General features: G+C 43.4%; 1 protein-coding gene across 1 annotated transcript; it reads right to left on the minus strand.

The window, feature by feature from the left end:
• Positions 1 to 12,988: 12,988 nt before the first annotated feature.
• On the minus strand, positions 12,989 to 207,872 carry TRPC5 (transient receptor potential cation channel subfamily C member 5). Its single transcript, XM_060756189.2, has 11 exons — positions 207,498 to 207,872; positions 151,444 to 151,842; positions 112,678 to 113,199; positions 79,815 to 80,151; positions 74,435 to 74,574; positions 52,129 to 52,451; positions 36,377 to 36,572; positions 24,966 to 25,172; positions 24,743 to 24,784; positions 15,658 to 15,747; positions 12,989 to 14,335 (listed from the first exon to the last, which is right to left on the minus strand). Exons 2-11 carry the CDS (start codon positions 151,819 to 151,821, stop codon positions 13,604 to 13,606), a joined length of 2,967 nt encoding a protein of 988 aa, XP_060612172.2. The 5' UTR covers positions 151,822 to 151,842; positions 207,498 to 207,872; the 3' UTR covers positions 12,989 to 13,603.
• Between the last annotated feature and the right edge of the window lie 80,486 nt (positions 207,873 to 288,358).

Raw genomic sequence — 288,358 nt, forward strand, 5'->3', positions numbered from 1 at the left:
TAAGTGTTAATTGGATTTGGTTTTCGTGGAAACAAGAGGTGCATCGACACACTTTCATTCTACAGCAGTGGTTCTCAACATGTGGGTGCCCAGATGTTTTGGCCTTCAACTCCCAGAAATCCTAATAGCTGGTAAACTGGTTGGGATTTCTGGGAGTTATAGGCCAAAACCCCTGGGGACCCACAGGTTGAGAACCACTGGTCCACAGTGTATTAATGCTGCAATGTAAATGCATCCCAGCATTCAAATGCCCCTCATTCCTGTTGACATACTATCTCAATCTGCAAAAAGAATCTTCAGAGGAAGTCTTTCATATCACCTGGATTGCTGGGTTCTTCACTACTTCACTACTTGGGTTCAGTTCGGTACTCCATTGGATTATTTTTAAAAGCCTTTTACATAATGTTGCAAGCATGGCCCATATCTCCACAGATGCGATTTCTTACCTTGAGGCAGCAGCCACCTGTCGCTGCGATGGAGACAGCTTGGGTCTCACCTGCCAGAAGGCATTCATTAGAGATCAACCAAAGGAAGCAAAAGTAAAACAACAGCAGAGTCTGACGGGGACATGATTTTGCAATCCAGACAAAGAATTATCTGTCTCGTTTGGGTCCAGTTGCCTCTGGGATTGTCAAAAATAACACTTGAGCCATTAGGTTGGATTAACCCAGGAAATCCCAACTGGATGGCCCCCCACGAGGGTCTTCCTTCAGGGGCAAACCAAGAATGGGCAACTTGGAAGTCCCTGAACAGACTCAGAAATGGAGTGGGCAGATCAAAAGACAACCTGGCAAAATGGCACGACGTAAAAGAATCCCACACCTTGTGTGACTGGAGCAGAACAGACAACTCTGCATCTGCATGCTTGTCCACTGTGCCCTGCCTCATGTACAGAGGAAGAATTGTTGGAGGCTTCAGACAGTGCCATTGCTGTTGCCCATTTTTGGTCAAAAGATATTTAGCCACCTGCGCTCCTATTTTTATCAGTTTTATACTAATTTATTTATGTGATGCTTTTGATACACCTTCTGGCACCAACGGCTGCTCTGGCCAGAGCAAAGACAGAAGGGAGCAGAAGACACTTCCATCTTGTCTTTACTACTAATATAATATAGTATATTGTATATACATATAAAATTTATAATATTATAATGTAATACAATATAATACTAGTAATAATAATTCAATATATTTATAATTATATATTTACATTACATGTAATATTACTAATAATATTACAATATAATGGTATAGTGCAATATAGTAATATATACTGATAATGTACTATGCTAATAATATAATATATTGTATGAAAATATATATTGTAAGCAGCTCTGAGTCCCCTTCGGGGTGAGAAGGGCGGCATATAAATGCCATAAATAAATAAATACGAAATAAATAAATTAGGTTGGATCTCAGTTCGGTGATGGAGTATATGAGTTGAAATTAATGAGACTTAAGTTGGCCATTCAGTTCAGTGAATCTCCTCTAGCTGTGATTCTGGGTGGTTAAGTGTCTTCACATCGATGTCAATTTATGGAGACTCCATCTTTACCAGGTTTAATTCATAGTTGTGTTTGCCCCACTGCCCTGGTGGCACATTGGTTTAAACCCTTGTGCTGGCAGGATTGCTGACCAACTGCAGTTTGAATCCGGAGAGACCGGATGAGCTCCCTCTGTCAGCTCCAGCTCTCCATGTGGGGACATGAGAGAAGCCTCCCACAAGGGTGGTAAAATATCAAAACATCCAGGCATCCCCTGGTTTATGTCTTTGCAGACGGCCAATTCTCTCAAGTTTGATCCATTGATATGGATCAAACTTGGTACGGATACTCAGTGTGCCCAAATATGAAAACTGGTGAAGACCTTGACATTTGGGAGTTGTAGTTGCTGGGATTTATAGTTCACTTACAATCAAAGAGCATTCTGAACCCCACCGATAGAATTGGGCCAAACTTCCCACATGGAACTCTCATGTTGTTGTTCATTCGTTCAGTCGTTTCCAACTCTTTGTGACTTCATGGACCAGCCCATGCCAGAGTTCCCTGTCAGCTGTCACCACCCCCACCTCAAGGTCAATCCAGTCACTTCAAGGATACCATCCATCCATCTTGCCCTTGGTCGGCCCCTCTTCCTTTTTTCCTTCCATTTTCCCCAGCATCATTGTCTTCTCTAAGCTTTCCTGTCTTCTCATGATGTGGCCAAAGTACTTCATCTTGGCCTCTACTATTCTTCCCGCCAATGAGCAGTCAGGCTTTATTTCTTGAAGTATGGACTGGTTGGATCTTCTTGCTGTCCAAGGCACTCTCAGAACTTTCCTCCAGCACCACAGTTGGAACCCTCATACCCAACAGAAAAAAAACACCGTGGTCTTTGGTGACCCCTCTGAAATCTCCTCATGACCCCCTAGGTTGAGAAAGGCTGTCCTAGACCAAGTTTGACCCTGCTTGGCTTCCAAAATCAGACAGGATTGGGTGCCTTCAGGATCTTTGGTCCTCTTGCCATCCATCCATGTCCCAATTTGCTCAGTGTGGCGTCCAGTTCATCCCCACTTAATAGTGTTTTTACTTTATTATTGCAAACTCACAGCACTGTGATGATATGATAACAAGCCAGCAAATGTGTGTGTGTGTGTGTGTGTGCACGTGTGTGTGTGTATATATATTCTCATCCCAGCAGACTGCACGGTCTATTTAAAGTTGAGCATGATGCTTGTTGTTACACATATTTTAATTCCCGAGAACATCGAAGAAAAATGAATCCAAAGTTTCTCGTTGCACGCTACAGCAAGCCCGCTAATGGCTTTGTTTAAATATAGCGTGGCAGTGGGCTGTCACACAAAAATAATTATGTTTTTGAAGAGGTAGAGAATGTAGCGGAGAAAGAGGTTTGGACTTCGGGTGCATCTACACTCTAAAATCAATGCAGTTTGACACCACTTTAATTGCCGTGGCTCAATAGTACGGAATCCTGGAAGCTGCAGTTTTGCTTGATCTTTTGCCTTCTGTGCCAAGCTACGAATTCTATGATTTTATAACATTGAACCATGAGAGTTAAACTGCAGTAATTTTACAGTGTAGATTAGTGGTTCTCAACCTTCCTAATGCTGCGACCCCTTAATGCATGTCGTGGTGACCCCCAGCCATTACATTATTTTCATTACTACTTCATAACTGTAATTTTCCTACAGTTATGAATCGTAATGCAAATATCAGATATGCAGGTTGTATTTTGATTCATTGGACCAAATTTTGCACAAATACCCAATATGCCCAAATTTGAATACTGGAGGGGTTGGAGAGGGGGGGGGGATTGATTTTGTCATTTGGGAGTAATAGTTGCTGGGATTTGTAGTTCACCTACAATCAAAGAGCACTCCAAACTCCACCAATAATGGAACTGAACCAAACTTGACACAGAACTCCCATGACCAACGGAAAATACTGGAAGGGTTTGGTGGGCATTGATCTTGAGTTCTGGAGTTGTTGTTTACCTATTGCAAACTCACTGAACTGTGGACTCAATCAAAGAGATCTGGACCAAGCTTGGCAAGAATACTCAATATGCCCAAATGTCATCAGTTGGGGACCCCTCCCCGCAGCACCAACTGCCTCTCTGAACCAGAGTGAAGAGAGAGGGGGCTAGGGGACAGTTCCACCTTGTCTCCTGTGCTATGCTAACAATATAATATAATATAATATAATATAATATAATATAATATAATATAATATAATATAATATAATGTATATACATATAATATTTGGGTTGTTGTAGGTTTTTCGGGCTATACGGCCATGGTCTAGAGGCATTATCTCCTGACGTTTCGCCTGCATCTATGGCAAGCATCCTCAGAGGTAGTGAGGTCTGTTCCTCACTACCTCTGAGGATGCTTGCCATAGATGCTGGTGAAACGTCAGGAGAGAATGCCTCTAGACCATGCCCATATAGCCCGAAAAAACCTACAAGAACCCAGTGATTCCAGCCATGAAAGCCTTCGACAATACACGTAATATTTATAATATTATAATGTAATATAATACTAATAATAATATGATATTACAATTATATATTTTATATTACATGTAATATTACTACTAATATTACAATATAATGGTATCGTACAATATTTAATATGTAATACTGATATTGTACTATGCTAATAATATATTGTATGTATGGTGTTACAGTGGGTTAAACCACTGAGCTGCTAAACTTGTTAACCAAAAGGTCGCAGGTTCGAATCCAGGGAGCAGCGTAAGATTCCACTGTTAGCCCCAGCTTCTGCTAACCTAGCAGTTCAAAAAATGCAAATGTGAGTAGATCAATAAGTACCGCTCTGGCGGGAAGGTAACGGTGCTCCATGCAGTCATGCTGGCCACATTACCTTAGAGGTGTCTATGGACAACACTGGCTCTTCAGCTTAGAAATGGGGATGAGCACCACACCCCAGAGTTGGACACAACTGGACTTAAAATCAGGGGAAAACTTTTACCTTTACTATATCTTGTAAGCCACTCTGTGTCTTTAGGGTGAGAAGGGCAGCATATAAATGCCGTAAATAAATAAATAATAAATAGATAAATGTGAAGACTGGTGGAGTTTGGGGAAAATAGACCTTGATATTTGGGAGTTGTAGTGGCTGGGATTTGTAGTTCACCTACAAGCAAAGAGCATTCTGAACCCCACCAACGATAGAATTGGGCCAAACTTCCCACACAGAGGTCCCCATGACCAACAGAAAATACTTTAGGGATTTGGGATGAATTGACAGTAATTTATGGGAGATGTAGTCAGGGGTGGCTCAACCAATTACGCAAAGTAAGCATTTGCAGTATAGTTGATGTTGCCCAGGGGCGCTCTTGAGACGCTCTTGGGGGAAAACAGGCCTTGACATATGCGAGTTGTAGTTACTGGGATGTATAGTTCACCTACAATCAAAGAGCATTCTGAACTCCACCAATGATGGAATTGAACCAAATATGGTACACAGAACTTACCATTGAAAATTACCTAGGGCTGCCTCTGGACGTAGTTCACCTACATCCGGAGAGCACTGTGAACCCAAACAACTATGCCAAAGGGATTCCTAAGACCACCAGAAACATGTGTTTTCTGATGGTTTTTGGTGATCCCTCTGAAACACCCTCATGACCCCCCTCCAGGGGTCCTGACCCCCAGATTGAGAAACACTGCTCCAGAATTAATGCATTTTGGCACCACTTTTAATTGTCGTGGCTCAATAGTACGGAATCCTGAAGTTGCAGTTTTACTTGCTCTTTTGCCTTCTCTGCCAAGCTACAAATCCTATAATTCCATAGCATTGAGCCAAGGAAGTTAAACTGCATTAATTCTACAGTGTAGATGCAGGGAGTGAAAAGTCAAAATAGTGAATTGACAGCTGACTAGTAGCAGCCTTGTGTCAAACTGGCTTTGCATGATGTTTCCACCTTGAGAGGCATTGAGATGAATAATTCAAATGTTCTGGAAAGATTCCTAGGCGCTTACTCCCTTGCCATGAGCCATAACGGCTATGAGGTTCACCTGCCCATATAATGCATGGCTCACCTGTCAATTTGGGGCCAGTCCAGCATGAAGTGACCCTAAAGATCAAACACTATGCATTTACTTTGCAATCTCACTCAGAATAGCTTTGGGAACTGGTTTTACTCTTTTTTCCCCTGAGTACGGACACAATGTTCTGGCTTGAAGATGGAGGAGGAATGAGATAGCTGGAGATAAACAGCATTGTGATCTAAAGCACATCACAGATTTAGTGCTTCCATCCTATTTGGGTTTCTTTTCTCCTCTTTTGCAATTGCTTTTCTGAACCCATTTTTGTCCATTTCTAGCTTTCTTCAAGAACTAGGGAAGGGATGATTTACTCAATGTTATGAGGATATGAGTTACTTCATATCTAATTCAGGCATGGGCAAACTTCAGCCCTCCAGGTGTTTTGGACTCTGACACTCCTAAGCTTAAGCAGCTGAGGGGGGAAATAAAGGGGCCTGAGGCTGTTAGGAATTGTGGGAGTTGGAGTCTAAAACACCTTGAGGGCCAAAGTTTGCTCTTCCCTGTTCTAATGGCAAAAAATAAGTGATGGAGTTCCATATATAGACTATAATCTCTCTCCATTTACTTACTGAAGGCTATCCTGAGCCTAGAGCCAGAGGTTGGAAGCCAACATTTATAAATAACGATTGGTGTGTCCACACTGCAGGTTTCATGCAGTGTGACACCACTTGACCTGCCATGACTCAATGCTATAGATCAGCATTTCCCAACCTGAGGGTCGGGACCCTGGGAGGTCATGGGAGGGTGTCGGGGGGCGTGTGTGTGTGCGAAAGACAATCAGAAAACACAGTATTTTCTTTTGGTCAAGGGGATTCTGTGTTTTCGATGGAGGTCAGCTGTGACCATCAGTGCTGTAGAATTTAAAGAGGCATGAATGGAGGGTGAAAGAGGAAGGTGCATCAAGCAAACCCCGACCGAGACCACCTTGCACCTGGAAACCAATGCCCTCACTGCGGGAGAACATGCAGATCAAGAATAGGGCTCCACAGTTACCTATAGACCAGGGATCCTCAAACTTTTTAAACAGAGGGCCAGACCACAGTCCCTCAAACTGTTGGAGGGCCAGATTTTAATTGGGGAAAAAAGGATGAATGAATTCCTATGCACACTGCACATATCTTATTTGTAGTGCAAAAGACATTTAAAAACAATACAATAATTAAAATGAAGAAAGTTTTTTACAAATATAAACTTATTAGTATTTCATTGGGAATTGTGGTCCTACTTTTGGCTGATGAGATAGGATTGTTGTTGTTATTGTGTACTTCCAAGTCGTTTCAGACTTAGGTTGACCCTGAGTGAGGGCCAGATAAATTACCTTGGAGGGCCGCATTCGGCCCCTGGGCCTTAGTTTGAGGACCCCTGCTATAGACCCACTAGTACACTGATCTTGGAAGACTATCCTACTCGGACAATGAGGGATTGCCTAAGTAGGTAAGTGTGGGAAGTCTGGCCTAATTCTATCGTTGGTGGGGTTCAGAATGCTCTTTGATTGTAGATGAACTATAAATCCCAGCAACCACAACTCCCAAATGTCAAGGTCTATTTCCCCCAAACTCCACCAGTATTTGCATTTGGGCATATTGAGTATTTGTGCCAAGTTTGGTCCAGATCCATCATTCTTTGAGTCTACAGTGCTCTCTGGATGTTGGTGAACTGCAACTCCAAAACCCAAGGTCAATGCCCACCAAACCATTCCAGTATTTTCTGTTGGTCATGGGAGTTCAGTGTGCCAAGTTTGGTTCAATTCCATTGTTGGTGGAATTTAGAATGTTCTTTGATTGTAGATTAACTATAAGTCCCAGCAACTACAACTCCCAAATGACAAAAGCAATCTCCCCCAACCCCACCAGTATTCAAATATGGGCATATCGGGTATTTGTGCCAAATTTGGTCCAATGAATGAAAATACACCCTGCATATCAGATATTTACATTACGATTCATAACAGTAGCAAAATTACAGTTATGAAGTAGCAACGAAAATAATGTTATGGTTGGGGGTCACTACAACATGAGGAACTTCATTAAGGGGTCGTGGCATTAGGAAGGTTGAGAAACACTGCTCCAGAGACTTTTGAGCAGAGGCCAGGTGGCCATCTGTTGGGAGGGCTTTGGTTGTGATATTCCCTGCATGGCCCCAAGCTGTTCATAAGGAACTGTATTAAGGGGTCACGGCATTGGGAAGGTTGAGAAACACTGTTCCAGAGACTTTTGAGCAGAGGCCAGGTGGCCATCTGTTGGGAGGGCTTTGGTTGTGATTTTCCCTGCATGGCACTGCTGTTCATAAGGAACTGTATTAAGGGGTCACGGCATTAGGAAGGTTGAGAAACACTGTTCCAGAGACTTTTGAGCAGTGGCCGGGTGGCCATCTGTCGGGAGGGCTTTGGTTGTGATTTTCCCTGCATGGCCCCAAGCTGTTCATAAGGAACTGTATTAAGGGGTCACGGCATTAGGAAGGTTGAGAAACACTGTTCCAGAGACTTTTGAGCAGAGGCCGGGTGGCCATCTGTTGGGAGGGCTTTGGTTGTGATTTTCCCTGCATGGCACTGCTGTTCATAAGGAACTGTATTAAGGTGTCATGGCATTAGGAAGGTTGAGAAATACTGCTCCAGAGACTTCTGAGCAAAGGCCAGGTGGCCATCTGTTGGGAGGGCTTTGGTTGTGATTTTCCCTGCATTCCACTGCTGTTCATAAGGAACTGTATTAAGGTGTCATGGCATTAGGAAGGTTGAGAAATACTGCTCCAGAGACTTTTGAGCAGAGGCCGGGTGGCCATCTGTTGGGAGGGCTTTGGTTGTGATTTTCCCTGCATGGCCCCAAGCTGCATGTTCATAAGGAACTGTATTAAGGGGTCACGGCATTGGGAAGGTTGAGAAACACTGCTCCAGAGACTTTTGAGTAGAGGCCGGGTGGCCATCTGTTGGGAGGGCTTTGGTTGTGATTTTCCCTGCATGGCACTGCTGTTCATAAGGAACTGTATTAAGGGGTCACGGCATTAGGAAGGTTGAGAAACACTGCTCCAGAGACTTTTGAGCAGAGGCCGGGTGGCCATCTGTTGGGAGGGCTTTGGTTGTGATTTTCCCTGCATGGCACTGCTGTTCATAAGGAACTGTATTAAGGTGTCATGGCATTAGGAAGGTTGAGAAATACTGCTCCAGAGACTTCTGAGCAAAGGCCAGGTGGCCATCTGTTGGGAGGGCTTTGGTTGTGATTTTCCCTGCATTCCACTGCTGTTCATAAGGAACTGTATTAAGGTGTCATGGCATTAGGAAGGTTGAGAAATACTGCTCCAGAGACTTTTGAGCAGAGGCCAGGTGGCCATCTGTTGGGAGGGCTTTGGTTGTGATTTTCCCTGCATGGCACTGCTGTTCATAAGGAACTGTATTAAGGTGTCATGGCATTGGGAAGGTTGAGAAACACTGCTCCAGAGACTTTTGAGCAGAGGCCGAGTGGCCATCTGTTGGGAGGGCTTTGGTTGTGATTTTCCCTGCATGACCCCAAGCTGTTCATAAGGAACTGTATTAAGGGGTCACGGCATTAGGAAGGTTGAGAAACGCTGATCTAGATAATGGGGAGCAAAAGCTCTGATTAAATCTGTAGCAAAACACCATTTCGGAGGTGTTAATCTTATTACTCCCCGGATTAAGTACTGCAGCATCTAGCGCTGCTGGGAGAGGATTTGGATTTGATGGACTTCTCCAATTAATGCGAAATTCTGGGACAGCGTCTCATGGTGGATATATAAAAACCTTGGCTGTCAATCTTTCTGTTGCTATAGAAATGTTTTTTTGGATCGCCGCAATATGGCTAGCGCACAGCTTTCCACCAAACGCAACACCTACCCACCCACCGATGCTGCCTCCTCCACTCCCTCAGTAATGTTTACTAATGCGAAATGCAATGGCACATTATGTTGTGGGCCTTGCCATGCCTGCAAACTGCGGCCGTTGATCAAGAGCGGCGGCCAGAGGCTGATGGCATGCATTTTGATAAAATGGGCATTCTCCCTGCAGGTCCAGAGAGATGCGGAAAGATGACAAGAGTCAACACCTAGGAGTTGGACAGCACCCAAGCTGAGCTTTGCGTTTGCAGCCAGCGTCGAGAGCAGCTTTGTAGGGCTGAGTGATTTGCTCTCCAGGGACGCGATGGCAGATTAGCAGCTGAGCTCTCTGCTTACAGGAGACCGTTTTGCTTGTGTGCTTGCAAATAAAGCAAAGATTAACAAAGGCTCCCATGTGCTCTCGTCCAAAGGAAGGTATCCCCAGGAGCTTTGGTCTGCTTTGGGAAAGGGGAAAGTGTGCATCGTAAGTACCAGACCCATGTGGCAGAAGGCTGCTTACATTACACATGGGTTATGCGAAGTCTTCAGAGCCCTGCAGCTTGCTTGGAAAGAGGTCATTGCTTCCTCACTGCTGTTAACAGCAGAGAAACAATGATCTTGAGCATTGTTGAAGGGCTGAGATGTATGTAATCCTTGTCCTGAATATTTTTCTGTGTTTGTGTCCTAGCTCTGCACCAAGGCCCACAGGTCAAATCCAACCCACCATGTCCTTTTATGTGGCTCTCCTCCATGTGTTGGTCTACAACACCTGTATCCTTATGACTAGAGCTGATGGGAGTTGGGATACAGGAACATCTGGAAGGATGCAGTTTGTTTGGTCAACAGAGTGGGGTATGGAGCCCCCAGTTGTAAATGCTGAAATCAGCTCGGAGACCCTTAGGGGAGAAGGACGGAATATAAATAAAGTGTATTATTATTATTATTATTATTATTATTATTATTATTATTATTGTAGGCTCCAGTGGCGCAGTGGGTTAAACCCCTGTGCTGGCAGGACTGAAGACCGACAAGTTGCAGGTTCAAATTTGGGGAGAGAACAGTTGAGCTCCCTCTATCAGCTCCAGCTCCTCATGCTGGGACATGAGAGAAGCCTCCCACAAGGATGGTAAAAACATCAAAACATCCAGGGTAACGTCCTTGTAGATGGCCAATTCTCTCACACCAGAAGCAACTTGCAGTTTCTCAAGTCACTCCTGACACGACAAAAAAACCCCAACAACAACAGAGCAGGGTTTGAATTTAGATGCAAGGTCTGTTAGATGACATCTGGCTTTAACCTTCCCCCAACCTCAGAGCCACATGTGCTACTGGGTTGCAATTGTCCCTAGTCAGCATGGAGGATAATCAAGATCATCACTAGCACTGAGGATGCTTGCCATAGATGCAGGCAAAATGTCAGGAGAGAATGCCTCTAGAACATGGCCATATAGCCTGAAAAAACCTACAACAACCCAATAATCAAGACTGATGGGAATGATGGAGTGATAGTTCAATAAAATCTGGGAACCTGAACTGGGTAAAAACTAACGAGAACTGACCGCTACATTAAAAAAAAGATACCAGTTGGCCCTCTGTATCCATGGATTCTCTATCCATTGATTCAAAGGTCCTTTGAAGGCAACCATATGGCTGATGTGGTTCTTGACAAAAATGCCGATCTACACACTGTCACCCGTTCCACCAACTTCTACCCATCTTGGAGCCCCCGGTGACACATTGGTTTAAACCCTTGTACCGGCAGGATTGCTGACCAACTGCAGTTTGAATCCAGGGAGACCGGATGAGCTCCCTCTGTTAGCTCCAGCTTGTCATGCAGGGACATGACAGAAGCCTCCCACAAGGATGGTAAAACATCAAACATCCAGGTGTCCCCTGGGAAATGTCCTTGCAGACGGCCAATTCTCTCACACCAGAAGCAACTTGCAATTTCTCAAGTTGCTCCTGACACAAAAAAAAAAAAAACACCATTTGTTTAAACTTGAAAGTTTCTACAGGTATGGACGCTTCAAAACTTCACCTCAAAATGGTTAATTCACCTCTAATTTAGGTGGTTTTGTTGACATGGAGAGAGCCAAAGCAATATAACGGTTGGACTAGAGCACCAAGAAACCATAGCTTGAATCCCCACATGACCACGGACACTCCCTTATCCAAATGATGCTCTCTCAACCTCAGAGGATTACCTGGGAAGGAATCTCACTAGAGCATTACAGCACACCAAAAATGCCAGGGAGTCACTCTGGACTATGTTCTGACTTATAAGAAGCACTGCTTGAATATCAAGCAAAAAATCGGTGATAGAAATAATAGAATTGGACCAAACTTCCTACAGAGATTATTGTCGAAGGCTTTCATGGCCGGAATCACTGAGTTGTAGGTTTTTTCGGGCTATATGGCCATGTTCTAGAGGCATTCTCTCCTGACATTTCACCTGCATCTATGGCAAGCATCCTCAGAGGTAGTGAGGTGACCTCACTACCTCTGAGGATGCTTGCCATAGATGCAGGTGAAACGTCAGGAGAGAATGCCTCTAGAACATGGCCATATAGCCCGAAAAAAACCTACAACATTCCCACACAGAACCTCCATGCTTTGAAGGGAATCGCTGGCATGACCCACCCTCCAGCCTTGCACACTCTCCCTTGCCCGCACATTTGCACCATGCTGCCATGTGCCAAGCACACCTGCTCTCCCCTTCCCTCTTGGAGTCTCAGAAGCAGCCCTCCCCTTGGCTGAGAGGTTGGCTGAGAGGCCGGCCAATCACAGCTGAGGAGGGCTGTTGGTAGGAGGATTCACCGTCTGTTTCCAAAAAGGAAGAGACAGACAGGTGGAGAGATCTTAGGTCTTCTCTGCCAAAGGGGTTCCTAAAACCATCAGAAATATGTTTTCCAATGGTCGTTGGTGACCCCTCTGAAACCTCCTCACAATCCCCTCCAAGGGGTCTTGACCCCCAGGTTGAATGAGAAACACTGCTTTAGAGAGAAAGATATTGTTCATAGAAAACCAAAGAAAGAATGTGAATTGCACAATTACATTCAAATTCCCAACACTCATTTAGGGGTTTTTGAGATCTAGATGTGTAAAATTCAGGTATGTGCCTAGATTTTGAACATATTCAAGATAATTTAGACGGAGGTTTGCTATTTAATTGTACACCAAACCCTGCAATAACTGCAGATGTATTTTGGAGAGAGCTGTTAGCCAGGATTTCGATTCGGGGGGGGGGGGAGTTTTTTTCAGGGGTTTTTTTTTGGGGGGGGGGGCTGACTTTCGGGGGGGGGGGGGCTGAGTCTGAGTGAAAGAGGGTCTACCCTAGCAAACCTTTTGTATCATTACCCCAATACCCCCATGCATATGGGATATATTGAGTATGGTGATCAGATCATGATATGAATAAACATAACAGTTTAAATAATGTGCACCAGTAAGGCCTTTTCACGAACCACCATGAGAATTTCGGGGGGGGGGGGGGGGGGGTGAAGCCCCTCAAGCTCCCCCCCCCCCCAGCTACATGCCTGAATGGGACGCAAGGTTTTGTTTTAAGAAATGGATCAAACGCCTGGCAACAGCAAGTTCCAGAACTCAATTTTAACTCATTGTGACCATAATTTACATGAGGAAAACAATATGCAACCTTAGTTTAAGGACATAACAGTTGGAATCATGGGGGAATTGTATTGCTTGAAAGCGAAAAGCCCATTTCGGTCTGAACTCTTCTCCCTTCCAGGGACACCTTCAGCTCGGCTCTTAGCTTCCAGATAAGTCCCCGAGCATTTGCTGAAGATCCCGGAGAGCAGGTCAATGGTCTGGAAATGGAACATAAAATGGTGGAAAGCAAAGCTGGAGAAGAAGCAACAAGGCTGGAGAGGAATATCCTTCGGTGTTCTGTAACAAAAAGAAAATTATAGAAATCCTAATGGGATTACAGAAGAAAGAATGAACAAAAGAAGAGATGAAAACCTCAGAACATATTCAAGATGTCCACATATTCTCCAAAGGATCGGACCATCCCCATGAAAAGTCCAGCATCTGTGAGCTTTAAGAAAGCAAAATTTAAAAGTGGAGTCGGGAGGCAAGAAAGATGTGGCTATAAAATGGTGGGGAGAGTAGGAGAGCGAGATTCCTAACTATGGAGAATCCGTGATAGTAAATAGTTTCTGCTATTAGTCATGTCCTGCAACAGGCTGCTTATAGGCGAGTCGTGACCTGCTCCTCTTGTCCGTCTTTCCATTGGTTCCTAAACATGTCACAGGCATCTCCCCATGAGTCAAAAACGTCCTCAGAGGAGTCTATGAGTTTGGAGTTGGAGGAGCAGATGCTGGAAGCACAGTGGAGGGAACTGGTGCAAGCCCCAGGGCACGGGTTCTGCCCCGGGTGCCTGACGTTCCTACTATAGTCCACCTCATTGAGGTTAATTTCACTTTTGGAACAGTTCTCGTCCCGCTCTTTGGCCATCTGGGAGTATTTAAGGTCTTGCCACATGTAATGCGGCTGGATGACCCCGTCCGAAATAGTGTACATGGGCTCCGTGTTTGGCTCCGCCAGGTGACCGTTCATCTTGGAGAATAGGAGTCCCAAACGCTTGAAGGATTCCTTCTTGGAGCTGGAAAGCCTTTGGACTCTGTTCCCGTTCCGGACAAAGGAGCGCTTATTAATCCCGTTGCTTTTGGGTTTCTCGTTCACCATGTCAACCCCGGACATTGTCTTAATCAGAGCCGAGACATTGAAGTCTTTCTTCTTGTTGGTGAGGCCGAAAGAAACGCTCTTGGATTTGGAGGTCTCCGCAACACACTCCTCATTGGCCTCGTCCTTCTGGGAGACCTCGGTGCTGCTGGTGGAATAACTTCGCCGAGGTGGTTTCCGGTTTCCCAAGAGGTCGAGGACTTCGTAGCGGAAACTGGAGATATCCTGCTTCAATTCCTAAGGATGGAGAGGGAGTTAAACATGAGTCAAAAGCCACTGTTTTATCTACAGCAAGGAAAGAACCGAGGAAGATTGTTCTCTCTCGAGGCCGAGTGTTCAAAGCTATGCAAATGAATTATTCTGGATGACTGTGCATAAGAATTCCAATAAATATTTCATTATTTAGCATTACTAAAAGGAGGTTTGGTGATATATATATATTTTGCAAAGGAAATGAAGAACATTGTTAGATGGAATAGTAGCAATACCAGTGTCTAGATCCATGATGGTGAACTGACACGCATGGCTGACACGCATGGCTCTTTTTGATGGCACGCGGCCACATGCGGCTGCGTACAGAGAAGTACACCTTATAAGAGCCAATATAATTCCAGCCTTAAATTTGTAAAAGGCTCTACAAATTTAACATCTGTACGTTTGAGCATTGCTCACTCCATAACTCAGCATGGAATATACATTTTTCTTATTTAAACTATAAATATTGCAAAATTATGGGTTTTTTTTCTTGAAGTTGACACCCAACCCAAGTTATGCTCAGGTTTTTGGCAAATTTTGACACACCAAGCTCAAAAGGTTGCCCATCACTGGTCTATATCTAGGGAAGTAATGCTACCCCTCTTTTCTGCTTTGGTTAGACCACACCTGGAATATTGTGTCCAATTCTGGGCACCACAATTCAAGTGAGATATTGACAATCTGGAATGTGTCCAGAGGAGGGTGACTAAAATGATCAAGGGTCTGGAGAACAAGCCCTATGAGGAGCGGCTTTAGGAGCTGGGCATGTTTAGCCTGAAGAAGAGAAGGCTGAGAGGAGATATGATAGCCATGTGTAAATATGTGAGAGGAAGCCACAGGGAGGAGGGAGCAAGCTTGTTTTCTGCTTCCCTGGAGACTAGGATGTGGAACAATGGCTTCAAACTACAAGAAAGGAGATTCCATCTGAACATGACTGTGAGAGCCATTCAGCAGTGGAACTCTCTGCCCTGGAGTGTGGTGGGGCTCCTTCTTTGAAAGCTTTTAAATAGAAACTGGTTGGCCATCTGTCAGGGGTGATTTGAATGCAATATTCCTGCTTCTTGGCAGGGGGTTGGACTGGATGGCCCATGAGGTCTCTTCCAACTCTTTGATTCTATGATTCTATGAATCCCATTTTCAAGTGATGAAATGGAGAGCAGTGCAAGGGGATGGAGGCTCTTTAAGCCATCGGATATTTTGGATTACAGCTCCCCACAGTCACTTACATTGCTTCTAGTGGTTGGGGCTGATGGAAGATGGAATCCTAAACTGTCAATGCTTCAAGTTACATATGGTTATGTTACCTTAAAGTTTTCTTCTGTCAATCCCTCGTTGCTTTTAGAATTTCTTATCATGGCAGCAACGTATCGTTTCACCAGGTTTCTGATCACTTCCTGGAATGAGAAACACAAGAAAGTGAGTTGACTTGGGAGGCTCTTTCCGCAAAGACGTCTGTGGTATTCCCACATTTCTATTGTTTAAAAAAGGAAATATGCACTAACTCTTGCAAGGCACTCTGTGTCCCAAGTGGGAGAAAGCGGTAGCATTGGCAGCAACAACTCCTCCTCACAGAATCCCATATCAAATGTGGATCCACCAATGGGAGAATTTAGGGACTTGTAATATCTTCTCCAAACTCTACTGGATCTCTAGACCCGAGGTGACAGGGTATACTGGGAAATGCAGTATCCCAAAATACTCTTTCCAAGAGGTTATTTTATGGAGACATTGGACAGAAATATACTGAAGTCCATTCTCAAAAGCTATCCACATTTTGGGTTCTTGTGAGTTTTTCGAGCTGTATGGCCATGTTCCAGAAGCATTCTCTCCTGACATTTCAGCTGCATCAATGGCAGGCATCCTCAGAGGTTGTGAGGTCTGTTGGAAACTAGGAAAATGGGGTTTATATATCTGTGGAATGTCCAGGGTGGGAGAAAGAACTCTTGTCTGTTTGAAGTAGGTGTGAATGTTTAATTGGCCACCTTGATTAGCATTTAATGGCCTAGCAGTTTTCAAGGTCTGGCTTCTTACTGCCTGGGGGAATCCTTTGTTTGGGATGTACCATCCTGGACATTTCACAGATATAAAAGGTAAAGGTTGTCCCCTGACATTAAGTTCAGTTGTGTCCGACTCTGGGGTGTGGTGCTCATCTCCATTTTTAAGCCGAAGAGCCAGCATTGTCCATAGAAATCTCCAAGGTCATGTGGCCGGCATGACTGCATGGAAAACCTTTACCTTCCCACCGGAGCGGTACCTATTTATCTACTCACATTTGCATGTTTTCAAACTGCTAGGTTGGCAGAAGCTGGGGTGAACAGCGGGAGCTCAAGGCACTTCCCAGAATCGAACATGCGACTTTTCAGTCAACAAGCTCAGCAGCTCAGCGCTTTAACCCACTTCGGCACTGGGGGCTCCCGGTGATATATAAACCCCATTTTCCTAGTTTCCAACAGACCTCCCAACCTCTGAGGATGCCTGTCATAGATGCAGGTGAAACGTCAGGAGAGAATGCTTCTGGAACATGGCCATACAGCCTGAAAAACTCACAACAACCCAATGATTCTGGCCATGAAAGCCTTTGACAATACATCCCCATTTTGCTTTGCAAAAGTCAACAATGGCATAAGAATGGTCAGGTTAAGAAAAGCACTTTTGAGGAAGTTGTCCCAAAAGTCAGTGTAAGGCAATAACATATCTTAAATTGAAGTATCTTATATTTTGTTATTTATTTCCAAGGCACTAACATGGAAGTCTGAGTGAATGGTGTCCTTGATCCTTTAATCTTAGTAAATCTTTTAATTGGAAGAGTTAACGAAGCTCGACAAGCTGAGAACAAAATTGTGTGTTGCGTCAAAACATCGGGAAGAAAAGATGCCGATTACTTGATGAGGCCAACAGTTTCCTCGCTGGGGATTAAAACAGTGTGGATTCTTGAAAGGTACAACTCACTGAAATGTTCTTTGGAACAAGCAACAAGTTTGCTTCTTGGTGTTATTAGCTGTCTTCAAGCCCAATTCAATATATGACAACCCCATGAATGAGATACTTCATTAGCTCTGCCCATGTCCTCAAAATTCAGGGCATTTGGCTTTTTTGTTTCAATCCACCCATCTGGAATGGGATGTTATATTTTTCCTCCTGCCTTCTACCTTTCTAAGCAATGATTTCTGTTTGTTTGGTTGGAATGGTCTGCCTCAGGGGAGTGTGCTTAGGACAGACAGTTTCATCTATGCTGACGATCGTGCCATCACCACTCAAACAGGAAGATTTGAAATGATTTAACAGAAGCTCTCTGAAGCTTTAGGTGCTCTTACTGCCTATTACAGGGCAAACCAGCTGGTTCCTAATCTATCTAAATGCAAATGTGTGCTTTTCATCTTAAGAACAGACAAGGTAATCAGAGGATTACCTGGGAAGGAATCCGACTCGAGCATTGCAGCACACCAAAATACTTGGGAGTCACTCTGGACCATTACAAGAAGCACTACTTGAATATCAAGCAAAAAGTGGGTGCTAGAAACAATATCACAAGAAAGCTGACTGGCATAGCCTGGGGATCACAACCAGACACAGTGAAGACATCTACCCTTACACTTTGCTACTCTCCTGTTGAGTATGCATGCCCAGTGTGGAATACATCTCTCCATGTTAAAACAGTGGATGTGGTCTTAATGCCAGATTATCTCAGGATGTCTATGCCCTACACCTCTGGAGAAATTATACTGTTTAGCCAGTATTGCACCACCTGATATCCATTGGGGAGTAGCAGCCAATAATGACAGAACCAAGGCAGTGATACCAGCAGTCGATCCTCTGTTCGGATATCAGCCAGCAGGCCAATGTTTTAAATCAAGAAATAGCTTCCTAAGGTCTACAGAGATACTCACAGGAACACATCAGCAAGTGAGAGTCCAAAAGTGGCAGGCTAAAACCCAGAACCTCAATCAGTGGTTGAGACCAGATCAAAAACTCCTTCCTGGGCACACAGAAGACTGGGCATTGGACAGACTGCGCTCTGGGACCACAAGATGCAGAGCTAACCTTAAGAAATGGGGCCACAAAGTGGAGTCCACAACCTGTGAGTGCGGAGAAGAGCAAACCACAGACCATCTACTACAACGCACTCTGTGGCCTGCCACACACAAAATGGAAGACTTCCTTACACTGGCACCAGAAGCTCTCCAAGTGACCAGCTTCTGGTCAAAGGACATTTTAACTTGGTCTGTGTTTTTAAATAAATTATAACTGTACCCTCAATTTGCTTCTGACACAACAAATAAATAAAGTGTGTTTTCTAGGGAGTCATGTATTTTCATGATATGTTTAAAGTAGGACAGCCTCCATTTAGTCATCTTGCTCTCACAAACTTTGATTTAAGGCAACTCTATGAAAGTGAAACCTCTAAGTCACCTTGTTCTTGACAGCACTGCTCAGGTTTTGAGGACCCAAGACCATGGCTTCATTTACTAAATCCATTCATCCCTAATGTGCTCTTTTCCTACTGCCTTACCAAGCATCATTGTATTTTCATACTAGCCGTCCCCTGCCATGCGTTGCTGTGGTGCACATGGGGGTTCTGTGTGGGAGGTTTGGCCCAATTCTATCGTTGGTGGGATTCAGAATGCTCTGTGATTGTAGGTGAACGATAAATCCCAGCAACTACAACTCCCGAAAGTCAAGATTCTATTTTCCCTAAACTCCACCAGTGTTCACATTTCGGCATATTGAGTATTTGTGTAGAGTTTGGTCCAGATCCATCATTGTTTGTGTCCACAGTGATCTCTGGATGTAGGTGAACTGCAACTCCAAAACTAAAGGACATTGCCCAACAAGCCCTTCCAGTATGTTCTGTTGGTTTTGGAAGAACTGCGTGCCAAGCTTGGTTCAATTCCATCATTGGTGGGGTTCAGAATGTTCTTTGATTGTAGGTGAACTATAAATCCCAGCAACTACAACTCCAAAATGACAAAATCATTTTTTTAGTGAAGGACATACATTGGGTTATTAGGTGTCTTGTGTCCAAATTTGGTGTCAATTCGTACAGTGGTTTTTGAGTTATGTCAATCCCACAAACGAGCATTACATTTTTACTTATATAGATGACTCATGTTGTCTCCTGATATCCAAAACACCAACAGTCTCAGTTCAGTCATTTTGGATTTTAGGAAGAGTTCAGGTGTGCTTGGGTCCAAAATCCATTTATTGGTCTTTTTAATGCAAATGAGTTGATTCTCTTCCTAACTCTTCCTATCCCAATGTTTCTGTTTTCCCCTCCAACGATGAACAGTCGTGTTTTTAAATCTGCACGTTTTCTTTCTCTGAAGCACTGCACAAGCCTTGCCAATGTGTGAATGCTTGAGACAATGTGCTTGTTTTCTTGTGACAAGTCCCAGGAGGTGCCAAAATCCTAGCTTCAGTCCAAGGGAAATTTCTTTTCATCCAGAGGGTTAGACAAGCAGGAAAATTACTAAGAGCTGAAGCTAAGCAGGTGTGGTTCTGGTCAGAATCTGGGTGGGAATCCACCCATGTGCATTTGTGCAGGTACAGCTGTACCAGGAGCTCCAATTTTGTTTGCTTTGCATTGAATGTTTGTTGTAGTCCTGAGTTTCAGGGGTTCTGCAGACAGGTGGCTTCTTTTGACTGCAATCATTGGGCAAGCCACCTGTCAATTATCGTTAGGTTCCCCGGTCCTGCCCCCTTTTTGGGTTTTGGTAGGGAAGTGAGCCATTTTGTGTTTAGTTTCAGCCAGGTTAACCAACGTATAGGATGTGTGTTGCTTCCCCTGTACAAAGGCTTCAACCTTTAAGAATTCTAGGGTCACAGAAACTCTAACAGAATCTCCAGGGGAGAACAGCTTTAAGAGTCTCCTAAGAACTCCAGGGAAGCCTTCCACAGCCTTGAGAGTTTCCAGGAAGACAAACTTAAGGTCTAAAGAACTCCAGCTAGAGAACATCCATTGCCTTGCTGGTAGGTCCTCTCAGCGCTCGAGAAGCAGTTCGGCCTGGCAGCTGAACCCACACCAGTGAGGGTTAGATTTTAGTCAGCCTTAGGAGAAGTTAAAAAGGGGGAATTTTCCTTTAGAGAAAGTTATTGAAGATAGTGCCTGTCCCCTGTGGGCAAGATTGAGAGAACTAATTCTTTATCAAGAAAGCTTTGAAGTACCTGTTTGATTCATTAATAAAATACTTTGTTGTATTTTTCAAGCCATATGAAGATTCTTTTGTAGTGGAAACCTATGAGAACTTCTTCTTAGGCCCCTGGCTTCCCACTGGGCAAAGGTAACACATCCTATATTTAAAGCCAACCAAATACAGGCCCAGCGGCGACAGAATAGCATTGAAGACAGGTGAATGTCAAAGACGGAGTATGAATGTCCTAGGCACTAGGAAGATTTGAGTTATGGACTAAAAGTCCAAAAGGCCAGGGCTCGAATTGTTGGAAATAGCAACCTTCTCAAGCCTCCACTAGTTATTTGTTATGTATATAATTGCTTACTGTATTGTATATGTGTGTATTGGTTTGCAGTTTTCTTTAACCTCTTTGTCTTGGGAGGGGATGCAGACCATGTGATCAGATCTGGGAATATTCAAACCTGAGACTTCATTTTAGGTAGCAGTGTGTGTGTTTGCATCAGAAGCAGTATAGTACAGTTTGAAGTCTGTAGAAACAGAATGCCTTAGAGAAGAGACTCTATTAGACCCTCAGAACAAAGAGATGCTTTAGACAAGCGGTTCTCAACCTGTGGGTCGCGTCCCCCAGGGGGGTCATTGGGCAATTTTTTGGGGGTCGTGAAGCCACCTTGGTTGGCCCCACCCACTCCAAAATGGCTGTCAACTCCCTGTGCCAGCCAAACATCTAGGCCAGGGGTCCTCAAAGTTTTTAAACTGAGGGCCAGGTCATAGTCCCTCAAACTGTTGGAGGGCCGGATTATAATTTGTAAAAACCACGAATGAATTCCTCTGCACACTGCACAGATCTTATTTGTAGTACAAAGCACACTGAAAAACAATACAATGATTAAAATGAAGAACAATTTTAACAAATATAAACTTATTAGTATTTCAATGGGAAGTGTGGGCCTGCTTTTAGCTGATGAGATAGGATTGCTGTTGTTGTGTGCTTTCAAGTCATTTCAGATTTAGGTTGACCCTGAGCGAGGGCTGGGTAAATGATCTTGGAGGGCCGTATCCAGCCCGCGGGCCTTAGTTTGAGGACCCCTGATCTAGGCATTCCTGGTTGGCTCCTCCTCCTGCTCTTCCCACAGGGCTGTGGGGAGTCAGGAGGAAGAGCTTACAGGTAAAGGCATGAGTGGGAAGAACACTGGTCTGCAGAGTTGCAAAGACTCCAAGCTCAGGAGGGGTAGAGCTGGGAGGAGGGCTGGTTTCAGGGAACCATTGCCTCCAGCCCTCGCCCCTTGCCAAGCTCCTCATCATCGCTGGAGGTCAGTTTGTACGTTTCATGGGAGGGGAACTATACATGCCAGCAGCTCCCAAATGCCAAGGTTTATTTTTCCCAAACCTCTCCACAGGCATGTAGCCAGGGGGAAGCTTGAGGGGCTTCATCTCTTCCCCCCCCCCCCCAATTCTCAGGGTGGTCCACAAGAATGCCTTACTGGTACATTGTTTAAACTGTTATGTTTATTCATATCAGGATCCGATCACCATGCTCAACATATCCCATTGGCATGGGGGTACTGGGATAACGATACAAAAGGTTTGATAGGGTAAATCCTCAGCCCCCCCCCAATCAAACCCAGCGCCCCCCCCCCCAAATCAAAATCCTGGCTACGGCCCTCCCAGTATTTTCTGTTGGTCATGGGAGTTCTGTATGCCAAGTCTGGTTCAATTCCATTGTTGGTGGAGTTCAGAATGCTCTTTGATTGTAGGTTAATTATAAACCCCAGCATCTGCAACTCCCAAATATCAAGATCTATTTTCCCCAACTCCACCAGTGTTTTGGGGCAGATTGAATATTTGTGCCAAGTTTGGTCCAAATGCACAGTCGTTTGGGTTCACAGTGCACTCCATATGTAGGTGTAGGCCTGGGCGGTTTCGTTTAGTTAATTCGTAATTCGTTAATAATTCGTTAATTTTTCCAATTACAAAACGATAACGAACCATTCTGGAGCAATTATTAAAAAAACGAATTTTTAAATACGTTTTGTAAATGCTTCGTATTTCGTTATTGTATTCGTTTCATTATTGTTCTGAGGTCGTTTCGTTATTATTTCCGCATGTCTGGGCCAGTTTTATGGTTTAATTAGTGAAAAAAAATTATAATATCACACCAACAGTCAAGAACAGAGGGAGAGGGAAGCTTCAGAAGTTTTTGGAGGTTTTTTAGCGTATTTCGCGGTGGCGTCCACCATTAACGAATCGATTCGTTATTGTTTCGGAAATCGATTCATTAATTTTTTACCATTTACGAAATTTCGTAAATATCGAACTTTTTAAAAGGAAAATTTTGTAATTATTTTAAATAACGAAACGCAAAAACCCCCAAAAAACGAATCGATTTTAGAAACAAATTTTTCCGTTGTTACCCAGGCCTATGTAGGTGAACTACATCACCCATAAATCACTGTCAATTACTCCCAGCACTCTCCAGTATTTTCTATTGGTCACTGGGATGTGTCCCAAGTTTGTTTCAGATCTATAATTCGTGGGGGTGTCAGTGGTCTTTGGAAGTCAGATATGAATTGGTCGAAGGTACTACAAATCCCATCATCCATTGTCCATACTCCCCCAAACATATTGTTTTTGTGATCAACCACTATGCTGTAATTATGTTCAATTTGTAACAATGAAAATACATCCTGCAGATCAGATATTTACATTACGATTCATAACAGTAGCGAAATTACAGTTATGTAATACCAACGAAAATATGGTTGGGGTTACCACAACATGAGGAAATTTATTTAAGTGTCATGGCATTAGAAAGGTTGAGAACCACTGCTTTAGACTATGGACTGTTGATTCTAAGAAAAATACCCTGTGTTCTCAACACAGAGAAACTACGTCAAATCCTATCTATAACTGGATTGATAAGAAAAGTACCTGTATGCTGAAAACATGAAGTTTGTGAGTAAACCAATTATGTTACTTTTAAAGAAGACAACTTAATTTTTGTCTCTTGAGAGCATGATTTAAACCAAGATGTTTTAAGGAAGAATAGATTTTTTTAGGCAACTGAAGAGAATATTTCTGAAACTCTGCTATATATGTGTGTGTGTTTGTGCATTGGCATATCTTTGTCCCTGACAGTTCAAAGTTTAATAGGTATATCAGTTTAGCAGATGAGTTGCCTAGTGGAAATTTTACCACTAAAGAGAAGGTTGACTCAAGTGAATTTTTAACTCTTCTCAGAAGACTCCTGGTTTTTCCTACCTGGTAATGAATGCCTTTCCGGGACTGTAGCGCAGCTGGCTGGGAGTCAGCTGCATTAAGATCACTAGTGACCAAAAGGTCATGAGTTCAAAGCCAGCCTGGGTCGGAGTGAGCTTCCGACCAATTTGTGCAGCTTGCTGTCGACCTTTGCAGCCCAAAAGACAGTTGCATCTGTCAAGTAGGAAATTTAGGTACTGCTTATATGGGAAGGCTAATTTATGATGCCTTAAAAATATCCAGCAAGCATACAAAGAATGAGGAAGTACTTCATCAGTGTCACAAATGGACGGTGAAGTGACAGCTCCCCTAGTGGCCAGAATACCCTCATGAAAAAGCTTGAATGTTAAATAGCCTCTGTGTGTCTGTCTATATATGTTGTGTGTCTATGGCATTGAATGTTTCCCATATATATGTACACTATAATCCGCCCTGAGTCCCCTGCAGGGTGAGAAGGGTGGAATATAAATACTGTAAATAAATAAATAATAATAAAATTTCCAAAAGGTTATGATCTCTAACAAGGTCATGCCTTTCCTGTGCCCAGTGGTTTTCCAAAAGGTTATGAATACCATTTCCCAAATGGTTATGGAGATTCACATTTTCCAAAACTAATTCCCATTCAGCCTTGGAAACCCACGGGGTGACCTTGGGCAAGTCACACACTCTCAGCCTCTGAGAAAGGCAAAAGCAAGCCTGCTCTGAAGAAATCTTGCTCAGAAAACCTTAAGATAGTTCAAAGTTGACTTGAAAGCACCTAAGAACTAACAACGAATGAATGTTGTAAACTAGCCTTCCACAAATTGATGCCTTCTCAAAGTGTTGGATGACTCCTATCATCCCCATGCTATCTGTATTTGAATGGAGATATTATCAGAACACACTTGGAGCTTGCAAGCATGGAGAAAACGTATACAAGAGTGGGGAAAGGGAGCAAATTGATGTTCAAGACAGATCAAGAGAATATATTCAGGCTACTTCTTTGAACAGATTGTTTTTTTACCTGGTAATGCTGATTCTGAATCAAGTTGTCTGCATGACGTTCCTGGGGAGGAAAGAGACACATATTAAAGGATCATACAGAAATATTTAAGAAGGGTTCTCCTTGATGGACCACTTGTTGGCCTTGGCCACCTCCTCTCACTTTCTGTATAAGCTATTCTGTGGTTGTTTGAGTTCAGGATTTCCAGATAGTGATTCAGAAATGGATTGAAAAGTCTGCATACCGTGAAGGTCTTCAGATTCTCGTGTTTCTTCTCATCATCTTCTGGGTCTTGGGATGGACAGAGCTGCTTGTGGATCCATTTGCAGAGATACCAGAAGGACTTGGGGCTGGGGATGATGTTAAAAGGTGGTGGCAAGGTTCCTCCTTCATCAAAGTAGCTCATCCAGAGCTTGGTGCGGGCAAATTTCCATTCGATGTCAGCATGGTCCTAGGAAGAGGACACCAGAAAAGGGTTATTGGTTTGCATTGATCACAAGTCCTTCATGCATTGAGTAACAGCCGGGTAACTTTTGTGGCTTGAAGAATAAAATGGGACAGAGGCAAGAGATCAAAGAATTTTGATGCAATCATCATCATCATCATCATCATCATCATCATCTGCCTGCAACAAAACAAAAATGATTTGATCCAAGTCTCCCCATCCTCAACAGATCTGCTCAGGTCTTCCAAAGTCAAGATGGCAACCTCTCCACCTGCAATGCAATCTCTCCCTTTTCCCACTGTCTTTCAACTTATTATCATCTTTTCTAGTCTTCTCATGATATGGCCGAAGTATGATAGCCTCAGTTCAGTCATCTTAGCTTCAAAGGAGAGTTCAATTTTCTCTCAACAACAACAATAACAACTGGTATTCCCACCAGTTCTTTGTCACAGGCATTGGAACTCGTGCCACAAATACTATGTGCCTGCGACAAAGAACTGGTGGGATCACAAGCCGGAAAAAGTTACAGAAAATAAACACGTCAAGCTACGCTGGGACATCTGAATTCAGACAGAGTTTTGGAGCACAAGACTCCTTACTTCATGATCATGTTAAAAACAAAGTATGGATCGCTGATGTTGCAATCCCAGGCGATAGCAAGATTAAAGAGAAACAACTGGAAAAGCAGACACGATATGAGGTTTTAAAGATTGAACTGCAAAGATTCTGGCACAAGCCAGTCAAGGTGTTCCCAGTGGTGATCGGCACACTGGGTGCAGTGCCTCAAGACCTCGGCCTGCACTTAAAAACAATCAGCAGTGACAAAATTGCCATCTGTCAGCTGCAAAGGCCACCCTACTCAGATGTCCATGCATTTTTCACTGATACATCACACCGTCCAAGACATTTGGGAAATGACAGACATGTGATCAAATACAAAAGTTAGCATAGTGACCTTGATTGCTAACTAATCTTGTTTTGTATCAAATAATAATAATAATAATAATAGTAGTAGTAGTAGTAGTAGTAGTAGACTGTGCAGATCATATCCTCAGCTGTTGCAAGAAATTCACACAGACGGACTACAAACAGAGGCACAACTCTGTGGGCCCAAATGATTCACTGGAACTTATGTTGCAAGTACCACCTGCCAGCAGTAAAGAATTTGTGGGATCATAAACCTGCAAAGGTAGTGGAAAATGAACACGCAAAAATACTGTGGGACTTTTGAATCCAGACTGACAAAGTTTTGGAACACAATACACCAGACATCACGATTGTGGAAAAGAAAAACATCTAGAAAAACAACAGGAAAAGCTCAGCCGTTATCAGGACCTCAAAATCGAACTGCAAAGGCTCTGGCATAAACCGGTACAGGTGGTCCCAGTGGTATTCAGCACACTGGGTGCCATACCAAAAGACGGCATTTGGAAACAATAAACATTGACAAAATCATAATCTGTCAACTGCAAAAGGCCACCTGACTTGGATCGGTGCACAGCATTCGAAAATACATCACACAATCCTAGACTCTTGGAAAGTGTTAGACTTGTGATTTTGTGATATGAAATCCAGCATATAGATCTCATTTGCTGTGACATACTGTGTTTTGTGTCAGTAAAATAATAAACTTTATTTATATTTTGCCCTATCTCCCCAAAGGGACTCAGGGTGGATTCTAGTCATGAAAAGGCAAACATTCAATGTCTTAATGGAACACCTCAGCAAGCGAGAGTCCAAAAGTGGCAGGCTCAAACCCAGAACCTCAACCAATGGCTGATACCAAATGAGAGACTCTTCCCTGGGCACACATAAAACTGGGCGACTTGGGTGGCACTGAACAGACTGCGCTCTGGCATCACGAGATGCAGAGCCAACCTGAAGAAATGGGGCTACAAAGTGGAATCCACAACATGCAAGTGTGGAGAAGAGCAAACAACAGACTACCTGCTGCAATGCAACCTGAGCCCTGCTACATGCACAATGGAGGACCTTCTTATAGTAACACCAGAGGCACTCCAAGTGGACAGCTACTGGTCAAAGGACATTTAATCAACTACAAAGCTTGCAAACTTTGTGTTTTGTGCTTAAGCGGCTGAGGGGGGAAAGGAAAGGGCCTGAGGCTGTTAGGAATGGTGGGAATTGCAGTCCAAAACCCCTGGAGGAACAAAGGTTGCCCATGCCTGTTCTACAGTATTGATGCATCCAATGTGTCCATCTTACTAGGAAAAGGCCATGAAAGGCACCAGATCCCGCCTGATCTTTCCTCACTCAGGTGTTTTTACAACACGCCACCCAACCTTCCCATGTTCTGCACCATGGCCTTTGTTTCTATGGCGACACTGTCATTGTCCCCAGACGGGCATCCGCTGCCCTTTCTCAAGTTCCTCAGGTCACATCCCTCCTGAGCTCCGTGCCACAAACAACGCTGCCTTTCCTCCCAGCTGCCACTCAGTTTTGCATTTGCATTTACCTTGCCAGCTTGGCTGTTCTTCCAGGCTGCTGTTTTCTGCTAATTCTCAGAGCATCACAATGCTCCTTTAAAAAAATCCCTTTGTACTGTGCAGCTTGTTGTGGATGCCAATGGAGAAGGTTCCAATTAGAAGTTGGAAGAGACCTCATGGGCCATCCAGTCCAACCCCCTGCCAAGAAGCAGGAAAATTGCATTCAAAGCACCTCCGACAGATGGTCATCAAGCCTCCGTTTAAAAGTTTCAAAGAAGGAGCCTACACCACACTCCAGGGCAGAGAGTTCCACTGCTGAACAGTTCTCACAGTCAGGAAGTTCTTCCTAATGTTCAGGTGGAATCTCCTTTCTTGTAGTTTGAAGCCATTGCTCTGCATCCTAGTCTCCAGGGCAGCAGAAAACAAGCTTGCTCCCTCCTCCCTATGACTTCCCCTCAAGTATTTATACATGGCTATCATGTCTCCCTCTCAGCCTTCTCTTCTGCAGTCTAAACGTGCCCAGCTCTTTAAGCCGCTCCTCATAGGGCTTGTTCTCCAGACCCTTGATCATTTGAGTCACCCTCCTTTGGACACATTCCAGCTTGTCAATATCTCTCTTCAATTATGGTGCTCAGAATTAACTTCGGGATTTTATATTGCCCTTATTTGTTCCTTCTTCCTAACATGGGGAAATAAAGGAACATTGGGTGCATCTGCATTATGCAATTAATGTGGTTTGACAACACTTTAATCGCCATGGCTCAATGCTATGGAATTCTGGGAGTTATAGCTTGATGATGCACCAGCACTCTTTGGCAGAAAACTATAGCTTCCAGGATACCATTGATTTGAACCATGGCAGTTAGTGGTGTCAAACTAATTCTACAGTGAAGATGCACCCAATGTTGGTGGTCTCCAAAGACTACCTTCAGTTTCAAATAACAAAATTCCTTTAAATTTGGGTGTGTAATATCATGCATTATTGCATGTTTAAGAATAGGATTGGTGTGATCTTGACCTAAAATCTATCCCAACATAAAGGTAAAGGTTTCCCCTTGATATTAAGTCTAGTCATGTCCAACTCTAGGGGGTGGAGCTCATCTCCATTTCTAAGCCGAAGAGCCAGCGTTGTCCATAGACACCTCCAGGGTCATGTGGCCAGCATGACTGCAAGGAGTGCCATTACCTTCCCGCCAAAGTAATACCTATTGATTTACTCCTTGGATTCGAACTGCTGGAATCAAAACTTCGGCACCTGGAAGCAGGGGCACCTTGATGTCTTAGTTCCTGGGGTTATTTGGAGTGCTGATTCAGAAAATGGCATTGGATAGACCACATCAGATTATGAAATATGTTTTTCTCTGGGTGAGCAGATGGTGACTACTGGGGGTATATCTTCTGTACCAGAAACTAGAGCCGATGTGGCCTATCTAATGCAATTTTCTGAATCAGCACCCCAAATAACCAAACCAAATCTAAAGTTGATCAAAAACTGATTTGTAACCTTTTTGGTACAGATGTTGGAGAGTGGTCCCTGGTCAAAAGGCTCCTGGTCAAAGTGGTCCTTGGTCAAAAAAAGGTTGGGAACCACTTGTCGATGAAATAGTCTGGAGGGAATTAAACCCCAACTCCAAAGAATGTGTCCATTGTCCTGGCAGTTTTAGGACCAAAGTGCAACCTAAAAGTATCCCAGCACCTGGAAAATGTACTTTGAATTGGGAATGGAAAATATATCAAAGCAATATTCGATATAATAATGTTTTTGAGCTTACGTCCATGCCTTTTAATATATATGTGTTTTAATGATCTTATGTTCTACCTATGTATGTCAAAGATGTTCTACCCCACATTGAGGAGAGGCGTGTAATAAACAAATACATTATTATTATTATTATTATTATTATTATTATTGTGTTGTTGTTGTTATTGTTATTGTTCAGGGGAAAGATACCACGTGGATTTCCTAACTGTGCTCAACTGTAGTTTTGATTTACTGCAATGCTAGACATTTGGGAACTGGATGAGAGTTTCATGTAGGAGCAGAATTCTTCTTTGGGAAAACAATAACCTTGTGTTGTCGAAGGTTTTCATGGGCAGAATCATTCAGTTGCTGTGAGTTTTCTGGGCTATATGGTCATCTTCCAGAAGCATTCTCTCCTGATGTTTCACCCACATCTATGGCAGGCATCCTCAGAGGTTATGAGGTGTGTTGGAAAGTCAGGGAGCACAGTGGATGTGCTTTCCTGATCTGTAGTTTTTCCAGTCTCCATGTGTCTTGGAATAGTTTCTCCCCATAGAGATGTTCAATGTGTTGTCGAAAGCTTTCATGCTGGAATGCTTCTGGAACATGAACCTACAGCCTGGAAAACTCACAGCAACCCAATGATTCCAGCTATGAAAGCCTTCGACAACACATTGAACATCTCTATGGGGAGAAATGGTCCCAAGACAAACGGAGATTGGAAAGACTATGGACCAGGAAAGTACATCTACTGTGCTCCTTGCCTTTCCAACAGACCTCACAACCTCTGAGGATGCCTGCCATAGATATGAGCGAATCATCAGGAGATAATGCTTCTGGAACATGGCAATACAGCCCAGAAAACTCACAGCAACTCAAACTCCTTGTATTCCTTCCTCAATAGCTACACCTTGCTAACAAAGGAATGCTGGACCTCTCTCTTTCTTTGTCTCTGTATTCCCATAAAGCTGGTTATTTTACAGATCTCCTCCATAAGATTGCCTGATGCAAGATGTCTAGCAGTCTGGCAGTATTCTTTGACCTGCCTCAAATTCAATCCAAATGCCTTGCTGTTTTGCGTTTAATATCCAGATCAATCAGATGACCGTAAAATTCATGGGTCAAGAACGGTTCTCCGAAAGCGCCGGAGAGGAATTTACGATGGGTAAAGAGATGAGCAAAGTCTTCATTTATCTCTCTATTGTGGTTCTCTCTTTCTCTTTCACCACCAGACTCAAAAGAAACCGGCTCCCTCTCTTTTCCTTATTATAGTTTGGAAACCTCTGCCATTTCAGAGGTTTCTGGTCTCCATCTCCAGTCATCCTTGGCTGGTATTAATTAATTTATTTTCATGTCAGGAGCGACTTGAGAAACTGCAAGTCGCTTCTGGTGTGAGAGAATTGGCCGTCTGCAAGGACGTTGCCCAGGGGACGCCCGGATGTTTGAGGTTTTACCATACCTCGGGAAGGCGGATCTGGCCAAGGTGGTCCACGCCTTAGTCACCTCTAGACTGGATTACTGCAATGCACTCTATGTGGGGCTGCCCTTGAAAACGGCCCGAAAATTTCAGATGATCCAACGGGCGGCGGCCAGGTTGTTACTGGGACGCCTTACAGGGAGCGGTCAACCCTCCTGTTCAAGGAGCTCCACTGGCTGCCATTCATTTACCGGACCCAATTCAAGGTGCAGGTTCTTACCTACAAAGCCCTGAACGGTTTGGGACCCGCCTACCTGCGTGACCGCATCTCTGTATACGAACCCACATGATCCCTTCGATCATCCGGGGAGGCCCTACTCTCGATCCCACCAGCATCGCAGGCGTGGTTGGCGGGGACGGGAGAGAGGGCCTTTTCAGTGGTGGCCCCTCAACTCTGGAACTCACTCCCTAAAGACATCAGACAGGCCCCAACCTTGGCAGTCTTCAGGAGGAGCTTGAAGACGTGGTTATTCCAGTGTGCCTTCCCGGAACAATGATCCTATAGCACTTTGTCCTCCAAAGCACTTTACATTTTTTAGATCTGCTTGTATGCCCTTCCACAAATGCCACTATCACCTTCCTTCCTTCTATGTCCCAGCATTATTTCCATTTTAACTTTACATTTCGCCTTGCCACTGTTTTTAATTGCGTATTGTCTTATTGATAATGTTGTATATTTTATTATCTATGTTTTATTTTAATTGCTTGTATTGTTGTTGTTTTGCTTGTATTGTTGTATTCGGGCTCGGCCTCATGTAAGCCACACTGAGTCCCTTGGGGAGATGGTAGCGGGGTACAAATAAAGTATTATTATTATTATTATTATTATTATTATTATTATTATTGTGGGAGGCTTCTCTCATGTCCCCGCTTGGGGGGGCTGGAGCTGACAGAGGGAGCTCATTCGTGCTCAGATTCGAACCGTTGACCTATCAGTCACCAGTCCTGCCAGTACAAGGGTTTAACCCACTGCAGCACCGGGGGCCCCATCCTTGGCTGGTAATGCTGAGGCTTATGAGCAATGGAGTATGGCAAAAAAGTGTGGCACCCTTCAAACTTCTCACCTTCATCACCAATTTTAGAGGCGCCATTGGGCTCCGGAGCGCATCGATTTTGCCCGACCCTGATGAAGAAGAGCTGGTGTCGATTATGTCTCTTCTATATTATTTTTAGCTTTCTCCTTTCACGTTTGGCCCATTTCCCAGGCAGATCTCTTTAATTATACCCATCCTTTCTTTCTTTTTCCCCTCTCTTTTGGGAGCAAGGAAGAAAAGTTTGCAAAGGGAACTCAGAGGGGGAGCAGGGCTGGTTTTCCTTCTGTATTTGATTTGGCTTTAATTAATTTTGCAGCGAGAGCGAACATTAATTTTGCTTGTCAGGTCTGACTCAGTGCACTGGGGTGGCTTCTTTTATGGCTTCTTCTGGGTATTTTGGTCCCTCTCCAGGCACCCAAAGGGATGCCATTCCGGTGGTGAGTCTTACCCAAAGGTTGGGTACATCTTGAAAGAGTGGCATCACCAAGATGAACTGGAGCACACGCAATCACATAAGGATTACTTTATGCAGCAGGGATCATCCCCAGATTTCAATTAGCAAAGCTCCAATTCCCTTGGTTGGATTATTTTAGCTCTTCCAGGGGCTCACAACACAACTGACTTGTGGGTTGGATCTGAACTGCTTCCCAAAGGAAGAAGGCAAAATATGCGGAGGTTAATGTGCCTTCTTCTTACATGGCATGCTTACAATGAGTGCAGTTTGGCACCACTTTAAGTGCCATTGCTAAATACTATGGGATCCTCAGAGTTGTAGTTTGGTGAGGCACCAACACTCTTTGGCAAATAAGACCTTGTAAAACTACAACTCCCATTGTTCCACAGGAACTGCTTTCATTCTGCACCTTAGTAAAGGTAAAGGTTTCCCCTTACATTAAGTCTAGTCGTGTCCGACTCCAGGGGATGGTGCTCATCTTCATTTCTAAGAGCAGGCATTGTCAGTAGACACCTCCAAGGTCATGTGGCCAGCATAACTTCATGGAGTGCCATTACCTTCCCACAGAAGTGGTACCTATTGATTGACTCACATTTGCATGTTTCCAAACTGCTAGGTTGGCAGAAGCTGGGCCTAACAACGGGAGCTCACCCTGCTCCCCAGTTATTAACCGCTGACCTTTTCATTCAGCAAGTTCAGCAGCTCAGCGGTTTAACCCGCTGGACCACTGAGCCCCCGGTGGCACAGTGGATTAAACCCTTGTGCTGGCAGGACTGAAGACTGACAGGTCACAGGTTCGAATCTGGGGAGAGCACGGATGAGCTCCCTCTATCAGCTCCAGCTCCTAATATGGGGACATGAGAGAAGCTTCCCACAAGGATGGTAAAACATCAATACATCCGGGCATCCCCTAGGCAACATCCTTGCAGATGGCCAATTCTCTCACGCCAGAAGCAACTTGCAGTTTCTCAAGTCGCTCCTGACATGACAATAAAAACCAGAGGGCCCAACCCACCTTTAGTTTAGTTCAATCTACCTTTTTAATTTGTAATAAGTGCATTGCCATTGTTTTCTGTCGCTTAGCCTTGTTGCCACCTATATTACCATATCATGCTGCTTGAAACTACATTGCATGGCCAGTGTAGACTCATATAATGCAGTTTAACTGCATTGAACTGTATTATATAGCACTATAGATAGGTTCCTTGTTTATTTATTTATTTACTTACTTACTTTATTTGTATACCGCCCCTCTCAGCCTTCCGGCGACTCGAGGTGGTTTACAAGGCAAAATTCAATGTCACAAAAACACAGTACAATTTAAAAACGTTAACAGCAATAAAATAAAAAAAAAAACAGCAGTAAAAACATAAGTCAGTAAATCCTCAATAAAAAAAAAACATTGTCCAATTCCGTCGTACAGTTGTTCCATTTTTCCTATGTCCATTACTCAATATTTGCAAATGCTAGCTCAAACAGCCATGTCTTAAGTTTTTTCCGAAATGTTAGGAGTGAAGAAGCTGATCTAATCTCCTTAAGGAGGGCGTTCCATAGCCGAGGGGCCACTACTGAGAAGGCCCTGTCTCTCGTCCCAGATGTACTTGTGACAAAGGCGGGACCAAGAGAAGGGCCTCCCCAGACGGTCTTAACGTCCTCGATAGTTCGTAAGGGGAGATGCGTTTGAACAGGTAAGTTGGGCCAGAATGTTGTGTTACATATCAAAAATTGTGTGAGTTAAAAAGAATGATTTCAAAAGGTTTCTTTTTTATTTTTGTGAAAATAAATTAACATTTGGAAGGAGTTCCAAATAAGGAACGAAACGATTCCTGAGCAGTTGTTTGATTTCCAAATGTATCCTCTTCAGGCTTGAGTTTTCGCAGTCTGAATCCGTACACAGACACTAGCTCTCCCAAGGCCCTGGTACAGAATGACAGGGAGAGAAATAATGCATCCTATCAGCCGTTCTCATTATCCACCCTGTTGCTTCCTGTGAGTAATGGAGTCAGCCAGTCATCCAGCCCTCCTTTTTGGAGATAAATCTCACTGCCCTTTTAGTGCCATTGTGACACACACCGTCTGCAGTCACCCAGCCAAGTGTCACCTTTTGGAAGATATTTAGAGAGGAAAAACACCTTTGCAGACAACACACTGGTCACTCTTCTGGGAAAACAGTTGAAGCATCCCTTATCCGGAATTCGGAAATACTCCAAAATTGTCCACAATTCTCTAATGAGCTGATGTTACATAACTGTGACATAACTCCAATTATACTTTGTTCATCAGGGTATGGTCATATACATCTCTCTTGGAAAGAAATTGGGTGATTTGGAAATTGGGAAGTTATGAAGAAGCAAAGTAACCTTTGTAGGAAGAGCGCTCAGGAAAAGGAGGTTGTGGGTCTAGGTTACAATTTGCTCTATTGCATTGGGTTTTTTAAAGGATGGATTTCAATATCACAGTTACAAATACATAACTTAGAATTAAGAGTTCACAATTCCTATGTATTCAATAGGTAAAGGTAAAGGTTTTCCCCTGACATGAAGTCCAGTTGTGTCCAACTCTGAGGTGTGGTGCCCATCTCCATTTCCAAGCTGAAGAGCCAGCATTGTCCATAGACACCTCCAAGTCATGTGGCCGGCATGACTGCACGGAACGCCGTTACCTTCCCGATGGAGCGGTACCTATTGATCTACTCACATTTGCATGTTTTCGAACTGCTAGGTTGGCAAAAGCTGGGGCTGACAGCGGAAGCTCATGTTGCTCCCCGGATTCAAACCTGCGACCTTTTGGTCAACAAGCTCAGCAGCTCAGCACTTCAACCCACTGGGAGCTCCATGTATTCAATAGTGTAAGGAATATATCGAGATTGTGGATGGAATTCAATATCACAGTTACAAATACATAACTTGGCGTTACAAGTTCACAATTTTTATGCGTTCAATTGTGTAAGGAATATATAGAGATTGTAGACATACCCATATTTCGATTTATTAGGCAGCAGCTGCTGCAAGTGACAGGGATCTATTCTCCTGTTGATAAGACTACAGCAGACTAATGTTTTCATCCAATCCTGATGCAATGAGTTACAAAAAGGATCCCGATTCTGATGTTCATACTGGATATTGCTTTTGGAAGACGGATGGAAACATCAGTCTCTTGGCGATCTCTGTCGCTCACAGTGGCTGCTGCCCGATAAGCCAAAATGGGAAGGAGGGTGGGAATCAAGTTACTTAGCTATGTAACTGAGAGCTAATAACTATGTAGTGGATGTAGAATTCCAGCTATATTTTCCTCAATTGAACTTGGGAGAAAAAAAGTTACAGTTCTTCAAGTAAGCAGCAGAGACTGGTCCACCCTCTGTGATGTCACCAGTAACCTTGGATACATCTACACCAGGGATCCACAAACATTTTAAACAGAGGGCCAGGTCACAGTCCCTCAAACTGTTGGAGGGCCAGATTATAATTTGAATAAAGCATGAATGAATTCCTATGCACACTGCATATATCTTATTTGTAGTGGAAAAGACACTTAAAAACAATACAATACAATACAATACAATAATTAAAATGAATTACAATTTTAACAAGTGTAAACTTATTAGTATCTCAGTGGGAAGTGTGGGCCTGCTTTTGGCTGATGAGATAGGATTGTTGTTGTTGTTATTGTGTATTTTCAAGTCGTTTCAGACTTAGGTTGACCCTGAGTGAGGGCCGAGTGAATGACCTTGGAGAGCCGTATCCGGCTCCCGGGCCATAGTTTGAGGACCCCTGATCTACACTGTCAAATTAATGTAGCTTGAAATCAATTTAATGGCCATGGCTCAATGCTATGGAATCCTGGGATTTGTAGCTTGGTGAGACGCCAGCACTCTGTTTGGCACAGAAGGTTAAAAACCTTGTAATACTACAACTCCAAGGATTATATAGCATCAAGCCATGACAGGTAAAGTGGTATCATACTGCAGTCATTCTACAGTGTAGATGGAGTCGCAGACGTACAGCTCACAAAATGCACACTTCCATCCAAAATAATAATGGAAACCACTGTGTTGACTTACGGCAATGAGCTGGTAGGAGTTGTTCATCATTGCGATGAGCATGTTCAGCAGGACCACCAGAGAGATGACGTTGTAAGTGCCGAACATGGTTGCCCCGACAAACTCTGTGAATTCATGCCTGGCTTTCACGTTGGTGACGTAGAGGTTCAAGAGGCCAAACACAGACCAGAAGAGCGACTGGAGCGTCTCAAAGAGCCTGCCAAGAAGCAAACAAATGATTCTTTACTGGTTGTGTCTGGTCTGGTGCTATAAATAGATAAGTAGAGAGAGTGATCATGTATTATCTTTTGTTACATCCACCTCCCATCTGTCACCCAAGGAATTCACATAATGCTCTTCTTCCTCAGACAACCTTTTGAGGTAGGGTAGACTGAGACGAGAAAGACAGAGAGAAATTGACTACTCTAAGGTTACTTGGCACACTTTATGGCTCAGTAGGGCCACATTAACTAGCAACCAAACAATATTGAGGAGATCCTGGAAGGGCATGAAATGGTCCTAGGCTATAACTGGTATTTTTCCCAATGGACGACTGGAGACTAATGCCCAAACTGTTGGAAATAGCAACCTTCTACAAGCCTCCTATATTAGTTATTTGTTATGTATAGAATTGAGATTGTTTACTAGATTGTATGTTATAGTCAGGCTCCAGGGGAATAATACTTCACTAATATATCCCCTAGCACACACACACACGTTTCTTCAGCTGCTCTATAGCACACAGCTGGTTACCACTTTGAAGAATCAGTGTAAAGGATTTTTGATTACTACGGCTCCAACTGGACACCAACACAATCCTGTCCCAAAGCATTTTGATATGTGTTGAGGAAACGTGAATGTGTATTGGTATAGTTGCTGCCACCACTCAAATGGATTTGAGAAATTATCTTGATGTTATGCCTGAGGTAAATCCTGTTGTTCACCAGCCCTCCCTTTAACTCCCTTTAAAATGTCTGAGGTAAAAAGATGTTAAAAATTACTGGAATGATTCAATACGGAGGCTGCTTTGAAGGTTGAACTAAAACAAAGTTTATTTGTATACTTGAACACACAACTAACTTCTTTTATGAGGTACACAAGCGTATTTGGTTAACAAAGCACAATCTTCTTAAATGGTTCCTTGGTCTGAACAAGCTTGATGGTTTCCTTATCTGGGTTTCTTTTTTTAACGTGAGCAAGTTCCCTCACTCTATACCTAGTAGCAGTGAGTCCCTCTGACACACCAATCCTGGCTGTCCCCAGAGTATCTAGCTTCCCTCTTCACAGAGATCCCTAATAGCTAAGATACCCTGTCCCCTAGACAGTAAAACCAACTTGTGTCCTAACACACAAGTCCACAGGTGTCTATCTTGACCCTCCAGGTCAATCCCTATAGACACACCTGCCTCCAAACACTCTCTCACAGGAAAACTTGAGCTCACGAGAAATCCACCCGCTTCCCTTCAGATCAGAATCCAATCTCTCTCCTTGTCAGAAGCTGCCTGCCTTTTTACACTCACTGCTCCGGCTCCTCCCATTTGTCCTAGCCAATCCTGGGATAGCTGAGCTCCTTCCCTCTGCTGATCTGCCTCTCCTAAGATGTCTGCCTCACTGTACTACCTTCCTAACATGGAGGCCAGCTTACTGACTTCTAGGCTTCGGCTTCGGCCTACCAAGGTACGAGTCATGACATATGTGTATACTGGTATGCAGTTTTCTCCTTAACTCTATGTTGTTAGAGGTTGTGGGCGGGACTACCAACCATGTGACCCTGATCTTAGAATACTCAGAGTGAGACTCCATTTTGGAATGTGCTAGGTTCATAAGTCAGTTGGAGTCAGTTAGAAGCCAGTTAGAAGTCAGTTGAGGTTTGGGTCAGTTGTAAGTCAGAAGTCAATTGAGGTTTGTTGATGTTAGTGAGAGCAGGAGTATAGTCAGTATGCTGCAGTGAGATGTTAGTTAATATATGAGTCTGTTTGCAGCGGATGTATAGTACAGTCAATTGAAGTAGAGCACATAATAATAATAATAATAATAATAATAATAATAATAATAATAATAATAATCTTTATTTATACCCCACCACCATCTCCCCAAAGGGGACTCATGGAGCTTACATGAGGCCAAGCCCAGCGATACATTACTGCAACATAAAATATAAACAACAAAATAACATCACAATAAAATAAATAAACCAATCAAGTAAAATAAACAGTACAAAATAACATATAGTACAGTTTTAAGTATAATTCAGCTAACATGAAACCAATAAGCAACATACCTGTATGCTAAACACATGAAGTTCATAAGTAATTCAACTATATTAACTTTTAATGAAGACTACTTATTTTTGGTCTCTTAAGAGCATGATTTAAAAGAAGTATATTTAATGGGAGAGTAGATGTATTTTTGGGTAATCTAAATAACACTTCTGAATATCTGCTGTATATTTTATGCATTGGCATATCTTTGTTCCTAACAGTTCAGAGAGATAACCAGGTACATCAGTCTAACAACCGACAAACAAACAAACACAGTTATAATCAAGTCTTTCTCATCACTGTTGTGGAATGTAGTCTGAATTTTGAAGACGCTGTTAAAGATGTTGAGTCATCCAGCTTCTTGGTACGTGCCTTTACAGACTACAGTTAAGAGTAGAACAAACTCTACTTGATCAAACCAAAGTAGACCCATTGACCCAATGAAAGCTACATCACTGTTGGCTTAGCATTCAAAGACGAATTCAGCAGGACCAGTCTCTTCTATTTGGGACAAGTACTTGAATTTAGGGCAAAATTAAAAATAAAAGTCAGATGTTGTATCCCACTTCTGGAGTTGGGCATGGAGTCAAAGTCTATTTCATCCAGTAGAGGAACTAACTGTCCTAACAGACTGAACTTCCAGTCGGAACTCACTATATATATCTCTCAAAACGGCCGCTGCCTTCTAAAGATTCCAAAGGAAAAAGAGTGTCAGATCTCATTTCAACAGCACTGCTCTCTCCTACTTTTGAGTGGCTACGGAAGAAAATCCATTCCACTTATCAGTCGCACTCCAGACATGCAGGAATCCAGCACTGGAGAAAGGCAGTTCTTTCCTTTCAATTTCTAACCATGGCGTACATCAAGTGTGTGTGTGTGTGTAAGATATGATAGAGCGCATTTGAAAGGTATACTCTGATGGACTCCAATAGAAGGAATGATTTTTGGAAGGTTGGATTATGCCTCATGTTCACTATCTATGTTTTCTTACTTACTTTACTTTACTTCGGCGATCCCTCATAGTCCGAGGATGATGGTCCTCCAAGTGTAGTATCCTGGCGGTGGGTCAGTAGGTGATTGTGGAGCCCTATTCTTGATCTGCATCTTCTCCCACGGTGAGGGCATCGGTTTCCAGGTGGAAGGTGGTCCCGGTCGCAGTTGGCTTGATACGCCTTCCTCTTGATACGTTTCTCTCTTTCACCCTCCATTCGTGCCTTTTCAAATTCCGCAGCACTGCTGGTCACAGCTGACCTCCAACTGGAGCGCTCAAGGGCCAGGGCTTCCAAGTTCTCAGTGTCTGTGCCAGAGTTTTTAAGGTTGGCTTTGAGCCTGTCTTTCAATCTCTTTTCCTGCCCACCAACATTCCATTTTCCGTTCTTGAGTTCAGACTAGAGCAACAGCTTTGGGAGATGGTGGTCAGGCATCCAGACAACATGGCCAGTCCAGCGGAGTTGATGGCGGAGGACCATCGCTTCAATGCTGGTGGTCTTTGCTTCTTCCAGGACGCTGACATTTGTCCACTTTGTCTTCCCAAGAGATTTGCAGGATTTTTCGGAGGCAGCACTGATGGAATCGTTCCAGGAGTTGCATGTGATGTCTGTAGATAGTCCACATCTCGCAGGCATATAGCAGGGTTGGGAGGACAATAGCTTTATAATTTTTTATAAAGCTATTTTTTATAAAGCTATTGCACCTTGCTATCCCTATGGATGTCCTGGTCCTCAAACACTCTCTGCTTCATTCAGAAAAATGCTGCACTCGCAGAGCTCAGGCGGTGTTGAATTTCAGTGTTAATATTACTTTTGTGGAGAGGTGGCTGCCAAGGTACCGGAAATGGTGAACATTTTCTGGCTATGTTTTCTATCCATGTCCAGAATGATAAATTCCATTATTAGAGGCTGGTCACATTTGATCCATATTGTACATTGAGATGGGGACTGTGTGGCCCTAGCTCATACTTCAGTGGCTCCTGAGAACCCAAAACCATGCTTTTAACCCACAGTGCTGAAGAAAACTCATTAGGGGTATTTTTATCCTGGACCCAAAGACTCTAAATACATTAAAATGGTTACATCACCAGAACTTACCATATATACTCGAGTATAAGTTGACCCAAATATAAGCCAAGGCACCTAATTTTACCACAAAAATCTGAGAAAACATATTGACTCGAGTATGAGCCCAGGGCGAGAAATGCAGCAGCTACTGGTCAATTTCAAAATAAAAACAGATACCAATAACATTATATTATTCTTTTTGAATACTTTTTATTAAAATTTTTTTGTGAATGCAATAAAAGAAAAAAAATTATATTAACTGAGGCATCATTGGGTTAAATGCTTTGAAATATTTCCATAAAATTGTAATTTAAGATAAGACTGTCCAAGTCTGATGAAAACCATTATTCTCACCTTCTTCAATGTAAATGTGCTTACATATCCTTCCAATAATAATAATAGAGTAAAATGATAAATGTAATAATAATAAGAGTACAATAATAAATTTAATAAAGCAATAGTAATAATAATAATAAATAGAGTAACATAAGTGTAATAAAATAATACTAATAATAGAATAAAATAATAAATAATTTTGACTCAAGTATAAGCCGAGGGGAGCTTTTATAGCCTAAAAAAGGGGTTGAAAAACTAGGCTTATACTTACAGTGGAAGGGAATGGAGAAAGGAAGAAAGAGGAAGGAAGAGATGAAAGAGAGAAGGAAGGAAGCATACAAAGGAGGAAGAGAAGGATGAATGGAAGGAAAGAAGGCTAGAAGAGAATGGAGGAGGGAAGAAGGGAGGGAAGGGATGAAGGACAAAAGGGAAGAAAGGAAGGAAGGAAGGAAGGAGAAAGAGGGAGAGAGGAAAGAGGGGTGGAAGGAAGGACAAAAGGATGGAAGGGAATGGAGAGAGGAAGAAAGAAGGGAGAGAGGAAAGAGAGAAGGAAGGAAGTATGAAAAGGAGGAAGAGGAGGATAGATGGAAGGAAGGAAGGCTAGAAGAGAATGGAGGGGGAGGAAGGGAAGGGAGGGAAGGCAAAAGGGAAGGAAGGAAGGAAGGAAGGAGAAAGAGGGAGAGAGGAAAGGGGGGAGGAAGGAAGGACAAAAGGATGGAAGGGAATGGAGAGAGGAAGAAAGAAGAAGGAAGAGAGGAAAGAGTGAAGGAAGGAAGTATGAAAAGGAGGAAGAAAAGGATGGATGGAAGGAAGGCTGGAAGAGAATGGATTGGGGAGGAAGGGAGGGAGAAAGGGAAGGGAAGAAAGACAAAAAGGAAGGAAGGAAAGAGAAAGAGGGAAGGAGGAAGGTGGGAAGGAAGGAAAGAAGGAAGGAAGGAAGGAAGGAAGGATGAAAGGGTGGAAAGGAAGGAAGGATAGGATGGTGAGAGAGAGGAGGGTCTGAGAACAGAGCCCATGAGGCCGCATCCGCCCCTCGGGCATGGGTTTGCCCATACATAGTGTAGATGCACCCTAGTATTTCCTCAACCTTGAACGACAGTCTCTGAAACCAGAGATGACGAATCCCATTCCCTCCCTCCTCCGTAGCCATCTTTCCGCTCTGTTTCCACAATCTCGTGCCAACTGCTACTCCGTGGCAAAGTGTGCCGAGAAATTTCACAAGACTGCCTTGGGTTAAGCCGTCCTTTGCTTTGCGGGTGGCCGACGGGTGGGTGGATTTTGTGATCTAACGGTTGTTGTTTTCAGCACTCCCTCCCCATGTGTTTCATGTTCTGACCCGAGACTCCTTTGGAAACATATTTTCCAGATGGCCCATCAAAGCAAGAGACAACGTGCCAAGAACAGAGAGGCCAAAACATAAAACTTGAATTACTAACGGCTTGACCTCCTCCTTGTCACCACGGAACAGTACATGTTTGAAGAGCTGGAGCTTTTGGGGAGGAAGAGATGAAGACCAGCCTTGGAAGTAATGAGGAATAGCATGACAGTGACAGATTTCCAACCGATTGCACACCCTTCCATGGTCTCTTCTGGAAGTGGAATGAGATTAAAAGCAATTGCTTTCGGCATTCTTCTTAAGAAGCAAAACCGGCAGCTCAGCATTGCTCTTCCATTCATGGTGCACAATGGTGCCAGCCCACCTTGAAAGGCATCGAAATACAGTGCCTTTGGCTTAATTTCTTGGTTCGCAGGTTGCCCATTCTTCATAAGGCATTCATGCTGCCTGTCTATTCATTCTGTGTGTTGTAATGACGGCTTCGGCATTTAAGAGGCGGCAGAACCAACTCCTTCGGTGAGGTGTCAATGAAAATGCGCATGCCTTGATTCCTATTCCTCCCCGAACATTGCTTTAGTGCACTGATTCTCAACCTTCCTAGTGCCGTGACGCCTTAAAACAGTTCCTCATGTTGTGGTGACCCCCAACCATAACATTATTTTTGTTGCTACTTCATAAAGGTGATTTTGCAACTGTTATGAATCGTAATGTAAATATCTGATTTGCACGGTGTATTTTCATTCACTGGACCAAATTTGGCACAAATACACAAATTTGAATACTGGTGGGGCTGGGGAAAGGGTTGATTTTACCATTTGGGAGTTGTAGTTGCTGGGATTTATAGTTAAACTACAATCAAAGAGCATTATGAACTCCACCAATGATGGAATTGTACCAAAACTGGCACACAGAACTTCCATGACCAACAGAAAACACTAGAAAGGTTTGGTGGGCATTGAACTTGAGTTTTGGAGTTGTAGTTCACCTACATCCAGAGAGCACTGTGGACTCAAACAAATATGGATTTGGACCAAATTTGGCACAAATACACAATACGCCCAAATGTGAATACTGGTGGAGTTGGGGGGGGGGGGGGGGTTGATTTTTACCATTTAGGAGTTGTAGTTGCTGGGATTTATAGTTAAACTACAATCAAAGAGCATTATGAACTCCACCAATGATGGAATTGTACCAAAATTGACACACAGAATTTCCATGACAAACAGAAAATAGGTTTGGTGGGCACTGAACTTGAGTTTTGGAGTTGTAGTTCACCTACATCCAGAGAGCACTGTGGACTCAAAGATGGATCTGGACCAAACTTGGCACGAATCTTCAATATGCCCAAATGTGAACACTGGTGGAGTTTTGGGGAAATAGATCTTGACATTTGGGAGTTGTAGTTGTTGGGATTTATAGTTCACTTATAATCAAAGAGCATTCTGAACCCCATCAATAATAGAACTGGACCAAACTTCCCATGCAGAACCCCTATGACTTGAAGGGACTCACTAGCATGAGCCTTCCTCCTGCCTGACATGCTCTCCCTCGCCTGCACATGTGCACTATGCTGCCATGTGCCAAGCACGCCTGCTCTCCCCTCCCCACTTGGAGTCTCAGAAACAGTCCTCCTTTTGGGAAAATAGTCCTTGACATTTGGGACTTGTAGTTATTGGGATTTATAGTTCCCCTACAACCAAAAGAGCATTCTGAACTCCACCGATGATAGAATTGGGTCAAATTTTCCACATGGAACTCCACCAGCGATGGAATTCAGCCAAACTTCCCACACAAATACCCCCATGCCTTGAAGGGACTCGCTGACACAAGCCTCCCCCCAGCTTCCCACTCTCTCCCTTGAATGAACCAAGCATGCCTGCTCTCCCCTCCCCACTTAGAGTCTCAGAAACAGCCCTCCCCTTGGCTTAGAGGCCAGCTGAGAGGCAGCCATTCAGGGCTTTTGGTGGGAGGATTTGCCCATCTGTTTCCAAAAAGGGAGAGAAGGACAGGCGGAGAGATCTTCAGCTTTCTCTGCCAAAAGGTTTCCTAAGACCATCAGAAATATATGTATCTGATGGTCTTTGGTGACCCCTCTGAAACCCCCTTGTGACCCTCTCCAGGGGTCCCAACCCCGCTGCTTTAGTGGCATCTCCCTATTGCTCCTTTATTTCCTATGAGACTTATCCCTCCTTCCCCAAATCTCAGCCTCCTTGCATTGTGTTATTGGCTGCCGGTCTTTTTTCCCTCCTTCCGTGTTTTGCCTCTGTTTGTGGGTGTATTTCAAAGGCTACTGCCAAGTCTCAGAGTAGCCTTGCCGTTAAATGGTTTGCTGTTCCATTTTTAAGCACTCTATTGTGTGCCGATGTCCTTTTCCTGAGATCTTAAACACAGTCTATCATCACATTGAAACATTGGCTTTGAAGCCGTGCCATTTCCTGGCATCTTGGCATAAGAGCCAGCAAAATGTAGCTGACTTCTACAGCTGGGCCCAACCCATTGACACAATGGGACATAAATACATTATGGGTCACATATTTGATTCAGTTGTAGCAAACCAGCAGGATACATTACTTCTTCTCAGAAATCACAGCCTGCCTTTCAAGAAAGTAAGCCAAAAAGTATTTGTGTAGACTGCTGGATTGGATTGAATAATATTACAGGCCAACAATCCAACCCAAAACCTTGAAACAACTGCTGGAAATAGCAACCTTCTTCAAGCCTCCGCTAGTAATTTGTTTGTATATATTTCAGACTGCTTACTGTAATATCTATGTGCGTATTGGTATGCAGTTTTCCTTAACTCTATGTTGTGGGAGGGGCTGGTGACCATGTGATTAGATCTGGAACTGCCTTAAGATCTCAGACTCCATTTTCAGAAGTGACTAGTAACAGAATGCTTTCAAGTACAGAGTCTCAGAACAGAGAGGTGCTGCAGACTTTGAACTTTTGATTAAGAAAGATACGGCCAAATTTGAATACTGGTGGGGTTGAGGGGGTTGATTTTGTCATTTGGGAGTTGTAGTTGCTGGGATTTATAGTTCACCTACAATCAAAGAGTGTTCTGAACTCCGCCAATGACTGAACTGAACCAAACTTGGCACACAGAATTCCCATGGCTGACAGAAAATATTGGAAGGGTTTGGTGGGCATTGACCTTGAATTTTGGAGTTGTAGTTCATCTACATCCAGAGAGCACTGTGGACTCAAACAATGATGGATCTGGACCAAAGTTGGCACAAATACTCAATATGCCCCAAATGCGACCAATGCTGGAGTTTGGGAAAAACAGACCTTGACATTTGGGAGTTGTAGTTGCTGGGATTTATAGTTCACCTACAATCAAAGAGCATTCTGAACTCCACCAATGATTGAATTGAACCAAACTTGGCAGACAGAATTCCCATGGCTGACAGGAAATATTGGAAGGGTTTGGTGGGCATTGACCTTGAATTTTGGAGTTGTAGTTCATCTACATCCAGAGAGCACTGTGGACTCAAACGATGATGGATCTGGACCAAAGTTGGCACAAATATTCAATATGCCCAAATGTGAACAGTGGTTGAGTTTTGGAAAAACAGACCTTGACATTTGCGAATTGTAGTTGCTGGGATTTATAGTTCACCTACAATCAAAGAGCTTTCTGAACTCCGCCAATGACTGAACTGAACCAAACTTGGCACACAGAACTCCCCTGACCAACAGAAAATACTGGAAGGGTTTGGTGGGCATTGACCTTGAGGTTTGGAGTTGTAGTTCATCTACATCAGAGAGCACTGTGGACTTGAACAATGATGGATCTGGACCAAATTTGGCATGAATACTCAATATGACCAAGTGTGAACACTGGTGGAGTTTGGGGAAAATAGACCTTGACATTTGGGAGTTGTAGTTGTTGGGATTTATAGTTCACTTACAATGATAGAGCATTCTGAAACCCATTCATGATAGAATTGGGTCAAACTTCCCACACAGAACGCCCATGACTTGAAGGGACTCGCTGGCACGAGCCTTCATCCTGCCTCGCATGCTCTCCTTCGCCCACATATGTGCACCATACTGACATGTGCCAAGCATGCCTGCTCTCTCCTCCCCATTTGGTGTCTCAGAAACACCCCCTCCCCTTGGCTGAGAGGCCAGCCAATCACAGCAGAGGAGGGCTTTTAGTGGGAGGATTCACTGTCTGTTTCCAAAAAGGAAGAGAAGGACAGGTGGAGAGATCTTCAGCCTTTTCTGCCAAAGGGGTTCCTAAGACCATCGGAAATATATGTTTTCTGATGGTCTTTGGTGACCCCTCTAAAACCCCCTTGTCGTGACCCCCAGGTTGAAAAACACAGCTATACAGGGCACAAACCAGCAACTGGTTAAAATCAGAGCTCCATCCCTGACTCAGCTTTCAGCCAGGCATTCTCTATCCATCCCAGGGACTGTCTGTAATGGAAAGATAATGAAGCCAGCCTGACGTCATGGGTTCGGCTGCCCCAATCCTCCCCAATGGGCTGTTGCTCCCGTTTCACCTGACAACCATGACGGCAAAGGAGGCACTGAACGAAAAAGGACTGGATGTTCCCAACATTGCTCTAGCCTTTGAAAGTTCATAACATGCCAGCGTTTGGGAGGGAACGGGAACACTTGAACTGACTTACTTAAGTTAGTGCAAAGCATGGTATCACCCCATTCTCTACTCCAGTTGACTTCACACTGTTTTGTTATTCAGAACGTTTGAAAAAAAATAGTATGCGTTTCAATGGTTTTAAAAATAACATCGAACCATTTTATTAAAAAAAAACTGCAATCAGTTTTTATTATATTTCTCAAATGTCAGCTATTAAGTGTTCCTTTAAAATAATCTGGTTTGATGCAATAGATGAATGCAACACAAGCACAGAGAAAAAGATTCAGCCGTAATTGCTTTAAACAGTTTTGCAAGATCTTTCGCCTTTTCTGCCGAAGAGAGCTGGGGCCTCACCAAATTACAAATCCCATAGCACTGAAAAAAGAGTAGGTAAAGGGGTGTTAAACTGCATTAATTCTGTAGTGTAGATCCATCCTGAGGGATATATATATATAATATGTTGCCAATCTCCAAAAGAGTACCCAATCTATGTATATTTGTGTACATATGTGTTTATTTCTATATCTATACCCTGTAGGTTCTCAGTTAACCAGAACTCAAGCTGCTGTAACTCTCAAGCAACTGGCAAACAAGTCAATTAAATAATAGTAGGTTGTTGTAGGTTTTTTCGGGCTATATGGCCATGGTCTAGAGGCATTCTCTCCTGACGTTTCACCTGCATCTATGGCAAGCATCCTCAGAGGTAGTGAGGTTTGTTGGAATTAGGAAAATGGGTTTATATATCTGTGGAATGACTAGGGTGGGACAAAGGACTCTTGTCTGCTGGAGCTAGGTGCGAATGTTTCAACTGACCACCTTAATTAGTATTTGATGGCTTGGCAATGCCTGGGGGAATCTTTTGTTGAGAGGTGATTAGGTCTGTTGGAACTAGGAAAATTGGATTTATATATCTGTGGAATGACCAGGGTGGGACAAAGACTGATTCAACCAGAGAAGTCAGCCATAGCAGAGCACCTGGTGAACCAACCTGGACACAGCACATTATTTGAGAACACAGAAATGCTGGAACACTCTCAAAACCACCATGTCAGACTACACAGAGAAACCATTGAAATCTACAAGCATGTGGACAATTTCAATCCAACAGACAAGAGTCCTTTGTCCCACCCTAGTCATTCCACAGATATATAAACCCATTTTCCTCGTTCCAACAGACCTCACTACCTCTGAGGATGCTTGCCATAGATGCAGGCGAAACGTCAGGAGAAATGCCTCTAGACAATTAAATAATACTTTAAAAATCCATTAAAATGAAATCAATTTTAACTGCCATTTAACTAAAATTGCATATCGCATTCAAAAGTCTATTTCTATAATGCATAGTTGTTAGTCATTACCTCTCTTGATTTGCTTTTTAATGACAGTATTTCAATATTTACTGCTTTTGTGATGTTTTATACTGTTTAATGTTTTTTAATCTATATTATGTTTTATGTATACTGATTTGTTGGAAACTGCCTTGAGTCGCCGATTGGCTGAGAAAGGCAGTATACAAATACAGGAAAATAAATAAATAAATAAATAAATAACTATCTTCTGACTTAAAAGAAGCAATGCTTGACTATCAAACAAAAAGTGGGTGCTAGAAATAATATCATACAAAAGCAGAATGGCACAACCTGGGGATCACAACCAGACACAGTGAAGACATCTGCCCTTGCTCTTTGCTACCTTGCTGCTAAATACGCATGCCTAGTGTGGAATACATTTCACAATGTTAAAACAGTTGATGTGGCACTTAATGAGACATGCTGCGTTATCATAGGAAGTCTATGGCCACACCACTGGAGAAATTATACTGTTTAGCCAGTATTACACCACATGACATCCGTTGAGAAGTAGCAACCAATAATGAAAGGACCAAGGCAGTGACATCTCCGGCCCATCCTCTGTTTGGATGTCAGCCAGCATGCTAACACCTTAAATCAAGAAACAGCTTTCTAAGATCTACAGAGATACTTGCAGTAACACCTCGGCAAGCAAGAGTCCAAAAGTGGCAGGCCAAACCCCAGAACCTCAATGTATGACTGATACCACATGAGAAACTTACCTGTGGTCACACAAAAGACTGGGCAACTTGGAAGGCACTGAACAGACTGCACTCTGGCACCACGGGATGCAGAGCCAACCTTAAGAAATGGGGCTACGAAGTGGATTCCACGACATGTGTGGAGAAGAGCAAATCACAGACCACTTGCTACAATGCAGCCTGAACCCACATGCACAATGGAGGACCTTCATATAGTGACACCAGAAGCACTCCAAGTTGCCAGGTCAAAGAAAATCTAGTATCATGCCAAGTTTTTAACTTTGTTTGTGTTGTTAAATACATTATAACTGTACCCTCAACTCGCTTCTGACACGATAAATATATAATACTCTGCGCTCCACCTTGCAGTCTAAGATCTGCTGGGGAGGCTCTGCTCTCGGTCCCACTGGCCTCGCAAACGTGGTGGGGAGGGACAGGGCCTTCCTAGTGGTGACCCCCGCTTATGGAATTCGCTCCCCAGCGAGATTACATTGACATCCTCCCTCCTTTCCTTTGGGAAAAAAACTAAAATCGTGATTTTGGAACCAGGCCTTTGGCTAGTGGGCGCACCAGCATTTGAACATAGAACGGGACCTGACAACTGTTATGATAATTGAAAACGGATATGTGACTCTGTGTTTGTGTGATTATATATAATTAATTATTACTGTTTTAAACCTTTTATGTATTTATTGTTTTATATTGATGTTTATTGAGATTGTGGCATTGAACTGCTGTTTATGTTAGCCTCCCGGGGTTGAGAAGGGGAGAGTAAAAATGCTGTAAAAAAATTAATAAATACTGTATTATTATCAAGTCTAAACAGAGTTTATGGTATGGTGTAGAATGCAGTGTGGTATAGGTTAGACCTATTTTTAATAGCACCTCTCAAGTGACCAGAAGAAACTACATTTTTCTGGTACGTATTCATTCCCATGGGTGTTGTATGAGTCTGCTCTATTTATATGCATGTGTATATATCTCTCTGCATCAATCTATTCAAAGAAATATGACTGTTTGATTCTAAGGACCCTTCCACACAATATTATTCTATATAATTATTAATTATCAATAATTATGCTGGGGAAAATGGAAGGAAAAATGAAGAGGGGCCGACCAAGGGCAAGATGGATGGATGGCATCCTTGAAGTGATTGGTTTGACTTTGAAGGAGCTGGGGGTGGTCACGGCTGACAGGGAGCTCTGGCGTGGGCTGGTTCATGAGGTCACTAAGAGTCAGAAGCGACTGAACAAAAATAACAATATATAATTATTATTAATAATTATTAATAATTATAATATATAATTATTACAATTATATATTATAATAATATAGAATTATTAATAGTTATCTATATATATATAAATGCTCTGTGCATAATGAGTACCTTAAAAACAAAAGAACCAATGAACGAAATCACACCAAATTTGGCAACAAAACATCTCACTACACAAGGAGTGACAAAAATTATGGTTTTGTCATTTGGAAGTTGTAGTTGTTGGGATTTATAGTTCACCTATACTCAAAGAGCATTTGGAACTCCACCAACGATGGAATTGAACCAAACTTGGCACACTGAACTCCCATAACCAACAGAAAAGATTAGAAAGGTTTGGTGGGCATTGACCATGGGTTTTGTAGTTGTAGTTCACCTACATCTAGAGAGCACCGTGGACTCAAACAATGATGGATCTGGACCAAACTTGGCACGAATACTCCATATGCCCAAATATAAACACAGATGGAGTTTGGGGGAAATAGACCTTGACATTTTGGAGTTGTAGTTACTGGGATTTATAGTTCACCTACAATCAAGTAGCATTCTGAATCCCACCAACAATGGAATTGGGCCAAACATCCCACACAGAACCCCCATGATCAACAGAAAATTCTGTGTTTTCTGGTGGTCTTTGGTGACCTTTCTGACACCCCCTTGGTGACCCTCCCCCGGGGTCTTGACTTCCCAGGTTGAGAAATGCTGCCTTAAGGCCATCCAGTACAACTCTCTTCACCAGGGCAAGAAAACATAATCAAAGCCCTCTTGACAAAGGGCCATCCAGCCATTCACACACACACACACATATATATGTATATAACAGATGCAGTATCAAAGATTTGAAAGGGACCCCTAAAGAAGGGCAATGATATGTTGCATGTCCCAGAGTAGGGAAAACCGGACAATCAACACTGGCAAAGAAACAGCAAGAAATACTGTTTATCCACAAGCATAAAGACATTACATATTTTAGAAACCGACACTTTCTCATTACGTTATTTTCCAGATCACCAGACTGGGCCACAGCAACGCGTGGCAGGGGACTGCTAGTTAATAATATATAATTGGAATATATGGCGGTGTGGACTCAGATAACCCAATTCAAGCAGATATTGTGGGATTTTCTGCCTTGATATTCTGGGATATAAGGTTGTGTGGAAGGGCTCTAAAACACAAATTAATGTCAGTGCCCTCAGTAACAAAAATACCTCAGATGCACCCATTATTATAAGATGAACCCCATTTTAGAGATGTTTATGCAAGGGAAAGTGTGTCTTGGTATCTAAGAAATACAGTATAACACGTGTGTGAGCGTGTGTGATAGAGCATGCTAGGCTCAACGGTAAGAAAACAGCTTATAATGTCAAAGACTGCGCCTCCCATTTTCAAAGGGCAACTGCCTTCCAGCGATAAACCCTTCTTTCCTCTCAACTCACTAATGGGAACGCTATGGTGATTTTAAACAGACCCTTTTAAGGATTTGGTCTCAAAATGTCTGGGAGGATGACTCTGCGGATAAGCCCTTCGAGAACCCGAACCCTGGCTGCTTTGTTCTCTCTGGATTTGCAAATGTAGATGACAGGAATCTGCGGTACGTGGAGCCCTTCTGCCTTTACAGCACCTTGGTGCAACCAGTTGGATTGCTTGCTTCGTCCCTCTGCAGAATGTCAGTCTGAGATAACTCAAGCCAGCCTTACATAACCCTGGCAAAGAGTGCTGACGCGCTCGCCTATGAATAAATAAAGCCATTTCCACTATATACCTGCCGCTGCCAAGCATGCAAAGAGAGAGAGAAAGAGAGAAAGAAATGACATCCAGGGGTCAAGAAAAGCAAAGATGCCTTACGTGGAGAACGCATTGTTCTGCTTCTCGCACCGAATCCCCTTGCAATTGTTGGGCTCCTCGGAGGCAGTGGTCTCGTAATAAAAATAGAGCTGGTTGAGTCCATTGGCGAAGGCCAGTAGCACCAAGCAGTAAATAAAGAGGAACTTGAGGATGTCTAGCAGCATGCGTCCCAAAGAGATCTGGAGGGGTCCCAGGTGAGAGTTGGCTGTAAACAGGGAGATGAGACGCAAGGAGCTTAAAATGTTTGATATGGCAAAGAGGGCTTCTGCAATGAGGGTGGGGTGCCACATTTCCCATTCCTCCCGTGGACGGGAGCCATTGTACTGCAAGAAATAACAGGGGAGGGGGGAGGAAAGGAACACAGAGTGAATGGCTGCAGTCAAGACCGCGGACCACATGCATTGCAATATTTCGCACACACAACCCCAACACACGATGCACCCTCTCCAACATTTGAAGGATGGAAACTGAGACCCTTGGAGCCAAGCAACATAGACTGGATTTCGTATTGTTGTCTGTGTTGTTAACCACTTTGAATCACAATCATCATTATCATTATAGGGTTGTTGTAGATTTTTCCGGGCTATATGGCCATGTTCTAAAGGCATTTTCTCCTGACGCTTTGCCTGCATCTATGGCAAGCATCCCCAGAGGTAGTGAGGTCTGTTGGAACTAGGAAAAAGGGTTTATATATCTGTGGAATGACCAGGGTGGGACAAAGGACTCTTGTCTTCTTGAGCTAGATGTAAATGTTTCAATTGGCTGCCACATCCACTGGGAAGTGGCAGCCAATAGTGAAAGGACCAAGGCAGAGACATCTCCAGATCATCCCCTGTTTGGGTATCAGCCAGCACGTCAATGACTTAAATCCAGACATAGTTTTCTAAGATCTACAGAGACACTCGCTGGAACGCCTCAGCAAGCAAGAGTCCAAAAATGGCAGGCTCAAACCCAGAACCTCAACCAATGGCTGATACCAAATGAGAGACTCCCCCCTGGGCACACAGAGGACTGGGTGACTTGGAAGGCGCTGAACAGACTGCACTCTGGCACCACAAGATGCAGAGCCAACCTTCAGTAATGGGGCTACAAAGTGGAATCCTCGACATGCGAGTGCGGAGAGGAGCAAACCATAGACCACCTGCTGCAATCCCAACCTGAGCCCAGCCACATGCACAATGGAGGACCTTCTTGCAGCAACACCAGAAGCACTACAAGTGGCCAGATACTGGTCAAAGGACATTTAATCAACTACCAAACTCACACATTTTGTATTTTCTCTGTTTATTTGTTTGCTTTGTTCTGTTAGAAATGTAATATAATTGACTGGCTGCCCTGACACGAGAAATAAAACCTTGATTAGCATTTGATTGCCTGGCAGTGCTGGAGCAATCTTTTGTTGAGAGGTGATTAAATGTCCTTGTTTGTTTCCTCTCTGTTGTTGTGCTGTTCAAATTTTTTAATACTGGTAGCCAGACTTGAAAACCATGAAAGCCTTCGACAATACATTATCATCATCATCATCATCATCTGCCAAGTATTACACTATGTAACACAATTTTTGTTCCTGGTTCTATTAAACTGCACAAACTTTGACATTTTTGCTATAATTTTTCAGTGAATATCTTGTTGGCAAAACTAACAATCTTGCATGCACATTGAAATGGTTCAGCAGTCTATGTTTTTATATAACCTAACTCTCTTGCCTTGTCAGGTTTTATGGCACCCTCATTTAACTATTTGCATGGGTTTCAGGGAGCTTTCTTCATTGTAGACATGGCCCAAGTCATATAGGCAGCTCTTTGAAGTCTGAAGACTATAAAAATAGGTGCTTCTTTGTCTGGGTGTTGGTTTGGTCTTTCGCTTCTACTTGTAACAGAGTGACCATCATCCATTTCCCAGCTATGTAGTTTTGCATGCCACATAGTCTTCTTACCCATGCTCTCAAGCTAGAGAATACTACCTTTTTACTCTCTCTTTTTGGATTGCACTTTTGATATACCGCAACAAAGTTATCAATGTACCTGTGTGATCTTTCACTCAAGAGTTAATTACTTTTTATTACATCAACCAGTTGATGTAGCGTCTTTTGCTTTCTGGCAGCTCTGAATGCATATTCCTTTGCATGCTAAATGGGGGGTGTTAAATGGGGGCCGGGCTTTAGCACAGCTGGTAAATCACCAGCACTGATAAGATCTACCAACCGAAAGGTTGCCAGTTTGAAGCCCCAGGTTGGCATGAGCACCCGACTGTCAGCCCAAGCTCACTGTTTACCTAAGCAGTTCGAAAACAGCTTGAGCTGTAAGTAGAGAAATTAGGTACTGATAAACAAGTGGGGGAGGTATTTATTTATTTATTTTTATTTACGACATTTGTATCTCACCCATATCAGCCCGAAGGTGACTCAGGGTGGCGTACAAGTCGGCATATATAAGAATGCATACATCAGTAAAAAGCAAAAAAAAAACAAAAACAAAAACCCGTGTTTATGGTGTTTTACAACTCAAAGAGAAAAAGATCAGAAAATTCCCGGTGACTAAAAGGAAGGAGGATGTCCTGATGGCTCTTCATCATAGAGGATGGAGCGACAGCACCGCCCTGTGACTGGATTCGAGCACCAAAAAGCTGGACGTTGACACAACATACCTCCTTTCTGTTCTGTTTGTCTGTGTCCAAAATGGCATTGAATGTGTGCAGTGTATGTGTACCCCGAGTCCCTTTGGGGACATAGGGCAGAATAAAAATAAAGTGTTGTTGTTGTTGTTTTACTGACAAAAAACAAAGTATGTCACAGCAAATGAGATTTATATGCACAAAATCACAAGTCAAACACTTCCCAAGCATCCATTATTATTATTATTATTATTATTATTATTATTATTATTATGGAAGCTTAACTCTGCCTGTATTTTTTTTTTGAAAGGAAAGCTGTTCTTTTCTCATACCTCTGGCTCTCCTGTTGTGTTTAACTCTGCTAATGTGGTGCTTTAGACGAAGCTATAACTATTTCAAATGGTTTAGTTTGCCTCTGGTTAAATGCTCTAAGCATTTACATAATCCCAATATATCTCATTGAGTGTCAGCCAATTTGACATAGTTTGTGGCAGGCACAAAAACAAAGTTTATGGAGTGTAACAACTACTTTCAAAGTAAGAACTGCACAATTAAACAGAAAATAACCCTTTCAAACCAGGAACAGATTCTTTTTCCAAATTTTGTTACATAGTGTTATTAATGAGGAAGAGCAAACGCACTAATAGAGGCAGCTTGCTTTTGCCGGAGCCAACTGGGAAGGGAATGTGTCCCTTCCTTCCTTCTCTTTTTCCCTTTGAGTTGAACACCACTTCCTTTTGGATTCTGAAGCCATTCCTGGGAGCTGTAGTTTGAGGGACACCAACACTTCTTTAAATGAGAAGGATAAACACCTTGTAAATCCTAGAATTTCATAACACTGAGCCGTGGCAGTTCAAGTGGTGTCAAACTACATTCATTCTACAGCAGGTATGGGCAAACTTTGGCCCTCTAGGTATTTTGGACTTCAATTCCCACAATTCCTAACAGCCTCGGGCCCTTTCCTTTTCCCCCTCAGCCGCTTAAGCAGCTGAGGGGGAAAAGGAAGGGGCCCGAGGCTGTTAGGAATTGTGGGAATTGAAGTCCAAAACATCTGGAGGGCCAAAGTTTGCCCATGCCTATTCTACAGTGTAGATTGCAGCCTTAGCCACAACCCTGGGTTTGCAAGATCTTAGGGAAGGACCCTTGAAGTGCTTGCATTTAACTCTTTGCTGTTGTGGTTGTGCTTGGGAAGGGATCTGCTGGGCTGCCAAAGAGGATCTCTCCTTTTACACAGTGTCCCTTGGCCAGAGGTTCTGCTGACCCCCGGTTGGAAAAGAACTTGACGAAGTTATTAGATTGCCCAGAAGTGTACTTTTTGGTGGCCTCAAGGACAAGCTGAAATCAGTCTTCAAAAGAAAGAAAATCAATGATGCACCCTTCTCATGTCCTATGTAGTCATTTTTGCCATCTTGTGCCAAAGAACTGAAGGTACTTTTCCAAATACTAGTGAATGTCAAACTCGCCGGGACAATGCGGCGATCGCAGAGTCGATCCACAATACAGAGTTATAGAAGGCTGATACTGCTTTAACTGCCATGGCAACATTGTGCAAAACTCTGAGATCTACAGTTTGGTGAGGACTTGGATTTCTTTACTTCAGCAAAGAATGCTAGCCATCAGCAAAGACCTTATAGGGCTAGATTTTCCAAAGAACCCATCCTACCCCTAAAATAATGGGCCAAGTTGTCCATCAAGGGCTTTCTGACCATGTGTGGGAGTTGTGGTGGCACAATGGGTTAAATCCTTGTGATAGCTGAACTGCTGACCTGAATTCTGCAAGATAGGGTGAGCTCCCATCTGTCAGCCCCAGCTTCCCATGCAGGGACATGTGAGAGGCTTCCCACAGGATGGTAACACAGGCAGGCATCCCCTTGCCAATTCTCTCACACCAGAAGCGACTTGCATTATATTAATGCGCTTCACACACACACACACACACACAAATTTGGGATTTGTCTTCACAACAGAAAGCGAGAAAGGCATTTCTGGTTCCAAAAAAGACCTCTCTTTTGCATAAATTGTCCAGGGAGAAGGGCAAAATATGCGATAACTACACCAATATTATCTAGAGCAGTGTTTCTCAATCTTCCAAATGTCACAACCCCTTAATACAGTTCCACATGTTGTGGTGACCCCCAACCATAAAATTATTTTTGGTGCTACTGCATAACTAATTTTCCTACTGTTATGAATCATAATGTAAATATATGATATGCAGGATGTAGTTTCATCCAACTGGACCAAACTCTACACTAATACTCAATATGTCCAAATGTGAACACTGGTGCAGTTTGGGGAAGATAGACCTTGACATTTGGGAGTTGTAGTTGCTGGGATTTATAGTTCACCTACAATCATAGAGCATTCTGAACCCACTAACGATAGAATTGGGCCAAACTTTCCATGCTGAACCCCAATGACCTACAGAAAATAATGGAGGAATTTGGATGAATTGACAGTGATTTAGGGGAGATGTTCACCTACATCCAGACAGCACTGTAAACCCAAACAACTATGCCAAAAGGATTCCTAAGACCATCAGAAATATGTGTTTTCTGATGGTCTTTGGTGACCCCTCTGAAACCTCCTCGTGGCCCCCTCAGGTTGAGAAACACTGATCTAGAGAGCATTGGAAGGCAAAAAATGTTCTTTTTTGCAAAATTAGAAATCATGGTTGAAATGTCCATGCATGGCTCCAAACATGGCAGAGATGTCCTTCACACACCTTCAAAGCTCAGTCCATCTTGAATCCCAGTTTGGGAGAGAGGTGGGATATAAATCCAAGGAATGATTACTTTGGAGCAATACCCACATTTTGTCCAACTTTGCCTTACTCAGATGCCCATGGTACTCCATTCAGGTTGATAGTTTCAAGGCTAGGAGCTTTGAGAAAACTTGGTTTGGACTACCCAGTCGGTTTGTTGTCTGTGTCTCCCTTCTGCTCATTAATGAGATCCTTCCTTTTTTGCAGCATTCACTGTGATCTTTTTTCAGTTCTGCACAAAATGTATTTTTCTCACATGCAATTCCAAATACTTTTTTTGATGTGGTTCGCTTGAAGTCGGAACCACATTGGAGCATCAAGAGCTGCCAAAGCCGCTGGATCCTTAGGATCTGAGTCACATGCTGAAGAGCCAGACAATATATTGGCCTTCATTAGGAATGTGTGTTTCTCCCTCTTAAGTGTTGTATCAATGCTAAGGATGGGATCCTGTAGGCGACACACTTTGATGCAATTTAGGACCTGTCCACATTACACCATTATATGGTTCCACTGTAAAGTGACATGGTTCTGTCCTCTTGCATCCTGGGAGTTTTAGCTTAAAGGGGGGGGGGGATTTGCTCACATGTTGACTCACTATTCATAATGGAGGCAATGCGGCGCCTTCAATATACCAATGGGCTGCAGAAAAAGTAGATATATCTCCCCACATTATCATCATCATCAACAACAACACAATTGTTGGGTTGCTGGGAATTTTCCAGGCTGTCTGGCCATGTCCCAGGAGCACTCTCTCCTGACGTTTCACCCACATCTATGGCAGGCATCCTCAGAGGTTATGAGATCCATTGTTAACTAGGCTAGTGGGGTTTATGTCTCTGTGGAATGAAATGCAAAGATACAGAATGGGGTGTGTATGTGGCTCGAGAGCAGTATGTGTGAAAAACATCTTGAAGTCCTCGTAGACAACAAGTTAAACATGATCCAACATTGTGATGAGGCCAGGGGCGGCTCAACCATTATGCAAAGTAAGCATTTGCAGTATAGTTGATTTTGCCCAGGGGCACTCTTGGGGTGCTCTTGGGGGAAAATAGACCTTGACATATGCAAGTTGTAGTTCCTGGGATGTATAGTTCACCTACAATCAAAGAGCATTCTGAACTCCACCAATGATGGAATTGAACCAAATATGGCACACAGAACTCCCACGACAAAAAGAAAATATATATCAGTGATTGGTTTGGGGGGGGGGGGCAAAATACTGTTTGTTTACTGTTGAAAATTACCTAGGGCCGCCTCTGGATGCGGCAGCAAAAAAAGCCAATGGGATTTTGGCCTGCATCAATAGGAGCATACTGTCTAGATCCAGGGAACCCATGCCACTCCTCTATTCTGCCTTGGTGAGACCAGACCTGGAATATTGTGTCCAATTCTGGGCACCACAATTGAAGAGAGATATTGACAAGCTGGAATGTGTCCAGAGGAGGGCGACTAAAAGGATCAAGGGTCTGGAGAACAAGCCCTATGAGGAGTGGCTTAAAGAGAAGGCTGAGAGGAGACATGAGAACCATATGGGAGAGGAAGTCATAGGGGAGGAAGGAGCAAGCTTGGTTTCTGCTGCCCTGGAGACTAGGACGCGGAACAATGGCTTCAAACTACAAGAAAGGAGATTCCATCTGAACATTAGGAAGAACTTCCTGACTGTGAGAGCTGTTCAGCAATGGAACTCTCTGCCCTGGATTGTGGTAGAAGCTCCTTCTTTGGAGGCTTTTAAACAGAGGCTGGATGGCCATCTGTCAGGGGTGCTTTGAATGCAATTTTCCTGCTTCTTGGTAGGGGGTTGGACTGGATGGCCCATGAGGTCTCTTCCAACTCTATGATTCTATGTCCAGGGTGGGAGAAAGAACTTTTGTCTGCTGAAGGTAAGTGTGAATGTTGCCATTGGCCACCTTGATTAGCATTGAATAGCCTTGCAGCTTCAAAGCTTAAGTGTTGAGGGAGGGAAAGAAAGGACTTGAGGCTGTTAGGAATTGTGGGAGTTAAAGTCCAAAACACCTGGAGGGCCAAAGTTTGCCCATTCCTGACCTATCCATCATAGTTAATGTAGACTCTCATTGCACATTTACTGTTACTGCTTGACGTAATAACTCCTGCTCTTCTCAGTCCCAGCGGGTTATTTTTCTTTCCTTTTGTGATGGAGTACAGAGAGGGGGAAGCAGAACGTATGAGGAAAAATAATGAGAAGTGGGCGAAAGATTAATTATTTTGTGGGTGATTTTTCCCCCAAAAGGAGGAGGCCAATTTTATTCACCCGAAGTACATGACTGTAAAGCCAATTACGCTGGGGAAAGTGGAAGGTAAAAGGAAGAGGGGCCGACCAAGGGCAAGATGGATGGATGGCATCCTTGAAGTGACTGGACTGACCTTGAAGGAGCTGGGGGTGGTGACGGCTGACAGGGAGCTCTGGCGTGGGCTGGTCCATGAGGTCACGAAGAGTCCGAGACGACTGAACGAATGAACAACAACAACAAACATGACTTTAAGCAACTGAATTTGGGAAAGATCCTCTTTTTGTATTGTCGAAGGCTTTCATGGCTGGAATCACTAGGTTCTTGTGGGTTTTTTCGGGCTATATGGCCATGTTCTAGAGGCATTTTTCCTGACGTTTCGCCTGCATCTATGGCAAGCATCCTCAGAGGTAGTGACCTCACTACCTCTGAGGATGCTTGCCATAGATGCAGGCGAAACGTCAGGAAAAATGCCTCTAGAGCATGGCCATATAGCCCGAAAAAACTCACAAGAACCTAGATCCTCTTTTTGACCATTTCTCATAGGCTATGATGGGAAGAGGATGCTGGAATCTACAGTCTTAAAAAGCCCAGTTTCCAAACTCTGATACAGAAAGGACAGGAGCAGATGGGGGACACCAATGTCAAAATGCTGCTGAAATGATCAACAAGTTGAATCATGGAACACCACTGCTTTGAAGTAGACAAAAGAACTGGAAATCAGATGCATTGCATTCGAGGCGGAAAGGGGTTTGCTCCTAAAAGTGATGTTCTGAACATTTGCAAAATCAAGCTACAAAAGAAACCAGGCAGCAGTTCTGAAACAAGGAATTGGGGCAGCCAAAAGAGATGCGGTAAGACAATTGAGGGGAAAGGGATTCATCCGTCTATGAGTCAATGGAACAGCGGCCAAGGTTTTCGCTCGAGCAGATTTTCTCTGAAGAGTTGGGCAATGCATAGGAAGGCAGCAAACCAAATTGCTTGGGCAAGAACCAAGCAGTGTGGTTGTATGGTTAAAGAAAACATAACAGAACAAAACAACAAAAAACAAAACTCTTCTGGGAACACATAAGCAGAGTGTCCTAATTCCACATGCACAGCTAACCAACATTCGCTTGAGTTATTATTGAGCCTCTTTATGTCCTTCATGACCATTTCATGGCTGGTGAAGAATCATAGAATCAAAGAGTTGGAAGAGACCTCATGGGCCATCCAGTCCAACCCCCTGCCAAGAAGCAGGAATATTGCATTCAAATCACCCCTGACAGATGGCCATCCAGCCTCTGTTTCAAAGCTTCCAAAGAAGGAGCCTCTACCACACTCCGGGGCAGAGAGTTCCACTGCTGAATGGCTCTCACAGTCAGGAAGTTCTTCCTCATGTTCAGATGGAATCTCCTCTCTTGTAGTTTGAAGCCATTGTTCCATTGCATCCTAGTCTCCAGGGAAGCAGAAAACAAGCTTGCTCCGTCCTCCCTGTGGCTTCCTCTCACATATTTATACACGGCTATCATGTCTTCTCTCAGCCTTCTCTTCTTCAGGCTAAACATGCCCAGCTCCTTAAGCCGCTCCTCATAGGGCTTGTTCTCCAGACCCTTGATCATTTTAGTCGCCCTCCTCTGGACACATTCCAGCTTGTCAATATCTCTCTTGAATTGTGGTGCCCCGAATTGGACACAATTGGGCACAATATTCCAGGTGTGAGATGGAGACCAGAAAAGCACCTTGCTCTCCCTGTGAGGTTCTAAATGATGACATCATCAGATGGAGATCACAGCAGGGGGTTAAACCCTTGTCTGCTGACCAGCTGACGTGAAGGTTGGCAGTTCGAATCTGCGAGACGGGGTGAGCTTCCATCTGTCAGCCCTAGCTCCTGCCAACCTAGCAGTTTGAAAACATACAAATGTAAATAAATAAATAGGGAGGTCTTGGGCGGGAAAGGCAAAGAGACACTCCAAGCATTCTTGCCAGCCACACAACCAGGAGATGACAATGGAGGCTCTTTGGTTTGGAAATGGAGAAAGCACCTCCCCAGACCCAGAGATGAGCACCACCTCCAGAAGCCAGAAATGAAAAGAGAAGCCTTTGCCTTTGTGTTTGTGTGTCTCATTCTATGTGACTGTAAAAGCATTGAATGTTTGCCTATGTCTGTTGTAAATGCTGAAATCAGCTCTGAGTCCCTTAGAGGAGAAGGGCAGAATATAAATAAAGTGTATTATTATTATTATTATTATTATTATTATTATTATTATTAGAGCCTCCAGTGACGCAGTGCGTTAAACCCTGTGCTGGCAGGACTGAAGACGGACAGGTCATAGGTTCGAATCCGGGGAGAGCATGGATGAGCTCCCTCTATCAGCTCCAGTTCCTCATGTGGGGACATGAGAGAAGCCTCCTACAAGGATGATAAAACATCAAAACATCCAGGCGTCCCCTGGGAAACGTCCTTGAAGACGGCCAATTCTCTCACAACAGAAGCGACTTGCAGTTTCTCAAGTCGCTCCTGACATGACAAAAAATTATTATTATTATTATTATTATTATTATTATTATGTTTCTGATATGTCTGCCATCACGTCATTTCTAACTCATGGCAATTTATCAAGCTCTCTTATCACACAAAGGTTGGCATCCTTAGTGGCATGCACAGTTATAAGTCCAACATATGCCTTCATACAACCATATAAGAAAATTTCAGCCCTTATATAAAAGAGTGAAGCCAAGATAAGCTTTTTGGTCTTTCTGCAAATATTTTCAAGCAATGCTTAGATAGAAAGGGCTGGTTATAGCTAATATAATCAGGACTTATTGCCGCATCGGATATAAAACCCACCAGATGCCACTGTCTTTAATTATTATTTATATCTGTTGATCACAGTGATAGATTTAATGTACAAAAATATAATATCTACAGTCAAATCTTTAAAGCTCAGGTGGAAATGACATCTGGAGAAGGACATCCCTCAACCCCAAACAAGGGAGGTTTGTATTGTCGAAGGCTTTCATGGCCACAATCACTGGGTTATTGTAGGGTTTTTCGGGCTATATGGCCATGGTCTAGAGGCATTTTCTCCTGACATTTCACCTCCATCTATGGCAAGCATCCTCAGAGGTCTACCTCTGAGGATGCTTGCCATAGATCAGTGGTTCTCAACCTTGCTAATGCCGTGACCCCTTAATGCAGTTCCTTATGTTGTGGTGACCCCCAACCATAATATTGTTTTTGTTGCTACTTGATACCTGTCATTTTACTACTATTATAAATCGTAATGTAAACATCCAATATGCAGGACTGATTTTCATTCACTGGACTAAATTGAGCACAAATACCCAATATGCCTAAATGTGAATGTTAGTGGGGTGGGGGTGGGGGGGGGGAGGAATGATTTTGCAATTTGGGAGTTGTAGTTGCTGGGATTTATAGTTCACTTATAATCAAAGAGCATTCTGAACTCCACCAGCGATGGGTTTAAATCAAACTTGACACACGGAACTCCCATGATGATTAGAAAACACTGGAAGGGTTTGTGGGCATTGACCTTGAGTTTGGGAGTTGTAGTTCACCTATATCCAGAGGAGTGCTGTGGATTCATGCAATGATGGATCTGGACCATACTTGGCACGAATAGTCAATATGCCCAAATGTGAACACTGGTAGAGTCTGGGAAAAACAGACCTTGACATTTGGGAGTTGTAGTTATTGGTATTTATAGTTCACCTACAATCAAAGAACATTTTGTACTTGACCAACAATAGAATTGGGTCGAACTTCCCACACAGAATCCCAATGACCTACAGAAAATACTATGTTTTCTGATGGTCTTTGGCGACCCCTTTGACACCCCCTCACGACCCCCTCAGGGGTCCCAACCCCCAGGTTGAGAAACACTGCCATAGATGCAGGCAAAATGTCAGGAGAGAATGCCTCTAGACCATGGCCATATAGCCTGAAAAAACCTACAACAACCCAAGGGAGGTTTGTGCAAGAGAGCCACAAGCATGGAACCAAATGCAACAGTGGGCCATTTTAGGTCACCAAATTTTATAAGGAGGAAAAAGGATGCGATTGAAGAGAGAATCATGTAGTATTTGAAGTTCTGGGATTGTCTTCCAGAGAGAGTTGCTCTTGAAAGAGCCGGCTTTGCCTTGTGAGGCACAAGGATTGAGGCGCCTCGAGCAAGGCTTGGTTTTTAATCACCGCCATCGCTCTGAGCAGAGAGGCCTGCTTGAAGTCGGACGATATCTCTCTAATAAATACCGACTTGCAGGGTTTGAGATCCTTCTTTCCTGCCGCTGCCCTTGATCTCCTGGAAGAGCCTGTCTGTGTTATCGGAGGGTTTGTTTTCAAAGCGGTCGCTCCATTGTCATCCTGTAGCACTCCACGAACCATAAAGAAAAAAAGGAACTCTTCTCCTTGTGTCATTAGTTTTGCTGTGTGCCTTCGAGCCATTTCCGATTTGGGGTTTTCTTGGCAAGGTTTGCTCAGAGGAGAGTTGCTTCTCTCTGAGGCTGAGAGAGTGTGGCCTCAAGCCAGCACCTTCATGGTATAATGAGGAACCCTCCGAATAGATACATCCTCTGTTCATGTCCAGCATTTATTTTTAAAGTTTTAACTATTACATCTGGCACAGCCATAGGTTTTTAAATTCTTGTGTGTTATTGTCTACTTGTGAGCTTATTAATTGTATTGTTTATTTTGTTTATTGCTTGTTGTTTTTGATGTGTTGTTGGGCTTGGCCTCATGTAAGCCGCTCCGAGTCCCTTGGGGAGATGGTGGCAGGGTATAAATGAAGTTTTTTATTATTTTATTATTATTTGGCCCTACCAGATATCAATGGGAGCCCCCGGTGGCGCAGTGGGTTAAAGCACTGAGCTGCTGAGCTTGTTGATCGAAAGGTCGCAGGTTCGATTCCGGGGAGCAGCGTGAGCTTCCGCTGTCAGCCCTAGCTTCTGCCAACCTAGCAGTTCGAAAACATGCAAATGTGAGTAGATCAATAGGTACCGCTCCGGCGGGAAGGTAACGGCGCTCCATGCAGTCATGCCGGCCACATGACCTTGGAGGTGTCTACGGATAACGCTGGCTCTTCGGCTTAGAAATGGAGATGAGCACTACACCCCAGAGTCAGACATGACTGGACTTAATGTCAGGGGACTACCTTTACCTTTACCTTACCAGATATCAAACGATAACTCCCATCACACCTAATATGTGTCCCTACCCAATGTTTGTTTGTCGTGTCAGGAGCGACTTGAGAAACTGTAAGTTGCTTCTGGTGTGAGAGAATTGGCCGTCTGCAAGGACGTTGCCCAGGGGACACCCAGATGAATTGATGTTTTTATCATCCTTGTGGGAGGCTTCTGTCATGTCCCTGCATAAGGAGCTGGAGCTGACAGAGGGAGCTCATCCGCCTCTCCCTGGATTCGAACCCTTCAGTCCTGCCGGCACAGAGGTTTAACCCACTGCGTCACCGGGGGCTCCTTACCCAATGATGGACATGACATCCAACAAGCCATGGCCCATTCGCAATTTCACTAGCCAATCTGTACATTATATATATATATTTAAACTCATTTTCCAGCCTTTCTCCTTATCTGGGATCCAAGCCAACTGAGAGTCCATGGCTCAAAGCTAATGAATCCTCGGGATTTGTAGTTTTGAAAGGTTGTTTTCCTTTTCTGCCAAATTGTGCCAAACCACATGTTCCAGGATTTCACAACACTGAGCCATGGCAGTTAAAGCAGCATGAAACCACATTAATTTTGCAGTATAGATGCACCATTAGAAGCATTTAGAATACAGGGTGCCATCAAAATAATTATGTATACACAATTTTTTAAAAAACAATGAAATAGGCACTTCAGAAGATAGTTCAATATACATATATAAAATCCAAGGAAAACTAGGGGGGCATCTACACTGTAGAACTAATGCAGTTTGATACTACTTTAATCATGAAAAGGCAATGCTCTGGAATCCTGGGATGTGTAGTTTTTTGACAAGGTCCCAGCCAAGACCTTGTAAAACTCCATCTCCCATGATTCTATAGCACTGAGCCAAGGCAGTTAAAATGCTATCAAACTGCATTAACTCTACAGCATAGATGCCCAGAATTGGAAAAAAAGGATAACCCTTGTCAGGGTGAGCTCCCATCTGTCAGCTCCAGCTTCTCATGCGGGGACATGAGAGAAGCCTCCCACACGTTGGGAAAACATCCGGGCATCCCCTGGGCAACATCCATGCAGACGGCCAATTATCTCACGCCAGAAGCGACTTGCAGTTTCTCAAGTCGCTCCTGACACCAAAAATAAAAACCAAGCACATACACAATCCTTTTAAAAATGCACACTTCTGCTGGATAAGACGTAAGTCAAAATCCTGCCTGATTAAAAAAAATGTCTTTGCTGGATAGCAGAGGGAAGGATCTGTTGTAGTTCAGCTTGTGATTGTGTTTTATATTCATGATAGGAATGGGAATGAAGGATTTTCTGGGCCTGGGTCTGTTGGCAATGGCAACAGGGTTTGCCCGGGCCGGAGTTAAGCCTAGATGAGAGGCCTGAGGTGTCTCGTGAAGATTCACAAGGTCACATTCCTGAGAGAGAGACCCTCAACAGTCTTTCTCTGAGAAACTGACTTCTGAAGATGAAATGTCAAGTGCAGAATTTAATGAGAGTGAAGCCTTTTGTAAACAGAGGCACAGTTCTCAAGCACAACAAAGGTCAATTCGTCTGCAGGAAAAGAGAGATAAGAAACCCTTATCTGCTTGTAAGGGCAAGAGAAATGCTTTCCTTTCGGTTCTGGGGTCAGGAAAAGTTTTATATTGATACAAGGGAAAGAATTGCCTCAGTCTCGTCAACATTGGAATTTCATGACGGTCTTGTTTCCAAGTGTTCCTAGTTTCATGTAGCATTGTATAATGGCAATTCCTGTTGCACAAATCCCATTGGCTTTTGGTGCGCAACAGTGCAATGGATCCCACAGGACAATATTGCCTCCCATATTGCCTGTGTGCAGCTGGCTGGGAGTCAGCTGCATTAAGATCATGACCAAAAGGTCATGAGTTCGAAGCCAGCCTAGGTCAGAGTGAGCTTCCGACCAAAATTGTGTAGCTTGTCGACCTTTGCAGCCCGCAGGACAGTTGCATCTGTCAAGTAGGAAATTTAGGTACCACTTATGTGGGGAGGCTAATTTAACTGATTTACGAAGCCATAAAAATCTCCAGGAAGTATGCAAAGAATGAGGAAGTACTTCATCAGTGTCACAAATGGACGGTGAAGAGACAGCTCCCCTGGTGGCCAGAAGCTGGAATGTTAAATAGCCTCTGAGTGTCTGTCTATATATGTTGTGTGTCTACGGCATTGAATGTTTGTCATGTATATGTACATTGTAATCCGTCCTGAGTCCCCTGCGGCGTGAGAAGGGCAGAATATAAATACTACAAATTAATAAATAATAAATAAGTTTTGCCAGGCTCCTGATCTGTGTATTGGATTTTCACGTTGCCTTGTTCTATGGATTTTGTACGTTTGAATCTTGAGTTTTACATTGTGCCTTGAACAGACTATTCTTTGTTGTTCATTCGTTCAGTCATCTCCGACTCTTTGTGACCTCATGGACCAGCCCACGCCAAAGCTCCCTGTCGGCCGTCACCACCCCCAGCTCCTTCAAGGTCAGTCCAGTCACTTCAAGGATGCCATCCATCCATCTTGCCCTTGGTCGGCCCCTCTTCCTTTTACCTTCCACTTTCCCCAGCATAATTGTCTTCTCTAGGCTTTGCTGTCTCCTCGTGATGTAGCCAAATACTTCAACTTTGTCTCTAGTATCCTTCCCTCCAATGAGCAGTTGGGCTTTATTTCCTGGAGGATGGACTGGTTGGATCTTCACGCAGTCCAATGCACTCTCAGTACTTTCCTCCAACACCACAGCTCAAAAGCATCGATCTTCCTTTGCTCAGCCTTTCCTAAGGTCCAGCTCTCACATCCGTAGGTGACTACAGGGAATACCATGGCTTTGACTAGGTGGATCTTTGTTGCCAGTCTGATGTCTCTACTCTTTACTATTTTATCGAGACTGGACATTGCTCTCCTCCCAAGAAGGAAGCTTCTTCTGATTTCCTGGCCACAGTCTGCATCTGCAGTAATCTTTGCACCTAGAAATACAAAGTCTGTCATGGCCTCCACATTTTCTCCCTCTATTTTCCAGTTGTCAGTCATTCTTGTTGCCATAATCTTGGTTTTTTTGATGTTTAGCTGCAACCCGGCTTTTGCGCTTTCTTCTTTTGCCTTGATTAGAAGCCTCCTCAGCTCCTCCTTGCTTTCGGCCATCAGAGTGGTGTCATCTGCATATCGGAGGTTGTTAATGTTTCTCCAGCAATTTTCACCCCAGCTTTGCATTCATCCAGCCCCGCACATCCTCGCATGATGTGTTCTGCATACAAGTTAAAGAGGTTGGGTGAGAGGATGCAGCCTTGCCGTACGCCTTTCCCAATCGGATATTAAGAAGACTTCCAGCAAGCAACCAACAATCGAAAATTGGAAACAGTGGAGCCGGTGGGACGAAGCGTGTAGGGGCCTCTACAAAAATAGAGAACCCACACTCCCTCACCTCCCCCCCCCCCATACTACGAAGAGGTACTACCAGCCGAGAGACTCTCACCACTACCAGAAAATAACTGCAACACAGTAAGGGATAATTAATACTACACACCCCACAGGATCCTCAACTTGAAGATGACGACCCCAAAGGCCAAACAGGGAAAAATGGATAAAGACAGCAGAGATGGAAGAGACCCAAAAGAAGCCAAAGAAAATAAAGAAGCCAAAGGCCAAACGAAAAAGGGCTCAACAACGGAGGATTCGATAAATAAAGAGATACTAAGGGAAATCCTGAAGATTGCAGAAAAACAGGATGAACTGAAAGAAGACCTCAAAAGAATAGAAACAAAACAAGAAACACAACAAAAAAATCTCCAAGAAGAAATACAATCATTAAGAAAAGACCTTACGACAGAAGTAGGGACTCTAAAAGAAGAAATGAATAGCATGGCAATAGATATAAAAAAGATCAAAGAAGACAAGAAAAAAACTGAAAAAGCCCATTCGGAATTAGATCAAAAAATTAAAAAATTAGAACTGGAAATCACAAAAACTAAGGAATTACAGGAAAGACTGGAAATGAAAGATCTAGAGTCCCAACTAAGATTTAGGAACATTATAGAAGAGCCAAACGAAGATATAAGACAAATAGTCATTACACTGACAGCGGCTATGCTTAACAAAGAACAAAAAGACCTTGACCTGGAGATTGACAAAACCTACAGAATTACGACAAACTTCTCGAAAAAAAATAAAACACCCAGAGACACAATAGTGCACTTTTCCAAAAGAAGAACTCGTGACGAAATTTTGAGAGTCAACAGTAATACCCCTCCGATATATAAGGACAACAAAGTGATTATTATGAAAGAATTCCCGCAGTCCATAATAGCCAAAAGAAGAAAATATTTTTTCCTATCAGATGAGCTCAAAAAAGCCAGCATTAAGTTCAGATGGGAAAAGCCGGAAGGACTAATGGTGTCATACAAAGAACAAAAACACTGGTTAACAAGTGAGGAGAAAGCACGGGATTTCTATGCCCACTTTATGAGAGACCAAGGAAAACAACTAAATGACCGGAGACTTCTGGGGGGGAGACAGATGAAACGCCCCCTGGGCTCACCCGACAAGGACCGACTGCACGAACCCAAAGCAAAAGAACTTAAATTTAAGTTCATGGATAATGGAAACGAACCAGGCAACACGGGACCAGCTCAGGAAGAGCAAGACCAACACAAGAAAAATGAATGACTGTATGAGAGAAATAAAAATCTTTTGCAATAATGTTAACGGCCTTAATTCACCTTCTAAAAGAAGGAATATATTTAGCATAATCAAGAAAGGTAATTACGATTTGGTCGCCTTACAGGAGACTCACACGATACATAGACATACTGCGCATTTAGTAAATAAAGATCTGGGAAAGGAATTTTACTCATTTACAGCAGAAAAAAAAAGAGGGGTTATAATATATGCGAGGGAAAAACTATCTCCAGAATTTGCTTTCAGAGATTCGGATGGTAGGGTGGTAGGGGTAAAAATAAAACAAGGGAATAAAACCATTCTGTTTTGTAATTTGTACGCCCCAAATGGTCCCAAAACAAAATTTGTAACTGATCTGAACGAAAAAATCCATAAGACACAACATGATCACCTAATACTGCTCGGTGACTTTAACGGAGTAATAAATAATGATTGGGACAAAAGTAAAGCTGTAAAAAAGCCCAGGGGGGACAAACTTAACACTCTGCCGCTGAAATTCCTGAGATTCAAAGAAGAATGGGATCTAGAGGACTCCTGGAGAAACTTAAACACCACGGGAAGAGACTATACATATTACTCTGGCCGCCACGACAGATGGTCCAGAATAGATATGGTCTGGTCCTCAAAATCTATTAACTCACAGATCTCCAAAATCAGAATACTCCCTAGGGTCTTGTCGGACCACTGCGCTCTAGAAATTACACTAAACCAGAGAAGAGAACAACCCAGATGGCGCCTAGATGATAACCTGCTCAAAGACGAAAAGGATATTGAATTGAATAAAAGACTATTAAGGGACTATTTTGAGCTGAATGACTCCCAAAACATCAAAACTGAAACCTTGTGGGATGCCTGTAAGGCCGTAATGAGAGGCCACCTGATAAAACAGAAGGCAAGGAAAAACAGAGAAAGAAATCGGAAACTAGAGGAAACGAATAAAGCATTAGAAATAGAAGAACAAAAATTCAAAAGAAACGTAGAAGACAAAAAAGTAAAAAAATAATTAGACCGCCTCAAAAGACAGAAGATCTCATTAACAATAGAAGAGCTAGGGAACCAACTACGATTTATCAGGCAGAAAGAATTCCAACAAGGAAACAAACCCGGGAGATGGTTGGCCAGAAAGATCAGGAAGAAAAAACAAGAGAACTACATTGTGAGAATAAAATCTACAATGAGAGACGCCACCACAGATTCAGATATCATCGAAGAATTCTCCAATTACTATGAACGTCTATATGCAGAGGACCAAACCAACAAAGATGAAATCATGTCCTACTTGGGAGCACAGAAACTGGGAAAGATAACGGACCAAGAGAGAGAACTCCTAAACAAAGAAATCTCAGAAGAAGAAATTAAGAAGGCGATAAAAAGACTGAAACCAGCGAAATCACCGGGCCCAGACAGCTTCACAGCCTCATTTTACAAAACAATGTGTGAAGAAATCACTCCATATCTCAAAAAGGTAATGAACAAAGCCATGACGGAGAAAAAGATCCCTGACTCCTGGAACTCTGCATCTATCATCGTGATACCGAAGGAGAACACAGACCCAACAGAAGTGGGAAACTATAGGCCCATATCCCTCCTCAACCTAGACTATAAAATTTTCACCTCGATACTAGGTGAGAGGCTGAAGACCTTCCTAGTCAATTGGATAGGGGAAGAACAGTCAGGTTTCCTCCCAGGGAGACAAATGAAAGAAAACACAAGAAACATCATCGACCTGTTGGAATATTACGATCTCCACCACCAGACTGAAGTGGCCTTCATTGCGGTCGACGCAGAGAAGGCTTTCGACAATGTTTGTTGGGAGTTCTTCCACTCGATCCTAGAGGAAATGGACTTCGGCCACAGCTTTATAAATGCGATAAGAGCATTATACAACGCACAAGACGCCACCCTATGGATCAACAATTGTCCATCTAAGAAGATAGCCATAAAGAAGGGGACTAGACAGGGCTGCCCACTTTCCCCGCTTATATTTATCCTGACCCTAGAAGTCTTACTCAGAAACTTAAGAACAGATAAATCCCTCCCCCATTTGAGTGTCGGAAAGCAGGCTTTGAGATTTAGAGCCTTTGCTGATGACTTGATCTGCGTCATAGAGGATCCGAGAAAATACGCCCAGACCTGGCTAACAAAAATCGAGACCTACGGAAAATTGGCCGGCTTTAAAATAAATAAAATAAAGACAAAAAATTTAACAAAAAACATAAACAAAACAAATCAGGAAAAACTCAAACAAATCACAGGAATGCAAATCGTTTCAAAATTAAAATACCTAGGAATCTACATCTCGGCAAATAACGCGAATCTCTTCAAAAACAACTATATCCCGGTGTGGGATAAAATTAAAAAAGATCTCAAGAACTGGACCAATCTCAAGATCTCCCTGCTGGGAAGAATCAGTATCATCAAGATGAATATACTACCGAGGCTCCTCTTCCTCTTCTCAAACCTACCCATAATCCAGAGCAAGACAATATTCAACGACTGGAACAAGACGATTCGTTCATTCGTCTGGAATGGGAAAAAACCCAGGATAAAACATCTAAGCATGATCGATTCAACGAAAAGGGGTGGTCTGGGTTTGCCAGATTTGAGCCTCTACCATGACGCCTGTGGCATATCCTGGATTAAAGACTGGATATTACTGGAAAAGGAGAGAATGTTAGCACTAGAAGGATTTAACTTGAGAATTGGCTGGCACGCCTATTTATGGCTAAACCAAGCCAAAAAAGAAAAAAAAAATCAACAATCACGCAATTAGAAGACCCCTCCTAAAAATCTGGGAAAAATATAAAAACACCTTATATTTAGGGAAAATCCCCATGTGGTTCTCACCTATTGAGGCGGAACAAAGGCGATTATTGGGCTGGAGGAAATGGCCTACCTATAGAACTTCAACGATAAGCAAAGATAGAACACTACAACTGAAGACGAAAGAAGAATTGACCAAGGACTTCAACTCACTCTCATGGCTACAATATTTCCAGTTAAGGGAACATTTTAACAAAGATCAGAAAATAGGCCTTCTAGAAAAAGATCCGTTCTGGGATAGAATTTTAAGAAAGGACAAGAAGAACGTCACCGCCATCTACAATCTTTTAATACAATGGGCTACAGAACAGGAAAAAATCAAAGACTGCATGGTAAAATGGGCTAAAAACCTCGGCAGGACGATAAACCTCCACGAATGGGAACAAATCTGGACGAGAAAGATTAGATATACATATGCCACAGTACTAAAGGAAAATTGGTACAAAATGTTCCATCGCTGGTATACAACTCCCCAGAAGATTGCCCAGATGTACAGAACAGCTAACAACAAATGCTGGAAATGTGAAGATCAAGTAGGCACCTTTTTCCATCAATGGTGGTCCTGCCCCGTTGCCCAGAAATATTGGAGAAACATTAATAAAACCTGTGAGAAAATATTTAACATCAAGATAAAGGATAGAGCCGAATGTTTCCTATTAGGCATATTCAAAGAGGACTGGGAACTAGACACAAACAAAGATATCTTGTTAACATATCTTACATCAGCTGCGCGAATTGTTTACGCCAGAAAATGGAAGACAAAAGAAATACCGACGGAATCGGAATGGATGGAAAAAGTTTTGGAGATAAAAGAAATGGACAGGCTAACCTACGCCTTGAAAGACACAACTGGTCGTCCTCTAAAGAGGACAGATTGGAGCCCACTTAATAGATTTATAGAAGAAGTAAAGAAATAAACAGAGAAATGAGAGAGTGAATTTACAGAAGAATTACATTAGAAATAAAAGGGGAAGCCCTAAGACTGTAAGATAAGTAATAGACAAATTAAATCTAAAAACTCGGTGTGAACGGAGTCGGAAGTTTACCCCCCCTCCATCTCCTCCCCCTCGGCCCCTCTCCCCCCTTCGCTTTCCTCTCCCTCTTCCCTGACTTGATTTTAAGATTTTCTACAATTTCCACAATTTCGTATATTAAAGTATTGTATAAGAACCATAATTCCCCCTACCCCCCTTCACCCATCCTTGACCCCACCTTCCCGATGTACCCTGATATACCTCTGAAAATGTACTTTAATAAAGATTTATATATTTAAAAAAAAAATGTTTCTCCAGCAATTTTCACCCCAGCTTTGCATTCATCCAGCCCCGCACATCCTCGCATGATGTGTTCTGCATACAAGTTAAAGAGGTTGGGTGAGAGGATGCAGCCTTGCCGTACGCCTTTCCCAATCTTGAACCAGTCTGTTGTTCTGTGGTCAGTTCTGACTGTTGCTACTTGGTCCTTGTACAGATTCCTCAGGAGAGAGACAAGGTGGCTTGGGATGCCCATCCCACCAAGAACTTGCCACAATTTATTATGATCCACACAGTCAAAGGATTTAGAATAGTCAATGAATAGTCTTTATCTTGGTACTATATTGTTTTTAACATTTTTACTGTTTTGCCTACACATTTATTCTTCAATAAACTGCTTGCTGATTTTATCAAGCTGGTGTGGTGTTTAAGGTCAGAGGTGTTCCTGCTCTGAAGTACTAGATCCTGAGATCTGGTAAGCCACTAAGAACAAAAGTCCCTGTAAAACTACAACTTCCAGGATTCCATAACATTGAGCCATGGCAGTTAAAAGTGGTGTCAAACTGCATTCATTTTTCAGCGTAGATGCTTCCCTTGTGTCCTCACTGTTTGTGGTATTGAAGAAATCAATAGAAACTCTTCCCTTGAATATTTTAAAGCTTGGATCTTGGAAAGGAAAAGGAAAAAGAGAAACTGCATATAGAAAAAAATGGTCACAGACAAATCCACACACAGACATTTCACGCCTCGGGTACCTTGACATACGCCACAATTTTCAAGGAGATGGTGGCCAAGTAGAGGGAGTTCATTGCGAAATCCATCAGGTTCCACCAATCGTGGACGTACTCCGTGAAGCCGCCGTCCCACATCTCTTTGATTTCTCCCCAAATAAAGCCTGGAGAGGAAAGAGAAGAGGAAGAAAAGGAATCAATTTCCATCAGACATCATTACCGGCCGGGCACCGAAGCAGCGCGGATTGGGATGTAAGGAAAAGGCCATTGGAAAAGTAACGGCCCGGAAACAACTTGCAGTTCTCCTTTTGCCTCCGTTGCTGCCAAATGTAATAATGCGGCTTTCCGAGCAATTTGCTAGGAGAGAACATGAAATAGAAGGGAGGGCATCGGCATAAATAGTTGGACCTTGACTTCAAAAGAAAGAAAAGGACGGGAAAAAAATAAAGGTAATGAAATGTCCATTTGGGCTGACTGAAAAATCCTTTTAGATCAAGATGAAAACACACAGTACAATTGGGCTTTGCCTAAGAAGCTCCAATTAACCTTTTTGGGGAAAGTTTGCTTTCTTCTTAGTTAACGTTTGCCATTTCGATTTCCCTGATCTCCAGCTTATTTTGAACTTAGCTGCATTTTCTCCATTAGAATGTATAATATGTGGGTTGTGTGGCATTAACATGTGCATGTGGAGTTACACATGTGATGTGCTGCATGACCCATGTGTTGAACCTGTGTCAAAGAAACTGGGCTTTAACACAGCAGGTTAACTACCTGCTGCAGTAAATCTTGCCAATTGCATGGTTGACAGTTCAAAGCCCGGGTCAGGGTGAGCTCCTGGCCTTTAGCCCAGCTTCTGCCTACCAAATGTACGTAATAATGCAGCTTTCCAAGCAATTTGCTAGGAGAGAACATGAAATAGAAGGGAGGGCCAAATGAGATACTTAAGGGATACTGAAGGATGGGCTATACATCTGGGTTGTGTGGCATTAACATGTGCATGTGGAGTTACACATGTGATGTGCTGCATGACCCATGTGTTGAACCTGTGTCAAAGGAACTGGGCTTTAACACAGCAGGTTAACCACCTGCTGCAGTAAATCTTGCCAATTGAATGGTTGACAGTTCAAAGCCCGGGTCAGGGTGAGCTCCTGGCCTTTAGCCCAGCTTCTGCCTACCAAATGTACGTAATAATGCGGCTTTCCAAGCAATTTGCTAGGAGAGAACATGAAATAGAAGGGAGGGCCAAATGAGAACTTAAGGGATACTGAAGGATGGGCTATACATCTGGGTTGTGTGGCATTAACATGTGCATGTGGATTTACACATGTGATGTGCTGCATGACCCATGTGTTGAACCTGTGTCAAAGGAACTGGGCTTTAACACAGCAGGTTAACCACCTGCTGCAGTAAATCTTGCCAATTGAAAGGTTGACAGTTCAAAGACAGGGTCAGGGTGAGCTCCTGGCCTTTAGCCCAGCTTCTGCCTACCCAGGCATTTCAAAAACAGCAATGTGAGTAAGTGGTGAGGTATTTAAGGCACTTATAAGGAAATGGAAATGAATCATAGAATCATAGAGTTGGAAGAGACCTCATGGGCCATCCAGGCCAACCCACTGCCAAGAAGCAGGAATATTGCAGTCAAAGGACCCCCGACAGATGGCCATCCAGCCTCTGTTTAAAAACTTCCAAAGAAGGAGCCTTTACCACACTCTGGGGCAGAGAGTTCCACTGTTGAATAGCTCTCACAGTCAGGAAGTTTTTCCCAATGTTCAGATGGAATCTCCTTTCCTGTAGTATGAAGATATTTCTCCATTGCGTCTTAGTCTCCAGAGCAGCAGAAAACAAGCTTGCTCCCTCCTTGCTATGACTTCTCCTCATATATTGATCCATAGCTCTCATAATGTCTCCTCTCAGCCTTCTCTTCTGCAAGATAAACAAGCCCAGCTCTTTCAGCCACTCCTTATAGGGCTTGTTCTCCAGACCCTTGATCATTTGAGTCACCCTCCTCTGGACACATTCCAGCGTAGAGGCAACATCTCTCTTCACTTGCAGTGCCCAGAATTGGACACAGTGTGATTCCAGGTGTGGACTGACCAAGACAGAATAGAGGGGGAGCATGACTTCCCTGGATCTAGACACCAAACCCCTCTTGATGCAGGCCAAAACCCCATTGGTTTTGGGTTGTTGTAGGTTTTTTCGGGCTATATGGCCATGTTCTAGAGGCATTCTCTCCTGATGTTTCGCTTGCATCTATGGCAAGCATCCTCAGTGGATGCTTGCCATAGATGCAGGCGAAACGTCAGGAGAGAATGCCTCTAGAACAGTGGTTCTCAATCTTTCTAATGCCACGACCTCTTAATATGCTTCCTCATGTTATGGTGACCCCCAACCATAAAATTAGTTTTATTGCTACTTCATAACTGTCATTTTGCTGCTGTTATGAATAGTAATGTAAATATTTGATATGCAGAATGTATTTTCATACACTGGACCAAATTTCGCACAAATACCCGATACGCCCAAATTTGAATACTGGTGGGATTGGGGGAGGGTATTGATTTTGTCCTGTGGGAGTTGTAGTTGCTGGGATTTATAGTTCACCTACAATGAAAGAGCATTCTGAATTCCACCAACAATTGAATTGAATCAAACTTGGCACACAGAACTCCCATGACCAACAAAAAATACTGGAAGGGTTTGGTGGGCATTGACCTTTGGGAGTTGTAGTTCACCTACATCCAGAGATCACTGTGGACTCAAACAATGATGGATCTGGACCAAACTTGGTACGAATTCTCAATATGCCCAAATATGAACACTGGTGGAGTTTGGGGGAAATAGACCTTTGGGAGTTGTAGTTGCTGGGATTTATAGTTCGCCTACAATCAAAGACAATTTTGAACCCCACCAACAATAGAATTGGGCCAGACTTCCCATACAGAATCCCCATGACCAACAGAAAATACTGTTTTCTGATTGACTTTGGCGACCCCTTTGATACCCCCTCGCGACCCCCTCAGGGGTCCCGACCCCCAGGTTGAGAAACACTGCTCTAGAACATGGCCATATAGCCCGAAGAAACCTACAACAACCCAGTGATTCTGACCACGAAAGCCTTCAACAACCCATTGGTATTTTTAGCTGCCAAAACTTGCCAAGGAAGCTCTGGGGTTGCCAAAAGTCGGAGGTGACTTGAAGTCACAACAATAAATATTTCAGTATCTTCCCCTTCACCTTAATTTCTTTACCTTTCTGCCCCACTTTCGTTACTAATGCAGACAAATGAGTAGATTAACGGCCGCCGAAGAACCCCATATGTTACATTTATTGTGAGTAAGCCTTGTTAGGTCGGTTTCTATAGTGACTGCCTGCCATGAACGTGGCTGTTCTTTCCGTTCAATCAATAACCCCATCCTACTTTTGCTCAACTGCAAGGAGTGCAACCTTTTTCAAGAGGAGAGATGGGAGCTGCAAGACGAAACATGAACGCAAAAGGTGCCACCCGCTTATTCACAACAATCTCGTCCTCGGCTCATTATTTTCCCCAAAATCCACACCGTTTCCCTCAAAGGCCTTCGTGCAATTTCAACTTGGAGGCAGGTGTTAAGAAACAGGGCTCAGGTCAGCAACAGTTTGCTTGCAGGGATATGCCTGCCTTTTCCATCCATAGAGGTGCAGACTCCTCCCTTGGAAGCTTCCCTTCCAATCCTTCATTTTTAGAAAGGGAGAGCAAAGCGCACGGATAGCGGAAGTGAGGGTGCACAAGATGCGGCAGACTAATTGGTTTGATTTTTTTCCTATGCCAATAATACCTCAGAGGAAGATTTCCAGACAAGGGATGCTCAACCTATATATGGCTTTGGAAATTCTGAGTGAAACATTAATAATTTTCCACAAAAATAAGTACAAGTGCATCTACACTAATGAATTGAGGCAGTTTGACCCCACTTTGAACTCCCATGGCTCATTGCTATGGAAACCTGGGAGTTGTAGTTTGGGGAGGCACCAGCACTGTTTGGTAGAGATGACAAAGACATTGTAAATCTACAACTCCCAGGATTCAATTGCATTGAAGCTACCAGCATAAAAAACCCTCTAAAACCAATAAAGAGCAACACTATGAAAACAGGGGGATTCCAGACAGGAAACAATCCGGGCCAGCTAACACCTCCCAACAAAGGATCCCCCCAGACAGGAAGCAGCCAAGCTTTGAAGCTGCAAGGCTATTAAATTCTAATCAATGTGGCCAATTGCAACATTCACACTTTTGAGTTGTAGTTTGGGGAGACATCAGCACTGTTTGGCAGAGATGGCAAAGACATTGCAAAACTACAACTCTCAGGAGTCCATTGCATTGAAGCTACTAGCATTAAAAAAATTCTAAAATCAGGACAGTAAATAAAGAGCAACACTAAGAAAACAAGGGGAATTCCAGACAGGAAACAATCCGGGCCAGCTAACACCTCCCAACAAAGGATTCCCCCAAACAGGAAGCAGCCAAGTTTTGAAGCTGCAAGGCTATTAAATTCCAATCAAGAATCAAGGTGGCCCCTTGCAACAATCACACTTTTGAGTTGTAGTTTGGGGAGCCACCAGCACTGTTTGGCAGAGATGGCAAAGACATTGTAAAACTACAACTCTCAGGAGTCCATTGCATTGAAGCTACCAGCATTAAAAAAAATTATAAAATCAGGACAGTAAATAAAGAGCAACTCTAAGAAAACAGGGGAATTCCAGACAGGAAACAATCCGGGTCAGCTAATACCTCCCAACAAAGGATCCCCCAGACAGGAAGCAGCCAAGCTTTGAAGCTGCAAGGCTATTAAATTCCAATCAAGAATCAAGGTGGCCACTTGCAACAATCACACTTTTGAGTTGTAGTTTGGGGAGGCACCAGCACTGTTTGGCAGAGATGGCAAAGACATTGTAAAACTACAACTCGCAGGATTCCATTGCATTAAGCAATAGCAGTTGAAGTGGTGTCAAATCACTGTTATTTCCTAACAGATCAGAGACAACTAGGTTATCAGTCTAACAACTGAAAAACCAAATTGCCTTGCATGAGTACATGTGGTTATTTTACTCTTCTCTGGAAGAGTTATGGTTTCCAAATGGTTGTGAATGCCATTTTTCTCCAAAAAAGGCTACGGAGATTCTCGTTTCCCAAAAGGTTATGATCTGTACATTTTATTTATTTATTTATTTACTACATTTATATACTGCCCCTCTCAGCTCAGAGGCAACTCGGAGCAGTCAGGCCTTTCCAAAACATCAAAGAAATTAAACCACATTCTGCAATATGGGCGTCAACATGATTTGCACAGAAATAGCAGCCTCCACAACAACACAGATCTGCATGCAGTTCTCATTAAGCCCCAACTCACATTTGCATCCCTGGACTTACCTAAAACCCAGGGGAGGATCATCCATTCGACGACGGTGGGAGGAGGTCCCTGCATGTGGAGGTCAGTTCTGACGATGTGCTGCGAGGCGAGGAGGAGCATGAAGAGGAAGGTCAGGTAGGAGCCCGTGTGGCAGATAAACTTTATAAATGGCTTTTTGATGAACAGTCCCAGCCTGCTCTTTGGCGCAATCAAGTAGGACACAGAAAGCACAGGGAAGAGGAGTCCAATGGTGATGCAGGTCAAGAGCTTGACTGCCCAGTGCTTCCGCCGCCATCCGGGAAAGCCGTCGTACCAAAGCGTTGCAAGCAGCTGCTGGCAGTTGGGCTGGGCAACAAACTGGGGCGAGAGAGGAAGGGTGAACAAAATGAGTGACAACATTGCAGAGCACAGAGTGACACTCCTAACAAGAACAATCCCGGGCTGTGTTGCACCCCAGGCCTGAGAACATCTTTGATCACAGTACCACATAAGAGTCCAGAACATAAGCAGTTTGTTGTAGAAACACATTAAAACTATAGGAAAAAATTGGGAATAAAGAACGAAGATCCAAAAAGGTTAGAAATAGGTGATAATCCAACAGGAATCCAAATATATTTTACAGATTTAAAGGCAACACAATCCAGGAATATCCCAAAGTCACCAGAACAGTTTAAGCCCACCAGCAAAAGGTATACTTAATAAAACTTGAACAGGAACCCCAAAAACAGGAACATGGAAACTTCCAAAATACTTCAATCCAAAACCAAGGTTTGAATCAAGAACCAGTGATCTCAGGCCTAGCTCCTCACTTGGGAACTACATTGTCTGAACTAACTTTTAGGTAAACAACTTGCTAATTAAAAGGCACTCGTGAAGTCATATCTTTTCCCATGAATTTTATGATTAGATCTGCTCCCTCCCTCTTAACGTTTCAGAAGCAAGTTAAAACATGGCTGTTCGAGCAAGTGTTTACAAATGCAGAGTAGCTAATATAGGAAATCGAAAGATTTGACAATGGAACTGGACAATGCTTGATAATAATGAGACGCTAATGATGTTTTTATTGCTTTTGTTGTGTTTATTGTTTAATGTTTTAATCTGTATTATGTTTTTCTATGTACTGATTTGTTGGAAACCGCCTTGAATTGCCGATTGGCTGAGAAAGGTGGTATACAAATACAGCAAATAAATAAATAAATAAATAAATTTTCTCTCCCACTTTCCCATGTAATCGCTCTGACTGGCGCTGCCTATTTTCTGCTCTGATCTATAAATGGAGACTTTTGTTGATCTCCGTAGCTCTGTTTTTCCATGAGAGCTTTCCATATGCAACATTTACATTGCCTTCCAACTGAGTACCGTGGCCTGTATAAGATGTTAGTTCTGACCTTTAAAATTCTTTACAGCCAAGGTCTATTGTACCTTAGGGACCGCCTCTCCTTCTCCCATCATCAGAGGTCGCAACGACTAGCCCAACGCAACTTACTCTATATACCGAGTCCTAGAGAAGTGCACTTGGAAAGTACCAGACGCAGGGCTTTCTCTATTTCTGCCCCTGCCTTATGGAATTCCTTGCCGCCCTACATGAGAGCCATGCGTGACTTAGGGCCTTTTACTCTAGCACTTAAGACCTGGCTTTTTACTAGAGCATTCAATCTCTGTTAATTTTAAAATTCTGTATATATGTATTTTATCTTTTACAATTTAGCTGTAAATCGCCTAGAGCATTCTCGGATGGAGGGCGATTAATAAGTGATTAAATATGATGATGACGACGATATCACTTAGGTCTTCGCCCGACTCCTTATCTAATGTTGCAGTTTCTGGCTCCTCTGACTGACCTTGAAGCCCTGCACTTTCCAAGCCAGGTTTTGCACAGAAAGAGGCATAATTCCCCTGGCTAATATTTTCATCACTTCAAGCCCCAGGAAATCCCACAGGCAATTCCACAATCCTCTCTAAATTATCAATGCACACAACAGCCTCAGGAGCCTCAGGCTGATCTACAACAGGTTGGATCAAATTTCCATCTATGCCAGAGACAGCTGGAAGGTTCTGTGTTGGTGGACAGCAAATTCCTTGCCATTTTTAACGTGGAACTATCCAAGGTGCTGAACTCTGAGCCCAAACTTCAGCATCTTGGATGAGCCTTTTGTAGCTATCCAAGTTTGAGAGCCTATCCTTAGCTCATACTAATATAGAAACTGCTAGCTGTTGTTGATTCAAGATAAGATGGTTTGGGCACCAAAGTTGAACTTCCACCTCACTACTATAGAAGCCACTATTCGCCAGTGATCTAGGATGAGATGGTAAGGTCCAAAATTGAACTTTGCTCCCACTAATATAGAAGCTATTAACCAGCTAGTAACCATTTATGATGTGATGGTCTGAGGTGCAAAATTGTGCTTCCACCTTACTAATATAGGGCTATTAACCACCATCACTGAGGATTCCTTGCATTTTAAAAGCCTGTGAAATTGATAGGGTCATCATCATCACCACCATCAATTTTATCTTTTACCCACCTCTCCTTAAGGTTCAAGGTGGGGCACAAAAATGTTTTTATTTTATTATTTTATTTTATTTTTATTATTAAAACAATATCATTAAAGCACATAGATTAAATGACAAAGACCTAAAATTAAATCACATTAAAATCATGCATAATAATGTAGGTTTAGATTCATAGATTAAAATAGACTTGATGGGCCTTTAGGTTCTGTTTTAAATTCTGGCATAAGCCAACTTGAAGACACACATCTATATAAATAAAACTATAATGTTCGTTTGTGGGATCAACATAACTCAAAAACCACTGGGGGAATTGACACCAAATTTGGACACAAGACACCTAACAACCCAATGTAAGTCCTTCACTCAAAAAAAAAGATTTTGTCATTTGGGAGTTGTAGTTGCTGGGATTTACAGTTCACCTACAATCAAAGAGCATTCTGAACCCCACCAACAATGGAATTGAACCAAACTTGGCACACAGAACTCCCATGACCAACAGAAAATACTGGAAGGTTTTGGTGGGCAGTGTCCTTTGGTTTGGATGTTGTACTTCACCTACATCCAGAGATCACTGTGGACTCAAACAATGATGGAACTGGTACAAACTCTACATGAATACTCAATATGCCCAAATGTGAACACTGGTGGAGTTTGGGGGAAATGGAATCTTGACATTTGAGAGTTGTAGTTGCTGGGATTTATAGTTGACCTACAATCACAGAGCATTCTGAACCCCACCAAGGATGGAATTGAACCAAACTTGGCACACAGTTCTCCCACGACCAACAGAAAATACTGAAAGGATTTGGTTTTGGAGTTGTAGTTCACCTATATCCAAAAATCACTGTGGACTCAAACAATGATAGATCTGGACCAAACTCTACACGATTACTCAATATGTCCAAATGTGAACATTGGTGGAGTTTGGGGAAAATAGAATCTTGGCATTTGGGAGTTGTAGTTGCTGGGATTTATAGTTCACTTACAATCACAGAGCATTCTGAACCCCACCAACGATAGAATTGGGTCAAACCTCGCACACAGAACCCCCATGTCGGCCACAGCAACTCGTGGCAGGGGGCGGCTAGTCATTAAATATATATATATTGTGTTTTCAAATATTGCAATGCAGTATTTTTAATAGAAACGTTATTATGTGAGAGAGTGCATGCGCATACATGCAAAAAAAAGTCTGCAAACACCATAAACCAGTACCGTCTGAGTCTATCCTCAGTGAAATGATTTCCTTTTGCAAATCTGACTCTGCCTGATTAAAAATTAAGAGGGTTCATATTTCATTCAGGAGTTTCTTACAAAATTATCGCCGGAAAAGGAAAAAGAAGAGATAGTGAAATATATGTGTGTGTGCTGCCATCGAAAACAACAATATCGTCTCTTAAGTGTTTGGTCTTTGGGAGGAAATGAACCCAAAGAGGATGAGAAACCTTCCAAGACTCACTCTTAAAAAAAAAAAAAACAGCCATCATCAAAAGTGCAATTCACAGTTGGATGGCAATTGAATTACTCTCCGGTCATTGAAACGCAACCTCCTTTGACTTAAAAGTTCTATGATTCGGAAGGATATAGAACAGTGGTTCTCAGCATTCCTAATGCCGCGACCCCTTAATACAGTTCTTCATGTTGTAGTAAGCCCCAACCATAAAATTATTTTCATTGCTACTTCATATCTGCAATTTTGCTACTGTTATGAATCGTAATGTAAATATCTGATATGCTGGATGTATTTTCATTCACTGGACCAAATTTAGCACAATACTAAATACGCTCAAATTTGAATACTGGTGGGGTTGAGGGCAAATTGATTTTGTCATCTGGGAGTTGTAGTTCCTGGGATTTACAGTTCACCTACAATCAAAGAGCATTCTGAACTCCACCAACAACGGAATTGAACCACACTTGGTCCACAGAACTCCCATGAACAACAGATAATACTGGAAGGTTTTGGTGGGCATTGACCTTGGGTTTTGGAGTTGTAGTTCACCCACATCCACTCAAGCAATGATGAATACTGGTGGAGTTTGGGAAAAATAGGCCTTGACATTTGGGAGTTGTTGTTGCTGGGATTTATAGTTCACCTACAATCAAAGAGCCCCTTGAATCCAACCAAAGATAGAGTTGGGCCAAACTTCCCACACAGAGCCCCCATGACCAATAGAAAACACTGGAGGGATTTGGGAGGAATTCACAGTGATTTAGGGGAGATGTAGTTTACCTACCTCCAGAGAGCACTGTGTTCCAAAGACAATCAGAAATACGTGTTTTCTGATGGTCTTTAGAGGCCCCTCTGACACCCCTTTGTGACCCCCTCAGGGGTCCTGACCCCTAGGTTGAGAAACGCTGATATAGAACCATGTCAATAGGCGTTTCCCTTCAAGATCAAGACCACAGAAAGTGTTGAAAGTAGAAGGTTGGAAGGGGAAGTGGGGAAGGCATTGAAGCACCATTGAGTGCATCTACATGGACAAACTTGGGCCCTCCAGGTGTTTTGGACTTCAACTCCCACAATTCCTAACAGAATCAGGCCCCTTCATTTTCCACCTTAGTTGTTTAAGCCGTGGAGACACGCTTTGGCTCAGAGCTAAGATTTCATGGCAGGGAAAGAGGGGAGAGGCCAGTTTGTAACTCTGAATTGTTTATAAGTTGGATGTTCCTAACTCTGGGGCTGCATATCAATGCAGTTCAGCCATGGTAATGACAAATTGCTGGTCATTACCTTTAAAGCCCTGAATGGCTCGGGTCCAGGCTATTTGACTGATCACATCTCCTCTTACAAACCAACCCGGGCACTGTTTTGTGAACCCTTGCTGGCTGTTATACACAAATGTGGGTGTTTTGTTTAGCTTTGTGGTGTTCTATTTATTGTATTTATTTATGTTATAGAATTTTATCTGACAATGTGTAGTTTAATTTTTTGATGTTAGGTTTAATTTACTGGTGTTAGGTTTTAATTTGATGTTAGATTTTAACGTTACTTTCATATGTGGGTTTTTTCTGGGATTTTATGTTAATTTAATGTTTGCCATTGTTATGTTGGAATCCGTCCAGAGTCTGCTCTGGGAGATAGGGCGGAATACAAATAAAGTTATTATTATTGTTGTTGTTGTTGTTGTTATTATTATTGAGCTCTTTTGGAATTTGTTATCTCTGCTCTCCAAGATATCTATTGGTATTCATATCAGGTTTTTTTGTTTTTGTTTTTTTCATGTCAGAAGCAACTTGAGAAATTGTAAGTCGCCTCTGGTGTGAGAGAATTGGCTGTCTGCAAGGACGCTGCCCAGGAGACACACAGATGTTCTGATGTTTCACCATCCTTGTGGGAGGCTTCTCTCATGTCTCCATATGGAAAGCTGGAGCTGACAGAGGGAGCTCATCCATGCTCTCCCCAGATTCGAACCTCTGACCTGTCGGTCTTCAGTCCTGCTGGCACAAGGGTTTAACCCATTGCACCAATGGGGGTTCCATTTATATCAGTGAGGCTAGGTTGTAGTTCATAGGCTATTGTTTGGTCTACTTCCACACTTCAACCTGTTACAGATTAAAAGCAGGATAATTGTGTGCTACCAAGACCATAAAAGTGAGGAATGAGGAAGCATGCATGAGGTAGAAAAGACTGTGGTAATTTGTCCTTAAAAATGGCAAAAATCTGCCTTCCTTTTTCCTCTCCTCTCACTTCTCTTTTTGCACTTCAAACTCAGTTTGCAGCAATTAGAGGAAGCTGAAGACAAAAGAGGGAGGAGCAAAGTGAGCAGACAGAAAACAGGACATTTTAAAAGTAGCTGAAAAACTGGGATGGCAGAAGATTAATCTGGACTATTCCTTCCCAATTGGGATGGTTTTCAAGCATGCATCTCCATTCTGGGGAATATGAGCCAAGGGGCCTTGATGGTTGACAAAACTATTCTTCAACCCATTTCCATCCTAAATGCAATTTCCATCCTTCTCTCTAATCTTTCTCTTCCTGCCCCCGGGAAGGAAGGAAGGAAGAGCGTGAACATTACATATATTGCTTTCTCACATGACTCTGCCGTATAGATCCGGCTTAATGATTGGTGGCACGTTTTGCACCGAGCAAAATAAAGAAGCCTCAAAAATTGCTGAATAGGTTTGCTTTTCTCTTTCCTCGGTTTATCAGGCTTGAGGCAAAAGCACAAGCGGTTAAAGCTACAGTGATGTCTCCATTCCTGGTTTGGCTCCCCTCCCTTCCTCCCCATTTTATTTTAGCAACAGCAAAATTACAATGCATTAATTATACATGCTCAATAATCAGCAGTGAGGAGACAATGTACTTTCGCCTTGTACCAAAGCAGCTGGCACCGCCATCTCATTTTGTTATATATGTTATGATGATCAGGTAGAGTTGGAAGACTAAACCAATCTGTTAAACCAGGAGAGAGAGAAAAAATGGAAACCTGGGGAAGACTCTGTTTTGCAGAGAATTCGTCTTCTGTACCAAATGCAAAGAAGCGAGTCGGCTGAGCTGTGCCATCAAGAAAACCGCAAGGAAATGCTCAGTTTGGGAGGAGAAAATCTCATTAAGAAGGAGAATAATCTCTTTAATGGAAAGAATCCAGAAGGATATAGGCAAATCCTACCATCTTAGCCATTTTGGTGACCTAGAAATCCTACAACCGTGAGGCATCTTCATGCATTTTGCAACATTTGCCTGTAGAGGGAATGCGGAGAGGATTCAATACAAAACGACTTCTCAATTGGCCTCCTCAAAATACACTTTGGAGCACAGCATCACTGAACCGAATCATTGTATAAACTGGGAGGTCTACATCTTCTTTCTATATCCAACTTTTAACCTTACCTTGGGGTGCATCTACTCTGCAGAATTAATGCTGTTTGACCCCACTTGAACTGCCATGGCTCTATAATATGGAATGGTAGGTGCTGTATTGCTGAAATTAGACTATGGAATTACTATCACTGCATCAAACATCTGAAACCTCTTTCCTCTTCTAAAGGTGGTGATGCATCTACCTTTAGAACAATATGTCTCAATGTGGGGGTCAGGACCACTGGGGGGGGGGCGCAAAGGGGTTTCAGAGGGGTCGCCAAAGACCATCAGAAAACACAGTATATTTGTTGGTCATGGGAGTTCTGTGTGGGAAGTTTGGCCCAATTCTATCATTGGTGGGGTTCAGAATGCTCTTTGATTGAAGGTGAACTATAAATCCCATCAACTACAGTTCCCAAATGTCACAGTCTATTTTCCCCAAATTCCACCAGCGTTCACATTTGGGCATATTGAGTATCCGTGCCAAGTTTGGACCAGATCCATCATTGTTTGAGTTCACAGTGCTATCTGGATGTAGGTTAACTACAACTCCAAAACTCAAGGTCAATGTCCATCAAACCCTCCCAGTATTTTCTGTTGGTCATGGGAGTTCTGTGTGCCAAGTTTGGTTCAATTTCATCAGTGATGGAGTTCAGAATGCTCTTTAAGTCTAGGTTAAGTCTATAAATCCCAGACACTACACCTCCCAAATGATAAAATCAATCTCCCACCCACCACCCCAACCCACCAGTATTCAAATTTGGGCATGTAGTGGGGGGGGGGGGCTTGAGAGCCTCCACCCCCCCCCCCCAAATTCTCAGCATAGTCCACGAGAAGGCCTTACTGGAACATTATTTAAACTGTTATGTTTATTCATATCATAGGAGTCCCAGGTGGTGCAGTGGGTTAAACCCCTGTGCCGGCAGGACTAAAGACTGACAGGTCACAGGTTCGAATCCGGGGAGAGGCGGATGAGCTCCCTCTACCAGCTCCAGCTACTCATGAGAGAAACCTCCCACAAGGATGATAAAAACATCAAATCATCAAGGCATTCCCTGGGCAACGTCCTTGCAGACGGCCAATTCTCTCACACCAGAAGCGACTTCCAGTTTCTCAAGTAGCTCCTGACACGACAAAAAAAAAATCATATCATGATCTGATCACCCATATATCCCATATGCATGGGGGTATTGGGATAATGATACAAAAGGTTTGCTAGGGTAGATCCTCAGCCCCCCCCCCGCCCCGAATCAAACTCACCCCCCCCCCCCCCCGAATCAAACTCCTGGCTATGGGCCTGTTTCGGCATATCGGATATTTGTGCCCAATTTCATCCAGTGAATGAAAATGCATCCTGCATATCAGATATTTAGGTTATGATTCATAACAGTAGCAAAATTACAGTTCTGAAGTAGCAACAAAAATAATTTTATTGTTGGGGGTCACCACAATATGAGTAACTGTATTAAGGGGTCGCAGCATTAGGAAGGTTGAGAAACACTGCCATAGAATTATTTATTTATTTAGAACATTTATATTCCGTCCCATTCTCAACCTGCGAGGAGGGACTCGCCTACCAGCAGGCAACAATTCAATGCCAATACAATATAAAAACAGCAATAATATACATCTATATAAATAAAAATGTAATGTTTGTTTGTGGGTTTAACAGAACTCAAAAACCACTGGACGAATTTACACCAAATTTGGACACAACACACGTAACAACCCAATGTATGTCCTTCACTCAAAAAAATTTTTTTGTCATTTGGGAGTAGTACTTGCTGGCATTTATAGCTCACCTACAAGCAAAGAGCCTTCTGAAACCCACCAACGATGGAATTGAACCAAACTTGGCACACAGTTCTCCCATGACCTACAAAAAATACTGGAAGGGTTTGGTGGGCAGTGTCCTTTGGTTTTGGAGTTGTAGTTCACCTACATCCAGAGATCACTGGGGACTCAAACAACGATGGATCTGGACCAAATTCTACACGCATACTCAATATGCCCAAATTTGAACACTGGTGGAGTTTGGGAAAAATAGAATCTTGACATTTGGGAGTTGTAGTTGCTGGGATTTATAGTTCACCTACAATCACAGAGCATTTTGAACCCCACCAACGATAGAATTGGGCCAAACCTCCCACACAGAACCCTCATGTGGGCCACAGCAATGTGTGGCAGGGGACGGCTAGTAATTACATTAAATGATTATAAATGTACATTGAAAACAGTTCGCCAGGTTTAAAACATCCTCCAAATGAGTTCAAATTACGGTCCATAAAATCTCAACTTCACCAATAAAATCCATCTATTCATAGAGTAATGGGAGTTGCAGTTTTACAAGGCCTTTAGCCTTCTCTATCTAATAAAATTTCAACTCCCAGGATTTACCCTATGCAGCCAAGATGATGTTGTAGTTATTATTTTTGTTGTTTTTGTTGTTTGTTACCTGCCTCTCCTCACAACTCAAGGTGAGGTACAACCCAGGCAAAACCCAGATAAAACAGAATACCATTGAAATGCATATACAGAAATACATTAAAATATGAAGACTACAAAGACATAGGACTTCTTCTGGTATTTCTTGTCGAGGGCAGGGATATTTGCCAATTTTCTTTTTACATCACTTTGTTCTGCTTTCCTCACCACCACAAACCTTAATTATTCAAAACCTTTTCAATTATCCGAAGGTACATTCTTCCCTTCTGTCGCTGCTAATGTAGATAGATGGCGCTTCCCCTTATCCAAACTGTTTGACATTACAGAACAGTTCTGGTTTGCGGGCGTCCCTGGGGCCGGTCAGATAAATTATGCACAAAACTCCATCACCGCAGAAAAGTATTAATCAAACTTGGGCTTGGATCCCATATCGGCACATAAGCACTGCAATTGCGGTTTCACATCCTCCCACAACCCACTCGCCATCAAACCCTGATGCTCACTGGTGGAGAAAGGAGGGAATTGGGAGACAATGGAGAATATGTTGGTCTCAACTTGGAGAAGGAAAGAAATGAGGATGCCTTCTCCAACTGAGCATCCACACCTTTTCCTTCTCCCAAGAGTTGAGAGCAGTTAGAACTTCATTGCTTCTGTTATGGTAGGTTGTTTTTTTGGTGTTTTTTTTTTGTCATGTCAGGAGCAACTTGAGAAACTGCAAGTCGCTTCTGGTGTGAGAGAATTGGCCGTCTGCAAGGACGTTACCCAGGGGACACCCGGATGATTTTTTGATGTTTTTATCATCCTTGTGGGAGGCTTCTCTCATGTCCCCATATGAGGAGCTGGAGCTGATAGAGCGAGTTCATCCGCCTCTTCCCAGATTCGAATCTGCGACCTGTTGGTCTTCAGTCCTGCCGGCACAGGGGTTTAACCCACTGCGCCACCAGGGCTCTTCGGTTATGTTATGGTAGGTAAAGGTAAAGGTTTTCCCCTGACATTAAGTCCAGTTGTGTCCAACTCTATGGGGTGGAGCTCATCTCCATTTCTAAGCGGAAGAGCCGGCGTTGTCCATAGACACCTCCAAGGTCATGTGGCTGGCATGACTGCATGGAGTGCCATTACCTTCCTGCCGGTGCAGTACCTTTTGCTCACATTTGCATGTTTTTGAACTGCTAGGATGGCAGAAGCTGGGGCTAACAGCAGGAGCTCATGCCACTCCCCGGATTTGAACCTGCAATCTTTGTGATGAAGAAAATAAAAAAAATTGACCATAGATTATTTATATTATGTTAAAGTAGACAATGAAGACATTGTAGATTTCAAGATTTTTCCAGTAATTAATCAGAATGGAGACTGCAGTCAAGAAATTAAGTTCAAGACTTGGAAGGGTAGTCATGAAGGAACTAGACAAGATCCTCAAGCATGAAGATATATCACCAACAAAATTAGACCTGTCTATGCCATCACATTTCACATTTCCATGTATGGTTGTGAAAGCTGGGTAGGAAGAGAACCAACTCATTTGAGATGTGGTGCTGGAGGAGAGATTGTTGGAGATCAAAACCACTAAAAAGACAAATAAATTGATAATAATGTGTGTAGATAAATAGGTACTGCTTTAAGCGGGGACAAAATAAAAGGCGCTCGTAAGGACATGCCAGCGATTCAATCAGAAGGACGTCTATAGACAACAAAGCTCCTCGGCACAGAAGATGGAGCAACAGCACCCCCCATCCCCATGGCCAAAGTCGAGCACAGCCTCCAGATGCCGGAGATTGAAAAGAAGGAAAAACCTATAGCTCTGTTTATGTATTGTCTGTCCTTGTTCATTGTAGAACAGCATTGAATGTTTGCTGTATCTGTGTTCTGCAATCCGCCCTGAGTCCCCTTGGGGAGATGGAGCAGAATATAAATAAAGTATATTATTATTATTATTATTATTATTATTATTATTATTATTATTATTATTATTAGAAACACAACAAGATGAGTCCACAGCAGACACTCTGCTGCTGTTGTATTGGATCACATGCTGGACACTTCCCAAGTGTCTAGGACTGTGAGATGTATCAGCGAAGAATGCATGCAGATCTAAGTAAGATGGCCTTTTGCAGCTGACAGATGGTAATTTTGTCAGTGCCAATTGTGTTTAAGTGCAGGCCAAGGTTTTAGGCACTGCACCCAGTGTGCCAACTATTATTACTACTACTACTACTACTACTACTACTACTTGAAACACAACAAGATGAGTCCACAGCAGACAAGGTCACTCTGCTGGCTGTTGTACTGGATCACATGTCGGACACTTCCCACGTGTCTAGGACAGTGTAATGTATCAGTGAATAATGTGTGCAGATCCAAGTAGGGTGGCCTTTTGCAGCTGAGAGGTGGTAATTTTGTCAGCGTCGATTGTGTTTAAGTGCAGGCCAACGTCTTTAGGCATTGCACCCAGTGTGCCAGTCATCACTGGGACCCCCTTGACTGGCTTGTTCCAGAGTCTTTGCAGTTCAATCTTTAAATCCTCATATTGTGTCAGCTTTTCCAGTTGTTTCTCTTCAATCCTGCTGTCATCTGGGATTGCAACATTGACAATCCATACTTTGTTTTTTAACACCATTGTGAGGTCAGGAATCTTGCACTCCAAAACTCTGTCAGTCTGAATTCGGAAGTCCCAGAGTAGCTTGTGGTGTTCATTTTCTGTAACTTTTTCAGGCTTGTGATCCCACCAGTTCTTTGTCACAGGCAGATGGTATTTGTGGTACGAGTTCCAATGCCTGTGGCAAATAACTGGTTGGATCACCAGTTGTTGTTGTTGTTGTTGAGAGAAAATTAAACTCTGCTTAGAAGCTGACTGAACTGAGGCTATCATACTTTGGCCATATCATGAGAAGACTAGAAAAGATGATGATAATTTGAAAGGTAGAAGACAGTAGGAAAAGAGGAAGATTGCATTGTAGGTGGTGAGACTCAACCAAGGAAGCCATCCTGACTTTGGAAGACCTGAGCAGATCTGTAGAGGATGGAGAGACTTGGAGGTCTCTCATTCATAAGTTGAAGTCAACTAGACAATGGCAAAAGCAGGTCTTAACAATTGCTGGGCTGTCAAGAGTTTTTTCAAAAAGGGGAAATGAGTAGTATTCAAAATGAGATCTATATAAAGTCAGAGGCCCTTATGTTCCCGTAAGTTCCTACCAGAATGCTGGTCTTTGAACCCTTCATATTTCATGTTTTATTAAGTGTCAAAAGAACTCTCTGGATGAAAAACGAAGAAAGAGTGTAAGGTCAGCACTTGGACACAACACGCTAGATGTAATTATGTTACCTATGGCATGTTGCTTCAGGAGACGACAAGAGTAGGACAAGTATTGATTCCCGTTGTCATTTGGTGAGTGATGAGTAATGTTTGCTGGTTATTTTCCTTGTAACTTTTGGAGGATTAAAATGTCAGATGCCATTTTGAGTGGATTTTTTAAAAGATGGTCCTTTGAAACCTTTTCAACAAAAATCCAAAGTAACACACACAAAAATGACACCCAGGGTGCATCCACATTGTTGAATCAATGTAGTTTGACACCCCTTTAAAACTGTGGCATAGATACCAAGAAGTGGGAAGCCCTGGCCCTTGAGTGCTCCAACTGGAGGTCAGTTGTGACCAGCAGTGCTGCAGAATTCAAAGAAGTGCGAATGGAGGATGAAAGGAAGAAACGTGCCAAGAGGAAGGTGTGTCAAGCCAACCCTGACCGGGACTTCCTTCCATCTGGAAACCAATGTCCTCACTGTGGGAGAACATGCGGATCACGAATAGGGCTCCACAGCCACCTACAGACCCATCACCAAGACACTACACTTGGAAGAACATCATCCTTGGGTTGCAAAGGATCACCTAAGTAAGTCTGGCTTAATGCTATGGAATTCTGGGAGATGTAGTTTGGCAGGGCACCAGACCTCTTTAGCAGAGAAAGCAAAAGACCTTGTAAAACTATGATCAGAAAATGGGCTTGTTGAAACAGAGGCTGGATGGTTCTCCGCAATCAACTCCACTGGACTGGCCATGTTATCCGGATGCCCGACCACCAACTCCCAAAGCAGTTGCTCTACTCCGAACTCAAGAATGGAAAATGGAATGTTGGTGGGCAGGAAAAGCCAACCTTAAAAATGTTGGCATAGACACAGAGAACTGGGAAGCCCTGGCCCTTGAGCGCTCTAACTGGAGGTCAGCTGTGACCAGCAGTGCTGTAGAATTTGAAGAGGCACAAATGGAGGGTGAAAGAGAGAAACATGGCAAGAGGAAGGCGCATCAAGCCAACCCTGACCAGGACCACCTTCCACCTGGAAATGAATGTCCTCACTGCAGGAGATCGTGAGGATCAAGAATAGGGCTCCCATCGCCAAGACACTACACTTGAAGGACCATCATCCTAGGGCTATGAAAGATCACCTAAGTAAGTCTGGTTCAATGCTATGGAATTCTGGGAGCTGTAGTTTGGTGATGTTTCAGACACCTCTTTAGCAGAGAAAGCAAAAGTCCTTGTAAAACTATGATCAGCAAATGGGCTTGTTGGCCACAAATTGGACTTGTGGTGACTTGTGGCCCATAGGTTACATGGCTACCATTCTGGTATAAGGTATATGTGTGAAGTTAATGATCTATAGGTTACTCTGAGTTTTCCGGACTGTATGGCCCTGTTCCAGAAGCATTCTCTCCTGATGCTTTTCTCCTGAGGTCCACAATATCTGAGGATACCTGGGGGTAAAAAGTCAGGAGAAAATGCTTCTGGAACATGGCCAGACAGCCCGAAAAACTCACAGCAACCCAGTAATTCTGACTGTGAAAGCCTTCGACAACACATTAGGGATCTATAGTTTGCAAAATAGTACAATTCACTATGGAAGACGACAACAAGTTTAAGACATTATCGAATGAAGATAAATGTTACGGAAACACCTAGTTAGTGTAGCTGCTGTGTAAGCCATTCAGACCAATGGCAGATGACCACTCTCTGGCACATTTGCTCTGACATCGCATTGTTTCCCTTTCTTGTTCTGCCAAACATTTTCCTTTGTGAGTGACTCACCGACAACAGCAGGCAGCCTCTTACCCATCAGGTAGATTCCATTAGCCTTCCCACAGAAACAAACAGGAGGCTGGCCTGATCTCAGTTCAAACAGCATGTTCTCCTAAGGCATATATTCTTCTTACCCCATTTACACCTATTTCCCAGAACTAATGCCTGCTAAAGTGTGCCTTTAAGAACATGCATCAGGCAGACTGACTGGAGACAGGTAAATAATCATAGACCCACAAGACCTCAAGGACCATCCTGTCCAACCCCATTCTGCCAGGTCGGACGGCACAGCTAAAGCATTCCTGAAATAGGACCATCTAAGTTTTGTTTGAAGACCTCCTGTCGGAACCCAGATGCCTTAAAGAGCCAGACACAGGAGTATGTCCAAAACAATAGTTTATTAAAGCAAAGTAAACAGGACTCAGAAACACTTGCTTCAGTGCTTCTGGTCAAAACTCAAAGTTTGCAGCAATTTGCAGCTTGAAAAACAAACTTAGAAAATAAACCAGATTAAACAGGCCAAAAATCCAGATTAAATAAGAGTTCTTCCAAAACACACCAAAATCACACAGTTTCAAGATTATTATTATTATTATTATTAAACTTTATTTGTACCCCGCTAGCATGTCCCGAAGGACTCGATGTGGCTTACAAAAGCCAAGGCCTCAACACAACAACAACAGACAATAACAATACAATACAAAGCAAATTAAAAACATAAGCAATAACAAAACATTACACTATTACGCAATAAAACCAGGGCTGGACCAAGTGATGGATACAGATTTAAAAAGTGCTGGGTGTGAGAGGTGGTATGTTGGAATTCTGGGCAAGTGCAATGTGCAGAGAGTCTTAACTCTAATAAAGAGCTTCTGGGACATAATGCTGGGGGTTATCCTATTCTGGGAAGGCACATCTGAATAGCCAGGTCTTCAAGTTCTTCCTAAAGACTGCCAACGTGGGTGCTAGTCTAATGTCTTTGGGGAGGGTGTTCCAAAGTTGGGGGCAACCACAGAGAAGGCCCTGTCCCTCGTCCCCACCAAACGCGCCTGCGACGCAGGTGGGATCACGAGCAGGGCCTCTCCGGATGAATGAAGGGAGCGCGTGGGTTCATAAACGGAGATGTGGTCATGCAGGTAGGCAGGTCCCGACCCGTTTAGGGCTTTGTAGGTAAGCATCTGCACCTTGAATTGGGCTCGGTAGGTAAACAGCAGCCAGTGGAGCTCCTTAAACAGGAGGGTTGACCTCTCTCTGTAAGGCGCGCCAGTTAACATCCTGGCCGCCGCCCGTTGAACCAGTTGGAATTTCCGAGCCGTTTTCAAGGGCAGCCCCACGTAGAGCGCATTACAGTAAGCCAATCTAGAGGTGACCAAGGCATGGACTACCCCGGCCAAATCAATAATCAGCAAACAAAGAGACGTGAAGAGAAACCATCACCCAGAAGCAGTCCAAAGTCGAAGAAATCCCAGTTGAAAGTTCCAAAGTCCAAAAGGCAGCATCATCATCAAAGACAGTTCGAAGTCAAGGAGAGGGGAAATCCACACTTACGAGAATCCAAGCTGGTCAGTACATGAAGTAAGCAGCAACCTGCAGATCCAGGACCCAAGCCCAACAAGAAAGCCGCAGCGACAAGACCCAAGGCACAAAACCAACACTTTGCCTACTGCAAAGTTCTATCATTCCAGTGCCTACATTTATCTTATAGCTCATCATCCGATGATGAGCTGCCCTCCACCCCATCCTCATCACTATCAGCTGGCTTAGCCTCTATAGCTGAATGCCAATGTCCATCCCTCCAACTCTTCCACCTCTTGTCAAGACTTAGGTCTCCCCACGATTCCATAGTATCACCAGATTGCCAATCCCCGCCACCAGAAAACCCCACAAAAGTGTCACTGGACGTTGGTTGAGTACACACATTCTGAATCTTCTGTACCTTGGTTCAATCCAGTGGTTCCTCTTCATCCCCACTACTCCCAGACCCATCATTCCCCGAAAAACCCATGAAATCCTCTTCCTCTGTGGGAGCAGTAAGTATGTCCCGGATCTTCTTTCTGGGACATTCCTCGTCTGACTCCTGCTTTCGAGTAATCCTCTTAATGCCTCTATTCCAATCTGAATCTCCTTCCTCCTCCTCACTCATTTTACTCTCGGAGAAACCTTCAAAGGACAGGTGGAGAGATCTTCAGCCTTTTCTATTTTCTGATGGTCTTTGGCAACCGCTCTGAAACCCCCCAACCCCCAGGTTGAAACACTGCCCTAGACACACCAGATCCCATCTAATGTTGGGATCTGAGCAGAGTTGGCCCTAGTTAGTACTTGGATAACAGACCACCAACAGATACCAGACTATAATTCAGATGAAGGAACAGGCCAAAAATGGTGGCCCATATGTGGCCCATGGGCCATACTTTGCCTAGATGTAGAGCAAGAGGAAAGAGTTTCTCCATCCTACATCCAGGATTGCAAACTGGCTTGGAAAGGAAAAATCTGAAGGTGGAAGAACCCTTGTTTTGCCATCCAGCTTCAGCATCCGTACCAAACTTAGCCTGTTTTCAAAATCAGCAAATCCCATGCAGGTTTCATGGTTCGAAAATGCTAAATCAGTCTTGCAGCAGTTGGTATCCAGGCTAGCTCATTTGGGGTCCAGATGAATCATAGCTTCACCGTGACGGATTGATAAACCTCAGAGAAGGACAGCAGAGAAGTGGATGAAATGAGGGAAAGCAGCAAGGGATTCTAGCAAAACAATGAGGACTCCGCCGCCGCACTCAGAAATCAAAATGGCTCTTCTCACCGGAATCCCTATTGGTTTCTGATGAATCACTCTCCTTGGCTCACCCTTTTCCTGAAGAGAATTGCTACAGGATCATTTGTCTCCTTGCCATGTTCAATGTCCTCTCCTAGTCATTGTTCTCATTTGTACCTCCTCCGTCAGCATCATCCGGAGCTGACTTGCATTCATATTTCCCAGCTGCAAAGTGGAAAATGATGGAGAAATTCCTATTTTTGGACCACAAGACCAAGAGTCTCCCCAAAGCCAGCTTGCCCCCCCCCCCCAAATGCAACTATTCTAAAGATTGACCCAAAAGTTTTAATGGTATCAGCATGAAGAACCCTTGGGCCACTGCCAAAAGTCCTGGTGCCAAAGCGAGCCTTAGAATCATAGAATCCTAGAGTTGGAAGAGACCTCGTGGGCCATCCAGTCCAACCCCCTGCCAAGAAGCAGGAAAATTGCATACAAAGCACCCCCTACAGATGGCCATCCAGCCTCTGTTTAAAAGCTTCCAAAGAAGGAGCATCCACCACACTCCGGGGCATTTTGACTTCCAACAATGGTGTTCCACAACAATTGCAATGGAAGAAGCAATATGGCAGCTTCTATCAATGATGCCGAGTACCATTTCTGGGTACAACCTCCAGCAGGAAAGCCAAGTAAGGGCAAGAAGGGTCAAGTTGGAGGGTCAATCATTCACATTTGACTGCTTGACAACATTATGCCTCACTAGAACTTAATAATAATAATAATAATAATAATAATAATAATAATACTTTATTTATACCCCGCTACCATCTCCCCATGGGACTCAGTGCGGCTTACATGAGGCCGAGCCCACATACAACAATACAAGCAATACAAGCAATAACAATACAATACAAGCAATTAAAATAAATCTCATAACACAAAAAAAAACTTGAACCTTGGAGACCTTCCAGTGAAGAAGTACAATGTGAAACTTGGACGGCCAACTCCAGAATCCCCAATGGCCATGCTAGCTGGGGATTCTGGGAGCCATCATTCAAAAATAGGAGCCCCCGGTGGCACAATGGGTTAAACCCTTGTGCCAGCAAGACTGAAGACTGATAGGTCGGAGGTTCGAATCCAGGGAGAGCATGAATGAGCTCCCTTTGTCAGCTCCAGCTTCCCATGCAGGGACATGAGAGAAGCTTCCCACAAGGATGGTAAAACATCAAAACATCCAGGCGTCCCTTGGGCAACATCTTGCAGACGACCAATTCTCTCACACCAGAAGTGACTTGCAGTTTCTCAAGTTGCTCCTGACATGAAAAAATAATAATCCAGAAATAACTTTCCAAAGCTTTGTGCCTTATTGATCAGATCCTGAACTACCAAATTTGGGAAAGCGACTGCATCTGACATCCATGCTCATGATGGAATGCCGTCCTCTACAGCAATTGTTCCCAACCTTTTGCTTCTTATGTCCCACCAATCACTCCGTCAGGATAAAAATAACAACAACACCTTGGGTCATGACATGACTGAAACCAAAAGCTCACCTTATTTTCTTTTATTCCTGAGAAGGACATTTCTGTTCAGAAGCACTGCTTTCCTCTATTGACCACAGATGACAAGTTTTAAGGACATAACACGTTAAGAGTGGTATTGTGGGGATTAATGCAACAAGCAGAAATGTTAAAATGATATTCAGAGTTGTACTCTGTAATAAATCCCGGTGGTGTAACTTCCATTGTGATGCAAAGAGCATGAATTAAACACTGCAGTAGCATTCTTGGCAACAGATCTTGGCTGGCATCCTGTTAGGTATTTACAGCATTGCGCTCTGGCATGATCACATAAAGGTGAATTATGGTTTTGTCCAATTCTTTGTGGTCACAGGAGGGATGCAAAGGTATAACTACACAAATTTATTTATTAATTACTTATTTACAGTATTTATATTCCACCCTTCCCACCCCGCAGGGGACTCAGGACAGATTACAATGTACATATAAATGGCAAACATTCAATGCCATAGACACACAACATATATGGACAGACATAGAGGCAATTTAACATTCCAGCTTTTCTTGAGGGTATTCTGGCCACCGGGGGACCTGTTCCTTCACTGACCATTTGTGACACTGATGGAGTACTTCCTCATTCTTTGCATGCTTGCTGAAGATTTTTATGGCCTCGTAAATTAGTTAAATTTGCCTCCCCCCATAAGTGGTACCTAAATTTCCTACTTGACAGATGCAACTACAACTCCCAAATACCAAAATGTTTTTTAGGCTGCAAAGGTTGACAGCAAGCTACACAAAATTGGTCAGAAGCTCACTCTGACCCAGGCTGGCTTTGAACTCATGCCCTTTTAGTCAGTAGTGATCTTAATGCAGCTGACTCCCAGCCAGCTGCGCCACAGTCCTGGTGCAAATGGAAGCAATATTGTCCTGTGGGATCCATTGCACTGTTGTGCACCAGAAGCCAATGGGATTTGTGCAACAGGAATTGCCATTATACAATAGGACACTGCGGGGGACTCGCCAATGCATGTCATGCCCACTTATGAGATGGGCTGCATGTCCTCTCAAGGATGTAGCTATGACAACATCAAGGGATGAATGGTATACTTTAGTATTGGTCATTACATTAAGACTAAGACAAGTTAAAATAAATATTCCATCATTTTCTGCAAAAGTCAAAAGTTTGGTGTTACAATGCCTTTGTCAAAGAACATTGGTGATTCACCAAACTACAACTCCTGGGATTCCATAACATTGAGTCATGGTAGCTTAATGTGGTATCAAGCTGCATTCATCTTACACTGTAGATTAAAGTTTCTTAACCTTCCTAATGCCACAACCCCTTAATATAGTTCCTCATGTTGTGGTGACCCCCAACCATAACATTATTTTTGTTGTGACTTCATAACTGTAATTTTGCTACTGTTATAAATCATAACATAAATATCTGATATGCAGGATGGATTTTCATTCACTGGACCAAATTTGGCACAAATACCCGATACGCCCACATTTGAATCCTGGTGGGGTTGGGGGGGGGGATTGATTTTGTCATTTGGGAGTTGTAGTTGCTGAGACTTATAGTTAACTTGCAATTAAAGAGCAATCTGAACTTCACCAATGATGGAATTGAACAAACTCAGGACACAGAACTCCCATGACCAACGAAAATACTGGAAGGGTTTGGTAGGCATTGACCTTGAGTTTTGGAGTTGTAGTTCACCTACATGCAGAGAGCACTCAAACAATTATGGATCTGGATCAAATTTGGCACGAATACTCAATATGCCCAAATGTGAACACCAGTGGAGCTTGGGGAAAATAGACCTTGATATTTGGGAGTTGTAGTTGCTGGGATTTATAGTTCACCTACAATCAAAGAGCATTCTGAACTTCACCAATGGTAGAATTGGACAAAACTTCCCACACAGAACCCCCAAGACCAACAGAAAATACTGTGTGTTTCTGAAGGTCTTTGGTGACCCCATCTGACACCTCCCTCGTGACCCCCTCAGGGGTCCCAACCTGTGTAGAGAAACACCTGGCCTTTGAAAGTTGCATTTTGCATAGAAATCATGGAAAGATGTTGCATACTTTCACAGAGAATGCTGTTGTCTCATCAACCTATAACTCCCATGATTCCGTAGCACTGAACCATGGCAGTTATGGTGGAGTCAAACTGCATTAATCCTACAATATAGATGCACACATTGTCAGCCTTATTGTTTTATTGTTGTTATTATTATTATTATTATTTGTTGAAGGCTTTCATGGCCGGAATCACTGGGTTGTTGTAGGTTTTTCCGTGTTATATGGCCATGTTCTAGAGGCATTTTCTCCTGATGTTTCGCCTGCATCTATGGCAAACATCCTCAGAGGTAGTGAGGTGTGTTGGAAGTAGGAAAATGGGTTTATATATCTGTGGAATGACCAGGGTGGGACAAAGGACTCTTGTCTGCTGGAGCTAGGTGTGAATGGTTCAACTGACTACCTTAATTAGCATTTGATGGCTTGGCAGTGCCTGGGGGAATCGTTTGTTGAGAGGTGATTAGATGTGCCTGATTGTTAAGGTGGTCAGTTGAAACATTCACACCTAGCTCCAGCAGACTAGAGTCCTTTGTCCCACCCCGGTCATTCCACAGATATATAAACCCATTTTCCTACTTCCAACACACCTCACTATCTCTGAGGATGCTTGCCATAGATGCTGGTGAAACGTCAGGAGAAAATGCCTCTAGAACATGGCCATATAACCCGGAAAAACCTACAACAACCCACCCATTATTATTATTATTATTATTATTATTATTATTATTATTATTATTTAAGAAGAAGAAGAATTTCTGATATTCCTGCAGCTGGATTGCAAATGCGTTGTGTCTATAGCACTGGATATATGGAGGTGATGGATTTTGAAGACCTGCTGGATGTTAGCTCTCATCTGTCACCAGTTTGGTTGCAAGATTTGCCCATTATGCTTTGAAAACCCAGGACTTCGGAGACCAAATTGCAGATTAAAAACTGACAAGAAGGCTGACAAGAAGACAATGTTCTGGGACTGAAAATTCCTGAAGGGTCCGCCTTGCACCGGCCCCACAGAAGCACCCACTCCTTCCTCTCTGAGTCAAATGGGAGAAAACACAGCCATGACTCCACTTCCTGTTTTCTGTCTAAAAGAATGAGAGAACTGGTCCTTCATAATGCAACCGGCTGGGATATTTACTTGGAGAACTCAGGCAAAGGGCTTTATGTATTGTAGGTTTTACATTGTATTGTTTTTAATGTGAGCTATTTCAAGTCTTGTTTAAGAGCAGAAAGTAGGATGATGATAATGATGATGACGATGACAACAACAACAACGACGACAACAACAACAACAGGCCATGACATTATTCAAGTGAAGCCAGATTGCTGTCTGCACTTGCTGGAATCTATCTAGCAAAACTAAGAAATTCTTATTTCCCAAGCTGCCCTTTTAGACAACAATCCCCACAATCTTGTATGCAGGGATTATAGGCATCGTAAAACGAACTTTCTTCCCAAGCTATTTTTGGGACTATAAGGAAAAGGTAAAGGTTTTCCCCAGACATGAAGTCCAGTCGTATCCGACTCTGGGGTGCCGTTCTCATCTCCATTTCTTAGCCAAAGAGCCGGCGTTGTGCGTAGACACCTCCAAGGTCATGTGGCCGGCATGACTGCATGGGGCGCCGTTACCTTCCTACCGGAGTGGTACCTATTGATCTTCTCACACTTGCATGTTTTCGAACTGCTAGGTTGGCAGAAGCTGGGGCTGACAGCGGAAGCTCACGCCGCTCCCTGGATTTGAACCTGCGACCTTTTGGTCAACAAGCTCAGTGCTTTAACCCACCGCACCATCATTATGTAAGAAGACCAATCAAATGTCCTTTCATTGTTTCCATTCTGAGTTTGGAGATGTTATTTGTGAAAAGGGAGATTATGGCAGCGTATCTAACATTGTAGAATTGATGCAATCTGACACTGCTTTAGCTGCCTTGTCTATGGAATCCTGTGATCTGTAGTTTGATGAGGTACCAAAAGCTATTGTTTAAGAGAGGCTAAAAACCTCAAAAAATTACAACTCTCCAAAGCAATGAGCCATGGAAGTTAAACTCTAACAACTCTACAGATGAGATGCACCAAAGAATGCTAGGGATAACTCTTATGTACAGATAGGTTTTTTCAGCACCATGGAGAGCAGCAATTGAGGCATTTTTGCTACCTAAGCAAATTAAGGCATGCCAGCAATGGGAAAATGTTAAGATGCTGTTGGACTACTTGGAAACCACTCTGGGTCTCCTCGAGGAGAGGGAGCAGTATATAAATAAAGTATTATTATTATTATTATTATTATTGGACTACAATTCCCAACATTCCTCATGTTGGCTAGGTATTCTGGGAGTCCAAGTCCAGCGATATCTGGCCATGCGATTCTCCTCCAGGTAAAAAAGATTAAGATTTCCCCTGACATTAAGCCTAGCTGTGTCTAACTCTGGAAGGTGGTGCTCATCTCAATTTTGGGTCCAAAGAGCCAGCGTTGTCCATAGACACCTCCAAGGTCATGTGGCGAGCATGATTCATGGAGCGCCGTTACCTTCCCACAGAAACGGTACTTCTTCATCTACTCACATTTGCATGTTTTCAAACTGCTAGGTTGGCAGAAGCTGGGACTAACAGCAAGAGCTCATGCAGATCCCCAGATTCGAACCACCAACCTTTCAAGTCAGCAAAGGTTTAGCCTGCTGCCCCACCTGGTAGCCCCTCATTCATGTATACAAGACAAAGTCAAACAGACCCATTGCCTCACTGGCCATTAAACAAGACAAAACATATGCTGATCCCATTGATTCAATGGCTCTACCCCTTCCAGAGCTCTTGATGAATGTGAATGGAAGGAGTGTATCGCCTTTTGGTGAGTGCAGATGTCACAAAACTACTCCATCCTGTTTCCGGCACATATGAATCCGCCCACAAAATGCCACGTTGAATTCCAGCCCTGATTTATTCATAATGTTTTCACACTTTCTTGGCCCCAAAAGGCAAAATCACCTTTCTAAAGCAAGCTGCAGAGAGTTAATTGAATAGAAAACACTGCAACGTGTCCTACAGTGTTTTCCTGCAAAAGACTGTTTGCAAACGTTCAGGTTCCAAATGAGAAAAAAGGGTCTTGGGTTTCATTCCAACCTTTCTGGCAATGGGAATGGTTTCCGGTGTAGAATGTGTGCATACCGTGAATTTCAAATATACTGAGGGCATTGGATGAATTATTTAGAAGACGGGGGGCGAGAGGAGGAACATAATTGTTTGCAATACATTCATGCATGGTGTGTATAAAAATAATGCTGTGCCGACACAGTAGGGACTCTCAGGTTGAGCTCCATCACTTGTTCACGCAGTGGAAGATGATGATCGATTTCTCCAATAGATACACTCCTTAAAAATCTATCACTTAGCCAAAAGAGTAAAATGAGCTCTTTTGTGTATCTATGAGTTCTTTTACACTTTTTTGATGGGCGGAATGAATGCAGCATCTTCTAGGATCCTCTTGATAGCCATATATGAATGAAAAGTGATGCTTATAACTCAGGCATTGGCAAACTTGGGCACTCCAGTGTTTAGGACTTCAACTCCCACAATTCCTAACAGCCTCAGGCCCCTTCCTTTCCCCCCTCAGCTGCTTAAGTTGAATGCTGGGCCCATAACCAATGTTAGGCTCTGTTGCCTTTGCAGAGTGCAAGGAAGATTTCTCTAAGGCAGGCATGGGCAAATTTTGGCCCTCCCTCCAGACACCTCAGGCTGAGGAGGACACGGAAAGGGCCTGAGGCTGTTAGGAATTGTGGGAGTTGAAGTCCAAAACACCTGGAGGGCCGAAGTTTGTCCATGCCTGTTATAACCCATAAAAACCTATATAACTTGAACCGAGAGATGATATCTCCCTATGTATCTCCCCATCTGAAAGATCGTATCTGCTTACCCACAATCTTTGGAGGAGACCCTTTTGTTTGAGGGCATCTATACTGTAGAATTAATAATAATAATAATAATCGTATTAAAAAACAAAGTATGGATTGTCAACGTTGCAATCCCAGGTGACAGCAGGATTGAAGAGAAACAACTGCAAAAGCTGACACGATATGAGGATTTAAAGATCGAACTACAAAGACTCTGGCACAAGTCAGTCAAGGTGGTCCCAGTGGTGATCGGCACACTGGGTGCAGTGCCTAAAGACCTTGGCCTGCACTTAAACACAATCGACACTGATAGGATTACCATCTGCCAGCTGCAAAAGGCTGCCTTACTGGGATCTGCACGCATTATTCGCCAATACATCACACAGTCCTAGACACTTGGGAAGTGTCCGACCTGTGAACCAATACAACAGCCAGCAGAGTGTCTGCTGTGGACTCATCTTGTTGTATTTCAAATAAATATCTATATAAATAAAAATGTAATGTTCGTTTGTGGGATTAACAGAACTCAAAAACCACTGGACAAATTGACACCAAATTTGGACACAAGACACCTAACAACCCAATGTATGTCCTTCACTCAAAAAAAATTGATTTTGTCATTTGGGAGTTGTAGTTGCTGGGATTTATAGTTCACCAACAATTAAAGAGCATTCCGAACCCCACCAACGATGGAATTGATCCAAACTTGGCACACAGTTCTCCCATGACCAACAGAAAATACTGGAAGGATTTGGTGGGCAGTGTCCTTTGGTTTTGGAGTTGTAGTTCACCTACATCCAGAGATCACTGTGGACTCAAACAATGATGGATCTGGACCAAACTCTTCACAAATACTCAATATGCCCAAATGTGGTGGAGTTTGGGGAAAATAGAATCTTGACATTTGGGAGTTGTAGTTGCTGGGATTTATAGTTCACTTACAATCACAGAGCATTCTGAACCCCACCAATGATAGAACTGCACCAAATCTCCCACACAGAACCCCCATGTGGGCCACAGCAACGCGTGGCTGGGGACGGCTAGTAATAATAATAGTAATAATAATAATCTGCTCTATCTCCCCATAGGGACTCAGCAGATTCCAGACATAAAAGGCAAACATTCAGTGCCTGAATACAACAACAATACATCCAAATTAACAAAATTTATACAACCCAACATATAAATACGAATTATAACTCAACAAACTAAATTAAAAAGCACAGCCTGTTATAACAGACATAAGACAAAACATCAAACATCAAATGGAAACAATAATTAAACCAGTTTGACCCCACTTTGCCATGGCTCAATGCTATGGAATCCTAGGAATTGTTGTTTTCAAGGACATCAGCCTTCTCTGCCAAAGAGTGATCATTTCCCAGCAAACTACAACTCTCCCAATTCCAAAGCATTGAGCCAGGACTGTTTCAGTGATGTCAAACCATATTAACTCGACAGTGTAGATCAGGCATGGGCAAACTTTGGCCTTCCAGGTGTTTTGGACTTCAACTCCCACAATTCCTAACAGCCTACCAGCTGAGGATGCTTGCCATAGATGCAGGCGAAACGTCAGGAGAGAATGCCTCTAGAACATGGCCATATAGCCCTAAAAAACCTACAACAACCCAGCCTACCAGCTGTTATGAATTGTGAAGTTGAAGTCCAAAACATCTGGAAGTTTGCCCATGCCTGGCGTAGATGCATCCAGGGTCCTAAGACCTCCACACTGTGAAGGCAGGAGGCAAATATCCCATGAAACTATTTATTTTCCTTTCTTATGATGATCTCTGGTTAGTTCTCTGTGGACGTGAATTCACTGAGGTTATGTTTTTCCCACACAGAAAAATAGTTTCAAGAGGCAAAGAGAAAAGACTTGAGCTATTTTGTTCTTCCCCCGCAGTGGAGAAAAGCCACCAGAGAGCAATCGATTGTCTAACAGTATATGGACAGTCTCTCCGGCTCTGCCAGGGAAAGCAGGCAGCACTTTGAATCTGTCAAGAGGCTGGATGGACGGCATCCACAAGAGACCAAGCAGGAACCGGGAGAATCTCCAAGGAGCACTTGAGCCCAATCTCTTTCCCTTTTCTAAAGACCTTTTAAAAGTATCCCCAGCTCATGAGGAATGGGAGTATGTGGAATCAAAGGCAACCCCACTGTGTATATTGTCTCCATCTATATTTCAAACCCATTCATTTTTCCTCACATCATCCCTTCCTTCCCCCTTTTCTTTTCCTTCCTTTCCTTCTTCCTTTTTCTTCCCATCCCTTCGCACCCTTCCTCCAACGCCTTATCTCCTTCCTTCCTCCCTATCTCCCTCCCTCTCTTCCCTTCTCCCCTTTTCCTTTCCTCTTTTGTTCCTTTTCCCTCTTCCTTGTCTTTCCTCCTTCTCCCCTGCCCTCTTCCTTTTCTTATGCTCTCCTCTTCGTTTCCTTCTTTTCCCTTCCTCCAATCCTTTTCATTCTCTTCCCTTCCTCTCCTTCCTCTTTGTGTTGTTGTTGTTGTTCATTCATTCAGTTGTCTCCGACTCTTCGTGACCTCATGGACCAGCCCACGCCAGAGCTCCCTGTCGGCCGTCACCACCCCCAGCTCCTTCAAGGTCAGTCCAGTCACTTCAAGGATGCCATCCATCCATCTTGCCTTTGGTCGGCCCCTCTTCCTTTTACCTTCCACCTTCCCCAGCATAATTGTCTTCTCTAGGCTTTGCTGTCTCCTCATGATGTGGCCAAAGTACTTCAACTTTGTCTCTAGTATCCTTCCCTCCAGTGAGCAGTCGGGCTTTATTTCCTGGAGGATGGACTGGTTGGATCTTCTCGCAGTCCAAGGCACTCTCAGGACTTTCCTCCAACACCACAGCTCAAAAGCATCTATCTTCCTTCGCTCAGCCTTCCCTAAGGTCCAGCTCTCACATCCGTAGGTTACGACAGGGTTAGGTAAAGGTAAAGGTTTTCCCCTGACATTTAATCCGACTCTGGGGGTTGGTGCTCATCTCCATTTCTAAGCCGAAAAGCCGGCGCTATCCGTAGACACCTCCAGCACGACTGTATGGAGCGCCGTTACTTTCCCACTAGAGTGGTACCTGTTGATCTACTCACATTTCAATGTTTTTGAACTGCTAGGTTGGCAGAAGCTGGGGCTGACAGCGGAAGCTCATGCCGCTCCACAGATTCGAACCTGCAACCTTTCGGTCAACAAGTTCAGTAGTTCAGTGGTTTAACCCACTGAGCCACTGGGGGCTCCCCTCTTTGTGATATCTCATGTTATTTAGTTTATTCTTGGGTTAATTTTGGTTGTTTATAAGTTATATTGAGTTTATTTTTTTCATGTTTCATCTTGATTGTTGTTTGGTTGTTTGGCAATTAATGTCTGCCATTTTTGTTATACTTTGGAAAGTGCCCTGAGCCCCTTCGAGGAGAAAGAACAAGTTGTAATTATTATTATTCTTTCTTCTCTCCCTCCTTCATTTTCTATTTCTTCCCTTCTCTGCTCCCTCCCTCACTTTTTCTCCTTTCCTCCTCTCCTTCCTTCCTGTCTTCCTTTCTTCTCTTTCTCTTCTTTTTCTATCCTTTTTTCTCTCTTCTCTTTCCTTCTCATTCCCCTCCTTTCTTTGGTCTTCTCTCCCTCCCTCTCTTTTTTCCCTTTCCTTTCTGTTTTCCTTCACATTGCCTATCTTCTTCCCTCTCCCCTCTCTTCCTTTGTTTTTTCATTTTTCTTCTTCTCTTTCCTTCTCTCTCTCTCTCTCTCCCCTCCCTCCTTCTTTCCTTCCTTCCTTCCTTTTTTATTTGAGAAAAACCCAACAATTTTTCCATTGCTGGGAGTCAGGCAATGAATTGATAAAGGTAAAGGTTTCCCCCTCGAGTCCAACTAGACAATGATGATGCCCATCTCCATTTCTAAGCCAAAGAGCCGGCATTGCCCGTAGACACCTCCTAGGTCATGTGGCCAGCATGACTGCATGGAGCACCATTACCTTCCCACCAGAGCGGTACTGATTGATCTACTCACATTTGCATGTTTTCGAATTGCTAAGTTGGCAGAAGCTGGGGCTAACAACCGGAGCTCACCCTATCTCATGAATTTGAACTACCAACCTTCTGGTCAGCTAGATCTGCAGCTCAGCAGTTTAACTGGCTTTGCCACAGCAGCCCCAATGAACAGACAGCCACCTACAAATGTCTTTTTCCAGTGACCCATGCTGGACAAGCATCTGCATCCTCTATCTCCCAATAGTTCCTAAGGCAATATCAGCATTTTGTGCTTCGGGGACTCTTTATTTCATTCTCACTTACAGGTGATTGTCTATATTGACAAGGGATACCACCTATGAACATATCACAGAGATGAGAGAACCCCAAATTTGTAGAAATACAAAACAGAGGGAAACCAAGTCAGAGAATGTCCACCTCTAATATTTTCAAAATGCTAAACATAGTCATTGCAGAACCTTGTTGATTGAAACGCAGCTGGGGACAATAGAAAGCCAATGATAGATATGATAGGTATTGAGTAGAAAAGGAAATGCCTGGCTGAATGCAACAGAGTCTCTTGCAAAAGTGCAAGCGTGAACCTGGGCTTTCTGCACTCCATTGCCAATCACATTTTCTCAACATAATTAATAGAGAGACATAAGAAAATAAAAATAAAAAAAGCCTTAGGATTTATAAAAAAATTAATATGAAGGAATTCAAAACCAATGGATTCATGCATCCCTACACCCCCTTCCTATTAATTTGTGTTAATGACATTTCCCCACCTGCTGTGTGCCATATTAATTTCCCCTAAACTGGCAAGTTTTGCACTGGAAACAAAAAGAAACCATGGGTGTAACTACACACACATATATATGGATACACACACACACACACACACATATTGTTCAAAAGAAGGGGAAAATAATTGTATTTCACTGAGCATTCCTTTCCAGTACTCAAAGATACACTTCTGAGAAGAGTCTGGGAGCAGGAATGGGAAGAAAAACCCAATGTTTTCTCACCAGCATCTCTTTTTGGAAGGATACAATTGTCAGTTCTGTTCAAGCTGAATTTCATTACAACAGAGACACATAGGGCACTTCCAGACAGCACTAAATCACGGGTTTTAAACAGGGGCAAAAAATCCCAGGATTTCAAGATAGGCCCACATACAGACCTGTTGGTCCTGGGAATTCTGCCTCTATTGTCCAGGCTTGATGCTTTGCTCCGAGATTTAGAGGCTCCCAAGATGGCTACCTTGGCAGTTTCCCCCCCAAAAAACCCACCAAGATACGGGTATGCAGAGGTCCGGATATGTGAATCAGTGCAAAAGTTCCAGACTTAGTCTTGGCCAGAGAAACTGTACCTGCTACATGTTTACATATTTTGCGAAGTTTCTGCCACACAAACAAATTTTTTGCCTTCTACTCAAGTGTCACCTTTTTGGGAACTGACCAATCAGGAGCAAACATCTAAAACCCAGGAACACACCTAGATTAAAAACTCCTGTGATTTCCAATTGCAGGGAAATAAAGACATTTGAAGATATGGATATTAGCTCAAAACTGCGATATTCCTGCACCTGGAAATCTCCTGGTTTTTGCCTTCCGTGTTTACAGAGAACGGTGTCCGGCCACCCTCCTTTTTGCTGTGGAAGCTCCTGGGAAAAAGGTACTGTCTGGACGGGCCCACAGCCTTCACTCCACTGACAAACAGCACATTCATTTCCTAACAGTATTTATTTATTTACGACATTTATATGCCGCCCTTCTTAACCTGAAAGGGACCCAGAGTGACTTACAATATATATATATATATATATATATATATATATATATATATATATATATATTAGGGCTGGGCGGTTTCGTTTCAGTAATTCGTAATTCGTTAAAAATTCGTTATTTTTTTGTTAACGAAGCGATAACGAACCATTCTGGAGCGACTTAAAAACGAAATGAATTTTTCAATTCGTTTCGTAAATGCTTCGTATTTTGTTATGTATTCGTTTCGTTATTGGTTTGAGGTCGTTTCGTTATTATTTCCGCATGTCTGGGGCAAGTTTTATAGTTGTTTTTTGTTTAATTAGTGAAAAAAATTATAATATCACACCAACAGTCAACAACAGAGGGAGAGGGAAGCTTCAGAAGTTTTTCTAGCGTATTGCGTGATCGCGGCCGCCATTAACGAATCGATTCGTTATTGTTTCGTTATTGTTTTGTAATTTTTTTTTACCATTTACGAAATTTCGTAAATATCGAACTTTTTTTAAGGAAAATTTCAGAATTCTTTTAAATATCGAAACGCAAAAAAAACCCAAAAAACGAATCGATTTTAGAAACAAATTTTTCCGTTGTTACCCAGGCCTAATATATATATATATATACACACACACACACACACACACATGCAATATATTATATTATTAGCATAGTACAATACCAGTACCAGTATTATATATTACTATATTGTACTAAACCATTATATCATAATATTATTAGTAATATTACATGTAATATAAAATATATAATTATAATATCATATTATTATTAGTAGTAGTAGTAGTATATTGTATTACATTATCTATATAAATAAAAATGTAATGTTCGTTTGTGGGATTAACACAATTCAAAAAACACTGGACAAATTGCTGCCAAATTTGGCCACAAGACACCTACTAACCCAAGGAGTGACCATCACTCAAAAAAAAACCCCTGATTTTGTTATTTGGGAGTTGTAGTTGTGGGGATTTATAGTTCACCTACAATTAAAGAGCATTCTGAACTCTACCAATGATGGAATTGAATCAAACTTGGCATGCAGAACTCCCGAGAAACTCAACAGAAAACACTACAATGGTTTGGTGGGCATTGACCTTGAGTTTGGGAGTTGTAGTTCACCTACATCCAGAAAGCACCTTGGACACAAACAATGATAGATCTGGACCAAACTTGGCACGAATATTCCATATGTCCAAATATGAACACAGATGGAGTTTGGGGGAAATAGACCTTGACATTTGGGAGTTGTAGTTACTGGGATTTATAGTTCACCTACAATCAAAGAGCATTCTGAACCCCACCAGCGACAGAATTGGGGCAAACTTCCCCAGCAACGTGTGACAGGGGACGGCTAGTAATATTATAAATAGGTCCTTCTGCAGCCAAAATGGCCCAACCCATGGACCAGAGGAAAGCACCATCAGGTGGGGATGATGGGCATGGAATGAGGGAAATCCAGCACAACTTGAGTTGGTCGTATTGCTTAAAATGGCTTACAAGAGAGCAACAATAAATATGAAATTACAAACAAGTCATTCAGCACTCAAACCTATGGGCAACTTGTGGAAGAACGGGGAGCCAATTCCCTACCAACCTAACCATGAGCCATGCTGAAATAGATCCATATTCCTCATATCGTTTTAGGGAGGATGTCGATGTCTGATTGATTTTGGTAGTTCTGTATATAATATTTTACTCCTAATCAACAATGTGCTGCCACCTATAAACTTTTGGATTTGATGTCTTTTGGAAACAAACTCCACAAACTAGAAATGATTTTTCCATCTTTCAGCAGCCATTTGGACATTGTCTATCCCAGGCATGGGCAAACTTTGGCCCTCTGGGTGTTTGGACTTCAACTCCCACAATTCCTAACAGCCTCAGGCCCTTTCCTTTTCCCCCTCAGCTGCTTAAGCGGCTGAGGGGGAAAAGGAAGGGGCCTGAGGCTGTTAGAAATTGTGGGAATTGAAGTCCAAATACCCAGAGGGCCAAAGTTTGCCCATGCCTAGTCTATCTGTATTGGGTATAAACAACACATCACACTATTACCATAAAGAAAACAGGTCTTACCTCTTTCTGATGGTACTTTATTGCTACCTTTAGCTTTGCCAAATCGTGACATTTTTGGGGGTCTAACTCTTCGCTTTGGTCATCTCTGTGGTTCAGAATGATCTCCAGCTCTCTGGAGCTCCGTGCCTGGTCAAGAAGGTCCTTGGCAAACCGCTTGCATTGCTGCGAGAGCTCCTCGTACTCCGCCTTGAATTCGTTCTCCACTTTGCTGAGTTCCTTCAGTTCCCAACCCAACCGGAAGGCGGTCAAGATGGGGTCCTCACTCGACAAGGCTATCAAGGAAGGGCTGGCCAAGGCTTTGTAAATGTTCAGCCGCGACCGGGAGTGCCTCAGGCTGTCCACCTCGGAGCTGGAGACACACTCCACGCAGTTACATCGGATCTGGTGCGGGCGCGGGATGGTGACCCGCCTCTGGACCAGCAGCTTGATGATCTCGTAGTTGTTGGTGTGAGCCGCTAGCATGATGGGGGTGATGTCAGGGGTGAATTCTGAAAACTGGGTGTCCATCATTAACGTAGGGACCTGCACAAAAGCAGACGGTTAAAATGTATCTTATAATAATAATAAAGCTGTGGTGATTGGACCCCACCAAGAGCCTATGTCAGATATTTCTTGTTATATTTACATAATACAGCTGACACATTAATGTATCGCAACACATAGCTCTGGACTATGTCAACACATCATTCTATACATACCAGTTTGTGCCCATGTGCCCAAACTATGGCCTATGGAAAACCATCAGTTTGGGCATGGGATGTGACCCCTTGGGTTCTTTTTTTAGGCCCTTCTCTCTCTCAACATCCTTTCCTTCCTTCCTTCTCTCTTTCCTTCCTCCTTCCCTCCCTCTTTCTCCATCCCTTCCACCCTTTCATCCATCCTTCCTTAGTTCCTTCCTTCCTCTTTCTTTCCTCTTTCCTTCCTTCTTCCTTCCCTTCCTCTCTTTCTTACCTCCCTCTTTCTACCTCCCTCCTTCTTGTCCTTTCACCCTTTCATCCTTCCTCCTTCCTCCTTCCTTCCTTCCTTCCTCCCTTCCTTCCTTCCTTCCTTCCTTCCTTCCTTCCTTCCCTTTTGTCTTTCCTTCTCTCTTTTCCCCTCCCCTCCCTCTTTCTCTGTCTCTCAATTCCCTTTCACCCTTTCCTCCTTCCTTCCTTCCTTCCTTCCTTCCTTCCTTCCTTCTCTTTCCTCTTTCCCTTCCTTCCTTTTAACCATCCATCCTTCACTTCCACCCTTTCGTCCTTCCCTCCCTCCCTTTTGTCTTTTTTTCCTTTGTCTCTTTCCTTCCTCCTTCCCTTCTTCCCTCCCTTCCCTCTTTCTCCTTCCATTCTTCCCGTTCACTTTTTAATCCTTCATTCCCTTCCTTTCTCCCTTTCTTTCTCCCTTCTTCCTTCCCTTTTGTCTTCCCTTCCTTCTCTCTTTCCTTTGTCCTTCCCTTCCTTCCATACTTCCTCTATTTCCTTCCTTCCTCCTTCCCTTCCTCTTGCTCCTTCTATCCTTCCCTTCCACCCTTTCATCCTTCCTTCCCTCTTTCCTCCCTCTCTCCCTCTTTCTCCTTCCTTCTTTCCCTCTTTCTTTTATCCTTCCTTCCATCCTTCCTCTTTTTCCTTCCTTCTTCCCTTCCTTCCATCCTTTCCTTCCACCCTTTCACCCTTCTGCCCTTCCCTTTTGTCTTTCCTTCCTTCCCTCTTTCCTCCCTCCTTCCCTCTATCCCTCTTTCTCCTTCCTTCCCATTTCCTTTATCCTTTCCTTCCTTCCTTCCATCCTTCCTTCTATCCATCCTTCCTCTTTTTCCTTCCTCCTTCCCTTCCTTCCACCCTTTCACCCTTCTGTCCTTCCTCTCCTTTTCTGTTTCCTTCCTTCCCTCTTTCTCCTTCCATTCTTGCCTTCCTCCCTTTCGTCCTTCCTTCCTTCTCTCTTTCCTTTCTTCTTCCCTTCCTTCCTTCCATCACTGGGCAGCCAGTCCTCTTAGCAGAGAGTGCTAGCATGTGGCCCCCAAGTTAGAAAGTTTGCCCAGGCCTGGTGTAGATCCATCTTAAGTTGCAAGGTTTTGGTCCATGAATTTAATGCATTTGCTGCACAACTGCCAAAGAGTAAAAACGCACCTGTAAGGGAACCAATGCAGGATTTTGGCACCAATTACAAGTCAGCATACATCCCCTTATGCTCCATTGCTTTCGGTGTGCTAAATTGAAACTATTAGTAAAAATAAGGCATCATTGCTTGAACACCTCCACTTTAAAGCAGCCATGGAGGAAAAGAAAACACTTTTGAGAAAACGACAAGTAAACAACCTAAAAGCTGCCAGTGCCACAGTTGTGTGCGATTAAGTTATCAGTGTACTTCTCAGCTATGGCTGAGGTTAATGCACCCCCCTGTTGTGGCTTATTACTGGCATCTGGTGCTCGGAGGACGCCAAAACGTGGCGCTTCCCAAACCATTCTGTTTGGAAATGCTTTGGAAAGGCCAGCTCTCCAAGCACTCAGCACTTCATGTGACCTCTCCAACTGAACCAGCGTCTCCGCCGAGCATGACTAATGGCAGGTGAACGCTGCGCACACTTGCCTTGCGACTGTCAAAAGCACTTCATGGCAAGCATTCTCAAAAGGCCTCCGTGGTAGCACAATTAAACAGCACTTCTGTCAATCTGTAGGTACAGTCAGCCCTCCACATTCGCTGAAGTTAAGGGCACCGAATCCCCAGGAAAGTAGATAAAGAAAGTGATTTATAAGTCATATATGTCTACTTTATTCTAAATCAAGATTTCATATTGAAGACCCTAACACCACATGGCTTCAATTTAAGAAGGATGTAATGAGTTACTAGCATTTGTTGACCAATACAATACAGAATGATTTAATTTGCAGACTTCAGCATTCCACCGTGAGAGTTAAACTGGTATCAAAGTGCTATAACAACTGATGATACTGTTTATAGTTTTAATTAATCCTTTATGTACTGTTTTTAATTAATGATTTAAATATTTTAATGGTTGTTGTATTATTGTAATTGTTTATATGTAGCCTGAGCTCTGCAAGTGCAGCATTTTTCCAAATGAAGCAGAGAGTGTTTGAGGACCAGGACATCTGTAGGGATACCAAGGTGCTTATTTATAAAGCTATTGTCCTCCCAACCTTGCTATACACTTGCGAGACGTGGACAGTCTACAGACGTCACATGCAACTCCTGGAATGATTCCATCAGCGCTGCCTCCAAAAAATCCTGCAAATCTCTTGGGAAGACAAGCAGACAAATGTCAGCATGGTGGAAGAAGCAAAGACCACCAGCATTGAAGTGATGGTCCTCCGCCATCGACTCCGCTGGACCGGCCACATTGTCTGGATGCCCGATCACCGAAAGCAGTTACTCTATTCTGAACTCAAGAACAGAAAACAGAATGTTGGTGGACAGGAAAAGAGATTGAAAGATGGGCTCAAAGCCAGGAAGAAGTGGATGCAAAGTAAGAATCTATGATATCTTTTTATGTAATATTTAGACTGTGAGCCCTTAATAGAAATATACTATGAGATAAAAGATTATAGAACATTAATAGATGGCGAGTATTGCACTGTATGCAACAAACACTTGCAAATGTATGTTTTCTTAAATAAAATTAAATAAAAAATGGAAAAAAACTCTGGCATAGACACTGAGAACTGGGAAGCCCTGGCCCTTGAGCGCTCCAGCTGGAGGTCAGCTGTGACCAGCAGTGCTGTAGAATTTGAAGAGGCACGAATGGAGGGCGAAAGAGAGAAATGCGCCAAGAGGAAGGCACGTCAAGCCAACCCCGATGGGGACCGTCTTTCAACCGAAAACCAATGCCCTCACTGCGGGAGAAGATGTAGATCAAGAATAGGGCTCCACAGTCACCTACGGATCCACCGCCAGAACACTGACCTTGGAGGATCATCATCCTCGGACTACGAGGGATTGCCTAAGTAAGTAAGTAATATGTAGCGGCATCGAATCGCTGCCAAAATGTAAGCCGTTCTGAGTCCCCCTTTGGGGGTAGAGAAGAGATGGGGTAGAAATACTGGAAATAAATAAAATAAATAATTGTCTATATGAAAGAGTCCCTGCTCTAAGAGGTCTGAGCTGGACAGCTCTAGTGCCTCTATAGACTGCAAATCCCAGGATCCTATTGGATGTTTCCATGGCCATTAAAGTGGAATTATATTGCCATAATGGTATAGTGTGGTGTTTCTTTATTTATTTAGAACTTTAATATCCTGTTCTTCTCTACCTCCGCAAAGGGACTCAGAACGGCTAACGACAGCAAAAATTCAATACTACACAATAAATAACATTTTAAAAACAACATGCATAATAAATAAGTTATAAAACACATATAAAACAGAGTTCGCCAAGTTAAAAACATCAACCAACTCAACCCAAACAAGTGTTTCTCAATCTTCTTAATGCCCCCTTAATACAGTCCTCATGTCATGGTGATCCCCAACCATAACATTATTTTTGTTGCTATTTCATAAGTGTAATTTTGCTACTGTTATAAATTGTAATATAAATATCTGATATACAGAATGTACTTGCATTCACTGGACCGAATGTGGCACAAATACCTGATATACCCAAATTTGAATACTAGTGGGGTTGGGGAGGATCAATTTTGTCATTTGGGAGTTGTAGTTGCTGGGATTTATAGTTCACCTACAATCAAAGAGCACTCTGAGCTCCTCCAATGATGGAATTGAACCAAACTTGCCACACCAACAGGAAATACTAGAAAGGTTTGGTGGGCATTGACCTTGAATTTTGGAGTTGTAGTTCACCTACATCCAGAGAGCACTGTGGACTCAAACAATGATGGATATGGACCAAACTTGGCATGAATACTCAATACTCCAAATGTGAACACCGGTGGAGTTTGGGGAAAATAGACCTTGACATTTAAGAGTTGTAGTTGTTGGGATTTATAGTTCACTTACAATCAAAGAGCATTCTGAAACCCATTAATGATAGAATTGGGTCAAACTTCCCATGCAGAACCCCCATGACTTGAAGGGACTCACTAGCACAAGCCTTCCTCCTGCTTCACATGCTCTCCCTCGCCCACACATGCTGCCATGGTGTGCATGTGCAGCATGGTGATCACACCTGCTCTCCCCTCCCTGCTTGGAGTCTCAGAAACAGCCCTCCCCTCAGCTGAGAGGCTGGCCAATCAGAGCAGAGGAGGTCTTTTGGTTGGAGGATTTGTTGTCTGTTTCCAAAAAGGAAGAGAAGGACAGGTGGAGAGATCTTCAGCCTTCTCTGCCAAAGAGGTTCCTAAAACCATCAGAAATATATATTTTCTGATGGTCTTTGGTGACCCCTCTGGAATTCCCTCACAACCCCCCCCCCCCCAAGTGGTCCCGACCCTCAGGTTGAGCAATGCTGCACTATAGGAATGTCCCCACAAATATTTCTAGGATGGCACTTCTTGTGGGGTGGAGAATATTTAGCATCTTTGTCTAGCACTGGCTTACATCCTAAATCAGCATTTTGCAATTTTTCCACCAGTCTAGTGATCAATTGGACTTTTAGGAGATCTCATCTATATAAATAAAAATGTAATGTTCGTTTGCGGGATTAACATAACTCAAAAACCACTGGATGAATTGACACCAAATTTGGACACAATACACCTATCAGGCCAATGAGTGACCATCATTCTGAAAAACACAACAGAAGGGACTTGAAAAGCCAAAAAACAAAAATTACATTACAACACATGCGTAAAAGGTCTGGAGAACAAGCCCTATGAGGAGCGGCTTAAGGAGCTGGCCATGTTTAGCCTGAAGAAGAGAAGGCTGAGAGGGGATATGATAGCCATGTATAAATATGTGAGAGGAAGCCACAGGGAGGAGGAGGGAGCAAGCTTGTTTTCTGCTTCCCTGGAGACTAGGATGCAATGGAACAATGGCTTCAAACTACAAGAGAGGAGATTCCATCTGAACATGAGGAAGAACTTCCTGACTGTGAGAGCCATTCAGCAGTGGAACTCTCTGCCCCGGAGTGTGGTGGAGGCTCCTTCTTTGGAAGCTTTTAAACAGAGGCTGGATGGCCATCTGTCGGGGGTTATTTGAATGCGACGTTCCTGCTTCTTGGCAGGGGGTTGGACCGGATGGCCCATGAGGTCTCTTCCAACTCTTTGATTCTATGATTCTATGATTCTAAACCACACACACACATACGCACAAACAAACACATACACACACATATATATACACCCAAACACACATATACACACATATACACAGATTGGGCCACAGCAACACGTAGCAGGGGACGGCTAGTTGTCAATATCACCTCAGCTGACAAAGCAATGCCGGTAACTATTATAGACTCTCAGTCCTTCCCAGAGTTGAGATCTTGCAACTCTGACAGTTTACATGCTCAATTTGGGTCTGCTCTTTTTCTATTTTAGGTTTTTTCTAACAGAAACAGAGGAGCCTATTCTTGTCCTCGACGGCTCGCCTAAAACTCCTCCCAGGTTATTTTCAACAAGAGGAGCATAAATAAGACATTATTCCCTCCATTACGCTTCCCTCGATGCAAGCCGTTAAGCAAGAACCTGTGGAAAGCTCAGTCATCATTCAGCGCTTATGTGAAAAGCAACAACCCTGTGGATTTTTCTAAAGAAAGGTTGGCAGCTTGGCATTCAAAATTGGCATAACAGTTCTATCATCTGCACCCAAAAGGGTTTATTATTTCTTGGCTCGGTTCTGTTCTCATAAAAAAACCCTACTTCGTATTCAAGCTTCCTCTATTAATTTCTTTATCTATCACCCTGTTGCTTGCTTACTTATTGTTTGTATGTTCTGATATGCAGCATGCTTTCATTGCTCTATGTTTTTCCTGAGAAGTTGTGGGAGGGGCTGCAGACCACATGATCTGCTCTGAGTCGAGCACAGAGCACAGACTTCTTTAGAGGTTGGGATTGCTCAGATCCCAGACTTGCAAACACATGCTGTTTATTATCTCAATCTCTTGCCTAGTTTCCAATAGACCTCACAAGCTATGAGGATGCCTGCCATAGATGTGGGTGAAACGTTGTGAGAGAATGCTTCTGGAACATGGCCAGACATCCCGGAAAACTCACAGCAACCCAGTGATTCCAGCCATGAAAGCCTTCAACAAACTTACCGTATCTCAAACATATCTGTAAGATAATCCAACAAATGCTACGTTCAGCAAAGGACAAGAGAGATCCTCTCACCTCTGCAAGAGTCTACCATACACCATGCAGTTGTGGACAAGTCTACAAAGGGACCACCAAACACAGCAGCATTACCCAGATACAAATTAAGGAACATGAAAGGCACAGCAGACTAATCCAATCAGAGAAGTCAACCATAGCAGAGCACCTAATGAACCAACCTGGACACAGCATAGTATTTGAGAACACAGAAATGCTGGAAACACTGCCCACCAAACCCTTCCAGTATTTACTGTTGGTCATGGGAGAACGGTGTGCCAAATTTGGTTCAATTCCATCATTGGTGGGGTTCAGAATGCCCCTTGATTGTAGGTGAACTATAAATCCCAGAAACAACAATTCCGAAATGCCAAAATCAATTTTTTTGAGTGAAGGACATACATTGGGTTGTTAGGTGTCTTGTTTCCAAATTTGGTGTCAATTCGTCCAGTGGTTTTTGAGTTCTGTTAATCCCACAAACGAACATTTTTATTTATATAGAGTAGGCTGCAGTAAATCTGGACCACATTTTCAAATTGGGAAAATGCTGATCATGTTCCTGAATGCTCTGCATCATGTACTGCTTTCCACATCACTCTCCTTTCCATGCCAGTTTGCCAAGGTGGCTCTCCAAATTAATCCAGAGGTGTGCATGTGATGCAAATTAGATCTGGGCAATCTCTCTGTCATGTTTTTGATCCCTATTCGATTGTTCCACTTTGCAAGAAACTCCTTGGCTTCAATGGAACCGCCTCGAGAATCCGGCCAAAGTGCCAATACGAGAAGTGGGTAGCATTAAATACGGTGAAAATATGTCTTCAAAGAGGAAGCTACTGTAAACTGTTTTGATGCCAGTGCAAGAATGAAGAAAGACAGACCTTCCAAAGGATGAAAAAAAAACCCTCTGCAGACATTTGTCCATTCGTATTGACCTAGTTTCTTTATAATTTAATCCTCCTGCCTATTCAAGTGTTTAAGGAGTGAGGTATGCCTTTGGGAAATGGTCTGCGCAGAATGGGAGCAGGTGTAGCTACGGCATCCAGCGCTGGCGTCAGAGCTCATCTCGACACGCTTTGTTCATCCGCGCAGTTGAGAAATGCACTGGAACTGCACTGACTGTCAGTAGATGTCAAGCCTATTTATCGCTCCGGCTGCAATCATGCTATCTCTGCTTTGTGAGGTACACAGATTCATGCAACGTTCAAAATTGGACAACACCGCTGAAAAACAATTGCAGTGTCATTTGGGTATGTTACTAGCACATCGTACTGCAGCAATTGTTTGGAAAAGCATTGTCAGAACAATACTCTCCAATCCAAATGTTTGGGACGACAAAACTAATTACCCTGTATTCTTGGATGATGGGAATGGTAGTCTAAAACACTTGCGAGGCTGGTGTGTCTTGAATGCAGCCGTATCAGTGCTTTGAAAGGCAATGTATCTCTCTCTGGGAATTTGCCAGCCGAATTTGTATTGCATCCCCACAAAGGAAGGAGGTTTTGCCTTTTCCGAAAAAGACCCCAGGCCTTTACAATGTAAAATGCACCAAAGCAAAAAAAATTATATTTAACATAAAGCTTAGCTTCTTCTTACAAACAACCGCGTGAATAATCAATTGGTACAACGCTGCTCTCTCAAAACCAACCAATCCGATCCGAGTCCTGGGAGTACAGAGGCATTTAAATAAACTCGCCTGTGGAAATGAGATTACAGCCATGTAGATTATTAACACAGCCGAGCTAGTTATGAAACAGATCCACGCCAGAGGAGGAGTGCCCTCGATCGCACAGTAGGACTGGAGAGGGCACAACAAAAAGGCACTCAACCGTGGCTTCATGGACATTTCGGCTTCACTGCTTTTAACACAGCAGCTCCAGCATTGGAAGGAGAACTTACGGTGACAACACACATTCTCTGGAATAGTTATTAAAGATCCAAGAAAGCCCCAATTCCAACCCAATCCAGAGATTGGGCCAGACCTCACTTGGAATACTGTGTCCACTTCTGGGCACCACAATTCAAGGAGGACTGTGATTGTGAGAGCCATTCAGCAGTGGAACTCTCTGCCCCAGAGTGTGGTGGAGGCTCCTTCTTTGGAGGCTTTTAAACAGAGGTTGGATGGCCATCTGTCGGGGGTCCTTTGAATGCAAATTTCCTGCTTCTTGGCAGGGGGTTAGACTGGATGGCCCATGAGGTCTCTTCCAACTCTATGATTCTATGATTCTAGGAGATGGAAATAATGGAATGTGTCCAGAGAAGGGCCAATAAAATGGTCAAACGTTTGGAAACTGTGAATCCCTTTGAGAGTTGGCTTGGGGAGCTTGTTTAGACTGGAGAAGAGAAAGTGAAGTGAGAACACAGAATCATTATTTATTTATTTCAAGCACTAGCCGTCCCCTGCCACGCATTGCTGTGGCCCACATGGGGGTTCTGTGTGGGAGGTTTGGCCCAATTCTATCGTTGGTGGTGTTCAGAATGCTCTGTGATTGTACGTGAACTATAAATCCCAGCACCTACAACTCCCAAATGTCAAGATTCTATTTTCCACAGACTCCACCAGTCTTCTCGCGGTCCAAGGCACTCTCAGAACTTTCCTCCAACACCACAGTTCAAAAACATCTATCTTCCTTCACTCAGCCTTCCCTAAGGTCCAGCTCTCACATCCATAGATGACTATGGGGAATACCATTGCTTTAACTATGCGGATCTTCATTGCTAGTGTGATGTCTCTACTCTTCACTATTTTATTGAGATTGGACATTGCTCTCCTCCCAAGAAGTAAGCTTCTCCTGATTTCCTGGCCACAGTCTGCGTCTGCAGTCATCTTTGCACCTAGAAATGCAAAGTCTGTCACGGCCTCCACGTTTTCTCCCTCTGTTTCCCAGTTGTCAATCATTCTTGTTGCCATAATCTTGTTTTTTTATGTTTAACTGCAACCCAGCTTTTGCGCTTTCTTCTTTCACCTTGATTAGAAGGCTCCTCAGCTCCTCCTCGCTTTCGGCCATCAAAGTGGTGTCATCTGCATATCTAAGGTTGTTAATGTTTCTTCCAGCAATTTTTGCCACAGCCTTGCATTCTTTAAGCCTCACACATCCTCGCATGATATGTTCTGCATACAAGTTGAATAGGTCAGGTGAGAGTATACAACCCTGCCATACGCCTTTCCCAATCTTGAACCAGTCTGTTGTTCCATGGTCAGTTCTCACTGTTGCTACTTGGTCCTTATACAGATTCCTCAGGAGAGAGACAAGGTGATCTGGTATGCCCATACCACCAAGAACTTGCCACAATTTATTATGATCCATACAGTCAAAGGCTTTAGAATAGTCAATAAAACAGCAATTTGGCAATTTGGTCTCTCGTTCCTCTGCCTTTTCTAAACCCAGATTGTCCATCTAGCAACTCTCTCTCCATGTATTGCTGGAGTCTTCCTTGCAGGATCTTGAGCATTACCTTACTGGCATGAGAAATAAGGGCCACTGTACGGAAGTTTGAGCAGTCTTTAGCATTTCCCTTCTTTGGTATGGGGATATACGTTGATTTTTTTCCCAGTCTGATGGCCATTCTTGTGTTTTCCATATTTGCTGGCATATGGCATGCATCACCTTGACAGCATCATCTTTCAAGATTTTAAACAGTTCAGCTGGGATCCCGTCGTCTCCTGCTGCCTTGTTGTTAGCAATGCTTCTTAAGGCCCATTCAACCTCACTCCTCATTTTATTATTATTAGTATTATATTGCATTACATTATAATATTATAAATATTATATGTATATACAATATACTACATTATATTATATTATATTATATTATATTATATTGTTAACAGAGCACAGGAGACAAGGTGGAACTGTCTTCTGGCCCCCTCTCTCTTCACTCTGGCCCAGAGCGGCAGTTGATGCTGGGGGGAGGGGTCCCCAACTGATGATATATACCATCCTGTGGGAGGCTTCTCTCATGTCCCAACATGGGAAGCTGGAGCTGACAAGTGGGAGCTCACCTCGCTTCCCGGATTTGAACCGCCGCCACAAGGGTTTCACCCATTCTGCAAACAGAGGCTCCTCTTCTAGGATTGTGGTGCAGCTGGCTGAGTGCCAGCTGCATTAAGATCACTCTGACCAAGAGGTCATGAGTTCGAAGCCAGCCCGGGTTGGAGTGGGTTTCCAACCAATTGTGTAGCCCGTTGTCAACCTTTGCAACCCGAAAGACAGTTGCATCTGTCAAGTAGGAAAATAAGGTACCACCTTAAAGTGTGGGGATGCTAAATTAACTAATTTATGAGGCCATAAAAAAGACTTCAGCAAAAGCATGCGGGGAATGCAGAAAGTACTTCATCAGTGTCGCAGATGGACGATGAAAGCGACAGCTCCCCTGGCGGCCAGAAAAAGTTAAATAGCCTCTGTCTATGTCTGTATATGTTTGTATGTCAAAAATTGGCATTGAACATTTGCCATATATGTGTACACTGTAATCCGCCCTGAGTCCCCTGCGGGGTGAGAAGGGCGGAATATAAAAGCTGTAAATAAATAAATAAATCCTCTTCCAATGTTGATCCTATGATTCTATGGAAAGCTACATTTGGAGGCAATTGCTCATTTTGGGGTGGCACAAATACCCAGCCAATTAGTTATGTTACACAACCCTTAGGCTGCATACAAAAACAGATGGGGATGCCACAACATCTGATTATCCTGGTGTATGCAACCACTACTCTGGACAGAAGCCCGTTCTTATGACACAATATGGAGAAACAGAGCAGAGGATGCAGACAAGGCTGCATTTCATCACCCTACACTTTAATTCATATGCAGGACATATCATACAGGAAGTATAATTAGATCCAGAGGAGGCTTTGGTTTGCACATCTCTTTCTCCCTTTCCCAAACACTGGAGAGAAGTTCCTGCAAGGATTTCTTTCTTCCTCTCTCCAAAGCCAAGCGTTTGAGCAAAGCACCGGGCCCCTGTCCCTATGTTCGGCAGAGGAACAGCTAAGCTCTTTCCCCTGTTCATGATTTCTCATTTTACTGCTTATAATAAACACACTCCAGAAGTTTATTATAGTGATGAATGGCTGGCTTTGCAGTTGCGCTCCCCCTGGTTATTTAAAGGCCTCTTTCGGAGTTCATTTGCGTCAGCCGTCCTTAGCCAAGCGCCCTCTGAATATGCCGTGTTTAAGCTCCCATCCTCCTCATGCACTCTGATAACCATGCTGGCCATTTTAAGGGCTGTACAATCTCTGCAAATGCAAGATCCATTGCAGGGGGAGACCTGTCTAGGAATTTGCTAGGTCCTATGGTATGCTTCTCTTGGAATTTGCCATAAAGTTGTGTTGGAAGACCTAGAAAATTCCAAGAGTAGGTATGGGCAAACTTTGGCCCTCCAGGTGTTTTGGACTTCAACTCCCACAATTCCTAACAGCCTACCGGCTGTTAGGAATTGTGGGAGTTGAAGTCCAAAACACCTGGAGGGCCAAAGTTTGCCCATGCCTGCTATAGAGGATACATCTTTAGGCCTTCTAATGCAACTCTATAGTATTCTGGAAGTAGATCATTGAATGGCATTTAGTTGTATCCTTACTTTCATGTCACTGCAGTCCAGCCAGAAATTTGGATAATATAGAGATTTCTGTATGTGTAAGCTAAAAGGAAACTTTAAGGAGCCATTGACAATACTTTAAAAAGCTTTTAGTTTAAATTAGTTATTTAGTTTAAATATTGATTTGGGATGGGGGAAAGACTATAAACCAGGGTTTCTCTGGGAGATGTCACAAAAAGAGTGTTAGACCATCAGAAAACAGTATTTTCTGTTGATCATGGGGGTTCTGTGTGGGAAATTTGGCCCAATTCTATCATTGGTGGGGTTCAGAATGCTCTTTGATTGTACGAGTGTAGATGAAAAGTAATGCCTCCACCTTTGTAACTCCTCAACAGATGGCAGTACTGGTAAGCGGCAAGTACTGGCTTGTTCAGTAGACTCTCCTCTACAGTTCCATTTTGGCACGAAGCCTTAGCATTGAACGCGAAGTATGGAACCCTGCGCAGACGGTCAGTTAATGCGACTTAGGCAATGTGCAATCATTGAATTCTTGACAACAGGTGTCACCTCAACATCTTTAAACTTTCTCGCCCAACGACGCATAGTACTCACATCCACAATCACCATAAACAGCTTGCATTCTCTGATGAATCTTCTTTAGAGTGACACCTTCTGCTGTCAAGAATTCAATGACTGCACGTTGCTTAAGTCGAACAACATGAGGAACTGTGTTAAGGGGTCGCTGTGTTATGAAGCTTCTAGGGTTTTGTTTTGTTTTTTGTTGTGTCAGGAGCAACTGCAAGTCACTTCTGGTGTGAGAGAATTGGCCATCTGCAAGGACGTTGCCCAGGGGACAATGATTTGATGTTTTTATCATCTTTGTGGGAGGCTTCTCTCCTGTCCCCACATGAGGAGCTGCAGTTGATAGAGGGAGCTCATCTGCCTCTTCCCGGATTCGAACCTGCGACCAGTCGGTCTTCAGTCCTACCAGCATGGGGGTTTAACGCACTGCGCCACTGACCTAACGTCTGTGCAGGGTTCCATACTTTGCACTTTAACAACACAACCATTTGATGCTAAGGCTTCCCGCCAAAATGGAACTTTAGAGGAGAGTATACTGAACAAGCCAGTACCTGCCACATACCAGCACTGACATCTGTTGAGGAGTTAGGAAGGTGGAGGCATTGCTTTTCATTCAACCCTCGTAGGTGAATCCCAGCAACTACAACTCCCAAATGTCAAGTCTCTTTTCCCCAAACTCCACCAGTGTTCACATTTGGGCCTACTGAGTATTTTTGCCAAGTTTGGTCCAGATCCATCATTGTTTGAGTCCACAGTGCTCTCTAGATGTAGGTGAATTACAACTCCAAAACTCAAGGTCAATGCCCACCAAACCCAGTATTTTTGGTTGGTCATTGGAGTTCTGTGTGCCAAGTTTGGTTCAATTCCATCATTGGTGGAGTCCTGAATGCTCTTTGATTGTAGGTAAATTATAAATTCCAGCAACTACAACTCCCAAATGACAAAATCAACCCCTCCCAACCCCACTGGATTCAAATTTGGGCATATAGGGTATTTGTGCCAAATTTGAGTGAATAAAAATACATCCTGCATATCAGATATTTACATTACATTTCATAACAGTAGCAAAATTATAGTTATGAAGTTGCAACGAAAATAATTTCATACTTGGGGGTCACCACAACATGAGGAACTGTATTAAGGGTTCGCGGCATTTGGAAGGTTGAAAAACACTGCTCTAATGCAACTCTATAGTATTCTGGAAGGAAGATAACTGAATGGCATTTGGTTGTATCCTTACCTTCATGTCACTGCAGTCCAGCCAGAAATGTGGATAATAAGGATATTAATTTAGTGTATGTTAAGCTAAAAGCAAACTTTAAGGAGCTGTTGACAATACTTTAAAAAGTTTTGAGTTTAAATTAGTTCTTTAGTTTAAATATTGATTTGGGAATGGGGAAAAACATATAAACAATTTGGTTCTACCAATGAGTCTCTTTTCAAAACCCATTTACGCTGCCATCGTTTACTTGACTTTGAGGCCACTTGCTAGTTGCTCACCCGTCAATACTACCCCTTGCTTTCTGTTGGTGGTTTAGTCACTAGTGGGCACAGCCAACCTGGAAATATATAACCAATGGGAAGTTTCACAGACTTGTTGAAAGCATTGTGTGGCCTTCTTTCTGGCGGCATTTCAGCTGCGTTGTCATGCCAAAGAAGTAAACCCCTCTCCGCATCCACATCTTCCATATTGAAAAACACGTGACGCTGCGCATCTTTAAAAGTACCAAATGGAATATCTGCTTTGTCACTTCTTTTTTTACCCCCTGCTTATTTGTTCCACATTAAGAGCTATTTAAATGCTAGGAATCAGATTTTGTGTATGTGTCAAGAATGAGTAAGAAGAAATGGTAAATTCTTTTTTTTCAAAAAAAAAAAAAAAAAGGCTGAGAAATTAATCTTGCTAAAGAGCTTACCCACTCAAATTCTCCTAATACCTTGTATGGCTGCATTTTGCACAATGCGCATTTTACAGATAAGCTGCTTTCAAATTGGAGAAAACATGCTCAATAAAGCAATTCGGTGGGTAGTGGCTGTGATCATTAGCATGGATACTGCCAAGAGTTAGTCCAGCAGGGAAAGAGGAGAACGGGGTTCATCTTAGAGCTGCAGGATCTTACATTTGGAAGGGAACCAAGGGCCATCTAGTCCATCTCCTTGCTATGCAGGAATAGACAATCAAAGAATCCCTGAAAGAAGGCCATCCAAACAGACCCTACCACACTATGCAGTTATTCTAGCATGCCAGAATTGGAATGAGGAGCTGTGGTAGCACAATGGGTTAAACCCTGGTGCGGCTGAACTGTTTGCCCTGAAGGTCAGTGGTCTGACTCCACGAGACAGGATGAACTTCCATCTGTCAGCTCTAGCTTCCAATGCAGAGACAGGAGAGAAGATGCAAATATGAGTCGATAACTCTGTGAGTGCAACATTTTTCCGAATGAAGCAGAGAATATTGTCAAAGGCTTTCATGGCCGGAATCACTGGGTTGTTGTAGGTTTTTTGGCCATGGTCTAGAGCAGGGGTCCTCAAACTAGGGCCCAAGGGCCGGATACGGCCCTCCAAGGACATTTACGCGGCCCTCGCTCAGGGTCAACCTAAGTCTGAAACGACTTGAAAGCACACAACAACAACAATCCTATTTCATCAGCCAAAAGCAGGCCCACACTTCCCATTGAAATACTGATTCATTTATATTTGTTAAAATTGTTTTTCATTTTAATTATTGTATTATTTTAAAGTGTTTTTTGCACTACAAATAAGATATGTGTAGTGCGCATAGGAATTCATTCTTTTTTTTTTTCCAAATTATAATCCGGCCCTCCAACAGTTTGAGAGACTGTGACCCGACTCTCCTTTCAAAAAGTTTGGGGACCCCTGGTTTAGAGGCATTCTCTTCTGACGTTTCGCCTCCATCTATGGCAAGCATCCTCAGAGGTAGTGAGGATGCCTCTGAGGATGCTTGCCATAGATGCAGGCGAAACGTCAGGAGAGAATGCCTCTAGACCATGGCCATATAGCCCAAAAAAACATACAACAACCCGAAGCAGAGAGTGTTTGAGGACCGGGACATCCATAGGGATACCAAGGTGCTTGTTTATAAAGCTATTGTCCTCCCAACCCTGCTATACGCCTGTGAGATGCGGACTATCTACAGATGTTACATGCAAATCCTAGAACGATTCCATCAGTGTTGCCTCTGAAAAATCCTGCAAATCTCTTGGGAAGACAAGTGGACAAATGTCAGCGTGCTTGAAGAAGCAAAGACCACCAGCATTGAATTTATGGTCCTCCACCATCAACTCTGCTGGTCCAGCCACATTGTCCGGATGCCCGACCACCGTCTCCCAAAGCAGTTGCTCTACTCCGAACTCAATAATGGAAAACATAATGTTGGAGGACAGGAAAAGAGATTTAAAGATGGGCTCAAAACAAACCTCAAAAACTGTGGCATTGACCCCGAGAACTGGGAAGCCCTGGCCTTTGAGCGCTCCAGCTGGAGGTCAGCTGTAACCAGCAGTGTTGTAGAATTTTAAGAGGCACGAATGGAGGGCGAAAGAGAGAAACGTGCCAAGAGGAAAGCGCATCACCTGGCAACCAATGCCCTCACTGTGGGAGAACATGCAGATCAAGAATAGGGCTCCACAGTCACCTGCGTACCCACCGCCAGCTCACCAATCTTGGAAGACAGTCCTGCTCAGGATTGCCTACGTTGGTGGGAAAAGGCAAGAGATGCTCCAAGCAATCTTGCTGACCAAATAACCAGGAGGTGGCAGTCCAGAAAATGGAGAAAAAACATCTCCCCAGAGCCAGAGATGAGCACCACCTTCAGAAGCTGGAAATGAAAGGAGAAGCCTCTGCCTTTGTTTGTGATTGTGTGTCTCGTTGTATATGTAAAGGCATTGAATGTTTGCATATGTATGTAAATGCTGTAATCCACTCTGAGTCCCCTAGGAAAGAAGGGCAGAATATAAATAAAGATGATGATGATTATTATTATTATTATTATTATTATTATGGTGGGTCAATGGGTTAAACCCTTGTGCTGGCAGGACTGTTGACTGAAAGGTTGGCAGTTCAGATCTGGGGAGCGGGGTGAGCTCCTGTTTGTCAGCTCCAGCTTCCCATGCGGGGACATGAGAGAAGCCTTCCACAGGATAGTAAAACATCTGGGCATTTTCCAGGCAACATCCTTGCAGACGGTCAATTCTTTTACATCAGAAGTGACTTGCAGTTTCTCAAGTCGCTCCTGACATGAAAAAAATTTATTAGCATTGCGATCTCAGCCCTATGTATGTAAATGCTATAATTCACTCTGAGTCCCCTAGGGGAGAAGGGCAGAATATAAATATATCATTATTATTATTATTATTATTATTATTATTATTAGGTATCCCCAATAGTGCAATGGGTTAAACCTTTGTGCTGGCAGGACTGCTGACTGAAAGGTCAGAGGTTCAAATCCGGGGAGTAGGGCGAGCTCCAGTTTCTCATGTGGGAACATGAGGGAAGCCTACCACAGGATGGTTAAACATCTAGGCGTCCCCTAGGCAACGGCCTTGCAGACAGCCAATTCTCTCACACCAGAAGTGACTGGCAGTTTCTCAAATCGCTTCTGACACAATTTAAAAAAAAGAATTTGAAGGGACTTTCAAGTCTATTCTATAATTAATGTATACCTGGAAAATGGCAAACCAAACTCTCTTCCTAATGATTAAGTGGAATTTGAAGCCATTGGTATCCATCCTCCTCAGAGGTTGTGAGGTCTGTTGGAAACTAGGCCAGTGGGGTTTATATATCCGTGGAATATCCAGGGTGGGAGAAAGAACTCTTGTCTGTTTGAGACAAGTCTGAATGTTGCAATTGGCCACCTTGATTATTATTTAATGGCCTTGCAGCTTCAAAGCTTTGCTGCTTCCAGCCTGGGGGATTCTTTGTTGGGAGGTGTTACCTTGCCTTGATTGAGTCTTGTCTGGAATTCCCCTGTGTTTTTAGTGTTGCTCTTTATTTAATGTCCAGATTGAATTGGATGACCTCTAAAGGGGGTGGGTTTTCCAACTTTGGAGGCCTTCAAACAGAGCTTGGATGGCCATATCTCAGGTATATATTAGTTGTGTATCCTTACATGGCAGAATGGGCTGCACTAGATGGTTCAGATGATACCTTCCAACTCTCAGTTTCCATGGTTCTAAAGTAGAATTGTAGTGCTATAATTGCATAGTGTGGACAGGCCCTTGGTTGCTGACTGTGGGAAGAGAATGCTTGACATTGGCCAATGGCCACTGGCCAATTGGCCATTGTTATGAAGCAGCATATTTACAAAACAGATCCCAATCTTCCTCTATAAAAATGATTAGAGAGATGGGCCAAAAATTGTGCCATCGCGCCTGGGGGCTATAGCTCTTAGTGGAAGAGGCATGGACTTGACATCCTTCCCCAGGGGATTGCTTCTTGCCCTCCTTTAGGAAACTGGAACTCCCAAAAACCAAAACATTGTAGATAACTCAAAATAAGATTTATTGATCACAAAGAGTTATCTCTTTAAAGCAGTAAGCTGGAAGTTTCAGAGGGGTGAAGGAAAACATACATTATAGTCTCAGTTAGTCCTGGGTTCAAGGAGTTTGAAGCTGAGAAGCTTTTCCAAATTTCCTCTTTCCTCAATGGCTGTGGATATCGGAATAAACACAACCCCAGTCCAAATGGCCTATGTTTTGAAGACTCAGGGTCTTCCTCTGGTGCCAAAAGAATCGATTTGAAGGCGCTTAAGACTTCCCAGCGTCGTTCAGGTTGGTCTGAACATGAAGCAAAAGTCTCAAGGTTAAGAACCTCAGAATTGGTGCTGAGAGGTAATTTAATCAGGGGCTATTAAAGCCAAGTCTCTTACTTACGTCCATCTGATAGAAACTTTGATGGCAGAATGAAAAAGGGAAGCACTCCCCTCCTCCAGGAAGAGGTGGGGCCAAATAATTGAGCTGAGAAAGCAGTTCAACTGGTGCAAACAACACTGACTGACAGCTATAAATAACCAATCAATCCAACTATACATAAGCAGGGTAAAAAGGCAGGATTAAGCATGATACAACAGTTTAAATCTTGCAACTAACAGTTCTACACATATGTGGCGCCACTCGCGCCGTCACAAAAATAACAAAATTAAATTCAAAAGGGACAAATGCAAGATATTCCACTTAGGCAGAAAAAAAATGAAATGTAAAGCTACAGAATGGGGGACGTGTGGCTCGAGAGCAGTACATGTGAAAAAAATCTTAGAGTCCTCATGGGGAGGAAGGGGAACATGAGCCAACAATGTCATGCAGCAGCTAAAGAAGCCAATGGGATTTTGGCCTGCATCAATAGAAGTATAGTATCTAGATCCAGGGAAGTCATGCTACCCCTCTATTCTGCCTTGGCTAGACCACACCTGGAATATTGTGTCCAATTCTGGGCACCACAATTGAAGAGAGATATTGACAAGCTGGAATGTGTCCAGAGGAGGGCGACTAAAATAATCAAGGGTCTGGAGAACAAGCCCTATGAGGAGTGGCTTAAAGAACTGGGCATGTTTACCTGCAGAAGAAAAGGCTGAGAGAAGACATGATGAGGGCCATGGATCAAAGTGTGAGGGGAAGTCATAGGGAGGAGAGAGCAAGCTTGTTTTCTGCTGCCCTGGAGACTAGGACTTGGAACAATAGCTCCAAACAAAAAGGAAAGCCTGAAGAAGAGAAGGCTGAGAGGAGATATGATAGCCATGTATAAATATGTGAGAGGAAGCCACAGGGAGGAGGGAGCAAGCTTGTTTTCTGCTTCCTTGGAGACTAGCACGCGGAACAATGGCTTCAAACTACAAGAAAGGAGATTCCATCTGAACATGAAGAACTTCCTGACTGTGAGAGCCGTTCAGCAGTGGAACTCTCTGCCCCGGAGTGTGGTGGAGGCTCCTTCTTTGGAAGCTTTTAAACAGAAGCTGGATGGCCATCTGTCAGGGTTGACTTGAATGCAATATTCCTGCTTCTTGGCAGGGGGTTGGACTGGATGGCCCATGAGGTCTCTTCCAACTCTTTGATTCTATGATTCTATGGAAAGGAGATTCCACCTGAACATTAGGAAGAACTTCTTGACTGAGAGCTGTTCAGCAGTGGAACTCTCTGCCACTGAGTGTGGTGGAGGCTCCTTCTTTGGAGGCTTTTAAGCAGAGTCTGGATGGCCATCTGTTGGGCATGCTTTGAATGCAATTTTCCTGCTTCTTGGCAGAATGGGGTTGGACTTGATGGCCCACGAGGTCTCTTCCAACTCTATGATTCTATGACTAACCACATCTTAGCACAGTTCCCCAGACATAATGTTGGTTGCAGATCCCTCTAAGAAGTTGTGGAGATGCCACCAGAAAACTCTCCCATGTTTCCCAGAGCATCACAGTATCAGTTGGTAATAACGACCAATTAAGTAATTAATTAAAAGCCCTCCAGGTCTGAAGGATCTGAAGGAGAGAGCTGGACTTTGGCATGGCTTCCTTCTCCGGGGTTTGATGTGTCCCTGCTTTCTGGCTTGTGCCGGCAATGATTAAATAAAGTGGTCCTTGCTTTTGCTGGAGGCTTCATTAGATGAAATCCATTTCCAGGGCAGCGTTTAGCGACACAAGGCCTATCACGAATCATAATCATGAGCTATTACTGCATCAATAAAAAAAATAATGACAAACAGACATTGGCACCGATGTTGGGAAACAGAGGTGGAGGAGACAGGCCTTCTCCTCCCTCTGGGCAGGAAAGAGGAAGATGGATGAAGGGAAACATACACAACAAACAACATATGTTTACATAGGAAGACCAAAAAAATGCAGCATTGCCCAAACACGAATCAAGGAACATGAAAGGCACTGCAGACTACTTCAACCAGAGAAGTCAGCCATAGCAGAGCACCTGATGAACCAACCTGGACACAGCGTATTATTGGAGAACACAGAAATTCTGGACCACTCTCACAACCACCATGTCAGACTACACAGAGAAGCCACTGAAATCCATAAGCATGTGGACAATTCCAACAGAAAAGAGGAAACCATGAAAATGAACAAAATCTGGCTACCAGTATTAAAAGATTCTAAAATTATAACAGTAAATAAAGATCAAAATTTAAACACAGGGGAACTCCAGACAAGAAACAGGGACAAATAATCACCTCTTAACAAATCACCTCCCCCCTCTGGCACCAACTGCTGCCCTGGCCAGAGTGAAGACAGAGGGGAGCAGAAGACAGTTCCATCTTGTCTTTACTAATAACATAATATAGTATATATACATATAATATTTATAATATTATAATGTAATACAATACAATACTAGTAATAATAATATAATATTATAATTATAATTATGTATTTACATTACATGCAATATTACTAATAATATTACAATATAATGGTATAGTGCAATATAGTAATATATAATACTGATATTGTACTATGCTAATATGTCAGGTTTTACACTGTATTTGTTGTAAGTCAGCATTCTGACACCATACCTACTACTAGTAGTAGGAGGAGAAGAAGGAGTGATGCAGAAACAGAGGAGAATCAGCGCCAGCTGAAACGCATTCGTGACATCTTTCTGGCTTCCAGTGATGAAGAAGACTTTGCAGCATTCAGGCCAGAGGAGGCTATGGAAGCAGATTACAGGGGAGTGAAGAGAGTGGCTAGTGATTCTGGCAGTGAGAGTGACACTATGTCTAAGAGGCTTAGAGACACAGCAGATAACTCCAGTGATAGTGAGGATGAGTTGGAGGAGGCTGTAGACTGGACTCTGGTTCAGAACATTAGAGACATTTGCAATCAAGCAACATCAAGTGATGATTTTGAAGGTTTTAGGGATAATGGGAATGAGAGTACTGATTGGCAGGATCAGGCACTAGAGCAAAGGTGGCAGGCTTGGCGTGGTGTAGATGCTTCAGCTGCGGGAGCAGAATCAGATGCAAGCAATGAATCTCATTCTTCTGATAGTGAATAAAATGAGCACTCTGGGACCTATTCCTTTGCAGATGACAAAGTGTTGTTTCGTGTTGTTCTCTGCCTAATCTTGTTTTGGATTCCCAGTATCCTGTTTTCCCTGCCGTGCCTCGGACCTTGGAACCTTCGCTCGTGAGTGTACATCTGGCTTCTTGACCCTTGGAACTGACTGACTACACGTTTGTCTACCGGATTTTGCTCCATGCCTTGCAACCCTTAAAGACTGTTTGTTTTGTATTCTGCTCCTAGTTCATCGTATCTCCTGTTATTTCTTGGCTGCAATTCAAGCCTGCTTATCTAGCGTTTTGTGTTCCTGTTTGAAAACATCCTTTGAACTGTTTGCACTGACTTTTAAAGTGCCTTATTAAGTTTGTTTCGCATTAAAATACTACTATTTTGCACCTCAACTGCTGTTTAAGACATTCTGTGTTCTGTGGGTCACGACAGTATTGTAATGTAATATAGCTGAGTCATGCACTGCTAATGGGCTTCTATTGGAAATGCTGAGTCATGCATTAACTGTATATAGAACTTCTTTTGGGGAATGTGTTCTGGCCTAGTCCAGGTGATTGTGAATGATGCAATCCTGGGTCTGAGTTAAGTTAATGAGTTGGGAACCAATCAGAGATTGCTATGTGTAATTGTATAGAATTGTATATAAGGAAGTCATGTACAGTGTATATTTCCTTGTAATGTGATGCTGTTCGTCGAAGTCTCTATGTAATTGATTAAAATAACTTGTCTGCTAAAACAAGATATAACTGTGTGCTGTGGTAAGTTTATAGTGTCATCTAGATTGGAGGGGAAAACAATAGTAAAACTGACAATGGCCGGGCATGTGCTCAAGTGTCTGTAAAAGAGTTCCAGAGTGACTGCAGTTTGTGGGAGCAGTTGACTGAAAATACTGTGCAGGAAAAAGCTACTGGAAAGCGATGAAGTTGTGCAACTGATCTGCTGCTGAATTGTTGAAATTAATCTCAACATAATAATATAATATATTGCATGAAAATATATCTTGTAAGCCGCTCTGAGTCCCCTTCGGGGTGAGAAGGGCGGCATATAAATGCCATAAATAAATAATAAACAAAGGATTCCCCCAGGCAGTAACAAACTACACCTAAAACCTGTCAGGCTATCAAATGCTAATCAAGGTGGCCAATTGAAACATTCACACCTACCTCCAACATACAAGAGTTCTTTCTTCCACCCTGGACTTTCCACAGGTATATAAACCCAATTTTCCCAGTTTTCCCAGTTTCCAACAGACCTCACAACCTACCATAGATGCAGGTGAAACGTTAGGAGAGAATGCTTCTAGAACATGGCCATACAGCCCGAAAAACCTACAACAACCCAGTGATTCCAGCCATGAAAGCCTTCAATAAACCCATGTTTAATAGGAAAGTGCCCAGTCCAAGACTGTCTCTGTTCATGAGGTTTGTGAGCCAAAATTGGAGGCCAAAGGTGCATCTACATTATTGAATTAATGCAGTTCGATACCACTTTCACTGCCATGGCTCAATGCCATACATTTATTTATTTACTTATTAACCATATTTATATACCGCCTTTCTCATCCCGAGGGCAACTCCGGGCGGTTTACAAATGGCACAATTCAATGCCTACAATAACATAAAAACAACTAAAACATTTAACATAAATAACATTTGATAAACTAAAAACACACCAACAAAAGTGTAAATCCTCATGAAAATAATCATGTTGTTTTATAAGGTTTCCACCCTTCTCTGACAAAGTGTTGGTGCCTCAACAATTTCCACAGTGGCAGTTAAAGTTGGGTTAAGCTACATTCCTTCTGCAGTGTAGACACACCCCTTGTCTTGCAAACTGCAGCAAGCAGATGGTTCAATAGCTTCCTTGGAGATTTGTACATACAGTAGTTCTTTTTATACATTTCTATACTTATCTGGAGATTCATGATCTTTTATCCAAATATTAACCAAGTCTGGTTCTGGGTTGCTGTGAGTTTTCCAGGCTGTAAGGCCATGTTCCAGAAGCATTCTCTCCTGACGTTTCACCTGCATCTATGTCAGGCATCCTCACAGGTTGTGAGGTCTGTTGGAAACTAGGAAAATGGGGTTTATATATCTGTGGAATGTCCAGGATGGGATTCTGATTCTGCTTAGCTTCGGAAATATCAGATATGGGGATATCTAAATATGACCCCTGTCCATGCTGTCTGGGGATTTTGGGAGCTAGAGTTCAAACTGATAATGTTCCCAAGCCCTGCCACATCTTGCTTTGGGCTCAAAGGCAGAGAAGCAGCACAGGGTTGGAAAGATGCACAATAATAGCATTGCATAAGATCCGCAAATTTGCCGTCATTGGAAAGAAGCTTAGTGGAAACAAAAGGTTGGGTTTATGTGAGCCACGTAACCTCTCCTTTCCGTAACTGCTAGAGGATTAGAGGGAGGCTGCAAAAGTTCATCTTGACATCCCTTCCAGAGCTCTTTGCAAAATAAGCATTTTCCCTCCATTTATGTCTGTGTATGGTCTTCCCAGTAGAACAGATGGGGATGGGTCTCTGCAGAGCTCCTGGGACTGACTGCTCTTTGAAGCCAAAATCAAGCACAAGGGATCCATAAATCCTTATTTGCTTTGGTCTAGAACAGGCATGGGCAAAGTTCAGCCCTCCATGTCTTTTGGATTTCAACTTCCACAATTCCTGGCATCAGGCCCTTTCCTTTCCCCCCTCAGCCACTTAAGTGCTTAAACATTCTAATATCAGGATAGTAAATAACGAACAAAACTCAGAAAACAGGGGAATTCCAGACAGGAAACAACCAGGGCCAGCTAACACCTTCCAATAAAGGATTCCCCAGGCAGGAAGCAGCCAGGCTTTAAAGCTGCAAGGCCACTCAATGCTAATCAAGCTGGCTAATTGCAACATTCACACTTGCCTCAAGCAGACAAGAGTTCTTTCTCCCACCCTGGACATTATTCCACAGATAGAGTAGAGCAGGGATCCTCAAACTACGGGAGACCCGGCCCCCCGAGGGCATTTATCCAGCCCGCGGGGTGTGGAGAAGGGTGAGAGGCAGCGGGCGAAGTGGCTTTGGGGCCATTTCACCCGCCGCCTCCCTGAGCCCAGCCTGCTCTTCTCCTGCCTTCAGGACAGGACCTTGCCTCATCCCGAAGGCAGGAGAAGGCGGGTAGGCAGCGGGCGAAGCAGCTTTGGGGCTGCTTTGCCCTCCGCCTCCCTGGGCCCAGCCTGCTCTTCTCCTGCCTTTGGGGCGGGACCTCACCTCTTCCTGAAGGCAGGAGAAACGGGGAAGGCAGCGGGCGAAGCAGCTTTGGGGCCGCTTCGCCCGCCACCTCCCCAAGTTTATATTTGTTAAAATTGTTATTTATTTTAATTATTGTATTGTTTTAAAGTGTTTTTTGAACTACAAATAAGATATGTGCCGTGTGCATAGGAATTCATTCATTTTTTTTCAAAATTATAATCCAGCCCTCCAACAGTTTGAGGGACTGTGACCCGGCCCTCTGTTTAAAACGTTTGAGGACCTCTGCAGTAGAGTCTCGCTTATCTAACCTTCGCTCATCCAATGTTCTGTATTATCCAACACAGTCTGCTTCCCGCTCGGATCCAGAGCTATTTCAGTATAATGCGATGTTTTGGTGCTAAATTCATAAATACAGTAATTACTACATAACTTTACCATGTATTGAACTGCTTTTTCTGTCAATTTGTTGTAAAACATGGTGTTTTGGTGCGTAATTTTTAATAACATAACGTAATTTGACATTTAATAAGCTTTTCCTTAATCTCTCCTTATTATCCAACATTTTTGCTTATCCAACATTCTGCTGGCCCATTTATGTTGGATAAGATAAACCTCACTTGTCTAGTTTCCAACAGACCTCCCAACCGCTGAGGATGCCTGCCATAGATGTGGGTGAAACGTCAGGAGAGACTGCTTCTGCAACATGGCCAGACAGCCCTGAAAACTCACATCAACCCACATAAAACTGGTTCCAGATTAAAAGCATAAAGACTTGGAATAAGGTTGAAATCCTATCGACAATATCCATTCCAGCCACTTCAGAAATAATAGTAATTTATTTATTTATTATTCAAACTTATATGCCGCCACTCCCCTAGGGCTTGGAGCGGCTTACAAGAACAGACTAAAATCTAAAACAATATTTAAAAAACAGCAATATCAAAGATCAAAAGCCTGTTGAAACAAATATGTCTTACATGCCCTGTGGAACGCTGATAAGTCCGCAAGGCACGGACTTCAGGTGGCAGAGTGTTCCAGAGTAATGGTGCCACTGCTATAAAGGCTCTGCGTCTGGTTGCTGTTAGACGCAAGGTCTTAAAACTGGGAACTTCCAATAAATCTTGGTCCTCAGAACAAAGAGATCTCTGGAGTTGGTAGGGGGTGAGGCGGTCCCTCAGGTACCGGATCATCTTGAAATAAGTTATACGGATCATCTTGAAATAAATTAGCCCCCCAAGGCTTTAATGGAGCGCTCTGTTTGAACCTGGCTCCAGAAAGGCCCAGTCTACACCACCATATTGAAACTTCATTACACGTCAGCGTAAATAGAGCCCAAGACCTCAGTGGTGGTCACTTCTCCAAAGGGAAGGAGCTCCAAAATTGTGATGCCACAACCAAAACAACCCTCTGGTATGGTTGCATCTACAATTGCAGACTTAATCTGTAGGGATACCAAGGTTCTTGTTTATAAAGCTATTGTCCTCCCAACCCTGCTATATGCCTGTGCAACGTGGACTATGTACAAATGTCACATGCAACTCCTGGAACAATTCCATCAGTGCTGCCTCTGGAAAATCCTGCAAATTTCTTGGGAAGACAAGCGGACAAATGTCAGCGCGCTGGAAGAAGCAAAGACCACCAGCACTGAAGCGATGGTCCTCTTCCATCAACTCTGCTGGACTGGCCACATTGTCTGGATGCTTGACCACCATCTCCCAATGCAGTTGCTCTGAAGCAATGGTCCTCTTCCATCAACTCTGCTGGACCAGCCACATTGTCCAGATGCTTGACCACCATCTCCCAAAGCAGTTGCTCTACTCCAAACTCAAGAACGAAAAACAGAATTTTGGTGGGCAGGAAAAGAGATTGAAAGATGGGCTCAAAGCCAACCTTAAAAACTCTGGCATAGACACTGAGAATTGGGAAGCCCTGGCCCTTGAGCACTCCAGCTGGAGGTCAGCTGTGACTAACAGTGCTGTGGAATTTGAAGAGGCACAAATGGAGGGTAAAAGAGAGAAACTGGAGGTCAGCTGTGACCAGCAGTGCTGTAGAATTTGAAGAGGCATGAATGGAGGGCAAAAGAGAAAAATGTGCCAAGAGGAAGGCGTGTCAAGCCAACCTCGACCAGGACCGCCTTCCACCTGGAAACCAATGCCCTCAATGCAAGAGAATATGCAGGTCAAGGATAGGACTCCACAGTCACCTATGTACCCATCGCCAGTACACTGATCTTGGAAGACAATCCTACTTGGACAACGAGGGATCACCTAAGTAAGTAAGTAAAGTAAGTGCAGACTTAATACAATCTGAAGCCACTTTGGCTTATATCTGTAGGTGCTGTAGTTTGGTCAAGCACCAGCGCTCTTTGGCAGAGAAAACTAAAGGCTTTGTGGGGGAAAAAACAACTAATGAGGCAATTAATGAAATATCTTCCTAACATCCCTAGCACACATGCGCAGTGTTTTCTGCAGCATCCACTCTGCTTATCGAAAGCCCATCTGTGAACCAAATATTAATGTGTAGCCATCTGCCACAGGCACATTATTACCAATGGCATATTAAAGGAGAAGGCTGGCACTGCCATTGTGGAGACATCTCATGCCAGCTGCCATTGACACAAGTGAGAAAAAAAGGCCTGTGGCTAAAAAAAGAACGATTAAAAGGTTGTATCAAATAAAAGTCCAAGGTGGAATCGTGCTGGTATCATACAGGTTGAGAATCCCAAATACTCCAAAATTATCCTCATGGATGGCTGAGATAGTGAGACCTTTGTTGTAGTCCAAAACTCAAACCGTGACACCATGCTGCTCCCTTGTTTAAAAATAGCAGGATGAAATTCCTTCTCGTCTGAGAATGGTCCGTGTCTCAGTTGTGTCCATGACGCAACTCCCTTTGGAAGTGAAAATATCAAAAAGAATTCTTCTGCTCTCGCAGGAGCGTTAATTCTTCTTGCTACTCTCCTGCCTTCTCCTCAAATGGCCTTTCCCCAACTCCTGGAATGCTTTGGAAGCAAATGTAAACACAATCCGGTCGGCGTCTTTCCGTCCGATTCAAGCAAAAAGTGGAGAACTGGGTTGTTATAGTTACTATCGTGTGAATCATCCCGAACGTTGCAATAACATTTTCGGAGAGTCGCATGCCCAATTGGCACACAGAGTGTTGTTGGTGGTGATCTGATCTCCTTGGGTGCATCTGCACTATAGTTTGATACCAGTTTAACTGCCATGGCTCAATGTAATACAATCCTGAGATTTGTTGTTTGGGGAGGCACCAGCACTCCTTGGTAAAGATGTATTGTCAAAGGCTTTCATGGCTGGAATCACTGGGTTGCTGTAAGGTTTTTTTGGGCTGTGTGGGCATGTTCCAGAAGCATTCTCTCCTGATGTTTCGCCTGCATCTATGGCAGGCATCCTCAGAGGTTGTGACCTCACGCTCTGATTACATCCCGAATAGACTACTGCAACACACTCTACGTGGGGTTGCCTTTGAAGACTGTTTGGAAACTTCAACTAGTCCAACGGGCAGCAGCCAAGTTACTACCTGGAGCAACATACAGGGAGCACACCACCCCCTTGTTGTGCCAGCTCCACTGGCTGCCAGTCCTCTTCCAAGCACAATTCAAAGTGCTGGTCTTGGCCTATATTTGGCCCAACTTACCTGTCTGAACATATCTCTCTCTATGTCCCACCTCGTACCTTAAGATCGTCTGGGGAGGCCCTGCTCTTGGTCCTGCCAGCCTCACGAGTGCGCTTGGCAGGGACGAGGGGCAGGGCCTTCTCAGCGGTTGCTCCATTCCTGTGGAACTCACTCCCCAGTGAGATCAGGTCAGCTTCTTCCCTCCTTTCTTTTAGGAAGAAGGTGAAATCATGGCTCTGGGACAAGGATTTGGGACAGCAAGCATGACATCACTTTGGATGTTGAACCGGAATGAAATTGGCTATATGGTTGATTATTTTTTTTGTGTGTGTGTCAGGAGCGACTTGAGAAACTGCAAGTCACTTCTCATGTGAGAGAACTGGCTGTCTGCAATGACATTGCCCAGGGGACGCCCGGATGTTTTTGATGTTTTACCATTCTTTTTGGGAAGCTTCTCTCATGTCCCCACATGGGGAGCTGAAGCTGACAGAGGGAGCTCATCTGTGCTCTCCCCGGATTTGAACCTGTGATCTGTCGGTCTTCAGTCCTGCCAGCACAGGAGTTTAACCCACTGCACCACCGGGAGCTCCACATATGGTTGATGACAATGGTTTTAACATGTTTTTAACTTAAAGTTTTATTTTCTGTTTTAAATTGTTGCTATTTGTGTTTATATTTGTATTGTATTGAGGCTTCAAATTGTGGCCAGTTTGTAAGCCGCCCTGAGTCCCCCCTCGGGGGTTGAGAAGGGCGGGATAGAAATATTGGAAATAATAAATAAATAAAATACCTGCCATAGATGCAGGCGAAACGTCAGGAGAGAATGCTTCTGGAACATGATCATGCAGTCCAAAAAACTTACAGCAGCCCAGACAGTTAAAGACTTTGCACAACTGCAGCTCCTATGACTGTATAGTATGGAGCCATAGCAGATAAAGTAGTGTGAAACTGCATTAATTCTGCAGTGTAGATGCATCCATAGATAGTGAGTGGGGAAGTTGACCTCAACTTAAAGGCCTAGAGGCTCCAAAAAGGAACATTTTGCATCAAATCTGGTCATAATCACATTTGGAAAAACCAAATCAGCAAATATGGAGGGATAACTGGGTTTTTTTTTCCGATTTCTATTTGTGGTTGGGAAAGCTGGACCATGAAGAAAGCTGACAGTTAAGAAATCAACTCATTTGAAAGGTGCTACCAGAAAAGACTTTTTCCTTGGACTGCCAAAATGAGAAATAAATGGGTGTTAAAGCCTGAACTCTCCCGAGACGTCAAAATGACTAAACTGAGTCTTTAATGCTTTGGACATATCATGAGACAATGTTATCTGCGTTTTCACATACACCAGTGCTAAAGGATGAGATCCTTGACAATCTGGAGATTTGAGCCTAAATCCTATAGCTAGTCATGATTAAAGTAAACCCATTAAACCAATAGGATTCACCTACATTTCCCTCTCACCACTCAACAATTGATCCAATAGATCTATCCTTGTCGAGGCTAAATGGACTCTCAGCTTTCCATGTATCCCATAATTTGATCCGATGCTATACTAATAATATAATGTAATGTAATCTATATAAATAAAAATGTAATGTTTGTTTGTGTGATTAACAGAACTCAAAAACCAGTGGGCCAATTGACACCAAATTTGGATAGCATACACCTAACAACTCAATGTATGTCCTTTACTCAAAAAAATTTGATTTTGTCATTTGGGAGTTGTAGTTGCTGGGATTTATAGTTCACCTACAATCAAAGAGCATTCTGAACTCCACCAATTAGGGCATTGAATCAAACGTGCCATACAGGACTCCCATGACCAACAGAAAACACTAGAAGGGTTTGGTGGGCATTGACCTTGAGTTTGGGAGTTTTAGTTTACCTACATCCAGAGAGCACCGTGGACTCAAATAATGATGGATCTGGCCCCAATTTGGCACATATATTCCATATGCCCAAATATGAACACAGATGGAGTATGGGGGAAATAGACCTTGACATTTGGGATTTGTGGTTACTGGGAATTATAGTTCACCCACAATCAGAAAGCATGCTGAACCCCACCAATGACAGAATTGGGGCCAACTTCCCACATAGAACCCCCATACTTAAGCCCATCCAGTCCAACTCCCTTCACCGGGGCAAGAAAGCACAACCAAATCCCTCCTGACAAAGAGTCATCAAGCCATATATATAAATAGATATATATGATTCACACACAGAGAGAGATAGTTTCAGAGATTTGAAAGGGACCCCTAAAGAAAGACTATGATATGTTGCATATTCCAGAGTAGACAAACCAGACACTCTCCACATCAACACTGACAAAGAAACAACAAGAAATACTGTTTACCCACAAGCATATAGAAATTATATATATTAGAAACCAACATTTTCTCATTACTTTATTGTCCAGATCACCAGACTGGGCCACAGCAACGTGTGGCAGGGGACCGCTAGTGTAATATATTGTATATACATATAATATTTATAATATTGTAATGTAATGCAACATAATAATATGATATTATAATTATATATTTTATATTACATGTAATATTTCTAATAATATTAGAATATAATGATATAGTACAGCGGTTCTCAACCTTGGGTCCCCAGATGTTTTGGGCCTACAACTCCCAGAAACCCAGCCAGTTTACCAGCTGTTAGTATTTCTGGGAGTTGAAGGCCAAAAAAATCTGGGGACCCCAGGTTGAGAACCACTGATATAGTACAATATAGTAATATATAATACTGATATTGTACTATGCTAATAATACAATATATTGTATGTATACATATCTTGTAATCCGCTCTGAGTCCCCTTTGGGGTGAGAAGGGCAGCATATAAATGTCATAAATAAATAATGGGCTTGATTTGCAAAACCCCAAATGATTTGTGGCTATCAGCAACACTAATGGATGTTCAAGCTGGGTTTAGAAAAGATAGAGGAACGAGAGACCAAATTGCCAATATCCGCTGGATAATGGAGAAAGGCAGGGAGTTTCAGAAAAACATCTATTTCTGCTTCATTGACTATTCTAAAGCCTTTGACTGTGTGGATCATCATAAATTGTGGGAAGTTCTTAGTGGGATGGGCATCCCAAGCCACCTTGTCTCTCTCCTGAGGAATCTGTACAAGGACCAAGTAGCAACAGTCAGAACTGACCACAGAACAACAGACTGGTTCAAGATTGGGAAAGGCGTACGGCAAGGCTGCATCCTCTCACCCAACCTTTTTAACTTGTATGCAGAACACATCATGCGATGTGCGGGGCTGGATGAATGCAAAGCTGGGGTGAAAATTGCTGGAAGAAACATTAACAACCTCAGATATGCAGATGACACCACTCTGATGGCCGAAAGCGAGGAGCTGAGGAGCCTTCTAGTCAAGGCGAAAGAAGAAAGCGCAAAAGCTGGGTTGCAGCTAAACGTCAAAAAAACCAAGATTATGGCAACAAGAATGATTGACAACTGGAAAATAGAGGGAGAAACCGTGGAGGCCATGACAGACTTTGTATTTCTAGGTGCAAAGATTACTGCAGATGCAGACTGTAGCCAGGAAATCAGAAGACGCTGACTTCTTGGGAGGAGAGCAATGTCCAATCTCGATAAAATAGTAAAGAGTAGAGACATCAGACTGGCAACAGAGATCCGCCTAGTCAAAGCCATGGTATTCCCTGTAGTCACCTACGGATGTGAGAGCTGGACCTTAGGGAAGGCTGAGCGAAGGAAGATCGATGCTTTTGAGCTGTGGTGTTGGAGGAGAGTTCTGAGAGTGCCTTGGACTGCGAGAAGATCCAACCAGTCCATCCTCCAGGAAATAAAGCCCGACTGCTCACTGGAGGGAAAGATACTAGAGACAAAGTTGAAGTACTTTGGCCACATCATGAGGAGACAGGAAAGCCTAGAGAAGACAGTTATGCTGGGGAAAGTGGAAGGCAAAAGGAAGAGGGGCCGACCAAGGGCAAGATGGATGGATGGCATCCTTGAAGTGACTGGACTGACCTTGAGGGAGCTGGGGGTGGTAACGGCCGACAGGGAGCTCTGGCGTGGACTGGTCCATGAGGTCACGAAGAGTCGGAGACGACTGAACGAATGAACAACAACAATGGATGAAAATATAATTCCTGAAATGCCTGGAGGGTGCTTTTTTTACATCAAGTGTCTTAGGTCTGCAGTGCTTCTTCTTGTGTGTGTTTCCATGGACTGCCAAAAAGGAATGGAATACATAAATGTGACTAACAGGTGTCTGGAAATGCTGAACAGACAGGAGCCCTTGGCAGATGGACTGGCATGAATCTCTTGATCAGCATCCGCTCTGCAGCAGAAAAGCTGGATTGGTTGCTGCAAGATGTGTGAAATGACCTAACGGACCCCAGCCTTATGGGATCTCACATTCATAAACTCACGTTGGAAGAGACCTCTTGGGCCATCCAGTCCAACCCCCTGCCAAGAAGCAGGAAAATTGCATTCTAAGCATCCCCACAGATGGCCATCCAGCCTCTGTTTAAAAGCCTCCAAAGAAGGAGACTTCACCACATTGCTGTGACCCAGCTGTCTTGGAAATTGGCTGGGAGGCTAATTGCCAGGAAGCACCAAATAGCCCTATCTAAGAGACCCCTAGCATATAGACCTCTCTTTTCACCATAGGTTTACTGGCTTTTCCTGTAGTTAAGCACCTCGGGCAAACTGGACCCCACTCAATTAGTCAACTATCGGCCAGTTTCCAATCTCCTCTACTTGGGCAAAGTCATGGAACGTGTGGTGGCTTCGCAACTCCAGGGGTTCTTGGTAGGCACTGATTATCTAGATTCAGCACAGTCTGGCTTTAGGCTGGGACATGGAACTGAAACAGCCTTGGTCACCTTAGTAGATGATCTATGCCAGGAGCTAGACAGGGGGAGTGTGTCCCTGTTGGTTCTGCTGGACCTCTCATCAGCCTTCGATATCGTTGACCATGGTATCTTTCTGGGATGCCTTGCAGGAATGGGACTTGGGCGTACTGCTTTGCAGTGGCTCCAGTCATTCCTGGAGGGACGGTTCCAGAAGGTGTTATTGGGTGACATCTGCTCGACTCCACAACTCTTGTCTTGTGGAGTCCCTCAGGGTTCAGTACTGTCCCTGATGTTGTTTAACATCTACCTGAAGCAGCTGGGGGATATCATCCGGAGTTTCGGAGTACGATGAACACAGATGGAGCTTGGGGAAAATCGGCCTTGACATTTGGGAGTTGTAGTTACTGGGATTTATATTTCACCTACAATCAAAAAGCATGCTGAACCCCACCAATGACAGAATTGGGGCAAACTTCCCACACAGAACCCCCATGCTTAAGGCCATCCAGTCCAACTCCCTTCACCAGGACAAGAAAATGTAATCAAAGCCCTCCTGACAAAGAGCCACCAGCCATAGATATAGATCGATATATATGATTCACACACAGAGAGATATAGTCTCATAGATTTGAAAGGGAAACCTAAAGAAGGACAATGATATGTTGCATATTCCAGAATAGGCAAACCAAACAATCTCCACATCAACACTGACAATGAAACATCAAAAAATACTATTTACCCAAAAGCATAAAGAAATTACATATATTTAAAACCAACACTTTTGCATTACTTTATTTTCCAGATCACCAGACTGGGCCACAGCAACGCATGGCAGGGGACGGCTAATATCTATATAAATAAAAATGTAATGTTCGTTTATGGGATTAACATAACTCAAAAACCACTGGTTGAATTGACACAAAATTTGGACATAATACACCTATCAGGCCAATGAGTGACCAGCACTCATAAAAACACTGGGAAATACAGCAGAAGAGACTTAAAAAGCCAAGAAACAAAAAAATAAATTACAACGCATGCGCAAAACCTCATATGTACACAAACACACATATATACACATATAGAGAAATACACATATGCACACATATATGCACACACAAAACACATACACAGAACAGAGGAAGGAAGGAAGGAAGGAAGGAAGGAAGGAAGGAAGGAGGGAGGGAGGGAGGGAGGGAGGGAGGGAGGGAGGGAGGGAAAGAAGGAAGGGAGGGAGGAGAGAAAGAGGGAAAGAAGGAGAGAAGGAGAGAAGGAAGGAAGGAAGGAAGGGAGAGAGGGAGGGAGGGAGGGAGGGAGGGAGGGATGAAGGAAGGAGAGAAAGAGGGAAAGAAGGAGAGAAGGAAGGAAGGAAGGAAGGAAGGAAGGAAGGAAGGAGAGAAAGAGGGAAAGAAGGAGAGAAGGAAGGAAGGAAGGAAGGAGAGAAAGAGGGAAAGAAGGAGAGAAAGGAGGGAGGGAAGAAGGAAGGAAGGAAGGAGAGAAAGAGGGAGAGAAGGAGAGAAGGGAGGGAGGAGAGAAAGAGGGAAAGAAGGAGAGAAGGAAGGGAGGAAGGGAGGAGAGAAAGAGGGAAAGAAGGAGAGAAAGAAGGAAGGTAAGGTAGGTAGAGAAGGAAGGAGGGAAGGAAATAAAAAGGTGAAAGAGGGAAGGAAGGAGAGAAGGAATGAAAGAGGGAGAGAAGGAAGGAAGGAAAGAGACAAGGAAGGATGGAACCAAAGAGCAAAGGAAGCAAGAAAAGAAATAGGTAGAGAAGGAAGAAAGAAGAAGGGAAAGAAAAAGAGGGAAGCAAGGAAAGAGGGAGGGAAGGAAGGAGAGAAAGAAAGAAGGAGAGAAAGAGTGAGGGAAGGTTGGCCATAGCAACACATGGTGGGTACAGCTAGTAGAATCATAGAATCATAGAGCTGGAAGAGACCTCATGGGCCATCCAGTCCAACCACCTGCCAAGAAGCAGGAAAATCGCATTCAAAGCATATCTGAATGCCAATGTTGTTAGCATCTAATTGGAAAGTTTTCAGCCAGCCTGTTAGGTTCTAAAGCAAAATGTTATTACTTCCACAGCTCCCTGGGGAATGTATTCTTCTGTGTTTCTCCTCTGTTTCTTTTGCTGCTTCTGCAACAACTGATTGGCTTTCAATAGACAGGCAACCAAGCAAGGTTAGTTTAAAAACAGCTGGACAAAAGACTCATTCGCATTCATAATCTAGTGTGTTTCAATATAGATATGTTCTCACTCATGCTATAATTGGCCAGTTGCTAGAGGCAGTTCCCTTGCAGACTTTTTTTTTCTGTGTTGTGAAAACTAGAATCTCTCAGTACCTAAAATGATCAGAGAATGGATTTCTCCCTGAGGTCAGCTGAAAGTATTTTGTTACCTAGGTGAAGAGGGGAAATATGCAGGCACAACAAAACGCACGTCATCACACTGTGCAGAAGAACAGGTCTTAAACATTTATGTAATAACAACAACAACAACAACAACAACAACAACACTTTATTTATATTCTGCTCTATCTCCCCGAGGGAACTCAGAGCAGGTTACAACATAGACAGATAGGCAAACATTCAATGTCTTTAATGCAATGAATAAAAATAAGACACAAATACACAGAACTAAGGTAAAGGCTTCCCCTTTCATCACCGGCTTCTGGAGGCAGTGCTCAACTCCGTCCATAGGGAGGTGCTCTTTTTCCATTTCCAAGCCAAGGAGCCTGTTGTCTGTAGACAACTTCTGGTTGTGTTGTCGGCATGGCTGCATGGGCACCTTTATTACCTTCCTGCCGAAGCAGTACCTATTTACCTACTCACATTTGCATGTTTTCATACTGCTAGACTGGCAATAGCTAGGGCTAATAGAAACTGACTTGCTTGAGTCATACACTGTCAGCCCTAGAAAACCACTTGATAGGGTCACGTTAGGTTTCCAGAAGTGTAGATGCAACCTGGGATAAGAGAAGCTAAACTGAGCTTGGAGAATACTGTACAGAAGACTTGTCCAATTATATCAAAGACTAGAAGACCAATGGAGACTTTCTTAACCACAATCTGTAGTGCTGTGGTTGCTTGGGAGTGAGGTATATTGGCAGAGTTTTGTGTGGGAAGTTTTCAACCTGAAGGCACACAACAACAACAAAACAACAACAACAATGATATATAGTATGGAAGGTAAAGGTTTTTCCCTGACATTAAGTCCAGTCGTGTCTGACTATGGGGGATGGTGCTCATCTCCATTTCTAAGCCAAAAAGCCGGCGTTGTCCATAGACACCTCCAAGGTCACGTGGCCAGCATGACTATATGGAGTGCCATTACCTTCCCGCCGGAGCACTACCTATTGATCTACTCACATTTGCATGTTTTCGAACTGATAGGTTGGCAGAAGCTGGGGCTGACAGTGGAAGCTCATGTCACTCCCTGGATTCGAACCTGCGACCTTTTGGTCAACGAGTTTAGCAGCTCAGTGGTTTAACCCACTGCACCACCAGGGGCTCCAATATAGTATGAGAGTACATCATTTAGGGATGGAATTGAACATGTCCTTGCATTTCACCCAGAATCTTGCTTTCTAACACCAATGAAATGATTGTTTCCAAATAAAAACAAATGACTGGTTCAAACATTGTGTTTTTCCATTTATTACAGAGACTTGCTCAGCACCTGATTTCCCTTCCTTTTTATCTTTAAACTACACTTGTTGGACAGCTCGCCAAAGCATCTCCTCCTATGAACCAGCTAGGACGTTAAGATCATCTGAGGAGGCCCTGCTCTTGATCCAGCCTGCGTCACAATACGTTTGGCAGGGATGAGAGACAGGGCCTTCTCAGTGGTGGCCCCTCAGTTACGGACTGCCCTTCCTAGAGACATTAGATCGGCCCCTTCTTTGTTAACATTTCGTAGGAAGGTTAAGACATGGTTGCTTGAGCAGGCATTCGAGAAGGCAGTGTAACAAATATTGGAACATGGAATGACTGGATGATGAGATCGGATTTTGATTTTAACTAAGAGACACTACTGAGTTATGTTGTATTGACTTTGTAATTATGTATATTGATGCCATGGTTTTTAATTGTTTTAATTGTTTTATGATGTTTGAACTTTGAATTTTTGCTACTGTAAACCGCTTTGAGTCGCCCGAGGGCCGAGAAAAGCGGTATATAAATGGAGTAAATAAATAAAGGAAGGAAGGATGAAGGAAGGAAGGAAGGACACAGAAGCACCTTAGAGGGAGCCTCACCATTTGCCAAATTCTCACCATTACAGAGCCAGTGGATTACAACTATTACTGGGATTCAACGTGTTACTCAGCCATAGAAACTCACTGGATGAAGTTAGGTGCATCACAACCGCTCAGCCTTGAAGGAAGGCAAGGAAGATCTCGGAATAAATCTTGCTAAGACAACCCTGGAATAGGTCAACGTAAGTTGAAGACACACAGCTAACACCATAATGGTAAAAATCACCTATATCCAAACCCTGTGGCAACTCCTAAATTCTATACAGAGAATTGGGGATGCAGGGCTTGTTTCCACCTGAGTTCTTCAAGAGCTGTCCAAGGTCCTGAATGACTGGAGTTAGAAATCAGCACCTTGCACAGTCACTTAAAGCTTGGATTGCTCCAAGGACATGGAAACCAACACTGTCACAATTTGAGTCAACCTAAGCCTCTACACACCCACAATGTCCAAAAACAAGGCCACCAAAACTTGCATTCTGGACCTACCTGCTTCTCACCACTTGGCTTCCTGTAGTTCAGAAGAAGTTCCACAGCTCCTACCACTTCCTTCCGTATTGCGTATAGCAGCGCATCGCCCACATAGATCCCGTGGCTCAGCAACAACTCCATGATTTCCAGGTTCTCGTTCTCGATGGCTATTAGGAGGGCACTGCGTCCAAGAGGGTCCATGCAGTTGATGTTGATGTTGTAGTAGATCTCCGCCTCTTCCAAAGAGTGCTTCACGCTGGCATAGTCCCCCTTCTCCACAGCACTGAGGTAGGCTTTCTCCTCCAAGGAGAGCTCGGCTTCTGCCCGGACGATTTGCAAAGGAATCCGGTCTCGGTAGGGTGAGTAGTTCACCTTTTTATAGTACAACTGAGCCATGGTTCATAGCGACCGGGAAGGCTGTTTGGAAAAAGAAAGAGAACAAGATGAATAATAAGAAACAGGCAGTCTAACACCATAATTGTAGATTCCTTCTCTTGGGCAGAAGGTTCTCCACAGATGTATCTGTATGTCTTGTTGGGTTTCATCCCTGGACTACACAAGTCTCCAGTCCTCAATGAGTAGCTAGACTTATTGAAGTTTGAAGCATATAGCTCCTTGGGTTTGACGTGGATGTGCAGGACTGGGTCTCCCTGTTGTTATCTGGTCATCGACCGTAATAAAGTTTACTTACTATCATCATCATCATCATTATTATTCCATAATGGTGACACTCTGCTGGCTCTGCTAGAAGCATGTTCCTCATGGTGTAATTATGTCTCTGCTCTCCTCCTAAGACTATAAAGAGTATACAATGGCACAAATGAAAGGACCTCCATTCACGCAACTGCAACTTCCCTGGCTTTGGAGGGAGAGAAGGGGCAGACACAGTTCCATCAGGTCTGAGTCCTGAAGCAGATCAAAAATCATCCATCCCAACTGCCACTGCCTTTGCCTCAAAGGGAAAGAAGAGAGCAGGCGAAAACAACCCATCCATTCCCACTGCCATTGCCCTGGCCATAGAGGGATAGAAAAGCAGGCACATAATGCTTAGACCCAGAAGCATATGAAAGGATCACCATCCACCCAACTGCCACTGCGCTGGCTTTAGAGGCAGAGAAGTGGCAGACACAGTTTCATCAGGCCTGGGCCCTGAAGCAGATTAAAGGTCATCCATCCCAACTGCCACTGCCTTTGCCTCAAAGGGAGAGAAGAGGTAGAATCACTCCATAATGCTCGTGCCTAAAAGCAGGCAAAAACCATCCATCCATTCCAACTGCCATTGCTCTGGCCATACTTTGATAGAAAAGCAAGCACATCATGCTTAGACCCAGAAACAAATGAAAGGACCACCACCCACCCAGCTGCCACTGCCCTGGCTTCATAGGGAGAGAAAAAGAGTGGGTTGCTATCCATAGGCCTTCCTGGCAAGTCTGTATATTATTCCATGCTTAATACAAATCTCCCCTGATTTTTATCATCAGGACTGATTCCCAGCATGTTCAAACCAGTCACAGTCTGAAGGTGGCTAATGAAGTGTTTCCTTCCTTGTTGTAGGATTCAACAAAGACAAGATTAGACATATGGGTTGATCACAGGAGCTAAAGAACCATGTAACTTCAAATATACACATATAATGAGATAAATACAATGCATTTGGCCATTTTGATCCTGACTATCTGGGAATGGAAGCCTTCTCTAATTCATCCTGATGTTGTTGTTTCAATTTGTTTTGCTAGAGTCAAAAGAAAGAAGGTACTGTTCAATCCGAAGATGTTTGGGTACATGATAAACTGTTTTCCAGGGTCTTGTTATTCCTCTGTTTGTGATCTCATAAAAACCTGAATGTTCTGTTTGTATTTCACATTGACTGGAATCTGGGGGTGTACATAAATTCCCCTTCACATTTATTCACTGAGAAACCTCCATATTTAGTTCAAACTGGTCGAAGCATAGGGTCCCAGAGAGTGCCACTGAACACTGTGATCTGATGTTTATGGACACCTCACATTCTTGCACACTATACATGATTGTGCATTAATACACCTCATTGTGCATTACACATTGGGTGTGAAAATAGCATTTTACTGACCAATGTTGGAAACAGCAACCTTCTACAAGCCTCCTATACTAGTAATTCATCTGTGTGTGTGTGTGTGTGTGTGTGTGTGTGTGTGTATATATATATATGCATGCTCTGTTCATTTTGAGTGACATCATAATTCAAAATCCGCTAGACGAATTGCTGCTGTCAAATTTGGCCACAAGACACCTACTAACCCAAGGAGTGACTACCACTCAAAAATTGATTTTGTCATTTTGGAGTTGTAGTTGCTGAGATTTATGGTTCACCTACAAACAAAGAGCATTCTGAACTGCATCCACGATGGAATTTAACTAAACTTGGTGCACAGAACTCCCATGACCAAGAGAAAACACTAGAAGAGTTTTTTGGGTGGGCATTGACCTTGACTTTTGGAGTTGTAGTTCACCTACATCCAGAGAGCATTGTGGAATCAATGAAGGATCTAGACCACAGCTCCACAAACTTTTTAAACAGAGGGCCAGATCTCAGTGTCTCAAACTGTTGGAGGGCTGAATTATAATTTGAAAAAAAAACATGAATGAATTCCTATGCTCACTGCATATTTATTTATTTATTTATTTACCTTACTTATATACCGCTGTTCTCAGCCCGAAGGCGACTTACAACGGTTCACAACAAATACGAACAGTAAAAATTCAGTGCTACAGTATAGAAACAGCCAACAATCCAACACACTACACAATTAATAAACAGTCACTACAATACCCATTCACTGTCGTCTCGTCATCAAAAACATGTTCCAGATTCATCATCCATTGTTCCATTCCAGTGTTCATTAACCAATCATTGCACTAATTATTCGAACGCCTGCTCAAACAGCCAGGTCTTCACTTTTTTGCGGAATACCATTAGAGATGGTGCTAGTCTAATGTCCGCAGGAAGGGCGTTCCACAGCCGAGGAGCCACCACAGAGAAGGCCCTATCCCTCGTCCCCGCCAGCCGTGCTTGAGAAGCAGGCGGGATCGAGAGCAGGGCCTCCCTGGAAGATCTCAAAGTCCTGGTGGGTTCATAGGCAGAGATGCGGTCGGATAGGTAGCTTGGGCTGGAACCGTTTAGGGCTTTAAAGGCCAATGTCAGCACTTTGAATTGAGCCTGGTAGCAGATCGGTAGCCAGTGGAGTTGGCGCAACAGGGGGGTTGTATGCTCCCTGCGCTCCGCTCCTGTTAAAATCATGGCTGCCGAGCGTTGGACTAGTTGGAACTTCCGAGCTGTCTTCAAAGGCAACCCCACGTAGAGAGCATTGCAGTAGTCTAAACGGGATGTAACCAGAGTGTGGACTACTGTGGCCAAGTCAGACTTCCCAAGGTACGGGCACAGCTGGCGCACAAGCTTTAGCTGTGCAAATGCTCCCCTGGTCACCGCTGAAATCTGGGATTCCAGGCTCAGCGATGAGTCCAGGGTCACACCCAAGCTGCGAACCTGCGTCTTCAAGGGGAGTGCGACCCCATCCAACACAGGCTGTAACACTATGCCCTGTTCGGCCATGCAACTGACCAGGAGTACATATCTTATTTGTAGTGCAAAATAAGTTTGGCAGTTCAGCAGCACAAGGGTTTAATCCATTGTGCCACCGTGGCCCAACATAATAAAAACATTGGGCATTGTACAGCTCCCAAATCACATAATTAGTACAGAAGACACATTCCCTCCTCAATATATATTCCAGCAATTATATTCCAGATGCAATCCACACTGAGCCAATTTCATTTGTGGCCCTGAGTCTGCAAGGACTCTTAAGAGTACAGTGTGACTTCACAGGATCACCATAAGTCAAAGTTGACTTGATAGCAGCTATCACTTTAAATGTATTTTGAATGCTCAGCCAGAAAGCATATTGTCTCCCTTAAACTATAAACCCTCTCCCGCAATGAGTTACAACTGTGTGGTGTGAAAGGCCCCCGAGTTTAGGGTCGCATGCTTTTGTAGCCTCCATAAGCAGGCCTTCTTTGAATGTATACCCCTGTTCCACCATTTCTTCTTCATCTCCGTTCAGAGTAGGTCATGCCTTTCCTCAAGCCTGCTCCGTGCGACCTTGCAACAGTTTTTTATTTACATCCTGACACATTTAATTATTTTTAGTGTAACCTTCTCTCTTTTCTCAATTTATAAATAACCCCTGAAGACGGCTTCAGCATATCCAAGAGCCTGCCGCCGCTCTGTGGTCCCCCGGTGCCATCTTCAACTGTAATGAATCTCTTCCCTGGTGGAAAAAAAAGCTGCAAATTGAAATTGCAGCTCTTTGTCTCCATCCCCAAAAAAGCAAAACACATTCATAGCAAAGAGAGGAATGTACTTCCCAGGGGTGTATCTACCGGGAGGTCAAAATGGCTCCCCCAAATAAAAATGTGATCCCTGAATGAAATTCTCCAGCAGTTCCCAGATTTCTAGCACAGAGAGAGGTTGAAAATCATCCACTCTTAGAATTCTTCTGTTTGCCCATGTCGGTATCTTTGCTTGTCCCTTTTCTTTGGATGTCTACACAGTGGCTGACATTCTAGAATCATAGAATCGTAGAGTTGGAAGACAACTAGTGGGTCATCCAGTCCAACCACTGCCAAGAAGAAGGTATGACGTCGCACATAGATGTGACATCTTTCCCCCAAGGGATTGCTTCTTGCTTTCCTATAAAGAACTGGAACTCCCAAGGACCAAAACATTGTAGATAACTCAAAATAGGTTTTTTTTTGTTCACAAAGAGTTATCCCTTTAAGGCAATAAGCTGGAAGTTTCAAAGGGGTAAAGGAAAATATACATTACAGTCTCTGGTTGTCTTGGGTCCAAGGAGATTTCGCAGCTGAGAAGCTTTTCCTGTTCCCTCTTTTCTCAATGGCTGTGAAAGTCGGAACAAACACATCCCCCAGTCCAATGGCCTATGTTGAAGGCACAGAGACTTCCTTTTGATGCCAAAGAACTGGTTTGAAGGTGCTTGGGTCTCCTCAACATTGTCCAGGACAATCTGGGCATGAAGTATGAGTCCCAAGGGTAAAAACCTTAGAATTGGTGCTGAGAGGTAACTTAATTAAGGGCTTTAGAGCCAAGTCTCTTTCTCACATCTATCTGATAGAAAGTTTGATAATACAATGGAAAAGGAAAAGCTCTGCCCTCCTCCAGGAAGAGGTGGAGCCAAGCAATTGAGCTGAGGAAGCAATATAACTGGTGCAAACAACATTGATTGACAGCTATAAATAATCAATCAATCTAACTAACTATACATTTACAAACTATACATTTAAACTGTTATACAGTTTAAACCTTTGCACTTTAAAGTTCTACACACAGGTGGAGCCACTTGCGCCGTCACAGCAGGAAAAATGCATTCAAAGCACACACACACACACACACACACACACACACTGACAGATGGCGATCCAGCCTCTGTTGCAAAGCCTCCAAAGAAGGAGCCTCCACCACACTCCAGGGCAGAGAGTTCCACTGCTGAACAGCTCTCACGAAGTTCTTCCTATTGTTCAGGTGGGATCTCCTTTCCTGTAGTTTGAATTGGAATTTGCTTGGGATTTAGATATTTGGAAACCCACTCAACAAGTCACACTCTCTCAGCCTCAGAGAGAGGCAAAGACATCCCTTTGCTGAACAAACCTTGCCAAGAAACCCCCGTGAAGTGCGGCTGAGGAGGGAAAGGAGGGGCCTGAAGCTGTTAGAAATTGTGGGAGCTGAAGTCCAAAACACTTGGAGGGCCCAAGTTTGCCCATGCCTGCTGCAGCATGTTGTTTTTGTGTCTTAGCAGCCAAAATGCAAGCTTAAAATACCCCTTTGGGTTCCACTTTTCAGCTGTTTCCACTTCCTGACAGTGCGGCAGCCCCTACCTTTCTGATAATGGAGGGCTTTCTGGATTTTGCTCTAGAGCCGCCTCTTTCCCGGCCCTGTCTGTGCAACATCAGCACCGATGAACTGTTCAAACCAAGCATCGTTTTCCCCCTTCTTCGAACTCAGGAGCGGTCCCCTCTCCATCGCCTGGTTGCCCTGGAAACAAGCCAGGGCCTAACACCGTTAAGCGGTGGCATTAACCCCGGCTGATTTGTGCCTCCCGCAACAGAGCGAAATCCATTCCAATTCCCTTCCTTTGACTGAACTGGGTTGCGAAGTGGCCCTGAGGCCTCCAGCTGGCTGCGGAGGAGGGAGGCTTTGCTCCACCTTCCCCTTTGAAGTCTGCACTGCTTTTCCTTTAGTGATGGATCATAGCATCATAGAGTTGGAAGAGACCCTGAGGGCCATCCAATTCAACCCCTTTCCACCATACAAGCCCTCCTGACAGATGGCCATCCAGGAAAACTACAGGTCCCAAGATACTATTGATGTGGAGATATTGGAAATATAGATATTTATACATATACTAGCTGTCCCCTGCCATGCGTTGCTGTGGCCCACTCTGTTGATCTGGAAAATAAAGTAATGAGAAAGTGTTGGTATCTAATATATGTAATGTCTTTCTGCTTGTGGGTAAACAGTATTTCTTGCTGTTTCTTTGTCAGTGTTGATGTGGAGATTGTCTGCTTTGCCCACCCTGGAACATGCAAGATATCATTCTCCTTCTTTAAGGGTCCCTTTCAAATCTATGATACTATATCTGTGTGTGTGTGTGAATCATATCTATCAATCAATCAATCAATCTATCATCTATCTATCTATCTATCTATCTATCTATCTATCTATCTAATCTCTCTATCTAATCTATGGCTGGATGGCTCTTTGTCAGAAGGACGTTACTTGCTCAAGTGAAGGGAGTTGGATTGGATGGCCTTAAGTATTTTCTTTTGGTCATTGTGGTTCTGTGTGGAAGTTTAATAATAATAATAATAATAATAATAATAATAATAATAAACTTTATTTGTACCCCGCTCCATCTCCCCGATGGGGACTCGGTGCGGCTTACATGAGGTCAAGCCCAAAACAACAATTACATGAAATAAAACAAAACCAAAACCACAAATAATAAACAATAATAACACAATTACATAAAACAAAAGACAACATAGCAATATAACATTACAATAAACACAATCACGGTAACATGGGCGAGCTACATATAATGGATAAAAGAAAATTGGTAGAAACAGATTAAAAACTCTGGCGAGATAAACAGGGACAGATTATTTGCGGAGGAGAGCTCGTTTTAGTGGAGGTTGTGGAGCAAAACTTTCCTATGGGGGGAATGCACTCCAATAACAAAAACCATTAAACTAAACACTAGTATGAGGATGTAGATCTACTCATCAAGTTTGTCTCGATTCTGTCATTCGTGGGGTTCAGAATGCTCTTTGATTGTAGGTGAACTGTGAATCCCAGTGACTACAACTCCCAAATGTCAAGGTTTATTTCCCCCAAACTCCATCTGTGTTCATATTTGGGTGTATTGAGTGCTTATGCCAAGTTTGGTCCAGATCCATCATTGTTTGAGTCCACAGTGCTGTCTGGATGTTGGTGAACTACAACTCCCAAACTCAAGGTCAATGCCCACCAAACTCTTCCAGTATTTTCTGTTGGTCATGGGAGTTCTGTGTGCCAAGTTTGGTTCAATTCCATCATTGGTGGAGTTCAGAATGCTCTTTGATTGTAAGTAAACTATAAATCCCAGCAACTACAACTCCCAAATGACAAAATCATAATTTTTTGAGTGATGGTCACTCCTTGTGTTGTGAGATGTTTTGTTGCCAAATTTGGTGTGATTTCGTTCATTGGTTCTTTGCATAAGGTACTCATTATGCACAGAACATTTATAAAGATAGATAGATAGATAGATAGTATGTATATTACAAGCACTGATATGTAAGAAAGATCAGGTTTTCTCTGTATTAGAAAGCCAAGCTGACAGGACAAAGGGAAGCTGAAGTATCTGTGTCCAAGGCACAGGCAAGAGGGCGTGAACATTCCAGGAGGAGATAAGAAAGGCCTGGCACAGACAGAAGTAAAAAGTAAGGGGTTTCTCTCTCTCCCTCCTGAGAGGTCAAAAGTAGGCCTCTTGATGGATCTAAGCTGAATCCTAGTTATCTCTAATGTTGTAAGCTGCTTTACAAAAAAATATGAAGACATGCCCCTTGCATGTAGCAAGATATAATCTGATATTTCTTTGATACTTAAGGTGACATATGTAGAAGCATGTTTCCTTCTTTGCCTGCATTTGAAGATGTATAAAGGGGAAAGTCAATGCCTTCATCCTCACTCTGGTTTGCTTTTGGATGAGATTCCACACCAGAGTCTCAGCTGAAAATAGAAACGTACTTTTCTGTCTCCCAGAAACGATCGCTCTTGGTATTATCTCTCCTATCTGCTGCTACACTATAGCAGTGAACTACAGCAGTTAAAGTGCTATCAAATTGAATTAATTCTCCAGTGTAGATTCCAAAATAGGAAATGAGGCATTCCTGGGAGCCTCCAAGAAACCTTGCTGCATCAGGGCAAGTGAATTATCCATTCATTTCTGCAAAACAGCCCACAGCTGCTATCCCTCTCTTGCAATAAGCCGCTGCTCGTAGGCAGTTATCTTGAGCCACGTCCAAGTTGGTCTATTTCTTATGAGTTTGCACATTAAGGGAATGAAGCAAGCCTGCGCATCAACTTCTGGGCATCTCCTCCGATACGGCTGTTCTAAAGATTGCAGGCAGGCATTTTAATTACATTAAGACAGCCTTCAAGTGAAATAACAGTGCAACGTGCCAGCATCTTACAACGTGCCATAAAATGTATTGGGTGAAAAAGACTTGAGTTGACTTATGGAAATGCAAAAACACCCTTATCCGCACTCTCAAAAGCAGGCTGAAATGGATATGACCTTCGCAAAATCCAGACAGACAAAGAAAAGTCAATTTTGCTGTTTTCTGCTCTTGTACAGACCAAACCCGCAGTTCCACCTGTCCACATCCAACAAAATAGATCCTCTCTATGATGGGCTGTTGTAGGTTTTTCGGGCTGCATTGCCATGTTCCAGAAGCAAATCCATGAAACTAAGCATTTGAATCCATACCAACAAGACAGCAGGAAAAATTCATAGACAAAACTTAAGCTTGGCAAAAACTTGGTACATGAAACTCAGAGCACTTGAAGACTACACCATGATAAAATAACGTCGACCAACTGAGGCAACTCTCTCCCATGAATCATTATAAAGCTTTCTCTGATCCCAAAACTGAAAGGAAAGCGTATTTCTTGACCTTTCCACCACATAATGATTTGCTACCTCTCTCTTGCTGTAGCCAAACTGATTGTCCATGACTGGTTTTCCGGGCTGCATAGCCATGTTCCAGAAGCATTCTCCTGGAGAGAGAATGACTTTCCTTTCAGTTTTGGGATCTGAGAAAGCTTTATAATGATTCATGGGAGAGAGTTGCCTCAGTCGGGTCAACGTTGTTATTTTATCACGGTCTAGCTTTCAAGTGCTCTGAGTTTCATGTACCAAGTTTTTGCCAAGCTTAAGTTTTGTCTATGAATTTTTCCTGCTGTCTTGTTTCATGGATTCAAGTGCCTAGTTTCATGGATTTGTATGTACTCATGGATCTTGTTTTCCTTGGAAGCTTATGGACTATTTCATATATTGGATCTTTACTTTTTTTGCTATTTTCTACTGCTTTGCCTACATATATTCTTCAATAAACTGCTTGCTGATTTTACCAAGTTGGTGTGGTGTTTAAGGTCAGAGGTGTTCCTGCTCTGCTGTACAACAGTCATTCATTTCTATACAGTTTTCTATTATCCGCAGTTTCCTGATGTTAATGGTTAAGTCTAGAAATGTATCTCATGTTGATCATACTGTATATCCTAAATTTAAGTTCCCAATGGGATAAGGAGAGACTCTTGTGCTGATAAGTAATGGCTGGAAAACTTGGAAATCTTTGCCCTGATAAGATGTTTCCAGTCTGCTACCAAAACTACTTCCAATAGCCAGTGAATGAATAGCAATCTAGTGTCACTTGGAGGACCCTAAACTACGGGGCATCTACACCAGGCATGGGCAAACTTCGGTCCTCTAGGTGCTTTGGACTCCAGCTCCCAGAATTCCTAACAGCTGGTAGGCTGTTAGGAATTGTGGGAGTTGAAGTCCAAAACACCTGGAGGACCGAAGTTTGCCCATGCCTGATCTACACTGTAGAATGAATGCAGTTTGGCACCGTTTCCACTCCCATGGCTGAAAATTATGGTATCCTGGGAGTTGTAGTATGACAAGGTCTTTTGTTTTGTTTGGCAAAGACTGCTGTGGAATCTTGGCATTGAGATGTAGCAATTCAAGTTGTGTCAAATTGCATTAATTCTGCAGTGCAGATGCATTTTCGGCAAAGCAGGTGAAGGCGAGGAAGGTATTTCCCTGGAGTTGTATAGCACTTCATTATCTTTTGCTCCCATCCTTCCTGTCTTACTGGGTTTGTGGATTCCTTTTGGCTGATGGGGTCCATCAGCTCCGATGCATCTTGATAGCCACGTCTCTATAATATGTTTGGATTCAGCAAAGCATTGCTCTAGTAGGATGCAAACCATCTGCCACATCAAAAGCGGAACCCGGCACACGAGAGGCTCCGCAGCCTTCCCTTTGCCCACTGGGACCCTGGCTGCGCATTCAGGCCGAAGGAGAGAGGCTGGCGCAGACGTCACAACTGAAGCATCTGCCATTTCACCCTCTCTGTCGAAGCTGTTGGCAGGACGGGGTTTATATCTTTATATCTGTCACTGTGCCTTATATCATGCTACTGGGACCTTAAGGGACCAAGTGAATGTTTGTGACCTCCCTGCGACGTCTCCGTCTCCGTAGTGTCAGGAATATTTGACTCTGATTTGCACAGGAAAGAGATTGGAAGGTGTAGGCTGGATCTACATGCATGATATGGTCAGTGTAGACCAGGCATGTGCAAACTTGGGCCCTCTGGGTGTTTTGGACTTCAACTCCCACAATTCCTAACAGCCTCAGGCCCCTTCCTTTTCCCCCTCAGCCGCTTAAGCGGGCCTGAGGCTGTTAGGAATTGTGGGAGTTGAAGTCCAAAACACCCTGAGGGCCCAAGTTTGCACATGCCTGGTGTAGACCCATATAATGCAGTTCAAATTGTATTATTTGACAGTGTAGATCCAGCCTAAGAGCAGTGACTTTCCAGTTTCGCTCTTTGAAAATCTATTTCTGTCTCCATCTCTAGACCCATCTACACAACCAATAACACATTTTGAAATGGTATAGACCACTATAATACAAAGTAACTGCACTGGGCTGCATTATATGAGTCTACACTGACCATATAAAGCAGCTCCAAATTCCACTACATGGCTGTATATATGTGGCCTCTATAGCTATCTCTCTTGTCACACACACACACACACACACACACACACACACACACACACATATTGTTTTTAAAAATCAACCACGACAGATCTGCAGCGAACTTTATTATGTGAGTCTACACTGACCATATAATGCAGCTTCAAATTGAATTATATGGCAGTGCAGATGGGGTCTATATCTGTCTCTGTTCTCTCTAGATCAGACATGGACAAACTTTCTAACTTGGGTGTCACATGCTACTATTCCCTGTTAGGAGGACTGGCTGCCCAGTGATGGAAGGGAAGAAGGGAAGAAGGAAATAGAGAAGGAAGGAGGAACAAAGGGAAGGAAGAGAAGGATGGAAGGAGAAGGAGGGAGGGAGGGAGGGAGGGAGGGAGGGAGGGAGGACAAAAGGGAAGGAAGAATGAAAGGGAAGAAAAAGAGAAGGAAGAAAGGGAGGAAGGGAAGGGAGGGAAGGATAAAAGAGAGAGAAGGGAGGAAAGACAAAAAGGAAGGAAGGAAGGATGAAAGGAAAGGAGAAAGGAACAAAGGAAGGAAGCAAATAGGAAGAGAAGGAAGGAAGGCAAGGATAAAGGAAGAGAGAAGGAAGGAAAAACAAAAGGGAGCGAAGGAAGGAGAAAAGAGGAGGTAAGAAGAAAGGAAAGAGAAAAGGAAGAAAAGACAAAAGGGAGGGAAGGGTGGAGGGAGGGGAAGGAGGAAGGAAAGAGAGAAGGAAGAACAAAAGGGAGGAAGGGAATGATAGAAGGGGAGAGACGGTAGGCGGGAGGAAAGAGGGAAGGAAGGGAAAACAAAAGAGAAGGAGAAAGGGAAAAGAAGGAAGGGAAGAAGAGAAGGGAGGGAGGGAGAAAGGGAGGGAGGGATAAAGGAAAGAGAAGGAAGGAAAGACAAAAGGGAAGGAAGGACAAAGAGGGATAGAGGGAAGGAAGGACAAATGGGTGGAAGGAGGAAGTAAGGGAGAGTGAGGGAAAGGAGGGAAGGAGGAAGGAAAGAGAGGAGGATGGATGGATGAAAGAGTGAAAGGGAAGGAGAAAGAGGGAAGGAAGGAGGAAGGAAAGAGAGAAGGGAGGAAGGATAGGATAGTGAGAGAGAAGAGTGCCTGAGAAAAGAGATCAAGGGGCTGCATCTGGCTCCTGGGCCCAGATTTACCCATACCTGCTCTAGATATATTATTTTTAAAAATTCAGCAATGACAAATCTATCAAACTTTATCAGCCCAAATTCATAATATATTGATAAGAATAGATCAGAAACAATTGCACACACATACACACACACACACATATATATATATCAAATCATCTTTAAACAATGTGAATTATAGAATGAGTTGTCCTATTTTCATAATGCAGTATGACCCAACCCCCCGCTCCCCGCTCCCCGCCCCCGCCCCATATATGCGGGGATATATTCTGCAGTTTTGCATGGATATGAAAAACCATATTGTGACCCCTATTGAACATACAGAGGCATACAATAGAGTCATGCTAGAGGACCTATAAAATGCCTAGAGAGGGAGAAGAATTTCAATCATTCCTCATTAATAGTGTTGGCTATTATCACTCTAAATTGATATTGCTTGGCACATATGTCCCCATTTCCATTTGCAATCAGCCATATAAAATATAAGGATGATGATGATAATGATGATGCAATTTTGTCTGTATGGGAGAAATAACTGCACATTTATTAGCAAGCAGAGAGAGACAAAAGTGACGCAAATCAGGAAACAGAAAGAAATGGCAATGAAAGAAACTGTATCAGAGTGGAGTTCTGCTTTGGGGACCAGACCTAATCAAAAGCAAGCGCTTGCCTCTCGTTGCCTTCCACCTCTGAGCAGGAGTGACATTTTGACAGGTATCGCCAACTATTTTTAACTACATCCAGCCTTGTGCAAAAGGTGTTTCAGTAAAATGACAGCCCTGTTTGCTTAGGCTGGGCAACCTGGATTTTTCTTCCTCTTTCTTTCTAACCTTTTCTTTCCGAAATCACACAAAAGATCCAAATTGGTTTCCATAACTGACATGTCGCAGCCATAATAACAAAGAAGTTTAACACCACTTTTAACTGCTCAGTGGTATGGAATCGTGAGAGTTGTCGTTTTGCAAGGCCATTAGCCTTCTTTGGCAAAAAGTGCTGGTGCCTCACCAAACTACAAATCCCAATGCAGTCTGGGTCCTGCTATATGCACAACGGAGACCTCATAGCAGCACCAGAGGCACTCGAAGTGGCCAGCTACTGGTCAAAGGTCACTTAATATAATGCCAAGTTTTTAAACTTTGTATTTCTAAAATACATTACAACTGTATCCTTGGTTCGCTTCTGATACAATCAATAAATAACTAATGGTTTTTTAAAAAAATCAAAGTTAGTTAGACTCTTCTATCACAATATTTTTAAATATTGTGGTTTCAGTGCTGGATTATGACTGTGGAGACCACAGTTTGAATCCCTATTCAGCCATAAAAAAAATTAACTGCATGATTCTGGGCAAATAGGTGTCGGAACTCAGCCTAGGATTGTGTTTCAGGATCAGGGTGCTTTGGATGTGGGAAATGATGTAAATGAGTTTCAAGATGGCAATGGTTTGGTCAATTATATTGATGCAGACAATGACCAGGAGCTCCCTGTTCAAAGTGTAGTTTCCCATAAGAATGTCCCTGAAGGGTGCGGGGATAGGGACGATGGTGTGCTCCCTAAATTGCTACCAGAGAGTTCCCATGATTTGGAGCTTGAAAACAGCTCGGCACCATAGAATCATAGAATCATAGAATCAAAGAGTTGGAAGAGACCTCCTGGGCCATCCAGTCCAACCCCCTGCCAAGAAGCAGGAATATTGCATTCAAATCACCCCTGACAAATGGCCATCCAGCCTCTGCTTAAAAGCTTCCAAAGAAGGAGCCTCCACCACACTCCGGGGCACAGAGTTCCACTGCTGAACGGCTCTCACAGTCAGGAAGTTCTTCCTAATGTTCAGATGGAATCTCCTGGCTGAGAGCTGGTTGAAGGGCGTACTACCAGGTGCAGAAATTAATGAGCAAATAGATAGACTAATAGGAGCAAATAGGAGATTAGTCAAAACAGAAAAACCGAACAGTGGCTTCGGCATTCTGCCAGGCTTCAAGAGAAAAAGATAAGAGATTCTAAGGCAAAGTAAAACCAATTTCTGAGCGCTTGGGACATAGCTAACGAGGAGATAAAAGTCCCAAGTACAGGATCTGTAGTCAGATAAAGCATCATTCGGAATCAAGTCAAGATCACGTCCTTGTTTCATGGAAGCTTTGCTTGGGAAATTCATGTTTATGTGCCTTTGTTTCATGCTTTGGATTCTTGGATTCTATGTTTTTACATTCATACCTTGGATTCATGTTTCCTGGTTTCTTGGATTTTATTAGAGAAGTTTTGACTTTGTTTTCATAGACTTTGCTGGACTATTTAACCCTGGACTACTTTGTTCCTGCTTATCTTCTTTCCTAATTGGATTTACCTATTTCTTTAAAGTACTTTTTACTTTACTGCTTTTTAATTGTCTTCAATAAAAGGATTGTTTTCCTACTCAACGGTGCAGTGTTTACAATTAGAGGGCTTTTCCTGTTCTGGAGTGCAACAGTTGGAAATGACTTGAAAGCAGATAAGAACAATGATAGACATTTTGGTCATGGCAACCCTTTGAGTGACTTTGGGCAAGTCACACTGTCTCAACCTCAAAGGAAACCGAAAGCAAGCCTGAACAAGCCACCAAAAAATCCACTGATTTACCTCTTCTTGTCTCAGAGTCACGGCATAAAAGTAGATCCGAAGCAAACCAATCACACTCCTATTAGAAACCCTGGGCTGTTATATTTGTTCAAGGAGAAGAGGAAACGTGGTTTAAAATCAGGTATTTGAAGTAGTCTTCTTTGCATGGCTGAGAGCTGGTTGAAGGGCGTACTACAAATCCTCTGAATAAACAAAGCACCTGCAGTTAGATCAATCCACGCTTTTTAAAGACATTGTCCCATACATGCCAATGAGGTTTTGCCAGCAAAGATTGGCAAGCTCTCCACTTCCCCTAAAACCCTTCGCTTCCCAATCACTACACCTGCTAATTTGCTAATTCTGTTTTCAATTAGTTTAGGCGCTTGTACACTCTTAATTATGCTAACAAGGAGCACCTCCTTTCCAAAAACTAAAAATCTGAATGTGTTCTGAAGACGTTACAAGCACCGGATCCTTTTCTGATGAAGTGGATACGTCTTCTTCTTCTACTATTTCTTCTTCCTCTTCCTCCTCTTTCTCTTCCTCTTCTTATCCACTTTCCCCTTTTCAAATAAACTTTTAAAATGTGCACCCTTTTTGCTGCCTCTGTGCCAGTGGTTCTCAACTTTCCTAATGCACGTGACCCCTTAATACAGTTCCTCATGTTGTGGTGACCTCCAACCATAACATTATTTTTGTTACTATTTCAGAACTATAATTTTGCTACTGTTATGAGTCATAATGTAACTATCTGATAGGCAGGATGTAATTTCATTCATTGGACCAAATTTGGCACAAATACCCAATACGCCCAAATCTGAATACTTGTGTGGTTGGGAGGGACTGATTTTGTCATTTGGGAGTTGTAGTTGCTGGAATTTATAGTTCACCTACAATCAAAGAATTTATAGTTCACCTACAACCAAGGGCAAGATGGATGGATGGCATCCTTGAAGTGACTGGGCTGACCTTGAAGGAGCTGGGGGTGGTGACGGCTGACAGGGAGCTCTGGCGTGGGCTGGTCCATGAGGTCACAAAGAGTCGGAGACGACTGAACGAATGAACAACAACAATACAATCAAAGAGCATTCTGAACTCCACCAATGGTGGAAATGAACCAAACTTGGCACACAGAACTCCCATGACCAACAGAAGATACTGGAAGGGTTTGGTGGGCCTTGAGTTTTGGAGTTGTAGTTCACCTATATGCAGAGAGCACTGTGGACTCAAACTATGATGGATCTGGACCAAACTTGGCACGAATACTCAATATGCCCAAATGTTAACACTGGTGGAGTTTGGGGAAAATAGACCTTGACATTTGGGAGTTGTAGTCGCTGGGATGTATAGTTCACCTACAATCAAAGAGCATACTGAACCCCACCAACAATAGAATTGGGCCAAGCTTCCCACACAGAACTATCATGCCTTGAAGGGACTCACCTCCGCAAACCTCCCTCCAACCTCGCACGCTCTCCCTTGCCTGCAACATGCACACCGCACTGCCATGCACCAAGCATGCCTGCTCTCCCCTCCCAACTTAGAATATCAGAAGCAGCCCACCCCTTGGCTGAGATACTGGAAAATTATGGTAGAGGAGGGCTTTTGGTGAGAGGATTTACCGTCTGTTTCCAAAAAGAAAGAGAAGGACAGGCGGAGAGATCTTTTCTGCCAAAGGGCTTCTTAAGACCATCAGAAATATATGTTTTCTGATGGTCTTTAGCAATCCCTCTGAAACCCCCTCACAGCCCCCCCAGGGGTCCCGACCCTCAGGTTGAGAAATGCTGCTCTATGCTATAGAATGTATGCAGTTTGACACTGCTTTGACTGCCATGACTCGGTGCTATGGGATTTGTAGTTTGGTGCAGCACCTGCACTCTGATTGAGAAGGCTAAACACCGTATTTTTCTACTTGTTTGCTCTGATGTCTTTTCCATCAGAAATGCATGCCCAACAACAAGCTCTCCATTCATCATCAGAGTGATTTGCTTCATATCAAAGAAAGAACAAGCCATGAACTTGGCACAGATAAATGTGGCTAATTGCTTAATTAACCTAAATAAACTTCTGGGAGAGGGAAAGCAAAGAGAAGTCTTGATCTTTGCATGGTTTGATCTGAGTTTTTTCTCTTCCTTTGTGGGACTATAAGGATACATCTACATTGTAGAATTAATGCAGTTTAGCCCCACTTTAAAGAAGCCCCCAGTGGTGCAGTGGGTTAAACCACTGAGCTTCTGAACTTGTTGACTGAAAGGTCGCAGGTTCGAATCTGGGGAGCGGCGTGAGCTTCCGCTGTCATCCCCAGCTGCCAACCTAGCAGTTCGAAAACATGCAAATGTGAGAGGATCAATAGGTACCGCTCCGGCGGGAAGGCTCCATGCAGTCATACTGGTTACATGACCTTGGAGGTGTCTACGGATAATGCCGGCTCTTCAGTTTAGAAATGGAGATGAACACCAACCTCCAGAGTTGGACACGAATGGACTTAATGTCAGGGGAAAACCTTTACCTTTACCTAGCCCCACTTTAACTGCCGAAGCCCAATACTATAGATTCCAGGCAGTTGGTGGTGCAATGGGTTAAACCCTTGTGCTGGTAGGACTGCTGACCAATAGGTCAGCGGTTCGAATCCGGGGAGAGTGGGTTGAGCTCCCGCTGTCAGCTCCAGCTCCTCATGTGGAGACATGAGAGAAACTTCCCACAAGGATGATAAAACATTAAACATTTGGGCATCTTTTGGACAGCCAATTCTCTCATGCCAGAAGCGACTTGCAGTTTCTCAAGTTGCTCTTGACATGAAAAAAAGGGGGAGTTGGTCAGGCCAAAGTCAGATACCAAAGGGTTGTACAGGGCTTAATCAGGAGGATCAGGTTGAATAGTCTGAAATTACAGGAGAGTAGATTTCAATGGAGCATTAGAAGGATCTTTGTGATACTAATAGCAATTTGGCCAAAAATCAATTACAAAAAAAAGAGTCCAGACATCTCCCTGCTGGGAATGTTCTTAGCTGGAGAGCTGGCTTTGAGGAAAGGGTTGGACTAGATGGGCTTTGGGGTCCCCTCCTGCTCTACAAATATATTATTCAAGAATCACAAAGGGGCTGCAATGTCATGGCCATTCTCTGTCAGTAGAGAGAGGGAGGGAGAGGAGGCAGTGGTGACGAAGGAGCCATTTCTGCAAATAGTGCTGAAATTACTGCCATGCTTCCCCAATAAGTAGTTAGTCATTTCAGCGCTCCCTTTTAGGAATACAAATGAGGTGAGAAAAGGTGGTTGTTTTATGGGAAACAAGGCGGGTTTAAACTGGGCCATCAATCTTGGAGGCCAACCTAAGGACGTGGAAATGGGAAAGAGAGACATATATCTTGCTATCCCCGCAGCAAAATCAGGGCACAGGCTTCCTGTGACCGAGGAGGCAGAAATGCACTCATAATTAAGAATGGTGCAGGAATAGGAATGGACAATTGTAGCAAATGCAGAATTAAACATGGAGGGAGGGGATTCAATGCTGAGCAATTTCTTTTCGGGTTAATGATCACAGTGGTATCAAATGTTATGCTCCAAAGCCTTTTTTAGTGCCTAAGGAAAGGTCTATCTAGCTCTATAGTTCAGCAGCTAGAAGAAGAAAGCAAATATTCCCTTCTAGATAATGCCTGAAATACAGGGTTGCCAGATCTCTGGCCCTTCAACTTTTCATTTCCCCTCAGGGAAAGGAAAATGAGACGGACGACGACTAGAGTGCAGATGGCGGAAAACTCAACCTTTATGTGACAAGACATGATATAGAGGACATCTTCGCTCCTATAAGGCGGCAATATGCATAGTGAAGAAAGCTTTCTTCTCTCCACGCATTGTGTTGAAGTTCAGCCTGTGACTGTGTTTCAGGATCAGAGTGTTTTGGATGTGGGGAGTGATGTCGATGAGTTGCAAGATGAGTTTCAAGATGGCAATGGTTTGGTCAGTGATATTGATGCCGAGAGTGAGCAGGAGATCCCTGTTCAAAGTGTAGTTTCCCATGAGAATGTTCCTGAGGGGTGCGGGGATGATGGTGTGCTTTCTGAATTGTTACCAGAGAGTTCCCATGATAGGGAACATGAAAACAGCTTGGCACCTGGCCCAGCTGCAGAAATTAATGAGCAAATAGATAGATGAGAGGATATCAGTCAAAACAGGAGAGCCGAACAGTGGCTTCAGCGTTCTGCCAGGCTCCGAGAGAAAAAGATAAAAAAATTCTCAGCTAAAGCGAAACCAAATTTCTGAATGCTAGAGACATAGCTAGTGTGGAATGAATGTGGAATGACCTGCCAATAGAGCTCCCACAGATAGACCAGTTGTCAGAATTTAAGACACAATTGAAGACCCATCCCTTCCGGCAAGCCTATCCAGTCAATTTTAATCTACATTTTATCAGTGGATTTTAACTCTGTACATCTTGCTGTATGTCTTTTAATAGTGTTTTATCTCTTGAACTGCAGGGAAAGGTGGGTAATAAATTCATTATTATTATTATTACATTATTATTATTATTATTATTATTATTATTATTCATGTATGGTTTCTAGGTTTCTAGGTTGGCATAAAGATACAACTTATTATGTTTGGTGGGCCCTGCTCTGAGTGAAAATCTCCAGCATACTATGGAGAGCACCAACCTGTATGGTTTTATTGATCTGTTACTACATCTTGCAAGGATTCTCCAGGAGGGTCTGTAGTATTTGCTTAGGGTGCTTCTAGACCAGTAATTCCCAACCTGTGGTCCACAAGAATGAAAATATGGTCCACGGCCTCACCATTACTAAACCATTGCCTCGAAATCACGTGGCAACAAGAGTGACTGGTCTCGCGAAACTCTTTTATAGTGCCGACAGAACGGGGATGTTAGAAGAGGAGAGGCTGACTACTCACAAAAGATTACTAATACCCACATCGGTTCTAGATTAATAAATATGATTTTCTGAGGGCAAGCAGATAGTGGCTACTGGATGGCATATGTTCTGTATCAGGAACTAGAGCTGATGAGCTCCATCCAATGCAATTTTCTGAATCAGAACCCCAAATAACCAAACTGAATCTAAAGTTGACCAAAAATTGATTCATAACCATTTTGGTACTTATGTTGGAGAGTGGTCCCTGATCAAAATAGCCCCTGGTCCAAAGAAACCCACTGATCTAGACTGTAGAATTCATGCACTTTGACCCTATGGTTCAATGCTATGGAATCCTGCCATGTGTAGCTCTACAAAGAATCATAGAGTTGGAAGAGACCACATGGACCATCTACTCCAACCCCCTGCCATGCAAGAAAAGCACAATAAAAGTACATGGGTCTTTCATCTTCTGTGCCAATGGGTGCTGCTGCCTCACAGAACTACAACTCCCATGAGCCCACAAATTTGAACCGGAGCAGTTCAAGTGGAGTCACACTGCAGTCATTCTGCACACAATACCACCACCGAGGACAGTTGAATCCATGCAAACAAGAAGATCAGAAGCCTGGAATGACTGTGGTTCAGTGTTACATAGGTGGCACCCCATTAATGAATCATTGCCCACCTCCAGATTTAGCCAACCTAAAACCCAGTCCCTAAGGGAGAGGGAATTGCCTTTATCTAATGGCCGGCTGCTGGATTTTAAACAAATACCATTTCCAAAACTCAGCTAATTACAACTCATCACACATTTAGCAGAGATCTCTGTTCAATAAAACATTCGAAGCTAATTTGACTCCCGTTTTCCCCCTCTGCTTCTTTCCACCCTCCTTTTTAATGATGCTCGTAAAACGTACTGCAAGATGAATATAGAGCCTTTTCATCAGCCCGACTACAAAGCGGTTAAACTGTTTAATTGCACTCGATCGGCTTCCATTTCCTTGAAAGCTGGGGGGAAACCACATTAAAACTCAACTAGTTACCATTTCCAAATTTGATTTTTGCCCTGACGCTAATGAAAGTGGAGCTCAGCCTCTCGGGTCCAATTCGGCCCAGTTAACTCTATTGAGTTTACAGAAACTCCCTTGGATATTTATGAGATGTTTGCAAGTTTACCAAGCAACGAGGCAATGAATACGAATTGCTCTGGAAGCTGCAATATTCCAGACTCTTCAAACCTTATGCAATTTGACACCATGAACCGCAATTACTCTATGTCAAGGAGTTTTGGGAGTTGTGGTTTCCCAAGCTCTTTTGCCTTCCCTGACACAGAGTGCTGACGCCTCACCAACCACAGGTCCTGTGAATCCATAGCACTAGGTCATGACAAACTGCATTCAATTGCTACTGTAGATGTTCCCTTGATCCAGTGTTTCTCAACCTGGGGGTCGGAACCCCTGGATTGGGGTGTCAGAGGGGTCACCAAAGACCACCAGAAAACACAGTATTTTCTGTTGGTTGTGGGGGTTCTGTGTGGGAAGTCTGGCCCAATTCTATCATTGGTGGGGTTCAGAATGCTCTTTGATTGTAGGTTAACTATAAATCCCAGCAACTACAACTCCCAAATGTCAAGGTCTATTTTCCCCAAACTCCACCAGAGTTCACATTTGGGCACATTGAGTATCCCTGCCAAGTTTGGTCCAGATCCATCATTGCTTGGGTCCACAGTGCTCTCTGGGTGTAGGTGAACTACAAGTCCAAAACTCAAAGTCAATGCCCACCAAGCCCTTCTGGTATTTTCTGTTGGTTATGAGAGTTCTGTGTGCCAAGTTTGGTTCGATGCCATCGTTGGTGGAGTTCAGAATGCTCATTGATTGTAGGTTAACTATAAATCCCAACGACTACAACTCCCAAATGACAAAATCAACCCCTCCCCACCACCAGTACTCAAATTTGGGCATATTGAGTATTTGTACCAAATTTGGTCCAGTGAATGAAAATATCTCCTGCATGCCAGATATTTACATTACAATTCATACCAGGAGCAAAATTACAATTATGAAGTAGCAATGCAAATAATGTTATGGTTGAGGGTCAGCACAACATGAGGAACTGTATTAAGGGGTCGTGGCATTAGGAAGGTTGAGAAACATTCAAACTGTTGTATGTCAGCCTATTCATCCGGTGATTGTGTCTAATGTTCATGTTGATGTTCATGATGGGAGTGGGAATTGTGTTCCTAAAGATGGGCCTGGGGATGATGGTTTGCTTGGGCCTGAGTTAAGTTCAGAAGAGACGATTCCCAAGGCCACAGTCCTGAGAGAGACCTTTCACCTCCTTTCTCAAAATGATGATGAGATTGATTTGCCGGATGTAGGGATGAATGAGGGTGAATACAGTGAAACCTTGGACAGAAAGCAAAGTTTTATTATTAAACAGAGGCAGAACTTTCAGAGACTGAGGCGATCACTTCGTCTACATCAAATTGAAGATAACAAATTGTTATCTAGTGAGAACGTCAAGAAGAATGCTTTCTTGTCCGTTTTGGGTTCTGGGAAAGGATTATAATTATTCATGGGAGTGAATTGCCTCATTCGAGGCAACATCATTATTTGATTGCGGTCTAGCTTTCAAGTGCTCTGAATTTCATGCACCAAGTTTTGCCAAGCTAAGTTTTGCCTATGGGATTTTCCTGATGTTTTGTTTCATGGTTTCAAGTGCCTTGCTTGATGGATTTCTATATACTCATGGATCTTGTTTCCCTCTAAAGCTTATGAACTACGAGGATTGAATGAAAAATAATGCCTCCATCTTCGTAACTCCTCGACAGATGGCAGTACTGGTATGCGGCAGGTACTGGCTTGTTCAGTAGACTCTCCTCTACAGTTCCATTTTAGCAGGAAGCCTTAGCATTAAACGGTTGTGTTGTTAAAGCACAAAGTATGGAACCCTGCATAGACAGTTGGTCAATGCAACTTAAGCAACGTGCAGTCACTGAATTCTTGACAGCAGAAAGTGTCACTCCAAAGGAGATTCATCAGAGAATGCAAGCTGTTTATGGCAAATGTGTTGATGTGAATACTGTGCGTTGTTGGGTGAGTAAGTTTAAAGATGTTGCAGTGGGAACATCTGATTTACATGACAAACAAAGAGCTGGACGTCCTGTGACAGCAGTCACCGAGTTTCACACGCAAAAGGTTGACAGATTGATTCAGGATGATTGTCGTATCACTCAAAGAGAAATTTCAAGATAATCGGCATTTCACAAGAACGTGTGGATCACATTATTGCTTTGCTTGGCTATCAGATGATCTGTGCACAATGGGTTGCGGAAACAGAGGGTTGACTTCTTCCGTGACGGCTTCAGAAAACTTGGTCATCATTGGCAGAAATATATCCAATTGTCTGGTGATTATGTGGAAAAGTGAATAGTGGTAGTCGGATGATCTTGTGGGTTGAGTTAGGTTTTAATAACTTCTTGTATTGGTTTTTAGTTTAGATTTTAAAATTTGTTGGAGTTTGAAGTGTATAACCCTTTGGGTTTGATATGAATGTACAGGACTGGGTCCCAATGTTGTGATCTGGTCATCGACCGTAATAAACTTTACTTACATACTAGTGGTACTTAAAGAGCACATTCTAAGGATTATTTCTGTATTTGATTTATTAAAATATTCCCCTTTTTTTGTGTGTCAGGAGCGATTTGAAAAACTGCATGTTGCTTCTGGTGTGAGAGAATTGGCTGTCTGCAAGGACGTTGCCCAGGGGACACCCGGATTTTTTTGATATTTTTTACCATCTTTATGGGAGGCTTTTCTCATGTCCCCGCATGAGGAGCTGGAGCTGATAGAGGGAGCTCATCCTCGGATTCGAACCTGCGACCTGTCGGTCTTCAGTCCTACCGGCACAGGGGTTTAACCCACTGCGCCACTGGGGGCTCCCATCCAAACCCAAGTAATGAAGGAGGAGGCATTACTTTTCATTCAACCCTCATATTTCGGATTTTATATTTTGACTGTTTTGCTAATTTTTACTGCTTTGCCTACCTATATTTTGCAATAAACTGCTTGCTGATTTTACCAAGCTGGTGTAGTGTTTAGGGTCAGAGGTGTTCCTACTCTGGTGCACGACAGACTACATATCTCAGCTAAAGCTGAGTTGAGTCTGTGCCTTTTATGTACTACTCTCTGGCTCTTTAAAAAAATGTTCTCAGCGTGTTAAAAATATGATTTGGCTTGAAATAGCTACCTGTTTCGTTTATTGTTTTGTCGTGGCATTTATTGCATTAGCTTTCATGGGGTGCTTTCGTCTTTGGCATGCTAATTCTGTAATAGGAAAAGTGGCACACATATGGAAATACGTACAAATAAATGAGAGTTTGTTTCCTATTTGTTTTTTGCATCCTCTCCGACATTTAAGAGATGAAAACCAGGACACAGCAAAGCCAGGAAAGATCAGAATATAGTCTTACTGAAGAAAAACATACAAGCCAGGGGTGTGCCTATACCAAGCATGGGCAAACTTTGGCCCTCCAAGTGTTTTGGACTTCAACTCCCACAATTCCTGGCCTCAGGCCCTTTCCTTTTCCCCCTCAGCCGCTTAAGCGGCTGAGGGGGAAAAGGAAAGGGCCTGAGGCCAGGAATTGTGGGAGTTGAAGTCCAAAACACCTGGAGGGCCAAAAGTTTGCCCATGCCTGGTCTACACTGCAACTCCCATGATTCCATAGCATTGACCCATGACACTTAAAGTGGAACCAAACTGTGTGAACTCTGCACTGTAGATGCACCTACTTTCACAAAATGCAATTACAATATTATAGGCAATATGTTGCACCCAAATTGATTTATTTGTAGTTTTTGAACTCAGTTTGCAGCATTTAAAATAAGCTGGGGACAAAGGGGGAATGTCAGGAGAGGAGGGAAAAACTGGGACATTTTAAAAGCCACTGAAAATGGGATGACGGGGGAATTACCATTAACGTTTTGCTGATTCTTTCATCCAGGGTTTAAGTCCAACACAAATCATTTAGATTTATGGATAGGCCAACTTTTTCCTACCATGACCTGTTCACTTTCCCCAAAGAGATATAACGTCTTGCTCTGAAGACATATGCCTGGTGCAATTTGACATTTTATGTCTCTTTCCACGGATGATTAACTTTCTATTGTCTGACCTCTGAGGTGCCTGATGGAAATTGGAGAAAGGGAATCAAACTTCATCAACCCGTCTGTCTAGGGCTTATAAAATGATTCCAAGTTACAGAATAGACTTGGGGAATATTGCTCAGCACAGCAGATAATTCCTTTTCCATCCTTTGTGGTTTGAAGCCATAAGCCTCTTTGGGACAGGTAATGGTCTCAACACAAGACAACCAAGGGTGCATCTACACTGTAGAACAGTGGTTCTCAACCTTCCTAATGCCGTGACCCCTTAATACAGTTCTTTATGTTGTGGTGTCCCCCGACCATAACATTATTTTAGTTGCTATTTCATAACTGTAATTTTGCTACTGTTGTGAATCATAATGTAAATATCTGATATGCAAGTTGTATTTTCATTCACTGGACTAAATTTGGCACAAATACCCAATACGTCCACATTTGAATACTGGTGGGGTTGTGAGGGGGGGATTGATTTTGACATTTGGGAGTTGTATTTGCTGGGATGTATAGTTCACTTACAATCAAAGTGCATTCTGAACTCCGCCAACGATGGAATTGAACCAAACTTGGCATACAGAACTTCCATGAACAACAGGAAATACCAGAAGGGTTTGGTGGGCATTGACCTTGAGTTTTGGAGTTGTAGTTCACCTACATCCAGGCACGTAGCGGGGGGGAGGCTTGGGGGGCTTCAGCCCCCCCCCCCCGAAATTCTCATGATGGTCCACGAAAAGGCCTTACTGGTGCATTATTTAAACTGTTATGTTTATTCATATCATGATCTGATCACCATACTCAATATATCCCATATGCATGGGGGTATTGGGGTAACAATACATAAGGTTTGCTAGGGTAGACCCTCTTTCACTCAGACTCAGCCCCCCCCCCCCCCCGAATCGAAATCCTGGCCACGGGCCTGCCTACATCCAAAGAGTACTGTGGACTCAAACAATGATTATTATTGTGGCTACTTCATAACTGTAATTTTGCTACTGCTATGAATTATAATGTAAACATCTGATATGCAGGATGTATTCTCATTCACTGGACCAAACAGAGCACAAATACCTGATATGCTCAAATTTGAATACTGGTGGATTGGTTTTGTTATTTGGGGGTTGTAGTTCTTGGGATTTATAGTTCACTTACAATCAAAGTGCATTCTGAACTCCACCAATGATGGAATTGAACCAAACTTGGCATACAGAACTCCCATGACCAATAGAAAATACCAGAAGGGTTTGGTGAGCATTGACCTTGAGTTTTGGAGTTGTTGTTCACCTACATCCAAAGAGCACTGTGGACTCAAACAATGATGGATTTGGACCAAACTTGGCATGAATACTCAGTATGCCCAAATGTGAACAGTGGTGAGTTTGGGGAAAAACAGAGCTTGACATTTGAGAGTTGTAGTTGTTGCGATTTATAGTTCACCTACAATCACAGCATTCCGAACCCTTCTGATAGAATTGGGCCAAACTTCCCACACAGAACCCCCATGACCAACAGAAAATACTGTGTTTTTTTATTGTCTTTGACGACCCATCTGACATCCCCTCACAACCCCCCCCCCCCCAGGGTCCTGACCCCCAAGTTGAGAAACACTGCTGTAGAATGAATGCAGTTTGGCAACACTTTAATTGCCATAGCTGAAAGCTTTGGATTCTTGAGAGTTGTAGTTGTAGTCTTCAGACATTTCTCTTTCTTTCTTTCTTTCTTTCTGCACTCCCTCATCTCTCTTTTAAAACCCTATACCAGATATATCCTACCTTGCTCATGCCCAGCGTTTATTTTTTTAATTTTTAAACTATTACATTTGGCCCAGCCATAGGTTTTTAAATCTTTGTGTGTTATTGTTTATTAGTTATTGTTTATATGTTATTTATATTAATTGTATTGTATTTATTGTTTTTGTTTATTGCTTTTTGTTTTATTGATGTGTTGTTGGGCTTGGCTTCATGTAAGCCGCTCTGAGTCCCTTGGGGAGATGGTGGCGGGGTATAAATAAAGCTTTATTATTATTCTTTCTTTCTTTTTTGCCAAGGAGTGCCTACAGTTCCTAGGATTCCATAGCATTGAGCCATGGCAGTCAAAGAGGGGTAAAACTGTATTAATTCTATGTTGTAGATGCATCCAAAGGCTCCTCTTTAACTCCCATGGCATTATGGAATCTTGGGAAATGTAGTTTGTACTCTTTGCCAGAGAAGACTAAAGGCGTTGCGACCGTTACAACTGTGTAATTCCACAGCAATGAGACATGACAGTTAAAGTGGTGCCTGTTGTACTCCGAGCCTGGAAAAACCTATGAACTCAGGACTACACAAGAATCCAGAGTATAAGCAAACAGTTTATTGTAAAAACCCATAATAACATATGAAAATGTCAGGAATAAAGAAATAAGAGGTATAATCCAAAAAAGGTTTAGCAGTAGGCGATAACCAAACAGGAATCCAAATATTTCATATAGAACCAAAGGTAACACAGTTGAGGAAGAGACAAAAATCACAAGTATGGCATATATCCACAAGCAAAAGGTAAAACTTGAGCAGGAATATCAAAACAAGAATATAGAAAACTTCCAGAATACTTAAATCTAAAACCAAGGCTTGACTTGAGACAAGAACTCAGGCTTAGCTTCTTACTCAAATGCTACATTGCCTGAATTAACTCTTAATAGGCTCCCATAAAATCATTCTTTTTTTCCCATGAATTCTCTGCACCACTATCCCACACAATTGCTCTGACCGGCGCTGCCTATTTTATGCTCTGATCTGTAAACAAAGACTTTTGTTGATTTCCATAGTTCCAGGTGTTTTCCCTGGGAGCCTTCCATATCACTTAGTTCTTTGCCTGACTCCTTATCTAATGTTGCAGTTTCTGGCTCCTCTGACTGATCTTGAAGTCCTGCACTTTCCGAGTCAGGTTTCCCACAGACAGAACCATCACTTCCCTGACTTGAATCTTCAACACTTTGTGTTCCAGGAAATCCCACAGGAAAACCCGCAATCCTCTTTAAATAATAGGTGAATCCATCAGCCTCAGGCTACACTACAACAGTGCGAAACTGCATCAGTTCTACAGTGTAGGTGAATCCAAAGGCTTACTGAGGGACACCAATTCTAGTGACACTCTTGTGTGTCTATTTGAGTTGAGACTATTAATAGGAAACAGGCCTTAGACACAAAGCAGTGTACTCCTGATTTTTCTACACCAGCAAACACAGACTAAACTTTGCCAATGTGAACCCATGGCAATGCAGATAATCAGAGCTTGGCAATGTCTCTTTGAGGATTACAGCTCCCAGAATCCCCCAACTAGCATCACTAATTATTGGTGGGACCACCAATATTATCCACCCAGCTCCCAACTGCGACGCAATTGCCAAATTAATGAAATAGTCCAAGCCGCCAGTAATTAAACTGTTTGGGCAATTCCATTAATCAGTTCTCCCTCCGCTTAATCAATTTACCCTCAGATGAATTAATTTACTTACTCAATTAGCATCCTACTCTGTGACCACAAAGGTCCCCCGGACAGCTTGAAAGAAATAAAAAAAGCCAATAAATACAGTCCCATGTATAATAATTAAAATTAATCCAGAGCAATCAACAACGAAAATTAAAACATCCCCATAATAGAGAGTCAGATCACCCCCAAAGTATCCTTAATGGGAAATATATTTAGCAGATGTTGTTGTTTTGAGACACAAGGTTGGCTGAGACATTTTGCCAATGCCAAAAAGATCCCAGTGATGGTCCATCTACACCAGTAGTTTCCAACCTATGGTCCATGGACCACCAATGGTCTGCAAAAACGAAAATATGGTCCGTGGTCTCATCATTATTTTACCGTTGCCCCGACACTAGGAGAATGACTGGTCTTCTAAAACCCTCTTGTAGTGCCGAGGCAACAGGGATGTCAGGAGGGGACAGGCTGACTACCCATGAAAGATTACTACTACCACATCAGCTCTAGATAATTAAATATGATTTTCTGTGGGCAAGCAGATGGCGACTACTGGATGGTATTTGTTCTGTATCAGAAACTAGAGCTGATGTGGTCTATCCAATGCAGTTTTCTGAATCAGCACCCCAGATAATCGAACTGAATCCAAAGTTGACCAAAAACCCTTTTGGTACTAATATTGGAGAGTGGTCCCTAGTCAAAAAAAGGTTGGGAACCACTGATTTATACTGTAGAATTAATGCCATTTGCCACCATTTGAACTGCCATGGCTCAATACGATGGACTCCTGGGAGTTGAAGTTTTACAAGGTCAAAGAGTTTGGGAGCTCACTAAACTACAATTCCATAGTATTGAGCCATGTCAGTTAAAGTGGTATCAAACTGTGTTAAGTCTAGAGTGTAGATCAGGCATAGGTAAACTTGGGCCCTCTAGGTCAGTGGTTCTCAACCTTTCTAACACCGTTACCCCTAAATATGCTTACTCATGTTGTGGTGACCCCCAACCATAAAATTATTTTCGTTGCTCCTTTACAACTGTAATTTTGCTACTGTTATGAATCATAATGTAAATATGTGATATGCAGGATGTGTCTTCATTGTTACAAATTCAACATAATTAAAGCATTGTGATTAATCAGAAAAAATATGGTTGGGGGAGTATGGAAAACAGATGATGGGATTTGCAGTACCTTCAACCGATTCAGCTCTGACTTCCACAGACCACTGAGACCTCCACACAGAACTCCCAGGTCAAACAAAAAATACTGGAGGGGTTTGGGAGGAATTGACAGTGATTTAGGGGAGATGTAGTTCACCTACATCTGGAGAGCATTGTGAACGCAAACAACTATGGATCTGGATCAAACGCGGCACAAATACTCAAGCCTGGCTGTTTCCTTGGCACAGGGGCCGGTAGCCATTTTGAGGAGATGGAGAGGACGGGGCCAACTGAGGCGCCTTCGCGACCCCGAGAAAATGGCCCAGCGACCCCCATGGGGGTTGCGACCCCCAGGTTGAGAACCGCTGCTCTAGGTGTTCTGAACTTCATCTCTCACAACTCCTAATAGCCTACTAGCTGTTAGGAATTGTGAGAGTTGAAGCCCAAAACACTGGAGGGCCCAAGTTTGCCCATGCCTGGTCTAGGTGCATGGGCATCTCTCCTCTCTTTGCAGAAGAACGAAGATGAACTCTCGTTGTAAGGTATGTTCTTCCAACTGCAAAAAGCATAGATGTACTACAATCCCATCCGCCGACCCCCAGCCAATCACAAAATTAGTCTTCGTCAATGACTTAATTGCTTAATCACTTCTGGAGAAACCTAATTGCACTTGATTTCATCATTACAGGGCACAGGCAAGCTTTAGTAGTCCCATATTACTCTAACCAGGATTCAGTGTTTATTTTTAGATCCAACCTTTGCCCTGACATTCGGATCGGGACACAAAAAGTCTCCTACAAAGAGGGTAGCTTCACCAATACACCATTGAGGTTGACCAGGGCGGTGTCTACACTCTAGTATTAATGCAGTATGGCATTTAACGTGGCTCCAAACTGCATTTGTTCCTTGGCATTTATCATGGCATCGAAACTGCATTCATTCCACAGTGTAACTGCACATTATGAGTTAATCCTGACTAAAGTAGACTCATTAGATGGGTTGCTGAATTGTGAGCCAAAGTGTAGGAAAGTGGAATAACTACTACTACTACTATATATTTGTTTCGTGTCAGAAGCGATTTGAGAAACTGCAAGTCGCTTTTGGTGTGAGAGAACTGACCATCTGCAAGGACGTTGCCCAGGGAATGCCTGGATGTTTTACCATCCTGTGGGAGGCTTCTCTCATGTCCTTGCATGGGAAACTGAGGCTGACAGATGGGAACTCACCCTGTAAGGGGCCCCTTACAACCCCATCTCGCAGATTCAGGTCAGCAGTTAACCCACTGTGCCACTGCGGCTCCTTACAACAACAACAACAACAACAACAACAACAACAATAATAATAATAATAATAATAATAATGTCTGCTGTAGACTCATCTTGTGGTGTTTCAAATAATAATCATAATCATAATCATAATATAATAATATATGAGGATTTAAAGATCGAACTGCAAAGACTCTGGCACAAGCTAGTAAAGGTGGTCCCAGTAGTGATTGGCACACTGGGTGCAGTGCCTAAAGACCTTGGCCTGCACTTAAACACAATCAGCGCTGACAAAATTACCATCTGCCAGCTACAGAAGACTATCTTACTGGGATCTGCATGCATTATTTGCCAATACATCACACAGTCCTAGACACTTGGGAAGTGTCCGACGTGTGATTCAATTCAATAGCCAGCAGAGTGTCTGCTGTGGACTCATCTTGTTGTATTTCAAATAATAATAATAATATCCCAATTAGACCAAAATAGGATTGGCAGCCATTTCTTGCCTTGGCATCATGCAGAGACGCATTTCCCTGCATAACTGGGAAAGAATTGTGCATAAAATGCAGTTTCCCAAACCAGCACAGCCTCATATGTATACATTTCATCTGCAAGGATGTTTTCATTGTTCCACTGAATTGCGGAGAAACTGTGAATGGCTCCATTCTATTCCTCCCTTTCCCTCCACTGACTCAATCCCTAAGACAACCGTGTTGCCATATTGTGGAAACATGTGTCTGGCTGGCTGCGTTTCAACAGAGCATTCATTGCAATTTCGGAATTACTATCAACCATTTAAGAGAACCAAATTGCCGCTGCCACCTACCTACTTATGCTTTGAAAAGAAAGATAATCGAAAGGATTGTTGTCCTCTTCATACATGCCCACACTGTATAACAAATAAGATGCATCTACACTGAAGAATTAATGAGGTCTCACCTTGCTTTTACTGCCCTGGATCAAAGCTTTGGATTTTTGGAGACTGCAGTTTTGCAGACTCTTTGGAGAACTAGTGCCTCACCAAACTACAAATCCCAGGAGTCCATAGCATTGTTCCTTAGCAGTTAAGAGTGGTGTCAAACTGCATTAAGGGCCATGGTGGTGCAATGGGTTAAACCGCTGAACTGTTGAATCTGCTGACCTAAAGGTTGGCGGTTCGAAGCCAAGGGTCAGGGTGAGCTCCCGCTGTCAGCCCTAGCTCCTAGCAGTTTGAAAACATGCAAATGTGAGTAGATCAATAGATACCGCTTTGGCAGGAAGGTAATAAAGGCATGCCGGCAACACAACCAGGAGGTGTCTATGGATAACAGGCGCCTTGGGTTGAGTATGGAACAAGAGCACCTCCCCATGGCCAGAGTTGAGCACTGTCTCCAGAAAGCCAGAGATGAAAGGGTAAGCTTTTACCTTATTCTGTGTATTCTGTGTATTTGTATGTCATTGTTATTCCACTGCATTAATGCACTAAATGTCTGCCTATCTGTGAATGTTGTAATCCACTCTGTGTCCCCTTGGGGAGATAGAGTGGAATATAAATAAAGTGTATTATTATTGCATTAATATTAATTCTGTAGTGTAGATGTACCTTTAGTCAATGGAATCATTGGCGGGCACAATTCCCCCCAAAGTGGCACATTTTGGGTACATCTACACTGTAGAATCAATGCTGTTTGACACCACTTTATGATGTCTATTTAAGACAGAATGTCAGTAAAGGTAAAGGTTTTCCCCTGACATTAAGTGCAGTCGTGTCCGGCTCTGGGGTGTGGTGTTCATCTCCATTTCTAAGCCAAAGAGCTGGCATTGTCCATAGACACCTCCAAGATCATGTGGCCTGCATGACTACATGGAGTGCCGTTACCTTCCCACCGGAGCAGTACCTATTGATCTACTCATATTCGCATGTTTTCAAACTGCTAGGTTGGCAAAAGCTGGGGCTGACACCGGAAGCTCATGCCGCTCCCTGGATTCAAACCTGCGACCATTTGGTCAACAAGCTCAGCAACTCAGCGCTTTAACCCACTGCACCACCGGGGAGGGTTGTGGTAAAAAGTTCAACCAAAATATCTCTAAAAATACCCTTTGGGAGTAGGAAAAAAAACTTTGGAAAAATAACCAGAATACTATCGTTCTCACATTTGTATGCTTTCACATGCAAAAATCAAAAAAAGGAATGTAATGTTTACAAAGAAAATGAGATAAACCAAGCCTGGAAAACAGTCAAAAATGCTAGCGAAGTTAATTACTTAATTACGAAAACATTAATTAAAGAAGCAGATCATATCACCAGGAGGAATTCAACTTGTCTTTCTCTCCAGGGCTAGTTTTATATATTCAGCAGCTGAATGCAGAAGAAAGTAATGGACTCCTCCCAACAAAAGTAGATTTTGGTTTTAAAAGAGCATTGCCTCCAGTGCCACCAACAAGAAAGCCAAGATTTAGAATATTTAAGTCTGAATATATTGGGCATTGAGCCTTGGCAGTTTAAGTGGCATCGCGCTGCATTCATTCTATGATGCAGATGCACCCTTCAAGTCCTTTCTGTATTTTGGAGACTCAAAGTGACCATATCATGGAGGTTTCTTTGCAAGATTTGGAGATCCAAATATAAAGTCTCATCTAGAATGCCATATAATGATCCCGTGTAGAGCAGGTATAGGCAAACTTCTGCCCTCTATGTGTTTTAGACTTCAACTCCCACAATTCCTAACAGCCTACTGGCTATTAGGAATTGTGGGGGCTGAAAGTCCAAAACATCTGGAGGGTGGAAGTTTGCCCATACCTGGTGTAGACTCATATAATGAAGTTTAACTGCATTATATGAGCTGCATTATATAGCTGTGTAGATGGAACTTGCATTGAACTGTAGTTAAATTGCCATATAATGTGCTGAACTGCCTTATAATATGTATCTACAGTACAGAAGGAGCCTTGGTCTCCAAGACTCCGGAGGTGTTTCTAAATAAGTGATTCTCAACCTTCCTAATGCCGCGACTCCTTAATACAGTTCTTCATGTTGTTGTGAACCCCAACCATAAAATTATTTTCATTGCTACTTCACAATTGTAATTTTACTACTGTTATGAATCATCATATAAATATCTGATATGCAGGATGTATTTGTTACAAATACGCAATGTGCCCAAATTTAAATACTGGTGGGGTTGGCGGGGGGGGGGGGAATTAATTTTGTCATTTGGGAGTTGTAGTTGCTGGGATTTATAGTTCACCTACGATCAAAGGGGGAGCCCCCGGTGGCGCAGTGGGTTAAAGCACTGAGCTGCTGAGCTTGTTGATCGAAAGGTCGCAGGTTCGATTCCGGGGAGCGATGTGAACTTCCGCTGTCAGCCCTAGTTTCTGCCAACCTAGCAGTTCGAAAACATGCAAATGTGTGTAGATCAATAGGTACCGCTCCGGCGGGAAGGTAATGGCGCTCCGTGCAGTCATGCCGGCCACATGACCTTGGAAGTGTCTACGAACAACGCTGGCTCTTTGGCTTAGAAATGGAGATGAGCACCACACCTCAGAGTCAGACATGACTGGACTTAAATGTCAGGGGACTACCTTTACCTTTACCTTTTTACAATCAGAGCATTCTGACCTCCACCAGTGAGGGAATTGAACCAAACTTGGCACACAGAACTCCCATGACCAAGAGAAAATCCTGGAAGGGTTTGGTGGGCATTGACCTTGAGTTTAGGAGTTGTAGTTCACCAACACCCAGAGAGCACTATGGACCCAAGTAATGATGGACCAAACTTGTCAAGAATACTCAATGTGCCCAAATGTGAACACTGGTGGAGTTTGGGGGGAAAATAGACCTTGACATTTGGGAGTTGTAGTTGCTGGGATTTATAGTTCACCTACAATCAAAGAGCATTCTGAACCCCACCAATGATAGAATTGGGCCAAGCTTCCCACACAGAACCATCATGTCTTGAAGGGACTAACCTCCACAAACCTCTCTCCAGCCTCGCACACTCTCCCTCACTTGCACATGCGCACCACACTGCCACAAGGAATCTTCATGAGAAAACAGAAAATACTGTGTCTTCTGATGGTCTTTGGTGACCCCTCTGACATCTCCTTGCGACCCCCCCAGGGGTCCCGATCTCCAGGTTGAGAAACGCTGTTCTAAATTGTAGGATGAATGCAGTTTGATCCTTATTTTAACTGCCATGGCTTAATGCTATTGAATCCCGGTACTTGTAGTTTCACAAGGTCTTTGCCTTCCCTGCCAAAGAGTATGGATGCCACACCAAACTACAACTCCCAGGTTTACATAGCAGATAATGTGATGTCAAACTCCATTCCTTCTAAAGCAGGCAGGGGCAAACTTCGGCCCTCCAGGTGTTTTGGACTTCAACTCCTACAATTCCTAACAGCCTCAGGAAGGGGCTGAGACTCTTAGGAATTATGGGAGTTGAAATCCAAAACACCTAGAGGGCTGCAGTTTGCCCATGCCTGTTCTACAGTGTTGATGCACCTTTCTGTTACAGCTATGTTAACTCCCAAAGTTAAGCTCTTAACAGTGAACCGCATTACATTTAATCCATTGCTTTCCATCTGCATGATCTCTGACCCTGTTTTCTTTTCTCTCCTTTGCAGGTAGCTCAGCTTGACTGGCTTTGAGGGACGCTGGGCAGATCGTATCTCCGCCAGCGCCTGGTCTCTGAACAATGCCTCTTATCCGTTGCTCGCTTTGGCTCTCTCTTTTTTTGTGTGGCCCAAAATGATTTACATGTTTGTTTACTCGGAGCTACATTCATCTGAGTCATTCGACACTCTCTCCGGCTAACCGGTTACAATGCATTTTGAAGTGGCATCTCTGCGAGAGAATATGGTGGCACTCGGGATATTTTGGTCTGCATCCCAAATCCTCAGCTCTGTCTCCCTGCTGAGGCTTTATTTTCTGCCTAGAGCCGATGCATTCTCTCTTTATCCTTTTCATGACCCATTAATATTATTTTTAATAGTGCCAAAATGATGCTGAAACACCTTTGGATGCATCTACAGCAGGATTTCTCAGCCTTGGGGGTTGGGGACCGGGTTGGGGGGGGGGGTCACAAGTTGGTGTCAGAGGGGTCACCAAAGACTATCAGAAAACACAGTATTTTCTTTTGGTCATAGGGGTTGTGTGTAGGAAGTTTGGCCCAATTCTATCGTTAGGTGAACTATAAATCCCAGCAACTACAACTACCAAAAGCCCTCCTCTGCTATGATTGGCCAGCCTCTCAGCCAAGGGGAGGGCTGTTTCTGATACTCCAAGCAGGGAGGGGAGAGCTGGCATGCTTGGGGCATTGCAGTGTGGTGCGCATGTGCAGGTGAGGGAGAGCGTGCGAGGCTGGAGGGAGGTTTGCAGAAGTGAGTCCCTTCAAGGCAGTGGTTCTCAACCTGTGGGTCCCCAGATGTTTTGGCCTTCAACTCCCAGAAATCCTAACAGCTGGTAAACTGGATAGGATTTCTGGGAGTAGTAAGCCAAAACACCTGGGGACCCACATGGGAACCACTGCTTCAAGGCATGATGATTCTGTGTGGGAAGCTTGGCCCAATTCTATTGTTGGTGGGGTTCAGAATGTTCTTTGATTGTAGGTGAACAATAAATCCCAGCAACTACAACTCCCAAATGTCAAGGTCTATTTTCCTCAAACTCTGCCAGTGTTAACATTTGGGCATATTGAGGATTAATGCCAATCCATCATTTTTTGAGTCCACAGTGCTCTCTGGATATAAGTGAACTACAACTCCAAAACTCAAGGTCAATGCCCACCAAACCCTTCTGGTATTTTCTGTTGGTCATGGGAGTTTTGTGCGCCAAGTTTGGTTCAATTCCATCATTGGTGGAGTTCAGAATGCTCTTTGATTGTAGGGTTAACTATAAATCCCAGCAACTACAACTCCCAAATGACAAAATCCACCCCCCCCCCCCCAACCGTACCAGTATTCAAATTTGGACATATCGGATATTTGTGCCAAAATTGGTCCAGTGAATGAAAATACATCCTGAATATCATTGTGATTCGCAACAATAGCGAAATGACAGTTGTGAAGTAGCAACGAAAATAATGTTATGGTTGGGGGTCACCACATGAGGAACTGTATTAAGGGGTCACGGCATTAGGAAGGTTGAGAAGCACTGATCTATACTGTAGAATAAATGTAGTTTGACCCCATTTTAACTGCCATAACCGGAGGAAGCTGACATCAGAGTTGCACTTGAGGATATAGTGCTTTCTATAAAGAACTTATTAAAAATTAAATCCCTTAATAATCATATCTGCAGAAGTTAAACTTGCAAATGTCGAGGGGTGGCTGCCTTTTTAAGGGAACACTGAATTTGTTCTGGATTGGGTCCCAAAGAACACTATCCAAACACTTGGAGAGCACCTTCTACTTAATTTGTGCCAGAGCCGCTCTGCTTCCAAGGAGCTCTCTAAGCTACTGAAATCCACCCCCAGAATAAATTCAGCACCATGGAAAGCTCCTTTAGTGGCCTAAAACCTTAGGGTGGATTCAGGACCCTGACAACACTGAATCCTTTTGCTACCTTGAATCCATATTTAGGGAGAAAGATGGCACAAAAATAAAGCAAATCTATGCACAAAATAAAAGTGAAAATATGTATGTGTGTGTGTGGCTGGGGTGTCCACTTACACAGACAAGCTCCTGCCTCCATAAACACCTATACCTCCCACTACTCAAGAGAAACCAAATGCCCTCCCTCCAATGACATTGCAGGCTATAGTGAGAGCCATGAACATGTACAAGGGCCCTGCCAATGTCCTCCACAAATACCATACTGCTCTCCATTCAAAGCTTTCATACAGGGGCAATTTCCTCCTAGATTTTATGTGTTTCCTCCACCACAGGCATCCCAGTGTTCCTTACTCTCTCCATTGGTGTGGAATTTGCATGACTCCACCCACTGCCTCTCCCTTAACCCTTTTCTTTTCTATGGCACACAAAAGACAGAGGAATTGATCAGCAACTGAACATACTGGGGGGATTTGGGGAGAATTCACAATGATTTATAGGAATTGTAGATACTGGGATGTGTAGTTCACCTGCAATCTAAGAGCACTCTGAACTCCACCAGCGATGGACCTGGAACTAACTTAGCACACAGAACCAGGGGCGGCTCAACCCATTATGCAAAGTAAGCATTCGCAGTATAGTTGATTTTGCTCAGGGGCGCTCTTGAGGCGCTCTTGGGGGAAAATAGACCTTGTCATATGTGAGTTGTAGTTACTGGGATGTATAGTTCACCTACAATCAAAGAGCATTCTGAACTCCACCAATGATAGAATTGAACCAAATATGGCACAAAGAACTCCCACGACGAACAGAAAATATATATCAGTGATACTGAAAATACTGTTTGCTTACCGTTGAAAATTACCTAGGGCCGCCTCTGCACAGAACCCCCATGACCAACAAAAAATACTGGATGTCTTTGGAGGGATTTATAGGAGTTGTAGTTCGCCTACATTCAGAGTGCACTATGAACCAAACAATGATGGATCTGGACCAAACTTGGCATGCATATCCAATATGCCCAAATTTGAATACTGGTGGATTTTGAGGAGAATTGTCTTGGACATTTTGGAGTTGTAGGTACTGGGATTTATAGTTCACCTGCAATCAATTAGGTGCATCTACACTGTAGTATTAACCCAGTTTGACACAACTTGAAGCTGTCATAGCTCAATGAAATGGAAGCACCAACACTCATTGGCAAAGAAGGTGAAAGACATTGTGAAACTCCCAGTACTTCATAGAACTGAGCCATGGCAGTTTCAAATGGTGCCATATTGCATTAATTCTAGAGTGTAGATCAGCGTTTCTACAGTTGTGAAGTAGCAACGAAAATAATGCTAAGGTTGGGGGTCACCACAACATGAGGAACTGTATTTAGGGGGTCACGGCATTAGGAAGGTTGAGAAGCACTGGTGTAGATGCAACCTATCCAACAGGGAAGAAAATCAATTAGATTGGAGCAAGATTGGTTTCCTTTGAGAGCAATCCTACCAAGAAACCCTCATAACCCCATCATTGGAGGGCTCCACAGCTTTCACATGCCTTTTTTCCCCATTATAAAAGGCTGCGGCATCGCTTGCAAGGCTTAGTTACAAGCAGTCAGGGATTAAAATGAAAACCTTCTGCCACTTCAGTCCCACCTCTTTTGCCTTTGATCTGCTCTCCGTGGGAGGGACATCCATCAGCGATGTTTGTTTCATTAAACCAAGGTAGGTCTTCAAGGTGTTCTGGGCAGCTGACACAGCTCCCTAGTTCTCCACAATTGTGTCAAACAAATGGGGATGCTTACATTATCATTATCAAAAGCCCTCTTGTTGTGCAAGCTCGTTGAATGCATTCTCAGTTAGACTACAAAGAGCTCTGAATACCATACAGTTGCATTGGAAGACCTACTGGTGCCTAGTAAAGGTTTCCATCTACCCAAAGTTCCACCCAAAGTTCTGTTCAATATTGACCACCGAAGTCTGGAAAGAACACTGCTCACGGCATTTCCTATATCAGCGTTTCTCAACCTGGGGGTTGCGGCCCCTGGGATGGTTGCAAGGAGATTTCATAGGGGTTGCCAAGGACTATCAGAAAAAATATATTTCTGATGATCTTAGGAACACCTTTGGCAAAGAAGACTGAAGATCTCTCCACCTGTCCTTCTCTTCCTTTTTGGAAACAGACGGCAAGTTCTCCTACCAAAAGCCCTCCTCCGATGCAATCGGTCGGCTTCTCAGCCAAGGAGAGAGCTGTTTCTCAGACTCTCAGACTCCAAGCAGGGGAGGGTAGAGCAGGCATGTGCCACACATGACAGCATGGTGCGCATGTGTGGGCGAGGGAGAGCATGCAAGGCTGGAGAGAGGCTCGTGCTAGCAAGTCTCTTCAAGTCATGACAGTGCTGTGTGTGAAGTTTGGCCCAGTTCTATCGTTGGTGGGGTTCAAAATGCTCTTTGATTGTAGGTGAACTATAAATCCCAGCAACTACGACTCCCAAATGTCAAGGTCTATTTCCCCCAAACTCCACCAGTGCTCACATTTGGGAATATTGAGTATTCTTGCAAAGAGTCCACAGTGCTCTCTGGATGTAGGTGAACTACAACTCCAAAACTCAAGGTCAACGCCTATCAAACCCTTCCAGTATTTTCTGTTGGTCATGGGAGTTCTGTTTGCTAAGTCTGATTCAATTCCATCATTGGTGGAGTTCAGAATCCTCTTTGATTGTAGGTGAACTATAAATCCCAGCAACTACAAATCCCAAATGTCAATGTCTATTTCCCCCAAACTCCACTAGTGCTCACATTTGAGCAAATTGATTATTCGTGCCAAGTTTGGTCCAGATTTATCATTATTTAAGTCCACGGTGCTCTTTGGATGTAGGTGAACTACAACTCTAAAACTCAAGGTCAATGCCCACCAAACCCTTCCTGTATTTTCTGTTGGTCATGGGATTTCTGTCTGCCAAGTTTGATTCAATTCCATCATTGGTGGAGTTCAAAATGTTCTTTGATTGTAGGTGAACTATAAATCCCAGCAACTACAACTCCCAAATGACAAAATCAATCCCCCTCCCAACCCAACCAGTATTCAAATTTGTGCCAAATTTGGTCCAGTGAATGAAAATACATCCTGCATATCAGATATTTATATTACAATTCATAACAGCAGCAAAATTAGTTATGCAGTAGCAATGAAAATAATATAACAGTTTGGGGGGGGGTCACTATGACATGAGGGACTGTATTAAGGGGTCACGGGAGGAGGAAGATTGAGAAACACTGTTCTATATCCTCCTGTGCGATTCTATATTGTGCATCATCCAAAAGCTCCAAATACTGTTCATTTCAGACAAGCAAAAATAGGTTGCCAGATCTATAAGTAAAAATCATATTATATCAAGCGTCCTGGAATGATAGTATGTTGACGTACTGTAGACCCTGCATTGTTGACCACCTTGTCCCCATCCTGGTTTAGACAACAAGAGAAACTGAAATGGTTCCAAGAGCAAATTCAGCCAGGAAAAATAAAACAGAAGAGTTTCAAAGCCACTTGAGTTGCTTTCTTGCAAACAAAGCCAGCTATTCGCACCTTCTCCTTTTGTGCCCATTGTGATTTCTAGTCAACTTTGTTGGAGAAGGGTTGATAGCACTTGAGGATCTTGTTCAAGACTGTCAATGGAAGGAAATGCAAGTGGAATGAGCCACAATGGCCTCACAGAAAGAGAAAGAGCCAAGCCTTGAGAAGCGGTAAATATGAGTTTGATGGAGGGGTGGCTTGGAAAATCATGGAAGCCCACTAGAATCATAGAATCATAGAGTTGAAAGAGGCCTCATAGAATCATAGACTCATAGAGTTGGAAGAGACCTCATGGGCCATCCAGTCCAACCCCCTGCCAAGAAGCAGGAAAATTGCATTCAAAGCTCCCCCAACAGATGGCCATCCAGCCTCTGTTTAAAAGCTTCCAAAGAAGGAGTCTCCACCACACTCCAGGGCAGAGAGTTCCACTGCCGAAACGGCTCTCACAGTCAGGAAGTTCTTCCTAATGTTCACATCGAATCTCCTTTAGAAGGAGCATACTTTAAAATGAGATGTTTCAATGGACCTTCATAGAATGAGAAGAGCTAGAAGGGACCCAAAAGGCCATCTACTCCAACCCCTGCTATGATGTCCTCAGTTAAAGCACCTACAGGACAGAGCCACCCAACTTCCATTAAGAATCACAGAATTATAGAACTAGAAGGGACTCTAAAGAATCATCTAGTCCTACCCTGTGCTATACAATCCAAAGTCAAACACATACCAGCCAGAATAAAAGAATCATAGAGCTAGAAGGCACCCTAAAGGTCATCTATTCCAACCCCCTGCTATGCTATTCATAGTTAAGGCACCTACAGGACAGAGCCACCCAACTTTCACTAAGAATTGCATAATTATAGAACTAGAAGGGACCCTAAAGAATCATCTAATCCAACCCTGTGCTATACAATCCAAAGTCAAACACATACCAGCCAGAATAAGAGCATCATAGAGCTAGAAGGCACCCTAAAGGTCATCTATTCCAACCCCCTGCTATGCTATTGATATTTAAGGCACCTGGAGGACAGAGCCACCCAACTTCCACTAAGAAGGGACCCTAAAGAATAATCTAGTCCAACCCTGTACTATACTACCTAAAGTCAAAACACATACCAGCCACTTTTTCAGAACCACAGAATTTGTGCTGCCATGCGCTGGGCCCGTAATAACTGATTTTTTAAACAGGGCATGCTCTTTGTGCCCAGTGGGGAGCCAGGGTGAGAGGCCTTCAAGGATTTTCCCATACACAGTCTTTAGAAGGCTTGAAATGTTTAGCAAAGTCCTTTATTATTGCTTAGGTCTTCAATAAAACAACAAACACTTCTTGGATCTTCAACAGATTAAACAAATGCTTCTTAACTTGCCCCAAAATGGACAGGCACCTTGCTTGGAGAACTATTTCTTTCTTTAACAAGGAAAAGCCTTTTTTAACCCCTCCCAGGCAATCTACTGTCTAAGCTTTGCTGATATGGGTTCTACTACCGGTTCCAATCTGCGCCTTGGGTCCCAAGTAGACCTACCAGTCAAGGCTATGTAGATTCTCCAGCTGGAATTCTTTGGGTCTGTAAAACTGTTTTCTTCTGAAACTTTAGGACTGTTTCCCTCAGATGCTGTAAAGCTGAGAAGCTGTAAGCTCCCAGCCCGAGCTTTGGGACTGTTTTTCCCCTGAATTTCTGCCCCGGATGCTGTAGGAAATGAAGCTTTTCTACGGATGGAGCTAATCCACGTCCTGTAGCTTAGCTTTCTACTATAAGACTGAACTAAAAATGGCTCCATCTCTTCCCATGGCCCTGGGGAAAGGGGCGGAACCAAAACTTAACAATGATAGACAGGTGGCTAGCGCTGTGATTGCAAACCAAAGGAAGCCACCTTGTTGCAAATGCATGGAACCTTGGAATATATGCAAACACGCAATAGAAAGAAAATGAAGCTGAAGCTCCTGGTACAACTGTACCAGCACAGAATTATATAGCTACAAAGCATCCTAAAGGCCATTTATCCCAATCCCTTAAAGCATCTACAAAACATGGTTACCTAACTGGGTTGCTGTGTTTTCCGGCCTATACAGACATGTTCCAGAAGCATTGTCTGTCTGACTACACAGAGAAGCCATTGAATCCCGCAAGCATGTGGACAATTGTTATTAATTTATTCATTTACATCATTTCTATCCTGGCCATTTCAGCTCAAAGGTGACTCAGGGTGGCGTACAGACCAGCAACAATTAGATGCCATAGATAGATAGATAGATAGATAGATAGATAGATAGATAGATACGTAGATAGATAGATATGTAGATAGATAGATACGTAGATAGATAGATACGTAGATAGATAGACAGACAGACAGACAGATAAACATATATCAGTTAAAAGCAATTAAGTCACATCATGAATACATATAAAATCCATAAAAACTATTTTAAAATCTATAAAAAAAACCCAGTGTCTTCCAGACCAATTCCTCATCTGTTTACATTGCCTTGGCCATTCTATATTCGCATTACAATTTTGTGTTACAATTTCAACAGAAAGGAGGAAACCATGAAAATGAACAAAATCTGGCTGTCAGTATTTTTCTAAAAAATTCTAAAATAATGACAGTAAATAAAGAACACTTTAAAAAAGCAGGGGAATTCCAGACAGGAAACAATCAGGGCCAGCTAACACCTCCTAAACAAACGATTCCCCCAGGCAGGGAGAAGTAAGGCTTTGAAGCTGCAAGGCCATTCAATGCTAATCAAGATGGTCAATGGCAACATCCACACTTGCCTCAAGCAGACAAGAGTTATTTCTCCCACCCTGGACATTTCACGGATATATAAACCCCACTTGCTTGGTTTCTAACAGACCTCACAACCTCTGAGGATGCCTGCCGTAGATGTGGGTGAAACGTCAGGAGAGAATGCTTCTGGAAAATGGCCATAGAGTTTGGAAAACTCACAGCAACCCAGTGATTCCGGCCATGAAAGCCTTTGACAACACATTGGTTACCTAAGAAGCATAAGCTAGAACCTACCAACTGTTAGGAATTGTGGGAGTTGAAGTCCAAAACACCTGGAGGGCCAAAGTTTGCCCATGCTTTTTCTACAGTGTAGACACAGCCCTAAGACATGTATTGTTCACGTAAGGGGCTGAAATTTGCTTTACAAATGAGTCTGATTTGATTTGGCAGCTCCTGAATTTCAGTCATTTCTTCCTGTAATTAAAATTTTAAGACGTGCCTCCCCAAAGGATCCGGCACAAGGAGATTTGGAAGAGTCACAACTCTGCGAAAAGGCAGTATCTTCATCAGGAACTGTGTCATGCTTTAACTAACATCATTTTCCAAAAATCAATGAAAGGGCATTCTTTCTCAAAGGATAATTCAGGCCCCAATACACTTGGACCAGTGTGGCCTCGGGGTTTGAATGTTGGACTATGACCCTGGAGGGGGAGCCCACAGCAGCACAATGGGTTAGGCATTTCAAATCCGGGGAGCGGGGTGAGCTCCCAACTGTTAGCTCCAGCTTATCATCTGGGGACATGAGGGAAGCTTCCCACAGGATAAAACATCTGGGAGTTCACTGGGCAACATCCTTGCAGACGGCGAATTCTCTCACACAACTCCTCTGCTGCGCCAGCTCCACTGCGCCAGCTCCACTGGCTGCCAGTCTGCTACTGGGCACATGTGCTGGCTTTAGCCTATAAAGCCCTAATGGTTCTGGCTCAATTTACTCGTCCAAACGCATCTCCTCTTATGAACCATCTAGGACCATAAAATCGTCCTGGGAGGCCCTGCTCCCAGTCCCGCCTTCATCACAAGTACATTTGGTGGGGACGAGAGACAGGGTCTTCTCTGTGGTGGCCCCTCGGCTAGGGAACACCCTCCCTAAGGATATTAGAATGGCTCCCTCCCTCTTAATGTTTCAGACATAGTTGTTTGAGCAACCCTTGTGCCAGTAGGACTGCTGACCGATAAGTCAGCGGTTCGAATCTGGGGAGAGTGGGTTGAGCTCCCTCTGTGAAAACATGAGAGACGCTTCCCACAAGGATGGTAAAACATTAAACATTTGGGCATCTCCTGGGCAACGTCCTTGCAGACAACCAATTCTCTCATGCCAGAAGTGACTTGCAGTTTCTCAAGTTGCTCCTGACATGAAAAATAAATCCTGGAAAGCAGGGTTCAAATCCCCATTTGGCTTTGGAAACCTATTTGGGTGACTTTGGGTGAGTCACACACTCTCAGCCTCAGAAAACATAATTATAGGGTTGCCATACAACAACAAAGGACTGCATGTCTCAATTAGGACACACTCACTGAACCCACAATTCAAGAGAGATTTTGACAAGCTGGAATGTGTCCAGAGGAGGGCGACTAAAATGATCAAGGGTCTGGAGAACAAGCCCTATGAGGAGCGGCTTAAGGAGCTTGGCATGTTTAGCCTGAAGAAGAGAAGACTGAGAGGAGATATGATAGCCATGTATAAATATGTGAGAGGAAGCCACAGGGAGGAGGGAGCAAGCTTGTTTTCTGCTTCCCTGGAGACTAGGACGCGGAACAATGGCTTCAAACTACAAGAAAGGAGATTCCATCTGAACATGAGGAAGAACTTCCTGACTGTGAGAGCCATTCAGCAGTGGAACTCTCTGCCCCGGAGTGTGGTGAAGGCTCCTTCCTTGGAGGCTTTTAAACAGAGGCTGGATGGCCATCTGTCAGGGGTGATTTGAATGCAGTATTCCTGCTTCTTGGCAGGGTGTTGGACTGGATGGCCCATGAGGTCTTTTCCAACTCTATGATTCTATGATTCTGTGATTCTATGACATTAAGTCAAGTTGTGTCCGACTTTGGGGGTTAGAGCCAGCGTTGTCCGTAGACACCTCCAAGGTCATGTTATTAGTAATAATATAAAATAATATTATTATTAAAATAATAATACATAATCCAATAATTCAGGTTTTACCATCCTTCCTCTCTACTTTTGAATTATAAATAGGGATAATATAATAATGGTAATATAATATAAATAATAGTAAATATTCTTTTGTCGTAGCCAGGTATTAGTGCCGGAGCGGTACCTATTGATTTACTCACATTTGCATGTTTTCAAACTGCTAGGTTGGCAGAAGCTGGGGCTAACTGTGGGAGCTCACCCCTGCTCCCTGGATTCGAACCTGCAACGTTTCTGTTAGCAAGTTCAGCAGCTCAGCAGTTTAACCCACTGCGCCACCAGAGACTCAAAAACACACATACAGGTCCCATTGTTTATGAAAGAGTTTATGGAGAAGTGGTTTAAGATAGTGGAAATCCATACTCAACCCTACAAAGCTACTGTCTGACCTGGGGCAAGTCATATTCTCTCAGCATCAAAGGCAATGGCAAATCTACCTTACCAAGACTATGATGAGATTGACAAACACTTAGCATGCAGACTTGAGATGTATCTACACCATGCAATTAATGCAGTTTGACCACATTTGAACTGCCATGATTCAATGCTATTGGATCCTAAGAGGTGTACACTGGCAAGGCACTCCTTGACAGAAACAATTTATTTGGAATTAAAGTACTAGTTAAACACCCCCCCCCCCCCAAAGCAGTGCCAGTTTGCCATTGTTGCAATGCAGATTCGTTGCACCCGTTTCTCCAAGGGCAGGGGATGGACTCCCGCTGCCTTCCCTCTGTTTTTGCACACTGTGTTTGGGAAATGCTAGTGATGCTTTCTGCAAAAACGAATCCCCTTTCGCCAAAGATGAAACTGCAGCAACCCAAGACCAATCCTGGTCCCAACTGGAGCTCCGTTTCGCATTCCAAGAGTAAAGTGATGCTCACCATAGCAACCCATTTTGCCTAATCCCTTTTGGCTAGAGACAAAATTGAGGGTCAATGCCGAGGTGCTCTGAACCAAAGCGCTGGACTTTTGTGAATCTTCTGAGACTTGAGACACTGGATCTAAAGCAAATGCAGGACACAGGGCTTTAATTCGCTGGCCTCCCTTCCTGGAGCTCAAAAGCAAACCAATGCTTGCCCTCTTTCGAAAATGTCTATGCTATAATTTCTCAGATCACTCTGAAAATGTACTGATCCTTTCCAAAGCAAAGCAAATCATGAAAGCAGATAGGGAAAGGGCAGATCAATAAACCCATGTGCTTTTTCTCCCCAATGGATGTGTTTGGGAGGACAACAGTGAGCAGCTTTCCCTGGCTATTTAAACACTTCAACTTTGGAAAAACAGTACGAGGAAATCAAATAGAAGTCTTGTTGAAGTCCATTCTCCTCTGAAAATGACACTGAGACTAGCCAAGGAAGAGGAGAACCATGTCTGATGGGCAGGCTTCGTGGCTTGAAAAGCTTCCCAGTGACATCACATCTCCCTTATTGTCGTCCAAAGGTTGTTTATATGTGCAGATGTGTGCATGTCCCTCTTTCTTTTAGGCCTGCCCTTCCAAAAATTCACCAAGAAAATTTTTAAAAAGGAAGGAAGGAAGGAAGAGATAGAAGGGGGGGGGGGGAGAAGGAAAGACAGAAAGGAAAAGGGGAAGGAAGGAAGGAAGGAAGGAAGGAAGGAAGGAAGGAAGGAAATAATGAATGGAAGGGAGAGAAAGAAGGAAGAACAGAAATCAAAAGGAAATGAGTAAGGAAATAATAAATGGAAGGGAGATAAAGAAGGAAGGACAGAAAGAAAAGGGAAAGGGGGAAAGAAGGAAGGAAGGAAGGAAGGAAGGGAAAAAGGATGGAAATAATAGATAGAAAGGAGGGAAAGAACGAAGAAACGACAGAAAGGAAAAGGAAAGGGGGGAGGAAGGAAGGAAGGAAGGAAGGAAGGAAGGAAGGAAGGAAGGAAGGAAGGAAGGAAGAACGGAAGGAAATAATAGATGGAAAGGAAGGAAAGAAGGAAGAAAGGACAGAAAGAAAAAGGAAAGGGGGAAGGAAGGAAATAAAAGATGAGAGGGAAAGAAGTAAGGACAGAAAGGAAAGGGGAAAGAGGAAGGAAGGAAATAATAGATGGAAAGGAGGGAAAGAAGGAAGAAAGGACAGAAAGAAAAAAGAAAAGGGGGAAGGAAGGAACGAACGAACAAAGGAAGGAAATAATAGATGGGAGGGATACAAGTAAGGAGATAAAGAAAAGGAGAAAGAGGAAGGAAGGAGGGAAGGAGGAAAGGAAATAATAGATGGGAGGGAAAGAAGTAAGGAGAGAGAGAAAAGGAGAAAGAGGAAGGAAGGAAGGAGGGAAGGAAGGAAGGAAGGAAGGATATAATAGAAGAAAGAGAGGGAAAGAAGGAAGGACAGAAAGAAAAAGGAAAGGGGGAGGAAGGAAGGAAATCATAGATGGAAGGGAATGAAGAAGGATGGAAGGAAAAGGAAAAGAGGAAGGAGAAGGGAGGAAGAGAGGAAGGAAGGAAATGATAAATGGAAGGGAGGAAGGAAAGAAGGAAGGGAGGGAGGGGGAGGGGATAAAGAAGGAAGACAGTATAATTCCTAACCCTTCAAAACCACCACTTTCATCCTTTAGGGAGTGCACGTGTTTCTGCCAGCACACCATGCTAAGAAGTAAAAACATGAGTGCACAGCTCCTGTGACGAAATCCATGCCACTTTGCACACAAAAAAAATGGAGTGCCAACTCCAATTAAACAAGTGTCACTCCAACTTCAGATTCATTCCTTCCCCCTAAAAACATTCACACAGTGATAAAATCCAGATGAGTCAGCACGTGTGTAACTTCAGTGAGTGGTTTGCAAATGAAATCCTATAGAACCATTTGGGGTATTTCTGTACTTCTTGGATGGTACGAATAGGGAAGGGGGGGGGGGGAGAAAGGGATTTTAAAAATTCCCAACCTCTCATGTCTCTCTTTCTTTCAGGCCTCCAAAGAAAAGGGGTGGCAGAGGGATGCAGGGAATATGAACACAAATTGGAAAATATCTAGATGCAAAAGATTCGCAACATCTCACTCTCTGCAATGCGAGCAATTTGGAGAACGATGGAAAAACTCCTTGCAGGGGAAAACTGCAGGGGAAACCCTGAATAAGAATCTTGCTCCCTCCAAATAGCATTTTCCTTCAATCCCCAAATTCTTGAATTGCAATGATGTATAGTTCAGCATTTCAAAACGCAGCCAAAGAAAAAGGGCCAGCAAAACAACACAAGTAATGAAAACCCAGAAAAACAGAAGATGGTTATTGTTTCGCTGTTTGAAATGCTAGAAATTTAGGGAATCAAGGAGAATGGATCACTGGGGGGGGGGGGTGGATTTTATTTGGGGGCAATATCCTTAATTTACCTCTCCCTCCATAGAGCATAATGTATGAGTATTTGCTTATTGTGATACAATGAATCAAGGCTGGTAAATAAAAACAAACTCAGACCCGCAGCCAAGACTCTCCAAATGGAAGAGAAATCCGAGGCTGACTCTACACTGCAGAAATAATGCATTTTGGCACCACTTTAAACTACAATGCCTCAATGTGTTGGGATCCTGGGAATTGCAGCTTGGTGAGGTATCAGCAGAGAAGGTCCCAGAGCTTGTCAAACTACAACTCCCAGGATCTCATAGCACTGAGACATGACAGTTTAAAGTAGTGACAAACTGCATTCATTCTACCTGGAACCATCTTGGAATACACCTGAGCTGTACCTGAAATTGTATGATGTAGAGGTTGCATGAGATGCATGAGAATGAGAGTCCTGCTTATCTCTGTGATCACATCTCCTTCTATGAATTGATGCAAACTCTAAGGTCTTCCGGGGATGCCCTCCTTTTGCTCCCACCACCATCACAAGTACAGTTGGTGGAGATGAGAGAGAGGGCCTTCTTGGTGGTGGCCCCCTGCCTCTGGAACGCCCTTCCAAGGGAAATAAGACAGGCCCCATCCCTTCCCTCCTTTCAGAAGAGCTTGAAGACCTGGTGGTTTCAACAAGCCTTTGAGAATGACCAGTTCTAGTCCAACCCAAACTTTGCTGAATATGGCCTTGCACTTCTTACCTATTACCCCGGTCATCCCTCTAAGAGGCCCTGGAAATGAGCAGCCACAGACCCATACCTGCTATTGCCATTAGCCTGTATAGCACTGTACTTAATTCCCGGCCCCCTCATATTTTGAGTTTGCACTAGCTTTGGCCCAGCTTTTTAATTGCTCTGAATAGGCAGGATGTGTTATGGTGATAATTTTATGCTTATGTTGTTTTGTGAATTTTATGTTATGCTGTTTACTTTGTATGTTTCGGTGATGTTACTTAGAAACCTCCCTGAGTCCCCTTTGGGGAGATATAGCGGTATATAAATAAAGTTTTATTATTTTTATATTATTATTATTATTATTATTATTATTATTATTATTATTATTATCCTGCTTCATGAAGCTGGCCAACTCCATATCTGCTGTCATGCAATGTAAACAAAAGCCACCTTTGCCTCATGGAAATGCATCTATACCAGGCATGGACAAACTTCGACCCTCCAGATGTTTTGGACTTGAACTCCCCCCATTCCTAGCATCCTCAGGCCCTTTCCTTTGCCCTCTCAGCTGCTCAAGCATCCCTGTTCGGGTGCCAATTTTTTTTTTTTTGTCATGTCAGGAGCGACTTGAGAAACTGCAAGTCGCTTCTAGTGTGAGAGAATTGGCCATCTGCAAGGACGTTGCCCAGGGGACGCCCGGATGATTTGATGTTTTTATCATCCTTGTGGGAGGCTTCTCTTATGTCCCCGCATGAGGAGCTGGAGCTGATAGAGGGAGCTCATCCGCCTCTCCCCAGATTTGAACCTGCGACCTGTCAGTCTTCAGTCCTGCCAGCACAGGGGTTTAACCCACTGCGCCTCCGGGGGCTCTGGGTGCCAAAATGAAGGGACTCAGATGCAATGCCCCTTTCCAAGAAGGCAAAACCCGGAGGCAGAGGAGATAGAAAAAAAAGTACAGATTTATTTGCAAATAGGGTGCGGGTGACTGTCCTGAAAAGGAAAAGGCCTGAGGCTGTTAGGAATGATGGGAGTTGAAGTCCAAACCACCTGGAGGGCCAAAGTTTGCCCATGTCTTGGATAGATGCACCCCCATGAGGCAAAGGTGGCCTTTGTTTACATTGCATGACAGCAGATATGGGGTTGATGCATTCTCATGCATCTCATACAAACTCCACATCTTACACGGTTAAGGTGCAATTTTGGAAGACAAGGTGTATTCCTAGATAGTTCCAGGTGGCTATTTCCTGTCTCAATGACCCTCCAAAGCCCCCTTGAACCAATGGGGACAGAATCCAAGTGCAAAACAAAAAGTAAACATTTTGCTTTTCAATTATGAACACCGCAGAGGGACCTTAAACCTCATCAGACTAGAGAATGAATTGACTTCAAATCCAGTTTCTGCCTGCTACAGAATTTTGGGATTTGTAGTTTAGGGCAGAGCCGTTAACAGCCTCACTAAACTACAGAATTCTGCAGGAGGCAGAAACCAGATTTAAAGTGGATTCATTCTCTAGTGTGATGAAGTACCTTATCACCTATTTGTGTGGGGAAGATCCACACTTGGAGATGTTTGGGAAAGACAAAAAATCTTTCTCTCTTTAGTGCCAGGAATAAAATGTGTTTGTGGGATTTTGGATGGACTGAGAGCCACAAAAACCATCGTAGGGCCACATGTTACCTATATCTGGTGTGCACTTTCGAAGTCACGGATAGAACAGACTTTCTTTTCGAATGATTTCCATCTTTCTCTAAAATGTACTGCAGTTTAAGAGGCCGAGGGGGAAAAGGAAAGGGTCAGAGGCTATTAGGAATTGTGGGAGTTGAAGTCCAAAATACCCGGAGGGTCCAAGTTCATCCATACCTGATCTACACTATATAAGCCTTCTCTGCCAAAGAGTGCAAGTGCCGCACCAAACTACAACTCCTAGATTTCCAAAGCATCAAGCCATAGCAATTAAAGTGGTATCGAACTAGATTCATTCTACAGTGTAAATGCACCCCAAGTTGAGCAAAGCTCCTTGTATCCAACAAGACCCTAGATAGAAGCTTTTGCCCTCCAACCCTACAGCTGTCTACTCAGAATGAATTAACCCCACATTATACTCCGGAAAAGATGCAATCAGTTATGTATTGTGTTGTCGAAGGCATTCATGGCCAGAATCACTGGGTTGCTGTGAGTTTTCCAGGCTGCCTGGCCATGTTCCAGTAGCATTCTCTCCTGACGTTTCACCCACATTTATGGCAGGCATTCTCAGAGGTTGTGAGGTCTGTTGGAAACTAGGCAAGTGCAGTTTATATACCCGTGGAATGCCCAGGGTGGGAGAAAGAGCTCTTGTCTGCTTGAATGTTGCAATTGGCCACCTTGATTAACACTGAAAGGCCTTGCAGGTTCAAAACCTGGCTGCTTCCTGCCTGGATGAATCCTTTGTTGGGAGGTGTTAGCTGGCCCTGATTGTTTGCTGTCTGGAATTCCCCCTTTTTTTAGTGTTGCCTAGGATTGAAGGACTGGGTGATGGGGCAGGGAGCAAAGATAATGGTTTGCTGTGAGTTTTCCAGGCTGTATGGCCATGTTCCAGAAGCATTCTCTCCTGACGTTTTGCCCACATCTATGGCAGGTTCCTGGCTGCTTCCTGCCTGGATAAATCCTTTGTTGGGAGGTGTTAGTTGGCCCTGATTGTTTGCTGTTTGGAATTCCCCCTTTTTTTTTAGTATTGCCTAGGATTGAAGCACTGGGTGGTGAGGCGGGGAGCAAGGATAAAGGGTTGCTGTGAGTTTTCCAGGCTGTATGGCCATGTTACAGAAGCATTCTCTCCTGACGTTTTGCCCACATCTATGGCAGGCATCCTCAGAGGTGTGAGGTCTGTTGGAAACTAGGCAAGTGAGGTTAATATACTTGTGGAATGCCCAGGATGGGAGAAAGAGCTCTTGTCTGCTTGAAGCATTCTCTTCTGACATTTTGCCTACATTTATGCCAGGCATCCTCAAAGGTTGAGGGTTCTGTTGGAAACTAGGCAAGTGTGAGAGAAACGTCAGAAGATAATGTTTCTGGAACATGGCCAGGCAGCCTGGAAAAGTCACAGCAACCTGGTTATTTATTGGTTTGCAGCTTTAACAATGCAACCTGAGAGTGAAGCAACTTAAATTGAAAGGGATGGATCAACTCTAGCCAAGGAAGAAAGCCACTGCTGCCTTGGTTTTTCAAAAACCGAGCTGGGCTTGGAGGTCTCTCCTTCATAAGGACATATTACTTTCCACCTCTTTGATTCCCTTTTCTATATGTATCCCAAATTAGAAGCAGAGCCTTGAGTTGGGGGGGGGGGGGGATGTTCAGTGCAAAACTCAATGTCAAAACAAAGAGAGTGGGTGAGACAGGGATGAAGCCTCCGATCATTCCCGAGACCTTTGGTAACAGCACACCTTGGAAGGTGACGGAATCACCTCCGCAGAAGGTGTCCAAAGAGTGCAAATTGAGTATTTAGAGAGCATGGTGAGGGGTTTGGTCTAGATGGCCTTTGGGGATCTCTCCCAACTGCAGGTTCCCAAAGGGGGAAACCATCACCTGTAGCCTGATGGAGAAAAATTGGATTTTTATTAATTTTTGGCAGCAGGTTCCTCCATGGCAATGGGTTTGGACTAGATGATTTTTAGGAGTCCCTCCCAACTATCCCCCCCCCCCCCCCAACACACATACACACATCTCAACTGATTTGGAGAAAAACACCTGTAGTCTGGGTTGATGTAAGCTTTCCAGGCTGCCTGGCCATGTTCCAGAAGCATTCTCTCCTGATGTTTCGCCTGCATCTATGGCAGGCATCCTCAGAGGTTGTGAGGTTTGTTGGAAACTAGAAAAATGGGGTTTATATATCTGGAATAATATCCAGCAGGCCCGTAGCCAGGATTTTAATTCGGGGGGCGCTGAGTTTGATTCGGGGGGTGGGGGCTGAGTTTGATTTGGGGGGGGGGGCTCAGGATCTACCCTAGCAAACCTTTTGAATCATTATCCCAATAGCCTCATGCATATGGGATATATTGGGCATGGTGATCAGATCATGATATGAATCAACATAACTAATGTACCCGTAAGGCCTTCTCGCAGACCACCCTGAGAATTTCGGGGGGGGGGGGGGGCTGAGGCCCCTCAAGCTCCCCCCCCCCAGCTATATGCCTAATGTCCAGAAATCTGGCTACCAGTATTAAAACAAACTCTAAAACCAGGACAGTAAACAAAGAACACAACTCAGAAAACAGACTAATTCCAGGTATGAATCAATCAGGGCCAGCTAACAGCTCTCAACAAATGTTTACTCCAGGAAGGAAACAGTCAGACTTTGAAGCTACAAGGCTATTCAGTGCTAATCCGGGTGATTAATTGCAACATTCACATTTGCCTCAAACAGGCAAGAGTTGTGAGTGTTCTGGCTGTCTGGCCATGTTCCAGAAGCATTCTCTCCTGGCGTTTTGCCCACATCTATGGCAAGCATCCTCAGAGGTTGTGAAGTCTGTTGGAAACTAGGAAAACTGGGTTTATATATCTGTGGAATGATGTCCAGGGTGGGAGAAAGAACTCTTGTCTGTTTGAGGCAGGTGAGAATTCCTCAATTGGCCACCTTGATTAGCATTTAATGGCCTAGCAGTTTCAACATCTGGCTTCTTATTGCCTGTGGGAATCCTTTGTTGGGAGGTGATTAGCCAAGAGTTGGGTTGTTTTAAGTTTTTCGGGCTGTATAGCCATGTTGCAGAAGCATTCTCTCCTGACATTTTGCCTCCATCTGTGGCAGGCATCCTCAGAGGTTGTGAGGTCTGAGTTCTTTCTCCCACCCTGGACATTTCACAGACATATCACATTTCACAGACTTGTCTAGCTTCCAACAGACCTCACAACCTCTGAGGATGCCTGCCACAGATGCAGGCGGAATGTCAGGAGAGAATGCTTCTGGAACATGGCCATACACCCTGGAAAACTCACAACTCTTGCCTGTTTGAGGCAAGTGTGAATGTTGCAATTAATCAGCACTGAATAGCCTTTCAGCTTCAAAGTCTGCCTGCTTCCTGCCTGGGGTAAACCTTTGTTGGGAGGTGTTAGCTGGCCCTGATTGATTCCTGTCTGGAATTCTCCTGTTGTTCTTTATATGCTTGTAATTTCTTTGTTTTCTGAGTTGTGTTATTTGCTAACTGTCCTGTTTTTAGAGGGTTTTTTAAATACTGGAATAGCCTTTCAGCTTCAAAGTCTGACTGCTTCCTGCCTGGGGTAAACCTTTTTTGGTCTGAGCTGGTCTGAGTCCCTCTACGGAGGTGAGAAGATTGGGATATAAAAGTTTAAATAAATAAATTGTAGGGAGGTGTTAGCTGGCTGTGATTGATTCATGTCTGGAATTCATCTGTTTTCTGAGTTGTGTTCTTTGTTTACTGTCCTAGTTTTAGAGGGTTTTTTTTAGATTTCTCCCACCATGGACATTCCACAGATATATAAACCCAATTTTCCTAGTGTCCAACAGACCTCACAACCTCTGAGGACGCCTGCCATCGATGGGGGCGAAATGTCAGGAGAGAATGCTTCTGAAACATAGCCATACAGCCCAAAAAACTCACAACAGCCCAGTGATTCCAGCTCTGAAAGCCTTTAACAAGACACCTGTAGTTTATTAAGGAGTGAAGGATTAAGTGGGGCATTAGGCAGCTAGTTCTTGCATGACGAGGGGGTTGGACTAGATGGCCTTTGGAAGTCCCTAATAATTATTTTTTTCCTCAAAACTCTTAAGATTTGCAAGGACCCAATGGAGTTTGATGCCTGGGTGGGGGTGAAAGAAGAAGCCTTGCCTGCCCCTTCCTCTTTCCAAGGTCCCCTCCCACACAGATGATGATGGTATTTATTGATACCTTGCTCTTCTCTCCTGGTGGAGACCCAAGTTAAGGCTGAACCCTTTGGAGACCCTGATTTCTGGAGAGGGCATGGTATAGAGATCCCCCCACAAGCCCCCTTCCCTTCCCCTCAACCCCCCAGACTCACCGAAGCGCAGACACCCAAGGAGCTCTACATAATCCGGATCAAGCGCCGGGGAACGGAAGAGGAGACGACCAAGACCAGGAGCAACCTGGAGGCAACAGGGAAAGCCAAGACGTTGCCAAGAAGACGAAGAATTGGGGGAAGAATAATCCAAGCCTCGTGGCCCTGCCTTGGAAGCAACAAGGCAAGGATGGCGATGGGGAGCCCACTCGGGGGTCGCCTTCTCCTCCTCCTCCTCCTCTTCCTCCTCCTTCTTCTTCCATGGGGCTCTTCCTTGGCTGGACCCCGAGGTGCAGAGAGAGAGAGAGAGAGAGAGAGAGAAGGAGGGATGGGGAAAAGAGGGAAAGGAGGAGAGGCAGGCAGGCAGGCAGGCGCAGCCTCGGCTCCTGGTGCGCCCGGGATTGGCTGCGCTCCTCCTCCTCTTCTCCTCCTCCTCCTCCTCCTCCGCTCTTTCTGATGCTGCTGCTGCTGCCTTTTGGAGGTTGGATCCAAGGCGCGCCTGGGAGACCTTCCTCCTTTGGCCCCAGTTGGGCAGGAGCCGAGGAAGGAAGGAAGGAAGGAAGGAAGGAAGGAAGGAAGGAAGGAAGGAAGGAAGGAAGGAAGGAAGGAAGGAAGGAAGGAAGGAAGGAAGGAAGGAAGGAAGGAGGGAGAATCTGCCCCAGAAAGGAGGGAAGAGAAAGGAGGAATGGGGCCGGGATGGGGAGGTGGGACACCTGGGAGCCGGGTGGAGGCGTCGAGGAAGGAAGAGAAGGAAAGAAGGAAGAAGGAAAGGGAGGAAGGAAGGGGGGATGGATGGAAGGAAGGAAGGGGAGGAAAGAAAGGAAAGGAGGGAATGAAGGGAATGGGAAAGTAAGGTAAGGAAGTAAGGTAGGAAGGGGTAGGGAGGGAGGAATGGAAGAAAGGAAGGAGACGAGGAAAGAAGGAAGTGAGGGGTGGAAGGAAGGAAGGGAAGTGAGGGAAGGGAGGAAGTAAGGGGAGGGAAGAAACGCAAGGAAGAAATGAAGGGAATGGGAAAGGAAAGAAAGAAGGAAAGAAAGGAAGGAAGGGTAGGGAAAGAAGTAAGGAGGGAAGAAAGGAAGGAGACGAGGAAAGAAGGGAGGGAGGATGGAAAGAAGGAAGAAAAGGGAAGGAAGGAATGGGAGGGAAGAAAGGAAAGGAAGGAATGAAGGGAATGGGAAAGGAAGGAAAGAAATGAAGGAAAGGTAAGATAAGAGGGAGGGAGGAGACGAGGAAAGAAGGAAGGGAAGGATGGAAGGAAGTAAAGGGAGGGAAGGATGGAAGGAAGGGGAGGGAGGGAGGAAGGGGAGGGAAGAAAGAAAAGGAAGGAATGTGGGGAATAGGAAATGAAAGAAGGAAAGAAAGGAATGGTAGGGTAGGGAGGGAGGGAAGGAAGGAAGGAAGGAAGGAGACGAGGAAAGAAAGGAGGAAGGAAAGGGAGGGAAGGGAAGAAGGAAGGAAGGGAGGGAAGAAAGGAAAGGAAGAAAATGATAAAGGAAAGAAATAAGGAAGGAAAGGTAGGGAAGGAAGTAAGGGAGGGAGGAAAGAAAGGAAGGAGGCGATCAAAGAAGGAAGGGAAGGAGGTAGGGAAGAGTGAAACGATTTGGAGAATGGGGCACCTGGAAGAGGGAAGAAAGGCAGGCGTGGAAGTGGGCAGAATAGGAGGAAGGTAAAAAGAAGAGAGAAGGAAGAAAGGAGGGACTGAGGAGCGGAACTGATTTCGGGAAGAGAGGCGCGAGGAAGGTGGGGAAGTGGCCAGAGCAGGAAGGAAAGAGGGAACGGAGAGAGAACAGATGGAGTGGGGAACCGGGAAGAGGAAGGTGTGGAAGTAGCAAAAAAAAAGGGGGGGGGGAGAAAAAGAGAAAAGGAAGGAAGGCGGTAGAAGGTAGTGGTACTGATTTGGGAAGGGGGGACCTGTAGAACGGAATGGGAAGAAGTCATCAGGGAAGGTGTGTGAGAGAGAAGAGAAACCTGGGGCCGATGGGGAAAGAAAGCTAGGAAGTGGCCATAGCAGGAGGGAGAGACAAAAGAGGGAGAGGGGCCTGGGACTGATTTGGGGAGATGCGGAGGAAAAGAGGGGGAAGAAAGCGTGGAAGCGGCCAGAGCAGAAAGGAAAGAGGGAATGGAGGAAGAGAGAAGGAGGGATGGAAGGTAGAGCTGAACTGATTTGGGGAGAGGGCACCTGAAGGAGGGAGGCTGGGCAGGTGAGGGAGAGAGAAGAGCGAGAGGAGGTAGGGGGCTGATTTGGGGAAGAGGAAGGGGGAAGATGGTGTGGAGGAAGGGGGAAGACGGTGTGGAAGTGACCAGAGCTGGAGGGAGAAGGGAGAAGTGGGAGGGGGCTTGTGACTGATGAGGGGAGGAAGAGGGAAGGAGAGAGAACCCGAGCAAGAAGGTGATTTGGGGAAGGGGCACCTGGAGAAGGGAGGAGAAAAAGGCCTAGGAGTGAAGGACTTGGGGGGGGGGGGATGAGCACGGAGAAAGGGTTGCTGTGAGTTTTCTGGGCTGTATGGCCATGCTCCAGAAGCATTCTCTCCTGACGTTTCGCCCACATCTATGGCAGGCATCCTCAGAGGTTGAGGGACCCGTTGGAAACCAGACAAGTGAGGTTTATATATCTGTGGAATGTCCAGGGTGGGAGAAAGAACTGTTGGAGGCAAGGGTGAATGTTGCAGTTGACCACCTTGATTAGCATTTTTATGGCCTTGCAGCTTCAAAGCCTGGCTGCTTGCAGACTGGAGGAATCCTTTGTTTGGAGGTATTAGCTGGCCCTGATTGTTTCCTGCCTGGAATTTTCCTGTATTTTGATGGTTGGTGGGAAAAGTGCGGCTGATAAGAGGGAAAGGAGTGTGAAAGTGATTGAGGAAGAGAAAGAAAGGTGGAGAAGTCTGGAAAGAGAAAAAGAGGAATGGGAAAAGATGTGAAACTGGGGGTTGAAGTAAAGGAGAGCTGGAGATGAAGGAACTCTGGAACTCTCTGCCCCGGAGTGTGGTGGAGGCTCCTTCTTTGGAAGCTTTCAAACAGAGGCTGGATGGCCATCTGTCGGGGGTGCTTTGAATGCGATTTTCCTGCTTCTTGGCAGGGGGTTGGACTGGATGGCCCATGAGGTCTCTTCCAACTCTATGATTCTATGAAGCAAGAAGGGCCTGGAGAGAAAAAGAGGGGGATGAGAAGGTGGAATGGCATGAAAATAGTCAGAAGAGGAGAGGGAACAAGGGAATGAAAGAGACCAAATGGAAGGGAGAGGAAGATAAGAGGAAGAGAGTGAAGGAGAGGGAGCCTGGAAGTGGCATGAGGAAGGACTAATGTAAGATACTACACTTAGGCAGAAAAAAAAATGAAATGCAAAGATACAGGATGGGTGACTCCTGTCTTGACAACAGCACATGTGAAGAAGATCTCGGAGTCTTTGTGGACAACAAGTTGAACATGAGCCAACAGTGTGATGCAGCAGCTTAAAAAGCCAATGGGGTTTGGGGCTGCATCCAAAGGGGTGTAGTGTTGAGATCGAGAGAAGACATGGTGCTTCTCTATTCTGCTTTGTTGGGTTTCATCCCTGGACTGTACAAGTCTCCAGTACTAAATGCGTAGCTAGTAGGGCTGGGCAACCACGGAAAAATTTGTTTCTAAACTTGATTCGTTTTTAGGGGGTTTTTGCGTTTCGATTTTTAAAAGAATTCCGAAATTTTTCTTTAAAAAAGTTCGAAATTTACGAAATTTTGGAAATTACGAATCAATTACGAAACAATTATGAATCGATTCGTTAATGGTGGACGCGACAGCGCAATACGCTAAATAAACCTCCAAATGGGACAGGGGGAACTTCTGAAGCTTCCCTCTCCCTCTGTTGGTGTGATAATTATTTTTTTTTCACTAATAAAACAAACAACAACTATAAAACTTGCACCAGACATGCGGAAATAATAACGAAATGATTTCGAAACGATTTCGAAATGATTTCGAAACAATTACGAAACAATTACGAAACGAATTGAAAAATTCGTTTCGATTTTTAGTTGCTCCTGAATGGTTCAATATCGCTTCGTTATCAAAAAAATAACGAATTAATAACAAATTACGAAATTAACGAACAAAACCGCCCAGCCCTAGTAACTAGGCTTAGATATACGATTAGAGTGAGGGATTCCTTTCCCCACATTCCTACGCATGCTTTTCCCAGAAGGGGCCTTGTCTTTACTCTTCTTCCTTGCGCTATCTCCCCCCCCCCACCTCTTTTGAAGATGTAGCAATGGAATCTCTGTGAGGGATGATGGATTACTGTAATGCACTCTACGTGGGGCTGCCCTTGAAGACAGCCCAGAAATTCCAATTAGTACAATGGGCGGCAGCCAGGTTACTAATTGGGGCGACTTACAGGGAGCGGTCAACTCCCCTGTTTAAGGAGCTCCATTGGCTGCCGTTCATTTTCCGGTCCCAATTCAAGGTGCACGTTCTTACCTACAAAGCCTTGAACGGTTTGGGACCCGCCTACCTGCGTGACCACATTTCTGTGTGCGAACCCACACTATCTCTTTGATCATCTGGAGAGGCTCTGCTCTCGCTCCCGGCCCCTCGCAGGCGTGATTGATGGGGATGAGGGAGAAGACCTTCTTGGTGGTGGCCCCCCGACTCTGGAACTCACTTCCCAAGGATATCAGGCAAGCCCCCACATTAGCTGTCTTTAGGAGGAGCCTGAAAACATGGTTGTTCCAATGTGCCTTCCTGGAATAAGGAAATAATTCCCAGCAAAATGTCCTCAGAAGCACTTTAACTATTGTGCTCCCTTCACTTCTTTCAAAACCCTCCAGTCAGGAAGTTCTTCCTCATGTTCAGATGGAATCTCCTTTCTTGTAGTTTGAAGCCATTGTTCCGCGTCCTAGTCTCCAGGGAAGCAGAAAACAAGCTTGTTCCCTCCTCCCTGTGACTTCCTCTCACATACATGGCTATCATATCTCCTCTCAGCCTTCTCTTCTTCAGGCTAAATATTACCTAGCTCCTTAAGCCGCTCCTCATAGGGCTTGTTCTCCAGACCCTTGATCATTTGAGTCGCTCTCCTCTGGACACATTCCAGCTTGTATGGTTCTGATCCTAAGTAAAACCTGGGGGGGAGTTAAAAGGCAGCTGTCCAGTTGCCCAGGTGAATAAAAAATGGGGTTTCGGGGCTGTATCTTCACTTCCATAGTTTCAGAATGTGGTTTAACTGCATTGGAGTGGATTATATGACAGTGTAGAGCAGTGTTTCTCAACCTTCCTAATACCGCGACCACTTAATAGAGATCCATAAAATTATTTTGTTGCTTCCACATAGCTGTAATTTTGCTACTGTTATGAATCGTGATGTAAATATCTGATATGCAGGATGTAATATAATAATGTATTTATTTGACCATTTCAAAATACAACACAAGTAAAAGACAAGGCAAAAAGGAGAGGACAGCAGCTGACCTTCTATTTACAGTCAGAATCTTATTTTTCTGGTAGTTCTTTCAGGAAATATGCCCTTTTCTTGATAGCTTTCAGAATAAAAAGGCTTACTCTGATTATGGTGAATCTTTCCTGTCCTCGCAAGAGGAATGTCAGAAGATCATTGCTCTTGGGGGACCTAAAGTCAGATAATATTGGATGTAAATATCTGTGTCGCAGTTCAGTATATGCTGGACAGTCAATCAAGAAATGTTCAGTATCTTCCACTGTTTGTTCTCCCCATACGCAAAATCTCTCACTTCTTGGAATGTTGTAGTAGCACCCAGTTTGCATCATAATACCGAGTTGTTCAAACCTAGCATATGCAGGATGTATTTTCATTCACTGGACCAATTTGGCACAAATACCTGATATGCCCAAATTTGAATACTGGTGGAGTTGTGGGGGGATTGATTTTATCATTTGGGAGTTGTAGTTGCTGGGATTTATACTTATTTACTTAGGTGATCTCTCGTTGTTCAAGAAGGATAGTCTTCCAAGATCAGTGTACTGGTGGGTCCATATGTGACTATGGAGCCCTATTCTTGATCTGCATCTTCTCCCGCAAACACTCAATAGAAAGAAAATGAAGTTGGAGCTCCTGGTACAGCCATACCAGCACAGTGATCTCCAAGAACACTCCCTCTCAGGATTGGTAGGGAAGGTTAGTTAGGCAATCCCTCGTAGTCCAAGGATGATGGTCTTCCGAGTGTAGTGTCCTGGCGCTGGGTCCGTAGGCGACTGTTCTTGATCCGCATGTTCTCCTGCAGTGAGGGCATTGGTTTCTAGGTGGAAGGCGGTCTCGGTTGGGGTTGGCTTGATGTGCCTTCCTCTTGACACCTTTCTCTCTTTCACCCTGCATTCATGCCTCTTCAAATTCTACAGCACTACTGGTCACAGCTGACCTCCAGCTGGAGCACTCAAGGGCCAGGGCTTCCCAGTTCTCAGTGTATATGCCAGAGTTTTTAAGGTTGGCTTTGAAACCATCTTTAAATCTCTTTTCCTGTCCACCAATATTCTGTTTTCCGTTCTTGAGTTCGGAGTAGAGCAATGTAGAGCAACAGCATCTGGACAACGTAGCCAGTCCAGCAAAATTGATGGCGGAGGACCATCGCTTCAGTGCTGGTGGTCTTTGCTTCTTCCACCATGCTGACATTTGTCCACTTGTCTTCCCCTACAATCAAAGATCCTTTTGAACCTCAGCAATGATAGAATTGAGACAAACTTCCCACACAGAAACCTCCCTTCAGCCTCGCACGCTCTCCCTTCCATACACATGTACACCATGCTGCCATGCTCTGAGCACACATGCTCTCCCTTCCCCCACTTAGAGCCCTCCCCTTGGCTGAGAAGCCAGCCAATCACAGTGGAGGGAGGCTTTTGGTGGGGGGACTTGCTGTCTGTTTCCAAAAAAGAAGAGAAGGACAAGCGGAGAGATCTTCAACCTTCTCTGCCAAAGGGATTCCTAAGACTATCAGAAATATATGTTTTCTGGTAGTCTTTGGCAACCCTTCTGAAACCCCTTTGCACTCCCCACCCCTTGGGTTGAGAAACGCTGGTGTAGACTCATATCATCTTGAAACTGCATTAGATGGCAGTGTAGATCCAGCCTGGGAGGGGTGAGAAGAGAGGCCTCGTTTCTCTTTTTTGCAAAGAGTAATGCAAAAAAATGGAAATTAATGAAATCTGGGAAGCCGTTCTCCGAGATCTCTGTAGGCTTGGTTAATTGATGGTCCCTGAAGAAGGCCAGAAAATAATTAATTGGCAGCAACATACTGGGCTTTTTCAGCCAATAAACCCGCCCACACAGATCCTTTTTTTAAAGGAAGGAGAGGCAGGATGAAGAAACCGAGCAGCAGCTTCGAATCTGGTTTATTTTAGCATGAGCTTTGGCCATTAATACCGAGCTGCTTCTAGGTATGCTGAGAGAGTGAACTTTTGAAAAATACTTTAAAAAATAATAATCTTTATTTAATGGCTTTCTCGTTGTTATAGTTCTGACTTGTGTTGTTTATTCCCCTCCTGTCCTGAAAAAAGGAAGAAAAATTAAAGAGGAATAGAGTACAATCAATGCAAACAAAAGCAACACAGTCGGAAAACGAGGCACTGGATTTTTTTTAAACGCTGCAAAACAGAATAATCAAAACAAGTTGCATGATATATTCAATTTTTTTCTGCAAAGTAGAACAATTCCATACCAGCAGCGTAAACATTCAGAATCAAAGTGGATCTGTCAGAAAAAAGCAGGCAGTGAGCACAGAAAAGTGATACTTTGCAAAGACAAAAAAAGACTTCCTATTCAAATGGTTTTGGTAAGAAGCTCGAGATGAAATGTTTATTTGAGTCCATGTTATTCTTTTCTGGGTTTTGGTGCAAACTTCTAAGGAGCTCTCGAAGGGTTTGATCCCTATCCTTAATGGAGGTTCAGCAACTTTGAGCCCTCGGTGGCTCAATGGGTTAAACCAGGGGTCCACAAACTTTTTAAATGGGGGGCCAGGTCACAGTCCTTCAAATAGTTGGAGGGCCGGATTATAATTTGAAAAACATGAATGAATTCCTATGCACAGTGCACATATCTTATTTGTAGTGCAAAAAACTCTTTAAAAGAATATCTATATAGGTTTTTTCGGGTTATATGGCCATGGTCTAGAGGCATTCTCTCCTGACGTTCCGCCTGCATCTGAGGATGCAGCCGAAACGTCAGGAGAGAATGCCTCTAGACCATGGCCATATAGCCCGAAAAAACCTACAACAGTGGTTCTCAACCTGGGGGTCGGGACCCCCAAGGGGGTTGTGAAGGGGTGTTAGAGGGGTCACCAAACACCATCAGAAAACACAGTATGTTGTGTTGGTCATGGGGGTTCTGAGTGGGAAGTTTGGGCCAGTTTCTCACGTCGCTCCTGACACAACAAAAAAACAAAAACAAAAAAAACTGTAACCATACATTCCAGCTATCTAGGTTAAGTGTAGGGGCTAAAACAGTACAGTGCTAAGGCTAGCAAGACTTTCATCAGCCTTGCTGCTTGCATTTCATGCATTAGACACACAAACAGCACAGCTAGTTGCATCGCTCCTGCCCTGAGTGTTAAATGAGACCGTAAATATGGGGCTTAATGAAGATAGCCAGAGAATGATGGCAGCTCTGACATATCTCCTTAAGTGTGCGAGGTTTGTAGCTGTCAGTTGCCAAAGGAACATGAGACAGTTTGTACAAAACGAAAGAGGACTGCTCATGTTCTTGACTAATCATTGTTTGAGCTGATGAGTCGACTTGCAAAGAATAAAAAAGCTGGCAGGTCTATTGGAGCAACATTCTTGCATGAGCCGAATCCTCAAGTGGTGAAAATGGGGACCCAGATCTGGTGAGCAAAGCACTGGGATATTATTATTATTATTATTATCATCATCATCAACTAGCCGTCCCCTGCCACACGTTGCTTTGGCCCTCATGGGGGTTCTGTGTGGAAGGTTTGGCCCAATTCTGTCATTGGTGGGATTCAGAGTGCTCTGTGATTCTAGGTGAACTATAAATCCCAGCAACTACAACTCCCAAATGTCAAGATTCTATTTCCCCCAAACTCCACTAGTGTTCACATTTGGGTATATTGAGTATCCATGTAGAATTTGGTCCAGATCCATCGTTGTTTGAGTCCACAGTGATCTCTGGATGTAGGTGAACTACAGCTCCAAAACCAAAGGACACTGCCCACCAAACCCTTCCAATATTTTCTGTTGGTCTTGAGAGAACTGTGTGCCAAGTTTGGTTCAATTCCATCGTTGGTGGGGTTCAGAATGCTCTTTGATTGTTGTGAACTATAAATCCCAGCAACTACAACTCCCAAATGTCAAGGTCTATTTTCCCCAAACTCCATCTGTGTTCATATTTGGGCATATGGAATATTCATGCCAAGTTTGGTCCAGATCCTTCATTGTTTGAGTTCACAGTGCCAGGCATGTAGTCGGGGGGGGGGGGGGCGGCTTGAGGGGCTTCAGCCCCCCCCCCCCCCCTGAAATTCTCACGGTGGTTCGCGAAAAGGCCTTGCTGGTGCATTATTTAAACTGTTATGTTTATTCATATCATGATCTGATTACCATACTCAATATATCCCATATGCATGGGAGTATTGGGGTAATGATACAAAAGGTTTGCTAGGCTAGACCCTCTTTCACTCAGACTCAGCCCCCCCCCCCCCGAAACGCAGCCCCCCCCCGAAACCCCCCCCCCCCTTGAAAAAAATTCACACACACCCTCCCCGAATCGGCCTGCACAGTGCTCTCTGGATGTAGGTGAACTACAACTCGTAAACTCAAAGTCAATGTCCACCAAACACTTCCAGTATTTTCTGTTGGTCATGGGAGTCTTGTGTACCAAGTTTGGTTCAATTCCATCATTGGTGGAGTTCAGAATGCTCTTTGATTGTAGGTGAACTATAAATCCCAGCAGCTACAACTCCCAAATGACAAAATCAATTTTTTGAGTGAAGGACATACATTGGGTTGTTAGGTGACTTGTGTCCAAATTTGGTGTCAATTTGTCCAGTGGTTTTTGAGTTCTGTTAATCCCACAAACATTACATTTTTATTTATATGGATTAAACCTTGAAACTGCTAAGACATTCAATGCTAATCAAGGTGGCCAATTGAAACATTCACGCCTACCTCCAACAGACAAGAGTTCTTTCTCCCACCTTGGACATTCCACAGATATATAAACATTTTCCTAGTTTCCAACCTCAGAAGATGCCCGCCATAGATGCAGGTGAAACTTCAGGAGAGAATGCTTCTGGAATATAGCCATACAGCCCGAAAAACTCACAACCCAGTTATTCCAGCCATGACAACCTTTGACAATACATTCTCCTATCATAACTTGTCCAAGGTCACTAGAGGGTTTGCATGGCCAAATGGGGATTCAAACTTTGCTCTCCAGAGACAGAGTCCAATGCTCAAGCCACTGTCCCACTGGACCAACCCAGGAAAAAATATTTTTCAGCTCCTTAAAGCTAGAGATCCCTGCTCCCTCTTCCTTTTTGACGTGAAGTAAGTCCCATTAGTAAGCAGATGCTATCTTTACAAATTGCGAGTGAGATTTCCAAAATACCAAACCCCTTTCCTCCATTATTTTCAAGTTTCCCCAGCAAGAGAGATTGTCTTGCTCGCCTAAGGGAAAATACCTCAACTGTGCTCCTTCATGTGAAGAGTTGAACTTGAGTTACGCATATCCCCATAGAATTTAAAAGGGAGGAAAGGAGAGAGAGCAAGACAGACAGCAGGAAACAGATGGAACTGAGCTTTCCTCTCTTGTAGAAAGATGGAATCATTGAGTTGGAAGGGACTGAAAAGGTCATCTAGTCTAGCCCTCTTCCATTCAAGAATTCACCGCTAAATCGCTCCTGAAAGTTGGCAATCCAACCTCTGTTTAAAGATATCCAATGAAGCAGATTATTCAGTTGTTTTATGTGCCTTAACCATGAACATTGATTTCTTCCAAACCATTTCAGTTTACTTTTGTTTGCCTAAGGAGAACAATGAGTTCTAATTTAATTTCTGCAAGAGGGATGGATTTTGCAGCGCGAGTATTCCTAGATACTTAATTGCTTTGTCTTGTATCAACAATCTTGACTTCGCCCTTTATTTGTTTTTCCTCTTCTCGTTGAGATTCAAATGGAGTGTTTAATTTTGAATCTTTCATCTTGAGCTACTTTCCCGTCTCTTCAGAGTGCCTTCATGATCTCTAAGAACACTCCTGCACAGGGTTGGTAGGGAAAGTTAGTTAGTTAGGATATCCCTCGTAGTTCGAGGATGATGGTCCTCCAAGTGTAGTATCCTGGCAGTGGGTCCGTAGGTGACTGTGGAGCCCTATTCTTGATCTGCATCTTCTCCCACAGTGTGGGCATCGGTTTCCAGGTGGAAGGTGGTCCCGGTCAGGGCTGGCTTGATGCGCCTTCCTCTTGACACCTTTCTCTCTTTCACCCTCCATTCGTGCCTCTTCAAATTCTACAGCACTGCTGGTCACAGCTGACCTCCAACTGGAGCGCTCAAGGGACAGGGCTTCCCAGTTCTCAATGTCTATGTCAGAGTTTTTAAGGTTGGCTTTGAGCCCATCTTTAAATCTCTTTTCCTGCCTGCCAACATTCTGTTTTCTGTTCTTGAGTTTGGAGTAGAGCAACTGCTTTGGGAGACGGTGGTTGGACATCCGGACAACATGGCCAGTCCAGTGGAATTGATGGCGGAGGACCATCGCTTCAATGCTGGTGGTCTTTGCTTTTTCCAGCATGCTGACATTTGTCTGCTTGTCTTCCCAAGAGATTTGCAGGATTTTTCGGAGGCAGCACTGATGGAATCATTCCAGGAGTTGCATGTGATGTCTGTAGACTGTCCATGTCTCACAAGCATATAGCAGGGTTGGGAGGACAATAGTTCTATAAACAAGCACCTTGGTATCCCTACGGATGTCCTGGTCCTCAAACACTCTCTGCTTCATTCGGAAAAATGCTGCACTCGCAGAGCTCAGGCGATGTTGAATTTCAGTGTCAATGTTGACTTTTGTGGAGAGGTGGCTGCCAAGGTAGTGGAAATGGTCAACATTTTCTAATGTTACACCATTAAGCTGTATTTTTGGCATTGGAGAGGGATTGGCCGGTGACTGCTTGAAGAGGACTTTCGTTTTCTCTATGTTTAATGACAGGCCGAGCTTCTCGTATGCTTCTGCAAAGGTGTTTAGAGTGGCTTATAGATCTTCTTCTGAATGTGCGCAGACAACATTGTCATCAGCATACTGGAGTTCTATACCAGATGTTGTTGTAACCTTGGTTTTGGCTTTCAGTCTGCTGAGGTTGAATAGCTTGCCATCTGTCCGATAGATGATTTCCACTCCGGTGGGAATTTTCCCATCAACAAGGTGAAGAATCATAGCGATGAAGATGGAGAATGAAGTTGGGGCAATAATACATCCCTGTTTGACACCTGATTCCACCCTAAACGGGTCACTTTGGGAGCCATTGCTGTTCAATGCAATGTAGGGAAAATATAGCTCAGAGGTATCCCCAAGCCCTGCATTTGCCACTCAACTTCCTCTTCTAGATATCTTTAAGAAAAGAAGACTAGAATTGGTTGAAAGTCCATTTCAGGTTTCCTTTTTTAAATTTATGTGTATAGGGGTGTCTTTAGCTTACAAAAATGTGTGCTTCAATGGGTGAATCTTGTTAGAAGCTCAAAGATGTATCTGGTTGTGGTGGCTGCATCTTGTTTAAAAGGTTAGAAGAGTGTGTTTAAGGAGCTGCATCTTGTTTAGAAGGCAACAGTGTATAGGAGGGTTGCATCTTGCTTAGAAAGCAAAAGATTTATGTTAGGGGTCCATCTTGTTAAGAAGGCAAAATATGTACGTTTTGGAGGGCTACATATTTTTTAGAAGGCAAGATATGTTTGTTTATGGGGGCTGCATCTTGTTTAGAAGACAAAATAGCCTTGTATCTTGCTTGGAAGTCAAAAGCTGTATGTTTAGGAGGACTTGTATCTTGCTTAGAAGGCAAAGGATGTTTGTTTATGGTGGCTGCATATTGCTTAGAAGGAAAAAGATGTATTTATGGGGGCTGCATCTTGTTTAGAAGACAAGGTATTATGTTTAGCCTTGAATCTTGCTTAGAAGGTAAAAAATGTATATTTAGGAGGGCTGCATCTTGTCCAGAGGGTAAAAGATGTATGTTTAGGAGCTACATCTTGTTTAGAAGGCAAAAGATGTATGTTTGGGAGGGCTGCATCTTGCTTAGAAGTCAAAAGATTTATGTTTAGGGGTGCATCTTGTTTAGAAGACAAAAATATGTATGTTTAGGAGGGCTACATCTTGCTTAGAAGGAAAAAGATATATTTGCGCGGGCTGCATCTTGTTTAGAAGACAAAATATTATGTTTAGTCTTGCTTAGAAGGCAAAATATGTATTGTTTATGGGGCTACATCTTGCTTAGAAGGCAAGATAGTTTGTTTAGGCTTGCATCTTGTTTAGAAGGCAAAAGATGTATGTTGAGGAGGGCTGCATCTTGTTTAGAAGGCAAAAGATGTATGTTGAGGAGGGCTGCATCTTGCTTAGAAGGAAAAAGATTTATTTATGAGGGCTGCATCTTGTTTAGAAGACAAAATATTATGTTTAGCCTTGCATCTTGCTTAGAAGGCAAAAAGATGCATGTTTAGGGGCTGCATATTGTTTAGAAGGCAAAAGATGGGTGTTTAAGGACAGCTTATTGCTTAGAAGACAAAAAAGATGCATGTTTAGGGGTGACACATTGCTTAGAAGGGAAAAGATGCATGTTTTAAGGGTGCTTAGGAGGCAAAAGATCTTCAATTGGCATGATTTCTCTGTTTCCATTGATCCTGAGTGTGTTTTCTTGCCAAATTATGCAAGAAGAACTTGTCAGGTAGATTTCCCCAAAACTTCCTCATTCTTTGCAAGATTCCCAGTAAACATCAGACACCAAATGGTCTATTGGCCATTGGTTAGTAGCCACATAGTAGCCATTTCCCGTACTCTAACATGGGCATCAATCTTGCCTGTGAAGCTTATTAGATTTAGAAGCTGTTTTGCTGCAGTTCTTGTAGAAATATGGCATTGGAGCTTGGTGAAATCTCCTTTTGTGGAGGTTTTTAAGCAGAGGCTGGATGGCTATCTGTCAGGAGGGCTTGCATCATGTTTTCCTGCCTGGCAGTAAGTTGGACTGCATGTCCCTTGGGGTCTCTTCAGATTCTATGATTCTATCAAAATATTTTGCTACAATTTAGCTTCTATGGCCTAAGGTAAGCCTATCTTTGCTCAGAAGGAGTTTGCCCTTCCTCTGAGGCTGAGAGAGTGTGACTCGCCCAAGATTCACCCAGTGGCCAAGTGAGGAATGCAAACCTTGGTCTCCAGAGTTGTCTTCCAATGTTCAAACCCACAGTGGCTTTTTTCCTTTCCCCTAGGAACTAAAAAAAGAAAGAAATATTGTCCTTTGCAAACCCAGGGAACATGAAAGCATCTCTTAGTGTCTTCTGTTCTTGCCAAATTCAGCACGTCAGCTTTGTGTGCATTCACATAACTGCTTCCAGTTGATATTTGTAGTCCCTGGTCCTTTATAGGCATAAAATCAAATTCCAGCAAGAGAATACTCCATCCTTCTATGTCTCCTTCTTCTCTCAGAAGGTGAGTGCTTTGTTGTTGTTGCTGTCTTTGATGACATAGTGAGACAATCTCCTTGGGGACCATTTCAAACCACTGATAAAATGTCTCCATTAAACTGCCATCAAGAGGAGAGATGGAGGTTGACCATAAAGTCACACTAGAGCGGTATTTCTCAATGCCGTGACCCCTTAATACAGTTCCTCATGTCGTGGTGACCCCAGCCATAACATTATTTTGTTGCCACTGCATAACTGTAATTTTGCTACTGTTATGAATCTGATATGCAAGATGTATTTTCATTCACTGGAACAAATTTGGCACAAATTCTTGATATGCCGAAATTTGAATTCTGGTGGGGTGGGGCAGGGGGAATTGATTTTGTCATTTGGGAGTTGTGGTTGCTGGGATTCATAATTCACCTACAATCAAAGAACATTCTGAACTCCACCAAGGATGGAATTGAACCAAACTTGGCACACAGAACTCCCATGACCAACAGAAATACTGGATGGGTTTGGTGGGCATTGAGCTTGAGTTTTGGAGTTGTAGTTCACCTACATCCAGGGAGCACTGTGGACTCAAACAGTGATGGATCTGGACCAAACTTGGCATGAGTATTCAATATGCCCAAATGTGAGCACTGGTGGAGTTTGGGGAAAATAGACCTTGATATTTGGGAGTTGTAGTTACAAGGATGCAATCAAAGAGCACTCTGAAGCTCACCAACAATAGAATTGGGCCAAACTTCCCACACAAAACAGTCATGCCTTGAAGGGACTTGCTGGAGTGAACCACACTCCAGCCTCACATGCTCTCCCTTCCCTTCACATGCGCACCATGCTGCCATGCATCAAGCACGCCTGCTCTCCCCTCCAGACATCCCACAGATAATCCCCATGACCAACAGAAATTGTGTTTTCTGTTGGTCTTTGGTGAACCCTCTGATACCTCTCCTCGTGACCCTCACAGGAGACCTGACGCCCAGATTGAGAAACGCTGCACTAGAGAACTTAGAGATTTTCATGGTCTGTTTATACTGCAAAATTGGTGCAGTTTCATACCACTTTCATGGCTAGGGAATCCTAGGAGTTGTAATTTCACATGGTTTATTGCTTTCATTACCAAACAATGGTGGTGCCTCATTGAACTACAAAATCTAGCATTATAATTAAACACATACAATATATTATAACTAAAGATTGTCAGAAGACAATTATGCTGGGGAAAATGGAAGGAAAGAGGAAGAGGGGTCGACCAAAGGCAAGATGGATGGATGGCATATTTGAAGTGACTGGCTTGACCTTGAAGGAGCTGGGGGTAGCCACGGCCGACAGGGAGCTCAGGCGTGATTTGGTTCATGAGGTCACGAAGAGTCAGAAGCGACTGAATGAATGAACAACAACAAAGATTGTCATTAAAACATTTAATAACAAATACCATAATATTACTGAGTGCAAATCTTTGTCACAGAGTTTAATTGCATTTCTGTAACGTAGCTTTGGGTTTGTAATGTCCCCAAACCTAGACTATAATGGAGACTCTCAGGCAATGGTTTGCCATTCCCCATAGTTTAATATTCATATGTTTTTCAAAAAAGCATCATTCCTTTGATTGATAAGACGGTTTTCGCTGATTTAAAGAACTCTCCCAGTTGATGAACTTTAAAGCAATTTCTTTCAGTGCTGAAAGAGGAACGACGTGAAGAGGTAAGGAGTTTGCGTTGCCCACCCAGTCTTCTGATCTCATTAAAATACACAAAATCTCCTCTTCTGTGTAATGAAGGACTGCTCTTCCTCCGCTGAGATAAAAGGCATTTCCTAAAGCTTCGGCAGCAGACGTAATTGACTTCGCAGTCAATTTTTAAGGTTTGACCTCTTTTTCCCGGTGCCAAATTGATAGATGGGAGGAAGAAATGAGAAGTCCAGGTGGTTATGCTTTGACCTCTGTTGAGAAGAGCCAGGGACAGAAAAAGAAGTTGGAAGGAAAGAACACCAGGCTGGGTTCGTTAACGAAAAGCGGGGAGTCTCAAATCAACAAGAAAGGCAATGCTATTGCTGAGACGAAAGAAACACACAAGAAAGAATAACATGAGACAATAACAATCAACATTCTCTAGGCACAATGGCCGATACATTAATGTGGAAGTCCTTTAGCAAGACAGAAGGAGAATCACACTTTCCCCAAGGGAAAGAAGGGAAGAGAAGAAAAGAGAAAAAGGAAGGAAGGGAAGAAAAAAGGGAAGGGAGGCCAAGAGAAAAGAAGGCAAAGGAAAGGAAGGAAGGAAGGAAGGAAGGAAGGAAGGAAGGAAGGAAGGGCAAGAGAAAAGAAGGCACAGGAAAATCTTTGAAAAAAGGCAAGTGAAGAGAAGGAAATACATCCTGGGTATTTAGTTCTTGGGGACCACTGGTTTAATTTTTGGGGACCACTGGTGGTCCGTGGACCACTTGTTGGGAACCACTGGTGTAAAGGCTGCAATTCACAATCACAGCTACTCACAATTAAGACTCGTGCGCCAACTGCGACCGTACCTCGTGAAGGCAGATCTGACCAGGGTGGTCCATGCCTTAGTCACCTCCAGACTGGATTACTGTAATGCACTCTAAGTGGGGCTACCCTTGAAAATGGCCCGGAAATTTCAACTAGTCCAACGGGCGGAGGCCAGGTTGTTAACTGGTGCCCCTTACAGGAAGAGGTCAACCCTCCTGTTTAAGGAGCTCCATTGGCTGCCGTTCATTTTCCGGTCCCAATTCAAGGTGCAGGTGCTTACCTACAAAGCCCTAAACGGTTTGGGACCCGCCTACCTGCGTGACCGCATCTCTGTGTATGAACCCACATGATCTCTTAGTTCATCTGGAGAGGCCCTGCTCACAATCCCACCGGCATCGCAAGCGCGATTGGTGGGGACGAGGGATAGGGCCTTCTCGGTGGTGGCCCCTCGACTCTGGAACTCGCTCCCCAAGGACATCAGGCATGCCCCAACTCTGGCAGTCTTTAAGAGGAGCCTGAAAACGTGGTTGTTCCAGTGTGCCTTCCCAGAATAAGGAACCCTAAGCAATATGTCCCTAATCGCACTTTACTAATGATCTAGGATTGGCTGCTCACTCCGTTTCTCTCCAAATACCCATCCTGGTTATATGTCATCTTGTCATGCCCAGTATTTTAAAATTTTAATTATTACATTTGGCCCTGCCATAGGTTTTTAATGTGTCGTGGTGTTACTGTTATTGTTTATTGCTTTGTTTATGAGTTATTTATTGTCTGTATTGCTGTGTTGTTTTTATTGATGTATTTGGGCTCGGCCTCTTGTAAGCCGCACCGAGTCCTCCGGGAGATGGTAGCGGGGTATAAATAAAGGTTTATTATTATTATTATTATTATTATTATTATTATTATTATTACATGGCCATATTAATGCTGCACTTTGGTCCTCTGAGAGTCCAGGCTTTTACACTGTGGTGTGAATACCACCTTCAGCCTCTAGGTGGCAAACTTCCTTAAGCATAGAAGAGGAAGCTGATGTCAATTACAACAAGTTCTTTTTCTCTAAGGATGTGTCCTCAAACTAAGTCCCAGGGGCCGGATACGGCCCTCCAAGGTTATTTACCCGGCCCTCGCTCAGGGTCAAACTAAGTCTGAAACAACTTGAAAGCACACAACAACAACAACAACAACAACAATCCTATCTCATCAGCCAAAAGCAGGCCCACACTTCCCATTGAAATAGTAAGAAGTTTATATTTGTTAAAATTGTTCATAATTTTAATTATTGTATTGTTTTAAAGTGTCTTTTGCACTACAAATAAGATATGTGCAGTGTGCATAGGAATTCATGCATGTTTTTTTCAAATTATAATCCGGCCCTTCAACAGTTTGAGGGACTACGACCTGGCCCTCTGATTAAAAAGTTTGAGGACCTCTGGTCTACACTATAGAAGGGATGCAGTTTGACACCACTCAATGCTATGGGATCATGGAATTTGTAGTTTGTTGAGACACCTTGTGCCCAGTCTTGCAACATTTCTTTATTGGATCCTCTTTTTCCCCTCCATTCCAATGACTCCATCTTTATTTACAGCCTAGCCTTTAATTTAACAGCACCAACATCGCAGCATTAGCTGTAATAGCTTAATTACTGCACATCTATAATTAGGGCTGTTATGAAAGAGTGGATATGAACATAGGTAGCATCATTTGCATGGTATTCATTAAAGTGCAAGTTGGGGCCAGCCTTATTAAATTGCATATTAAATAAAGCAGGATTTGTGTCCTTCAGGATAATGGTATATTATTAATGGTCACCTTTTTTTTCTTTAAATCACCTTTCTGTGTGCAAAGCCTGAGATCCTGTTCAAGCAATTGTATCTCATAACGTTCAGCCAATGCAGGCTTACATATCTTAAAGGTGTTAGAGCCATAAGAAGAGGCAGGTAATTGCTATTTTGGGTTGCTGTGAGTTTTTCAGGCCATATGGCCATGTTCCAGAAGCATTCTCTCCTGACATTTCACCCACATCTATGGTGGGCATCCTCAGAGGTTGTTAGGTCTTACCTTGTGGCGGAATGAAATTCATGCGTAGTTCACATCTTTATCAATCCACACACTGCCATGCAGATGATCAGTAAAGAATAATGTGTTTACTCTTTGTTATACAGTCATGTGGACAGTTACATTCACTCACACAATGTCCTTTGAGAGAGATTCAAATGGTCCTTAGGTGCCTATGTAAAAGATCTTCTTCCAGCAGAAGCAAAGCAAAAAATACAACTGTCTTGTAAGCTCCTGCACAGAAAACCTAAAAATGTAACTGTTGCCAAAACTCCCTGGCTCAGCTAGCTTCTCAGGTGCAGCCCAACTAATCAGCTTTGTGCTTTGCATTTTCCAGTTAACAAACTCACAACTAATTTTTTACATGCTCCAACAGACCTCACAATCTCTGAGGATGCCTGCCATGGATGTGGGCGAAATGTCAGGAGAGAATGCTTATGGAACATGGCTGTACAGCCCGGAAAACTCACTGCAACCCAGTGGTTGCGGGCATGAAAGCCTTCAACAACATATTATTATTATTATTATTATTATTATTATTATTATTAGATGTCATCCAACTTTAAAGTTATCAGGGCCAGCCCTGGTTAATCTTTGGATGGGGGATTCTAGCTAAGATCTGACCAAAGCAGAATGTGAGTCGGTGATGAATGCATAACTAGATTACCAATTCCTCACTGCATTGTGCATCCTCACTGCATCCGGTGGCACAATGGGTTAAACCCTTGTGCCGGCAGGACTGAAGACTGACAGGTCGCAGGTTCAAATCCGGGGAGAGCGCAGATGAGCTCCCCCTGGGAGCTCCGGCTCCTCATGTTGGGACATGAGAGAAGCCTCCCACAAGCCATGAACTTGGCACAGATAAATGTGGTTAATTGCTTAATTAACCTAAATAAACTTCTGGGAGAGAGAAAGCAAAGAGAAGTTTTGATCTTTGCTTGGTTTAATCTGAGCTTTCCCCCCTCCTCTCTGGGCCTATAAGGATTCATCTAAATTGTAGAATTAATGCAGTTTAGCCCCACTTTAACTGCCAAGGCTCAATACTATAGATTCCAGGGAGTTGGTGCCCCTGTTGGTGCATTGGGTCAAACCCTTGTGCCGGTAGGACTGCTGACCAATAGGTCAGTGGTTCAAATCCAAGGAGAGTGAGTTGAGCTCCCTCTGTCAGCTCCAGCTCCTCATGTGGCGACATGAGGAGTAAAATATCAAAACATCTGGGCGTTCCCTGGACAACATCCTTGCAGACGGCCAATTCTCTCACACCAGAAGCAACTTGCAGTTTCTCAAGTCGCTCCTGACATGAAAAAAAGCTGCATGGTGAATTCCTCGCTTATGCTTGCAATGCAGCATCATATGCCCTGTATATTTTAATAGGATTGAATTCCCTATCCAGCAATATTTTGAAAACGACAAATAAAGGTACTTCAATCTGAATTATGCCTGATCAAAATGCATGGTTCAATGCTGTATATTTAAATTTGAATAAACGGGGGGCCACCACCGAGAATGCCCTCTCTCTTGTCCCCACCAACCGTGCCTGAGACTGGTATGGGAGTGAGAGAAGGGCATCCCCGGAAGATATTAAGGACCGTGTGGGCTCATAAGGGAGGAGGAGGTCACGCAGATAGGCAGGTCTTGAACCATTAAGAGCTTTATAACCAGCACCTTGTATTGGGACCGGAAACTTATCAGCAGCCAGTGGAGCTGTTTAAACAGGAGGGTTGACCGCTCTCTGTAACTTGCTCCAGTTAACAATCTGGCCACCGATCTTTGCACCAGCTGTAGTTTCTAAACCGTCTTCAAGGGCAGCCCTTGCATTACAGTAGTCTAATCTTGAGGTAACTAAGGCATGGACCAAGGCTATAGATTCCAGGCAGTTGGAGGAGCCCCGGTGGTACAGTGGGTCAAACCCTTGTGTCGGTAGGACTGCTGACCAATAGGTCAGCAGTTGAAATCCAAGGAGAGTGGGTTTAGCTCCCTCTGTCAGCTTCAGCTCCTCATGGGGCAACATGAGGAGCTGGATGGTAAAATATTTATTTATTTATTTACAGCATTTATATTCCGCCTTTTCACCCCGCAGGGGACTCAGGGCGGATTACAGTGTACACATATATGGCAAACATTCAATGCCAATTTTTGACATACAAACATATACAGACATACACAGAGGCTATTTAACTTTTTCTGGCCGCCAGGGGAGTTGTCGCTTTCATCGTCCATCTGCGACGCTGATGAAGCACTTCCGCATTCCCCGCATGCTTCCCCGCTGGAATGCTTTGCTGGAGTCTTCTTTATGGCCTCATAAATCAGTTAATTTAGCCTCCCCACCCGGTGGCGCAGTGGGTTAAAGCACTGAGCTGCTGAGCTTGTTGATCGAAAGGTCGCAGGTTCGATTTCGGGGAGCGGCGTGAGCTTCCGCTGTCAGCCCTAGCTTCTGCCAACCTAGCAGTTCAAAAACATGCAAATGTGAGTAGATCAATAGGTACCGCTCCGGCGGGAAGGTCACGGCGCTCCATGCAGTCATGTCGGCCACATGACCTTGGAGGTGTCTACGGACAACGCTGGCTCTTCAGCTTAGAAATGGAGATGAGCACCACACCCCAGAGTCAGACATGACTGGACTTAATGTCAGGGGACTACCTTTACCTTTACACTTTTAAGGTGGTACCTAATTTTCCGACTTGACAGATGCAACTGTCTTCCGGGTTGCAAAGGTAGACAACAGGCTACACACAATTGGTTGGAAACCCATTCCAACCTGGGCTGCCTTCGAACTCATGACCTTTTGGTCAGAGTGATCTTAATGCAGCTGACACTCAACCAGCTGCGCCACAATCCCGGTGCAACATCAAAATATCAAATATCAAAACATCTGGGCGTTCCCTGGACAACATCCTTGCAGATGGCCAATTCTCTCACACCAGAAGCGACTTGCAGTTTCTCAAGTTGCTCCTTGCATGAAAAAAAGCTGTGTTGTGAATTCTAGCTTATGCTTGCAATGCAGCATCATGTGCCCTGTATATTTTAATAGGATTGAATTCCCTATCCAGCAATATTTTGACAATGACAAATAAAGGTACTTCAATCTGAATTATGCATGATCAAAATGCATGGTTCAATGCTGTATATTTGAATGTGAATTTAGGTTGAGATCCCAACCCTGTGACTCCATCCATCCAGCAGCAGACAAGCCCAAGGGTCCTGTGCTGCCTCCACTTTTTGCTGGAGAGACAGGCAGAAGAATGACAACCTTATTACATCATACTCGCTGGCTCCTCTCCACCTCAAGCCCAGTGACTAATTGTTTCGGCACAACAGTACCTTAAAGAAGAGCATATTTCAAGGACAGTTACCTAAGGACACTCTCCCTGCGCCCTCTTGATTTGTCCAAAATGAAGCGAGCTATAATTTTGAAGATCCTCCTTTAGCCTAGCAAATGGGAGAAGAGGAAACCTCCAGAATGTGCGTGGAGCCTGTATTTGTCCTGATTAAATTGCCAAAGCTGCATGATGTTCAATTAGAAGAGAGAGCAAACACATTATTTCACCCTCTGCCCTCTGTTTTATTTAAGCGGAGCTCCCGCAAATGGCGTCGCAGCAAAAGGCAAAGATAGTTAAGGGGACTCGGCACCGCAATTTAGGAAGGCTCTCATCTGCATTCCAAGCTAGCCATTCGGGGCCTGAAGAACTCCAAAATCACTTAAGGGCAAATCAGAAATGGAGCTGTGCGCAGAATAAATACTGCCTGTTTTCTAAAGCGGCGGTTAATATTCTGCAGATCGGATGCAAGCTGGAGAAAAACGCAGACAATGCCTGGTTTAAACAGAGCTGGAATTCACAATTGCAGCTATGAATTTTTATTTATTTATTTATTTCGAGGTTTTATATACCGACCCTCTCACCTTCAAAGAGGGATTCGGACCGGTTCACAACATGTGTTAACATACAAAGTATATACAATAACAACACAATGCCACTTCGTTACACGATTAAAATATCAGCACCATACACATTAAAACATTATCATCCCAGTTAAAAGAGACAAATCGTCCGACACCATCACAATCCCATTCATCATCCTCCTTTCATGTGGGCAAAGAATTAAATCAGTTGTCAAATGCCGCGTTCCACAACCAGGTGTTTGTTAGTTTCCTGAACGTCATGAGGGAGGGGGCAGTTCTGATCTCTAATGGCAGGGAGTTCCAAAGTCGAGGGGCCACCATCGAGAAGGCCCTGTCCATCGTCCCCACCAGCCGTGCTTGTGCAGGCGGAGGGACCGAGAGCAGGGCCCCTCCAGACGATCTTAGTGGTCTTGATGGTTCGTAGGGGAGAATACGTTCGGAGAGGTAAACAGGGCCGGAGTCGTTTAGGGCTTTATAGGTTAACACCAGCACTTTGAATTGTGCTCGGAAGCTAATCGGCAGCCAGTGGAGTTTGAGTAACAGCGGAGTGGTGTGCTCCCTGTACCCCGCACCTGTTAGTAATCTGGCTGCCGCACGTTGTACTTGCTGTAGCTTCCGGGCAGTCTTCAGAGGCAACCCCATGTAGAGAGCGTTGCAGTAATCTAAGCGGGATGTAACCAAAGCGTGTACTACCGTGGCCAAGTCAGCCTTCCCAAGGTACGGACGCAGCTGGCACACAAGTTTTTATTGTGCGAATGCTCCCCTGACCACTGCTGAAACCTGGGGTTCCAGGCTCAGCGATGAATCCAGGAGAACTCCCAGACTGCGTACCTGTGCTTTTAGGGGGAGTGTGACCCCGTCCAGCACAGGCTGTAACCCCGTACCCTGTTCGGTCTTACGACTGACCAGAAGTACCTCTGTCTTGTCTGGATTTAGTTTCAATCTGTTGTCCCTCATCCAGTCCGTGACAGCGGCCAAGCACCGGTTCATGACCTGAATGTCTAATGCAGTGTTTCTCAACCTGGGGATTGGGACCCCTGGGGGGGGGGGGGGTCCCGAGGGGTTGCCAGGGGGTCAACAAAGACCATCGGAAAGCACAGTATTTTCTGTTGGTCATGGGGTTTCTGTGTGGGAAGTTTGGCCCAATTCTGTTGTTGGTGGGGTTCAGAATGCTCTTTGATTGTAGGTGAACTATAAATCCCTGTTGTTGGGGTTCAGCCTGCGTGTGAACCTGAACCTGATTCTCTGATTGTATTTCCTGATGCAACTGAACAGGCTACGGAACATGTAGTTTTCCCTGAAGGTTTGGAAACTGTTGATTCTGAGGTCAGTGGCTTGGAAAGTGAAATTGCACAGCCTGATGAAAATGTTTCAGATTCAGGTGGTGATAGCTCTCCAGAGGAGCTAGAACCTATCTTTTTTAATGAGGATAGAAAAGGACAGATTTGGAAAAACAGGAGTGAATCGCAGAGTCTGCGAAGGTCAAGCAGAATAAAGGAAAGGGAGGCACAGGCTTCAAAGTCTGGAGGCGTGTCCCGAAACAGTTTCTTTAGTTTAAAGTGTCTCTCCCCGGGCCATCTCGTTAGATCAAGCATCATTTAGACTGAGGCAATACCTTGGCAGATTTCCCGTGTCCCATGGTCACACCTCGGGTTACTAGGTGTCTTGTGGCCAAATTTGGTGGCCAGTGGTTTTTGAGTTATGTTAATCCCACCAACGAGCATTACATTTTTATTTATTTACTAGCCGTCCCCTGCCACGCATTGCTGTGGCCCAGTCTGTGTATGTGTTTTTTGTGTGTATATATATTTGTGTATATGTGAATATATGTGTGTTTGCACATGCGTTGTAATGTATTTTTTATTCTTTGGCTTTTTAAGATTCTTCTGCTGTGTTTTTATGAGTGACGGTCACTTGTTGGCCTGACAGGTGTGTTGTGTCCAAATTTGGTGTCAATTTTCCCAGTGGATTTTGAGTTATGTTAATCCCACAAACGAGCATTATATTTTTATTTATTTATATGGTTCTGTGTGGGAAGTTTGGCCCAGTTCTGTTGTTGGTGGGGTTCAGAATGCTCTTTAATTGTAAATGAACTATAAATCCCAACAACTACAACTCCAAAATGTCAAGGTCTATTTTCTTCAAAATTCACCAGTGTTCACATTTCAGCATATTGAGTATTTGTGCCAAGTTTGGTCCAGATCCATCATTTGGAAAAACAGGAGTGAATCACAGAGTCTGCGAAGGTCAAGCAGATTAAAGGAAAGGGAGGCACAGGCTTCAAAGTCTGGAGGCGTGTCCCGAAACAGTTTCTTTAGTTTAAAGTGTCTCTCCCTGGGCCGTCTCATTAGATCAAGCATCATTTAGACTGAGGCAATACCTTGGCAGATTTCCCGTGTCCCATGGCCTGCATTCCCAGAGGCTTCTAGTTTCCAAGTACGGTTAGTGAAATGCTGACAGTTGACAGTGCTCTCTAGATGTAATAATAATAATAAAATAATAAACTTTATTTATACCCCGCCACCATCTCCCCAATGGGGACTCGGGTGGCTTACATGAGGCCCAGCCCAAACAACAAATTAATGGATCATTTGTATAAATCCTTGCACCAGCTAAAATATAGCAACCTGCTCTTCAAAGGCTTTTGACAGCTAGTCTGTCCTTTCTGACAAATACCTGTATTAAAGCGATGAGAATAGATAACCAGAGAGTTCCCACAGTGAAGAGGAGCTCCTAGGTCTTTGAGTATCATCATATCAATGTCTTTGCTTTCACCTTCCTCTCCAGGAATAGAAAAAGGAAAAAGAATGTCCACAAATATGCAAACTGTCTCATTCTTTTTTCTTTTTGGCGTTTTCAAAATGGCAACTGATTTTACACGTTTGTAGCGTTCGGATTTAACGCCTCCTTGTTAAAGCGCTGGCGCATTCCAGAATAACACGAGCTTCGCTTGTCTCTTTAATGAGATGACAACCATATCTCCTGTTTTCGCATTCAGCTTGCTTTTGGAAGGAATCCCATTGAGAAAGTCTCTGCAGGAGGACAAAGAGATCGTCTTGTAGCATCTTTGAAGGAAAGCTCTGTATGGAGACAGATAAAGGCTAGGATCCATTTGGTCTCATACATGTAGGCATGTTCCCTTATGCGTGCAATTGTATTTTTTTGGTCATTCTGTAATTAACACATTCAGTTCATGTTGGTGTAGGTGGAGTTCCACATCCACCTGGGCCCAAATCCCGTTGTTTGTTCTACCTCGAGTAGAGTATTTAAATTTACTGGATTTGCTTATGGGTTGACTTGACATCCAACAGTTGATCCAATGGGTCCGTTCTAGATGGAACCAAGCAACTAGCTGTTTCCATTCTTGGGTACTTCATATTAGAAGCAAACAGAACCCATTAAAGCAGTGTTTCTCAACCTGGGGGTCGGGACCCCTGTGGGGGTTGCGAGGGGGTGTCAGAGGGGTAATCAAAGACCATCAGATAACATAGTATTTTCAGTTGGTCATGGGGTTCTGTGTGGAAAGTTTGGTCCAATTGTATCGTTGGTGGGGTTGAGAATACTATTTCATTGTGGGTGAACTATAAATCCCAACAACTACAACTCCCAAATTGCAAGGTCTATTTTCTCCAAACTCTACCAGTGTTCACATTTGGGAATATTGAGTATTTGTGCCATGTTTGATCCAGATCCATCATTGCTTGAGTCCACAGTGTTCTCTGGATGTAGGTGAACTACAACTCCAAAAACACAAGGTCAATGTCCACCAGACCTTCCCAGTATTTTCTCTTGGTCATGGGAATTCTGTGTGCCATGTTTGATTCAATTCCATCATTGATGGAGTTCAGAAGGCTCTTTGATTTAAGGTGAACTATAAATCCCAGCAACTCCAGCATTACCAAATGACAAAATCAATCACCCCCAACCCCACCAGTATTCAAATTTTGGGCGTATCGGGTATTTGTGCCAAATTTGGTCCAGGGACTGAAAATATATCCTGCATATCAGATATTTAAATTACAATTCATAACAGTAGCAAAATTACAGTTATGAAGTAGCAACGAAAATAACGTTATGATTGGGGGTCACCACAACATGAGGACCTGTATTAAGGGGTCGTTGCATTAGGAAGGTTGAGAACCACTGCATTAAAGGTTTCTAAAGGCCACTAAATTGACTTTTGGACTACAAGAAACCCAAGAGCCATGCAAGCACATGGCCTTGGTGGTGAAATGGGTAAACCCTTGAGCTGCTGAACTGCTAAGCTAAAGGTTGGTGGTTCGAATCCACAGGACAGGGTGAGCTCGTGCTATTATCCCTAGCTCCTGCCAACCGAAAAGTTCAAAAACATGCAAATGTGAATAGATAAATAGGTACCGTTTCAGTGGGAAAGCCATAAGATGCCCCAAGTAGTCATGCCAGTCACACGTCCAAGAGGGGACAACACAGGATCCTTTGATTGGAATGGTTCTGTGTAGGAACCATTTTGGAGTTGTAGTTGTTGGGATTTATAGTTCAGTTACAATCAAAGAGCATTCTGAACCCCACCAACAACAGAATTGGGCCAAACTTCCCACACAGAACCATTCCCACAAACGAGCATTATATTTTTATTTATTTATATGGTTCTGTGTAGGAAGTTTGGTCCAATTCTATTGTTACTGGGGTTCAGAATGCTCTTCCGTTGTAGGTCACTATAAATCCCAGCAACTACAACTACCAAACAGCCCTCCTCTGCTATGATTGGACGGCCTCTCAGCCAAGTGGAGGGCTGTTTCTGATACTCCAAGCAGGGAGTGGAGAGCTGGCATGCTTGGCGCATTGCAGTGTGGTGTGCATGTACAGGTGAGCGAAAGCGTGTGAGGCTGGTGGGAGGTTTGCAGAGGTGAGTCCCTTCAAGGCATGATGGTTCTGTGTGGGAAACTTGGCCCAATTCTATTGTTGGTAGGGTTCAGAATGCTCTTTGATTGTAGGTGAACTATAAATCCCAGCAACTACAACTCCCAGATGTCAAGGTCTATTTTCCCCAAACTCCACCAGTGCTCACGTTTGGGCATATTTGAGTATTCTTGCAAAGTTTGGTCCAGATCTAGAATTGTTTGAGTCCACAGTGCTGTCTGTATGTAGGTGAACTACAACTCCAAAACTCAAGGTCAATGCCCACCAAACCCTTCTAGTGTTTTCTGCTGGTCATGGGAGTTCTGTGTGCCAAGTTTGGCTCAATTCTATCATTGGTGGGGTTCAGAATTCTCTTCGATTGTAGTTGTAGCAACTACAACTCCCAAACTGATGGACACTCCTTGGGTTAGTAGGTGACTTCTGGCCAAATTTGGCAGCAATTCATCCAGCGAATTTTGAGTTATGGTGTCACTCAAAACAAACAGAGCATATATATATATACACACACACATACTAGCCCTCCCCTGCCACGTGTTGCTGTGGCCCACATGGGGGTTCTGTGTGGGAGGTTTGGCCCAATTCTATCATTGGTGGGGTTCGGAATGCTCTGTGATTCTAGGTGAACTATAAATCCCAGCAACTACAACTCCCAAATGTCAAGGTCTATTTCCCTCCAAAATCCACCTGTTTTCAATTTTTGGGCGTATGGAATATTTGTGCTAAGTTTGGTCTGGATCCTTCATTGTTTGAGTCTGCAGTGCTCTCTGGATGTAGGTGAACTACAACTCCCAGACTCAAGGTCAATGCTCACCAAATCCTTCTAGTGTTTTCTGTTGGTCATGAGAGCCCTGTGTGCCACATTTAGTTCAATTCTATCATTGGTGGAGTTCAGAATGCTCTTTGATTGTAGGTGAACTATAAATCCCAGTAACTACAACTCCCAAATTTCAAGGTCTATTTTCCCCCAAACTCCATCTGTGTTCATATTTGGGCATATGGAATATTCGTGCCAAGTTTGGTCCAGATCCATCATTGTCTGAGTCCACAGTGCTCTCTAGATGTAGCTGAACTACAACTCCCAAACTCAAGGTCAAAGCCCATCAATGCCCATGTTGGTCATGGGAGTCCTTTGTGCCAAGTTTGGTTCAATTCCATCATTGGTGGAGTTCAGAATGCTCTTTGATTGTAGGTGAACTATAAATCCCAGTAACTACAACTCCCAAATGAGAAAATCATAAATTTTTTGAGTGATGGTCACTCCTTGTGTTGTGAGACGTTTTGTTGCCAAATTTGGTGTGATTTCGTTCATTGGTTCTTTTGTTTTTAAGGTACTCATTATGCACAGAGCATTTTTAGATAGATAGATGGATGGATGGATGGATGGGTAGATAGATAGATAGATAGATAGATAGATAGATAGATAGATAGATAGATAGATAGATAGATAGATAGATATAATATGTTCCAGCATTGAATGTTTGCCATATAAATCTTGTGCTCTGCCCTGAGTACCTTTTGGGGTGAGAAGGGCGGAATATAAATGTTATAAATAAATAACATGGTTTGTGCAGATACTGTTCATGTGGCACTCATTTGAGTGAGTCAGTTTTAGCTACATAAGAAACAAATTTTTCCCCATGAATATTAGAAATAGAGGAAAATTATTATTATTATTACTACCGCTGCTTTTAAGACATGTAGCCCCAAACAATATTACATAACTTTGGATACCATCCAGAGTTTCACATTTCCCCCTCTATTTTGCCAAAATATAATTAGCTGTTCTATGAAACTTTGGCTACTTCCGTGCAACCGCCTATTCTGTTTCTATAGTCTTACAAATCCAAGGATGACTGCCTAGACTCTTCCTGTCCGCTCCAATATACTTCACTTGATTTTCGCGGAGCGACGTGAAACCATGTGCCTTCTTTGGATTACTCCCAGTTTCCATAGTGATCCTTGGCTCTCTGTTCAGATAATATTTGGTTCCTTACCAGGCGCAGCAAAGTGCTGCATGTTAACTTCCGGTGGAATCATAGCCCATCTTGTCCTGGGTTTTGAGAAGAATTAAGAGGGGTGAATGTGGGAAGGAGCAACACACCGTTGACACAAAGGACTTGGACTGAGACTGTCATATGCACCCGCTGGTTTCCTTCCTGTCCAAAACTTATCCACTTCCAAATGCCTAGGAAGAAATGCTCAGTGCCACAAACTTAGGGCAATTACCGAACTCTTTCAGCAGCTTAACATGATGAAGGGTAATTATTGTCAGCCTCCTTTTCCCCTCTCTCAGCATGCAGACGCAACATTGAATGGGGTTTTGTTCCCCTCGAAAAGCTCCCTTAATAATTTTAGTATTATGCCGATAAATGCCAGTAATGAAACGGCATGGGCTTTATTGCCGGTGTTAATGCTCGATTTCTGTCTGATGGCTTTGTATCAATGTATAATTTCTTCCCCTGGTTCCCAACAAACATTTCAAAAGACTTTACATCTCCAAGCTGTTCTTTTTTTTTCTTTTTCTTTTTTTGAGAAAGCAATAGCCCTGAATGCTCCGTTGGCATTGTTTGCCGCCTTTGCCTTTTGTCCTGCGCCACAGAAAGCCACCGAAGGAATGACTAATGGAACCGTTTTTGCAGCAGCGGGGCTTAGAAAGCCGACCCCTCCCTTCTCTGACGTTGCTGGGTTTGCAAAGCTGACATATTGACAACCAAATAAGTCATTTTCTTTTGAAAACGAATACCAAGAGAGAAAAAAGCAGAATGTTGTCCTCTAACCCAAGCCAGGTGTTTCCTTACACTTGAATAAGCATTTGTTCATTCTTTCAGTCTTCTCCAACTCTTCGTGACCTCATGGACCACTCCACGCCAGAGCTCCCTGTCGGCCGTCACCACCCCCAGCTCCTTCAAGGTCAGTCCAGTCACTTCAAGGATGCCATCCATCCATCTTGCCCTTGGTCGGCCCCTCTTCCTTTTGCCTTCCACTTTCCCCAGCATTTGTCTTCTCCAGGCTTTGCTGTCGCCTCATGATGTGGCCAAAGTACTTCAACTTTGTCTCTAGTATCCTTCCCTCCAATGAGCAGTCGGGCTTTATTTCCTGGAGGATGGACTGGTTGGATCTTCTCGCAGTCCAAGGCACTCTCAGAACTTTCCTCCAACACCACAGTTCAAAAGCGTCTATCTTCCTTCGTTCAACCTTCCCTAAGGTCCATCTCTCACATCCGTAGGTTACTACAGGGAACACCATGGCTTTGACTAGGCGGATCTTTGTTGCCAGTCTGATGTCTCTACTCTTTACTATTTTATCGAGACTGGACATTGCTCTCCTCCCAAGAAGTAAGCGTCTTCTAATTTCCTGGCCACAGTCTGCATCTGCAGTCATCTTTGCCTCTAGAAATACAAAGTCTGTCACGGCCTCCACATTTTCTCCCTCTATTTTCCAGTTGTCAATCATTCTTGTTGCCATAATCTTGGTTTTTTTTATGTTTAGCTGCATAACAATAAGCATACAGGCCAAGATTCTAGAGTAATCACTTAGTTAAATATCCCTAGATATGTAATGTCTCTTGGCTTGATTGCTTTTACTGAGCAGCATCCACTGTGAGCAGCGAGGCTCTGTTCTCCTCTCAACAAAGATGCTGAAAATTGACATTTCCACCTGCCCCTTCAGGGCCCGTCCAGACAGTACCTTTATCCCAGGAGTTTTTGCAGCAAACAGGAGGGTGGTCAGATGCCACTTTGGGTGGAGTGGTCAGGCCAAAGCTCTGAAAGCTCCTGCCTTTGCTGTGGAGTTCCCCAGGGTGCTATCCTCTCGCCCCTGTTATTTAACATCTACGTCCGACCACTTGCTGGACTGGTGCGGAGCTTTGGCATAGAGTGCTACCAGTATGCAGATGATACCCAGCTACTCTTGCATCTCGAACCTGGGACAACCGTGATTTCTGAGAACTTTAAGCTGTGTTTGGAAGCAGTGATGAGTTGGCTATGAGCAAGCAGACTAAAAGTCAATCCTGCAAAAACTGAGATACTCTGGCCCGGCCAGACACCAGAATTAACCCAGTCTCTGCCTGATTTCGATGGGGAAGCTCTGGTTCCGTCTGCCACTGTTAAAAGCCTTGGGGTTGTGTTGGATTCATCGCTGATGATGGAGGCCCAGATCACTGCCATAAGTAAGAAGGCCTTTTTTCATCTTTGCCAGGCAAGGAAATTGGCATCCTACTTTTCGGTAGAAGCATTGGCAACGGTAATCCACGCAACAGTCACCACTAGGTTGGACTATTGCAATGCCTTATATGCTGGCCTTCCGAAGTCAACAACCCAGAAGATTCGGATGGTCCAAAATGTGGCAGCCAGGCTGCTAGCGGGATCATCTATAAGATCCCATATTACACTGATTCTGCAACAACTGCATTGGCTACCAATAGAACATCGGATCTCTTACAAGATACTGATCCTGACATTTAGAGCTCAAAATGGCCAAGGACCTTTATATCTTAGGGACCGCCTCATTCCTTTTCCCCATCAGTGGACACCTCAATTCACCCAGGAAAATCTCCTATACATACCGGGTCCTAGGGAGGCACATTTGGAAGCTACAAGGCGTAGAGCTTTTTCGATCTATGCTCCAATTCTGTGGAACTCATTGCCTCCATATATTAGAGCAATGTCGGAGTTGCGACCTTTTGTAAAGGTGCTCAAGACTTGGCTGTTTGGTTGTGCATTTAAGTAATCGGATCAAATTTTGCCATAGTCACTGCTGAATGTTTTTATGTTGAATATTTTTATATTGAATGTTTTATTGTGTATAAGATATTTTAAATTGTAAGTCGCTCGGAGCACTTTGGTGGAGAGCGATTAATTAAGAAATAAAGTGATGATGATGATGATGATGATGCCATTCCCTGTAAACAAAGTCACAACCTTCTAATACCGCGACCCATTAATACAGTTCCTCATGTGACCCCCAATCATAGAATTATTTTCGTTGCTACTTCATAACTGTAATTTTGCTACAGTTATGAATCATAACTTAAATATCAGATATGCAAGATGTATTTTCATTCACTGGACCAAATTTGGCATTTGGGAGTTGTAGTTGCTGACCACAAGACACCTACTAACCCAAGGAGTGACCATCACTCAAAAAAATAATTTTATCCTTTGGGAGTTGTGGTTGCTGGGAGTTATAGTTAACCTACAATCAAAGAGCATTATGAACTCCTCTAATAATGGAATTGAACCAAACTTGGCACACAGAACTCTCGTGACCAAGAGAATATACTGGAAGGGTTTGGTAGGCATTGACTTTGAGTTTTGGAATTGTAGTTCACCTACATCAGTGACAATGCCTACCCATTGTCACTGTGATTGTGTTTATTGTAATTTTATATCGTTATGCATTTATATGTTTTATGTAATTATGATGTTGTTGTTTATTGTTTGTTTGGGAGGGAGGTGGGACAATGGAATACAATGCATTCTTGAATGGATTATGGAACTCAGGAAATGTCCATGTGGCTCAGCGAGTCCTAAATAGCCTTCAAGCGAAACCTGTCTATTGTGTTGTGGTTGATCTGAAATAAGCATTGACTACTTAATCCGAGTTTCCCTCTTGCGGTCAAACAGGGGCACAAAGGGGGAAACTTTGGTGAATGTCTTCAATGGAAAGGCTTGAAACAGGTCAGGGGGGGAGGACTTTCCGAAGGTCCTCTTTCTTCCTATTGTAATGTAATTAAAAAGTCTGCCAAGCGATTATCTCCCTGATGGCCAGCCTCCGAAGTCAGGGAGATATTTCTTTGTTATTTTTCCATGCAAGAGATACTCTGAGATAAGGGTTTCCACAATCGCTAATTGCTTTTTTCAGAGGCAAGGCAACTTCCTTACACATTTTTCCAACAAAGAGAATGGGGCAGAAAGGGTCAGGAGAAGATTACATACACAGGAGAAAATATGAAAATATAGAAATCATAATACAGAGAGTAAACCCAACTACCCTCCTCCAGTGTCCATAGTTCATATTATTCATAGGAAGGTCCATAAAGAGAAATATATCCATGAGGGGGGAAAGAGAGTCCCTTGTTCGTGAGATGGGGACCATCAGGAGCCCAGGTGTGTGTCTCAGATGGAAAAATTCAAATACTTTTGTGGCATGATTTTCAGTAATAAATTGGTTACCTTCTGCTATAAACATATGAAAATAGGGCATAAAGCCTTGATTAAATGATAAACACCCAACTGATCAAGGTTTAACCCTTATTATACAGCCTGGTGTCCTTGCCCTTAGCAAAACTATAAGTTACTATCTCTTATAGGGGGGGGGGTCATGTTCGACTTCATTAAGCTACAGACACACCTGTTTATATAGAACTTCACTTCACTTCACTTTATTTCTTAATTAGTTGCTCTCCACCAAGGTGCTCCGAGCGACTTACAATTTAAAATAGCATTTACACAATATAAAAACATTCAACATAAAAACACTCAACAGTGACTATTTGGCAAATTAGATCTGATCACTTTACTTAAATGAACAACCAAACAGCCAAGTCTTGAGCACCTTTACAAAAGGTTGCAACTCCGACATTGCTCTAATATATGGAGGCAATGAGTTCCACAGAATTGAAGCATAGATCGAAAAAGCTCTACGCCGTGTAGCTTCCAGGTGTACCTCCCAAGGGCCTGGTATGTATAGGAGATTTTCTTGGGTGGATCGAGGTAGCCACTGGTGGGAAAAAGGAATGAGGCGGTCCCTAAGATATAAAGGTCGGCCATTTTGAGTTCTAAATGTCAGGATCAGTATCTTGTAAGAGATCCGATGTTCTATTGGTAGCCAATGCAGTTGTTGTAGAATCAGTGTAATATGAGATCTTATAGGTGATCCTGCTAGCAGCCTGGCTGCCGCATTTTGAACCATCTGAATCTTCTGAGTTGTTGACTTCGGAGGGCCGGCATATAAGGCATTGCAGTAGTCCATCCTAGTGGTGACTGTTGCGTTGATTACCGTTGCCAGTGCTTCTACCGAAAGATTACCTATCCGAACGCATCTCCTCCTATGAACCCACCAGGACTTTAAGATCTTCTGGGGAGGCCCTGCTCTCGATCCCGCCTGCAGCACAGGCACATTTGGTGGGGACGAGGGACAGGGCCTTCTCAGTGGTGGCCCCTCGGCTGTGGAACGCCCTTCCTACTGACATTAGATTGGCCCCCTCATTAATAGTATTTCAGAGAAAAGTGAAAACCTGGTTATTTGAGCAGGCGTTTGGATAGGCAGTGCAATGAATATAGGAAAACGAAACTACGGATGACGAGCTGGATCATGATTTTAGTTATGAGATGCTAATAAGTTGTTTATTGATGTGTAATTACTTAGTATATTATTGTGTTAATTGTTTTTAAATGGTTTGTATGATGCTAGCATTGAATTTTTGCTCCTGCTGTTGTTAACCGCGTTGAGTCGCCTACGGGCTGAGAAACTGCGGTATACAAATAAAGTAAATAAATAAATAAAGTAGGATGCCAATTTCCTTGCCTGGTGAAGATGAAGAAAGGCCTGCTTACTTATGGCAGTGATCTGGGCCTCCATCGTCAGCGATGAGTCCAATGATGAGCCCAAGGCTTTTAACAGTGGAAGAGGGAACCAGAACTTCCCCATCAAAATCAGGCAGAGACTTGATTAATTCTGGTGGCTGGCCGGGCCAGAGTATCTCAGTTTTTGCAGGATTCACTTTTAGTCTGCTCGCTCGCAGCCAACTCATCACTGCTTCCAAACACAGCCTAAAGTTCTCAGGAACAGCGGTTGTCCCAGGTTCGAGACACAAGAGTAGCTGGGTATCATCTGCATACTGGTAGCACTCTACGCCAAAGCTTCGCACCAGCCCAGCAAGTGGCCGGACGTAGATGTTAAATAACAGGGGCGAGAGGATAGCATCCTGGGGAACTCCACAGCAAAGGCAAGAGCTTTCAGAGCTTTGGCCTAACCACTCCACCCTCTGTATACAGCTTTGGCTGAGTCACTGCATCCATTTTTGTAATTAAAAATACCCAGGTAATTTTAATATTTCTGAAACCTCTTTTTGAAGACATCCAGTCACACAATTGGTTGAATTCATGGATATAGAAGTCATTATTGTACGTTACTTTTCTAGGTTCTGGTATGTATACACAAGGTTATAGACTAAAGAGAACTTCACCGGCATGACATGGGTTGGGAGAAATGGCAATCTAGAAGTGGTTGTTGGACAACTTAATAGAAAGATGGCCTATAAAGACATGCAATTGGGTCTGGAGGAGTTAAATAGACAGCCTATTTCCTCACTGACCCCTCTCCAAAGGCATCACAGATAAAGGCCTCCTGGCAGAAAGAGATAAGAAGAGGAAACAAGCAAAGGAGATATGTCAGATGGAAAGTGGATAAAAATGAATGAAACAGTTACAAGGCTTTAAAAAAGGTCCAGCATTGTCTTTTCATCCATAAATGTAAGGGATGGTTTTTGAAGCTTCGGATGTTTGAACTGTGTAAAATATTAATTATGGCATTAATAGCTCATAAAACAGTCAGCAAAATGGCTTGAAGATGCCTGTTCTTTTCAAAGGTTTCTATTTCCAGTTTTATCTCACTTGGATGTTATACTTCTTCAGCCAAAATCCCTAAGCATGGGAAGTTAATTTTAATTAGTTACAATGGTGGTTCGCACGAAAGAAGTCGGAAAATTTGTTCAGTGGGTTTATAGTGGTTGGGTCTAAAAATAGGACCCAGGGTTTAATTCCAAGCCTCTCCCCAGTGAGTTCACCTCGACAAAATCCCCCAAAATCTCCCCAAGAAAAACAGGGACTGGGGGGGGGGGGGGGTGAAAAGAGTTATTTGATACTAAAAGGGCACCAATTCATGGTAACTTCAGTGTCTTGGGAAATGGTTTTTCATCATTTGCAATGAGCCGGGACACAGACAAGATATTTTAAGAAACAACATATCCATTCCACCCATTGGGCAAAGGAGAGGCCTCCATAGACCACAACGCTTTAAGGCAAGGATCTACAGTTGGGGAATTCGTGTACTCTTTTATTTCTGCCTTAGATCTCTCAAATATCCCCAAAGGTTAGAACGCTCTGCAGCATGAAAAGAAAATTAAACCACTGGTTCATAGAGAGCCCTTACAAAACCACAGCCAGGAGAATATATATATATAATATTCATTTGTGGGATTAAAAGAACTCAAAAACCACTGCACAAATTGACAAATTTGGACACAAGACACCTAACAACCCAATGTATGTCCTTCACTCAAAAAAATTGATTTTGTCATTTGGGAGTTGTAGTTTGCTGGGATTTATAGTTCACCTACAATCAAAGAGCATTCTGAACTCCACCAATGATGGAATTGAACCAAATGTGGCATACAGGACTCCCATGACCAACAGAAAACACTAGAAGGGTTTGGTGGGCATTGACCTTGAGCTTGGGAGTTGTAGTTCACCTACATCCAGAGAGCACTGTGGACTCAAACAATGATCGATCTGGACCAAACTTGGAACTAATACTCAATATGCCCAAATGTAAACACTGGTGGAGTTTGGGGAAAATAGACCTTGACCTTTGGGAGTTGTAGTTGTTGGGATTTATAGTTCACCTACAATTACAGAGCATTCTGAACCCCACCAATGATAGAATTGGGCCAAACCTCCCACACAGAACCCCCATGTGGGTCACAGCAACACAGGGGACTTGTATGTGTGTGTGTGTGTGTGTGTGTGTGTGTGTGTGTGTATATATATATATATATATATATATATATATCTTCCTAATATACTTGAAAATCAAGTGCAGTTTATTTATAAAAGAGGTCAAAATTATTTGCTGTTTCCCATATCTGAAGGGAATACATTTCTCGATGTACATGAACTTACAGATAATAGTGACCCTTATACCATCTATATAAATAAAAATGTAATGTTTGTTTGCGGGATTAACATAACTCAAAAACTACTGGACAAATTGCTGCCAAATTTGGCCACAAGACACCTACTAGCCCAAGGAGTGACCATCACTAAAAAAATGATTTTGTCATTTGGGAGTTGTAGTTGCTGGGATTTATAGTTAACCTACAAAGAGCATTCTGAATTCCACCAATGATAGTATTGACCCAAATATGGCACACAGGACTCCCATTACCCAACAGAAAACACTAGAAGGGTTTGTTTGGTGGGCATTGACCTTAAGTTTGGGAGTTGTAGTTCACCTACATTCAGAGAGCACTGTGGGCTCAAACAATGATGGGTCTGGACCAAACTTGGCACTGGACCCACCAAAGGAGCTCATAGTTTCCATGTTTTAGCATTTTATGGCATGCATTTGGCCCACCCACTGTGTTTTATTTTCCATTATGTTATTTTGTACTGTTTATTTTACTTGATTGGTTTATACATTTTATTGTGATGTTATTTTGTTGTTTATATTTTATGTTGCCGTAATGTAACACTGGGCTTAGCCTCATGTAAGCCGCTCCGAGTCCCTTTGGGGAGAAGGTGGCGGAGTATAAATAAAGATTATTATTATTATTATTATTCCTAATATATGGTGAAGGGTAGAAAGGGGAATGCTATGTGTCTTGAAGATATGTGTCTTGACAACAATTCAGTATAGCAGCAGACACCAAAAGAATGATGCTAGACAGACCCCTTTCCAAGTTGAGAAAAAGAGAATATTTCCACGTGCAAACACACACACACACAAACTGGGAGCTCAGGTTAATGTCTGTGTGAAGCATCTCAGAGATTAACAGCCCCAATGAATCCTGGCAAAGACAGATTGGAGAGCCATTGACAGGGCAGGCGGTCAAAGGGGCAAATAAATGCAGTTTACTCTATCCTTTGCATTCTAATTGATCAGACCGCGCTGTCATCAGCTTGGCAAACTCTGCTGATGGCACTGGAGTGAAGCCAGAGTAAAACTGGGACAGTGCCATAAATATATGATGACCTGGACTCCGGATTTGCCTCGCTTTCCCAGCCCACCCACACAGAGAAACACACCCTGGCCGTGTTTTCCATCCTATCAAGCCTGCGCTCCCTTCTCTTTGTGTTATTAAATTGCATGGGCTGCTCATCCAGAACCTTATTTGATTTACAGGTTCTACATGATTGGCAGCTCATAAATGCAACCTGAAATATAGTTTATTCAGGGTTGGCCCCTGTTAGTTCACATAGGCTCCTGAAGCTATAACTGAACAGCAAGCGGAAGAATTTGGTGTCCAACTTTAATGCAGCCTGGAGATCTGCTGATGGGCAGAAACATGTCATGGAGGGATAAAAATTCACCTGCAACATTTCTGCTTATGATGCCACTGTGAAGGTACCAGTGCTTTGCCCCTCCACTCCACCACCTTCTTCTTTCAAGGGTGATGTGACCACATAAGGTATCTTATTTACTAGTTTATGTACCTGGTGTTATTTACTACAAATACTTTCTGTCAGTCTTGTCAGCCTTTTAAGGTGGTCATGATGAATATGCATGCCATTTGGCTAGTTGGTGGGATTCACGTGGTTCTCTGGATGTGGGTTGATTACAACTCCCATCATCCTCTATCATTCTCCTCCAAACCTCATGATTGGATTATGATGGGTATGTGTATCAAGTCTGGTTCGGATCCATCAAGGAACCATCCTAGAACATAGATACACATACCCATCATGATCCAAATTAAAGTAATGATGGGATTTAGAGGAGTATGATAGAGGATGATGGGACTTGTAGTGAACCCACATCCAGAAAACTGTGTGAATCTCACCGACTATGGATCTGGCCAAACTTGGCATGCATACTCTTAACATTCTAAGAGCTATCCTAGAACATAGATACATATACCCATCATGATCCAACTTAAAAGTAATGGTGGAGTTTGGAGGAGGATGATAGAGAATGATGGGACTTGTAGTCAACCAATATCCAGAGAACCATGTGAATCCTACCAACTGGATCTGACCAAACATGGCGGACATACTGTAACATTCTAGGAGCTATCCTAGAACATAGATACACATACTCATCATGATCCAACTTAAAGTAATGGTGGAGTTTGGAGGAGAATGATAGAGGATGATGGGAGTTGTAGTCAACCCACATCTGGAGAACTGTGTGAATCCCACCGACTATGGATCTGGCCAAACTTGGCAGATGTAATAGATTCTAACCTTTGCCGGCTAGGCCGAAGCCTGAGAGTCAGTGGGCTGGGTCTCCATCTTTGAATTCTAATTGGGCAGCTTAGAAATAGCTGACATCTTAGGAGAGGCAAGGAGGCAGGGGAGGAGTCAGCCAACTCCTGATTGGTTTAAGCACCAAGGGGAGGAGTTGGGTGAGAGTGAAAAAGGCTGTCACTTCTGACAGGACAAAGATAAGGGTTCTAATGAACAGAGAGAAAGATTCTAACAGTGCAGGGAGAAGGATTCCAACAGAGAAAGAGAAGGGTCTAACAGAGACAGAGAGAAGTAGGATTTCAACAGAGAAGAAGTATTTTAGTCAGGGAGAAGGAAGCTTTTGAGTGAGTCAAGCTGTTAGGGAATAAGAAAGGGACAAGGGCTTCAGTATTACTGTACTAGGAGAGTCAGTGAGAAGACTTGTCAACTTGTATTAATAGAGAGTACAAGTGAGCTTATTGCCCTATAGTGGAGAGTAGACTGGAGAAAGTCTGGTTACTCTGTAAGATAGTCAGGGGGACTGATCTTAGAAACACACTGTTTCAAAGGGTTGAATAGTGTGAAGAAGATATCTCACTTCAAATAAAAGCTACTCCGTCTGTAGAAACCTTTTGTCTAGTAAGCCTAAGCCTCAGTAACAAAGATACGTGTGTGTACCACTCATTTTATGAGTTGTCATCTTCTTGAAGTTCAATAAACCTGTTACTAGTTCATCGTTAACTGGTGTCTGCCTCGGTCTGTCATACTTAGTGAAACCAAATCAACCTAAATCTCTTTATAGTCCAGTCAGCCAGCAAAGGAGCCCACAAAGAAGAACCAGAAGCCTGGGTGCATATTACCTCAAATACATTCACACCTTTGTTTCCTCAAACAATAAAACTGAGGTGGCGGCGGCAAAAATCTACCAGTATTATCGGTCTCTCACATCATTAGTCATTCCCTCACTCAAATTCCTGTCACACAGGTGCGATTAGAGACACCTCGCCTCGCGTTCTTCCATTACATTGGTGGCAGCGGTGGGATAGAAAGGTTCCCCCCCCCCCTGTCACACATGCGTTAAGGAACCCCTCGTTCCTTAAACTCCCTTACAGCAGACATACTCTAACATACATACTTATACAAAGAAATTGAATGTCAGCTTTCTGAACATTTCCCCATCTTATCAACTCTGCTTTCTACCAGCAGAGCAGTTTTTCCCAGCCAAGTGTTCTGTTGGCAAATCTCCGAAATAAGTTGGTAGAAGAAGGTTTATGTCAGCACAAGACTATGCCAAAAAAACCTCCACTCCCCCCCCCCCCCCCACCCTAAACTCTCTCACTGGAACCTCTCTAGCAAAGCATTTCAAGTATCTCACCAGTGACTAATTTTCAGCGCTCCTGCCAGCAGATTTTTGCCAGCAGAGCAATTCCTCCAGCCAAGTGCTCTGTCCGCAAATCTCTGAGGTCCATTGGCAGATAAAGGGTTGTGCCAGCACAAGTCTCTGCCAAAACATTCTAGTCCACCTCCCTAGTGGTGGATTCAGAATTCTAAAGGATAAAGTGGTATTACACTGCTGCAACTCTATAATGCAAATATGTTATTAGATCAACTCAGCGTTTCTCAACCTGGGGGTCGGGACCCGGGGGGGGGTCACAAGGGGGGTTCAGTGGGTTGCCAAAAACCATCAGAAACATCATATTTCTGATGGTCTTGGGAACACCTTTAGCAGAGAAGGCTAAAGATCTTTCCGTCTGTCCTTCTCTTCCTTTTTGGAAAAAGATGGTGAATCCTCCCACCAAAAGTCCTCTGCTGTGACTGGCCAGTCTCTCAGCCAAGGGGGGGGGGATGTTTCTGAGACTCCAAGGGGAGAGCAGGCATGCTCATTGCATGGCAGCGTGGTGCTCATATGTGGGCAAGGGAGAGCGTGTGAGGCTGGAGGGAGCCTCACACCAGCAAGTCCCTTCAAGGTATGGGGATTCTATCTGGAAAGTTTGGCCCAATTCTATCATTGGTGGGGTTCAAAATTCTCTTTGATTGTAGGTGAACTATAAATCCCAGCAACTACAACTCCCAAAGGTCAAGGTCTATTTTCCCCAAACTCCACCAGTGTTTACATTTGGGCATATTGAGTATTAGTTCCAAGTTTGGTCCAGATCTATCATTGTTTGAGTCCACAGTGCTCTCTGGATGTAGGTGAACTATAACTCCCAAGCTCAAGGTCAATGCCCATCAAACCCTTTCAGTATTTTCTGGTGGTCATGGGAGATCTATGTGCCAAGTTTGGTTCAACTCCATCATAGGTGGAGTTCAGAATGCTCTTTGATTGTAGGTGAACTATAAATTCCAGCAACTACAACTCCCAAAGGATAAAATCAACCCCCCCAACCCCACCAGTTTCAAATTTGTGCCAAATTTGGTCCAGTGAATGAAAATACATCCTGCATATCAGATATTTACATTACAATTCATAACAGTAGCAAAATGACAGATATGAAGTAGCAATGAAAATAATGTTATAGTTGGGGGTCACCACAACATGAGGAACTGTATCAAGGTGTCGTGGCATTAGGAAGGTTGAGAAACACAGGATTAGCCCCATCTCTGTTGTGCTCCAGCTGCAAGGCAAATGACATTACCATCTCCATGGGCTTTTGCTCATTAAAACAAAATGTGCTTGAACTAAGCCTTAACCTGGCAGGTGCTGTTCATTCCTCCTTTATGGGTGTGTTTAATTAATGTGTTTTCACACTTTAATTACAACACTGTGTTTTCTTCTGTGTACCTTTGGCAATGTGGCTTCTGTTGCCAACTTGCTTGGGAGTTAAGATGATCAGGGGAAGAATAATACTAATACCAATAATAGTGCGGTATGTTATCCCGGTGGCACAGTGGGTTAAAGCACTGAGCTGCTGAGCTTGTTGATCGAAAGGTCGCAGGTTCGATTCCGGGGAGCGGCGTGAGCTTCCGCTGTCAGCCCTAGCTTCTGCCAACCTAGCAGTTCGAAAACATGCAAATGTGAGTAGATCAATAGGTACCGCTCCAGTGGGAAAGTAACAGTGCTCCATGCAGTCATGCCAGCCACATGACCTTGGAGGTGTCTACGAACAACGCTGGCTCTTCGGCTTAGAAATGGAGATGAGCACCACACCCCAGAGTCAGGCATGACTGGACTTAATGTCAGGGGACTACCTTTACCTTTACCTATGTTATCCCCTACCTTGACTCTTGGGGAGAAGCAGGTAAGAATTATATGGGTTGCTGTGAGTTTTCTAGGATGTGTGGCCATGTTCCAAAAGCATTCTCTCCTGACGTTTTGCCCACATCTGTAGCAGACATCCTCAGAGGTTGTGAGGTATGTTGGAAACTAGGCAAATGAGGTTTATTCCAAAAATGACATATTTGTGGAATAATGTCCAGAGTGGGAGAAAGTCTGTTTGAAGGCGTGTATGTTGCAATTTGCCACCTTGATTAGCATTTAGTAGCATTGCAGCTTCAAAGCCTGGCCCATCCACTGCCTCTCTCTTAACCCTTTCCTACCTTTTCCTATGGCACACAGCAAACACAGAGGAATTGATCAGCAGCTGAACAGGCTGGAGGGGTTTGGGTGACTGACTCAACTGGATAGAAGTTGTAGTTCACCCTGCATCAAAGCAGAGCACTGTGACCCCCCTTTGATAATGGACCTGGACCACATTTGGTGCACAGAACCCCCATGACCAGGTTTGGGGGAACTGACCTTGATTTATAGGAGTTGTAGTTCACCTACATTCAGAGAGCACTGAACCCAGCCAAAGTCGGATCTGGACCACACTTGGCACACAGATGCAACATGGCCAACTGTGCCTACAGGTCTAGTTTGGGGAAGATTGACCCATGCTTTTGGGAATTGAAATTCACCCACATCCTTATGCATTTTCTAATGGGGGCATTTATTTAAAAAAATCTAAAACTGTTTTTTCCTAACACATAGTGTTACTAATTGACTAAATTATATTACTTAACAACTAGTTAAGAATAATATTTATTATTATTATTTGAAACACAACAAGATGAGTCCACAGCAGACAAGATCACTCTGCTGGCTGTTGTATTGGATCTTCCCAAGTGTCTAGGACTGTGTGATGTATCGGCGAATAATGCGTGCATATCCCAGTAAGGTGGACTTCTGCAGCTGGCAGATGGTAATTGTGTCAGTGCTGATTGTGTTTAAGTGGAGGCCAAGGTCTTTAGGCACAGCACCCAGTGTGCCGATCACCACTGGGACCACCTTTACAGGTTTGTGCCAGAGTCTTTGCAGTTCAATCTTTAAATCCTCATATCATGTCAGCTTTTCTAGTTATTTCACCTCCTGCTCCTGCTCCTGCTCCTGCTCCTGCTCCTGCTCCTGCTCCTGCTCCTGCTCCTGCTCCTGCTCCTGCTCCTGCTCCTGCTCCTGCTCCTGCTCCTGCTCCTGCTCCTGCTCCTGCTCCTGCTCCTGCTCCTGCTCCTCCTCCTCCTCCTCCTCCTCCTCCTCTCTTCTTCTCCTTCTCCTTCTCCTTCTCCTCCACCTTCTTCTTCTTCTTTGAGCCACAGAGTTGTGCCTCTATTTGTAGGCTGTCTGTGCAATTTTCTTGCAGCAGCTGAGGATACGGTCAATGGTTTCATCAGCTTCCTTTGCACAGTCTGCATTTTGGGTCATCAGCTGATTTTTCAGTCCTGGACTTATGCCACAAATATCACCTGCCAGTGGTAAAGAACTGGTGGGATCATAAACCCGCAGAGGTGATAGAAAATGAGCATGCAAAAATGCTGTGGGACTTTCAGATCCAGACTGACAAAGTTTTGGAACACAATACACCAGGCATCACAATTGTGGAAAAGAAATAAGTTTGGATTATTGATGTCGCCATACCAGGTCACAGTCACATTGAGGAAAAACAACAGGAAAAACTCAGCCGTTATCAGGACCTCAGAATCACACTGCAAAGACTCTGGCATAAACCAGTTCAGGTGGTCCCAGTGCTCATTGGCACACTGGGTGCCGTGCCAAAAGATCTCAGCCGGCATTTGGAAACAATAAACATTAACAAAATCACAATATGTCAACTGCAAAAGGCCACCTGACTTGGATCTCCTCACATCATTTGAAAATGCATCATACAGTCCTAGACACTTAGGAAGTGTTCAACTTGTGATTTTATGATACGAAATCCAGCATATAGATCTCGTTTCTTGTGACATACTGTGTTTTTATGTCAGTACAATAATAACAATAACAATAACAATAATAATAATAATAATAATAATAATTAGTGTTCAACTTGTGGTTTTGTGATACGGAATCCAGCATATAGATCTCGTTTGCTGTGACATGTTGTGTTTTTATGTCAGTGAAATAATAATAATAATTATTATTATTTGCGTTGTTATTATTATTATTATTATTATTATTAGTGTTCGACTTGTGATCTTTGTGATGCAAAATCCAGCATATAGATCTTGTTTGCTGTGGCATGCTGTGTTTTTATGTCAGTAAAATAATAATAATAATAATAATAATAATAGTTATTATTATTATTATTATTATTATTAGTGGTATGGGGGCGCAATTGTTCACACTTACCTTGCCAGCAAGAATATTCCAGCTTTGACCTCTCACAGAGAATAAATGGAAATGAAATAATACTCTTTGGGTGAATGAACGCAGCTTTGACATCACTTGCCCTGGGTCAATACTATGGAATCCTGGGAGTTGCAGTTTTATAAAGTTGTTAGCTTTCTCTGCCAAAAAGTATCATTTTTCACCTGAATATCCTGTTTTCCCTATGATCACATCAATTCCCGCTAGCCCAAACACACAGCAATGACTTGAAAGCCCACATTCAGCCAGTGTGCAATTTGTCTGCAAACCAAAATCTAATTAACAACGCTCTCAGCTACCAGATGTCCCTTCGAGGAGGTCACAGTCACATTGAGGAAAAACAACAGGAAAAACTCAGCCGTTATCAGGACCTCAGAATCACACTGCAAAGACTCTGGCATAAACCAGTTCAGGTGGTCCCAGTGCTCATTGGCACACTGGGTGCCGTGCCAAAAGATCTCAGCCGGCATTTGGAAACAATAAACATTAACAAAATCACAATATGTCAACTGCAAAAGGCCACCTGACTTGGATCTCCTCACATCATTTGAAAATGCATCATACAGTCCTAGACACTTAGGAAGTGTTCAACTTGTGATTTTATGATACGAAATCCAGCATATAGATCTCGTTTCTTGTGACATACTGTGTTTTTATGTCAGTACAATAATAACAATAACAATAACAATAATAATAATAATAATAATAATAATAATAATTAGTGTTCAACTTGTGGTTTTGTGATACGGAATCCAGCATATAGATCTCGTTTGCTGTGACATGTTGTGTTTTTATGTCAGTGAAATAATAATAATAATTATTATTATTTGCGTTGTTATTATTATTATTATTATTATTATTAGTGTTCGACTTGTGATCTTTGTGATGCAAAATCCAGCATATAGATCTTGTTTGCTGTGGCATGCTGTGTTTTTATGTCAGTAAAATAATAATAATAATAATAATAGTTATTATTATTATTATTATTATTATTATTAGTGGTATGGGGGCGCAATTGTTCACACTTACCTTGCCAGCAAGAATATTCCAGCTTTGACCTCTCACAGAGAATAAATGGAAATGAAATAATACTCTTTGGGTGAATGAACGCAGCTTTGACATCACTTGCCCTGGGTCAATACTATGGAATCCTGGGAGTTGCAGTTTTATAAAGTTGTTAGCTTTCTCTGCCAAAAAGTATCATTTTTCACCTGAATATCCTGTTTTCCCTATGATCACATCAATTCCCGCTAGCCCAAACACACAGCAATGACTTGAAAGCCCACATTCAGCCAGTGTGCAATTTGTCTGCAAACCAAAATCTAATTAACAACGCTCTCAGCTACCAGATGTCCCTTCGAGGAGGGTGCCAGGTTTTTCCTCGACTGTGGCTCATTGCTGAGTTACCACTGCCGGTGCTTACAACGTCGCAGACAGTGGAAGGGGCTGCCAACATTTGGAGCGGGTTGCGAGCAATTATTCTTGCCCTCAAATGATTGCCTGGACTTCCTTGAAATGCAGCTAACGGATTTCATGAGCAGAAATTGATAATAAGTGCTAGCTGGAAAAGGCATGTGTATGCCTGTAATTTTCTGGCCCCACCTGATGATTTACTACCAGTTGCAGCAGGAGCAACCATGAGGCTCCCATTAAAAATGTAATATTGCATCTGAAATAAAAATATGGATTTTTCTGTGCTCTTGTTTGCTAGCTATAGCCCTAGAGACCTGAAAATGTGGATTCTGTACCTTAGTCAGTTTTTTAAAAAACGTTTAATCAAGTTTAGTTAACTAAAATCTGCTCGTATTGTGGAGTACTACCTCCAGCCTCTAGGTGGCAGGCTCCCTTAAACATCAGAGCAGAAGCTGATGTCTATCACACTTTCTTCTTTGACCTTGGTTGGAAGGCTCCTCAGCTTCTCCTCGCTTTGAGCCATCAAAGTGGTATCATCTGCATATCTAAGGTTGTTACCTTTTTTCCAGCAATTTTAACAACAGCTTTGGATTCAGCAAGCCCCGCACATTGCATGATGTGTTCTGCATACAAGGTGAAGCATTCCGCACTTCAAATAGCTTTTAAAATATTTGGACTAGAATCATAGAATGATAAAATCAAAGAGTTGCAAGAGACCTCATGGGCCATCCAGTCCAACCCACTGCCAAGAAGCAGGAATATTACATTCAAATCACCCCTGACAGATGGCCACCATCCAGCCTCTGTTTAAAGTTTTTCCTCATGTTCAGATGGAATCTCCTTTCATGTAGTTTGAAGCCATTGTTTCACATCCTAGTCTCTAGGGAAGCAGAAAACAAGCTTGCTCCCTCCTCCCTGTGGCTTCCTCTCACATATTTATACATGGCTATCATATCTCCTCTCAGCCTTCTCTTCTTCAGGCTAAACATGCCAAGCTCCTTAAGCCGCTCCTCATAGTGCTTGTTCTCCAGACCCTTGATCATTTTAGTCGCCCTCCTCTGGACACATTCCAGCTTGTCAATATCTCTCATGAATTGTGGTGCCCAGAATTGGACACAATATTCCAGGTGTGGTCTAACCAAGGCGGAATAGAGGGGTAGCATTACTTCCCTAGATCTAGACACTATGCTCCTATTGATGCAGGTCAAAATCCCATTGGCTTTTTTTGCCACCACATCACATTGTTGGCTCATGTTTAACTTGTTGTCCATGAGGACTCCAAGATTATTATTTTTCACACATACTGCTCTCGAGCCAGGCCTTGTCCCCCATTCTGTCTCTTTGCATTTCGTTTTTTCTGCCTAAGTGGAGTATCTTGCATTTGTCACTGTTGAACTTCCTTTTGTTAGTTTTGGCCCATCTCTCTAATCTGTCAAGATTGTTTTGAATTCTGCTTCTGTCCTCTGGAGTATTGGCTATCCCTCATAATTTGGTGTCGTCTGCAAATCAGAACGCAGGGTGCATCCAAATTACATAACAATAGTGCTATGGTACCACTTTAAGTGCTATGGCTCCAATGTATAGAATATAGGGATGTATTGTTTGGCGAGCTAATTACAATTCTGTGGGAGAGAGAGCTGGTAACGTAGTCGAGAGGTTTTACTGGTGACTGCAAACCGCAAATCCCAAGAGTTTATTGAGGCACCAGCACTCTTTGGCAGAGAAGATGAGAGACCTTGTAAAACTACAGCTCCCATCACATTGAGCCATGGCAGTTCAAATGGTGCCAAACTGCATTCCTTCTACAGAGGAGATGCACACCTTATTTACAAACCCATAACCTCAGTACTGAGATCAAGAGATGGACCGAGACAGGTCTCATATAGAAGGGAACTACATTTTCTAAAGCCAGTAATGAATAAATCTTTCTTCCTCTCGGTTTTTCCCAAGCATGCTTGCAATGATGGCAAGAGGGAGAGCGAACCAAGAGAGAGCAGATAACTGGGTGGGAGGTTCATTGAGGCTCTCACTGCAGCAACGTAACCCGTTTTGTTCCTTATTCCCCAAAGGAATGCTTTTGTTGTTTGTTTACTAGAGCTGCGATGGCAGTTTTGATGAAAAGGTAAATCGCACTTATAGTCAATATGAAAAATTGTCAGCAAAACATGAGTGGGAAGTGATACTTCTCCCGCAGGCTTCGCCACCCATTTTATTGCTTTGCCAGTTCTATAAGTAGCAAAGGCCGTGATTGAGATGTTTGCTTCAATGCGCTCATTACTCCTTTTTTGCATCTTTTTATTGCAAGGCCCCTCCCAGCAGGAAGATAGAGGGAGAGGTAGAACTGTGGCTTGGACTTCCATCAGAAATCTAGGTCCATAGGATATACAGAATGGAGGGAAGGGGAAGAAATAACCCCAGAGTAGGGAAAGGTGGACTGAGGCTCCTATCTGTGCTACAATATAATCTAGTTTCTGAATCCAGATTATCTAGTTTTAACTGGATTATATGGCAGTGTAGACTCATATACTGCCCTGAGTCCCCTTGGGGAGAAAGTGCGGGATATTGTTGTATTGCCGAAGGCTTTCATGGCCGGAATCACTGGGTTGTTGTAGGTTTTTCCGGGCTATATGGCCATGTTCTGGAGGCAATATTTCTCCTGACGTTTCGCCTGCATCTATAGCAAGCATCCTCAGAGGTAGTGAGGTCTGTTGGAAGTAGGAACAAGTCTACATAGGGACCACCAAACGCAGCGCCCAGACACGCATCAAGGAGCATGAAAGGCACTGCAAACTACTCCAACCAGAGAAATCAGCCATAGCAGAGCACCTGATGAACCAACCTGGACACAGCATATTATTTGAGAACACAGAAATGCTAGACCACTCTCACAACCACCATGTCAGACTACACAGAGAAGCCATTGAAATCCACAAGCATGTGGACAATTTCAACAGAAAGGAAGAAACCATGAAAATGAACAAAATCTGGCTACCAGTATTAAAAAACTCAAAAATTACAACAGCAAAACAACAGAGGGGAAACAAACAGGCACATAAAATCACTCTCAACAAAAGATTCCCCCCAGGCACTTCCAAGCCATTGAATGCTAATCAAGGTGATCAGCTGAAATATTCACAGCTAGCCCCAGCAGACAAAAGTCCTTTGTCTCACCCTGGTCATTCCACAGATATATAAACCCATTTTTCCTACTTCCAACAGACCTCACTACCTCTGAGGATGTTTGCCATAGATGCAGGCAAAACGTCAGGAGAAAAATTGCCTCCAGAACATGGCCATATAGCCCGGAAAAACCTACAATAACCCGGGATATTGTTGTATGTCAGCCTGTGATGATGTATGATATTCATGCTGATACTCATGATGGGACTGCTATTCATATTGTTGTTCATGATGGGAACATTCCTGATGGGATTGGGGATAAGACGTGGCTTGGACCTAAGATCAGGCCTGAGCTGTCTCAGGAAAATTCACTAGGCCACATTCCTGAAAGAGGCCTTTTGCCGCTTTTCTCAGAACAACTGTCTGAAAATGATGCTAAGATTGATTTCCAGGTGCAGGAGTTAATGAGGAAGAGGATAGTGAAATCTTGGTCAGAAAGCGAAGTTTTAGTAAACAGAGGCAGAGCTTTCAGAGACTGAGATGATAAGTCTGGCTACAGGGGAAAAAAAGAGATAACAAATTGTTATCTGGTGGGGAGATCAAGAAAAATGTTTTCCTTTCAGTTTTGGAGTCTGGAAAAGGTTTATAATGATTCATGGGAGACAGTTGCCTCAGTTGAGTCAATTTTGTTATTTTATCACAATCTTACTTTCACGTATTCTGCATCCCATGCACAAAGTTATTGCCCTTCATACAGTTCCTCATGTTGTGGTGACCCCCAACCATAACATTATTTTCGTTGCTACTTCATAATTGTAATTTTGCTACTGTTATGAATCACAATATAAATATCTGATATGCAGGGTGTATTTTCATTCACTGGGCCAAATTTGGCACAAATACATGATATGCCCAAATTTGAATACTGACGTGGTTGGGGGAAACTGATTTTGTCATTTGGGAGTTGTAGTTGCTGGGATGTATAGTTCACCTACAATCAAAGAGCATTCTGAACTCCACCAATGATAGAACTGGGCCAAACTTCTCAAACAGAACCCCATGATCAATAGAAACTACTGTGTTTTTTTATGGTCTTTGGCAACCCGTCTGACACCCCCTCGCAACCCCCCAGGGGTCCCGACCTCCAGGTTGAGAAACACTGATCTAGATGGAGCCCCTGGAGGCGCAATGGGTGAAACCCTTGTGCCAGCAGGACTGAAGACTGACAGGTCTGAATCCTGGGAGAGTGCGGATGAGCTCCCTCTGTCAGCTCCGGCTCCCCAGACAGGGACATAAGAGAAGTTTCCCACATGGATGGAAAAACATCAAAACATCCGGGCATCCCCTGGGCAACCTTCTTGCAGACGGACAAATCTCTCACACCAGAATCGATTTGCAGTTTCTCAAGACCTTCCTGATTCAAAAAAGGAATCTAGATCAAAGCTGATAACCTGGCTTGTGAAACTGGATTATATGGCAGTGTAGGTCCAGCCTGAGACAACCTCATCAAAACATCGGTAGCGACGGCATCTGGTTTTTAGATTCTGTACAATTAGATTCTGTACACTTTCCTAATCCTAAGGAGAGTCTAAAACTGGGTAATTGCTTTCTGTGTTGCTAAAGAATACACTATCAAGACACAGCTGGTTACAAACTTTCAGCAATTATTTGATCATTTAATTGAGTAAATGTTTTTTCCCTTTATTTCTCTTTTATTTCCTTTAACCAATCAAATGTCAACTCTGTTTATAACCATTTACAGAAATCAGCTTTGAATTGGTTCAGTCTGTGTCGTTTCCCTGCTAGTTTCCAGACGTGTGTGCTTCATATGGATCCCATGCCATGTTGGTGTCAGAGTGCAGACATTTCATGTTACTCCGGATAATGATGCTTTTATTTAAAAGGCCGCAAACAAAAGCACATGAGATTGGAGGACACTGCGCCGTGCAGAACTGAATGGCAAACAAGTGGCCTTTCGCTGCCAGGAAATGGAGTCCAGCTCTTATTTATTTTTCTAGCAAAGTTTAAGGCTTCGCCCTCGTTGCCCCGAGTTAAAAAACGGATGCCGTCGCTACCGATTCATCTCCTTTTCTCCTCTGTAATGGAGAACGCCGCAAGGACCGTGGGTCACTGATGCAAGTAAATGGTCGCTGCAAGGGAACAACAATTAATCATTTTTGTATAGTCCAAAAGCCTATCTTTCAGTCAAGGATATGCTACTCAATTCCAAGAATGGTTATGAAATTATCATTGATAGAGCAGAATGCAAGTGGCTTAGGAAATTGTAAAGGAAATGTTCTGTACTGCTGCCAGAGTCCTGATCAGAGTTTGAAAAGAGATACACACACACAATAAAAGTGAAAATATTTATATGTGTGTGGCTGGAGTTTCCACTTACACAGACAAGCTCCTGCCTCCACATATAGCTATAGCTCTCACTACATGTTGTTGTTGTTGTTGTTGTTGTTGTTGTTCATTCGTTCAGTGACCTCATGGACCAGCCTGCGCCAGAGCTCCCTGTCGGCCGTCACCACCCCCAGCTCCTTCAAGGTCAGTCCAGTCACTTCAAGGATGCCATCCATCCATCTTGCCCTTGGTCGGCCCCTCTTCCTTTTGCCTTCCACTTTCCCCAGCAGAATTGTCTTCTCTAGGCTTTGCTGTCTCCTCATGATGTGGCCAAAGTACTTCAACTTTGTCTCTAGTATCCTTCCTTCCAGTGAGCAGCCGGGCTTTATTTCCTGGAGGATGGACTGGTTGGATCTTCTCAGAACTTTCCTCTAACACCACAGCTCAAAAGCATCGATCTTCCTTTGCTCAGCCTTCCCGAAGGTCCAGCTCTCACATCCGTAGGTGACTACAGGGAATACCATGGCTTTGACTAGGCGGATCTTTGTTGCCAGTCTGATGTCTCTACTCTTTACTATTTTGTCGAGACTGGACATTGCTCTCCTCCCAAGAAGTAAGCGTCTTCTGATTTCCTGGCCACACTACATAGGAGACACCAATGACCCTCCCTCTAATGACATTGCAGGTTATAGTGAGTGCCATGAACATGTACAAGAGCCTGCCAATGTCCTCCACAAACACAACACTGCCCAAGGCTTTCGTACAGCGACAATTTCCTCCTAGATTTTATGTGTTTCCTCCATATAAAAGTGTTTCTTACTCTCTCCATTGGTGTGCAATTTGCATGACTCCGCCCACTGCCTCTCCCTTAACCCTTTCCTATTCTTTTCTATGCCACACAGCAAACAGAGGAATTGATCAGCAAATGAACATACTGGAGGGGTTTGGGGAGAATTTACCATGATTTTTATGAGTGATGGTCTCTCGTTGGCCTGCTAGGTGTTTTGCGTCAAAATTTGGTGTCAATTTGCCCAGTTGTTTTTGAGTTATGTTAATCCCACAAATAAACATTACATTTTTATTTATGATACTATATCTGTCATATTCATGTGTGTGTGTGTGTGTGTGTGTGTGTGAGAATTATATATAAATATATCTATATCTATGGCTGGATGGCTCTTTGTCAGGAGGGCTTTGATTACGTTTTCTTGCCCTAGTGAAGGGAGTTGGACTGAATGGCTTTAAGTATTTTCTGTTGGTCATGGAGGTTCCATGTGGGAAGTTTGCCCCAATTCTGTCGTTGGTGGGATTCAGAATGCTCTTTGATTGTAGGTGAACTATAAATCCTAGTAAATACAACTCCCAAATGTCAAGGTCTATTTCCCTCAAACCCCATCTGTGTTCATATTTGGGCTTATGGAATATTTGTGCCGAGTTTGGTCCAGATCCATCATTGTTGAGTCCACAGTGCTCTCTGGATGTAGGTGAACTACAACTCCCAAACTCAAGGTCAGTGACCACCAAACCCTTCTAGTGTTTTCTGTTGGTCATGGGAATTCTGTGTGCCACGTTTGGTTCAATTCCATCGTTGGTGCGGGTTTATAATGCTCTTTGATTGTAGGTGAACTATAGATCCCAGCAACTGCAACTCCCAAATGTCAAGGTCTGTTTCCCCCAAACTCCATCTGTGTTCATATTTGGGCATATGGAATATTCATGCCAAGTTTCGTCCAGATCCATCATTGTTTGAGTCCACAGTGCTCTCTGGATGTAAGTGAACTACAACTCCCAAAGTCAAGGTCAATGCCCACCAAATCCTTCCAGTTTTTTCTGTTGGTCATGGGAATCTTATGTGCCACGTTTGGTTCACTTCCATCGTTGGTGGAGTTCAGAATGCTCTTTGATTGCAGGTGAACCATAAATCCCAGCAACTACAACTCTCAAATGACAAAATCAATTTTTTTGAGTGATGGTCACTCATTGGGTTGTTAGCCTTATTCTGTCCAAATTTGGTGTCAGTTCCTCCAATGGGTTTTGAGTTATGTTAATTCCACAAACGAACATTACATTTTTATTTATATAGATCGCATTAAATGGAGCCGCTGGTGGCACAGTGAGTTAAATTGCTGAGGTTTGAACTTATTTATTTATTCATTTAAAACATTATATTTCACCCTTCTTACCCCCGCAGGGGACTCAGGGTGGAGCAAAACATATATACGGCAAACATTCAATGCCGGGACATAAAACCGTAAATATATACAAACATTAAAATCATTTATATCCACATTAAAAGTTGCTTAAAAACCAACCTTGCTGGCCCAAAGGTCTCTGGTTCAAATCCAGAGAGCGAGGTGAGCTCCTGCTGTTAGCTCCAGCTTCTTCCAGTTGGTACGATACTATTTCTAGCACTCACTTTTTGTTTGATAGTCAAGCGGTGCTTCTTGTAAGTCAGAGCATGGTCCAAAATAACTCCCAGGTATTTGGATGTGCTGCAGTGCTACAGTCGGATTCCTTCCCAGGTAATCCTCAGAGTTCGAGATGCTTGTCGATAGCATTGATAAATGGCAATTAAAGTGGCATCAAACTGCATTAACTCCATAGTGTAGATACACTCTCAGTCTTGCTACACAAAGAGTCAGTTTGGGTATATATTATGTATTTAATAAGAGAGGCTAAGGCATGTATCCATGAGCTGTCACACGATAGCACCTCTCCGAAAATGCCAACGTTACCCATTTTTTATTAATCTGCCATCACTGAGCAATGCTCCACCATTCAATGTTGTCAAACAACTGCCGCGATTTGTTCAGGCTGCAAATCCATCCAAAGCCACATGACGATTTGCCGAATTATGGGAAGTAATTGCATAGAGCAGACACCAGGACTTCGGTAATTGAATCGGGGCGTCGCAAGCATGACCTCGACAGATAGGCCTTGATATTAAACAAGCCTCTGCCAGTTGGTCTATTTATATTGCCCTTGATGTGGCTCCCCATCATCATGTTCCCCTGGAAAACCATCCACAATCTAATCTGATTTTATATATACACTCACAGAAAGGGAGCGAGAGCAGCTGCAGAATATTATTTCCACTTCTTAGGACTCTGCCAAGCTTTTGCGCTCTGGATTTCACAGCCCTGGAAAAGACTTCAGGGTCATATTGGCATTCAAGAGGACGAGGGCATGGATTCCTCTTGTTCTGATTGTGGTGATGGCAGGTTTGTCCCTTTAAAATTGAAGTCTATGAAGACATATACCAGTGGCATCCTTGAAGGGACTGGACTGAGCTTGAAGGAGCTGGGGGTGGTGACGGCCGACAGGGAGCTCTAGCATGGGCTGGTCCATGAGGTCACGAAGAGTCGGAGACAACTGAACGAATTAACAACAACAACATATGTTCCTTCCTAATGCCATGACCCCTTAATACAGTTCTTCATGTTGTGGTGACCCCCAACCATAACATTATTTTCGTTGCTACTTCATAACTGTAATTTTGATACTGTTATGAATCATAATGTAAATGTCTGATATGCAGGATGTATCTTCATTCACTGGCCCAAATTTGGCGGAAATACCCGATACACCCAAATTTGAATATTGGTGCAATTTGTGGGAATTGATTTTGTCATTTGGGAGTTTTATTTGCTGGGATTTATAGTTATTTATTTATTTATTTATTTATCGAGTCATCAGCAACCAGTCATTTATATTACATTTCTAACAGAAAAAAGCGAACAAACAGATAAGATACAAAAATACAAAATACAGAATACAAAATTTATGAGTTTGGTAGTTGATTAAATGTCCTTTGGCCAGTATCTGGCCACTTGGAGTGCTTCTGGTGTTGCTGCAAGAAGGTTCTCGATTGTGCATGTGGCTGGGCTCAGGTTGCATTGCAGCAGGTGGTCAGTGGTTTGCTCCTCTCCACACTCGCATGTCGTGGATTCCACTTTGTAGCCCCATTTCTGAAGATTGGCTCTGCATCTCGTGGTGCCAGAGCGCAGTCTGTTCAGCGCCTTCCAAGTCACCCAGTCCTCTGTGTGCCCAGGGGGGAGTCTCTCATCTGGTATCAGCCATTGGTTGAGGTTCTGGGTTTGAGCCTGCCACTTTTGGACTCTCGCTTGCTGAGGTGTTCCAGCGAGTGTCTCTGTAGGTCTTAGAAAACTATTTCTAGATTTAAGTTGTTGATGTGCTGGCTGATACCCAAACAGGGGATGAGCTGGAGATGTCTCTGCCTTGGTCCTTTCACTATTGGCTGCTACTTCCCGGCGGATGTCAGGTGGTGCAATACCGGCTAAGCAGTGTAATTTCTCCAGTGGTGTGGGGCGCAGACACCCCGTGATAATGCGGCATGTCTCATTGAGCCACATCCACTGTTTTAGTGTGGTGAGCTGTGTTCCACACAGGGCATGCATACTCAGCAGCAGAGTAGCATAGCGCAAGGGCAGATGTCTTCACTGTATCTGTTTGTGATCCCCAGGTTGTTCCAGTCAGGGATTTATAGTTCACCTACAATTAAAGAGCATTCAGAACTCTACCGATGATAGGATTGAACCAAACTTGGCACACAGAAGTCCCATGACCAACAGAAAATACTGGAAGGGTTTGGTGGGCATTGACCTTGAGTTTTGGAGTTGTAGTTCACCTATATCCAGATAGCACTGTGGACTCAAACAATGATGAATCTGGACCAAACCTGGCACAAATGCTCAATATGCCTAAATATAAACACTGGTGGGGTTTGGGGAAAATAGATCTTGATATTTGGAAGTTTCAATTATTTATTATTTATTTCTTTACAGTATTTATATTCCGCTCTTGTCACCCCGCAGGGGACTCAGGGCGGATTACAATGTACCTATACATTGCAAACATTCAATGCCATAGACCAGGGGCCCTCAAACCCAAGGGTCACATACGGCCCTCCAAGGTCATTTACTCGGCCCTCGCTCAGGGTCAACCTAAATCTGAAATGACTTGAAAGAACACAACAACAACAACAACAATCCTATCTCATCAGCCAAAAGCAGGCCCACACTTCCCATTGAAATACAAAGTTTATATTTGTTAAAATTGTTCTTCATTTTAATTATTGTATTGTTTTTAAGTGTTTTTTGCACTACAAATAAGATCTGTGCAGCATGCATAGGAATTCATGCATGTTTTTTTTCAAATTATAATCCGGCCCTTCAACAGTTTCAGGGATTGTGACCTGGCCCTCTGTTTAAAAAGTTTGATGACTCCTGCCATAGACACACAACATATATAGACAGACACAGAGGCAATTTAACATTCCATCTTTTCTTGAGAGTATTTCGGCCACCAGGGGAGCTGTTCCTTCACCAACCATTTGTGACACTGATGAAGTACTTCCTCATTTTTTGCATGCTTCCTGGAGATTTTTATGGCCTTGTAAATCAGTTCAATTTGCATCCCCACATAAGCGGTAACCAAATTTCCTACTAGACAGATGCAACTATCTTTCAGGTTGCAAAGGTCAACAGCGAGCTACACAAATTGGTCGGACACTCACTCCATCCTGGGCTGCCTTCAAACTCAAGACCTTTCGGTAAATAGTGATCTTAATGCAGCTGACTCCCAGCCAGCTGCCCCACAGTCCCCGTGAGATTTATAGTTCACCTACAATCAAAGAGCCCCTTGAATCCCACCAATCATAGAATTGGGCCAAACTTCCCACACAGAACCCCCATGACCAACAGAAAATACTAGAGGGGTTTTGGAGGATTTGGAAGTGATTTAGGGGAGATGTAATTCACCTATCTCTGGAGAACACTGTGAACTCAAATGACTATGGATCTGGACCAAATTTGCCACCACACTGCCATGCCCAGAGCATGCCTGCTCTCCCCTCCCCGCTTGGAATCTCAGAAACAGCCCTCCTCTTGGCTGAGAGGCTGGCCAATCACAGCACCTTTGGTGGGAGGATTCATTATCTGTTTCCAAAATGGAAGAGAAGGACAGGCAGAGAGTTCTTCAGCCTTCTCTGTCAAAGGGGTTCCTAAGACTGGGCTGTGGTGCAGCTAGTTAGTAGCCAGGTGCATTAAATCAGTAGTGACCATGCGTTCATGAGTTTGAAGCCACTGAGTGGGCTCCTGACCATTAATAGTCTAGCTTGCTGTTGACCTATGCAGCCCAAAAGACAGTTGCATCTGTCAAGTAAGAAATTTAGGTGCCACTTTATATGGGAAGGCTAATTTAACTTATTTATGACACCATAAAACCTTCCAGCAGTGTGCATAAGAATGAGGAAGTACTCATAGAATCATAGAATCATAGAGTTGGAAGAGACCTCATGGACCATCCAGTCCAACCCCCTACCAAGAAGCAGAGACATTGCATTCAAAGCACCCCTGACAGATGGCCATCCAGCCTCTGTTTAAAAGCTTCCAAAGAAGGAGCCTCCGCCACACTTCAGGGCAGAGAGTTCCACTGCTGAACAGCTTTCACAATCAGGAAGTTCTTCCTCATGTTCAGATGGAATCTCATTGAGTACTCCACAGTGCACTGTGAAGTGGCAGCTCCGCCTGTGGCCAGAATTGAGCATACCCTCATGAAGTCGGAAAGCTGGAATATTAAATAGCCTCTGTGTCTGTCTATATATGTTGTATGTCTAAATGCCATTGAATGTTTGCCATGTGCATTGTAATCTGCCCTGCGGGGTGAAAAGAGCAAAATATAAATATTGTAAATAAATAAATAAGACCATTAAAAATATTTTTTTCTGATGGTCTTTGGTGACCCCTTTGAAACCCCCCTTTGTGGCCCCCCCAGGGGTCCCGACCCCCAGGTTGAAAAACACCAATATATATGATATTTTTCTAACCAAGCTATGGCTGTCCTTACATTGATGGCATTATGGTTTCGCAGCATTCGTAGCAATGTTTTAGAAGAGGCAGGGAAAATTGATGTATTTGCCCTGGTTGCTCTCATTTGTGAATTATTGCCACTGAATCCAATTTGTGCCCCTTTTGTGCTGTGTTGCAGCGATGTTTCCAAATGCCACACAATTGTTCTTGTATGCCTAGAAGTACTGCTTTTCATGGAACTTCGGGGGAAGAGTAAGGAAAGGGAAGTGTCAGCTGCATTTGGGGGAAACAAAGGTTCTTGATAGATTGGAAAATACACAGTTCAGAAAGGTTTTTGTGGCTTTCCTTGCTCAGGAGAGAAAGGTTAAACTGTGAAACTTCAAACAAATGACATTTGAGGGAAGCCATTAAGGGTTACAGCTCACAGGATTCCTAATATTCCCCCAGAGCCGAGGACAGATGCGAGAGAAAGGGAAGCCATGGAAACAACCCGAGAGACATTCAGATGTGATAGAGAGCAAATGCTGCATTTGCCCAGGTTTAGCCCGCGCAGAAAGGATCAATAAGTCACTCTCTGAGAGACCAACTCTCTGGAGTCACAATGGAATAACACCGCAATTTAAGCCTGCAAAAAAAGAAAATGAAAGAAAGAAAAGAGAAGAAGGTAAGAAGAATATACAGCAGTGTTTCTCAACCTTCCTAATGCCGCAACCCCTTAATACAGCGCCTCTTGTTGTGGTGACCCCCAACCATAAAATTATTATAGTTGCTACTTCCTAACGGTAATTGTGTTATTGTTATGAATCATAATGAAAATATCTGAAATGCAGGATGTATTTTCATTCACTGGACCAAATTTGGCACAAATACCCAATAACGGAGCTCCATGCAGTCATGTTGGCCTTGGAGGTGTCTATGGACAACACCAGCTCTTCAGCCTATTAATTGAGCACCAACCCCCAGACTTGGACATGACTTGATTAATGTCAGGGGGAAACTTTTACCTTACCTTACCCAATATGCCAAATTTCAATACTGGTGGGGTTGGAGGGAGAATTGATTATGTCATTTGATAGTTGTAGTTCCTAGGATTTATAGTTCACCTACAATCAAAGAGCATTCTGAATCCCACCAACGATGGAATTGAACAAAACTTGGTGCACAGAACTGCCATGACCAAGAGAAAATACTGGAAGGGTTTGGTAGGCATTGACCTTGAGTTTTGGAGTTGTAGTTCATCTGCATCCAGATAGCACTGTGGACTCAAACAATGATTGATCTGGATCAAACTTGGCACGGACACTCAATATGCCCAAATGTGAACACTGGTGGAGTTTGGGGAAAATAGACCTTGACAATTGGGAGTTGGTAGTTGCTGGGATTTATAGTTCACTTACAATGGAAGAGCATTCTGAATCCCATCAACGATAGAATTCAGCCAAACTTCCCACATAGAACCCCCCATGACCAACAGAAAATATTGTGTTTTTTTATGGTCTTTGGCGACCCCTCTGACACCCCCTTGCGACCCCCTCAGGGGCCCCGACCCCCAGGTTGAGAAACACTGATATAGAGGATGTGGTAGAGGGAGAGGAGGAGGAAGGAGGAATGGGGAAGGAGGAAAGGGAAAAGGAAGCTGGGGCAAGGTGAGCAGGAGGAGGAAGAAAGAATGAGATTGAAGAGGAAGGAAGAATGGGGAAAGGAAGGAAAGGAAGAAGAAGCAAGAAAAGGAAGATGAGTAGGAGGAAGGAAGGAAGAGTGTGGATATGAGGAAAGGGAAGAGGAGGCAAGAAGAAGAAAAGAAGGAAGAGGAAGGAAGAATGGGGGAGGAGGAAAAGGAGGTCAAGGCAAGAAGAAGAAAAATAGGAGGAGGAGGAAGGAAGGAAGGATGGAACAATGGGGAAGAGGAAAAGGAAAAAAGAGGCAAGAAGAAGAAGAATAGAAGGAGAGGAGGAGGAGGAGCTGGAGGAGGAGGAGGGAAGGAAGGAAGAATGGAGAAGGAGGAAAAGAAAGAGAAGGCAAGAAGAAGAGAGGAAGGAAAGAAGGAAGGAAGGAAGGAAGGGAAAAGAGGAAAAGGAAAAGGAGGCAAGAAGAGGAAGAATAGGAGGAGAAGGAGGGGGAAAAGAAGGAGGGAAGAAGAGGCAGGAAGAGGAAGAATAGGAGAGGAGGAGGAGGAGGAAGGAAGGAAGGAAGGAAGAATGGAAAAGGAGGAAAAGAAAGAGAAGGCAAGAAGAAGAGAGGAAGGAAGGAAGGAAGGAAGGAAGGAAGGAAGGAAGGAAGGAAGGGAAAAGAGGAAAAGGAGGCAAGAAGAGGAAGAATAGGAGGAGAAGAAGGGAACAAAGTAGTGGTGGAAGAGGAGGAAAGAAAAATAGGGAGGATGAGTCAGCAGAAGAGGAAGAGGAGGAGGGGGGAAAAGAGTAGGAGAAAGGGGGAAACAGAACAATAATTACTATAAGGCAGTTTCAGCTGGCTTTGCTTACTTTATTAGAGCATAAAGAAGTCAAGCTAAAAAAAGTCCTGTTGATTTTTCAAAGGTAGCTGAACCGCTGGTAGCTTCCATGCCAGACAAATAGTAAATTCCTTCCATCCTGAAAAAAAACTGTCCATGGTGCTGAATCGTTTTTGGGATCTAAGACTCTGGATGCACCGATGACACAATGGGTTAAACCCTTGTGCCGGCAGGACCGCTGACCGAAAGGTTGGCAGTTCGAATTCAGGGAGCAGGGTGAGCTATCTGTCAGCTCCAGCTTCTCCTGCAGGGACATGAGAGAAGCCTCCTGCAGGATGGTAAAACATCCAGCTGTCCCCTCAACAACGTCCTTGCAGACAGTAAATTCTCTCACACCCAAAGGAACTTGCAGTTTCTGGATAACTCTTTTATGCCAGGGCTAAAATTGGGAGGAATTCACCATCTCATTGGCATGAGAACCATTAGATGCCATTGAAATCTGGACAGAATGAATCCTAAAATGGAAGCATTATATGGGGAGAAATGCTCTATCATGATGGTAAAGGTAAAGGTTTTCCCTTTGACATTAAGTCTAGTTGGGTTCGACTCTGGGGGTTGGTGCTCATCTCCATTTCTTAGCTGAAGAGCCACCGTTGTCCATAGCCGCCTCCAAGTCATGTGGCCAGCATGACTGCATGGAGCACTGTTACCTTTCTGCTGAAGCAGTACCTATTGATCTACTTACATCTGCATGTTTTTGAACTGCTAGGTTGGCAGAAGCTGGGGCTAACAGCAGGAGCTCACCCCATCTGACGGATTATTTTTATTATTATACTACATTTATACCCCACCCTTCTCACCCCAGTGGGCCACAGCAACGCATGGCAGGGGACGGCTAGTAAATAATAAATCTCGAATTCAGTTACACATTTGACTGAATATTCAGTTCCTCATTCAGTTGTGCATCTGTTTGAATATCCCACATTCTGTTGTGCACAATGTTGCCTTGCAATATAATCAAAGCCTCATTTTGCTTGCAGGAATTTACAACATGCAACCCTGCTGTAGAATCTCAGCCTGTGCAATGTGTGTGTGTGTGTGTGGATATTGTGGGAAGAGATTTTTTGGGCATCTTCCAAACCCTTTCTCTTTTCTGAAATGTGCTGGCGAAACACTGGAATGCACTCTTCTATATTACTCTCTGAAACCTCCCCAATTATGCTCGCTGTCAAAGTGTGAGCTTTTTGCACACACAGGGTGTAAAGCATTGCATTTGGCAGGTTAATGCTTAGCGCAGCAATGTTTACAAGGTAGCACTCCGACAGTTGGGGATCTGCAAAGAAGCGAACATTGCTAGCCCTGCGCTCTGGGAAATGAGATTGGCTGACACAGACTCTTTGTTTCTCTATAGGAGCCAATAATAAGTTTTTATTGGCATGGCAAGAAGGCTGTTGAAAATGGTATTGCATTCGCTGCTGTAAGTCAACAGTGTATGGATTCAACAAACTCTCATTGCTAGAATTTAGGGCATTATCTTCTTCTAGGCAACACTGGGAGGGGAGCTTCTTCTTGCTCTCGGTCCTTGATGGAAATCATCACATATGATGATTTAGGAGCACAACAGAAGCCAAGCTAAACATCTTGGGACCTAAATACTCATCTTTCGTCCTGAAATCAATGGATCCCCAATGGTTTGTTCTCTGTTGCTGCAGTTTCATGATTCACTAGTGAGGATTAAGTCCAATTAAATTCAGTGTAAGGTCCAAATATTCTTCTGAGTGAATGTAAGGTCAGCTTTTTAATTTTCATGTCAGGAGCAACTTGAGAAACTGCAAGTCGCTTCTGGTGTGAGAGAATTGGCCATCTGCAAGGATGTTGCCCAGGGGATGCCAGGATGTTTTGATGTTTTACCATCCTTGAGGGAGGCTTCTCTCATGTCCCCGCATGGGGAGCTGGAGCTGACAGAGGGAGCTCATCCGTGCTCTCCCCAGATTCGAACCTGTGACCTGTCAGTCTTCAGTCCTGTAGGCACAAGTATTTAACCCACTGTGCCACTGGGAGCTTGTAAAGGTTAGCCGAAGGAGCCCGATTATAGAGACATAGAGTTGGGTCCCTTCGGGCTCCAAGACCATCCACTCCAACCCTACTCTGCTACAGAGGAATATACAAGCAAAGCACTCCCAACAACAACATGAGTAGGAATGGCTTAAAACAAATTTGGCCTTCCAATATATAGAACAGTGTTTCTCAACCTGGGGGTCGGGACCCCTGTGAGGGTCGCGAGGGGGTGTCAGAGGGGTCACCAAAGACCATAAGAAAACATAGTATTTTGTCTTTGTCATGGGTGTTCTGTGTGGGAAGTTTGGTCCAATTCTATCATTGGTGGGGTTCAGAATGCTATTTGTGGGTGAACTATGAATCCCAACAACCACAACTCCCAAATGGCAAGGTCTATTTTCTCCAAACTCTACCAGTGTTCATATTTGATCGTATTGAGTATCTGAGCCAAGTTTGATCCACATCTGAGCCAAGTTTGATCCAAGTTTGATCCACATTTAAGTCCACAGTGTTCTCTGGATTTAGGTGAACTACAACTCCAAAACCTCAAGGTCAGTGTCCACCTGACTCTCCCAGTATTTCTCTTGGGCATGGGAATTCTGTGTGCCAAGTTTGATTCAATTCCATCATTGGTGGAATTCAGAAGGCTCTTTGATTTTAGGTGAACTATAAATCCCAGCAACTCCAACATTCCCAAATGACAAAATCAACCACACCAGTATTCAAATTCGGGTGTATTAGGTATTTGTGCCAAATTTGGTCCAGTGAATGAAAATACATCCTGCATATTAGATATATATTACGATTCATAACAGTAGCAAAATTTAAAAAGTAGCAACGAAAATAATGTTATGGTTGGGGGTCACTACAATGTGAGGACCTGTAAAAAGGGGCCGCGGCATTAGGAAGGTTGAGAACCACTGATATAGAATATAGCCTGCTTGCTTATGCCAGACCTAGCTGCTCATCCAGGTCAGTATTATATAGTCTTGATTGACAAAGTCTCAAATAAGTGAACTTTCTGATCACTGGCTTCTTGACAGATTTGGAGATGCCAGCAGTCAAACATGGGCTTTGTTGCAGTAAAATGATGTGCTTTGGCACTTAAGTATTTATCCTTGTGTATCAGGATAGGGAAGGGGTCACTGTGGAATGGTGGGTTAAACTGCTAATCTGCAGAACTTGCTGACTGGAAGGTTGGTGGCTTGAATGCCATGGATTGTAAGCCACCCTGAATCCCCTGCTGGGACTATCTAAGGTTGTTACTGTTTCTTCCAGCAATTTTAACTCCAGCCATGGATTCATCAAGCCCCGTACATTGCATGATGTGTTCTGCATACAAGTTGAATAGGTCGGGTGAGAGTATACAACCCTGCCGTATGTCTTTCCCAATCTTGAACCAGACAGTTGTTCCATGGTCTGCTCTGATCAAGAGTGGTTATGCCTCACTAAACTCCCAGGAAGGTGTGTGATTTCAGAGATAGAAGTTCAGTCTGAGCCATAAAGCATTCCGCACTTCAAATAGCTTTTTAAATATTTGGACTAGAACCAGAGGTGGCCCTAGGCAATTTTCAATGGCAAGCAAACAGTGTTTTGGCACCCCCAAATCACTGATATATATATTAGGGCTGGGCGGTTTCATTTGTTAATTTCGTAATTCGTTATTGATTCGTATTTAAATTAGCTTACGATCCGATATTGAGCCATTCAGGAGCAACTAAAATTCGAAACGAATTTTTCAATTTATTTCGTAATTGTTTCGTAATTGGTTCAAAATCGTTTCGAAATCATTTCGAAATCATTTCGAAATTGTTTCGTTATTATTTCCGTATGTCTGGTGCAAGTTTTATAGTTGTTGTTTGTTTTATCAGTGATAAAAAAATAAATTATCACACCAACAGTCAACAACAGAGGGAGAGGGAAGCTTCAGAAGTTCCCCCTGTCCCATTTGGAGGTTTTTTTAGCGTATTGTGCAATTGCAAAGTTTCGTAAATAACGAAAAAAATTTAAAGAAAAATTCGGAATTCTTTTAAAAAACGAAACGCAATGGACCCCCTAAAAACAAAATGAGTTTAGAAACAAATTTTTCTGTTGTTACAGAAAATATAATATATATATATTCTGTTCATCATGGGAGTTCTGTGTGCCATATTTGGTTCAATTCCATCATTGGTGGAGTTCAGAATGCTCTTTGATTGCAGGTGAACTATACATCCCAGTAACTACAACTCACATATGTCAAGGTCTATTTTCCCCCAAGAGCACCTCAAGAGCGCCCCTGGGTAAAATCAACTATACTGCAAATGCTTACTTTGCGTAATGGGTTGAGCCGCCCCTGACTAGAACCCAGGGTACTTCCAAATTACATAACAATAATGCTATGATACCACTTTAAGTGCCATGGCTCTTATGTATAGAATATAGGGATATATTGTTTGGTGAGCTAATTACAGCTCTGTGTGAGAGAGATTTGGTAATGTAGTTGAGAGACTGTACCGATGACTGCAAACTGCAAAACCCAGGAGTTTATTGAGGCACCAGCGCTCTTTGGCAGAGAAGGTGAGAGACCTTGTAAAACTGCAGCTCCCAACGCATTGAGCCATGGCAGTTCAAATGGTGCCAAACTGCATTCCTTCGACAGTGGAGATGCACACCTTATTTACAAACCCATAATCTCAAGTGTACAACTGAAATTGGATATTGAGTCAAATGTGCAACTGAATGTGGGACCAAGTAAGGAATGAAATCCACTCCACTTTGGCAGAAAAAATGAAATGCAAAGATACAGAATGGGGGACGCCTGGCTCGAGAGCAGTACGTGTGAAAAAGATCTTGGAGTCCTCGTGGACAACAAGTTAAACATGAGCCAACAATGTGATGTGGCGGCAAAAAAAGCCAATGGGATTTTGGCCTGCATCAATAGGAGCATAGTGTCTAGATCTAAGGAAGTAATGCTACCCCTCTATTCTGCTTTGGTTAGACCACATCTGGAATATTGTGTCCAATTCTGGGCACCACAATTCAAGAGAGATATTGACAAGCTGGAAAGTGTCCAGAGGAGGGCGACTAAAATGATCAAGGGTCTGGAGAACAAGCCCTATGAGGAGCGGCTTAGGGAACTGGGCATGTTTAGCCTGAAGAAGAGAAGGCTGAGAGGAGATATGATAGCCATGTATAAATATGTGAGAGGAAGCCACAGGGAGGAGGGAGCAAGCTTGTTTTCTGCTTCCTTGGAGACTAGGACGCGGAACAATGGCTTCAAACTACAAGAGAGGAGATTCCATCTGAACATGAGGAAGAACTTCCTGACTGTGAGAGCCGTTCAGCAGTGGAACTCTCTGCCCCGGAGTGTGGTGGAGGCTTCTTCTTTGGAAGCTTTTAAGCAGAGGCTGGATGGCCATCTGTCAGGGGTGATTTGAATGCAATATTCCTGCTTCTTGGCAGAATGGGGTTGGACTGGATGGCCCAGGAGGTCTCTTCCAACTCTTTGATTCTATGATTCTATGAAATGCAAACTGAATCTGGAACTGAAAATACAGCTCTTGCTGCCACTAAACCCCTGAATAAACAGAGGCCAAAACCGCATGCCAGTATTACTATGTGAATAGGAGGAAAAAAGCCACAGCTATGAAAAAAAGGACTGAAGAAACAAGAGACTCAGGGCTGGCAGGTTTTGCTCCTGCCAGCACTGTGCAATGCTGGAAAATATGCCACCAATTGCATTCATAGGATCCCAGCACAAGTCTCCAAGGAACTGGCGTTGGAAAACCATTGCAACAAGAGACCAGGACATCTGTCACAAGCAATGATGTCTCTTTCAGATCCTGCCAAAAGAACACAATACTGATGATATGTGGAACACCCTCCCTGTTGAAGTTAGACAGGCGCCCTCCTTGATGGCCTTTCGTTGATGGCCTTTCGTAGGGGCCTGAAAACATGGCTCTTCGAGCAGGCCTTCAACTGAGAGTATCTTGAATGACACTGGAATGGACTAGGATTATGAATTTGGCTATGACCCCAGGACTTGACGACGCGGATTTTTAGTATTAGTATATGTTATGTTGTATTGTCCGGTTTGTATTGTCTTGACTTATTGTACACTGTCCTCTTTGTTGCTGTTCACCGCCCCGAGTCGCCCTCGGGCTGAGAGGGGCGGTCAATAAATGCAAAAAATAAATAAATAAATAATATGTTTGATTCCTAATGGTTCCCAAAGGTTTGAAAAGCATTCCTGAGTTTGTCACTGTCAGCTCCTCTTGCTGGAAATCTCTGCTAATAAGGGGGGGGGGGGGGGGAACAGAAAGAAGACTTTAGCCTAATCTATGTCCCTTCTTCTTCACTTCTCTTTCTCGGTCTGTCCCTGGTCCCAGCGGCAGTTGTTTAAAAAAGAAATTAGAGCATCAATATTTGTAATTTAGAGTCTCTTACATGCATACAATGAGACAATAAAAAAGAGGATTATCTGAGCAGGCTTGATGCCTTGAGGAAGAAAAAAGCCCTTCTAAATTATTCAAATACAATTTGTCTTCTAAGCAAAACACAAATGGCATTTACATTAATTCTCCAGCGTTAGGAATTATGGCTTTGGGGCTTGGCTGGAATCAAGAGCATAAGCCGTAGATCATATTGCGTCTAAGAGATAGGAGTCAAAGTTTGCCAATGCCACGCTGTTGTCTTCGGTGCACCGCGGCTCCAGAATGAGACACCGGGAGGGAAAGATCAGGTGCTAATCCTTGGAAGTTAAATTATCTGGATAGGAACCAGATCACAAGAGCCAAGGTGGATGGAAGGCAGGAACAGTGCCCAGAATGGAGGCCTTTGGAGGTATGGAACAGAGTACTCACTTACTTACTTTCCACCTCATCACACTTACCCCCTCCCCCAAGTTTTGGCCAAAATAGCACTCAGGACACATTATTTTGGCTCAAAACGACACGTGACGGGGTCCATGACAGTCCATGTTTTGGAGCTTGCCATGGTGAACAGTGTTCCGATGGTTGGCTCTTAGCATTCCTCTTTACAGAAGTGCATAATAACTCCTTCCCTTCACAAATTTTTTTTTAAATATATTAATGACAGATACAGCTCAAGAGAAGGTGGCGAGACTATACAGAAGATCTGTATAGGAAGGAAAATAATATCGAGGATAGTTTTGATGGTGTGGTGAATGAATTAGAACCAGACATCCTGAGGAGTGAGGTTGAATGGGCCTTAAAAAGCATTGCTAACAACAAGGCAGCAGAAGATGACGGGAAAGTTCTGAGAGTGCCTTGGACTGCGAGAAGATCCAACCAGTCCATCCTCCAGGAAATAAAGCCCAGCTGCTCACTGGAGGGAAGGATACTAGAGACAAAGTTGAAGTACTTTGGCCACATCATGAGGAGACAGGAAAGCCTAGAGAAGACAATGATGCTGGGGTAAGTAGAAGGCAAAAGGAAGAGGGGCCGACCAAGGGCAAGATGGATGGATGGCATCCTTGAAGTGACTGGCTTGACCTTGAAGGAGGTGGGGGTAGTGACAGCCAACAGGGAGCTCTGCCGTGGGCTGGTCCATGAAGTCACGAAGAGTCGGAGACGACTGAACGAATGAACAACAACAACAAACAGCTCAAGAACAGAGAACAGGCATTTTTTCTTTGCTGGCCTGTTCCATTTATAATATTGGACTTAGCAGATAGCTGTCTACCCCTTTAATAGAAATGCATGACTACTTTCTATGGAAAGAAGTGGTTTAAAACAGTGTCCCCGTTTCCATTGGGTTTTGATGCAGAACTATTGCATCCTATGGAAAGCAATGGTTTAAAACAGAACTATTACATCCTATGGAAAGCAGTGGTTTAAAACAGTGTCCCTGTTTCCATTGGGTTTTGATGCAGAACTATTGCATCCCATGGAAAGCAATGGTTTTAAAACAGAACTATTGCATCCCTGTCTCAAGGGTCCAATGGATTTTGATGCAGAACAATTGGATCCCATAGAAAGCAGCATCTCTGTCACAAGTGTACAATGGGTTTAGATGTAGAGCTATTGCATCCCATGGAAAGCAATGGTTTAAAACAGCACCTCTGTCTCAAGCGTACAATGAGTTTAGATGCAGAATGACTGCGCCCCATGGAAAGCAATGGTTTAAAACAGTACCTCTGTCTCAAGCGTACAATAAGTTTAGATGCAGAACGACTGTGTCCCATGGAAAGCAATGGCTTAAAACAGCAACCCTGTCTCAAGGGTCCAATGGGTTTAGATGCAAAACTATTTCATCCCATGGAAAGCAATGTCTTAAAACAGCAACTCTGTCTCAAGGGTCCAATGGGTTTTGATGCAGAACTATTTCATCCCATGGAAAGCAATGACTTAAAAAGCAACCCTGTTTCAAGAGTCTAATGGGTTTTGATGCAGAACTATTTCATCCCATGGAAAGCAATGGCTTAAAACAGCAACCCTGTCTCAAGGGTCCAATGGGTTTAGATGCAGATGAATATTGCATACCATGGAAAGCAATGGTTTACAACAGCATCTCTGTTTATATTCATGTCTATCTCATCCAGCATTTTGTGATTCATTTTTTTGATAGTTATTGTTCAAGGAACAAAAATATTACACAAGAGCCAGAGAACATACCAGCAAGTGCATAAATTATATATTTTAACCTCCTGTGACCATAATGCTTGCATCACTGCGAGTGAAATGTAAACACACACAAAAAACATACATACACAGAAACGCAAAGCCAACAAACACACTCATCCACAAACCTCTCACTCACCATCTAAGGGCTTTATTTTTTATTAGTCTATTCCCATTAAATTATATTGTATAGCCGCACTTTTAATATCACTTTTCTAATTCATAAATCTCACATCTGACAGATGCCTCCATCATTATTATAACAAAGCAATAAGCAAGTTGACAGCATCCAGTAATTCTGAAAGTACTATAGAGTCTCGCTTATCCAACATACACTGGCCGGCAGAAAGTTGGATAAGCAAAAATGTTGGATAATAAGGGAGGAGTAAGGAAAAGCCTATTAGACATCAAATTACATTATCATTTTACAAAATAAGCACCAGGAGCCCCTAGAAGCACAGTGGGTAAAAGCGGTGAGCTGCTGAACTTGCTGACCAAAAGGTTGCAGATTTGAATCCGGGGAGTGACGTGAGCTCCTGCTGTCAGCCCCAGCTTCTGACAACCTAGCAGTTCGAAAACATGCAAATGTGAGTAGATCAATAGGTACTGCTCCAGCAGGACATGCAGACATGCCGACCACATGACTTTGGAGGTGTCTATGGACAACGCTGGCTCTTCAGCTTAGAAAAGGAGATGAGCACCAACCCCCAGAGTCAGACACGACTAGATTTAATGTCAGGGGAAAACCTTTACTTTTACTAAGCACCAAGACATCATGTTTTACCATAAATCGACAGAAAAATCAGTTCAATACATGGTAACGTTATGTAGTAATTACTAGATTTATGCATTTAGCACCAAAACAGACAAGGGTCCTTTCTTTCTCCCACCCTGGACATTATTCCAGGCAGGAAGGAGACTGCGTTGTATAATACAGAATGTTGAATGAGCAATGGTTGGATAAGTGAGACTCTACTGTATGTCCAAATTGCACAGTGATATCAATTTGATGGCATTTTCATGGTCAGGGCTCCATCCGAAATAATCCTAGGAGTCATTGTTTGATGAAGTACATTGAATCAATGCTAGAGAGTCCTAGGATTCCAATATTTGAAGAAAGGCTGCCTGTCAATGATAATAAAAAAAGAAATTGTGCACAGTTCGTAATGAAATGCACTTGGTCATGTGTCCGAACTCTCTCTCGGAAGACGGACAATGAAGAACAAAGACGGGCAGCAGTATCTGTAAGGCTGTGAGCCAACTCACAAAATGCCAGGCTCCGTTTATAGCCATGGCACACAACAGAAGTCGGCCCCAGAAAGACGTCCTTCCAAGCCATCGCTGTGTCACTGTGTTAGACAAGGTCTAAGAATAGACTCTCATGGGGACCGGCACTCTTGGCTTTGTCAGCGAGAACAAAGGCAGGACAGATGGGCCTTACGCAACTCCTCGGAGGAAGCCAGAGGGTCAGAACCCTGTTTTGTTCAACCCCAGGCATGGTCAGACATGATTGCCAATGCAAGGCAGCATCACAACATCATAGAACAAAGAGTGCGTCTACACTGTAGAATGAATGCAGATTGAGCCCACTTTCACTGCCATGACTCAATGGCATGAAATCATGAGAGTTTTAGCTATGCACGGTCTTGAGCCTTCTCTGTCAAAGAGTGCCGGTGCTTCCCATCTACAACTCTCCTGATTCCATAGCATTGGGCCGTGGCAGTTGAAGAGATGTCAAACTGGATTAATTCTATTGTTTATTTCAGTGGTTCCCAACCCAAGAATTAAAATATGGTCAGTGGTCTCACTGTTATTATACTGTTGCAACAAGAGCGACTGGTCTCACAAAACCCTCTTATAGTGCTGAGGCTTATTAAATATGGTTTTCTGTGGGCAAGTAGATGGCAACTACTGGATGGCATATGTTCTGAATCAGAAACTACAGCTGATGTGGTCTATCCAATGCAAATTTCTTTCTTTAACAACCATTCTGGTAATACAAATAAGCCACTTGACTTATTAACTGTATTGGCTCCAAGCCAAATTTTGATTCTTAATCAAAGAATCAGTCCTCCCTGTGGTTCTATCACTACAGGATTCCTGTTAGATTTCTACTTCCACACAGGATTAACTACCTCTGTAGTTAACAACTACAGATCAGTTCCTTGATCCTCTCACTGGAGAATCCTCTCCTGTAACTCTCTGGTTACAGACTGCTGATTCACAAATCAGTCCTCTTCTGTAACTCTCCGGCTACAGACGAACAACTTTCAAAAAGCTGCGCTGCCAAGTGGCAGTTGGCAGTTGGCTCCGCCCCGTTGCTATGACAACTCAGCTCAAGGCAAGCCAAGCCAGTTACCATCCCTAATAAAATACAATTCTACATACTTACCATTACTAATTATTGTCTAAACAATACATGACTATAGGAATAAAATTGCACATCATCACACCCAGTAACTACAACTCCTAAATGTCAATGTCTATTTTCCCCAAACTTCATATGTGTTCATATTTGGGCATATGGAATATTCATTCAACATTTGGTCCAGATGCATCATTATTTGAGTCCACAGTGCTCTCTGGATGTAGGTGAACTACAACTTCAGAACTCAAGGTCAATGCCCACCAAACCCTTCCAGTATTTTCTGTTGGTCATGGGAGTTCTGTGTGGCAAGTTTGGTTCAATTCCATCATTGGTGGAGTTCAGAATGCTCTTTGATTGTAGGTGAACTATAAATCCCAGCAACTACAACTCCCAAATGACAAAATCAATTTTTTGAGCGAAGGACATACATTGGGTTGTTAGGTGTATGCTGTCCAAATTTGGTGTCAATCCGTCCACTGGTTTTTGAGTTATGTTAATCCCACAAGCGAACATTACATTTTTATTTATATAGATAACCAACAATAGTCTCAATTTGCTTCTGAGACAATAAATAAATAATCTACAACAACTGCTTTGGACAGGAGACATCAATAAATAGCCACAGAGAGACCACTGTTGGTCTTTCCCAAATCTGTTCCAGGCGAGACAGATGGAAGAGGAACATCGAGAAGCTCATGAAACAAGTATTTGGTAAACAATGACAAAATATTATTATCACCCAGGCATGGTCCACATACAGTACAGTTTGTTCCAGATGGCCCTGGACATCTGAGGATTATTGAACGGGGAGGTGAGATGGCCTTTTCCAAAGAAAACTGCGATGGAACAGGGAGGATGAAGCAGCATTAATCCTTATTTGATCTGCTAATCACAGTGTCATCTCCAATTAAGGGCTTGATTCCTGTTAGTAAGGTTTTTGGCAGGGGGGAGTTACATCTGGACCTTGGTGCAGTTGAAGACTGATTATGGTTGTAATGCTTGGCTCGGTTTCATGAGGGTTTTCCTGCAGTATGGAAAAGGGGGGCCTGTTCACCTAGTGCAGTGTTTCTCAGCCTTCCCAATATTTATTTGTCATGTCAGGGCAACCAGTCAATTGTATTACATTTCTAACAGAACAAAACAAACAGACAAAATACAAAATTTGCGAGTTTGGTAGTTGATTAAATGTCCTTTGACCAGTATTTGGCTACTTGGAGTGCTTCTGTGTTGCTGCAAGAAGGTTCTCCATTGTGCATGTGGCAGGGCTCAGGATGCATTGCAGCAGGTGGTCAGTGGTTTGCTCTTCTCCACACTCGCATGTCGTGGATTCCACTTTGTAGCCCCATTTCTTGAGGTTGGCTCTGCATCTTGTGGTGCCAGAGCGCAGTCTGTTCAGAGCCTTCCAAGTCACCCAGTCTTCCGTGTGCCCAGGGGGGAGTCTCTCATTTGGTATCAGCCATTGGTTGGGTATCAGCCAGCACGTCAATGACTTAAATCTAGAAATAGTTTTCTAGTATCTGCAGAGACACTCGCTGGAACACCTCAGCAAGCGAGAGTCCAAAAGTGGCAGGCTCAAACCCAACCTTCCCAATGCTGCAACCCCTTAATACAGTTTCTCATGTTGTGGTGACCCACACCATAAAATTATTTTCATTGCTACTTCATAACTGTAATTTTGCAACTGTTATGAATCGTAATGTAAATATCTGATATGCAAGATGTATTTTCATTCACTGCACCAAATTTGGCACAAACATTCAATACGCCCAAATTTGAATACTGGTGGGGTTGGGGAGATTGATTTTGTCTTTTTGGAGTTACTGGGATTTATAGTTCACTTACAATCAAAGAGCATTCTGAACTTCATGCAATTGAACTAAACTTGGCACACAGAACTCACATGACCAACAGAAAATACTGAGTTTGGTGGGCATTGAGCTTGAGTTTCAGAGTTGTAGTTCACCTACATCCAAAGAGCACTGTGGACTCAAACAACGATGGATTGGCACTAATCCTCTATATGCCCAAATGTTAAGACTGGCTTAGTTTGGGGAAAATAGACCTTGACATTTGGGAGTTGTAGTTGCTGGGATTTATAGTTTGCCTACAACCAAAGAGCATTCTGAACTCCACCAACAATGGCCTTGAACCAAACTTGGCACATATAACTCCCCTGACCAACAGAAAATACTGGAAGGGTTTGGTGGGTATTGACCTTGAGTTTCAGAGTTGTAGTTCACCTACATCCAGAGAGCACTGTGGACTCAAACAATGATAGATCTGGACCAAACATGGCATAAATATTATATATATTATATATATATGATAAATATAAATATGCCCAAATATGAACACTGAAGTTTGGGGAAAATAGCCCTTGACATTTGGAAGTTGTAGTTGCTGGGATTTATAGTTTGCCTACAACCAAAGAGCATTCTGAACTCCACCAACAATGGCCTTGAACCAAACTTGGCACACAGAACTTCCATGACCAACAGAAAATACTGGAAGGGTTTGGTGGGTATTGACCTTGAGTTTCAGAGTTGTAGTTCACCGACATCCAGAGAGCACTGTGGACTCAAACAATGATAGATCTGGACCAAACTTGGCATAAATATACAATTTGCCCAAATGTGAATACTGGTGGAGTTTGGGGAAAATAGCCCTTGACATTTGGAAGTTGTAGTTGCTGGGATTTATAGTTCGCCTACAAAGAGTATTCTGAACTCCACCAACGATAGAATTGGGCCAAACTTCCCACACAGATCTACAATGACCAACAGAAAATACTGTGTTTTCTGATGGTCTTTGTTGACCCTTCTGACACCCCTTCGCAACCCCCCCCCCCCCAAAGGGGTCCCAACCCCCAGGTTGAGAAGCACTAGGTTATATCAAACTTACATAATAATAGTGCTTTGATGCTACTTTAAAAGCAATGGCCCCCATCTACAGAATTCTAGGAGATGTAGTTTGCTGAGCTACAGTACTTACAGTTCTGTGCCAGAGTACTGCAGTGAAACAGATTGCATTGGGGACTGCAAATCCCAAGTTTCTAATGGATGAAACAACGGCAGTTAAAGTGATCTCATACTGCCATAACCATGTAGTGTGGAGGCCTCTTTAGAGTGGAAACTTCACTCAGCTGACTATCTGATAACATCCTTATTCCCAGACGTCCTAAATATCTTTGCCTTTAGGAGAAGATTCTGCATACTGAACAAAGAGCCTTGACACATGCACACAAAAGTACACCTTACCCGATTTGGAAACATTTTATCGTCAAAGGAGATCAAAAGAAACTTCTGAAACACCGCCTTGTCTCATGATTGATCAAAGGTTTAGTCTAATTTGTTCAATACGGCTCAGTGACATGATTTGCATTCTCCCTGTTTTTCTCTCTGCCTTTCATTCTCTCATCCGCTGAGATTTTTTTGGAAACGGAAGAGAGGCACTGCAACTTGTTGGTGTCTTATTCATGAATTAGGTTCCCTTATGCAAGCAATGGGATGCTTTTGTCTGGTGGAGAAGAGTCAAGTTTCGTTCACAGCTGTGGCAGCAGAGTTCTTCTTTTGCCTGGGAGAACATGCGTGTGGGTCTTAGGGGTGCATGCACATTATTGGAGGCTGTTGTCATTGCTGCTATCATTGTTGTTATTGTTTGCCTTCAAGTGATTTCTGACTTATATCAACCCCAAGGCAAACCTATCATGAGCTTTGTGGGGCTGGAAGTGTCTGTGACTCACCCAAGGCCACTCAGTATATTTTGTATAACTGTATAAATCTTACAAATAAAGGTATTTATTGATACACATATGTTGTTAGTTTGCTTGTTATTATACTTACTTACTTACTTACTTACTTACTTACTTACTTACTAGAAACAATATCATACGAAAGCTGACAGGCACAACCTGGGGATCACAACCAGATACAGTGAAGACATCTGCCGTTGCGCTATGCTACTCTGCTGCTGAGAACGCATGCCCAGTGTGGAACACATCTCACCACACTAAAACAGTGGGTGTGGCTCTTAATGAGACATGCTGCATTATCACAGGGTGTCTGCGCCCAACACCACTGGAGAAATTACACTGCTTAGCCGGTATTGCACCACCTGACATCCGCCGGGCAGTGGCAGCCAATAGTGAAAGGACCAAGGCAGAGACATCTCCAGCTCATTCCTTGTTTGGGTATCAGCCAGCACGTCAACGACTTAAATCTAGACATAGTTTTCTTAGATCTAAAAAGACACTCGCTGGAACGCCTCAGCAAGCGAGAGTCCAAAAGTGGCAGGCTCAAACCCAGCACCTCAATCCATGGGTGATACCAGATGAGAGACTCCCCCCTGGGCACACAGAAGACTGGGTGACTTGGAAGGCGCTGAACAGACTGCGCTCTGGCACCACTAGATGCAGAGCCAATCTTAAAAAATGGGGCTACAAAGTGGAATCCTCGGCATGTGAGTGTGGAGAAGAGCAAACCACAGACCACCTACTGCAATGCAACCTGAGCCCTGCTACATGCACAATGGAGGACCTTCTTGCAGCAACACCAGAGGCAAAGAGTTTGGAAAAAGAAAATTAAGTATACATATGCCACAGAACTCAAAGAGAGTTGGTACAAGATCTTCTATAGGTGGTATCTAACCCCCAGATTATTGGCAAAAATTAATAAAGACAAAACGAAAGATCGATGCTGGAAGTGTGGAAAGGAGAAAGGCCATCTCTTTCACATGTGGTGGAATTGTAGAAAAATAAAAAAAATACTGGTCACAAATACACAAAATGATGGAAAGAATACTAAAAATAAAATTTGACTGTAAACCAGAAACCTTATTACAAGGTTGAAATTAGAAAAGAATGAGGATAAAATCTTTTTTCATCTAATTGCAGCAGCTAGGATGGTCTTAGCTAAAAGATGGAAAACCGAAGAGATTCCAACAATCGAACAGTGGACCAGTAAAATAATGGATGTAATAGGCATGGACATTTTGACACAAAAAATCTCTCAAAACTATGTGAAACCCCAAAGAACAGAGTGGGGCTCAGTAATGGATTTTATAAGAGAAAGAAATAAAGAGATGTACACAATGGACATTTTATATATATATATATATATATATATATATATATATATATATATATACACACACACACACACACACACACACACACACACACACAAAATAAAACCCTAAGGTAAAGGTAAAGGTAGTCCCCTGACATTAAGTCCAGTCATGTCTGACTCTGGGGTGTGGTGCTCATCTCCATTTCTAAGCCGAAGAGCCAGCGTTGTCCGTAGACACCTCCAAGGTCATGTGGCCGGCATGACTGCATGGAGTGCTGTTACCTTCCCGCCGGAGCGGTACCTATTGATCTACTCACATTTGCATGTTTTCGAACTGCTAGGTTGGCAGAAGCTAGGGCTGACAGCGGAAGCTCACGCCGCTCCCCGGAATCGAACCTGCAACCTTTCGATCAACAAGCTCAGCAGCTCAGTGCTTTAACCCACTGCACCACCGGGGGCTCCCCAAATAAAACCCTAGGGCTGGATAAATAAAGAAGGGGGCGAACCCCCGGAGACAAAACATACGCTGAAGAAGACCACTAAGTGAAAATGGTAGAAAGAAGGAATGTAATGTAAAAAAATATTTTTAAAAAAAAACATCGCATGTAATAGTAGAAAGATATAGACCTTTCTGGATGTACCTGGAAGCACCAATACGTCCTCCCCCTTGCCCAATCCCCTACCCTACCCCTCTCTCCCATCCCCTTCATAATACCCAACCAACCCTCCCCACCCATATTTACCCTTCTGTAACTGTCCTGTTTATTTATATGTTGATGTATGTAGGTGTATGTATCTGTCCGGTATATGTACTGTATTTTATATGCAAAATAAAATAAAATAAAATACAAATGGCGAATCTAAGGATTCCATAAGATGGAGCCATGACATTAAAGCGGTGCCAAACTGCTATAGTCCTGCAGTGTGGATGGGAGGTTGTTCTGAACTTGGTGATATAGGTGAGGCAAAGTAAAATCAATAACCCCAGAAGAATTGCAACTCTCCTCCTGAACAGCAGCTACATATTGTCTGCCAACCGATATGATTTGTTGCTCAGCTTTACATGTTTATTTATAGGGATCGATGGCTGTAATAGAATCTGAGCAGGTTGCAATCAATCAATGCCTCCAACGCTCTCTTCATTAAAGCAGGGAAGGAGCAAAAAGTGTTTCCTTTACATTAACCCCGTCAGCAGCCTTTGCTAAGGGAGGCATTTGCTCCCTGAAAACGGCTGGCATTTCCTTGTTTTAACAGTTGGCCACTCTGCAAAAAATGGAAAACTTTGAGCCATTGTGTTCCATTGTTTTTTCCCTGGCAATAAACCCTTCCAGATTGGTGTGAAAAGGAGCTAGTTTTGCAATAAGGCTCTTTGGGTTTTGCTCATTGTTACCACTTCTATTTCCATTTGGATGGTTGTTTGCGTACTTTCTGCTGAGCCACTGAAATTACTGATCAAAAGATCAGCGGTTCGAATCAAGGGAATGTGGTGAGCTCCCACTGTTAGCCCCAGCTTCTGCCAACCTAGCAGTTTGAAACCATGCAAATGTGAGTAGATCAATGGGTATCGCTTTGGCAGGAAGGTAACGGCACTCCATGCAATCATGCCGGCCACATGATCTTGGAGGTGTCTATGGACAACGCCGGCTCTTCAGCTTAGAAATGGAGATGAGCACCATCCCACAGAACTGGACACATCTAGACTTAATGTCAGGGAAAACCTTTACATTTACCTGTACATACTTTCTAATTGCCCTGATTTGACAAGGGGCAATAAATCCTCTGTCATTCCACTTTTTGGTTGCTTTTAAAATGTCCCAGTTTTTTGCTGCTTTCTCCTTTTGTCCTCAGCGCATGTCCAATGCTGCAAACTGAGCTCAAAAGAGGAGGAGTGCGGAAAATGATACTTTTTATTGTAATACGACTCAGAACTAAAACAAAATGCATAAAAGTGGAGGAAGACTCCAGGGGTTCAAAATGTTCTGGTTTACTGGTGCAAAGTTTTACCTGATGTGGATCATAGACTCACAGAGGACCACAAAGGCCACCCAGTCCAACCTTCTCTGCCATATAGGAAAGGTTTGCGGGGGAGGACCACTTCTGCCCAAGCCAGCACTGCACAATCAAACAGGAACACACACTTTCAAGCCAGGAACAGAACTTTGTCATTATTGAAACTTTTTAGAGCCTGACTGCCTGGCCATCTGTCCAGACAGATTTGGTTGTGTACTTGTGGCATCAGTGCTGTTCCTGGGTTATATATCTTTGTTCCTCATTGCTCTTCTTGTGAAAAGATGTACAACATTGACTAGGGGGCCAACACTTTGCCGTGACCAGAGAAACTGTGCCCTCTACACATTTCATGAAGTATCTGCCACACAAACAAAGTTTGCAGAGTAGGACCACTTCTGCCAAGTCAGCACTACACATTCAAACAGGAACACACACTTTCAAGCCAGGAACAGAACTTTGTCATTATTGACACTTTTTAGAGCCTGGCCATCTCTCCAGACAGATTTGTACTTGTGGCATCAAACAAAAGGGTGCTGTTCCTGGATTATACATCACTGTTCCTAATTGCTCTCACTCCCATCAACAGCACAAATGCATCTGGCGGGGATGAGAGACAGGGCTTTCTTGGCAGAGGCTTCCCACCTATGGAACATGCTCCCAATTGAGGTAAGATCGGCTCTCTCCCTCCTGGCCTTCCAAAAGAAATTAAAGTAATGGTTTTGGGACCAAGCTTTCGGACAGTAGTTGTAAGCAGCACTTTAGAGGGACATGACTGGAACGGCGATATGGCTGATGAGGTTGTTGTATTGTTTTTAATTATTGTTTATGGATGTTTTAACGATGA

This window comes from Anolis sagrei, chromosome 10 (genome assembly GCF_037176765.1).
Source record: "Anolis sagrei isolate rAnoSag1 chromosome 10, rAnoSag1.mat, whole genome shotgun sequence".
NCBI classification, from domain to species: domain Eukaryota; kingdom Metazoa; phylum Chordata; class Lepidosauria; order Squamata; family Dactyloidae; genus Anolis; species Anolis sagrei.

Bases quoted from the DNA above. Each gene is read 5' to 3' on its own strand.
- TRPC5 (XM_060756189.2), bottom strand. From the start codon at position 151,821: ATGGCTCAGTTGTACTATAAAAAGGTGAACTACTCACCCTACCGAGAC. The intron at 80,152-112,677 runs GTAAGACCTGTT...CTCTCGCCCCAG, and splicing joins TAAAGTACCATCAGAAAGAG to TTTGTTGCCCAGCCCAACTG. The intron at 14,336-15,657 runs GTAACATAACCA...CTCCATCCTTAG, and splicing joins TGACAGAAGAAAACTTTAAG to GAATTGAAGCAGGATATCTC.